The following is a 271,163-nucleotide window of genomic DNA, read 5'->3' on the forward strand; positions in this document are numbered from 1 at the left end:
TACTGTAGCTTGTTTAAAATCTGCAGTGACAGTACTATGTTGACAAATATAATGCTTTTTGCTTTCAGCTTTTCAAAGTTACTTTAAAAAAAGATAATCCTAAGTCTTCAATTTTGTTTACTCCTTGATGCCTTAGAATCTTCAAGTGTTCTAAAAAGAAAGGAAGGAGGAAAAAAAATGTTAACAGGAAAACTCTTAAAGGGTTCATTTTGAAAGCCTTGAGCTTGAAAATTGATCAATTACATCAAGTGTTCCAGGAAATAAACCTGCACCTTTACGGCTGTGCGCAGCTTTCCTTACGGAATGGCTGGGAATACTCTCCCTCCGCTTGTTCATTAATTTTCAGGCTCTCTGAGAAGGAAGTTCTCCTTGCTGCTTGTATGTGGAAATTAAAGCATAGAGAAGTTAATGAAACTTGACTGGGGTTTCTGGACAAGTCAGTGGTGTTTTCTAAAATTCAGGTTGGGGCCTCTGAGTGAAATCCTGGTCCCACTGGCAAAACAACTGAGACGGGCAGGCTTCTGCACTTCCTTAGTATTAGTAACACAAATAAATGAATTCCTTCCTTCTGCGGTTCTCAAAATGCCTTATAAAAGGCATTTAGGATCTTTATCCTCATTCTACAGACAGGGAAGCTCAGGCCACATGCAACAAAATGCCGTCGCTCAGGCCGTTTCGCAGGACGGCGGCATCCTCGGGAATAAATTGCACATCCTTTCTGTCCCAGCTGAGTGCCCGAGCCGCTGGGCGCCTCTGCCATCCCCTGCCGCACAAGGCTTGTGTAAGCAGCTCGTCATCGCTAGGCGGGAGTTGAGAGGAGTAATTGGCAGCGCGGGTAGCACGCTAGCGGGGCCAAGTGTCGTTCTCCTCGGCGCATCGCGTTGCACTGCCTGCGTGTAATCTGAGATAATGGAAGCAGAGGGAAGCAATGCGTGCAATATTATACAAGAGCCAGGGCGGTGAGGACAAGGCATTTCTATAAATACAAGCTGCAGATGCCTGACCCTAATGGGAACTAGAGCAAGCCCTATAGCCGAGCGGGGATTTGGGTGTTTCTGAAGGGCTGGGACAACTATCCTCCTTTGGCAAGCAGGAGCTATGGCTTACAGCGTAGATGTTCTTCTTCTGTCCATTTCTTGGAATACCATTTTCCCTTCCTTTCCTCACCAGTATTAATTCTGGGGCCTGATATCCCTGCTGTCTCTCTTCCTGATCGCTTCCTTCATCTCTTCTTCACTGCTGTGGTGGGACTCAGTGGGGGCCTCTGAGTCACCTCTAATAGCTCTAACTCTGCAGCCTTCAAAGTAATTTTAAATTACCTGTCTCTGATCCAGCAGGAACGGTGATAAGTCCTCTTGAGACCTCTCGACAATCCTCCCCTTAATACTGACCAAAAACCAGATGAATAAAATATGTTCAGCAAGTGCATGGTACAAGTCTTCAGACTTGTAGACAGGGTATATATAAACTAGTAAATTTTTAACATATGAATGTAACAGTGCATTTGAAAGAGATTCTCAATGCTACCTCAACAATTACAACAGATGAAATTTCTTTTTCCCCCCTCTTTTTCCCCCCTCTTTTTCCCCCCTCTTTTTCCCCCCTCTTTTTCCCCCCTCTTTTTCCCCCCTCTTTTTCCCCCCTCTTTTTCCCCCCTCTTTTTCCCCCCTCTTTTTCCCCCCTCTTTTTCCCCCCCTTTTTCCCCCCCCTTTTTCCCCCCCCTTTTTCCCCCCCCTTTTTCCCCCCCTTTTTCCCCCCCCTTTTTCCCCCCCCTTTTTTCCCCCCCCTTTTTCCCCCCCCCTTTTTCCCCCCCCTTTTTCCCCCCCTTTTTTCCCCCCTCTTTTTCCCCCCTCTTTTTCCCCCTCTTTTTCCCCCCTCTTTTTCCCCCCTCTTTTTCCCCCCTCTTTTTCCCCCCTCTTTTCTTTTTTTCTATTTTTCTTTTTGAAACACCTCTAAAGAAATACGTTTTGGGACTGAACTGGCTCTTTTCCAAGAGAATATTCTGCTTCCTCATGTTTTTAGTAGGGCTTTAGCAGGCGATACTGACACGCGGCGAAAGCTAATAGACTGGGATGGAGCTGGCCTGAGCAGTGATCTGCCTCCAGCCCATCGTGCCTGTGAGAGAGGTCAGAAGCCCTCTGGTAGGGTGCCCAGGGGCTTGGCGAGATGGGGTGGTGCAAACAGCTTCCTCCCTTCTTCCCTGTGCTGGTTTTGGCTGGGATGGAGTTAATTTTCTTCACCGTAGCTAGTATGGGGCTATGGTTTGGATTTGTGCTGGAAACAGTGTTGATAATACAGGGATGTTTTCCTTATTGCTGAGCAGCGCTTGCACAGCGTCAAGGCCTTTTCTGCTCCTCACCCCACCCCACCAGCGAGGAGGCTGGGGGTGCACAAGGAGCTGGGAGGGGACACAGCCAGGACAGCTGACCCCAGCTGACCCAAGGGATATCCCAGACCATAGGATGTCATACTCAGCGTATACAACTGGCAGAAGGAGGAAGGGGGGATGTTCGGAGTGATGGCGTTTGTCTTCCCAAGTAACCATTGCGTGTGATGGAGCCCTGCTTTCCTGGAGATGGCTGAGCACCTGCCTGCCCATGGGAAGCAGCAAATGAATTCCTTGTTTTGCTTTGCTTGCGTGCGCGGCTTTTGCTTTACTTATTAAACTGTCTGTATCTCAATCCACAAGTTTCCTCACTTTGACTCTTCCGATTCTCTTCCACTATCCCACCAGGAGGGAGCGAGCGAGCGGCTGCATGGGGCTGAGTTGCCGGCTGGGGTTAAACCACGGCGTTCCCAAAGAGGGCCTTGGAGAAAGGAGCGCAGAACTGGGCATGGAGCGTGGATTAGAAGCTAGCATTGCTTGGTCTTAGGGACTGGGCGGGCCTCTTGGGTGGGAACGACCCGCTCTCATCTCCAGTTTTTTGGCATCTCTGCAGGACGGGAGTGATGGACTGCTGGTCTTGAAAGGAGTAGAAAGAAGCAGTTCTCAAAGGCAGTAACCAAGAGAGAGGCTGAGGGCTGCTTTTCCTGGCATCTGCTGTTGCTGAACACAGGCAGCTGAGTCGGGGGAGCCTACTTGTGGATCTCTGAAAAGGAGTGCCTGGTACCGCTTCTCTTCTTGTCACCTGTAGGTGAGAAAGAGAAACTGGTAGCAGTGTCTTGAATTTACCTGAGGCAGAGCAGGTGAACTGCTGTGTAAGCAGTTCTACCTTGGCTTTCAAACCCATCTTTTCGTGATCAACTGCCTTCTCCAGAACGTATTCCTGCCGCAGCTTTACACCTATTTCCTGGCACTTGGTGCAGGTCCTGCCTCAGCAGGGGCAGGTTTTGTATGTCCTGTGCTGCGAAGCAGGCTCTCAAGAGAAGGGAATTGGCTTTCACTTAACCTTTGTATCTCCTTCTGCAATTTATCTTTAAAGGCACATCTCAAGCGTTCGATGCCACAGTGTGCTTCAGTATGCCCTGTTATTTGCCTGAAAACTGTGCTAGCTGTAGAAGCCAGAAATGTACATTTTAATACGCAGTTAAAAACAGCTTTGTTTGTTTTAAAGCACCCTCCCCTACCTGGTATTAATTTCCATGGAGTTGAAGAATTTTAAATTCTCTTGGTTTCTGTGATGGCTGCACGCTGAATTTGGAATATTATCCCTTCCAAAGAGAGTTTAATGACATCAACAGTAAGTTCCTCCCAATGTACCGAAATCCTTACAGACTGTTACGTCTTAAAGGAGAGATAACTGCTGAATACTCTGCTGTGTTCTTCTTCTATGTTTTTTCATTCTTTTTCTTTTTTCTTGTACGTTTCAGTTGAACACAACTGAATTCTTCATTAGGTGGTGTTGGACTGGTAGCAGTCTTGCTTTGGCTTTGTTCCTACGTACAAGTTAATGTAAGGGTGCCATTCCAGCTTCCCAAAGAAAAAGAAGAAGCAGAATAACCTGACAGGCGAGTTAGCAGGCTGCAGTTACGTGTTCAGGTGTATCAGACTTGTATGTTATCAGATAATTTGGCAGCACCGACTTCATTTGGACCAGGTATGAAAACACAGCCGTGTTTCTGTTTCGTAGACCAGAATACATTAGAGCCCATGGTAACGGAGCTGGCTGTGGCAGAATAGATGATATCGAGTCAGTCATAAGGGTTGTTCCATAAAATGCTGAAAATCGTGCATCGGTAGGGTGAGCTTGTGCAGTCTGGTGCTTTGTACTGTGTGGCTGTGGAGTTCTTGTTCTGCTACAACGCTTCCCAAAACCGGGCTGGCTGGTTTTTTGGCACTGCAACTTCTATTCCTCATTTCCTCTTATGTCGGTAAGTTTGACAGTTTACTTGGGGAGCTTCAAGCGGGAAGATGTAGCAATGGGGTTGGGAGAAACCTTCTCAAAGGAGGGGGATGCACGTTGAGAGCTGCATTAGCCTTGCGATACACGTAAGGACCCTGTTAAACTTCATCATCTAAGAAGGCTGTGGGAGATGAGAAATACTTCTGGGGGACTACAGCTACGCATGCAGGCTTGACGGGGAGCTGGAATGGCTCAGAGAACACATACGGCGACTGGCCTAACGAACTGCAGAAATGAGGCGATAGAAGGATTGCGACTGTCTTGCAAACAAGAGAACCAGCAAAAGTACCAGCGTAACAGAGAGAGAAAACGGTCGGAAGACGGTAGGCTTTGGAGATAGATCGGGTCGCCCTGTGAGGCTGAGAAGGAAAGCTCTGTGTCAGGTACTGTCTGAAAGACGCTTGAAGCTGCAAGCACAAAAGCTCTCTCCTTGTTTGATTCCGCCACTGCTTAGGGGAGCTACGGAGTAGGTAGCTTTGTAAATAAAAGGCCTTGTATCACAGCTTTCAGACCTGTTGAATTTTTCTCTTCCTGTAGAAACTATCCATTGGGTAACTTCTGGGGGCCAAAACCAGGGAAAATTTTCTGCACTGCACAGTTAACGTGCTGGTCCGAATGTTATTTCTATCATTTATTACCATTCTTTAAATCAAAAACATTTTAAAAAGTTTTAAAACTTGTTTCCCCTGTTTCCCAAAAGTCCTAGCAAAAAGGTAGCAAGAAAAAGTAAGTGTTGTGAAGAGTTAATTATGGAAGGAAAATCTCTTCTGAGGCTTAACTGGAGGCTAATAACAAGTTTCCGTTGCCTGGAGGTACGTTGGGATGAGAAGAAAATGGGTAAGGCGCTGGAGTGGGGCTAAAGCTGGTTTTGTTCCCTCCGTGCTGCAGATGAGTAAGTCCGTTCCCCTTTGTACCTCCATTTGTAAATCACAGACGATAGCACCTTGTCTGTGTGCCTGGTCCACTTCGATACTAAACTTTTTGGAGCAGCGGCTGTCTCCGAGTCTGTCTTTGTACAGCACAGCGGGGGCTCGGTCAAAGCCGGGTGCTGGCAAGTTCTGCGCAATAATATCCAAATGCTATAGTCAAGGCTGTCGTTACCACAGCTACGCTTGCTTCAACAAAGCTAAAAAAAAAAAAGAAAAAGGGAAAAAAAAAAAAGTACTTCAGCCATACGTGATCTGAGCTGATTCGTGCTGGAAAGGAAATACATTCCAGAAGACTTGCAGTGTCCAAGATGGAGGGGAGAAGGGATTTCCTTGGGAACAGCTTTCGAGTTTGGTATTTTATCTCATACACTTGCCTTGAAAAGGAAGGCAAATGTGCTCTGTTGGCTTGTCTACCAGGAGAAGTAACTGCTAAGTAAGGTATGTGATGGATTTAGGTAGAACTGGAAGTAAGGTGTACTCTGTGTTTGGAGAGCTGGCTGTGGGGCATTAATATCTTGGAAAATCTTATCCGTCTTAGTGTCTGTGGTACAATTTTTGTGGAGGCCCATCTGGCATTTTGAGCGAGTAGCCAAGCCCTTGCTTTTGGGTACAGAACCAGGACGAAGGCAAGGACAGATGCCATGAAGAGTAAGCGAAGCGATGTAAGGGAGGAGCGCTGTGGAGTTCATCGCTGGACCCGGAGGTTGCCAACGTCTTCGATGCTTATGTACGTCAAGAAAACAAGGCGGCTCTGTTCTCCGGCTTGCCCTTTGGTTGTGAAGACTCTTTCTGCTTTTCTCCTAGCACGGAAACACACATGCGAAGGTGTTAGACGTGAAGTTACCTCGTGCAGCAGCAGCAGACAAATCCGGCATGGCCCTGCCGTTCCATCTGCCTGCGCCGACACCCTGAGGAGGCAGCCTGGCTGCTGCACCCTGCCGCCGAGGGATGGCTCGGGTGGCGGGATGGCCCGGGTGGCGGGATGGCCGTTACTGACCTCCGAGGCGCTTCGTCCTCCTTCCGCGAAGGGACTAGCAAGCTCAACTCGCCTGGCTCCCCATCCCACCTCTGCTCGGCTCCCTTCTTTCTTTTCTGGTGGCGGGTGCGATGTGGTCTTCACCCGGAGCTGGGCGCAGCTCTCCCTTCTCACCATGGCAAAATTAATTCTCGCTTAGGCTTCTTGGCAGCCTGAAGCTGACTACGATTGTGTTCTGTGTCCTCATACGTGCGTGCCGCTGTACGGCGGCGGGGTCCCAGGGCAGGAGTTACGGGTAAGGGCTTAGATCGGAGTTACGTGTCAGGCGGCTTGTTGAGGGACCGTGTTTCCAAGAGAAACAGATGAGGGAAGGGATTAAAGGAGGTGAGTGGGGTGAAGGGCCAGGCGCTTGGAGAAAGCCTCCCAGAGGCAGGAGAGGAGGCCAGTCTAGCTCCGGTCAGCCCCAAGATGGGCAGTTTGGACCGCAGACAGATAGCTGACCCCGTATTAGTTACAATGTCACTAGGTGAAGGGCTCGGCTTACACCTAAAGGGTATGCACAGCAAATTGTAGCAGTGGGATATTCCGATGCGTTCTGGACCCCACGCCCTCTTTGCCGGCAGCGGAAAGGTTAGGTTTTCACCGTGTTGCCCCTATTTTTGCGCTCACCCCCCGTGGCGGCTGGCATTGCTGCTCTCGCTTGGCTTTCGGTGGCTTTAACGGAGACGTTCCCGCAGTCGGTTGGTCAAATGAAGCAAAATGTCACAGGGGGGAACTATTTTGATCCTTTTCACTGGGGGGGCAGAGGGGAGGGAAGAAGGGGGCCATAGTAAATGTCATAAACAGACCTGAAGTTGAAAAGTGTTCCTCCAAGCTTGGACAATGTTTGCTGGGCTCTGCCTCTCTCTTTGAGCTGGAGCGAATGTGGAAGGCGAGCTGCTGCGAACCGCTGTTTCTCCTCCTGCTCAAGGAACTCGATGGAACAACTGGCTCTGTGGACGGACTGGAGGTAAGGCCGGGCAGCCTTGTGTGGGACTGGGCGCCGAGAGGCAGAAGAATCCTTCGGGAGCGGGATGCAGCCACTTCCAGTCTGAAATCCTAACGCTTCCTTTCCCCTCTGCGCCAGACTTGGTATTTCAGAGTTTTTCCCGTTGATACAGGACATGACCGGTATAAGACTCTTTTCTGCTGCGAGGTCCTTTGCACCGGGTTCTGTTATCGTAACGCAGGAGAGCTTTCTAGAGAGTCTTAGGAGCTGGAGAGTCCTCTGAAAGCAAGGCGCTCGGGTTTTCTCAAGCAGGTGTGAAATCCCGTGCCTTGCAACACGTTTGAAAGAATACAAACGTCCAGTGGAAACCTGTCCATTTTGCCTTGTGTTATTTCATGCTTAATTGGTGCTAGGTGGATGATTACAGGGTGATTTCATGAAAATGCCTTTTTTTTTTTTTTTTTTATCCTGTGGATGATCTGTCTAGCCTGTGCTAGCATATTACAGTTACTTCTTGGATAACATCAGGCTTGTGGTTTGTTGTCAGTGGCAAATGCTCTTGCTGAGCCAACTTTTTGATCTGTTTAAATCGTTAAGATAAGTGACGTAACATCTCCCTGGAACGTTGTGATAGCAAGATAAACTGTGTTCGGTGTTAGGGAAAGAAAGGTTGTATGTCGGTCCGTATCTCTCGGAAACTGTTGAATGTTTTTAGGCCTTAATCTGCAGCCGTAACTACCCAACTCCAACCTGCAATTATTAACTGGGAGCAGAGCCAGCAAATGCTGCGGAGTTGGAACTGATATTCTGAGAACTGTGGAAAACAAAGCCGGAGAGCGGAGCAGCAAGGGGAATTGGTTTGTGATAACTGCGTGTACAAGAAACAATGAGAGACAGAGGAAGACAAGGGGAAATGTATAATGGGCTCTGTGTTTCTCAGAGAGACCTAGTTAGGAAGATGTGGAATAAATAAGTCTTTGAGTCATTCCCTTTTCCATATTTGAAAGCCTCCTAAACATGTTGTCACAAACCATCTGCATGCTGAAGATGTGCAATTTGATAAGGTATGATAGACTGTGTTATAAGTGTGACAATAATAAGGGCATGTCTAAACACACAGCAAATATTTTCCTGCTCCTGTGGAAGATGTTTACATGTGAAAGCAGAGTTTAGGTTTTGTCAGCCCAAGTAGGAGACCGTGACACCAAAAGCAGATGCCTCTAAAGCTGATTTCTTGTAAGAAGTAAATAGATAGTTGGTTTGTGCAAACTTAGGGGTGAGTGGAAAAATGCAGGGAGTCCGTTGATATCTCTGCAACAGTAATATAATTGGCTAGTACAAGAAGGTGAGTGACTTTGCAAAATGCAAGTCAGTGAGGAGCGAGGTCACGGAGGAAGCGGCTGACGGTTAGTTCTTGATTCAAGGCGGCCCACTAGCCGTTTGGGACCAGCGACCGCTTCTCAGTGGAGCGGGGGCACCGAAGTACTGGGCTATACTGCTCATGCCACAGGAAAGGAAAAGATGGGGATGGCAAGCTGGGCGAGAGCTCTGGAGACCTGAGCCGGCTGCTACAGCTTCCCCCACGAGACCGAGAGTCACAGGGCAGCGACTGCCGCTTGCTGAGAAAACCGAGCTTGTCCTCCGCAGGAACTGCTGCCCCGCTCTCCGGGTCACCAGCTGCACCTCGTGCCCGCTCCCGTCCTCCAGCACAGATGCGAGGGCAGGGGTGGCTGGGGTCCGGCCAGGAAACCCTGCGTTAGGACAAAGCATGCTCTTCCCTGACGCCTTTGCTGGGAAACAACATGCTGGGAAACAACGGCTTGCTGGGGGAGCGCTCGGGGCTGCTCGAGGCTGCGGCACAGGTGAGAACGCGAGAAGCATGACGCTGGCTTACGGCCAGTGGTATTTCTTCTTGCCATGCTTCCTCCTTTTCTTTTCTTTCCCCACCCCAAAGCATGGGAACGTAGTAATTGCATTTTGACCCAGTTTCCAAAAATCACTGTAGCGTAGACTTTGAAGGAGCGCTGGGGGGGAATCGCTGAAGAACGAAACCCGGGCATCAGCTAGTACCAGTGGGGCAGGAACATCAGCAGACTGTTAGAAGTATGCACTAACGGGCTTCTAGCACAACTGTTATCCTGCATGTTTTTATGAAAAAAAAAAAGTGATTGCGTTGACGTTTTTTGATATTTGATCCGTGATATGCAAACCTTGTAAGACCGAGCTCGGGCTGACTTCAGATGAAGTACTCTAAGCATAGGTCCTTGTGTAAAGTGCGTTTTCAAAACTTGGCTGGAGATTTCATGGCAGCCTTTCTTGTGGTTATTTCTGGCACCTCTGGCTGCCAGTTGGCTGCCAGTTGGAACGCGGGGCTATAGATACGTGTGGAAGTGGAAAGGAATGAGTGTGAGCGCTTGCGTGGTGTAGGAGCCTTTTAATAGAAACAGGCTTGGTTTAAGATGGGTTTTTGAAATGCGCAAAGAGTTGGGGAGCAGATGTAAGTATGAAATCCAAACCAATTTCCTCATTCCGGCTATTAATACAAGAGGGGGAAAAAAGGTCCTTTGAAGTGATTTCAAGCAACAATTAATATCCCTTGGAATCTCCCCATCAACTCAGTAAGAAGTCGTGATGTGAGATGGAATTTGGAATTTAACCTCACAAAACAAGATAGGCAGCGAAGTAGAAAGAAAAGACCAGAAGACGTTGTCCCGAGTGGTGGGAATACAGCTTCCCCCGACTCCTGCTGCATCGGTGTCCTCACTGCCTCCGATGCCGTCCTCGATCAGGAGGCTGCCCTGGCCCGGCCCAAGTGACAGTCCCCGTTCCTTTTGGGCAGGGTAATTGTAAAATACTCCTTGCAGGGCAACGGGAAGCAGCCGTGCACTGACAGGAGGGGTTAGTCAGAAATTTCTTGACGGCGTGCGTGTTTGGGGCCCCCTTGGCACACAAGCGCCGTTGCCCTGCCTTCCTCGTTGAACCCAGCGATCCGCTCACAAGCTGGTGGTGTCTTTGCTCTCGTTTCTGCGCGGGTTTTTTACCCCGGCTTTGGCTGCCGCCGGCCGCTCTGTGAGCTGGTTTGGCCCTTGGATTGTGTCAGGGAGGGCGTCCCAGAAGCGGATGCTCCGGGTGGAGGGTTTCTTTCTGCGCTTGTACCCTTGGAACCACATTGGGACCCTCACCCTCCTGGGATCTCACCGTAATATATGTTAATACATTTCAAGGGGGAAAAATGAGTTGAGCTAATGCTACTTCCAGGGCATAGGTGGCACTTGGGATAGTTGCACAACAGGCCTAGGAATACTACCGGTGCTTGGACATGTATTACGCTGTCTCTGCTGCAGGAGAGAAACAAAGGATGTTGGTGCCCTGGGCTGCATTTTCCCACCAAAAGCAAGGCTGAAAATGAAGACAAAATGATGCCCTGGAAGGCAACTCTTTGCTGCTCCACTGCAGATAATAGCTTTGTAAGAAAATGCTCCAGTCTTGGAGGAAGACCTGGTAGGTGCCTTGAGGATGTCCTCTCCCTTGGTGGGGAAGGATGGGAGCTTTGAGACGGGACCATGAGTGTGGGGGGGAAACGCAGGCGAAAAGTTCAAGGCTGTGAGAGATGGAGCTATTCCTCATATGTTTGTATTAATAAAATGATATGTGAGATTCTCCAAAGGAAATATTTTATTCTGGTGTTGTGTAAGCATAAAATGAAAGCTTGCCCTTTGACTGCACTACTGTTTTCTTAAAATGCTCCACCAGAACACGCTGTCCCTTTGTATCTGTAAATACTGTCATGCCCCGAGTCCCGTAAAGCGCACAGAGCAGAATGTTGTCTCAAGACAGTCATCTCCTGTTGCTACATAAATGTTGAGGTGAAGCCTGAGTTTATTAGTCTTCAAGGCAGAAGATATTGTTTCTGCACGTTTTTACTTCATACAGTGCCTCAATTTCTATTAGTCTTAAGCTGATACGCCTTGAGTTTATTTTCCTTACTGGAAGCCCGTAGAAGCTGAGGCCACTCGCATACTTCATCTCTCTCTTGTACGTGGCAGCCTGGTCCCCATGAGCTGTTTTTGCAGATGAGTGCTTCTGAGGTGCTTCACAACAAGGCTACGCTGCCTGCCCTTGCTGTTGCTTGCAGAACACCGCGCAGTCCTTGCCCTTGAGCTTCTGCTCGACAAATTGCCTCCTTCCCGTGGAGAGGAGATAGGGGTTTGCTCTGATGTGGGCTGTTTGCTGCAGCCTTTTTTAGGGACTGCTGCTGGAGGTAACCGCAAGAGGTATTCAAATAGGTGGTTTCAGCAACAGGTCTTGTGGGTAGATTTCTCCTTGGTGCAGTTCCTCTGAACTCGCTGGTGTTGCCTTATGTAAAGTGCAGAGCTCAGCTATTGCTGAACGTTGGGAGCAATGGGCAGAATATCTGAGAGGGTTGGCCCGGGAAGGTTTTCATACCTAAAGGTATCTCTCCAAAGGTCTTCAGATGGAGTGCGTTGCCTTTGGGTGATTTCAGCTCAGGCTGCTTCTCCCTTCCTTTGTGATGAATTCCTAAGATCTGGGGCTACACACTGGGGAGCTACTCCTCGTCTGCCCGAGCTTGCAGAAGTGGCTGTAGCAGAAGGCTGCTGGGCTGGGAAGAGCGTTGAAAGAGCAGCCGGCTCTCAGCGATGCTTTTTCCCTTCTAGCCTCACGGCTTTTGAGCAGTCATCTCAGAGGCAGCGTTGTGTTCTGCTTCGCCTTCCTCTGTCCCTGCGTTTCTTAAACCTGCACGATGATGGGAGAAGGGCTCCGACAGCAGCGCCGCTCCCCCAGGAAACGGGGCGATGAGAGAGGGCAGCTGTCGGTAGTGTTTTTTTTGTCCGGATCTTCCCGTTGCAACGGTAGTCCCCAAGCACCTGAAACTTTCTGTAGGAATGCTGTCTGCGACAGTAGCAAAGGTGTCACGGCTGCTGGGGTGCAGCCTTCGCTTGCCCACAGGGGACATGGCAAACCCTTTGCTAATAACGGTTGTGATTGTTTCGGTTGTGATTGTGCGTAACCTCTGAGTGAAAAAAGAGCAAAAGCATCTTATGCAGGGATTTTTCTGGGTTTGGTTTTTTTTTTTTGGCCTTGTTTTGGCTTGGACAACACATTTATCTAGTTTCACTTTCACTCTGCTATTTTTTTTTTTCGTGGGACGCTTTGCTCTTCAGACTATCCTCAAGCGGCAAAGACCTTTTGGAGTTACACATGCTCCTGGGGAATCGTTGTTTGCTATAAAATAGTCTGTTTCTGTTGGAATTACCAAACAAATAATTTAAAAATCATTATGTCCTCAAAGCTTTATTTATAGAGCGCAAATTTCTGGCTAAGTATGACCTGCCAATGTTTGTTTTTAAACGTTTTGTTTCGGATACATTTATATAAAAGAGTAGAGAAAGAGCAAGAGGTGTGGAAATCCAAAGTAGTGAATGATAATGCTGCTGTTTAATTATTTGAAAGGAAAAGCAAACTTTTCTGATGACCCAGAATAGACAATGGGGTAATAAACTGAAGTCCTTCCCCCCCGCCCAAAAAAAATCAAACCAACAAGCCAAACCAACCTTTGGTGTAGATAGCGTTATAAATTGTGTCCTGCATAAAAATGACCTGGAGTTTAGAAGTGAAATGACAGAAGGGAAAATATGATCGAGTTATTTTAACTTTATTGCAAGTACCAGTTGCTCCTGTGTAGCCTTTTTCTCCGTATCAAAAGAGGGCCCCTCCCCAGGGGGAAAAATAGGCAACACTTAAAAAGCTCATCAATGGAAACACTGCTGTTCACTGGGAATAAAGAGTCTGTGTTATTACAATAGGAAAATGGTTAAAGGCAAAGAGCTGAGATGAACTGAGAAGAAGAAGAAACTTTTAGATGAATATCTGTTGTTTAAATTGGCTAAGTAAGGGAAAAACAATGTTCCAAGAATAACCTAAACAGTACTGGAAGTCAATTAATGATTAATTGTCTGGAGCTAAGCAGTATAGATCTCCGTGGACTTTACTATGTAGTTTCCTGTTGTGATAGTTTTTATAGCTTTTCTCAAATATCGATCGCAAGACGTCACCTGAGAAGGACGCTCAGGTGTATACAGGGTTGGATTAGGTACAGAAGTTGGTAATTTATCAATATGGTACCTGCGTTACTGATGCTGCCTTTAGAATAAGGGGGAGCCACCCATATCTTGACTTCATGGTTGCTGAGATGACAAACATCTTTATCAAAGGCATTTCCTATAAATATTCGCCTTGTGGCTTATACCATCGAAAAAGTTTTGTTCTGTTTCATCAGATTCAGCCATAAGCAAAGCCTTTCGGATCCCGTGGCGTAGTTCTGGATGCGTTCGCCTTGTGCAGAGAGCATTCCTCGGCAGGAGGGGCTTCACAAAGAAGTTGCTTTTTCCTGTGGCGTGCTGTTATTTCGGATTTCCTGCTGCTGCCATTTGGCATCTCCAAAACCCCGCGGAGGTGTCCGCAGAACATTTCATCTTGCTGGAGGCTGTCAGATATAGGGCACCTTTTGAAGAAGACTGTAATATCTGGTCTTGGATGTTACCAGCTGGAAAGCTGTTAGATTTGAACCCCTTAGCTAAGTCTAGAGCTATCCTCTATCTCTTGTAAACAATTGCATTGGAAGGAAAGGTCTGTTTCAGAACCACCTTACCGTGATTTTGGGGTGGGGGCTTGGCTCCCCGGGCACAGTTATGTATCCAGCTGGGATTTTTTTTGCATCAGGAAAAGATGTAGTCTTGAATTAAGAGGATCACAGTGGCCTGCCAGTCAAGCTACTCTTTCCTGTAGGATATTCGGTGCTCGAGACCAGATGCTGTCAGCGTAGGAGAGGTGAGGATGCGATTTTAGAGAAGCAGGCAGAGTTTGTTTTCCTGATGTACATTGCTTCCTAACCCTAATGTCTGTCACCATCTGCTTGTTGGAAGGTATCTTCAACCAGAGGGCAAGAAGGCTCGTTGAGGGGGCTGCGGATTTTTGCCAGTAAGTTGCAAGTTTTGTCTACGCTAGCCATGTTGGCGGACTTGGCCTTACCCTGAGAGTGGGTGAGATTTCTCCGTGTCCTTCTGCTCAGCAATAAAATATTGGAAGCTATCCTGAGCTGCTGCACAGCGAGAAGGATTTTGATAAAGATGATGGTTAATACTTCGTCAGGATTTGGTGCTCAGAAGAATTGGTTTGGACCACAGTACAGGTGCTATACAAAAGGACTGGAGAGCATGTTGGCCCCTGCCTCTGAGCTTTCATTTTGTTGGCCCAGGATGCCAATACCTGAGGAATGAGGAAGAGAAACTCATCTAAACGACAGCTGGGGGAGAAACTGGGAAAAGAATAAATCCTCCTGACGTAAATACTGCTCCTCTCATTAGCAGCCCACCTGTATGTATCATATCGCAGAGAAGTTCTGTACCCCATTTTCATGTAGATACGATTAGCCTTGTGCTAAAGGGAGTTGACTTTAGCCCTGTGATTCCTCTCCTCTCCTGAGACGTAAAAAAAATCTCTGTCCCTTCTGACCTGCTTTCTGCATGGACTGGCTCTGAAGCAGAGAAGAGGCAATGTGTTTGAAAGCACCGAAGTGCTTCAAGCCGGCTGGGCGGCTCCGTTCTTCTTTAGCCCTCTCCTCCTTTACTCATTCTAGAGGGGGTGAGTATTTGTTGTTTCAGTATCCCAAGAGTTGTAGGTGGCGGAAGCGTGCGTTTCAGCATCCCATGCTCCGGTGGTTTTTGTGGGTGTGTAAACAAACACGCTTTCTTTATTTTAACAAAGCCCTGCGTTTTTGGCTCTTTGACCAAAGATTGGTTTGGCTTCACGCCCTCGAGCGCAGAGCAGGACGCGACTTCAGGCGGATGAAATCGGCTCGAACCGTCCCGCCGAAAGCCCAGCTTGCTTGCTGCGAAGGGGATGCCAGCCGCTCGCCCCTCTCGGAGAGGAGCTGGGCTTTGCTCTGGCCCCGTTCTCCCGGAGGGGGGAAGAGGGGTTGCTGATCTGGGGGTGCCTGTGGCCGGATTTTGGGGGGGGGGGGGGGGGGGGGGGGGGGAGGTTTCCAGCAGAGGGCCCCCGAGCAACGCCGCAGCCTCGGGCAGGCTCCCTGCCCTCCTGCTGCTGCTGCTGCTGGCCTGGCCCCGAGCAGCTCGGCGGCTCCTTGCAGCCCTGCTCTTACCGGATGCGATAGGCGCGGCAGCGGTTCGGTGCGCGGAGGAGTTGGCTCTCGCTGGAAAGATAAGGGATGTTTTTGCAAGGAAATATCAGCGTTTTTAGAAAATGCAGTCCTGGAGGTAGTAGTCGGTAAGAGACTGGCAGGTCTTGCTTACAGATCTGTGCAAAGCACAAACTGGTCTGGCTTCCCAGTCAAGTATAACACACCACTGATTTTCATATGTTCTGATCGCCAAGTGTTTAACCTTCCAACCTTAACTAGAGAGCTACCGAAAAAGCTTTTGAGGTGAATACGCTGTGCTATCAGAAGTTATCAGGAGTATTGGAAGGTACCAGAAGCAGTTGACGCAGACTATGAAATCCCCATAGCTCTCTCCTTCTTTTGATGTGAACGAAGAGACTGTTGTGGCCTATATGGCTATCAAAGGGATCCAGGATTGCTCATTGCTCTCAAGCAGATGTGATGTATTATTAATGATAAGCACATCAAGCACACATTGCGGGGAAAAAAACCTAAAAAAACAAAAAACCAGACCCTTAAGCCTCCAGCATTCGATTCTGTCTTACCTCAGCTGAATATTTTTCAGCCCCTCCTGTTTCTGCCTCCTTGGAAAGATGAAAGTGTGAGCCAGCGCAGGGGAAGTCAGCGGGAATTTGGCAGTTGGCTTCTTTGGGCTCTGCGGGTGGTTTCCCAGTGAGTGGGCAGACAGTCGGGGGGCTGGATTAGGACTCTTGGGGAGTCTGAAAAGTCAGCTCCCCACTGCATGTCGTTTCCACAGCTAACTGAGGCAGGACTGTTAGCAAACGCAGAACCTGCTAATCAAGTTGCAAAGGCCAATAGGTTTACTTACATTAGACCTTTAGTAACTAGCTATCAGGTAATGCTTGCGGAGACGTTGAGTTCTGTCTAGATTTCCTGGGAAGCGGATGCAAAGGACGGACAAGTCCTGATTCTTGGTGACTTGAACACAAGCAGGGAATACAAATATGAGAGCTACAGAATTGTTTTTCGTGGTTGCCCGTAGAAATCAGTGCTACTGGACTAATTCAGCTGTAATACTAAGGAATGTAATGCAGGAATTTGTTCCATTGAGTTCAACACCTAGAATGAGCTGCATACCTGTATCTTTTTAAAACCAAACAAAACCACCAAAAAGACCCCAAAACCTCAAGGTCCTTAGGAATAGCCACGACCAAGGATTGAGTCCTGAAAACATGCGTGGTTCATTTTGTTCGTGTAAAGGGGATTACTTGCGTGCACAAGCGTGTTCAGGGTTGAGCCTGCTTTTGTAAATGATGATTTGGCACCGACGATTGCTCAACGAAGGAAAAGATACAAAAGGCCTCTTGGACAAGCATAACCGTGGCCTCTCTGCACCTAGTTCTTTCTATTGAAATAGTTTTAGCCTCTGAAACTTCCTGGCTTAGATGGAATTACTCCTGACTTAATCCAATGCAAATATTTTATCGCTCGGTAGTCTGCACAAAACCCTGGAAATGCAGGAGCTGCCAGTTTCCATCTAGATCAGCATCGTCTCTGACTGACAACGCTGCGGTCAGCATGAGCGGCTTCTGAGGAATCTACCAGAAATGCTGCAAGATATATTTTTGGAATAACCTGCCCACGGGGAAAGTTTTGCCCTACCAATTCCACTGAGCATGTGCGTTTATGTATTCTCTAACCTTTACCGTCGTAACTTTGGCTGGTCTCGTTACCCGTATACGCGTCAAACGCTGTCATTGGCAACGATACCTTGTGCGACCTCGCAGGGTAGTTGTGCGCTGGATGAGAAGGCAGAAAAATCATTCCTGCGTTTCGGCGGATGTTTAGTTGAACGTGGCATCCTGTCCTGTGCCGTTGTTGAGGCAGGCTTTTATTGCCTCGGTCGCGAGTGGGAGGTTGGCTTTGGCCAAGGCAGTCGGCACACCTTTGCTTCACAAAGTCTTTGTGCGCAGGGCTGAAGGCGCGGACTTGAAAGGCAAGTTTAAACGGATAGCCAAAGACTTCCCAAACCAAACTGTTTCTTCGTGGCATGTGCTGTGAATGGAAAGTTAGCGGGCTTTAGTCCTGAGCGGCGAGCTCATCTCCGTCTATTAAATCAAACAGAAAAAATATTGGAAATGACTGGGTAATTTTTAAGAGGGAATATGCGGGCCAAACTGTATAAGGAATGCCAAAAGGTACATATATACGTCGGACAAGTCGGCTCTAGCTGATGGTTTTTTATTTTGTCAATCACAATGACAGACAGGATTATTAGGTCATTTTACTTGGGTGTTTCTCTGTACATAGAGCGTACTCATTTTCAGACTTGGCTGAGATAACTGCCTTGGCTCTTGATTTAAGGACTCCTGGAAATGGTTTTGGTAGGGTTTTAGATCATTAAATGTAGTGAGGTATATTTAAAGACTGACTTAAAATCATGCATCCTAATGTCAAAACATTTTTTAGCCAGAAAATTAAATGCATAGGCTTAAGATGACAGTATTTTAAGTTACAGTGAACTGTAAGGAAATGGAATTGGTATGGGAGTTATTTAGATTTGTTACTAAAATAGCGAGCTAAGAGGCAGCTGCTGAGGAGCATCCGAGAGGTGCTTTCACTGAGGGATCTAAACACTTGGGGGGGACCCGAAAGCCCCCATCAGTTGTCGAAGTGGCAAGAAGTGACAGCAATCTTCTGAAGTAGCTAATGTGTTTTTTCTTCAGGAGCTTCCCAGTTCATTTATAAATAGAAGTGAAGCTGAAGGTACGAACTAACTGCAATATCAGTAGGGAGGTAAAGCGTGAAGAGAGTAGTCCTTGGTTCTAAGCCGTTGCCTACGCCTTCGGAAGAGGGGAAGATGCATAGTTATTTGGGTTAGGACTTGAGTCTTCTCAATTGAGTTAGCGCTTTGCTTTTGTTCATACAGGGACCGTCATTACTTCAAATGAAATATAGCTCGAAGCGATGAAAGTCATCGCTATGCTGTCAGTGACCCAGTGGAAACCCCCTGATAGTTCAAGAACAGGTACTTAAGGAATTTGATTTATTAAAGGGAGCAGAGGAGCCCAAGTTCTGACCAATTCACGTGCAGGCTGTAGGTCTGAAATCTTTCAGGAAAACATTAAAAAGCGGGTGAGGGGACAGTAGCTGAAAGACAGTTACCTGTTTTCCGAGGCTGGGGAAAGCGCAGCGGCGACAGCAGCAGAAGGGAGAGGGGGAATTGAGCAGGGAGATGGCTTCTGCAGCGCTCTCGCTCCAGTCTGCGAGCGCTCTGGTGTCTGTCGCTGCTGCTTTTTTTGCCTGTCCAATGGATTGCGTATTAGCCCCTAATACAGAATCGGGACAAGTGACAAACGTCAAGCTCGGTAGCTGGGGAGTAGCTGAAGAGGCCGTTGCCGTGTGGTAATCCTAAACCTTGCTGAAGAAGTGAGGTTTTTCCTCTACAGGGCTACAATAGTCTCCTTTGTTCCCCTGAGCGTCCGTGTCCTTTCCGCTGAGGGATTGCTGTTCTGCCATGTTACTTGTGAGCCGTTTGCACAGCCCCGTTGTTTAAAAAATATTCTATGGATCTGGTCACCTTGGCCTGGACAGTAAAGCTGAGCACAAGAGCCGCAGCTTACTGAACAAGATTTGGGATGTTGGTATTAGTGCTCTCTTCCAACACCAGTCTGGAAAGAACTTTTTGAAGGGCAATTAGTGTAAACAGAACTAAGCTAAGATATTGTTTCCTTGCAAAATTATTATGAACTGACCCAATGATGTTTTCTACATTTTCCCTGTGTTTTTGGTTTTGTTTTGGTTTTTTTTTTTCCTCCATAGCATGCGCTTTGGGCCAAGATGCTCCCTCGGTTGTGTGTTTTCAGCGGGTCGGGTTCCCGCTGTGGGAGCGTGCCACGCCGCCCTGAAAGCCCACAGCCTGCAAGAACCCCTTGTGGGGAACCCGCCACTCTCTTCCCCGCCGTGCCATCCTTCCCCGTACCACAAGCATCCACCGCTCGTGTTGGCGGCTGGCAGCTTGGCATCTCCCGGGCGGAGGAAGCGGGTGGCCATGGAAAGGATCGTTCGCAGGCAGTGGTTGGAAGGGGAGCTGTAAAAAGCCAGTGAAGAACTGATGGAAAAAGTGACGTGAGGCGGCTTTCGGGGAGCGTGCGGCCGCGGAGCGGGGGTGGGAAGAGGTTCCCGTGGGGGACAGCTCACCCACTCGCCGTGGGTCCGCGGGGCAGGACCCCTTCTCCTCCCTCCCCGCCCTACTGCTGGGCCGGCCGGGCACCCGGCGCCTCTCTTCTCCCTTCTCGCCGCACCTGCCCCGCCGAGGATCGGCAACGACCGATGCCCGGGGCGCTCGGTGCCGAGCGGCGGGGCGGAGGAAAGCGGAGAACGGGGGAGCCCCGGCGCTTCAGCAGCCCCGGCGCCGTCAGACTCCTCCTCCGGCCTCCCCGCCCCGGGGCCCCGTGACGCCGAGCGGCGGCCGAACGGCCGGGGAGGGGGGAAGCGGGGGATGGGATGGGACCGGGGATGGGATGGGAGCGGGCGAGGGGAAGTCCGAGCTTGCGGGCGGCTTTAAATGCGGACCGGGGAAGCCGCCGCCAGAGCACGACCGCTCCGCTCCGCTCCGCCTCGCCTCCGCGATCTCCGGACAAGCCGGTACCCGAAGCCGCCAGCGGTTAAGTTAGCCAGGCAGGCAGGTATAGATACACGTGCACCTTATAGGCAGGTATAGATACACGTGCGGGTGCGCAGCTATGCCCCGCACCGCCTGCTGAAGCCGCCGCCGCTCAGCCCGCTGCTCCCCGCCCGGCCCGCGGCTGCCCCGCAGCCCCCGCCCGCCGCCAAGCTGGAGGAACGCCGCAAACCCGAGCCCCGGAGGTGAGCGGGGCTGCCGGAGGGGACGGGGAGTGGGGCTCGGGGGGTGTGGGGGGGGTCCCGGCGCCCCTGCCCCTTCGGTTCCTTCCCAGCCCTTTCGGTGGGCAGCCAGAGCCCCCGCTCCCGTAGCATCCGAACCGGGGGTGGGCTTGCATCGAGCAGCGTCCCCCGGCCCGCGGGGAGTGGAAATACCCCCAGCTTTCACAACAAGGCAGATTTCTCTCCCCCCCACCCCGGTTTCTTTCCTACGGAGTTTGTCTCTATAGGTGCCCTTGTCCGGCACTCATTAGTAACTTTAAAAATGCCTTCACGGTGTTGGAAAACTTTTGTACGGTTTCATTTTCTCTTCAGCAAGCTGTCAGCAGCAGCCGGTTCAAGGAAATCCTATTTTCCACAAGTTTTTAGCGTTCCACCTGGTAGGTGGCCATATGGGGATATTTTCTTAGCTGAGACGAGCTCCTCGCTGCTTGTTTTCCCTTTTGTGAGCTTCCTGCTAAGCACTGCAGTCCAGAGCGGCTCTGCTCGAGAGCAAGCATGGAAATGAGAATTTAATCATCCTTTTGTTTGCATACCTTTGGGTTTGTTTTTTTTATGACAACATTAATTATTAATGGATTTCCCCTTCGTTAAGAGCGCATCCTTTTAGTACGTGCGTTCAGGAGGAGCCGGTGTACTTGAATGTGCCGAGAGCTTCCTGGTATTGCTCGGTGTGGGAAAAGGTGCCAGGCTCTGCGCTCCGAGGCGAGCGTGGCTCTGTGCGTGCGGCAGAAGCTCTGTTCAGTCGTTTCGCAGAGCTGCGCCTGTAAGTCAAGCGAGGTGCAGGAATAGCAGCGAGACTGGGCCCTAGGGCAAATCCGAACAGTAACAGCTCCGTCGCAGAACTGCTCCGTGACCTGTTGGAGCGGGTCCAGAGGAGGGACCATGAAGATGGTCAGAGGGCTGGAGCACCTCTCCTGTGAAGACAGGCTGAGAGAGTTGGGGTTGTTCAGCCTGCAGAAGAGAAGGCTCCGGGGAGACCTTAGAGCAGCCTGCCAGTACCTAAAGGGGCCTACAAGAAAGCTGGAGAGCGACTTTTTACAAGGGCAGGTAGCGATAGCACAAGGGGTAATGGCTTTAAACTGACAGAAGGTAGATTTAGATGAGATGTAAGGAAGAAGTTCTTCACTGTGAGGGTGGTGAGGCACTGGAACAGGTTGCCCAGAGAGGTTGTGGATGCCCCCTCCCTGGAAGCGTTCAAGGCCAGGTTGGACGGGGCTTTGAGCAACCTGGTCTAGCGGAAGGTGTTCCTGCCCATGGCAGGGGGGTTGGAACTAGATGGTCTGAAAAGGTCCCTTCCTACCCAAACCATTCTGTGATTCTGTGATAAATACTTGCTCTCTGTCGTTTCAGGGAGGTGCAGTTTACTGTGCATCTAAACGTGACTTGGTGCTTAGGCTGCTAGCTACTTACTGGCTTTATTGTTCTGATTATGCCTGAAATGTACGTATTTTCTATAGGGAAAAAAAAAAGAGGAAGAAACTTGGCTAGCTGGATTTAACAAAATGTGCAGAGTTGCATATTGTGTTTGGGAACAGAATTTGCTACTTACTAATTGCTGATGTGATAGCCTGCAGCAATACGCCTGGTTCTTACTGTGGTCGATAATCAAAAGGAAATTGTTAGTGCATTAAGAGCAAAGTACAGAGACACCTCCCCGTCCTCCCCCCCAACCAAAACCCCCCCAATACTTAAGGCTCCCAAACCCCAGCAACTATTTCATGACAGACTTTATTTTGTCGTAATAGTTCCCAGTCGTATGCAGAATGATTAAATGGGGTTGCTTGCATCTGTGTGTGTGGGCTCGTTCGCAGGCTTGCGTGTACGTGAACTGATTTGTCACAGTCTGTGCCCTCCCTTCTCTTGCTTGCCGTTCAGTGCTGAAGCAAGTGCTGAAAGACCTTTCCTAGCGACTTCTGTCACATCGGAAGATCGTGGAGTTCAGTTTTGCAAGGCTTTATTTTAGCGGGTGATTTTAGTTCTCGGTAACTTCACCTGCCTGTGAGCGTCAGTATGATCTGAAGGGCGAACGTTAGCACAGCCTGCAGCGATGCTTCTTCTGTGACTTCCCCCCCTGCCATTAGATGCAAATGTGAAGTAAACTCAGACACTTCAGTTTCCAAAAAAATATCACGGGAAGGATTTGCTTGTAACTTATCCTTCACTCCTGCCGAGTGTGAACTTCACGTTTGTAAAAGCAGGGGCTGGACTTCAAGGAAGAGGATGCTCTAAGCTGCGCTTCCAAGATTTCAAGGGGCTGGCAACTGTAGAGGAACGACCGATAGCCTAGGAGGAACTGGCAGCGTGGTGTGTTGCTGCTGTCCAGAGTTGAAAGTGGGGTGAGAAGGAAACACGGATTGGCTTTTTTCTTTTTTTCTTCCTTTTTTTTTTCCCCCCGCCCCCCTTCAGTTGAGGGGAGGAGGGATGAAGTTTTCGTTTGTGTGCACAGGGCATTCCTAGCGAGTTAACACCCTGTACACATCCATTCAGCTCCCAGCAAGGTCCGGCAGGTTTTTCTGCAGCTCCTAACGGCAAAGATTTTTCCTTTAAACTTCCATGTTACGATTTTAAATCTTGAAACTGCTCTGCAGTCAGAAAACACCCTCATATACGGGTGTTGTATTGTGGTATTACTCACAGGAGGTTTTTAAAAGGAGTTCTGTAGAGGAGCTTTCAAAATGCGCTTTCACAGCCCGACTGTGGGTGTAGGGCAAATGCTTCGGTTACTGATGTCTTACGCTGATAAGAAAAGGTTGAATTTGTGCACAAAGTGCAGTTCAAAGCAAAACATCTCCGTGAGAAGGGAAAAATCTGTAACTCCTTTTGTTTTCTGATCTACCTACTTATCAGAGAGGGTGCCTTGCTCACGTACGCAAGTGTTCTCCCAGCAACGGTGGAGAAGCCGTTTGTGTTTCTGTCTGAAGGATTTTTAACTGCACTGCCACCTTGAAGACCCGTAATAAATAACAAGCTGGAAGGTGTTTCGGGCAAGGCTGTGAATGAAAATTGCTGTGCGAGCGAGTAAAGAGAAAACCTGGATTTATTTTTCTGCCGATAAGTCTGCAAACAGCTATTTTCAGGCAGCAGTTCTTAGAGTCGGAGATGCTGTCCTGCCAGAGAGAAGCAGTTGCAAAGGCAAGGTGTTGCCTTGATTGAGCAAAGATATACTGGACGAAATAGCTGCTTCAGGAAGGTGGATGCATGAGAAGGCTTATTCCTGTGGGTACAGAAAGCGATGCTCCTGTGTGCCTACGTGCCGGTCTGTTAGTGTGGATTTGCTAGTCTTCCGACTTCTTTTAATTTTTTTTTTTTTCATTTTATGTTATTACATTGTTATACAAGTCCCTATCAAAAATAGCCTAGCTTTTAGTGGTTTGCGCTCGAATCCCTTCTTAGGGATTGGGAGCGCCAGAGGACTTTAGACCGGGTTTAAAGACGCCTTGTTGAGAACAGCGTTCACAGCACTCTAGCTCCGGTGCCATGGCATCGGGTCGTTCCCTCCGTGGCGCTGGTAAAAATGCCTTCCTTGCCTTAGTGAGATAGCATCCTTGTCACGCTCCAGCGACCTGCCTTTCACGTATTTTCTTTGTGCATTAGATTTAGAATTTGAACTCTTGCTTTGAGCAAATGAAAAGGGTTCTGATAACGACTATCAGGTTTTCTTGTTCAAAGTCAATTAGCTGCTTCCGGCTTCAAATCCATTTAGAAGGCTCAAAAGGGAGCGCTCTGAAAATCCAGTAATAGCACTTTACAGTTAATATTGGTAAAGGAGCGTGTCTCTGTGTCATCGTGCTGCTTCTGGTGGAAGGAAAGCTTGTCTTCTGTGCTCCCTCGAAATAACAGAACTTGAATGGGGAGGCAGAAGTTTTTCTCTTAACTATGTTTCGCTGTGTGGCTCGAAATGAAAATACAGCAGCGAAATTACCAAGGCTGCAGCTGAAGTCCTACAACCATTCAAAGCGACGCTTCTGCGCCCCTGCCCTTGAACTTGGAGTTGCCGTAGCATCTCGCTTCTACTGAGTTTGCTCCGGATTGTATGCAGTTCGTGGCAGGAATGCTTTTTACTGCTGCTGGACAGCGTTGAAGACAATTCTGGCACCCATAATTGGGTGATAAAACAGCGTGTGGCACAAGTAAAAAGCTACAGAACTTTAAAAATACTTGGTTAAATCTGTACCGCAGCCTGCTGGAGTGCTTGCTCTCGGGGAAATCTCTACCATCATCTCTCTAGACTTTGATGACTCAATATCTAATAGTGGCTCCAAGGAGTGGCCAGAGCCTTTCAGGTAAAAGCTTGCACGGAGATTGAGCTCGAAGATACCACGACGTGGAGTTAACTGTTAAGCCTGGAAAATTAGCGCGTGATTTTAGTTACGGTGAAAATACCTCCTATGAAATAAAAGCGTTTAGTACAGGACGGTTGCGCCAACCTTTCGGGGTTTGGGAGGGGGCGAGCCGTGCGTCGCGTCAGATGTTTCTAAAGCGAGCGGCAGCGCGGTGACCTGCCGGGCCGGGAAGGCCCATGGCATCGCTTGTCCTCTTGGTTTTCGGCTGCCTAATTGCATTAACTGAAGAGAGAGAAACGTCTTTGAATCACTCTCCTGCAATTGTTGGTTTTCCACGTAAGGAACTTTCGAAGTTGCCACAAGGACTATCAGTGGGGAGAGTCTGCATGAGTTTTATGGGAGAATTAGCAGAAAATCAGAGAAACTTACTTCTCGGTTCCTGGCGTTCAGTTCCGTTTGTTTTGGAATTGTGGGTTTCTGTCCAAAGTTAGAGCCGTGTAAATAAAAGGAGAGCAGGACTCAGAGCATACAATGGTCAGCTGTGATGCATACTGGTAGATTATGACTGATCCTTCTGCGCACAGCAGAGGAGGTTGCAAATGGCCCCATTTTGAACAGATTTTCTCACGAGAAAAGTCAGAAGAGATGATTTGACATCGCCAAAATTGGAATCCTTTTCATTTGCGGCTCAAATGAACTTTTAACATCTGAATTCCAGAAACGTGTGCTGTTAGCAGAGCTAATTCTGCTGCAAAAGTAAAACAAAGACTGAAGGGGGATTTTTTTTTTTTTTTAAATGTGTGTGTATTATTTATATATATAAATGTGTGCTTAGAGAGAGAGAGAGCGAGAATATGGCTAATCCACGTATTTACTACTCATAAGGAAATCCTTTGAGGGGGGAATCTTCCAAGTCGCAGCATTTCACATCCTAGCTTTATTATATAACTACATTTATAGGGGAACAGGGTCATATTTCTATTTTTGCTGCTGTATAATATATGCTTGCTAAATACTCTGTCTTAAATCTGACTTGAAATAAGCCTTAATTGTCCTTCCATAAGTACTGATCCATACATCTTGCATCTCAAAGGGAGTCTTTTAAAATTGAACTTGGTGGTGGTGGGAATTGTTCGAATGACTTCTTTTAAAACTGAGGATTATGAAAATCACTTTATTCTGTTATTAATGATAATTATAAAAATTGCTTCACTCAATTCTAATGTTACCATAATAAATGAAAATATTTAAAAATATTCTGAAATATAAAACATTGGCTTGATGAATTATATAATTTTCCGTGCCTTGTAAACAAATTATTCCTGCAAGGTATGGTCCACAGTGAATGTTTTGTCTGGCTTTTAGAGGAGAAAAGCTTGGATCCAGCCAGAGACTGTGAAACAAATTGCATTTCTTTATAAATTGGAGCAGGTTTGTGTTGCTCCTTTTTAGACATATTTCAAGGACTGCTTTTTCAGCTTACTCAGTTGTTATTTTCACTTCCATTAGCTACAGATTTCTTTGCTGCAGGTTTTTTTGAGGGTGGTTTTCAACTTCTGGTTTTTTGATCTGTTTGAGGGTTCCTACAGCTAAATCAGGAACTTGGATATTTCCGTGATCTGCCCGGCTATGGACACAAATAATTGTGGGTGCTCAGAGCTCTGGGGGCCGTGGTGGGACTGGTACCTCTGTTTATTAACCTGCCAAAGGTGACTGCTGCTAATCTGTGGGATTCATGAAACAGGCTTAAAATTTTATGGGATTGTTCCCCAGCCGAGATTTAATTTTCCTTTCTTTTACAAGTTATCACAATGAGCTGGTGTGGTGGGGTGACCCTGGCTGGAGGCCGGGTGCCCACCAAAGCCGCTCCATCGCTCCCCCTCCTCAACTGGGCAGGGGAGAGAAAATATAACGAAGGGCTCGTGGGTCGAGGTAAGGACAGGGAGATCACTCAGCAGTTACCGTCGTGGGCAAAACGGACTCGACTTGGGGAAATTAGTTTAATTTATTGCTAGTCAAATCAGAGTAGCATAATGAGAAATAAAACCAAATCTTAAAAACATCTTCCCCCCACCCCTCCCTTCTTCCTGGGCTCAGCTTCACTCCCCATTTTCTCTGCCTCCTCCCCTCCAGTGGCACTGGGGGACGGGGACTGGGGAATGGGGGTTTGGGTCAGTTCATCACACGTTGTCTCTTCTGCTCCTTCCTCCTCAGGGGGAGGACTCCTCACACTCTTCCCCTGCTCCAGCGTGGGGTCCCTCCCACGGCAGACAGTCCTTCACAGCCTTCTCCAACGTGAGTCCTTCCCATGGGCTGCCGTTCTACACGAACCGCTCCAGCGTGGGTCCCTTCCACGGGGTCACAAGTCCTGCCAGGGCTTCCCACGGGGTCCCAGCCTCCTTCGGGCATCCCTCTGCTCCGGCGTGGGGTCCTCCACGGGCTGCAGGTGGAGATCTGCTCCACTGTGGACCTCCATGGGCTGCAGGGGACAGCCTGCCTCACCATGGTCTTCCCCAGGGGCTGCAGGGGAATCTCTGCTCCGGCGCCTGGAGCACCTCCTGCCCCTCCTTCTCCACTGACCTTGGGGTCTGCGGAGTTGTTCCTCTCACATCTTCTCACTCCTCTCTCCGGCTGCAATTGCTGTCAGGCAACAACTCTTCCCCCTTCTTAAATCTGTCATCCCAGAGGCGCTACCACCATCGCTGATGGGCTCGGCCTTGGCCAGCAGCGCGTCCGTCTTGGAGCCGGCTGGCATTGGCTCTGTCGGACATGGGGAAGCTTCTAGCAGCTTCTCACAGAAGCCACCCCTGTAGCCCCCCCCCCCCCCCCCCCCCCCCCCAGCTACCAAAACCTGGCCACACAAACCCGATACAGGTGGTATTATGCAAGAAATCCTAGCAGGTTTGCAGGTGCAACAAAGTTTTGGCTTTTTTCCACTTAGAATATGCCATAGGAGTCAATGTGATCTTTTTCTGCTACTGGTTTCTGAGCAAAGCATGCAGACTTTTTGATTTTGATGGCTGTGCGGATGCGTAATCTTAAGTCAAAGAGGAGGACTGGAGTCTTGCATGTCAAGTAATCATCTTTATTAAATTTGTCATGTTTTGTCTATTTTGTGTAGTAGGTGCAGAAACAGAACTTGCCTGTCTTGCTCAATGGTGTGTGCGACTTGAAGATTAGAGTATTTTCACCTGAAGTTTTTTTTAAGTTTCTACTTAATTTTAATCGTCTCTTGAAGGTGCGCTGATCTGAGTCTCTAATTTCAACTCTTAACCTTGAACAGAAGGTTGCAAAAGTTAACTGCTTTTATTGTACCTGTGATTATATTACAGTTCAGACGCATTGTCAACCCTTAGACGTAAGCGTGAAGATCTTTCATCGAGGTTGCTAAACACGAGAAGACTCTGTGTTTAGAATGAGGTTGGGAAGGAGTTGCTCAGTAGCTCAAGGAACAGTAGCGTTTGAGCCTATTAAACCTGCTTCGTTGCACTGGAATTGAATGAAACCGTATTTCTCGTATACGGGAACTGTGCATGCAAATTTTGCTTAGGTCTCATAGTTGGCAAATTTGGTGATCATGAAGTGGATTTTACCCGAATTCTTATTAAATTGGAACAGTCTGATATCACTTCCACGTCTGACAGTCCCTGCATTCAGCAGACAAACAGCCCAGCTACAGAACAGTAGCCCTGTTCAACAGACCAGCCTGTGTGTCTTTCTAGGCAGAAACAATAATCGCAGTGAAAAAATAGACGAGTACTTTGTTCTCTTCTGTCCCCAACGAAGCTTCGTTCCAAAGCCTTAATGGCACAACAATACAGCGTGTAGTGCCCTGGGAGTAGTTCCACATAAATTGTTTAACATCTCATGATCTCTTAGGCTTGGGTTTGTGAGTAATGACCAAGTTTGAGGAGCATTGTCCCGGGCGAAGAGTGAATGTGGCATTCTGCGGAAGCAGTGCCAGATGCCTTTGTAATGCTGCTGATAGGTAAGCTTGTGGAGTTTCAGTGCAGTAAGCATCTGTATCGGTGCGTAGAGAAAGCTTGGAAAGCCGGAGCCGTGCCGTCGGAGTGCGACAGCATGGTTTACGTGGCTGCTGACGGTACGGCGGGCTCTGATTCTGGTACCTTTCTTACAGTTCGTGGGACGTTCATTTCTGCGGGGCTGTTGCCTTAATCCCGCGAAGCACTTTAGCACGGGTGACTTCTGGCTCTGAAGCAATTCAATCGATTGACCTTCAAGGCCATGCTGAAGTGCTGTGCTGAGTCCTGTGTGAGTAGCTCCACTGGTATGAGCAGGAGGAACGCATGGTGAGATAGTACGGCGAGTGGAGAGAACTGATCGAACGGGGCCAGAGGGATGCAGGAACAAAGTCTAGATTGCAACCGTAAGCTGCTTGCGGGGTGGGGTTGGAAATCAATTGAAGACCAGTGCAAAGTCTTCAGTGCATCTTTGATAGGGACTTGAAGGGTGGTGGTAGAGAGAAGTTGTAGGGTAGAATATTTATTTAGAGTAGAATAGAATATTTCTTAAGAATAAAATAGAATGTTTCAGTTGGAAGGGACCTACAGCGATCATCTAGTCCAGCTGCCTCGGTTGGGTTTTCAGTCACAGTTCACCTGTAGCCCTGTCAGATGACATCACTGATGTTGAAAAAACATCTTGAATCGACAGATGTTGTTAGCAGAGTGTTAACTTTAAATGCTTTCCATTTCAGAGTGAGTTTATGTCTCCAGTGTATTACTGACACATACATCACCAAAATGTGCTTGGAAAGCAAAGATTTTTCTCGCTTAAGAGCAAGAAGTACTTCCACAGGAATGTGACCTATGCAAAGATTTTCCCGTAACTGTGTAAATGCTTCTCGCTCAGGATGAGATAGTATTTGACGTTTTCTACCTTTTTATGAATGGTAAGTGATCAGCTGGGTTTTGGAAGGAAAGGCAGTCTGTCTCCCACAATGTACGCCTTCCATGTCATACAAGCTTTGAGAATGCCTTCTGTGGCCTTCAGCGAACGGTATATGTTATCTTAACCGTGCCGAGGGAAATGGATTTTGACACCTTGTTGGGGTAAATCGGAGTCCTGAATATGCGCTCTCATGTCAGCCAAAAGAAGTGTTTCGGTTAGCTTTGTAGAGGAAAAGGTGAGTATGTGCCTTTTCTGTGTTTTGAATTTGAAAAGGCTTCCTTTGATTAATGCATTCATCTGCCTGGATGCTTCGCTCTGCTTAGTACAGATAGCTTGTGTAACTGTAAAAAGAACTAAAATAAAGTTTTGTGAAACAAACTGAAAAGAGGTCCATTCAAAAAGATAGAGCGCTCTTTTAAAAGGTGTGTTATATGGATGAAAATATAAGAACCGTTTGAAGAAAGTTTAGCTAAGCCTTGAATGCAAAACGAAGGCTGAGTACCCGACGAAGTTCGGTAGATGACTTGTGTCGCTCAGATGCACAACTGAGAGACAGTCCGAGTGGGCTGCAGGGGAAAGGAGGGATGTGTACTGCGCCGAGCTCGCTTTGTCCCTGGCGACGTCGCTATTGCTCTTGAAGGACGGGTCTGCGAGTAGGCTTCGGTGTGCGAAGCCCGAAGAGCTCTGCCGGGCTCTGAGCTTCCCGACGGCTCCGAGCTTCCCTGGCTCAAAGCCTCGTGGCTTGCACCGGGAGCATCCGTGCACTGTGCCTGCCAGGACTGCCTTGCGGTTCCTGCTGCTGCGCTAGAGAGTGCTAGCTTGTACGTGGGACCTTGCTGGTGTCCAGTGGCAAGAAGGAGAAGTTGGGTCTGCTGGGCTTTGTGGTAGGCCTTGAATTTTCCACCTTAGCAGTGCTCTGAAGCTAAGCCCGAGAGCCTGCTAGCGTGGAAAGAATGTGAGCAAGTCTGGGCTTGAGCGTAGGCTTGGGCCCGTGCTTCACTGACAATGTAGGCAAGCCCAGGCACCCTTCCTTGCCTATTGTGGGCACTGAACTACAACCATGATGCTCTGACTACTCAGTTGCATGGCTTATTCCTATTTGCAGTATAAATGAAAGGAGCGTGCACATAACTGTGATCATCGTACTGTAGTTTAACCCGGGACGGACACTCTGGACCTGTGAATAACACAGTGAAACAGCAGGAATTGCTGCAGAAGAAAAACCTCCACATTTCCGAAGTTTTGTTTGGATCGCCCACCTCTTCCCTTTGCCAAAAACAAGGTATAATTTTTGTTGAAAGGGAATACGCTGCAAAACAACTCTGTGGAAACCCCGACTGTATCTTACAGTGTCAGAATCCTCTCCAGACACTGAATAAAGGGAGATCATGTCTCCAGCTTTTAAAATAATTACTCGAATTAAAGATCAAGCTAGAAGAGCCCAGAGCCAATGCAGTTCACTGAACATTAGGTATACAACTTAATTTAATAAAAAGCATTGCAAAACCAACTTAAGCTCATCGTGCTCAAAATATATCTCCCGGCAAGTAACCTGAATGTCCTCTGAGCCTTCAGCGGTGGGGAAATGTGGGAGTGCATAGAGATTTCTGTGAATTCTAAAAGTTTCTGTAATTGCTTTTCTACAACTGAAGCCATCTTTCTTGAACCTGTTTCTGCCGTTTTTGATTCTGAACGATGAATAAGACACCTTTGCGTTAAGTATTGCTGGTACAGTAATGCCTTGGGTTACATAGAGCTCAGTAGTTTCCTGGGGAGGCTCGACTTGTAACTCAGTGAAGGTACCTAGTGTTTTTCACGAAGAGATCAGTGCACTTGTGGATGTGACCCTTAATTTGAAATTCTCAGTAATGTCTATGCAGTCTTGAACTATGGTATCAGCCCGACTTTTCTGGCCCTGTTCCCGGACCAATCATTCCACTTAGCAATAAAAAAAATGCAAGATAATGGGTGCAGATAACTGGGATTTAATATTACCGTGGACTATTTTCCTTTTACCTTTAAACAGCCATGTTGCAGTTAGGTGCTGGGCGTAAAGCTGTTCTTTGTTAACAGGGGTCTCCAAGAAATTTGTGATTACATAAAGATTTACGAGCTGGGTTCAGTGATAGGCGGTTATACCCTGTATTTAAGAAAGTGCCTGCAGCTGATGGTTAGGACGCATGCGACTCAGCCCGAGTCACCGAGCAGTGCCTTTTATCTCCCTTGCTTCCTGAGGCCCTTATCGCCAAAAGGACAAAAGGCAGCTTCGTATCCAAACTCGGTTGAAAATTAGCTGAAGTTGGCCACCGTTGTACCCTCTTCTGGAACGGAGATTTCTAGTTCAAGATGACCGGTGAAATTCGCAGGCGCCAACTTGTGTAAGTACAGCACCCAGGAATACTGGTCGGAAGGCTTTCCGTTGAGTTGGGGATGAATCGGAAGAGCTACGCAGAGGCGAGGTGATGGCCAGGTTGGGCAGGTTATGCTCCGTGGGTGCTGACCACGCATGTTGCCTTGCGTTGCCCTCTCCGTCCCCAGACATGCTGGCTTGCTTTCTGGCCACACCTGATACGCCAAACTGCAGAACTGCTTTTCATCTTTTATTTATTATTTTATTTTTTAAAATCAGGAGGTCGGCAAAACATTTCCTTGGCCCCGCCAGCCTAAAAAGGAGTGTAAAAGTTGCTTTATCCTGTTGTGCTTTTATGAATATGTATTACCAAAGCAAAACAACTGTTTCGGGCCTGTTATAGAAAGTCGTTTTTCTGCGGTTTCTTCCCAAAGAATGGCTGCCTCCGGTTTTTTTAGGCAGATGCATGTGAAAAAGAGGATGAAAGCAGACAGTGGGTGGTGAACACGAGCAAATAAGCCTGGTCCAATGTGCTTGGGTATCAGACCTCAGCACGCGATTCCTGGCCTGTTACCTTCGTAACTTGACTCTTATAGACACCACACACTAATTTTCATGCTCTGCATAAAATCAGCCTGCACGTTGTTTTGTTGTATCACGCGGAGTATGTTAACATTAACTGTGGCTCTTGAAGATACTTTCGAGTTCATAGTTCATAAAGCAGAAGTAAGAACTCTTACTTGACAGAGTTCAGGAAAAAGAGGAAAGAGAATGAGGGAGCTATAAAGTATTTTTTTATATATCTTGCTTGCGTTAAAATGCCACAGCTCAAACCCCTCATTGATAAAGGGCTGAGTTGCACAGGAACCTGGGAAACCTCTCCTTTCTGAAGAGAAAGAACACTTCAGGGATGTCTGGGAAGTTCATGTTTATGGACTAGCGCTCTGTTGTGTTATTGGAGTCAGAACGAGCCAGCTACCGATACAGGGAGAGGAACTTATTCTAGTGACAAACTTGCTTGAGTGGCTGTAAAAGTGCTACGGGAGTCTGAGTAACGTGAGTAGCCTTCCTTTGGTAAAGGATGATGCGAGCGGTCTTAATTTTTTAGGCTGTCTTTATCCAGAAGAACAATTTTTTTCAAAGCCCATTCCTAGAGCGGATGAGGTTTTTCAGACATTGTCCGAAAGGAATACCTACGCTCAAGTCCCATTTTCTCTTCTCTTCCAAAAATCTGCTTGCTCTTCTGGACAAGCTCGTTAGTCATTACGCTAGTTTTTAGGTTACTTTGGAGGACCCAGGACCTCCTCCAACAGTGCTGCTTGTCCACGTCATTGTGCTCCTACCAGTTTTTTCCCCCAAGTTGTTCTTCCGTGGCAATGCGTCACGAGAAGGGAGTTCATCAGAAGTAGCTACGACCGCTTCCTGGCAAGAAACTGCTTTTCAGCTCTTGGGTTATTGCTTTGTTCTTCAGCCTTGTTTTAGGCTGATGTGAGTAAGTCTGTTTCGGGCTGCCCTTAAATGGATGTCATCTAGAGGACAGTCTTGTTAAAACATGGGAGTTGCCTGCTCAGCAGTTCAGTTATGTGCTCTTGGCTGTGGTTGGAGGATACAGTAAATCCAGCTTTAGGGCACTTAGAACCAAATTAAGAACATGACTCTCCCATGAAGCAAAATGCCAATCCAGTAGCAAACTCATTTTGCTGGTAAAGTGAGTTTAACATTTCTAAGTGGATTGACTTTATGCAGGATCATGCATTGTCTGCTTAAACCACTCTGCTTTTATGCTGTGTCATGCTCCTCCTGTTTAAGTCGGTGTCCTGGTGGTGAAAGAACCCGTATCGCTTTGTTCGCTGACTAATGCAGCAAAAACGCAATCATGTGCCCCTGCCTGGTCTGGACCAAACTCTTTATTAATGGCTAATTGATAGGCTGCAGGTCCGAGTTGAAAGATCAGGGGCTTGGTCTGCTCCTCACTGGCACCGCTCTTCGAAGTCAGGGTGGTAGGGTCGGTCATGGCAATGCCTTACTCTCATCACTCCATCAGCTGAGCACGTGGGAGGGCAAGGGGAGCCTGAAGGTAGTGCTTTGCTCCGTACGCCGGTGACCGGCTCGCTATTGCCCGCTGCAGGGAATTTTATTGAGAAGTGTATAAAAGCTCCGTTTGCTTTCTTCACAGGTGCTGTCGCGGGAGGGAATGTGTGGTTGAGCTCTTTTGTGAGGCAAGTGGACATTGCAGTGAGGTTGCCCCGGACCCTCTTTTATCCCAATGGCCGTCGGTGCTCCATGACAGCTGTTTTCTTTGCCTGATAATATTGGCAAAACCGCGTACGAACCTGCCCCTCCGATATCCCGACGTGAAATTTTGAGTAGCGGAAAAGTTCCCCTGCACGTGGGCGTAAGTCTGGTTAGCGATAGCCGGGGATCAAACGTACGTGATGTTTGTCCCAACGGCCTGGATCGTAGCTCCCGGAAAGGCACAAGAGACCGCTCTCCTTGAACGGGATCGCGAGCCTGCTGTCACATTTCTGCTGAGTGATCCTCGGGGGTGTCATTCGTAAGGGACCTGCGTCCTTTGGGTTCCAGGGCTTGTGCTGGCATAGTCGGTATTTTGGTAAGCACTTTGCGCTCTTGAGAGACGGAATGGCTCCCTGGGTTTGTGGTGCTGTGGGCTGTGCCTTACTTTCTTCGGTTGTTCTCACTGGAGCTTTAATTGGTGAGCTTTAATAAGTGATGAAATTCTTCTTTATTTCAGTTTCTTCTCAGATGGCTTGAAAATAACTTGGTTTTGCATTTCTCTCCCCTCTCTCCTCTTCTCTCTGGAAATGTTGTTTCTTCGTCTTCAGTAAACTTGCACTGGTTTGTGCTAGTGTTTTGGGTTTTTGGGGGGGGTTGTTGGGGTTTTTTTGTCCCCTCCCAGTGCAGCTGGTGGAGGCAAAAAGGGCGGTAAGTTGAAAATTGGCTGTCTGCATTTCTAGCTAGCAGGTCTGCGTTAGTTTTGATTGACTATTATTAAATTAGCATTTTATGCATGCACTGGGACCGATGCCAGTGACCTTCTTCAGGAGAGATTCTATCTCATCTCCCCTGGGGAACAGTCGCTATAAAGTCTTCCGGACAAGCAGTTGTCACTCAAGTGAGGATGAGGTTAGCTTGGAGCACTTTAGTCTCTGAAAGCCCGCTGTTTTTCTTGCTTGTCTAATATTTTTGGGGAAGTTGTCTTTCCTCCGCCTGGATTATGTGTGTATGCTGACATTTGGATGGGGTGACTTTACCTCTCCTGTCTTAGTTTTACGGCTAATGTGCTCTGATCACGCTCCTTTTGATGTGATCTCAAATGGTATCACGTCCCTTCTTACTTTTGAGTAACTTGTCTGACTTGTAGAAATTACATAATCTTACAGGGACTTTCAGCTAGTAACCAGGTACAGTTTGCAGAGGTTCATTTTTTCTTTTTTTCTTTTTTTCTTCCCCTCCACCATCCCCCAAAGGCCTCTACTATTTAGAAATCAAATAAAACCCTTGACGTACTCATGGTTCTCGGTCATGCGCTTTCTCCAGGTCTCCAGTCTATAGCTGGACAGCACACACAGTAGTTGCATGAGCATTTTGGTGATAAGCACGCTTCAAGATGTTCCCGCTCGTGTAACGCCGTTCTGTGCTGCTCCCTTGTGCCACATGGACTGCGTATGAGGTTGAGTGTTGAAGCAGATTACTGAAATCATCCCTGTTAAAAATATCCTTTATGCTGGATTATGTTTTTGAAACCAGCGTATCGTGAAACCTCTTATCACTTCAGAATGCCAAGAATTGCATTAGAAATGCTGTGACTGCACTCTCTGAAGTGCTGAAAGTGCATTAGCTCCCTTGGCTGCTTCAGATATGTCCAAAACGTTTTATACAACCAGGCTTTCTGCCTCTGCCAGTCGAGCTTTGTGCTGGATCAGGTATTGTCTGTCCTCCTCCCAGCGAAAAGCATAAAGCCAGCATACGTTCTGTACCGCGTGCTTGGCTGGGGCCTGGCCTGGCTCGGGCCCGAGATTAATGTCGGTGGTCCAGAGTTTTGTGATGCTTTTAGAATAACTTCAGCATCTCAGAGATGCTTGGGAAGGTGATGGGGAGGAAAACGTGCAGCTCTAGGAGTTGCGGACTGGAAAGCACGAAGCCTGAAGGAAGGGAAAAGTTCCAAACTCTAATTGCAGAAGTGAAATGAAGATATAAGCTGGTCTCGCACATTTGGCGTTAATGGGAGTATTTTGTGTGCTGGGGGTTACTGCTACGGAGAAGAGACTTTCCTTCAAAATAGTGACATGGGAGGACGAGTGCAGGAGCTGGGAAGCCGCGATTGAGAGCGCTGGATTGTTTTCCCAGAGAAAACCCGATCTGGGTTAATGGTGCCACTGGGTGTGCTGCCCCACCCCGCATTGTACACACTGCCTGCTCTTTTGCTGAGTGGGAAATGGACTTAAACCGAGGAACTCCCATTCCAGATAGCCTTTTTCTTTTAAAAGGCAGTCTGGCAAGACTGAGACGCCCACTTCGACATCCTTGTCTATAGGTAGGAAACGCTGTGTCAGGTCCAAGCTATCCACACCTTGCTTTTTGAGTCTCTGTGTAGGCAATATTCAGCAGATGCTGGAAAGATTTCCCACAGTTGCTGTTTCTTTGTCTAGGTTTATATATCTGTGTATTTTTATATATACAGATGCCCTGTCTGTTATGTACTGTTAAAGTCTTGCACCCATGTCGAAGTTGTGTGCTGAGCTGATGTAAAATACATGCTTGTCCTATTGCAGGCAGTTCTTAGTCCGTGATACTTAGTCTTATGACACAAGAGACGTAGGCACAGATTTCTCGAAAAGAGCTCTTACACGAGGCTTGAACAACGAGCAACTACTTAATAAAACAGGATTGTTTTTAAATAGACACGGGTTTAGTTGAAGAGCACATGAAAACGCTCTCATAAATCAGCCCTCTGGAGCAGTTTCATCTAAGGTTTATTGAGCCTCGAGTCATGCCCCAAGTTATAAATCTGTTGTACACTGCCTAATTTTCTTTAAGCGGGGCAAACATATGCTGTATGTCTTGAAGTCAACCTTTCACGTTAGCCTTCTTCTTTAGTCCGCTCCTGAAATGCGCTCTCTCCTTCTACCACCTCCCTATTTCTGAATTACTAAGAATTTGCTAACCCTTTTTTTTCCCAAGCAGAGGTTTTGAAGCAGGTGGGGGATTTTAGGAACTTTTTCATGCCCCAATTGAACTCTGTTCTTTTTTCCCTTAGTATGCGAAACTGAAAAAAATTGTAGGGATAGCCAACTGGATGTGTAAAACATGGTCAAGAAGTTGCCTATAAGGCATAAAACTGTAACAAAAATATTGCAGGACATGACATTGTCACGGTAATAAATGGCAAAAAAAAAAAAAAATCAGATCCCGCAGGCTGTCTTGAAATAGTAATTTTTAGGAAAAATCCACTACTGCTTGTGGGTTTAAAACCTGATACCATTCTGCCTCTAGAGAAGACTTTTTTGTGATTTATATTTCATGCTTTGCAGAAAATTAAGCTGCAGAAATGTCTGGTTTATGTTAGCCTCAACCAGATACATTCATAATATTTGCAGGCGGAAATCACTTCTTCCCGTTGACTGGCTCATCTCATCAAGCTCCTACGTAAGCGCGATCTTGAATTCCTTTCAGGGTGTCTCCGTACCCTTTCCTGGCTCTAGCTACATTCAGTATAGCAGATGTGCATGGAAGATGTAGGTGCTGAGCTGCAGAGGTTCACCTTGTCCTGCTGGAGAGAGGGCTTTAACTGAGATGCTACAGTTGTCAAATTGAGCTTGAATGAAATGCGGACTTCTCCTTGCTGCTATGTCTCCACTTACAGCTCCATGGTTTCCGTTAAGAGAAGGAAATGAAACCAACAGGCAGCTGACTTAATCAGGTTTTTATAGAGTTGTGTCATTTTATGGTAAGCAATCTAAACATAATAAAACAATGGGTTCAAGTGCTACACCTACCCTAGGGTCCAGTGCCACTATCCCCCCGTGCATTTCCCTGTGTTTTGATAATGTTACTTTATTGTTGGTGCAGAAGAAAGCTTCGATTTCATTGCCTGCTAATTATTTTTCCTAGTAGTTATTTCATTTTTGGAACGTATCCAAGTCGAAGAGCTCTCCCGAAGCTGTCGGAGATTTAAGTTGAAATCCAAGCGATATAATTTGTTTTGTCAAAATAAATTCAAATAATTCTCGCCTTGGTTTCAGGAAGGTGCTCTCACAGGCTTCACCTGTGAGTTGAGATAAACTTTTAGAGTTCTTGACGTTCCAGGCAGTAAGAGTTTTTTGAAAACAAGATTTAGTCGGGAACTGAGACACGTATTTAAATCCTATAGTGGGACTTAATTTCAATCCCTGAGAACACCTCTGTGGAGTGAAACATTTCACGTAACAATGAGATGACTTAATGGGGAATTTATTAAAAACCAAACCCAATAAAAGTCCCTCCCCCTACACCCCCCCAGTTTTCAAAAACATCTCATTAACACTAAACGCGCTTTTAGTAACCTAAATAGCGTGGCACCGTGTTACTGAACGAATGGGCTACATTTTCCGGAGTGAAATCCATGTAACTGAGACATTTCAAGCAAATAACCTGGACCGAGGTTCGTATTCTACTTGATGCTGCCTGATTGATCAGAGGCCCCCGGCAGCTTCGCTTTGGGGTTTCCCCTCGGTCTTCGTAACCTGCTGACAAGACCACAGCCTCAGTTGACGGGGAAAATATTTGAATCAAGTGAACGGGCAGCAGCGTGAAGGCGAATGGCTGCCTACAGAAAACACCATCTGAAATGCCGATGGGGAGGCAACCTCTCGGATGTGAGGTTTATGAGGGATGGATGAGCACTGAGAGAACGTGTCTATTGAAATGACTTATTCTCAAGAACATACTGAGCGTGAGGGTGGTTTTAAAAAAAAAAAAAGGTGAAATAGCGTGAAATCTGAAAAGCAGTCTTGTAGCTGTACGCAAAGAGCGTGTTAGCGTACTGATGGGTGCAGGATGTGTCCTGCTTTCCAAAGCTATGCCAGTGACGCAGGAGCTGCGCTTGTCCGGCCTGGCTTTTGCATGCTGTGCCAAAGCGTGCCGGGTTGGGCCAGTGGCTTGTTTCCTGTGCGTGCCATCTTGTCGTGACTCTCTGACCGAGGGGGACCTCCGTGAAAGGACCTCGAGGGAGGGGAAGACGGGAAGCGTAACCTCAGTGATTTATGTGGGCTGTTGAGGGGCATACTTACCCTGTGTTTTGCTGGTCCTTTCTCCAAAGCCCATTTAACAAGCGTGCTTCAGTGTCACGTAATGAAAGGCTTACGTCACTGTCATGCTTGAGAGACATCAGCAAGCAACAGCGAACCTTTGAGTTTTCACACGCCCTTTGAAAAGACGAGTAATCCAGAACGTGCAGTTGCTTGTAAGTTGGTAGTGAGATGATAAACTTGCAAAGTTTTCTTACTTTTTGCCTCCTCCTTGTTTCACTACAGCACATGCAATTAGTCAGCAACCGTGTCGCACGCATCGTGGTCCGACACGTGCTGGCAGTTCATTGGAACTAGAAAACAGGGGTCGGTACTGCAAAAAGGGAAAGCACAGCCCAAATGAAGAGTCAACGCTTCTTCGAGGCTGTGGATGTTCCAGCCTTTTCCTACGTGTCCTGCATTGTCAGAAAAAAGGGTGCTTTAGCACCTTGCTTGTGTTTACAGGTTTTAGTCTTGTAGCGTTTGTAGTTGTCTCACGTTTCTGTACAGGAGATGATTGGCGCTGCTTTGGAGAGATGAAATGGCGTTCTCCATTCAGACGAGAAGTCTGCAGGAGCGGGAAGAGCTGAGATGAGTGTTTCTGCATCTGCTCTACTCGATTGCGTTGTGCAAAGCAGTCATCTCGCGTATTAGTTCCCTGTTGATTATCGAGAGTTATTTTAAAGGAAGCTGGGTTTATGTTTGGATTTAAATATATTATAGTGCAAGTTCCTTCTGCAGAAAGCAGAGGCTTCTGTCCTCCTCTGCTCCCGGTGAGTACAACCTTTTGCGGAGAAAGCATGTAAATAAATGCTGGTTTAGAGCTGACAGGGGAAAACGCATCCAAGATCAATTTGGCAACGTGTTCTAAAAGCGCATCAACCCGACCGTGCTGAGTATAGTCAGAAGCTCATTTTTCTGTGTGATAGAGCCCATATGCAAGTATGTGAGAAAAACAAAACGCATCTAGCCCCTAAAAAGGAATAGGTCATATTAGGTCTGTTTATTCGAGCATTTGCGTATGGGCTGTGAGAGCACCAGTTGGGACCAAGTCTCCTTCCTGGTTTCCTGTTTACTTGGCCGCTATCATCGCAGCATCTGAACGCTTCACAGGTTGCAGAGAAAAGAAAGAGTGCTATCTCTGTCTCTCCGGAGCCTGTTGACAGAAGCAGCCTGTTTAGCTTATTGACTCATGATCTTTGGGATACATGCACCTGTACACCCACACTTGGCGTCTAACTTGGGCAACTTGGTGAAGGCACCGGTTGTCACTGACAGGGAAGCCTTTGGTGACTCTTCTCTCTACTCAGGTCCAGGCCCTGTGCATCCCGTCTGTGTGAGCCTCCAGGTCTAGCTGAGGGTTGCGTTGTTCCATCTGTTGTTGAAAGGTCTAGCTGATGGTTGCGTTGTTCCATCTGTTGTTGAAGGTCGAATGATGTCGCTTGTCACAAGTAGTGTTGGAGGAGGTGGAGGACATGTCTCAGTCCTGCGGAGGACTCTGAATGCCAGCTCGGTTGTCCTGAACAGGCCTCTTCTACCTTGAGGGGAGCAGCGCGGAGTGGGGCTGTGGTTGTAGCTGTGGCTGTTCCTTGCAAGCCACGTCGCGTTTCTTGTTGCGAGCTCCGGTCGTGATTACCAGCAGCAAAACCGCAGCCGATGGCTATGTGCACATGGGTCACTTAGAGTTTGTTCCTGGCAGCACAGGGAGGAATTGCAGAGGTACAGGAGTCCTTTGTGTTAGCGGGCGTCGGAGTGTCCACGCAGATGAAGCTGTCGGAGGCAGTTGTCCCTTCTGCTGGGAGCTGTAGAGTCTCCTCAGCTGAGAACTATGTTTTGGCCTCTAAGAGGAAAAATGACGCGTGTGCTGGACAGTTTCGCCCTTTTGTGTTTGGGAGGTAAACGGTGAGGGGGAACGGTGTACGCGTAGATCCAGGTGTAATCCTTGCGGGATCGTGAGACCCGGCAAACAGCTCAGCCAGCGACGCCTGCCGCGCTGTTTACTTGGTTTTGTCTCTCTTCTCCCCCGGCATTCCCATCCGTTGTGCTCCCACTCCGCTTTATGGATAGCAGTTTTCTGAGGGGGGGGGGGGGAAAGCTCTAGACAGGTAAATGACGCCAGGCTCCGAGAAGCGGACGAGCGTGGTTGATTCTGCACCCCTGGGGAAGAGCTTATTTCGCTTGCCTTTCCCACGAACGTAGACAGCTCCCGCACACCTACCTGCAAGAGCTGGAAAGCAGGGGCTGTCGCGCTGCGTGGCCGGGCAGGCACGTCTCGGTTAGCAGGTTTGACCCCGACCCCTTTCGGAGCCCTGCCGTCGGGGCTGCCGTTTCGACCGGCGGGCGTTGCTGCTCTGTGACCCAATGTTCGCAATCCTCTCTCCCCCCTCAAGCCGTTGACACGCTCTGCGCCCTGGCTTATTGCAAAAGGGTTGCTCTTTAAATGTGACTTTCACGTGGGCTCTGCGTTATGCCATCCGTTACAGAGCTGGCGCCGGGTTTTTTTGGTTTGGTGGTTTGTTTTTTTTTTTTCCCCTTCGTTCAGTCCAGAGTTTGCTGGAGTTTCTTCCTGATTGCAAAAGACGTTCGAAATGGGCAGAACCGTAAAAGCTTATCAGCAAGTAATAACTCTCGTTTCGTGCTCCCCAGCGATGCGACGCGTTCATTCACTCGAGCGAGTTGCGTCTCCGTGCGACGGCTCGCGTCGCCCCGTCGGCCCTTCCGCTGTATTGACGCCGAAGACTAGCTTCCCTCTTCTCCTGCCATCAATTACACAGTTATAAAAAGCTCTGGTGTTGACGGCTGTCGGGGGGAAAGGCCGCGGCGATGTCTCCCGAGGCCCCCGGGGCTGCGGCCGGGCGGTGGCAGCACTCCCATCTCCCAGCGTTCGGGCTGGCAAGGAGGGAAGGAGGCCTTGCTGCGGGGCTCTGCCTCAGTGAGGAAGGGGGACGGACGGTAACGCTGAGGTTACTTGCCACTTTGGACTGCTTCGGAGATGCGTTGCAAGTGTTCGGGGCTATAACAAGGAGACCTGCAGGAAGAATTTATACTGTGACGAGCAAAACACAGACTGTCCGATAAGTGTAGGAAGGAGACAAGGAGTTCTAAGTAAATTTTTTTTTTTAGCCCATGAAATAATTTGGTTTTGAGCCACAGCGCTTTTCCTTTAGAACCCAAATGGGGTTTGCTATGCTGACGCTGAACGCTCAGAAATGCTCTTGCCTCGAAAGTTTCCCGGAGCAGAGAGACAAACGTACTTGCTCATTTCTCAGGGTGCACTCTGCTCGCTGGAGAATGGACTTCTCATCTTCTTTTCCGCTTTGTGCTGTTTGATTTCCTTCACTTTTGCCCATTTTATACTGACTTTTCTCTCCATTATGAAGTCGGAGATCCCTGTTAGTATTAATTTGGTCTTGTTCTTTCTGAGTCATCTGGCAGAATATTTCTGTGAGCTGTATCTGTGAGTGGTCTGCAAATTTAGGTTTGAGTTGCATGCTGTGTTGGGTAGGCTATGTGTGACTCTTGTTAAAATCCTGTTGACACATAATGTCATTTCTAAAAATGTTTGGTACCGATCTAATTATCTACCCAGAGAGGCCAATTACTCAAACAGCTCTTATGTTTTCACTTGAGTGTATTCTGTCAGAGTACATAGAATAGAATCATAGAATCATTTAGGTTGGAAAAGACCTTTAAGATCGAGTCCAACCGTTAACATAACGCTGCCACGTCCACCGCTAAACCACGTCCCTAAGCACCACATCTACACATCTTTTAAATACCTCCAGGGATGGTGACTCAACAACTTCCCTGGGCAGCCTGTTCCGATGCTTGACAACCCCTTCCGTAAAGAAATTTTTCCTAATATCCAATCTAAATCTCCCCTGGTGCAACTTGAGGCCGTTTCCTCTTGTCCTATCACTTGTTATTTGGGAAAAGAGACTGACCCCCACCTCACTACAACCTCCTTGCACGTAGTTGTAGAGAGCGATAAGGTCTCCCTTGAGCCTCCTTGTCTCCAGGCTAAACAACCTCAGTTCCCTCAGCCGCTCCTCACAGGACTTGTGCTCTAGACCCTTCACCAGCTTGGTTGCTCTTCTTTGGACATGCTCCAGCACCTCAATGTCTGTCTTGTCGTGAGGGCCCAAAACCGAACACGGTATTCGAGGTGCGGCCTCACCAGTGCTGAGTCCAGGGGGACGATCCCTGCCCTAGTCCTTGCTGGCCACACTATTGCTGATACAAGCCGGGATGCTGTTGGCCTTCTTGGCCACCTGGGCACACTGCTGGCTCATATTCAGCCGCCTGTTGACCAATACCCCCAGGTCCTTTTCCGCCGGGCAGCTTTCCAGCCGCTCTTCCCCAAGCCTGTAGCGTTGCATGGGGTTGTTGTGACCCAAGTGCAGGACCCGGCACTCAGCCTTGTTGAACCTCATACAACTGGCCTCGGCCCCTCGATCCAGCCTGTCCAGATCCCTCTGTAGAGCCTTCCGACCCTCAAGCGGAGCAACACTCCCGCCCAACTTGGGGTCATCTGCAAACGTACTGAGGGTGCACTCCATCCCCTCACCCAGATGCGACTTGCATGGCTTGCTCAGATCGAGACCCTGAAAACAGAAACCCAGCATTTTTTAATAAATTTTTTAATAATTTTTTTTAGGTTTGTCTCCAAAACCTTGCGGTAGCAGCCATGAGGATGCAGATCTAGAGAAAAAGTGTCTGAATGTCCCATGCTTTTTACCTTACTACAAGGAGCTGGTAAACCAGGCTTAAACTAATGCACGTTTCTGTTCAGAGGCCCCCCCCAAAAATTCCACCCTTTCTTCTATCCAGTGCGTGTGTCTCCTCCATGGCACGGTGAAAACACCTTTTCTTGCTGCAGTGCTTCACTGATAGGACTCTACCAGTTTTCCCCTGAACACCAAAGTGAAGATTTTCTTGTTGTTGCATGTGATTTCCCCCCCCCCCTCCATTTATGCAACTCCCATTTCACGTTATTTGAAAAATTCCAGGGGGCTGAAATATTTCCCCCGTGCAAATTCAGAAAGGATGTTTTCTTGCTGGATTTTGGCCTGAAGAAATCCTGCAGTAATCTGAGAAGAGCAGAAAAGACCAAGTCAAGGGAGGTGGCGCTTGGGAGTCTAATCGCTAAACTCCTGCGGATTAGAGACAGGGCGCCGTGCCAAGGCGACCCAAGCTCTATTCCTGGCCCTTTAAACCCCCCAGCTCCTTCGGATCCGCTCTGAGCGCGGGTCGGGGAAAGCAGCAGGCTTGCAATGTGTCGTAAGCAGTTTTCCAACCTTCTGCAGCTAGAAAGCGCTGCTCTTAAACGTGATAAACTGATCCAAGGGAGGAAAGGTGCCGCTGCCGGGAGGGTGGGGGGAAGCGCGGGGTCCGTCCCTGCTGCCCGCAGTGAGGTCCTGCCTTGGGTGCTCGGCAGCAAGCGGGGCACAGCAGCGGGCAGGGTGATGCTGGGAGGATGCACTGCTGTGGTGGGGAATTTGAGCAGGCGTTTTACTAGGTGGGTGGCAGCCGGTGAATTTTCAGCGGTGTATTCCTTGCAGGCAGTGGAAATTGCTCCCTTCCTTTCCCCTCTTTTCTCCCTCTCTTCACCCCCCCCCAGCCATGAGACTGTTGCTTCTCAGTTGCTGCGCTCCTGGAGTGATGCTGCCTCAGATGGTGTGGAGAAACTGGCCTTGGAAACCGGTGGTGGTTGAGCAGGGGCCGTGGGATGCGCCGGCGTGGTTGCACGCATGCCGAGGGGCCCGAATGCGTCGGTGCTCAGGGAACGGAGGCAAATGGCGGGGCACGTTGGGTGTGAAACTGTAAGAACAGACTTTACGGAGTAATAAAGCGCGTGCGGTTTGTGTTTGGGCTGGAAATCCAGTCCCATCTGTTCCAGATGTTTTCGGTTGTGTTTATAGCAAGTAGCTACTGTGCTGCTTTGAGGGTAAAAAAAAAAAATAAAAAAATTGAGGTGTGCCTTCACAACCATTGCAAACAGGCAAGAGCATCCATGAAATATGTTCCCTTTTGTTGCCTTAGAAAAGATGCATAAATAGTCGTGAATAATTTAACGAGCCGGAGCTTTCGGGGAAGGCTTCTGCGTGCGTGCCTGAGTGCTGGCTTTGTGCTGTTTTGTTGGCGAGAAGCACGTCCTACCCCTTCACGCAGGGCAGCAGCTGCTTGTGAAATAGTACCTTTCTGAAGTCAGAGAAATCTGTGCTTCAAATCCTCTGGCTTCTGGGTCTGCGGCAGACCGTGCGGGCAGAAGCAGCCCGTGTGACGGGGAGGTGGGCCTTGCTTCAAACGTCTGAATTGGACCTAAACTTAGGAGCTGACGCTCGTGTTCGTTTCTGGGTACGGTGTGGTATTATTCGCTGCCATCCAGTAATCCAAATGAAAAAAAGTGTATTTCCATATGCTTAGTTAGTGGGTTTGGATCTGACCTATTTTGCTTTGTTCCTTTTTTGCCTGTGACATATTTGGGACTCGTTCGTGGGAGCCGAGCTGCGGAGCAAGAGCCAAGGACGAGGCCAACGGCGTGTTAGTAAAGGTGCTTGAGGTGGGGGAAAACTTGGCAAAGATGGGAGAATGGCTGCTGGGCTACCGCTTTCAGAAAATGAGGGCTCTGGTACTTTCTTTTGTGGCCGAAGGGGGTTTTGTTGTCTTTTGTTTAGATAGGTGTTGACATGCAAGGCAGATATCCTAAGACATTCTGATTTCTTGGTATTCATCCGTTCAGTTTTTATACTCTCCTGAATTTGAACGTGCCCTTAAAAAACTCTATGAAGTGTTTGCTGCTACTGTGCTTGGAGGATCTTGCGGGATCGTAAGTGGAAGCAGAAGTGGACGTGAAGAAGTTCTGAAGGCTTTGTCTCTTTCTGTACTGAGTTTGTCCCTATTCCGTTTAGGAATATAAGGAAAAGGTATTGGTTTTTGATCGTTACCCACATATGCCTGCTTCTGGCCGTTGGTAAGAAAACAGGTTACCGGCTCGGTCTCCGGTTGTATTAAGATAGAAAGCTTCCACGGTGACTGTCCAGCAGTGAGCAGCAAATGTGCGCTTAGCCTCTAAGCAGTATGAAAGGAGCTTATTTAATATAGCTAGATTTTTTTCTTTGTTGTTTTATCATTTTTGTATTTGCTTGTCAAAAGTGTATTCGCAGATGAACCCTTGGAGAGCGTGCAGGGTCTTATTTTGTGGGTGAAATACAGCAGCACAAGTTCTGGGCAGCGCCACAGGAGGACTTGTATGGCGGAGGCGTAGAATTAGGAGTCTTTTCTGTACAGAGAAGCAGATAAGAGGTGGAGAGAAAAGGGGAGGGGAAAGAAGGCAACTACTAAAACCCGTCCCCAAACGGATGAATGAACGGGTGACACACATAAATGACTGCTGTGATGGTCTGACTTACTGTAGCTCGGTCTCTGGATAATCCTCGTATGTCAGATTTCTGTAAGGCCAACATGTGACACAAAGCTCGCCTCCCAGCAGACAAGTGTGCTTTGCTGGTATTAAGAGGCTGCCTGAAGGCTGCTCTCCCACTGTGCATTCGAACGCGTGTGTATGTCCGTGTGTAGTATGCGTGCTCGCTTGTGTAGGTGGTTCTGCAGCCGAGGTCTTTTAGAAGAACTTTAAAGGGAAACTGGAATTCCACAAACTCTTGGCTATTGCATAGACAGTCCCAAACTTGCCTGTGTGTCTGTACGTCCTTTTTCGAAAAAGGAAAAAGGAGGAGGGGAAAAAAAAAAAGAAACAGGAAAAAAACCCCAAAGACTTCTAGCCGGGATTACCTTTCTCACGCCTGTCACCACTGATGTCCTCCCAAGGTTAGAATTCGAGCTACGTGAGGCCAGCTTAAACCAAACGCCATTTGAAAGGAGCTCTATGAAGGAACAGCAGGCACTGGAAGGAGAACAGGAGTGCCCACAGGAACATGAACAACAGCTTGCAAGTTAACCTGCCCAGGACCTGGGCTGGTTCAAATAGCTCGCTCCAGGAGAAGTCTGAGCATTCCTTTTTTCTTTTCTATTACTATAGGATGGAGGACGAGGCAGTACTGGATAGAGGGGCTTCCTTCCTTAAACATGTATGTGATGAAGAAGAAGTGGAAGGTAAGAGAACTCGGACTGCTGGGGAGAAAGGGTGCCTTCGCAATTTGTGTTTGTATGTAAGGTGGGCACAGTCGGATAGCAGAGAAAAAGGGTGCCTTTGTTTTGCTGAGTAATTAATCCTAAAATTGACTGAAACACCGTTAAGCTTGATTGGGGTGAAACGGACTTTTTAAAGAAATCCTCTTCTCCAATTCAGTTGTTAAATGCTGCTGGCACACGTTCCCACTTCCCGCAAAACCGCGTTTGCCGTGTCTCGCATAGCGGCTGTGAAATATCGGAGCTATTTGTTTTTCTTTCCTCTACGAAGACAGTTTTGGCAACGCGTGCGGATCACCGCCGCACTTGGGAGTGCTGGAATACGGTGGCAGGTGGCGCAGATGGAGAAGTGAACCGGAAAAACCAGCAGAATTTGTACCGGGTGTCGGGGGCGGACGTAAGGCAGCAAGTTGACGTTTGCCTGGGTTATCCTTTTAGCTTAGGAGGCCTAAAGAGAAGGTTTTTCCCTTGAAGAGGAACTTTTTAACAGAGCAAACAGTTTCCTCCTTTTTTAGGAGAAGAGTAGACTCCTTTGAAAGTGTTTTTGTTTTCTCTCTAACAAAAAACGTTGTGAAATCCCAAAGGTAAACGGAATTTACAGGAGTTTAGTTGAAGGTTGTTTGTGGAAGATTATTAAGCTGATAGGAATGAATTATTTGCAGCAAATTCTCTTTTTCTTGTTTTATGAGGATGAGTTGACCATGTGCTTGATAAACTAGCGGAGGAGAAGGAGGGAAGGACAACAGGGTACGTACTCTACCTAGAAGGGAAAGGAGGCCAGCATCTCACCTCACGGTGCTACCCTTCCCCTCCTGACTTAGGTGTATAATTTCATTCTAATTTCTTTATTTGCCAACAAATGCCCGTGGCTTTTCGCTTAAAAATGTTTAGAAGGGCGTAGTGTTCCAGCCATGTCATTGTCACCGGTAACGGATGGTAAAGGATCAAGCAGTATGAAAGAAAATAATCTCCAAAAAGATGAATTAGAACGCTTCCAGCAAATCAAACCAGTCATTTCCATGAAAAAGCCTGTGTTTTCTTCCTCTCTTGTATGAAGTAATCTGTGCTCAGTAGGTATAAATCATCATGTTAGGTTTAATTAGGCCATTTGCTGTCTGCAGGGTCGGAATGACAGGGGTTTTGTATTAGCCTTTTGCTTGTAGAATAATTGACGCTTTGGCACAGCAGAAAGATTTGAGAGGGGAGAGAGGGAGAACATTTCATCTATTTTACTGTGTTAAATGTTGCCACATGCTGTTGCGGTGTGTATTGCCCACGTGTGACGCTCCAGGAATATAATACAAATCGTTTGTGAAGAGCAGTGCGGGAGTGTCCTTCTAACTGTCTGCAGGTGCTGCGAAAAAGGTTGTGGTTACAGCTTGAAGGAATATTTGTAGATGTGGCGTGTCCGTCTCCGTGTTTCAATGTAGATATTCTCATTTGATGTAGTTGGGCTAACAGACCAGTTGCGGTTCATCTTGCTGGGGTAAGGAGAAGCGGAGGTGAAACAAATATTTCTGATTGCACACGACAGGTCTCTGAGAGCTGTAGCTGCTTGTCCGAGCCTCCGGAGAGACTCGGAGCTGTGTCACCGGCTAATTCCCTTGTTCGTGCTAAAGGCAGCGCCTTGATTCTCACCGGGCTTCTGCGCATGACCTAGCTAAATCACAAAAGGAGCTGCCGTCTGTGGCGGGGCCAGTGCCGACGCTGTGGTGTCTGTCAGTGTCACCGTGCACGTGTGGCGCGCGTATGATGCGGTCGGTGAGTTGCTGCTCGGCCGCTCCGCTCTTCTGGAGCGGGACAGCCTTGAATTCCGAGCGTACCCGGCAAATTTGGGGCATTACCGCAGCGCAAGTAATCGTTAAAGGCTTTGGTACTTTGAAGAGATCTTATTTGCCTTAGAGGGAAAGATTTCCAACCTCAGTGATTCTATGATTCTGTGCATGTCCTCGGCTACATCTAACTCTCTACACAGATGTGCGCCCCGTATATAAGTACACTTAATGTATGTGTGTATCTAATAGGCACACATGCACCCCGTGTACAGTCATAGTCTGCACGTAGAGAATGAATTGTAGACTCACAGAATGGTTTGGGTTTGAAGGGACCTTTTAAGATCATCTAGTTCCAACCCTCCTGCCATGGGCAGGGACACCTTCCACTAGATCGAGTTGCCCAAAGCCCCGTCCAACCTGGCCTTGACCATTTTCAGGGAGGGGGCATCCCCAGCTTCTCTGGGCAACTGTTCCAGTGCCTCACCGCCCTCACAGTAAAGAATTTCTTCCTTACATCCAACCTAAATCTACCCTCTTTTAGTTTAAGATCCAACAGAAGGGCCAAAACATCAGGTTGAAGACCTTCGGCTGACACTTGCTGCAGATGCTTTTAAGTCTCTCTGCTAGATTTCTGCACTGCAAGTGGAGTGGTTTCAAGGAGGAGAGTGTTTTTCTAGAGACCTGAAAGTGTTAGCTCTGAAGCGCTCTCCGTTACTTCAGCCACTTTCATGGTATGGTTATAACTTGCTTTTCGAAAAGGCTTAGAGTAGTTGCATCCTCTGTAGAAGAAGGTAACAGCGAGTGGAATTGTTACCTCCAGGTGTATGTTATTTTTCTGATACTTTTGATTTTTAGCCTACTTTCAGGAGGAAGCAACATACATATCATCAAGTTGTTCACCTCTCTTGCCTCTTCTTTCCATTCCTCTCCCAATAACTTTTTGCACCTAGCAGTCAATATTGATCCAATTTCTCAGGAAGGCTTTTTAAAGCTACTCATAATTTCACTAAACTTGTAGGAAAAAAAAGGCTGAGCAGAGAGGAGAGACGGTTTTCTTTTCACTCTGCTAGGGAGAGGGGAATTGTAACCTTTATCAGAAGTGTAGTGTTAGGGCAGCGGGACTTGGGGATTCAATATTTGTATTGAACGTTGAGACGTTTTCGGCTTGGGGCAATTGTCAGTCATGCCCTTGCCGAGTAAATGTAATGTTAATAGAATCCACACGTACCTGACAAAAGTCTGGCCCTTTGGCCTGGCTCCAGAGATTGTTTAAGGCTTCTCTAAGATGGCACCTCAGTCTGGTCCTACGCTGGAATGTGTTGCTATTTTATGAGCGATATCAGCTGTTGACATTCGAAAATTATTCCATTCCTGCTCACCCCCTACTGACTTTATCAGTGAGAGGGCTCAACTGATTAATTCAGTACCTGTTAGTTACGAAGAAGCTGCTTTGCTGGCCATCGCTGCTACTGCACATAAGCGCCCAGAAATGGGACTTGGCGAGGCAAGGGATCCTGGGTCCGGCTCAGAGCGTGGAAGGGAGAGCAAGTGCGAAAATGTGTAGGCTTTCTTGGGGGAAATCAGGAAGAGGCACTGCCCTGAGCCGAACCTCCTGTGCGAGAAAACCATTCCCATTCATTTAGAGCACTGCACGTTCCTTTCCTTGAAGGTAATGACATATTGCTGTAATGCCACTGTTAGGAGCGCTGGTATGTGTGACATAAACAGATTACTTAATAACCAATTTTGCAAGAGGGGAAAAGTAAAGCTCCACCTTATCCTTTGAGATAAGGTATTCTTGGCTCTTTCAGCGTAACTTCCCCCCGGGCTTGCTGCCGCCCTGACTTCACGGCGGGGCGGAGGGTGCTTGATTTCAAGTCTGACGACTCTGTTGCTGGAAGGCCGGCGGAGCGCTCCGGCTGCGTGTGTTAGGGGCAGGTGTTTGGTCCTGCGTTCCAAATGATTTGCAAAGTAAAGGTCTGGAGAATATCTCTTAGATACGGCTGTTGTAGGAGCGCATTCAGGAAAAATTGCTGTTGCAGTGGAAACTTTTTCATGGATCCTGTTATCATTATGGGATTTACTATATAGAGAGCCTAAACAGGGACTTTGTAACAACTTTCAGCGACTCCTTTTTCCATTTTAGCCGACTGCTCCCCACACTTTCCTCCTCCCTGCTTTCTATTCTCGACCCTGTTGTGTCATTGCGCTTTGCTGGTAGAAAGCCTTCTGATGCCATAAGCCTAAGATTATTACCTGATGGTTGGATCAATGAGGAGAGGGGTTGAAAGGGTGAAGATAACTGTGAAAATCTTTACCTTTATTAACAGCAGGCAGAAGGTAGGAGAAATGAGCTGTATTTACCCATTCACTTTGTTTTCTTTTTCTTCTCTCACCCCCGCCCTCAGTTTTTGATCACTGACTGTAGGCAGACCTTCTCCATTTTCAGAAATAACCAGACCTGTTTCATATGAGTTAGTTTTTAATGGCTTCTGAAATAAATATGATTAAAAAATTAATCAGATAAAATCTCAGCACGGAATGTACTTCATTAATCTTCTTTGGTACCTTTAATTTCTATGCAGAGATAGAGTAGGCTGTGTTTTGCTTTGGTAAAACTGAGTCGGGCTTTGCTCGTGGAAAAGCAAAACGATGAGGCCTCGGGCACTGCCTTTTTGCTCTCTTTCTGTACAGCAGCTGGCACAACTCGGGAATGGCAGGCACGGATTGGGACCGAAACGCTGCCCCACACAGCTAGTAAAAACAAAATGGGTGGTTTGGATCTTCTCAGCTGTGAAGTATGGGGATGAAAGATTTCAAATGAGCTTCTCTCCGGCTTTAATTCTCCATGACCCTTTGCAGGATGCTGAAATGTGCTGTTAGCTGGTTTGTCACGAATGAAAAGGTCTAGTGTTAAGACTTCACTGCAGACTTTGGATAATATGGTAAATCCCCACGGAAAAGTTGCGAGCGGTTTTTGTGTGTGTGGATTAATTAAGTCAGTAGTACAAATGCTGTGAGGTCTGTGGAATATGAATCCCTCAGGAAGTGGTTTGTTCAGAAATTTTTGTCATTAAGATAATATCACTTTTCAGTCACTCGTTAGCTTGATACTAGTAAATCTATGAGTGTGCTTACTATTGGCAATTCCCGGCAGGTGTCTGTGTTCCCCGTCATTGCATGGGATAACATTCTGGTCGTTGCAGATGTCTTTCATCTGTTGTCAGGAATCAGCATTAGCTTTAAAGTTGCTGGGGTTGTGTGAGAAGGTGTTGATGCCCGCCTACTCTAGGCTCTGTGAGAAAAACTGCAGTCCAAGTTCAGATGATGATAAACTGACTTTACATAAGGTAGTGATAAGTTGTGCACGCAGGAGATTTCTCCTGTGCACGCAGGAGAAATCGAGAAATGTTGTAAGAACAGCTGAGTCAATATATGATGTGGTTTGCCCGTTGCGAAGGAAAGGCCGTGTTTTCTTTTCAGCGATAAGTTTTGCACTGACACATGCTAGGAGCGTAAGGTACGTGGCAGTAAAGGAAGGTGTTTCCATACCATTCTGACAGAGACTGGCTTTTTTCCGTCCCTGATGGGTTTAGAAACAATCATCAGCTCTCCGGCCTGGCGGTGAAACTCCTGAGGGCCCTGTGAATGGGAAAGGTGGCCCTCACATGGCACCTTACAGCCTTTGATGGGAGCAACTTCTTTGAGTGGCTGTTTCCAGTTACTGGGGCCATCCTGAAGCTGCTGGTCCCTACCGAGAGAGAGCAGGCGCTTGGACAGTGGACAGTAGTCCAGTCCAGCCTCCGTTCTCTCAGCGTGCTTGGGATAACAACTCTACAAACATCGCTTTTTAAGCCCTCTCTTCTTTTGTGCTTCAGTTTCTGTAGGTGCTGCCCAGCGTCAGTGTGCACGCAGGCTGGTGGTGTAGCTGTGCACCATCTGGTTACGTGATGGTTTGGTCCTCTCCTGGGTCACTTCAGTTGGGACTCAAGTCTAGGCTTCTTTGACTGTCTTCTCCCACCCGTTGTATATACCTTCCTCTGCCCAACAGCTCTTTTTTAAGGAATAATAATACTGGATATGACAGTTCAGGATGGAGACTGAAGAACCGATACAGCCTTTGCTCACTCTTCAGATGTGAGCCCCAGATGTGCTGATTACCCTTCCTGAATTTTTCTGGGACGTTTGAAATTAAAAGGTAACACAAAATGTATTGGGGAGGCCCAGTCGCAGTTGTACAATGTGTAATGCCAGTGTTTGCTCTGTTTGGCTGTATTTAGCAAACTCTGTCGTGGTTTTTGCCTGTTCACTGAATTGACGGATTTTTTGAGAGACGTACTCCATGCCGTAAATCAAGGCATAGAGAAGTAATGAAGGTAAACGACAGAACCCACTTGGCAAACAGGGTAAGATATTGAGGCAGAAAGTGGAAGATGCCTGACCCCATGTCAGGCTTGGGTTCCTTCAAGCTTGGCCACGTCAAACAGTTGCAGCCTTCGTGTAGCTAGGGAACACAGGAGTGTCCTTCCCTCTCTCATCTGTGCGCCCAGAACTAGTGGAGCTGGGCTTAATCTGGGAACCGATGCTAGGGCTGTTCCTATAACTTGCTAGGGGACGTGCAGTCTGTACGCTAGTTCAGCCATCGTCTCGGCCTTCGTGAAGGCCTGTCCCTTCCTTTCCTTTGGGTGATATTCCTAGTCTGGTTGCGCAACGCTGGGAGAACTTCCTTAGCAGTAAAAAGAGGCTGAGAAAAGGACGTAGCCAGCTCGGGCGCTTCCTTGAAGGAAGCGTTGTGCTGCTGGCGAGGCCTCAGGAGGCCTTCGTGTGAACGGGGCTCCCGCTGGTGAGCACCATGTTGTTTGCATTCCTTCACGGTGCCCTGCTGGCAGCAGCTCGGCCTTCCAGTAACCCCGGCTCCGGCCGCAGTCTGCCTTTCATAAAACACACCGCGGCCTCTGTATGTTTAATTATAACTGAGGCCTTGGAATCAAGGTTCGCTTGCAGCGGGGGCTGTTTTTTCTCTCTCTCGTGATGCGGTACGGCAGAGTCGGGCAGTTATGAGGACTTGCTACGAGCTGCCTGGCGCTTTGCAAACCCAAGGAAACAGGATGGTGGTTTAGGTAGATCTCTGCCTGGCACCTTGTGGTTGTCTGTCTTGTTTTTGTCGCTAACCTGTGCCCAGCCTTTGCCGTTTGTTCTTCAGGCTTCGGACGATGTGCTCCATGCAGTCATTGGCGGTGATTTAGGAGCTCAGGCTCTGAAAAGACCATGGCGTTTGCTTCACAGTTTGGAGTGCAGATATTCAGCGGCGTGCCTTCCTTGTCGCTTGTGCGCAAGTGGTAAAGCAGCGGCCAACCTCTGGTACCCAGAAAGCGGTTTGAGGTTCTTTCTCTGAAATGGAGGCAGCGCTTGGGTGCCTTAATCGGTATACCACAGCTCTTACTTAGATTGGAGGGTGGTCTAAAAACCTACCTGCATCTGTGAACTTGATAGTGCCAAGTACAGCTTGGTATTCATTTAGTCAGCCTTGGTAATTAATGAGATGGAAATATGGAAAGCGAGGCCGAGATTTTCAGCCAAGGTGGGCTATTTTGAGTAGGTGGTTTGGGCATTTCGCAAGGGGACATAATTTTAAAGGAACTGTGGTCAGTGCTTGAGGCAGATGCCAGAAAATCCAAAAGTACCATGCTTCTGAACAGCTTGGCCTAAAACTTAACCAGTCCAGCACGGCTCCCCTCCTCTGCCCTGTTCCCCAGAGCCATGCGTTTTTAAAGTCTTCCCTTTCTTTCTGTGGAATCCGAGCAGTACTGGCCAGATTAGATCAGATGACAGCAGGACAGGTTCGGTGGCTTCTGTAACCCCTCACGGCTCCAGAGAAGAAAGAAAGCAGCTTACGGGGTTGTGGGTAAGAGTCTCGCAATGGCTTATATAAAGCTCAGTGAGAATACCCCAAACACACGTTTATTGTTCTGTCTAAACAATGTCTACTCATTAATTCATTGCCAACTTCCTTATATTTTCCTGTCATGGAGCAGGACCTTATAGCTATCATCAACGTGTGTCTTCTGGGCTTCATATTCTGATCCTTTCCTAGCAACTTCGAAGCATAGTTTTTGGTGACTGACTTGGTCTGCTCCTTCTAAACAAACAGGGTTTGTAGGATCTTCAAGAAGATGAAGACCTCATTTCATTTTTTTTTTTTTTTTCCATTTTCTTTTCCTGTTTAGATACTCTTGACTTGACTTTATGTGAGCTCTCTCTTTTAGAGCCATCCTGTTCTTGAGGGCACAGTGCTAGCTCACCTTTTAAACATGCTTCGCTGGAGCGGTCTCTGAATCTTGTTAGGAATCTGGCAGTTCAAGTCTGGGTCACTGATGGGTAGCGAGCGAGCATACGTTTGAAATTGAGAAGCGCAAGCTTTAGACAGATGGCTAGGAAGACTTTCCTTCTGGCTAACTATAGTGTTGTTACGTGGGAACCTTTTAAAGACTGCAGAGGTCACTTTACGTAAAGATTAAACTGACCTTTTGAAGATATTGAAGTTCTAGAAGCCTGATGTTATAAAAGAAGAAAAAAAAAAATCTCCGCTTCACATGCTGTCTTCCCCTACACAGCTCAGTTCCCTGCCCCTTGTACTGATTTTAGTAAAGGACTGCATATTAAGATGTGAAGTGCAGTAACGCAAATACATAAAATGATCTTTGGACAAGTTCCCTGCTTGATTAAGTCAGTGCATCTTCATTGCTGATGCTGGGTCCTCTCTTGAATGCTTTCATCTTAGCCATGAATTTGCGGTTCTTCTGTCAGAGCTGGCAGAGTTGGAGAGCGCCCTGTTGTTTCTAGTCTTGTCCTTGCCCTTCCTATTTCATCTGTCAGTTGCGTAGCAGCTTGGATTTTGTCTCTCTTGGAGCCTCTGTTTTCTTTTTTGCCCTTTACTGCATCTCTCTCATTGCAGGCTGTTCTCCTGATGGCATTTATTAGGTTGTGAACCCCCTCCTCAACCTTACAGTTGTCCTTTTACAAGTATTTGGTCCCATCACCTGACGGATTCACACTGACCCTTTTCTTTGGCCAACTGCCACGTACCGTGGAAGAATTCGTTTATGGCATACTGTTATTGTTTTAAAGGCCCTTATGCCTGAGGGCCTTCCTGATCTCAGGTTTTTTTCAGCTACCTGGTTACAGTCTTTTCCATACAGACGTGATTTCTTCTGCTTCTCCCAGCCAGTCTCTTATCCAGCATCCTTTGTCCAACTCTAGGCATCCCCCGGCTATTGCTGGTCCTGTGGCAGTCTGCGCTCAGTCCCTTAAAAGACCTTGGGTTCCCTTCATGGGAGCCTCTTGCAGAGAGGTAATTTTGTGCCCAGGCATCACCGCTGTGAGACATACGTGCATGTTTCTGCACTATTAAAATCGTTACTGTGACACAAAGAGCCGAGCCTGTTCAAGTTGTGCAGGCTGCCCTCTCTTTGGAGGGAAACACATCTTATCTGTGGTTCTGCTGCTTGATGGGGCTTTTTTGCTGCGGGGAACAGGAGGGCTTTGCATCTGGTTTATCTCCAACTGGTACGTTAGCTTGTTTAGATTTCACCCAGATTTCAGCAAACAAAAGTGCTCAAGGAATCCTTCTGCTGTTCACCTGATGGATAAATTTTTACTCGCGTGGAAAATCAGTCGCTTGAATATCAGGATATTCTGAAAACCCTGTGGGGAACCAAGTGGTGAGCCTGGGACTACGCCTGGTCAGCCCGTCTAGAGGATGGGTTATGGGTTTGTTCTGTTTTCTTTTGAGTTTCAGCATCTGTGTTCATATGCATGGATGGGAAGAGTACTTAGCTCTTACACAGTGCTAGGGGAAATCATCGTGTTCCTTGTTTCTAATGCATGAACCAGCCATGTTCACTGACAGGTCTCATGAATTTCCATGTCTGTTCTCCTACCCAGAATTTACATCTTCCTCATGCATCGTTGAAAATATTCCCGTTTGCCCGTTGTTTTTGTGGCCTGTGCTTTCATCTGTGTGGGCAACTGATGCTCTTGCAGATCACTCCTGGGAAGTTTTTAGGTGAAGCGCGATGACTGTGCGGGAGGGACGAGAGTCATTGCTGTTCCGCTGGTGCGAGCAGTTCTCCGAAGCGGGGTGTCGCGCCGGCTGTGCGTCCCATCCCGCGTGCGCCCGGGGCGACAGCCGTCTCCTGGAAGGTGGAGTTGGTCGGGGTGGAGGGCCCGCGCCTGCTCCTCTGCTAGCACCGGTCCCGGGAGGCGTTCGGCACCTGTAACCCCTTTAAAACCAGGTAGAGTTAAGGGCGCTCGGCGCGTGACGGCGTGGCCTTTTGTTCTTATTTCTTGAGCTGATTTGAAACTAAGCAGGGCTTAGTTTGGGACTTGCTTAGGGCTACTTTTAATATCTCCCCTTTAAAATGGATCATCCCTGTGATTTATTTGTCCTTCTGGGCTATCAGCTTGTTTATGTCACTTATTTCCTTTGATTCTGACACAAAACGAGAAGTACCCTTCTGCCGCCACCCCCGGCTTTGAAAAGCAGCCGCTAAAAGCTGCGCGAGCCTGGCTGTAATCCCGGCGGCGTGGTGGCTGGTGCCACATCTCGCTGTGTGCTCGGCGGTAACGCCGACACCACCTTCTCGGCCGCAAAGGTGTGCCGTGCCGTGCCCTCTTCTGCTGACGAAGCGCGTGGCGGGCTGCATCCCCTGCGAGTCTCGTGTGACTTCGGAGCTGCGGTCGGTGCAGATTCCTAAATGTTAGCCAGCGCTACGGAGAGCAAGTTTTCATAAAGTTAGCAGCTCGTTAGTGGTAGGAGTGAAAGCAATACGCTCCCGGGATGTGTCAGAAGCCACATCAATAAGTAAAGCTTCCCCGCCCTGGGGTTATGCTGTGTTTTAATTCCATCCAGCTATGAGACTGATAGCTAGGCTATGGAAATGGGTAGAGAAAGGGCGCACCTTGACCTGCCTGTGTCTTATTATAGGTCAGCCATGCCCCAAAGTCAAATGGTTGGGGCATCCTGAGCAAAGCCCTTCGTTGGGGCGGCCTGAAATATCTGTCCCAGTCTTCTCTGAGAGCCTGGGTACACACGGCTGCCCCGTGCAGGAGGTGCGAGTGGCCGGAGCTTGTGGAGAAGAGGTTGGCTGTGTAGACATGTCAATAGTAACCACATGAGCCTGTCCAAGCCTGCTCGGGTTTAATGTGACTCTCCCGGTTCTTTGGAAAGGAGCCTTGGAAGTAAAAACAAGGGGCAGGTGAAAACTGCTAATACTCGTCTCATTTTCATTGCTGTATAAATTTTTAATGTTAGGTTTTGATCTTGTTTCCTTCTGAGGTGCCACTCTGAGATTCTTTATGGGCTAGTCTGACCAGGCTCTAAGTCCCAACAACCTCGGTCATGTGGAAGGGATTCCTTCTTAGATACTGTGCACCAGGCAGACTTTATCCTTTGATCCTGTAACTTTCGGCTCCTTTCTCCAAATGACCAGGTTTTGTTTCTGCTAAGCAAAAGCCATTCCACTGTCACCATTTCCTTAAAAGAGTTAGTGCTTAAAAATGGAGAGGATCATAAATAAAGCGATCTCTTTCTGCTTGTTCGTTTGGCTGTAGATACCTGGAATGAAAAAAGAATTTCAGTCTTGCGCTGTGTCAGGCTTAAAGTCTGCGCTTGGGTCATGCACTAGGACTGCAGAAAGCTGTAGACTTGGCTCGGTGTCCAGATGAATGCAGAGACCTCAGGCACAGAAGGTATCACCACGCTTAGCTCATCTAATCATGTCTGCTGATTTACCTTTTTTTTCTTTTTTTTGTTTTTAAATTCCTCATGCTAAGGCTATGATTTCAGTTTGGATTACTACCATGGCCACTGATCATCTATTACACGTGTGTGTTGAAATACGCAATACAGAAGGCTTTGTGGAAAGAGTGTTGTTGCAGGATGAAGCTCCCCAGCATCAGCTAAATTCATCACCTCATCTTCCTGAGAAACCTGAGCTCTACAGCTCTCCGTAGGTGCATCACACATCAGGTCTGTTCTGTGTGACGCTTCTGGGAGGAACTGGTTTCTTAGCAAGGACATGGGAGGAAGTGATAATGCTCTTTAAGGCAAATGTGATTCCAGAACTAGTTTGGGAAACAACACTTGAACTGTGGATTTCTCTCTATATAGATGTTTTTTGTCGTTTGCTGCCTGTATTGTAGCATGAATAGTTCCACATGTTTTGAACAATATGGATGGCTTGTGCTTCACAGGCCTTGGGACGTCCAGTTTGGGGCTGACATGGCTGCATAGAGAGCGAGTAATTCCCCTGCTCCCAGCATGCTGCTCATGCAGGCAGATCCCAAGGTCTCTTCATCACGTACGTTTAACCAGACGCTCAGCTGACGACGCCAGGCTTGTCCTGCTTCTTTCACAGCTCCCCTCGCTTAGCAGCGGACAGGGCAGCCGCTCGGGGCGTGCATTGCAGCACACCTTGCCCTCGGTCTCTAAACAACTGCCATCCTTTCTTCCTTGGACAGAAAAGGATCCTCGCTGACAGACGGTTCAGGTATAGCGCTATAGGAACCTGGCGTCTTGGATGCAGGTCTTGGCTTTTCCTACTGAGAAACCCTTGTGAAGCTTTCTGCCGACCTCAGCGGCTGATGGGGAGCGAGCACCTGAAAGGAGACGGGGATTGTGTAGGTGGTAGGTGATCAGGCTGTGCTAACACACAAATTCAGCTACGTAAACACACCCAAGGAACTAATGGGTAGCTGAGACTTTACCAGCTCAGACAACTTCAAGGCTGCAGATTTCTTACTGTTTTTAGTTTTTCAGTATGTTTTTTTCCCCCCCTACGTTTACGTTTCTGTAACTCCCCGCATTTCCTTCGATGGCGTAACTCAGAAAAGAAGCAGCACGGCGTCGCGCTGAGGCGGTGCGCTTGGGGGCCTGACTCGGTGAGGCAGGGCGTCTGGAGCTGCTGGCTTTTGCGCACGCTGGCGGAGCGCGGCTGGGGTCAGCGCGCCGGCTCGTGCGGCGTAAGATTCAGACGGTTTCGGTCCCAGGACGTCAGCCAGACCATGCTTGGCCAGGATGGAGACAAGAGATGGACAGATATTCTTGCAGGCAAGGAGGGAATGCTGCGTTTTTACAGAACTTAAATATGGTGATACGTGAGTGGGTTTTCACCAGTAAAACTGACTCAGGGACTCTCCTGTGCCCAAACTCTAAATCTGGACTCTGAATCTTGAGCTGCTGTTCTTTAATAGCTCTTAATAAAGCAAAAAGATGTGGTTTCAACCAAAATTTTTCCGGGGGAAAAATACCTCTCTGATGATGACTACTTCTTGCTCCGTTAATAATCAGATGAAACGATTTTGCTCTGAGTCTGGTGCACAGTAAAGTTTCTCCTCGGGCACGAGAAGCTAACTTCAAAAGTTTTAGCTGCAGCAGGTGTAAGTTCAAGGAAGCCACGACCCGCCACGGTCCTTTAGAACAGGAAAGGTGCCGCTTTGACCTGCAGGTCTTGCCGTGCATCTGTCCTGGTTGGTGCTTACTTGCTGGCTGGGGTTAAACCACGACAGCATCTTACCTACGGGATTTTAGTCTTGTGAAATAACGTGCCTCTGGTCAACCCGAACGGCTCTCAAAATTAATGAGGTGCACGCAGAGGCTCATCGTTTTTCGGGCGATGGGAGCAGCTCCCAGAAAAGGCTGTGAAACGCAGCAGGGGCCGCAAGAGGAGGAGACTGGCAATTGCCCCGGGACGGGTGTAGAAGAGAAGGTTAGGGCTGAGCGGGACCTGGAGTACCGGGAGAAGCTGAGCGCTCGGCTCTGTGCTTCCCATCCTCCACCGAGCCGTAGGGTAATAGCGCGGTGCATGTGTGTCACGTTAAATTTATCAGGCATTACCAGTTGTAGTCAATGGTTCTCATGGGAAAGGCTCTGTTACCCCGGTGAGTAGGAAATGTCTCAGAAGCCCAGGGCATTGAGAGTATGTGTCAATTGTTTCCTTCCAGGCGCTTTGGGAAGGGAGCCTAGAAGTTTATCTCAGCATTTGCGACAATATAAACAGATGCCAAGCACTTCAAGTACGCAGAAAAGGAAAAAGTCTTGCTTGGCCTGCCTGAACAGACTGGGAGGTGGGGGGCGGGCGGGGGAAGACAAAAAGCAACATTAAGTAAGTCTCTCCTTTGCAGAGTAGGGAAAAGCAGCTAAGTAATGCAGATGTTTGCCTGCCTATATGCAACTGAGTTTGATATTACCAAAATCTGTACTGTGCACACGTGGTCAAAAGATTAAAGAGATTGTCCAGTTCTGTTGGCAGCATATTAAAGTATTAAGACTACAGGCTTACTATGATGTGTTTCTATTATCAAGCTGACCACAGAATTAAAGTGATTCAAAGGAGGACGTTGTTTTCACACAGATACCGGAATCGCCCCATCCTTTTGCACCTGGCTTTTGGATGCGATCTTGGCTGTAAGAATCCCTTGGGAACGGCTACCGCTGCCCTCTCTGTCCTGGGGCCACCCCTACCCTACAGCTCCTGCTTGTGCTCGGATAGGATTTCCCCTTCTCTGTCCCTGTGCGGCGTTTATGCCATCTGCCAGGTTAAAGCTGATGTTTCTAGTCGCTGGAATAGCTTTCCTGGTTTCCTTTGACACGCTAGAGCTAAATCCTCTCTTCAGGTGTTGATCTGTAAGGTCTCGCTGCAGACGTCTCCAGCTTTGGCGTCGCGGCTCTGCCCATTCCCTCGGTGGTGCAAGCCCGGTTCTCAGAGACGGCGGTGCTGGTGCGCTGGGCTGGAGGCAGCAGATGCAGGTCCCTTGTCTTCTGTCGCTGTTGTGCTGCCTGATTTTGGACCTTGCTCGACCCCAGGTTTCTGTTTCTATTTTTTTTTTTTCCTCTCCTGCTCCCTGAGATGGCAAGTTATTGGTGTCTGGTACTGCACCCGACAGTCGTACAGCTCTTGGCGCCCAGCAGCAGCAGGAGATGCGCGTGTGGTGGTGAACTTCTAATATCGCAGCCTAGATAATACTGGCTAAAAAGTTAACTGTAACTTCACTCGGAGAGATTTTCACTAACCCTTTATATCTTGATATCACGGACACTATATATCTTTATATCTGTTTTATTTATTTAGTGTGGTCTTCTGCATAGTTACCACCAGTACAGAACCTTGAGCTTGCTGTAGCACTCTAGCCACCGTGGATGATGTGATCCGTATCAGGGCCATCCCGGGCGCTGTCGCACCGTCACGTCTGTGAGCGAGAAGGGAATTTCTTTATAAGCCTCTGCTTTCTATTACAATTTCCACATAACCAATTACTTTGGAGCCAAAATGTATCACACTTAGTGCCAGTCGGGGGATGAACATATTTTTTTCAAGTGATCATACTGACGAACAATTTTTTTTTTTCCTTTTCATTTTGTTGGTCTTTGAGAATTAAGAATGCAGTATTTAAGAAGCCTTTTTCAGATGCTTTTTTTTTTCATGCTTAAGTAACTCCACAACAGCATGCATTCTAATTTGTCCTCTGTGTGTGCTTTTCAAAGGAGCTGCTGCTGGAGATCTGTGTACCTCAGTAGTCTTGCCGGGCTATAGAGCACATATGTAGATGGGTATGAGACAGCGTAATATGCATAGGGCATGAGCTGTTGTCATAAGCTTCTGGCCCCATCCTTGCATATAGCTCATCATTCCGTTATTTGCAAAGTCCTTGGGCAACTCAGTTATTTTAAAGTTGCTATCAAGGAGGGCCACTCTGGTCAAGCAGCTTTTTAAAAGACCTCAGATGCTTTCAGTATGAAAATTCACATGCAAGAAAGGGGAAGGACTCTCCAGACTTCACAGCTGGCCTTAGGAGCGTGTGGAATTTGAAATGCCAAACGTGGGGTTGTTTTTCATTAAAAAGTCAGTTTGTTATGGAAATTGGGTATTTTGTGCCGAAATTTTCAGTCGTTCAGTCTCAAAGACTGGATTTATCATGACAAGGAATGAGAGATGCATGTTTAGCAGTGAAGTGGTGGCTGCAGACTCTGACTTTACTGTTGCGCTGGCATTTCCAGAGCAGCTTCCCATGTCTTGCAAATAGGGGATTCATCTGGAACCTTGTAACGCTGCCGAAAAGCAAACAGTAATAATAGGTGCAGCTTGCAGGTGAAAGGAAAGACCAATGCATGCTCAGTAATGAGGGAAAATCGGTGGAGATGGGTCGGTGGCAATTTTCCTCTCTAACTTTCTCGAGTGTGTGACCCTTTTATCAAGTGAAGCCTGCCTTCTGTTACTCACTTGACTTAACTCTTATTCCTGAGCAAAAGGGAGGGTGGCTGCTGCAAAAGAGAGGTGGACGCCGCTCTGAGCTGAACGGAGAGGTGTTGCAGAGCTCTGTGCCCGGTAACGCAGAAGCACGTCTCGTCTGGCTTCAGACCCTGTCGCCGTCGTCTTGTTGGGTGCCCACCCGTTTGACAGAAGTTCCTGTGGTTTCAGGAGTGATGTGATTGCACGTTGCGGAGCACGTTTCAAGAGAGTCTTTTGGCTGAGTATCTTCTGTGGCAGATACCTTGTCGGTGCTGGAGTCAGGACGGAAGGGGGTATCTTATCCGTGCTTTCTGCCCAAAGCCACAGCAGTCGCGGAGGCTGGGATCTGAAGGCTGCTGTTTGGGGGGGGGGGGGTGTGGGGGGGGTGTCTCCCCTCTCTCTGGGGAGGCACCCGCCAAAAGAGTTGGGGTGGGACAGTGCTGCAGGATGGAGGGCAGCTCTCCAAAAGCTGTAGCCTCTGCCTTCTCTTGACTGCGTCATCTGGTGTGCTCGCATGAGGTTTTAATAGCCGTGCATTCACGCAGGGTGTAAGCATACGCTAAGAATAGACGGATGTGAGGTGACCGAGGCGGTGACTCCAGAGAGGGACAGCTCTGCAGAAACGCTCCGCTCTGAGCAGAAGTAAAGGACTGTACCTACGGCTAAATACATTTGTTCTGACGTGCCTTTGCGGCTCATTCATTCAGATAAAGGTACTTCAGTCAGTAATAGGGCATGCGTGCTTATCTGAAACTCTCCGCTGGGCTACGCTGAGACCTGAGTGGGGAAGCCAAATTTGGTCAAAAGCATAGTATACAGCTGTCATTTATCAAGAGTTAAATCGGAAGGAGCTGTTTTTAAAGCTTACAGTAAGATGTCGGAATTATCTGGGCACAGAAAAAGACGTGTAAATGCTTTCTGTAACCACAAGGAAAGGTATTTATCCCAAGCTGGTAGAAGTGCAGAAGGCCCTGAAAATCAAACATTTTTATCAAAGTCATCAAAAAGACGTAACAACTGGCAGATGTAGTTTAAGTGTTTTAGTTTGAAATGAAAGTCTCTATGAAAGGGAAAAGGCATACTTTGTGTTTACAGTCAGCATATGAAATTTGGCACTTACTCTTTTATTACTTAATTTTTATTTTGGAAAGTGTCAAGTACGTAGAAGTTTACGGTAACTTATGTTAGTAGTCCTTCCCCATCTGCTGTGTTATAATGATGCCCTAGTGGTACTTTGACACTCGTTATACAATGGACTACCTAGTCAAGTGATGTAAATTTTGTTGCTCTAAGCTCTTCAATTAAGCTGGATTAGTTTGCACAAGGTGGGTGTTAAGTCCAGCCAACGTATTTGGTAAAACAAATGGAAAAATTCATGTAGACTGTTTTTGAAGAGCACCGTGTTCAATATTGCAAAATGAGTATGATGGCCTTCTGTGGTTTTTATTTTTATTTTTAAATGAGTCACAAGGACAGGATAATTATCAGAGAGTCTGCACTGGCATGCACTCTCAGAAATGATTATGCAAAAAATACTTTTCCGAATGGTAGCTAAAGAGCTCCTAGCTCCATGTTGGGAGACAAGAAACATAGTACTAATTAACGTTAGGCCAGCAAAGAAAGATACTTCGCTTGCCTATTTGAATGAAACGCAGCGTGAACTGTACTGGCCAGTGATGCACGAACTATACGCAGTCGAAGTTAATATTTGCTGTGCTTGTGTTCCCTAGGTCATCACACTATTTACATTGGGGTCCACGTGCCGAAGAGCTATAGGAGAAGGAGGCGTCATAGAAGAAGACCTGGGCACAAAGAAAAGAAAGAAAAGGAGAAAATCTCTGAGAACTACTCCGACAAATCAGACGTAGAAAACGCTGACGAGACAAGCAGCAGCATCCTTAAACCGCTCAGTAAGTACTGGTTTCAGTTGTCGCTCACTACAATGGTCTGTTGTCTAGTGATCTGCTCCTGATCTGATCACAGAGGAGGAAACCGAATCCACGAAAACAGTCATCTCGTGTTGCAGGGTCGGAGTAATCTTAATCAGTTGCTGTCGAATGGTTGCTGTGGCTCGGAAAAGGCACAGGCTGGAGCAGACATTTCGTCCCTCTGTATCACCTGAGTTTGCTCCTGAGCTAATGCCAGGCAGGAACAGGCCAAATTTTAAAAAGCAATTTGACACTGTGTGTAAAGAGATAGCAAGGAAACACAAAGACTGAGTAGATGCCTAGGCAGATCCATTGCAGCTTCTGCCCTGGCTCTCAGGATGCGCACCCTCTCTAGAATTGAAGCGCCTCATGGTTTCGGCTAGAAACAGCCTCGTAGGAGCAGGCTGATGAGAAGCACCAAGACCACTGCTATAGACTGTGAGAAACGTACCCGCTTGGGATTTGGCTTCGTTGTATCAATAACGTGTGGTGCTAGTAAGTCTTTTTCCCTTCAGTAATTGACCAGTTTTAAGTTTTGCAAACAAAGAGAAGAATAAAATGTAGCATTACTGTGTGGCTGAGTATCTGTAGGGGTTGAATATCTGAATTTTGATAGGCAGATGAGGTCCGTTTGGGATGCCCTATACGTCCGTTCGTACTGACATTGTTAACCAAAGGAGAGAGATCTTTATCTAGTGCCATCACTTTCCAGCTCTTCGGTAGCATCATAGGAGACTGTCATAAAGTCCCATTCCTCTTGCTGTCTTCTCTGTTGGCCACAAGCTTGTTCTGAAATCTGGGGGACGGCTGCTTGAATAGAAGTGGGAGAAAGATGGTGACAGCCTGCTAAAATGGGAACATGCTAACAAGGTTTGAGTACAGGAGAACAGCCCGGGATATGATACAGCTCAGATTATTGAGGCGAATTCCAGATGGTTGGAGTTTCATTAAAGAACTTGTCTGTAAGTGGGAAAATGCTTCCTGTGCGAGAGACAGAGAGAGAGGAGCAAGCAGGGGTCATACGACCTGATCTTTGATTGAAGAAATATGTGACTTTTTCATTTCGAAATTCTCTTGCTGGGTAGTTGCTGCATCTAAAGACACTAACATGGGATCAGATCAGCCATGTCTTCGGCGCAGGGCCTGTTACTCTCGGTGGTGCAGATACTTCAGAGAGCAGCGACTGGAAAGGGAGGCAAGTCACAAAGTCCGTTTGCTCTTCGTAGCTGTAGTTCCCTAGTTGTCCCAAGGAAGTTTTCTTGTCAACGCTCAGAAACCAGGAGTTGGTTTTACACTGAAAGACATAACTACCTGTCTTCAATAACACTAGATATTTTAAGTCTAATTTTTTTATTTACATCTCTGTTCTTCTTTGGCGTGCAGGTGGCCAGATCTGTAGAAATTCCTTTTTGACTTTGGATGTAGCGATATCCTAGGGGAATCGTTTCCACAGGCTAATTGTGCCCACAGTTGAAAACCTATTTCTTCCATCAGGTTTTGATTTTTCTGCCTTTCGTTTTGTTCATCATTGTGTCTGTTTTGTGTCATTTCAGAAAGGGTTAATGGTATTTTTTCCTCTATTGTTTGCACAGGTTAGTATGTTCTTGCTTACTCTTTATCTGCCTGTAAAAATGTGCAGTCTTTTCATCTCTCTCTGAGAACTTTCCCGTCGTCTTTTCCACCCTGACCTCTTTGCGCTATGTTTTTTTGGAGTGGGATCACTTAAATATCGCACAATATTCCAGGTGTCCCATGCAATAGCATTAATACTACCTCATCTGTAACGTCTTCTGTATTGTTCACCGTCTCACGTATCCAGATACTTTACGAGGTTCTTGCAGGGACTTGCTGTTTTGCGCTGGTGGCCAGATCTTTTTACGAGCTGGCACAGTTAAGTTAGAACACTGTTAAGGATAGGAGTAGTTCAGATTACTGACTTGAATTTCCAAACATTGAATTACACGTTGCCTCATACCCCCAGGTTTTTTTCCCTTCTGAAACTCTTGTCTTCATAGCTGACCTGAATTATTTGTTTCCTACACTTTTTTTGCTCGCCAACAAGCCTTTCTTCTCTAGTTCTGCATATGTAGTAACGCCAGGCTTCCTTCAGAAATTTCTGCTCCTCCGCTTTTGGCATTCTCCGTCATTTATAAACGGCTCTTTTATTTCCATTTCCTTTTCTGTCTCATAGTTGGTTGCTGATCTGAGACAGTTGTTGGATATTGAGACTGTTCCAGCTTGAGATGTCTCTTAACTGGAACTTTGATGAAGGCTTTTTGAGGGTCTGAATGGCTTACGTGTGCCATGTATCCGGCTGCTGTGTTCACTCTCCGTCATGGCAAGCGTGTCCAAGAGAAGACCAGTTCTCTTCAGATGAAGCTTACCAGCTTAGTCTGATATTCATTACTGGCAATCGTGGCAAGAAATCTCAGTTACAACACTGGTTTTTTTAATCTTCATCTGTTCATAGTCAATGAATGAGGGGTATGTGGCTCAAATTCAGTTTCAAACCATATTATAAGGCTATTAGAAACAAAGAACTGAGGAATTTTGAACAGCAATTTTAATGGAGTTGGGAGAAAACTGCAATGAAATATATTACATGTATTTGAGTCAGCTCTCAGTAGAGAGTATGAGGCATCAGAAACTGAAATATTTGTTAGGGCTGTGTGCTTTAGTAGAGTGGGACAGAAAGAAGCGTTTGCTATGGAGTAGGGATGCCCGTTGGCCGGTGGCTGCATTGTGCCCAGGAAGGAGAGAGTTTTGGATTTTGCTTTTCTTCTTTGAAGCGGGGGAAAAAATAACAGAAGCTGAGCAAGAAGTGAAATGCAGAGCGTGGAGACAACCAGAGAGTGAGCGTTAGTCTAACATGCTTGAGTTTGTTTCACAGGGGTGGTTGATTATAAAGGGACTGCATCTGTCAGAGCTAGGCCAGCTCTGCAGGGGTTGCTGGTTCACAGAACGGTTTGGGTTGGAAGGGACCTTAAAGACCATCTAGTTCCAACCCTCCTGCCATGGGCAGGGACGCCTTCCGCTAGACCAGGGTGCTCAAAGCCCCATCCAGCCTGGCCTTGAACGCTTCCACGGAGGGGGCATCCACAACCTCTCTGGGCAACTGTTCCGGCGCCTCACCACCCTCACAGTGAAAAACTTCCTGACATCTCATCTAAATTGACCCTCTGTCAGGTTAAAGCCATTACCCCTTGTCCTATCGCTACCTGCCCTTGTGAAAAGTCACTCTCCAGCTTTCTTGTAGGCCCCTTTAGGTACTGGCAGGCTGCTCTAAGGTCTCCCCGGAGCCTGCTCTTCTGCAGGCTGAACAACCCCAACTCTCTCAGCCTGTCTTCACAGGAGAGGTGCTCCAGCCCCCTGATCATCTTCATGGCCTCCTCTGGATTTACTCCAACAGGTCCATGTCCTCCTTATGTTGGGGGCCCCAGAGCTGGATGCAGTACTCTGGGCGGGGGGGCTTCATGGGAGCAGAGTAGAGGGGGAGAATCCCCTCCCTCGACCTGCTGGCCACGCTTCTTTTGATGCAGCCCAGGATAGGGTTGGCTTTCTGGGCTGCAGACGCACATTGCTGGGTCGTGCTGAGCTTCTCATCAACCAACGCCCCCAAGTCCTTCTCCTCAGGGCTGCTCTGAATCCATTCTCCGCCCAGCCTGTATTTGTGCTTGGGATTGCCCCGACCCATGTGCAGGACCTTGCACTTGGCCTTGTTGGACTTCATGAGGTTCGCACGGGCCCGCCTCTCAAGCCTGTCCAGGTCCCTCTGGATGGCATCCCTTCCCTCCAGCGTGTCGACCGCACCACGCAGCTCGGTATCGTCGGCAAACTTGCCGAGGGTGCCCTCAATCCCGCTGTCCGTGTCGCCAACAAAGATGTTAAACGGTGCCGGTCCCAACACCGACGCCTGAGGAAAGCCACTCGTCACTGCTCTCCACTTGGACATCGAGCCGTTGACTGCAACTCTTTGAGCGTGACCATCCAGCCAATTCCTTATCCACCGAGTGGTCCATCTGACATCCAATTTAGAGACAAGGATGTTGTGCAGGACAGTGTCAAATGCTTTGCACAACTCCAGGTAGATGTCGTCCGTTGCTCTTCCCTTATCCACCAACGCTGTAACCCTGTTGTAGAAGGCCACCACATTTGTCAGGCACGATTCGCCCTTAGTGAAGCCCTGTTGGCTGTCACCAATCACCTTATTTTCCATGTGCCTTAGCGTATTTTCCAGGAGGATCTGCTCCGTGGTTTTGCCGGGCACAGAGGTGAGACTGACTGGCCTGTAGTTCCCCAGGTCTTCCTTTTTTCCCTTTTTAAAAATGGAGGTTATGTATGTGGGGTACACAGTGTTGCCGTGTCGTCAGAAGAGGAGAAAAAAAAGAAGTGCTGGACACCAAGGAAAGAGGAAATCCTGAGCCCGCTGTGCCGTCTTACGCAGCTCAGCGCCTTTCTCGTGAAGGGACCCAAGAATAGAAGCGCGGGGGTGTTGCGGTTCCCAGGATTAAGGACTGCTGTGTTAATGACCTTTGCATAACACCGCTTTGCGTGATGGCTGGCTGTAACCGGGGACTCTGCTCTCCATTAAAAAACGGGATCGGATTCACGCATGCTTCAGGTACCCGTCAGAGACTGAGGCTCGATGAATACTGGGTTGTGAATATAATGCGTAGGACACTGCCTTCAGAAAGGCTGCGGCGGAGGTGATAGGTGCATGCAAGTTTAATGAGATAATAAAATGAAAGTGCTGTTGATGTAGTTATTGGTGAGATGAAGGGACTGAACTGGAGGATGCCGCAATCTTTTCCTTAGAATTGGAAGATGTTGCGTTCATATATTCTGTTTCGTTCATTATGTTTTAAAACAAACAAAATCCAATTTTACGTGAAGAAAACCCAAACATCTTGAGGAAAGGTACGGTGCATCTCCGTTTATAAAATTCAGAATTTATATAGCTCCTTCTCCTTGCAGTTATTGACTTGGCCAAGTATTAGACGCTGTCAGTTCAGCTTGTATATAATTGGTAGTTTATTTCATCTTCAACTACAAGGACAAGCATATAAAGTTGGATTTGCAAAATCTTTGATAACGTAGTTGTTAAAAGAGTTCCTAGAAGTTTAGGAAACTACTTGATTGTCTCCGTATACGGAGAGCTGTGTTTTTACTGAGTAGAAAGCTTAAGCCAGCTTTGATTTGATACATCACTTCTATTTCTTGACCTGTCCCTGAGGACCGTGAAGCCTTAAACCTAGATATCTTACCTGAAGATGATTTCTCAGCTTCTTTGGTGAAAACTGTGCAATCAGGTTTTGACCAAATCGGGATTTGACTCACCGGGTCAAGCTGCTTGTCCCACAATAAATGAACCTGCTGAAACATGTCTGTGGATACAGGCAAGAGAGTAAACAGATCCAGAAATGCAAACCTTCCCTATAAATGTTTTGTTCCAGTTCAAAACCGGTCTAGCTGTGCTTCTGTATTTGGGAATTGGTGCTGTCTGGAAATGTCAATCCTTTTTTTTTTTTTTTTTTTTAATCTGTGTCCAGTTGGGTTAAACGATCCAAACTCTGGTAGTTTATAAACAACCTTCAGCTCTCCCATCTGGAGAGAGTTAGGGGAATTGAACATGCACAGATACGTTTTATCCTAAGTAAATTATTGCTTGGGAAAGATGCCTCCTTCAAAAATCCAGACAGGGATATTCTCTGATACGCTGAGGAGGAGGCTTGAAGGCGATGTTCCCTCTGCAGAGCCCTTTCAGTATATTCCAGGCCTGGAGGGGCCGTCTCTGCGCTCGGCGAGAAAATCGGAGTTCACACCCTTGTTCTCAGGCAGGAGTGCTGACACGGGTGCTGGCTGAAATGTGGCTTCCTTGAACCGCAGACTATTACCCATCCGTGTTCCAGATGAAGCGTACCAGCACCTCATTTCTAAAAGCACCTCCTTTAACCAGCCTGGCCCTGGTTTCCACTGAATGACCAGTAAGAAGGAAACGCTTTTTTAGCAGTGGTTATTCTGCGCCATCCGGGAAGGTGGCATACAAGTATTTTTGAGGTTAAAAAAAAAAAAAAAAAAAGAAATTATTGCATTAGTAGTAAGTGGGCTTTCAATACCCTCTTCTTACCTGCCTAAAACACACATAAGAGTTGGAAAACAGATGAACATTTATGCTGTCAGAACACTGTGGAAGGGGAAGGATAGCGTATTGAGAGACGATGCGTAAAATGGGGTTTTCGGAGGGAAGGTTTAGTGATTTTTGTAGTGCTAATGGCCGGAGCATCGACCCACTAGTATTTTGGGCCTCTTCAATTGATCCGTGATTAACTGTGGTTAAGGCACTTAGTGGGGTGGAGGAAAGACTCAGCGGGACAGAGAAGAGATGGTGGAAAGCCACAGGAGGCTTGTCAGCTGGCGTGGGTAGAGGTGTCAAGCCCGGTTCTGCCTCCTCAGGTCGGCCGATAGCTGATCTCAGTATGAAGCAGATGGTATGGGTTGCTGTTACTTGCAAGGGACGAGACAAGGGAGGAACAGCAAAGGCAGATACAAGCTGCTGCTTCGGGACAGGCTGCGCTCTGAATCCATTTCCCTCTTCCTCATTCTTTCCTACAGATGTGCGGAGAGTTTCTCGTGAGGAAATGCAGCTCTGCTTGATCTGGGAAGGGGTTTCTTCTCATTGTCTGGTTGCCCTCCAAGTTAATTTGGCTCGCCTCCCTGGCTCAAACCCAATGAAATCATGTCTCTCGGTAAGCCCTGTCGTAGCAGGCAGCGTGTAGACGCCGTGTTTACATACACGGCAGTAAGAGGTGCTCCGCAGAGATGCCCGTGCTTGTGCAGAACTTGCTTGGGTTGTCCTTGGCCTGGCCCAGCTCCGTGCCCCTTAGACACACAGCATGTGCAGAAGGTACATGGTAACAAAGATACGAATCTCTCTATTTTGAAACTCTGATAGAGTTTAGAACAGGAGGGCTTGGAATAGGGGGTACAGACTTGGGCTGATGCGAGTGATTACCGTGTCAGAAGAAACAGAAGTAGAAAAACGTATGGTTCTTTGACAGACTGGAAATTCTCGGCTTTGTTCAGCTGATCTGTGCGTGACCTACGGTTTCTGGAAGGTAAGAAACTGTCTGTGTGTATTCGTGACTCTGAATTCAGCGGCTGGCATAAAAGTCCTTTTATAGGCAAAGGTGATTCCAAGCAAATGGAGAGCAGGAAGCCCAAAATATAAAATACCTGCCCCTTTCCAAAATATCTTGGGGCATTTCATGTGTAGTCAAGGACTAGTATTATAAGCTATAAAGTAATGACTTGCAATACCACACCTCAGTTCAAGCCCTAAGGCATTTTACACAAAGTAATCGCAAACCCGATGCTGGTAACATAGGTAACAAAAGATTGAAAAGTCTCTGTTCTTTGGAGTGATTTTAAAGCTAGCTGGCAATAAACATCCTCAAACCTTGTTCTCGGGAAGTTAACTAGAGGCATCGTTTGCTTCTTAATTTTTCTTGTTCTCAGTTTAAAAAGTAAGGGTGAGAAGGTGCGGGCATGGCACTCCCGTGCCCCGCGTTCACGCGAAGCGATGCTCGCTCCTCTGCTCTGCTCTGTGACGTTTTGCAGCGCTGTTAATGCAGCCTGCGGGCTTGAGGAGGCTGCGAGCCTTCCTTCGCAATTTTAGGGAAAGAAGGCAATAGGCAAGTGGCTTGCAGCAACTTACGTTCTTGAGGTCTTTCTCCTCTGAATCACAAAGTTTCGTTGGCTGCCTGACTTTAGCCTCTTTCCGCTTTCATTTTTAACGTTGTTACGTGGAAAAAGGATAAAGGTGGCGTTTGCTTTGATGGGAGGGTAAGCTGCCTGCTGACGTTTACTCTCCAGTTGTAAACGTGGGACGTCTTCATCCTCGTCCTTAGTACTTCACATGCATATGAACACATATTTGTCCATTCAAATTCCCTACCTTTAAAGACCAAGAGGGAGTCTTCGGGAGTTCCCTTTGCTGAAGGGCTGTAAGGTTAGATTTTTCCTTTAATGATCTGTTATTGGCCAAGGATAAAGGTTTTATCCCACAAGTTGTGGGGTATAGAGCCTTGCTGCAATACCGTATGGTTTACTGTTTCTGTTAAAACCACTTGCAGGTCTGAAAAATTGTTGTTGCCAAAGCGAAAGGTTTGTCTGAACTCAGCGTAACGCTTAAGAAAATGGAGCGGGAGGAAAGGAAATTCAGCGTTCGTAGTTTGCTGGAAATGGGCATTCAGGGCACTCTGCCCCATGCAGTGCTGGGCTTCAGAAATGACTGTGATACTTAGCTCTAGCAGTGGATTCAGCAACGTAGGGGGACCCAAAAGCAACGAGCAATAATGAGGGGCCCACGAAACTAATTGTCGTTGTTGTAATAGACTTTGGGGCGTGTTGTAATAGACTTTTCTTAGCGCTTGCATCCGTGAAGAGAGTAAAACCTGCTTGTTTGGCAGGAGTCAAAATGTTGACAGGTGGATAAATACAACTGCAGAATCTACGTTTTGGAAAACCTTAAAGGGAGGGATAAGTGGTTGTGAGCTGAGGCCGTCTTTCATTTTACGCTGTTGGTTGCAGCTCTCCTGCAGATGGTCGCATGTGGGCTAAGCTTACTGAAGGTTTTCTTTACCGGTTGAAGGGTGTAACTATGATCCTGCTTACAGGACACGAAACCAGAAACAGGGAAAAGAGGTTGAAAATCTGGATCTGTCTGTTGGAGTGGTTTCTAGAAGACCCGTATAGCAAGAGAGAGGGAAGGGATGATAGGTCATCCCATCAAAGGTTTGTAAAGGTTTGCAGTTTGCTCAGAGGAATTCTTCTTCCACCCACCAGCAGTAGTTCTTGAAGGTTTTAGTAAAAAAAACCTCTCTTGAGCCCTCAGATGTGGGTTAGGAGGAGCATTTTGCTGAAAGAGAAAACGTTTGCAGCAGAGTCGTTTCATTAAGGTGCTGTTTGAGGCTTGCGCTGTCATTCTGGATGGAGTGCATCTCTCCCAGCGAAGGTGAAGTTTGGTCCGGACGGATCAGATTTGCTATGTAGGCAACCGCTCTGCCCCTCGGAAATGAGCGCCAAGCGTCATCCCTCACTACCGGTTAACATGCACCTTCTAACAATTCTAATTTAAAATGCAGCCTTCTCTCAAAAGTAAGTTCTGTGTAATCTGGGGCTAGGAAAGCTGGAACTCTGGAGAATCCTCCTTGCTTGAAGCTTGCTGTCAGTTTTGGGTATGTGCGCTAAGACTTTGCTGCTGAATACCTGCATTTAAGGTAGCGCTCGGGAGGATGCCTGACATGGAGAGAGAACTGTAATTATCTCTAATAGATTGTCTGAACCTGACAGATCCTGCAACATCAGTTGGCACCATTGTTTTTGTTTTGTTTTGAAAACTCGTTAATCAATGCTTGGTTTATCGAGATGCCTAGCAATGTGGAAGAAGTTGTGGTGAGCAATCTTCTAGCATGAATTCACCGTGCTGATTTGTGTCAGTGCAGGCTTTTTCATTTCTAACCCAAGTACGACAGTTTGTCTGTTGCTTCTGGTTGCTGTGGGACACCTTGAAGTTGATGGCATTAGTATCCTTAGTTTCCTTTACGTTACGGTTTGCTGCTTGCATAACGAATATGTTTTTTGGCCCTTTCAGGTTCTGGAAGTCTTCTAGTGGTTCTAAGTGCCTAGGTCAGAGAGTGGTGCTCTGTGTGTGTGTATAAATAGTTTTCTAACATCTGTCTGTCGAGTGCAGTACCTCTGAACGGTGCTAGCCAGGTATCCCCAGAGGCCAAGCTACTCTGCTTTTTTGCTGTATTCTCTTACTCGCCAACACGATCTTTAGCAGAAGAAGCGGCCCACCTATGGGGCTGAAGTGCCCATTGATTCCTCTGTGCTCTTGATTCTCCAAGTGCTTCATCACGTCCATAATTCCTGCTGAAATCTCTAAGACCTGAGCATGCATGCGGGTGTTTCTGGATCGCTCGCTGCCCCACCAGTGGCGAAGTTACAATCTGTTCACCTCATGCTGCGCGTTTCTTGAGAACCGTCGTATTTTGACGTACGTCTGCCCCTTTGCTCAGTATCAGTGCTTGCGAACGGTTTGCTTACAGAAGGCTCTGTCCCTGGCACGGCCTCTGCGACAGAGACAAGGCTCTATTTGAAACCGCTCGTGGATAAAGCAATTTGAGCCCCACCGGTGTGGAAACCATCTCTTGTCTAGTTTTAAATGCATCCGCGATGCATTCGGCAGGGGTTTTCCAGGCTTTCTGCGGCAGGCCTCTCCTTACGAAGAGCAAGCTTTGCAGCTCCCCAGCACAAAACTGCCTCTTCTCGGGAGCGCTTCTACACAAAATGGGAAACAAGTTGCATGCAGGGTTACTGAAGCGGTACGGCATTTTGAGGAGAATACAGCGTGCCTGATCTGTAGGTACACCTGCCTGCAGCCCGAGCCGGAGACTGCTTGTCAAAATGCCTGTCAAAGTGCCTGGGACACTTAGAGAATTGCTCCTCTTTGTCTTAAGGTTGAGTGTGAGGTGGTTATTTAATTGTACGTCTCTTAAAAAAATGTGTTTGTGATCTCTTTGGCTGGTCTTAAACGGTCTTCCTACCTCTTGATGTGCAGTCTGGTTTACGATGAAGTAAATTTCTGGTATTGGTTCCCAACTGAGAGCGCCTGCCTTGCAGGAAAAGATCCTGCGTTATGGAGAACGTCCCAGTTGATTTCCAGTGAGGAGTGGAAGTTGCCAGTCCAACTGTGGAACAGTCCATCCATAATGAGATCGAATTAATTCAACAAGGATATTTAAACATCAGTTTAGGATGGTGTCTACTCAGGCTTGGTGTCTACCCTGAAAGTTCATTAAGCTAGCAGCTATAAATAGCAAGAGACAGCTACAGGATTGAAATAAATGTACCTACTTAGCAGAGCAGATGCAGCACAGTCAGGGCTGTGCCAAGAGTCTTCTTTCTGTTAGCGTTGTTGGATTTTTCAGCAATCCAATTTCTTTCCTGGCTCTTCAGGACATGGGGTGGGACTTTCCAAAAGCTTTTCGCTTCAGCTCACCGCAGTAAGAGCAACGGCAGAAGCAGTGTTGAGAGCCTTTGAAAAAACACCGGGCAGGATGGCCAAATAGCTTTATCTTTTTTGATTAACATTTTACGTGGGGAAGGCTTTCCCATAAATGTAAGGGGACCGTTGGGATTTTGGTCTTGAAGAACGGCACAGCCGGCTAGCGGCTTGGTCCAAGGTGGCGGAGTCAGTTGAAGCCTGCCTTTTTCTGCCCCTCCGATCTCTCACGTGGCAAGTCGCCGATTTCGGTCGCGCGCAGTGCGACTGCAGAGGTGAACGCAGAAATAATTATGGCTTGGATTGCAAACGTGCCCTCTGCCTAGCTGGGGGCCCGTCAGAGAGGCTGTTGGGGCCGCAGCTGGCTGAGTAAACGGGAAAGGGCCTGGGAAGGTGCTCGGGGGCAGGCAGGCTGTGGGAAGGGTGCGGGTGAGGAGCTCAGCCGTGCCTGGTGAGCGCAGAGCCCGGCAGTGCTGGGCACGGCACCGTCTGCTGACACAGCCCTCCCGTCTGCTCTCGCCCTGCAAAGGAGAGGTTGCATAACGCAGGGAGAGACCGCTAATTACCTGGGCTGGACATCTGACTATACCTAGGGTAAAGCTGACTGCGTCCCGGCCCCGAGTATTTGGTTAGGGACCTTCTTCTAGCGGGTCAGGCTCCTCTAAGGCAAGGACCCCTTTCGTCCCTGGCAGTCTGCCTCATTTTGTGGGGGTCAGGAAGCTCCCTTGCCTTTCGCTGCAGGGGAGACAAACCTGGAGTGGCTGGAGGTTTCAAGATGGATGATTTGGGGTTTATGGGTGGGTTCAGGGAAGAGGTTGTGACCTCAAAAAATGCAGAGGAAAGATGGGGAGAGGGGGGTGTAAGGAGAGGTTACCTGAAGATGCGGTTGACTGACAGTTAGGAGGACTTCTTGTAGGTGTGGGAGTGACAGAGAAGAGACACATGGAGGAGGGAGGTACTTCAAGCAGCAGCTAAACCCACCTTCCTTTCACCCGTTAATTACTCCAGCTCTCGGCGGTGGGAGATGGCCTGGATGGTATTTCGCTTGTTCCTGTGGCTCTGTTCTAACTGCAAAGGCTCACAGCTCCCCCTGAAGCACTTGGACAGGCTGAAGGCACATGGTGATACGAGGTTGGGTCTAGATGTGAACTGTCACCCTAGGCAAAGGCTTTCTTTTTCTTCTTGGCGAGAGTACAGGGTTTTTCTCAGACAGCTAATTAAAAAAATTGCTTTCTTCGCAACACCTCTTGATTGAAGTGTTGGGTTTTTTTCTTTTTTAACTTGACTTGTGCGTATGCCGATCACATAAGGGCTTCTTACGAACACTTAGGTTTCTTTAAAACGCTTTGCCCTTCCCTTACACGTAACATCCACCTTATTTAGGTAAATGCGTGGCTGAAATGGAGCTTGCAGCGCAGAACGGTGCTCACCTGCCTGGTGCTCTCGGTTTGCCTTTGCTGTGCAGCCGAAGGCTGGCAGTCCTGAGAGCTGATCCGTGCGAGCGAGTTGCTCTCGGGAGGCCGAGAGGAGCAGGCGGCTGCTTTTTGTTCCCTGTTTCCAGGTGAGCAAACGGTGCGGCTTTTTATCGCTGCCAAGTATGCTCCCCTGCTCTTGCCTGCACACACCCCCCCCCATTACGTTTTTGCCCTTTCCCCCTTTCAGTATGTTTTCTAAAATAATTACTGAAGTCTGGTTTTAATATCTCATTCTGACATAGAGCAAAACTCTTGTATTTTTGCCAAGCTTTCATTCCTTGCTTGTGACAGCTGGGAAAGGAGCTACGTTGTTTTTCTTTTTTTTTTTTTTTTTTTTTTTTTTAAATTCCTTTGCAAAGTCCAGATTTTAGGTCGGTGTGATAAAAGGTAGGGCTAAACTCTTCCCCCCTCAGTAGGTGTGTACTGACATGCACAATAACAGAAAGCGATCTTTCCTGGCGGTGCTGGTTGTTAAGGCAAATAGTGAGTGCCTCTGGTGCAGAGGATTAGTTCTTTTTCTGTCCAGAAAGGTATGGTAGATGTGATTTTTTTCCCTTTAGGGTCATTTCTGAAGTTGGTTTTGAGAGTAAAGGTTGGGGAAAAGAAGCAGTTGTCCCTGAATAAGTTAGGCCTGATGAAATTTCGGCATCAGTCGAGTACCCATAGGAAGTACGCGGGCGCATCCCTGTTTGGACGCGGCACGTGGGGTCTGAGCTTCGCCCTGCCGCCAGCTGCCCCGTGTGCCTTTGGCAAGTCCTGAAAGCCTGGTGTTGAAAGTCTTCAAAGGGACGGTTATGTCAGGGATCTCGTGCGAGCGAAAATAAATCTCATCCTGATGTAACAGCATTGCCCCCGTTACCCTCTCTGGTTGGCACTCTTCATAGCCACGGTTTTGCATCTCGCTCTGGCAAGTCCTTTGCTTTGCGAAAGCCCCCTGCTTAAGGGAAGCTCCAAACTCTGCTCCCTGAATTCCACCTTCTCTCTTCCTCTGCTGTGACATCTGAAGCTCTGCGTGCCGGGCTCAGTACCAGCGTCCGAGGACAAGGGGCTGAAAACCAAGGGGATGAAAGCTCCCATCTATTGGGCTTCCTCTTTGTCCTCAACGCTGGAAGCAGTCGGGGTGCTGAGGGCACTGCGCAGGCTGCTGGGAGCCCAAGTGTCTGCGCACCGAGTTCTTTCCCCGGCGGAACATCTCAGCTTGATTCCTTCTCCTTTCCCCAATATCAGTCACTCTCTTTCTTTCCAGCAACGTTCCTGTCAGGTTTTTTTTCCCATGCATTCCCCAGCCTCTAAAGTGCCACAAAAGTGTCCGTAGGAGACGAATGTCTGCTTAGCCACGCAAACAAAACCAGCCCTATCTTTGCGATCGTGCGTGGTTCCTCAAAAGAAATTAGCAGCGTAAACTGAAATTCCGTACTCAAGCTTTACTTACTTCTTGCTTGTGTATTGTGTTTCAGATAGCGGTAACGTCATTCGGTGTTTGTGTTAGTCGCCTCTAACTGCGTCGAGGCTGGTAGGTACTTCAGTGGAGTTTGCTGGCCGACGAAGGTTTATTGAATTGACTTAGGGGTGTGTCGTGTAGGATTTAGAAAGCATCTTGTATTTCTAGGATTTCAGTGTTCCTTTGGTTGTCATGCAGTCAGACTGGTGCTGAGAAGCGATTCCAGTTTGAAAAAGAGTTTAAAAAAAAATAAAAAATCGGCATTGTGACGTGCCCACGTGAAGCCATCGTAAATGCCTGGGCCTGGAATAACGTGAACGTACGGGAGACAATTTTCCACCCGCGCAGAGGCCGGGATAAAATCGTTCAGATCTGAATTCTGCTTTCAGAGATTTCTGGATGTGCCTGAAAGGCGCAGCCACTGCAGCGGAAGAAGCGGGGAATGAATGTGATCATTTTCTTCTCAAGAGAAACGATAATGTGCTTTTGATGAGGATTATTTCTAGGGGCGGTGCATTTAAAGGCACAGCGTCGTCTCTTCAGGTGTTTTTTTTTAAAACCTACCTCCGCTGTTTTCACCGTTAAAAAACAAAACAGAAAAATTGCCGTGGTGGTAACACCAATATGGATGTTAGAGCTGTCGAGCAGTTCCACTTATGTTATTGTCAACTTTAAGCGATCAAAATCCATGACCCTGAAATAACAAAATTAATTTGAATATGAAGTACAAATAACAAAAGTAGCGTTGTTTCAGCTGGCCTTCTGGCTTTGACACCCTAACGCTGTCACACTCCTGCCATACTTCTAAGTTTTCTCTACAATTTGAAGAACCGATACAAATATTTTTTGGTGAAGTGCACGTTAAGATTCTTCTATAGCTTTAACTTCCCCTTGAGAGGGGAGTTAAAATGATAAACCCCATCTGGTTCATATCGAAATAATTGTTGCAAAGTTTGAGATAAAATAATAAGAATTGAGCATTGTGCATTTGATAAATGGGGTCTGGGCAGAACAGAGAAAATCACCTGCAAAACGATGTGATGAATCAGTCTCAAAATACCTTCGTTTTGTGGTAGGTATGAGTGACACAAAGCATTTTCATTTACTGCTCGCTTCTGCCTTAATTAACTGCATGTTTGCTTGCAGCTTTACAAGTAAGCCATTCTTGATTAAGAATGGTCTTTGCTGCTTTTTTCTTTACCGGGCAGTTTTTATTAGAAATCTCCCTTGGCCAAAGGTGACACAATTAGTCGTGCTAGACGTAGAGGAAAAGAATTCAATACAAACTTGACATTGGGTTTAAAGCCACAGGGTGCATAGCTGTCTACTTTGTGGCTTTAAAGCGGTTCTTCAACTTGAAACTTCTTCACTTTTGAAGTACCAGAAAGAGTGCCTCTGGGAAGTGTTTATGGGGTATATATTGCCCCTTTGACATGGTGCACTGTTCATGTTTTAGAGGGACAAAGCAAAAAAGAGGCCAATTCCTTTCGCAGTGTGGGGGAAGACCTCCTTTAGCTGGAAGCTCGCTGTGCTAATCTTCTGTCTTGAACTGATAGCATGTGCCGCTATAATTACCTAAGCCACCTTAATTCTTTGCCTAATTCTGTTCTCTGCATTCACGTGAAACTGCTAAGGGCCAGAAAAGTCCAAGGAATTTACCGGGGGGGGGGGGGGGAGAATCTCATTTAGAAGCATTTTGATTTTAAGCCATAGATATTTCTATAGCTGAGAAGGGCTGAATTGTGTAGGTGATGGTTGGTACTGTAAAGCTGCCCTTTTTGGATTAAACTCTCTGCAAATCCGTTGGACGGTGTGGGAACAAGCCATCCCAAAGCTCCGGGTTTCTCTCTGTGTATACGGAAACAAGAGTTTGAAGCGCTTCAAAGCATACACGCTGGACCTCTCCACTGAGCAGGGTCGCTATTTCAACATTCCCCGTATGTTTCACGCCCGACGTTTCATACAGGGGGGTTTTCTGACTCCTGTTTTACCAGAAAGCATGCCTTTGTTCAAACGAGGCTCAGTCTTACTGATCAACAGGCAAACTGGTCAGCAGCGGCGTCACATCGCTTCTGTATATTTATTTTGTAGGTGTATGTAGCACGGATGCTGTTTGGAGTTGAATGGTGTTGGGTGGCAAGCACTGTACTAACGGAGGAAGAGTAGCTATCGTTGAGATCCTTACTAACTTGGTGGACATGTTAGATGTTCTCGGCTGTCACTGTTCAATCGTTATCGCCCCAGACAGAGAAGCGACTGGCTGGAGTACGAGGTGATCAGGCAAGTTACGAGTTCTCCACTTAGCTTGGTTTCCCGAGAGACTTACAGAAAGAAGAGGGTTCCGATGACTGTAGGTACCGACGTTGAGGTGGGGGGAGGCACGAGGCAGGCTCGGCGCCTGTCGCTACAGGGAACATTGGAAACAGAGCTGAGAGCTGGAAAGATCTTGTTCCCTGTGACAACTGAAAATCATTGCTTCCTTCTTAGGAAGTCTTGATGTAGGCTCTGTGCAAAATCCTCTAATGTGAATGCAACCAACATCTGGATTTTCTTTTCTAAGCCCTACTTTGCGTTTTCTGTTGGCTTTTGTGAATCTCCCTATTGGGACCATTTAAAATGTTGATCCTTAGTCTAGTTATTCTTGAAGCTGGTGTCCTTTTTTTTTTTTTTTTTTTTTAAATTTTTCTTTCCACACTCTGCAATCTGCTTATCCATCAGCAGAGCTATTGTAGACTTGCCTGTCACTCCTTGCGTCTGCCCTAGGAAGAAAGCAGGTTAGCCACTGTTGGAGGGACCGAAACGTAGGTTGCAGCTGAGATCAGCTGGCAGGGGAAGCGTTAGAGGGTAGGGATGGGTAGAAGAGAGGCTCTCCGAGTGCTTCCCGCGGCGTGGAGCCGAGTCTCCTCTCATCCCGGGAGGTGCAAGGATTATGCCCGTGACCTACTAACCTCCTCCAGTTGGGATTGCGGGTTTGGGAAATGAGTGCACAGATGGCTGCTCTCTGGATGGCAGCAGATGCTGCTGATCTAATGAGTAGGATCAATAGACGTTTTAGGAAAATCGTGGTGAGTGGTGTAGGGATGTCTGTAGAACCGCAATGCTGCTCCCTTCTCCCTAACACCGGTCATTTCTGGGCCCTTTCCTTTCTTCTTTTGCCCCCCCCCCCCCCCCCCCTTTTTCTCCTCCTCCAGATAGGGCCGGCACAAAAAGAATGCGGATAATTTTGATTGCACAAGGAAGCTGTTAGGGAATGAGATGATTAAGAAGTGTGTGGAGGGCGAACCAGAGATCTCGAGGCCAAAAACCTGTTTTACTCGGGTGCCAGTAAGTTGGTATGACAAAAAGGGAGTGTTAATAAAAAGTAAATCAATCATATAGAGAATACCCTGCTGATAGCAGAGGTCTTTCTGCCTCCCTACAGAATATCGCTCCAGTGTGTGCTTTGCTGGAGCTCGAGCTTGCATAAGCGTGAACCCTAAAATAAATACATTTCCTGAAAAACAAGCTTCATTTATACCCTCACAAATGCTTTTGAGGAAAGACTTCTGTTCAGGCTGAGTCTTCTGCAGCTGTGGGTCTTGTCCAAGGACCCACTCCCGGGTTTTTCTTTCTGCCAGGGTTATTTTAGGGATGGTGAACTTGCTTTGAAGTTTCTGCGGTGTTGGAGCAGATGCTGTGTTGTGAATGTGTTCATGCCTTGAAGAAACAACAACTTCCCGAGAGGCAAGAACTGCCTTTCTTTTATCTCTTCCGACTCTTTTATCTCTTTGACTTCCCGATAAGCCAGAATGAACTATTTCACCTGTGACCTGAAGGACTGGAAGCCAAAGAACCACCACCAAAGGAAATGGAAATGGAACGACGCTGAAATTTCAATGTCATAAACCTGAAGAATAAACAAGATAGGGTGGAGAAGGCCTCAGCCCTGGTACGTTAATCACTGCAAATGATTTCCTTACTACTTTGTTAGCGTCAGCCGTTTCCCAGAAAAATGGTATAAATCTGTACGATATCTGAAACGAAAGCTTTGAGAGCTGTGGGCTATTCTGCTCAGCTTTGAATCCTGATCCAACATCTGTTCAAGCAGGGGAGAGTCTTTGTTTGGATTTGTTTGCTGACTTCTTACCCACTGAGCGAACTTTAAAACAGTGATATTAAGTACATCAAAATTAGGTGTAGGGAAGAGCTTGGTCATCTGAAAGCTGAAGAGGAAAGCAGATGTTAACTGAAATGTAAGCGATTCTTTATAGATGTGTTTGTACTTGTACCGCCAGATTTATGTCTATAAAAAGGCAGATCCCTTTTGGTGCGTTTTGCCTTATGGTTTGTGTACTCAGTGGAAGAGTAGTGTAGACCTCAGCAGTTAAATGGAAATAAAAGTATGCATAAATCAGCAGAGCCTTTCCTTCTGTTTGTAAAGAAACATATGAATGGACTAGTCTCAACCTGAATGTGGTTTTGGGCTTGTGTTCAAGTCTCGCTTCCAACTGGAGACCTTGATATTTAAATATAGTAATGGGAACTGAGTTCATCCAACTGAGGAGGGGTGTTTGATTTAGCTCTGAGCTATGGGTATGTAATACCCTGTGAATTGCACGGCTGTGCATGAAAGGAGAGGTATTTCGAGCATCCTGATCTGTGGAGACCTCCAGCAGTTACTCTCTGTTGTGTTCATGCTCCAAGAGCGGTTTCATAACGACATGACTTACTAGGCTTGGGTTTCAGGCTCTGATTAGTAACTTGGCTCCTCTGTGTTGAAGCTACGTGGGAGTTTTTTTCGCTAGGTGAGGTGTGTGTCCTTATTTTGTACTTGCGCTTCTGCTTGGGGAACCCGGGATCGGCAGCAGAAGGCTGCGGCTGTTAAATCCGCACTTGCGCTTCCTTGGAACCAAACGATTTTCCTGATTTTTTTTAAAGCAGTGACAAGTGGAAGGATGCTGGAAGGTCGAAACGAAGCAGAAAGCATAGGTGTCAAAACCTGTTTGCTCACAAAAGGGAAGAGCCGGGCTCCACCGTGAGTCAGCTGTACGTTCAGCCTCAGAGAGCCACCCATCGTGATAGAAGTATGTCTCGGAGTGCCTGGCCCTGTGGGAGCCGGGCAAATATGGTCCGACAAGGGGATAAATGATAGAGATAATAGATCGACTTGATGTACACGATACAGGAAATAATTACAAAAGTTTACAGTGCTACGGTGACAATTTGGTCCTTGGCTGTAGAGCACTGATAGCATTGTGGGTTTGGGGGGATGCTTTTATTTTTGTTTTTAAAACGGATAAGTAGCTCTTACGACGTGAATCATCAGTCAGGAAAAAAAGAAGGACACGCACTAAATAACACCGCTCACAGGAAAGAGCGATCGGGAAGAGTGCGCTGTAGGCAGTGAAACTCTGTGTGCTTGGCTTTTTGTGCAGAGAGGTCAGAAAAGCTGTATTGAAAACAGACAACTTCGGTACCAAGACACTTAGCAAGTGTCCGGCCCCAAATCTGGGCAGAGATAGGTGTCACGCAGACTGGGAGAAGCTAGTTTAAGGTTTTGCCATGGCCTGCAGTCCGGATGAGCGAGTCTCTCTCCACGAACTGTACGGGAGCGATGGGTGATGAGCCTCTGTGAATTCCCTGTCTGAAATAAAAGATGGGCTTGAAAAGCTCCGGACGGGCAGCCCTGTAGCACGCGTCCTTGCAGTGACGTTGCACCTTAATTCACGCTAAAAGGGTTGAATGCGGTGTGTGCGAGGTGACTGGTAGCGTCTCTAGTAAGAGCGTGGTAACCCTGTCCGGTGGGAGCCGTTGTATTTCAGAGTCAAACACTTCATGGTTCCTGTGGTCTGTGGGCGATGGTGAGACTGGCTCGCCACCGCTGTGCGGAAAGAATAAACTTGGGAGATGGCGCATGATAGCTCCACAAAGTTTTGGGAGCCATTGGGGGCGCGGGGGGGGGACAGTTACGTGGGTGGGGTAGATCTGCTCCCGACGACGAGATGCGCTTATAGAAATTGCACAAAACCGCGTGGTTTCAAGTCCGTGAAGGCAATGGAAACTTGGAGGCTAGGAAAGAGTTTCAGGGACGTGGGAGGATTTCAATGCGTGACTTTGGCCGTTGGGTCCTTGGGCCTCTCAAAGCTTTCTGGGGCATCTTGCAAATCCGTCGGGCTCCGGACGCTGAAGAGAAGGGCAAGTCTGCTTCCCGTTCCTTGCTTGCAGGCGGAGTGCTGACTTGAATATTCGGCTGGGCACTGACTCTTCCTTGCGCTTTGGGTATTCCTAGAGAACATGTCTGACCCCGTTTCGTCGGACTTGCTCTTACTTGGGTTTCCCTTTATCTGTCTGGGACTCGTTCTGCCTACTTTGTATATCATGGTTTTCTTGTTCCAGCCTGTTTCTATGTAAATTGCCTAGGATGGGAAACTTCAGAAGGATGAGTCTATAGAAAAAAGAAATGTAGTCAAGTGACTTCATTCCAGCATGCATTTCATCGTGGGAATAAGAGCTCACTCTGCAGAAAGAAAATGCTCACCACCAAACAGTATAAACTTATTTAATGGCAGCAATTGTTCCTCTGGCAAAGTCGAACTAAAGCTTTCTAGGGGGATTAGTCTAGGCTTTGCATTAAAGCTGGGCTGAAACATACTCCGCATTCCTAGTGGCAGAGAAGTAGTGCCATCCAGAACAGTTGTTTCATGTCTGCTTCAAGAAACGGGGATTATTTGGGGATGAACGGTTTCAGATAAATGAGCGTTATGCCTTGTAGAATCACATTTGCTAATTGGAGGCAAAAGAAACAGCTACGTAACCACAGAATATGCTGATTTAAATTATTCACGTGGGGTTTTTTTAGAGTTAAATTTTGTCAGCTATGTAGTTGAGATACCAAGCCCACGCTCTAAACTCCTCATTTAGAGCAATCACTGAAACGTCCCCGTTTCAGCGGGACGTTTCAGTGACTTTTTTTTTTCCTTTGGCCTGGCCGCGAGGGTTTGGCAGCTTCTCGCGGCTCCCGCAAGCGATGCACGTCGTGCGTGGGTAGCCTTAGAGCCGGTGTATGAGAAGGAGGTAACAGGGTAACTGCTACAGATCTAGGGGATGAATGGCATGCCTTGGGAGCTGTAGAAATAAATGGTGCTGTAGTCTTTTTCCTAATCTGAATCTGGTTTTCATTCCAGCTGGGTCAGTGTGACTTCTCTTCAGTGGTGAAAAGGGAAGATTTCCCATTCTTTTACCTGGTCTACTTAAAATATATATGCATGTATATGTAAAGCAGGCAGTATTTTTTTAATTAATTGTTTGCCTTCGAAATGAGATTGATCTCTGTCTTGTGGGTTCCTTTAATCCTTTGGCAAGAAATGAGAAGCTTCCAACTGCAGACAAAACCACGTTTGGGGTTAAATGTGAGCGTTTTTGGATCGTTGGACCTTCCGTTACGGAAAGAGGGCTAACATCCCAGCATCGTCTTCTCCTAGGGTTTGGTCGTGCTTTGCTGTAACGATCGGAGGGACTTCAGCGGTACAGGGACAGGCTGCCAGTCCCTCTCCTGTCAGCGCCTGTAGGAACAGTGCAGGCAGAGAGCGAGCTGCGATTCAGGACAGCACCGAGGAACAAATTTAACCTAAAGCATATATTTAGCCTGGCTGTTTTCAAGAAGGTTTAAACCCATATTTAAAGCTGAGCATCTGTTGAAGCGCCGTGCAGATTGCCGATATAAATAGTTCGCCGAACTGGAGCTGCTCTGTCTACGTGGGGAAACCTAGGAGCGGGCTCGATTTCAGGGAGCGCTTTCAGCTGCTGTGCTGCGCTGGGATGATGCAAGCAGCGCGGCTTTGCCAGATGACTATTTCTGGTATAGATTCTCGCTGTCCTTGCGCCTTTTCTTTAGCTCACTTTTGAATGACCGCAGGGTTTTAGAACCAAAGAAGAAGATATCCTTTGTCACAAGTGGGAGAAATGGAGCACAAATGGGACCGGCGTTGGACTGTCAGTTCCCTGCCTCCTGCCCACCACCCTGGATGACCCTGGAGTTGTGCGGGTTTCCAGAAGCGTGGCTCTGCCGAGAGCTTTCCCTCCCCCCAGCCCTCGCCGGAGTTTACTGTAAACTGATCCTGGGAGGATGAGCAGGGCTCTCTCTTCACTGGAAAGTTGCCAGCGTGCTCTATATAGCTCGCCCCGGTCTCCCTTTGTAGGTAGAGTAATGTACAAGGGCTTTCTTCTCCCAGCATTACTTAGGAGGAGCATTCTCATTTTCCCTATTATTTTTTACTTGTCTTAATGCCAGGTAAGCTGTCACTAAATTGAGTGCCAAGCGTTTTCATAGTTTCTCTCTGTTGTTGTAAAAAAGGGAAGCGTAGTGGCCGGATCCCCGTGGGCTGGGATCTTTCTCCAGTCGGACGAAGTTAGGGCGACGAGCAGCTCCGAGTTCCCCTTGGGAGCGGTGATGCAGTTGCTGACCTTCTCCCGGAGTCACGAGCGACTGTTGTCGCTTGTTGTCACTCCCTGTTGCTGGGAGGTCGCGCGCTGACTCTTATCTTACGTGGGAAAACGTCCGGCAAGAGCCTGGTGGTGGTGGTGGTGGTGGTGGTGGTCAACCGCCACCCTGCTCATCCTTTTGGCTCGAGCTGCCTCGGACAGCTGTGTTCACGCTGCTCCGACGAACGTTTCCTTTGCATTTCGTTTTCATTTCCAATCTCAAAATACGCTCTTTTTTTTTTCCCCCCGTGTGAAAGTGGTAACACATGTGGATTTTTGTCGGAACCCTGTGCCCGCAGAATATAAAGCGTTTTACGCGCTTACGGAGTGAAAGGTGCTTCTTAATTATCGGAGGGTTAAATATTAAGAAGCTGATAAAGACACCAACTGGGTAAGGTTTGCCAATGAAGAAGGTTGTGTTATACCCGGCTTTTGCGTAATGTCAGTAGAGCAAAGCAGATTTTAGCAAACTGTATCCTCGTTAATTCCTTCGGGAGAAGCCAAGTCCTGCGGAGGACTTGAACGCTGTTAACAGCTTGCAGGTGGTACCGTCCGTGGCAAGTGTTGGCTTTCAGGACATCCCATATTTCACAACAGTTGGAGCTGGAGGCTCATAACTGAAACTTGGCAGTGTTTGGGAAGCTGTGGATGTGTTTTCTTTCCCTTCGTTTTCTGAAAGTGGCTATAATGCCTATTAACAAACTAAGGGGTTTTTCTTTGCCCTTCTGGAGAAGAGGATATCGATTGTTTGCAGTAAAAAATAGTCTGGTGGATCCATTTCTTAGCTTTTCCGAAACTGCCATTCTGCACCAGAAGCAGACCTTCCTTTAGGCGACTTAATTCTCTCTCCGTGGCTAATTCTGAACGCTTTGGAAGACCGTAGATATCCCTCAAGTGCAGTTGAACGTTATTTTGGGGTTGGGAGAATAATTAGTTTGACTTCTTTAGATCTACAGCTAATCTAAGGTTTGTGACTTGACTCTTTTCAATACTGTCCTGTGCCTAACCTCAGAGTTCTGTCATTTGTTAACATACTGGTGTACTTTTTAAAAAATGGAAAAATACTAGGGTATTTGCTTCATCATTCCGCAGCGGTTATTGCGTACTTTTAATGGCTAAAAACCTATCGATCAAAGTTCCTATGTTTATAGCCATTTTTGCCAAGGAATTTGGAACAGAAGTGAGCAGGGCAGCGAAATGGAAGGTGTAATGCTTTGGGGAAGAACCTGTTCATTCCTGTTGTCAAAAGGGAATGTGGCTGCTTTCATCAAATTGAAGGGCTTTGAAGATAGAAAGAACTATCAAAAGATGAAGTAATATTAATATGCACATGTAATGAGGTATAGACAAGATTGCTTTCTGGGAGAGAAGAGGGATTGTGTGTTTATAAATTGCAGGAATGCTGTGTAGTACTTCATCTAACAGATGTGTAAACGCTCCGTTGATACGTATTCATATTGGCCCTTTATTTTTGAACCCTTGGTAATGATTATTTTACAACAACTTTTGGATTGTGAGGCTGAGACTGACCAGAAAAGGCATTTGTATTTCTTTTCACCCGTTTTCTTTCAGCGGAGAAGTACAGCATTTACTCTTGGGTTACTTCGAAGTTTGGAGACTTAAGAAGTTGATTTCCTTGTTGGCTGAAGCCTGCTGGTCTTCGGCACGTTTTGGAAGTGTTTTGATTTGCTCTGAGGTTTCATCTGGAAGCGAGGTCTCAGGGGGGAGAGCTTTGGAAGCCCTGAGGGTTGGGGTTACCTCTGTTCTCCGTGAAGGCGGTGGTGAGAGTCGGAGCGACTGCAGAAATCAAGTCACCTGCTCAATGACTTCACTCGAGACTTGCGCTTATCGTCATCGCTTTCTTGCTTGAACCGCTGGGATGAAACTCAGTACGTTTTTGCCTTTCACCAGCGTTAACAGATGTTGCATTTTAATGACCTAAGTTTTCCTATTTGTGAAATATTTATTAGCAAATGCAGCTTTTTAGGAGTGTTTAAAGCTCCTTCTGGTTTTCACGGCAAGCAGGTTTTTTTTTTTTTAGGTCCTTTTTGGTGAGAATAACATTTATGAACTGTTTTGTGCATTTAAAAATGGCGATTGTGTGAGTCTGAGATCACAGCGTGTGTAGCCACAGGCCTCGCCTTTGATTATCTTCTGTAATTTTACATCTTTTTTGACTGTGGGTCTGTGTGGGTCAGGCTTACCGTATGAATTGCAAGCGGTTTCCCTCGCTGCCTGTACTTGTCTGGAGCGTTTGGAAGTGGTGGCGACGCCGTGCTTTTTTGCAAGCATTTTCACTCGGTGCTTTGTAAGAAATGGAAAGACAGAAGGTTTTGGCCTGGTCAGCTTTCATTTGGACGTGGCATCTGTAGGAGCCGCTGCTGTCAATGACTCGTTTCTGGCAGGGGTCAATCATTTGGACGCTGCTACCGCCGTAGCTTCAGGTTGTAAGAGGAGAGGCCCTAGGTACGAGTTTTAAGAGCGCTTGAGACCTTTGTATGGGTGTAGGACGGCGTTAGGTGGTATTCTGTGCGCTGTCAAATGCCCTTGCTGTAGAAGTGGTGGTATCCATGAAAGAACATCCTCCTGAGAGATTTGTGCAAGAAGGGGTGCCGGTAGCTCCTGCCTTTCATTCCATCATAAACGTGGATACTGGGGGTGATTCATCTGCTGCGGACGTCGGCGTGTGCCTTCGGAGAAAGAGCGGAGAAGTAGTGCACCTACTGAGGGTCTCAGGAGGGACTTCTGGTCTCTCTTGGGTTAGTCTGTGGGAGGAACAAAGAGGAGCCAGCCGTTCTGTGGGGGTGTCCAAAGCCCTGCCTTGTTGGCAAGGGAGATACGGTGTTTTAGCGGAGAGCGAGCGACGCTTTGTTTGACAAATGGTATCTTGGAGACAAAATCCGCCAGTATTTCTGAACTTGGGAAAGATCCCAGAAGTAAGCCAGCATGCATACTTGTTTATGTGCTTATCTAAGGGGGTTATCTGCCTGCTTCAGGTTTTCCACCGAGAAGGGTGTTATTTCTTAAAAAACCATTTAAACCCAGGATGTATCTATGCCATGAAAAGCAAGGAAATTGGAATGGCAAGTCTTCTTTCGTAACTTCTCTGAAGACCAGAGCACACTTACGATGACCTGGGGGGGGAGCGGTGCTCTGTTTCAGCTGGCACATGGAGTCAGAGTGGTCCCAGGTTTTCCAAGACCTGCACGTGGATTTAGCTGTAGGCACACAGAAATTAAACAGCTTTACGTATACACCTTCCAGGCAGTGCGCTTGCAATTCATTTTCAGGCTGCTACGATCTATGTATGGGTTTTTTCATTAATCTGTTTTCTGCTGTTAGGCAGTCATTTGCCGAGTGCAGTTCTGGGCTTTATTTTTTTTCTTCCTTTTTTCCTTTGTGGTGGTCGTGGTGTTTTGTTTTGTTTTTTTTTTAATCTCTCTGCAGTCCCTTCTGGTGGGGAAAAGTATTCATTGCAGGAAAAAAAGGGAAAGATGTTTCCTAGAGTGTACCAACTGTGTTCTTAGGCAGGGGCTGGAGGTGAGATCGGTTTTCTAGCTCATAGCAGAGCAGCTTCACGTGGGTCTCCTGTGTTGGGCCGTTGAAGCCTTTAGCTCTAGCTGAGTTCGTTTCGAGCCGAACATGGTGTTGCTGTAGGTACGTTGCTCTTGCAGTCAACGACAGCTTCATTCTTAAGCTGACTGGGATGAGCTAGGACTGTAGCAGGGGTATCTGGTGGCCTCCCCGAGGTCCTAGGGCCGTGGCTGACAACGGTGAGGGTCCCTTGCACATCTGGCTGGTGATTCTGAACTGTCCTCGTCCGACAAGGGGAGAGCGCAGTGGAGCTTGTCCAAGTCGAACTGCAGTGGTGCCTTTCTCTGTCCTGACACTGGAAAGGGAGCGCCTGTTAAAAGCCCACATAGCCAAGAGAGCACTTGGTGCAGAAGAGAAGATGCTCTGTTCTTGGAAGGCCACGGCTTCAGAAACATAAGGTCAGCGCTTAACTTGTTGTAAAAACATCCTCCTCCGATTAAATCCGGTGTGACATTTTTTTCGAGTAATGTAGGTTTGGTGTCCTTCATTTAGGGAGAACAGACAGATTTTACATAGCAAGAGGAAGAGTAAATGTTTTGCAAGAAATATTTTGCTGCCTATCAAGGTCACGTATTTTCTTGCAGTTATGCAAAGCATGTGCTTAAAATGGGAATCTCTAGTTGAGGACGGCTTTCAAATGCAGTAATCTTAGAAAAGAAATCCTTGAGGTTTATTGCTCACAATTTCCTGTCTCTTTGGGGGATAAAAAACAAACGTGTTTTGAAGAAAAGCTTTTTTTATCTAGGCCAGGTCCTCCTTTGCCTCTGAACCCGCAGTGAGTTGAACCATTCCCATCTTTGACGTGATGTTGTTGGCAGACACTTTAACTTCATCTCGAAATCAAGCAGAAGAACCTGGGTTGTGGTTGAGGGAACAGGTATGTGAGAGAGCTGTCCGCTTCTCTGTGGCTTCTCGACTGCCACAAAGTTGAGGAACACCTGGAAAACAGCTTCTGACTTATTTTTTTCTACATGTTCTTTTCTTTAATGCGTTTGATGGAAACACGTAGCAAATAGTCCCTGCCTGTCTCCTCTGAAGTTACTTTTCCATGTGATGGAGTTGCCCTTAGGATGTTCGGTAAGGCTGGGATATTGAGAAGTGCACAGCGTTCATATTGCAGCCCATGGGTGGAAGAGGTGCTGGTGTAGTCCGAGTACAGCGGTTAATGCACAGCAGATTGCTGGCAGGTTTATTTTATTATCTCTTTTTTTAATTTATTTTTTTATTTTATTTTATTTTCCTGAGTTTGCTGCTGCCTGAAATCCATGTACTAAAAAACTCAGGGGAAGAAAACAGATTGATGTTAATGTATGAGCACATGTGCTGTCCTCAGTTTGACTCCACATATGCTACTGCATCAGTCAAGGTTTCAAAATTCTTTGAACTCTTCTTTTAAAAACAGAAGGCAGCGAAGGCTGGGTAACGTTTCCTCTGTACAGAGGAGCGCGTCCCTTCGCAGGAGATGATTTTCAAGTTAACAGCCTAGGCTTCTTTTTCAGCAACTGCTGTAGCGAGGGTCTATCAGTTTGTTTGTGGCACCCAACTGCTGTTCTGTGCTCACTCTGAAATAAATGAAGCCCCCAAAGAGTTCATTTTCCTTCTTCGAAACTTCTTTGGCATAAGTGACGTAGCAAGGTACGATGGCTCCTGGGAAGGGGATTTCAGTGACACGTGTTCCCGTTGCTCTTAGCTCGATCCCTGGCAAGGTTTGCCCGGCGCTTTGTTGTAGAGGACTGGGGAAATGAGGCGATTCCTCTCTCTCTGCAGCGGCTTGCTTTTACATACAGCTTTAAGCAAATACTTTGAACTGAGGGGCAGGGGGAGGTGGGGAATTTCATTTCCCTGAAAATCAACTGCGTATTTCTTAACATAATTTTCCTGTCTCTTTTTAAAAGTTCAATAGGCTTTAAGCCAAACTTTACAAAAAAAAAAGAAAAGAAATTCCCTTCTCTGTGTGTGTATTTGCATACACAAATAAAACTGTTAAAATTCCGCAATCCGAAATGGCTGAGATGGATCCCCGTGTGTCTTGGCATGGGTGTTACACATTCTCGATGAGTTCCTTTTCACTCTGCAGCTTCACTGCTGCCGCTCGCTTGCGGACCGCTCCTTCCCTTGTTGGTTGGGGTAGAGTTTCTTTTATCCTGGAGCCATGAAAATGTGCATCTCGCTCTGCAGAACTGAAGTCAGTAGCTGAAGTAATGTATGAGACAGTTCATCAGGGAGCCTGGTTTGCCATAAAAAATGGGGGGGGGGGGGGGGGGGGAATTTTCTTGGTGTCATCAGTGATTTGATTCAGCGAGTAGGAAACTTTAATTTAAATAAAGGATTTTAATCTGGCTATATAATTTTCATGATTTCCTAAAGGGAAGCTGACTCTCAGTGATTGATTTGCTGTTAATATTTCTTTCACGCTGAATCTATCATTCCATTTTGGTAGCCAAGTCACACTTACAAATACTTGTTTTAATTCGATAATGTAATCTACAGGTATTCAGCATCTTTATTTTTGCGCGTTGGAAAGTAGTAACCAAGGCATTTTTTTTACTTACTGGAGGCGGAAGAACACAAACACCTAAATTTAGGCATCTCTGTGTGGGTGTCGGCATACAGTATCGGCATTTTTAAATTGCCGTTATGGTCACTGGAGATGCAGGTAACTTGCACAGTCAGGTCTGGGGAGTGATTCAGCAGACCCTGAAGCAGATACCTTCTGGCTGCTCAGACGAATTGCTCCCTCAACTCTGCTGCTTAACCTGGCTTTGGCTCTCCTAGGAGCTTGCGCACTCCGCTTGCGTGCAAACGCTACCGGTAGATGTCCAAGTGGAGGTGTTCGTGCTGGTATCCGGCTGGAGATTGAGAGGGCTACCTTTTTATATAATCTTTGTCAAATTCGGTGTGGATGGAAATCGAAATTTGGTTAAAAACATACAAGGGGAAGGCTGCCTTTATTTGTGTTGGTGCAACTGCTTGAGAGTTTTGGTGTTAGGTTTTTTTTCCCCCAGTTGAAATCGCTTTAGGAATCAAGGGAAGTATTAGCTGAGCTAATGAGCTAGTGGAGTTCCCCGTTCTCCTCAGATCGCATCTTCCTACCCCTTCTTTTTAGCTCGGAATTTAGAAGAAATAAACAACCTCTCCTGTTCTGTCACCTCCCATTTGATTTCTTTAATGAGTTGAATAATTTAATAAAGTAAACTGACAGTAATATTCTTTCCGCACTACAGAAGATACCGCTGTCAAAAACTGGTGGTTTTGACACCAGCAAAAGCACATTTGCATAGTCTCGTCCGAGACGATTAGTTAGTGATTCTCACCTGGATTAAGCAATTTGACTTGCCCTAGTCTTTGGAATCAAACACGTACTTTCTGCTCTTTATTCAGTACTGTGTTATTAGTTTTCATGTTCTTGGTAGCTTACGGTACGCTTCGGGCCTTACTTTCATTTGTTAGTTTTTAAATCAGTTTATAAGAAAGTATTTAAAAGCAAATGATTGGACAAAAACGCGAACAGATTTTGTATCGCTGTCTTGAAGAAGTAACGATTCGGTGCTCTAGCCCTGTGGTATCACAAGTGACTTTCCAAAATAACTGAAGGGTACGTAGCGGCTGGGAAGTCAGCGGAGAAACGCCTGGCCTCTGTAGGGAAAGCAGGAGCGCTTTGTGGCCGCAGAGGTCCCCCCCTTCCTTTGGGCTTGACAGCAGTCCCCAGAGTTGGGATCTGGTGGTCTGATCATGCAGCCCTTGTAATGGGCCTTGAAGGGAAGCTTCACTTTGTGATGCCTCTTTTGCGTCCACGCGAGAAGAAAATAATGCTCCAACTTGCTGGAGTTGAATTCTTGTCGTGTGAGGGTCCACTGCGTTTATCGCTTCCAAGGTGCAGTTCTTCTTGCCTACCCTGTCGCCGAATGGAATATGAAAAGGAAGAACCTGCCTTGCCTGTCTTCAGAAGAGGAGATCCCGTATGAAGACTGTTGTCATTCTCCAGGGGTTTCCTACAGTTCTTTGAAACGAAAGGGAAAGGTCAGAAGTCCAGCAAGCATTTCAATGCTGCGAAAACCACTTCTGTTTTTCATACCTGTCCCTGAAATCGCATGCTCCACTTAAAAAATATAATTAACTTCCAAGAAAAGGATACAAACAGATAAATAACGAGTTGCTTTCTTGCCAACGTTCTCTAGGACATTGACAAACAAGTGAAAAAAAGAGTTAAAAAATTGCAACTTCTTCTCCCTCCCCCCGTACGTTCTGCTTTTGCTCATCCTTAACTCAATAGGAGATGAATTCACTTTGTGCTAAACCGTATTCCAGGCAAGAGAGGAGGATCAGCGTACCATGGCTCTGGAACAGGCAATATAAACTAATGGGGAGGACACCGCAGTGGATTCGGGCAAGCCAAGTCGCATTTCTGGCTCCCTGTCACTAACGCTCTGGGTGATCTTGGCTGGTTTACCTCTCCCGTTGTCCGCTTCCTTCCAAAATTGTGTGTTAATCACAAATCTATGAAAGAACAGACTGGCCTTCTCCAGAGCTTTGCCAGCATCTCCCTTTTTTCCCAGCCCTCCGGTTGATTTGACTATATGCGTTAAGTGGCCATGATGTAAAGATACTTGAAAAAGTTAGTTGGTTTTTGCATATATATATTATTTTTTTTAAATGCAGGGCTTATAAGCGTATGCTGAGACTTGCACTGTAGAATTTGCACTGCTGCAGTTAGCAAATGCTACGTCAGCTCCAGGGAAATGAGAAAGAAACGGTGAACATCGTGAGTAGGGGCCTGAAGAAAATAGGAACCGTCTGGTTGTCATGCAGGTAGCTGATGGATGAGCAGCTACGGGCAAGAGCTAAGGGAAGATAACTATGCTAAAGTATAAGATGAATGGGTAAGATTGAGATCATTTGAAGCTTAAAAATTAGCCAGTATGCAAATTAGATATGTTTTAAAAGCGTGTTCTGTTTAGGCAAGTTAAGACCAACGTGTGGAGTTGTCACCCATACAAAACCACAACTGTGTTGAAGGCGGTGACTGGGGTTGGAAGGAACTGACAGCGTAATTGTGTTTGGTATGAGGGATAGTCACCCCTGCATTTGAAAACAGGAGCTGGTTTTGCTTCCTTTCATCTGCCCGTATATATCAACAGTGTAATTACTGCAGAAAAGAACCAAGTCTCTGTACTTTTCCCGCAAGAGATAGCTGATGACTTCAGTTATTCTCGCTTGAGAAGCAGTGGGTGCTGACAATGTTGTGCGGGCTCCTGGGATGCTGCAGTTGCTGGCTTGTGCTGGCCAGGCGGGAGCAGGAGTCCCCACGTCACGCTCCGGAGAGAGCAAACACGCACAGTGTTATGTGACCCGGCCACGGTCACTGTCTACAGGCAGAGCTTCTATTAATAGAGCTGAGAACCAGATGATTCCTGGTGTTACGTGAGTGCTGACTCCGGAGATTACGGGCGGGAGGTGTTTTGAGGTATCGGGAAATCAACTCTACGGGATGTGCGTGTCTGCAAGAGGGCTGGGATTTCGTCTTGAAACCGAAAGATGCATTAACGTGAAAACATACATGAATATGATGGAGAGAGTTCGGTTTTTGATGTACAAGCTAATTAAACTCATTTCTGGGCAGCGCGGAGCTTATGTGTGCACTTGGTGTGTAGTTGCTACTTCTCAGTGTTTTGTTACGCTCCTGGTTTGGGGGACATGCTGATGTTAGTCAGGCACATGAAACACAAACCCAGCACATCAGAACTTGTTTCCCGTGGAGGTCGGTAGTGCGTGCTGTCAGTACCGATGTGTTTGTAGCTGTGGTATGAGTTGTTGGCTCAGCGTCTCACCTAGTCTACGCTCTTAGGGATGCTGTAATGCCAAAAAAGTCCAATGGAAGGGTTGTCAGAGGTCTGTTTTTAAGCATCGACTTCTGATAAGGCTTTATTGCTGCTGTAGGATAGAAAAAGGGCGTGCTGGCAGTCTCATCTATGAGACTCTGACTTTTAAAGCCGTTACTGATGACTTTTCCAAAAACTCTGTCATAAGTTCACTGAGCGCTTCGCTTTTGGTAGTGCAAATTTCAGGGCAACATGAAAAGAATTTTTGAAGGGCACGGTTTGCTGTTTCCTTCCCCGCAAGTTACGTGATGTATGGTTTTAGAATTGTAAAGCAAGCTGAATGAAAGCAGCCAGTTTTAAGCTATTCGGGACTCAGGCAATTGAAGAAATTACCGCACAGAGAGCAGAACATAAATGCTATATGTAATTACAAGTAGGTGCATCCGTACTTGCTACTGCATTTTTTTCCTTGCTGCCCAAATCATATTCTGATAGATCCAGGAGATTCTCCAAATTCATGGCATCCAGTGAACTATGAATTGCTAGTGCAATACTCTTCTCTGTGAGCAGGGAAACCTTGCGCTCAGATACTTGTAGGGCCATTGAGGATAAACTCAACAGGACCATAAAGTCATAGCAAAGGCAATCTGAATATTGAAGCATTTGGGTGGTAGATTACTCGCATCTTAGCCACCTGTACATTAAACATAACACTAAAACCGTTTCTTAACTCTCTTCTTATAGTTGTGCGATACCACGTAGACAGTTAAAACGGAGAATCTAAGGTCCTTGCTTGTGTCTTTGCCAAAATGTCATCGTTAGGACTTGCATTTTTCATTTAGGTATCTACCTTGAGCTCATATTTCTTCTGGGGAAGAGGAGGAAGGCAAGCAGGGATAAATTTCTGCTTAAAATTCTAGAAAAGGTTTCAGAGAACCTAACAAAAAAAAAAAGTTTCTAGTGATCCTCATCTCTGGAAACTAGATCCCACTTGTCTTTTACATCAGATGCTTGAAATGAAAGCAGTTGGCTCTGTCTACCAGTCGCTGCCCAGGTGAAAATTTGTCCAAACTACCCAAAAGTCTAAGCTTTGTGAAAGCCTGCTTGCTCACGTGCAGTGGAAAGGCCTTTGAATTTCGTAGCTGAAGCCTCTCGAGCCCTTTGATCTTCCCCGGGAGCGATTCAGCCTGCATCCGAAGTCCTGATCCATGTTAGGGACTCGCCTCAACGTTTCCTGCCCCCGGCCTGGGCATGAGGAGCAGGGCTTGAATAGAACTTGCACTTGGACGTAGGACAACCACGTCATTGTGATCTTCCTGCACGCCACTGGGATATGAAGAAGGAAGTAATGAACCAAGCAATAAAGCGGAATTAAGTTTTGGCTGGGCAGGAAAGGGCAGTCCTGAAACTTAGCCTGAATTGGCTGTGTCGGTGGGGTTGTAGTGCTCTTAGGAGAGCTGCAAGTGAAGCCCGTTGTCTCTCTCCGATATACAGAGATCCTCAGAAGGTTGTACAGTGATGGGACCGGAGGGAACGAGCATGAGCTGCTCCAGGGGAAATTCCGTCTGGATATGAGAAATATATTCTTCACCGTGAGAGCAAACATTGGAGTGGGAAGTGGTGCGATTTCCTTCGCTGGAAATGTTCGAGATTTGGCTTGATGGGGCCCTGGGTACCTAATCGAAGGCCCTGCTTTCAGCACCAGGTTGGAGCAGATGGTTTCCAGAGGTTTCTTCCAATCTAGGCTCGTCTACAATTCTGTGGTCTGCAGGTGAAAATCTGGAAGAGAAGGATTTGACTAGTGATTTATGACAGAGATGCTGTTGTGATGAGCAATGAAAGCTGTTTCCTTGTTACAGTATCTGTGCTGGGTTTGAGGGTTTTTTTTTTCCTTCCCCCCCCCCAAGATCTTAGCCTTTTAATTTTGTCCTATAAGGAGGTTTCTCTGCAATGTATACTTTCCCTTCAGTCTCACATTGTATTCCTGTAGTAGGGTTCGGAGGTCTAGTTTCTGGGTGTCTGCTTTGTCACAAAGTGTAAGTATTTCCAGTTTAGAAACTCTATTCTGTGCAAAGGAAGGTGTGGATAGATAGGCTAGTTGTACTATTCCTCGATTGATTTAAAAGGTTGAGGTTTGGTATCTCTGACAGCATTTTTGTCCAGGGGAACGTTATCACTTCTAGCAAAAGGGGGGATTTTCACACACTTGGCTTTGACTCTTGGAAATTTGGAAAAGACGACAAGCTTTTGGGCGTGCAGGCAGTCCCATAGGTCTCTCGGATCATCACGCAACACGACAGCTTGCTAACCGAGGAGCTGTCGTTCTAGACAGCGGGCGGTCTGACAGACTCCTCTCCTCTGACGATGGCCGCTGCCAAGCGGTTTAGCTTTGTCCAGCCTGGGTAGTTTTGTTCCTTGAGCCAAACCAGTTCTTACTGCCAAAGAATTGCCCTTACTTATGGGAGGAGACTGTTTACGTGAATGTAACGTATCCTATATGTTAGGGGCATCAATGGAAACTCGTATAAAGCATTTTTTGGAGAGCTTTTCGCTTTCCAGCAGCACCATTTTTGTAAAAACCGATCGCCTCACTAGCCGAAATGGCTCGTCAGCGGCTCTGTACTTGAGAAACAGGCCTTGGGAACGGTATTGAAAGCAGTGATATGGTGCCTTGGTCTTGACGATGAGAATTCCTTCCTGACTGGGCTGTGACCTGAGGGTTTTATCTGGAACTCGGCCTTCTGGGGGACATCCCTCCCCTGCTCTTGCAGAAGTGTCTCCTTCACTTCGTGCTCTCCAGCAGTACTTGCTGGACTGACGTTCCTGAGCTGAGCCGGCAGTGCGGGGAGTGTCAGGAGCAGTGTTTGGTCCAGCGTTTTCATAAACCAGGGTAGAAAAGTCGCCTGGGTGCTTGCATTTCCATGTCCTCAAGAGGGTATAGGTAGCTGGATGTTGTCTTTTAATGATACCCTATCCATTCAAATCGTTTGCAGTCGTAGGTATTACGTGTCGGAGCAATGTGCTGTTTATCGCCGTTATTCCAGCACCTTCAACTTTTCCCTCTGCCACCATCTGATCTTGAACGTAAAGCTTCTACGCCTGCTATTCCTGGAGATTCCTTCTGGAAAGGCCAGCGTAGCCTATTAGGGAAAACTTCAAATTGTTTTAGGGTCACATTTCACTGGGAGTAACTTAGCAAGCACGACTTTGTCTCCCCTTATTGCCATCTAGCTGAAAAGTTTGTCCAGTGCCGCGTTAGCTTAGCTTTACAGCAGTCTTGTGCTTTGTTTGACTCCTGTGGGAAGGGAGATCGCGGGTCCGGGCATAGGTAAATGGCTGGTGGGATAGTTCAGCACGTCTTTGGCCATAATGTTGTTTTCTTCACCGTCGTCGCGGATATAATCTGTTGTTAATCCCCCAAGTCTAAACCTGTGACTCCCCAGAGGACCTGAAGCCTTTCGTTGATTTTGATTTGCAGCCTTATTATAGACAAATTAATGTACATGAGTGACAGCACGCCAACGAGAGACGAGAAGAAAATGAGTAATTAACATATATTGGGTATTACTGATTGCTTTTATGATTATCTGGATTTTAAGGTATTAGCTGGAAAAATAACTCCTAATCCCTTATTAAAGATAAAAGGCAAGTCATTAAAAGTAGAAGGTTGTTTTCAGTCCTGAGAAGCACTGGAAATATGTCTTGGCTCCGGCACCAAACTAACCTTGAAAGCCTGTAATTCCAAGTTACTCAGCTTAGTTGTTCTCCTCGGCAAGGGAATTTCTGAAGTTTCCCATGTGCGGGGAGGTGGAGGGGGACGTGAGACAAAGCGACCCTTGTCGTACGAACTGCGTGCTTGGCACCGGGACAGGGTCCTTTGAATATCGGTATTAACTGAGCCCTGCCCAGCTGCCGGGCTGTGAACTTTCGACAGCGGGGCCCAAGGTCGCTTAACTGCGGGGCGCGCTTCCCATGGGCATTTCGGAACTCGTAACGTCACGTTTCTCTTGGGGCACGTCTCCTGTACGGAGCTCCCGTCGCACCTCGACTCCTTTCTACCTTCCCGACAGCAGCGCCTGCCCTCGCCGTCGCGGCCATCTCGCCGGTTTCGTGGCCATCTCGCCGGTTTCGTGGCCATCTCGCCGGTTTCGTGGCCGTGCGCTAAGCTGAATCTGCGAAACGGACTGGTCCAAGCACAGACCGCTGATCCCAGCGGGGAAGGGGGAACGAGTGGCTGAAGCACTGGGAGCAAAGAAGCGTTTAAAAGCTCGGGAAGGGTGACGTTTCCGTGTTGCTGTTCTTAAACCCACCCGGAGTGTGTGCGTGTTCCTGGGGTCAGAAGGAAAGCACCAGCACCCCTTGCTGAGTTATAATAATTAATCATTTGCAGAACCTTGCCACACACTAAGACTTTCTTAATAATCGAGTATTTTTTTAAAAAAAACAAGTACATTCCTTATTTCTGGGTAATGAAATTTGAGCAACAGTAAAACCACAGAGTTCTTAAGTTTAAGTCTCGTATTTTAACAGTTCGGTGTTTCAACACACCATGTTTATATACTTTTACTATACTTTCAAAAAGCAATGTAAAATGCAGTGGGACCAATTAAAAAGAAATAAAGATAGCATTTAACGACTCGAAGGAGATCAGTACTTGTAAAGCAACTTATATTTGAGGAGATGCTGTTTTGATGGAATACATTTTGGAAAACACTGCTCATTTCTGGTTTGCCCTTTCCATCCCAAGTTGTTTAAAAGACTATTACTAGTACCTGGCTGATTTGTTCTCCTTTTTTTTTCTTTTTTTCCCCCTCTTTTTTTTTTTTTTTAAAGTCCTGGACACTGCTTAAGGCCGGCTGTGCTGCTGGGTGCTCAGTGCTTTTGCAGATGAGGCCACTTTATTGTGCTTGAGGAGGGATTTAGGAAGGACAGGGAGAGTTTGACTCCATGTTGAGTTGGTCAAGGTCGATTCCCTGAACGCAGAGGAAGCAGCGGTGTTTTGGGGTTGTTTTGCCATTTTCCTCTGGCTGGTCTTGAGGGATGGCACGTGGAGTCAGACCGGTTGCGCTGGGGCAGCCCTTGATGTTTCCAAAGAGTTAGTTAGCGTAGAGGGTCCTGGAAAAAAAAACCTTTTGTGGAGTTAAGTACGTCATAACTCCAGTCAAGATGTATCTGATAAAGGTCACTTCGATTCTGAAGGAGAATGTCCATGCAAGAAACTTAGGTGATTTCTCTAATGCGTTTGAAACCCAAGCCTCCAGTCAGTTTGGTTTAAAGGCTTCTGGTGTCTCCGTTGAGCCGACTTGAGCACATCTGTGCAGCACCCAGAGTGATTTGGGTGTGGGCTCCTGAATGAAACGTTTTGGGCTGCCACAGGACACGTGGTTGGTAATAGCTCCGTCTTGCTAAAAGCCAAAGGAGTTGGACTTGGGGCACTTGGTGAGAAGAAGCCATGGGAACGCTTCGCACGGAAAAGACAGCACAGAAATTTTTCAAGTTGGATACGGTTTTTTTTGCAAACGCTTCTAATATACAGAGTTGGCTTTTTGTTACTTCAGTTTCTGGTCTCAACTTCCAGACCATGATGCCAAGCAGATCATTAAAACCAGCACGGTTTTTTTTCCAGTCTCTCTTCATTACTAAAAGTTGTTCTGAAAACCTGGCAAAGCGCTCACGTTTGGGCAGCAGATGTGATAACTGGAGTGGAGATTAGCTGTATGTGGAGTTCACTAATGGAATAGACTAAATTAGGTTGGAAGGCACCTATGGAGGTCATCTGGTCCAAACCTCTGCTCAAAGCAGGGCCAACTTGGTAATTAAGTTATTAATGTTGGTTTCTAAGGTATGATACCATGTCCAAAGCACTCTTTCGTTAGATAGACGTGCAGGTGGAATAGAGCCCCAAGGAGGCACGCCGATTTTTCTTTTTTTTTCTCTCTCAAATTGTTCTGATGTCTTTGGATGCGTCTGGGCTGACAGCGCGCAGAGCAGAGAATACTTCGATGTCCTGGGGCTCCCTTTTAGCACAGGGGGTACAAAATTGTTCCCGCCACAATGTGGTACTGAGATGCGGCCTGGGTGTGCTCTAATCAAGAAACTGGGAAATGTGGGTGCTTGATTTTGGTCGTCTAGGGATGGCCCAGGGAAACATCCCTCTGGATCCTCCTTGCATTCCTTGTTCCACCCGTTTTGTCTGAAGCATGTTTAAAAATGTCAGTCTTCCCTGTTACGTTCTTCATGCCAAGCAGAAGGAATTGCGTCGTGTCTCTCTCTTCTCCTGTGGTTTCATCTTCACCTCACGTGCACGTGCTGTAAGCAACGAAGTCAGTAAATGAGTCCTGTTGTATCCTCCTTCTGATACAAAGACGACAAAGGGGAGTAGAACAAGGGAGACGACGTGATCCTGTAAAATATACCATTCACTCATGGCTTGCCTGCTTTGGGGCTAAACGTGGGGTTGACCATTAGGAAGGTCAATGCTTATGCAAAAATCACCCCCGTGCATTTTGCTAATTACAAGCAGCCATTCTGTTCAGTCCAAGCCATCCTCAAACTGGCCTCCTACTTGTTTTTTCCTCCCAACTGTCTAATAATTAACAAGCTACTTAATGCACGACAAAAGGCCAATTAACCCTAAAGCATTTAGTGAACTACATGTAAATGAGTTGTAAAATGTTGCTGTAAACATTAAATGTTTGGCAATTACATAAACCAATAATTGCTACAGTTGCATTTAGGGGCTTAAAAGAAAGAAAAAAAAATCTGCTTAAGTAGCGCTTTGGTTCCGAGAACTCTGCTAATGGTTTTGTTTTTAACTACAGCAACCCCGGTCTGTGTAAGTCCGAACAGGCTGTGGCAGCTCAGATTCGCTGTGTTTTTTAGTAGTGGAAGAAAAATAAAGGCATGCTAACCTTGTGCGCTTTTTGAAACCGCAACGTGGTTGAACAGCGGTAGCAAGCCTCCAAAGGGCAGTACCCGGAGTCTAGAAAGAAGTGGAAATCAGCTAAAATAACTTGTTTCTTTCTGCTGCGATAGGTGGTATCTCGTGGTAAAGTCTGTTAAATTAGTTGGGTACCAATTGGCGGTGATTTCATGGATTGATTATTGTTTGCTTCGGTTTCAGGCTGTACGAAACGTTCCAGACCTCGCTAAAACCTCGGGGCTGGACAGGGTCTTGTGAGGTGTGAGCGCAGGGGGTCTGGGCCACTTACTGCTGTCGAGTTCATCTCTGTCTTTTCTTCCTCCTTCTGCAGACACCTTCGTGTCCGAGCTGCCCTCACATGTTAGCCTTTGAAAAAGGTGAAGTGTCTTTCCACCCACCTCTGTGGTGAAGTTTCACACGAAAAAGCTGGGTTGCTTTTTCTGCAAAATCTTTAATCCTCTTAATTGGCTGTCTCACTCCGAGGTGGTCCAGTTCACCCACCGGTTCTCAAGCTCCTGCTGCTAATGTTCTTAAATAATTTATTTGCCTTGTACGCCTTGTGTACTTATTCTCCGGTTTTTGGTTGAATCTTCCTTACGTTTCATGTTTGTGAGTTTTGGTTTGACCTAGGCTTGTGTTGGACCAAGATGTTCCTAAATGGTACAGTGAAGTGGGGCTTTGCCTCCTTATTCTGTATATTTGTGCTTCCTTGCTGCTTTCCAGCCTCTTTGTTGTTTCAGTAACAGTATATCTCTGTGTGGCTCACTTGGCATTCCATAAGTAGTCCCCAAATGCGTCTCTAGATACCAAATTTCTCAGTTTTCAGTGAAAAAAAAGTTGGGTTTGTTTGAACTAGCTTTCTTCCTTCCTCAGTTTTGGCAGTATCCTTTTCCTGAGTATATTGATCTTAATTACAGTACAGTCACTTACTGAAAGCTAGCCTATGCTTAGTTTTACTGTATAAATACATTGGACAATGGGCTATTACTTTTCTGGCACACAATTTTACTAGTATAGATCCTGGTTGTATTCCTTTCCCAAAAGTGGAAATATTTTATACTTATATTTGGTTGATTGAATTACAGAAATTTGCTTAAAGCAGTAAAACTGCTTTCCAGTATAGGTGAGTCCTTAGCAAAGGCACTGAAGCCGTTGCCTTGCCCGACTCAATTTTCCTTCTTGTACTTTGGGATCTGATGAGAATAGCTCTTTCCTCTTCTGCACAGTAGACACCAAGGTCAACCACAAAATCTGGCCAGTTGACTTGCAGCCAAGGAAGGGTGTACATTGCGAGCCTGACATAGCTTTTCATGAACATTTCATTGGCCTTCTCTTGTTTTTGGGGGTTTTTTAAAATTTTTTTTTACGAGCTTCTTTTATCTCAACTTGTTTTCCTTTCTCCAACGTTTGTTTTTGCTGTTGACATTTGCTAAAATGCCTGCTGTGTGACACGCTGACAGTTTACCTCCCTTCCTCTCGCTAACGAGAGCTCATCGACCATTTGGGAGCTTATATAAAACGCCTCAAAATACGTACCGATGCGCACCTCTTGTCAGCAGTTGATCTAATGGTGCAACCTTCCAAGTTCACGGTGCGAGGGATAGCGAGCAACTGAGTTGTTCTTACACGGAGGGATGGGTTTGCAGGTCTTGGTCTGTCTGGGTTCTGCCTCAGAGTAGCGGGGCACGTCTGAAGGCGCAGACCTTGTCTGTGAACCAACGAGCCTGGTTTTTTTTTCCAGCATAATCATGTTCTGTGGAGGTTTAGCGCTCGTGTAGGAGGTGGGGGCTGAGTCTGTGACGCTAAGAGTAAAAAGGAGGCAGAAGCTTGAACTCTACTCGCTGTTGCAAGGGGAAACCGGTGAAGAGCAAGAGCTGCAGAAATGTCACCAGGCTTTTGAGAACAAGTTGAATCAGGAGTTTCTTTCTGGGAAGCCAGTTGGAAGGAGTGTGCTGCTGGCAGCCTGGAGCCACTCCGAACCTGAAGTTAATGGTGGTTAATTTTTAAAGGCAGGAACGAAACTGGTTATTGTGTCTGTATCTCAATAGGGTCTTTCTGCTACTGAAAGGCCATTGCAAGAGCCCTTTTCTGAGTTGCTTTGACTCGGAGAGGAAAAGAAAATGCCTTCAGAGAAGTGATTTATCCACCAAAAGCTTTGCTTTGCCACACTCCTAACAGACAGTGACAGTTTCATCAGGATGATCGTAACATGTCCAGGGATGCCAAGTGAGGGAAGTGCTGAGGACGGGCTTTTATCAGGAGTTAAAATACGGAATAAATGCGGTCACCCAAAGTGCAGGTCTGAAGAGATGGATCTACTTGATCAAACTTGCTGTCCTGCAGCAGGGAAGTACGAGGAAAACCAACATCCAAACATGAAACTAACTGGTTTTGTAACCGCTCTGTCAGGCCGAATCCTGCTGCTCTCCAAGTCAATGGAAGCATTGTCTGAATTCTCATGCTGGCTTTGCAGCTTTTTAGATAAGTGGCTGTTAACCTTTAAGAGCCAAAAGGGCGGTTTGTCACTGAATGAAGCTTTTCAGAAGGTGAGGGGGGGAAAAAAAGGAAAGCTGAGCTTTTTCAAAGCATCTCAAAGGAGGCTGGCGCCTTACTCCTGCTGATATGCAGGATGAGGTGGTCTCCGAAGCTCCAAATGGATTGAGGCTACCGAACTCACACATTAATGCTGCTAGCGTGGAGATGGGCGTTTGTCAGAACAGCCAAGGCATATCCCTCGTCTCCATCAAGTGGAGGAAGGGAGTGCCGTCCACATCCACCACCGACTCTGGGGAAGACCGGTTCTAGTTAGATCAGTGACAGACACCTCGTCGTGTTTCCTTGTGTCTTCATTTTCCCTCTGTCGACCGCTGCAGTGCCCCTTTGCTGTGCTTTATTCAACCCAAGCAGGAGAGCTGCGTTCAGTGCGGTTCAAAACGATGCCTGGTAACGAACGCTGCCTTGGGTAATTTTACACTCGGCAGTGAAAAGAAGAGGGCACGTTACGGATGCTGAAGAAGTATTTGTCAGCCTTGAAAATGAGGTTCAGCTTGAACCAGGGCCTTCTCTTGTCAGTTGTTCTGCCAGGTTTGCGGTACCCAGCTTCGGTCTCCGACCCTTGGCCCTTCATCCTGCCGCTTAGACCCGTGCCAAATGAAACCACTCGGGTGGGACCCAGCCATCGATACCCATTTCGTAAATAAGGGTCCTGCGTGCGAGGCAATGGGAAAATCAGACCTGATTTTATTTGGCTCTCCCCCAGCGGTAATTTGTGCTTTTGAGGCTCGTGGCTGATGGGAGCCTGTGGCATCTCTCTCCTACACGGTGTTTGAAGCGGGGCAGGTGATGATGAAGAACTGACAACCTACAGAACCCTCTCAGTGGGTGTATTTTGCTCTCGTACGCCGGTCGGTCTCCTGCAACGACGGTAAGGAATAATAACGCGCTTTGCTCTCCGTGCCTGAAGTGGACGAGGTATTTGGCAACGTTTAAAACGGAGGAGGCAGAATGAAAAGAGTTGAAAGCAAAAAGCGTTGGATGCCAGAGACATTCAGTACTCCTTGAAATACTGCCTGGCAACAGAGATGGGCTCCATTTCGGCCGGAGACACTGGCTGAAAAGCACACGGGACAAAGGGCTCGGCGCGCACTGAAGCTGCAGGAATAAACCAGGAAAATCCTCGCACGCTTGCACTTGGCTTCCTTCCTCTGCGGGTCGGTCCTCTTCTGTCGAGCCCTCGCTGAAGAAGGCTTCTCGAAGCGCTGAAACGGTCGGAGCTGGTGCGGAGATTGATTGAACGGGACAAATAGACGATGATGAAACCCTGCTTGTGAGAAGAGCTTAACAGGCATAAAATTGTCTATTGCAGCCGGAGGGCTGGTTTTAAAGCGCAGAGAGGGAAGGGAAGTTTCTTCTTGTCACTGCATAGAAGCTTAAATTGAGAAAAAGAGCCCAGTGTTGTTATAGCTGTGTCCTTAAAAATGCCACTGTACCCACTCCGTTACCTAAGAAAGGGGGCACAGGTAGATAGATGATCAGTGGTAAACTGAATTAATAGTTTGGCAGCAGGGCTTGCAGCTGATGCAAGGAAATGACAAGACTTATTCAGGGACTGCATCACATCAAAACAGCTTGAAAATTGAGGGAGCCGCGTTACGGTGTTGGAAAAGAAAACGGTATCTTTTTTCGCTCACCAGAGGAAGAGGAATTTTCTCTTGGGCTAGCTTATGTTGAACGGTGGCTTTGTGCCCGTGTTGTGCTGTTGATGCCGGTGGAAGTACGGGGGGAGTTGTGCACGATCACTAACGGGATTGAGATGTTTAAGATACTAGAATAGGACCCCAGCAGGATTCCAGAGAGGTAAACGGCACACGTCTCTGCAAGAGACTGGGAAAGCCATACTGCTTTAAAAAGGAAAATGGAGAAAAACCAAAGGGGGGAAAAAAACCCCCAACCCCACTGAGAATTAGGGAGCAATTTTTGAACTTCGTTATAGATGGCAGCCACTGTGCTGCTAAACGGTTTAACTGGCGACTTGACTGTTACTCAAGTCCCAGGGAGGTGTGATGCCAGAGAGCATCCCGTATCTGTGTGACAGTGGGGAATGTTGCAAAGCTCAGAAATAAGCCAGGCTCGCTCTAGATGCTGCGTTTTCTTTATTAAAGTCTTGTTGGCAGCTGCTCAGTAATAGCTCCTTAAAAATGTGCTGCTGTAGCAGTTTCACGCAACGTGAAGTAAGATGGCTGACCTCCAGGAGTAGTCAAAAAATATCGTTGTTATCCATATTTTGTAATGAATTGCTTGTTACGTAGTTTGTATCGTGCCAGGGCTTATGAACAGTGTGGTTTGTTACAGGGCACAGGCTACGGTACAGAAGCATGGGCTAGTTGTTTAGTAAAAATAAGTGTCAGAGGCATCGCTGCCTTTGATGTAACTAAAAATGGCACTCGGTGAATCTAGAAAATAAAAAAAAAAAAAGGGATAGAGAAGGAGAAATTTCCTGGTTTTCTAGCAGTTTGGAAGCTAGTCGCTGCTGATTAGCATCTAGCTATAGCATACCCGTGGAGAATTGCGTGCTCCACGTACACCCGGCTCCGCACCCTTGAAATCAGTGGAACCTTGCGGTGATTTGAGCAGGCAGAGACTCGCGCTGCTGATATATTAAATATTCAGTCTGGCTCAACTTGCTGATCGTGTATCTGTGGGAGGCTATCAATAATGCGTTTCATTTGGAATACGCAAGAACAATATAGATATTATTGTTCTTGCCTGCAGCTGAAAAAAAGAGACAATTTTTGAAGACCGTTATTGACAGTCTCTCTTGAGTGGAACAATGTTGGGAGAAGTTCGTAATTAGACTTGAGGTATAACATGCAATGATCTCTCTATCGTAACTGTGTGGTTGGAATTAGCAGTCTTTCTTCTTCTATAGGCAGTGCCTTTTATGTTAAGGCTGACCGACTTTTTTTCATTAGATGATGCTGGTTTTGTTTACAAGGTCGCCAGACCGATTGTCCGCATTGCACACCTCGTCCACGTGAGCCGTCTGCTATAGATGAGTTGATTTGAGACGTTTTTGGAAGAAGGGTCTTTTTTTCTGTCCCTGTATCTCCGAGGAATGTTTCAATAAGATATCTGTAGACGAAACTTTTGTACGTGATCTCGACAGCACTGAAGACAAAGAGAGCTGAGAATGCTCAGCAACTCGTTACGTAAAAGCTGCTGTTCTTCTGGCACTTGAGAGGATATGTCATGAGTAAGCATTTGTCTAATACTGAAGATTTTTTGCAGATCAAAGACTTAATATATGCCACATGCTGCAGAGGAGCTTACAGTAGAACGTGTACAATCATGCAGTACAAGAGTCCAGCAAAAAATGGATTATTCAAGAGGCCGTCAATGCTGTTCATTATGTGCTGGAAAGGGTCACGATCAAGGGATGGGGGATGTTTGCTTCAAGATGGATCAAGCAGCTTGAATAGCGTTCTCCGCTTCTGCACCCAGTAGTCGTGAAAGAAATGGCCCAGGGTGGGGATCTGGGTAGCGTGGTGAGTGTTCCCTGCAGGCTGCCAAGTTCTGCCTGTGGACGAGTCTAATCTGCCTTGCGACCAGCCAGCGCCGAGTGCAGGGTCGAAAAGTAATCGGTTTTCTCTCTAAGAAAAGAAACAAAATAAGAAGAAAAAGAAAAAAGAAATTCTCACGCTTGCTTAGAGCGATTAGCTGGAGAGTTGATCAGCCAGAGGTGGGTTCTGCGAGACCCTGGGGAAGGCCCGATGTGCGGTCACTGAGCAACGTTTTCAGGTGCCGGCATTCCTGTGAAGCAGGCGTCACGCATAAATCTCCGTGCCGTTGACTTCTTCAGTGGCGCTGAAGGATGCTTTCGCTTGACAGAGCACTGGGGGAATCAGGAAATCCGTTCTCCCCCGGGTTGTTCTGCAGAAAGTGGTATTAACCTAATTTGACCGTTGTCTCTTCCGTAATGGGAATAACGGTTCTTACCTGTAAAGGCACAAGAATAGCACGGAGCGTCTCTGCGCCGTGCTCTAACGGGAGCAGCGCTCCAGAAATGCTGAACGGTGTTGCTAGTAAGCTGAGAGAGTGTCCTTCGCCTTACCCTGTGGCCTTGGCTCAGCGTGTCGGATGCCGTACACGAACCGGGGAAGATGTCCACGATGATGATTTTTAGTGACTCCTGGTTTTAGGTGTGACTCTGCTTGGGTTAGTCTTTCAAGGAAGCTGGTAAAGCTGTGAGCCATAAAAGCCTTCCCTGCTTGCTTTTAGATGGTGCTCTTAAGTCTCATGTCCCGTTCTCACTGTCAAATCTTACCCTGGTCTTGAATCAGAAGCTTTCCTCCGCAATTTTTGCCAAACTGAGTAACTGAACTAGCTCTTGCCTATATTAATCAAGCCAGGTAGATGCAGAGCAAGAATCTCCCTGCGAAATCAAGGTAGCGTGAATTCTGGCCTTATCAGCGGTGTGTAATCAGCGCTGGTCCAGGTTACTGCTGCTTCTGATGACATCCCTGTTGTGAAAGGGGATCAAGGGGAGATAGTAAGCGTCCGTAGTCTGCCCTGCAGCTGGCAGTTGTACGAAGGGAGAATGAAAATTGAAGTAAGATACAATTCCCTGGGCCCCCCCCCTCAAGTCTCTGTAGTCCGCAGAGCTCTGTGCTTGTGTTTCACTCTTTGCTATCACCAAGGCCCGAAGCCTAGATAGAGAAGGGGTTGCTGCTATCAGGAGGATTGGAATAGTAAAACTGCCTGGCTTGCTGCTCTCGGTAATGCTGACTGGAGCATGGGGTTTTGTCATCGGTTAGCCTTAGCAGAAACTTACCCCGAGATAGTGCCTTGAATTGCGTCTAAAAACGCTCAAACTCCGGGGCTTGCCTATGCAAGAACGGTCAGGAACATGAATGGCAGTTGATCAAAGGTATAAATCATAAGGGAAATGATTAAACTGCGTAAGGTCTTGTATCGACATTAAGACACAATTAAAATTGTTTTGGGCGATGGATTAATTTTGGAAGTGAAGTCAGCTAAACTAGAAAGAAAACGACTTGAAATCTGATAAAAGTGTCTGCACAGGTATTTCACTTAACTAGCTCACTCTGACTTCAGATGGATTTGAACTGAGTTTTGGCTGAGTGAGGGCAACTCCAGAAATTAATGGGAGTATAATCATGTCCTATTTTAATAAGCGTATTTGGAAAGCACGTTTGACAGATAGCCTTCCTCGATAATGTTACCGCAGGCTTTCAGGAAGGATTTACACCGGGTCTCTTGGAGATTTTTGTAGCTGCCGACGTACTTCAAAGGAACGGAGAACTTCATGTTAGATGGTCTCTTTGGCCTTGAATGGAGGAAGCAGTTGGCTGAGGTGCAGGTCCCAAGGGTATTTAGAAGCATCACTGCTAACAGCAAGCTGAAAAAAACAGGAGAAGTGTTGGTTGACTGGAGAAGAGGCTGTTTTACTCGTACATCAACACAAATGCGTTCCCCCCTCCGTCTCCCCATCCCAAGGCAGCATCGTACACCTGGAGAGCCAGGCTGTAAGCATCTTCCACCCACGACAAGCGAGGCACTCGTGACTTGGCACTGAAGCGGGAGGTGACTTCAGGATACTGGCCGATACCACGAAGCCCCCCGGCATTTCGGTGCGCGGCACCGCGCCTCGCTCTTCCATCGCGCCGGGCAGCGAGGGAGGGCTCCCCACCAGAGCCAGCGATTGCAGGGGTGGGACGGACGTCGGGCTGGGAAGTTCAGCTCCGGCTGATGTGAGGTTGTCGCGCTAGAATGTGTCTCTCTCTATTTCTGAGCTCCCTGAGATTTCTCTCCGTTGATGGAAATTGATTTTTGCCTTTGGGAACCCGAGGGTATAAATTGTACTCGTAATTGGCCTGAACTGAACTAGGAGAAACTGCTGATGTGTTCATTCTCTTCTGCAAGTGATGTATTTTCTAAGCTGCCTCATGGACCGCTTGTGACTGAAGGCAAGAGCAGGAAAGGGAAAAGGGAGAGGTAAGAAGTGTCACTTACGGATGGCAATACTTCTGTTTAAATGTTGCAATGGAGCGTTTTACCATCTGCAATTAATACCTTAATTCCTCTCCCATTCAGGAGAAAATATAATCCTAGCCATCTAAATCCATGGATTAGCGTTTTATCTGCTACATATGTCTGTCGATCATCAGGTTGTTTCTTGAATGAGACAGCAAGGAAAATAACATTAAAAAGACTTAGCAGCAGCGGCAGCCGATCCCGCCGTTAACGGTGCTGGTTCCAGCAGCTCCTAAACTGGACGGATTAGGTAGAAGCGAAGGTGATGGTCAAGGCTGGGGCGGGCTGGCGGGGTTGGCGCTCAAAGGTCGGGCAGGGGGAGGTCTGCAGGGTTCACCCCCCAGGTTAATTGCTCTCCGGTTCTTAAGCCTGCGACTCAGCTGTCCGCCCCGCGCTGAGCACACAGTGTTCGCTCCGGAGATTAAGATGAAAATATGTTCTCCTTGCTAAAGAGAGCACATAAACAACCCATAAACGGCCCATTAACCTACAAAATCGCAATAAAGAACATGTGGTAAAGCACGCCATAGGAGACCTGTGACCCAGCAAATTCCTTAATTGGATTTTGACCCTTATCGTCTGGGCTAAATGCAGCTAATAGGAAATTAGCAAAAGCAAAAGAAAGAAGAAAAGAAAGAAGGGGTGACGTACGATGCGTGCCCAGGTTTGGTGGGAGCGTTTCTGTAATTCCTCTCATGATGCAGTTCAGTGAGGAAAATGTTGTGGGTGATTGTGGAATTATCGTGTTATGGGATTGAGTATCGGGGTAACACTTCCATGTAATAAAACCACTTCAAAATGACTGAAAAGAGATAATTTTCCCGTCGACTGCAACCGATGCCTTCAGCAGCTCTAGAAGCTCTCCAGTCTCTTGCAGGCTGTTCCACGCACCAGCCGCTTGCTGTGCTCCACGTTGCTTTTGGAAGCGATAGGATGTAAATGTATTTTATTGCTTTTCTAGCTGTGACGTTTAAATTCTGTTCAGAACATCAAAGTATATTGAGAGTCATTAGTGGAGACTGAGAGGGGAGATGATGGAACGTGCACGTTACGGGTACTCTGCCAGCAGGTCTTGCTCTTCATCTGGAGGATGACAGCGGAGTTCGGACACCATCAACCACGAGCTGTAGTCGCCCAGCTTAAGTTCCGCGGGCCCTTTCCGCCGCCGTGAAACCACCGAACGGCTGGAGAGCGGCAACCACTTGATGGTGGTGTTCTTCGGCTAAATTCAAACCAATTAAGAGAAAGATGAGAGAGTAGATCACGGAAGTCTGTGGGCTCATGCAACGAGCTGTTTTGTGTTCTTTTGGCCAGGCATCATCTTTTAATTCTCTGTATTTACAGGCCTTAGCTGAATCTTTGGCCTGTATTTGAACAGGTATTTCTTCCTATGTACACCTAGTGAGAGATCTCTGCCCTGAAGCGTGTGCGAGAAATCGAACCCTGCCTACTGATGCTCGGCTGCATTGGTTTCAGCACAAGCTTCTGGCACCAGCGGTTGATTTGGGGCTGGCTGTATAAAGATGAGCTCAAGTGTTATGCCTAATTGCATTTTTAGAATAAGATAATCTCAATTATTTATACTAATGTTTGTTTTAAACGTGTTTTAGGTGCAGATTTGTAGTCCAAATTGCTTTTATAACTGCAAGGACAATTTTCATGCGTAAGGTTATGCGTTTGCAGATAGATTTTGGAACTGTTGCGCGAAGTGCGTCGGTTACGTCCAAGTCAAATAATCAAGTACTCGTTATACACCTCACAGATTCTGAGAAATACACCTGAGAAAAAGGATAAATTCTGTAGGGACTAGTAGTTATTTAAGAGTGCTAATTACCAAGAGGTTTAAGGTGTATTTTTCTATAACTAAATGTCTGTAAATTTAGCTTAGCCATATTTTTCTCTCCTGCTAAGGAGCCTGTCAAAGGAAAGCTTTTGTTTTTGTGGGAAGTGATGGATTTTCTCAAAGGAAGGACTGATGGGAAATGCAAAAGCCTTTGTGTAGCCAGCCTGGGAAAAGACTGGTTAGGTGCTAGGGAGCCCAACAACCTACGCTCTCCATACCATCGTGGCCCGAGTGCTGCAGGGGTTTCCAGACGCGTGGCTCTGTGCGTTGTTATCCCTCGTACCTGAGGTGCAGAGCCAACGCGGGGCAAGGTACTTGGATGCCCAGGGAATTGCAAGGGCATTTATGACCGCAAATATACTTTCAATGGAAAAGAAATGTGTTATGAAAGCGTCGTCACCCTAACTGATAAAGAAGTGAATTTGCATCAACCTTTGCTGAGTAATTGAAGAAGAAAGCTATGAAAGTTTCTTTTTAAAAGAAAAAAAAAATGAGGAGGAAAGGGCATGTTTCTTGCTGGTTTCTTTTTTCACATTACAAATTGAGACTTTGTTTACCCTGGAAAAATCAATGGTGATTGGACACTTGGTGTAATTAATTATTTTGCAACAGCCAGCCAGCTGATCTTTTGAAAAGAAAGGAGTTTTTAGCAGAACCGTTCAAAGTTCATAGTCTGCTGTTTAACTCTAATGCTAATAAACATTCAGCAGAAAGGATGTCTGTCTTAAAATTTCACATGATCGCACCTTCGTTTTAAGGTGATACGATCGGGGAAAAAACCGTAGACCCCACGAAGTCCTCCAGCGAGGCGCCTCTTGTGGCATGAGCTCCAGTTGCCTTTGGGAGATGCCCTTAGGCCTTGGGATGTGGACAGCGACGTTCTCGGGTTTTAATTCTGAATGGCGCACGTTTCTTAACCAGGAGGGGGTTTCTGCTGATTTTTCTTGAGCTAATAATGCAAATGAACTTTGCTTGAGCTATCAAAAGAGCGTGTGTTGAACATAGTTTCTTTTACCTAAATGGGCAGTCTTTTCCCAATGGGAACGGTGGGTTTTTTTTTCGGTGCATTGGTGCCTGACTAAATGCGTTGGGTCGCATTCTTCATGTATAGATGAGACAACCTTTCTGTTAAATATTCCCGTGTTTTCCAGCAGTAGGTCTGGGGAGGTTACAGCCTGCCTTGCGGGCCAATGGGAGCCCGAGCCTTGTTGGCAGGCGGGGGGGGGGAAAAAGCCGGCTACGGGATGCTGTCACAGCAAGCCCCAAAATAGTTTGGCTGAAACTGGTTTTACCTTATATAAAAAAGGGGGTGAAGGATCTCAGCTGATCAGAGTACGAAAGGTCCTTGGGCACGCACCATAGAGCATATTGGTTTTGAGCTCGATTAGCGCTTTTTTTTTTTACAAGGGCTGCAAATTGCTGTAACATAGTTAAGGACTGTAGGAAGAGGCAAGTTTTCCTGAACTTTACTCCCAGCTTGAACTTTTCAGAAGTTAAGTGAGAGGCAAGGAAGGGGAGAGAGGGAGATAGACGTCCTCACGCCCCTCCGTCCGCAGCGACTAGGATGTCAAATGGAAAAGACAGCCTGGAGAAACAGCTGAATGGCTTTGGGGAGAAGGGGAAGGAGAGGAGCCGCACGTCCCTGGTCATCTCTCAGGCTGTTAACCGCAGTATTTTCACCTCTGCAGTCTCCCCCGCTGCCGAACGCATCCGCTTCATCCTCGGAGAGGAAGATGACAGCCCCGCGCCCCCGCAGCTCTTCACGGAGCTGGATGAACTCCTGGCCGTCGACGGACAAGAGATGGAATGGAAGGAGACTGCGAGGTGGGTTGCTTTTCCTTTACCCTGAAAGGGCAGGGCAGCTGCACAGGACCCCCGTGGGAAATTCCTTGTTTAACGTTCAATTGGGGTAGTACCTGTGCTACAGGGTCGCTTGGGGAATCCACAGAAAGAAGCCTGGATAGTTCAAATTGCCTTTCTTTGAGAAATGAGAGAATTCGAGGCTTTGTTTAAATATTCCTTTCAAACAAAAACTAGGAAAAAATAGAGTGCCGGATTTATTTCAATAGTTTGCCTGTGGAGAGCCAACAGAGGTATGGGCTTATCAGTGCTTTGCAAAGAATGACAGTGGCTTGGCCAGAGTTGTCAGAAATCGGTGCCTGAGTAAAGTTTCTGCAAGTCTGTCAAAACTACTTCGATTCTGTTGCCCAAAAGTAGATTTGAGCCTGACCCCGCCGCACACCGCAAGTTGGGAAAGTTTGACTGTGTCCCTCTCCTAGCCAGTCACTGATGAAATTCATTTTAAACAGGCAAAAAACCCCCCAAACCCTAAAGGTTTTTTCTTTTGAGGAAATTATTCAAGGTATGTGTTAAATGCTGTATTGGGTTGCCTGCTTTGAGTTTCTTCGTTAGGTTCTCTGCCTGTTTCTTTGATGCTGCTGTTGGTTTGGTCAAAAAACCATGCCAAAACCATGGTCAAAAAACCATGCCAAAACCATGGTCAAAAACCCATGCTAAAACCATGGTCAAAAAAAGGTGCCAAAAAACTGGCATGTTTTTTTGATCTGGTTGACACAAGTTACATAGAGGTTATTTCTGAACACCACCGAAAGAGCCATTGGATTGGATTCGTGATCTAAAGGCTGCTGTTTTGCCTCTAGCCTTAGAAAGTTTTGATTTTTTTTTTTTTTTTTTTTTTTAATACCGTAAAAATATTTTTCTTGGGTTTGCCTTAAAAGATAAACCCCTAATTGCAGTCTGGTTGCTGTGAAGGCCTGAAACGTCCCACTAGAAAGAGCTGTTCACCCAGCTGGAGAGCGGTCCGGGGCTTTACCTTCCCTGTTCCCAATCCCCCTCGCTTAACTTGGGGCTTTTCATTTTCCTTTATTGTGGCTGGGCTAAGCTCTTTCCCCACCTTCCAGTCTTAAGGGCACCTACTGTGTTCGTAGTTAGCCCATGTTGTTTGGTTACCTTAATCTTCTTTACCTGCGATTTAATGAACCGCTCCACCACCTATCCCTTTGTCCCCTTATCTTTCTTTATTTTTACTTCTCGGTCACTTGGAGAACCTATTTAAAGACTTTTCACCTTTTACTCTTTAACTTCTTACTTGTTGGTCATCCTTTTCTCCCTTTATTGCTTTTCTTCCATCTTATCATTAGTTCACTACTTGCATTTTGTCATCTGTACCGCCCACCTCTGCTTTTTACGGCAAATTATGCTTTCCTCTGTCCGTGCGTCGGTCTTTGGGAAGGGGTTTTAATGACAACTTGTTAAAGCTTTTTCACGATTCAGACTTCACTGTGGTATTTCTTATCGAGCCGTCTCTTCGGTCTCGCCTTTATAGTATGAATAGCGGGAAGCTCTGTTTTCCTTGAGTCCACGAATGTCAGCCGTCAGAAGAAAGATGCCCTGTGTCCTGCACGAGAGATCACAAAGCACTGGTGTTTCTGGAGGGACGTTTGTCGGGAGCCCTCCGCTCTTCCCTTCAAAGGACCTTACAGCGGATATGCCCGCACTCTTCGTGCTGTCAGGTGGCTGTAGAGGAAGAGGGAGGTTTTCTTCGTCTCTGGCAAACGATTCCTGGTTTTAGGCGTTTTCACACGTCTTTGGTAGAAGTGCTAGATGGAGCTGTATATATGATTCTCTCTCTTTAAAGATACATGTATACATCACATGCTTTAAGCACCCCGTTGAGGCGCTGTGTAATTCCTGAACTTGGCCCAACCTCCTGACTTGCGTGCTGTTTTGTCGATAGTGATCTTGCATAGTGTTTGATTGTTCAGGATTTTTCAGTATCGTCCTGAAATGACTTAATCTTGCACAACAAAACCCGCTGTGAGCTACGGAGCGGCCCCCACTGCAGGACGTACCAGCTAGAGCTGGCTAGCTCTGCGCTTCAGCGGGCAGAGGAGCTGCCAGCTACGCAGCTCGCTGCAGCTCTTTGGTCGAAGACTTGAAAGAGCGTGGAAGCTGTCAGGAAAGGGTTTAGCAAATGATACCGTCCCTTCCAGAACTGTTCTGGTCAATAGAAAAATAACTGGTACACGTCACAGGAAAATTTCTAGCCAGAACCTTAAAACGACTGATTAAAAAGATGTTTCCGGAAGGGGACCTTTAGTTGCCCGTCCTGGTTCTTGATCCATGTGAGTTCAGCTGTCTGTGTTGCAACCCCACGATAAAGGGGCTGTGCTTGTCCCCCTGCCCATGGTGACGTTTCTGACAGTAGGTAAGATCAGCCCGTGACCGGGGCTTGAGGATGTCATGTTCTTTTGCGCGGTCCTCTTGCCTGTTAGCACGTCATGGCGTTGGGCCACGGTTCGCAATAAAGGGCCATTTTGGAAAAGACGTCCTTAGCGTAAACCGGGTTTCACAACAAAGCCCTGTTAAGTGCATTAGAAATAGAGCAGTAAAAGGGAAGGTTTATTGCTGCTAAAAGGTAACCTGAAGATTTGGGTCGCTGGGTGCTCCTTGTTCGTTTTGTTGGCGCTCGTGATCGATTTACGTGGCGCGGAGGGACAAGTTCTCGCGCTAACACGTGAATGTTTTTGCATTTCAGCGGTAGTTGCAGGATGCAGAGCGAGCTAGGAAAAGGCAAAGGCCTGAAGCAGCTGGAGGCCACCAGTCTATTTTGAGGCTCAGTACAGTGCCTTTGGGGACCATGATGTGTCCACCGTAGCGTGGGGATTGCCATTCTACACGGCAGGGAGATGGTAGAAAGATCATGAGATGACTGAGAAAAAGAATGAAAGGACTGTGGGATGGCGGATAGGTTGTTTTTTTTAATCTTCTGTTAGGGTCTTTTTTAATGGTGAAAGCTCTGTCAGGCAGTGTATTTATATCCTTCACCCTTTTACACATGATAACATTAACACACCTTTTACGCAATCCTTTTTGAAGCTCTAAAAATAAATAAAAAGAAGATGGCTCCTGCGTCTTGGTTAGCAGCGACACGAGCTATTTTCACACTGCGCGTACACTGACTACGCCATCGGCTCCCAGACACGCGTTTGAGGTGCAGGGTGTTATTCTGGAGGCAACCAAGTGCGCTGGTGGCAGATTTTTCTGACGAGTCTCAGCCCTTCGGAGCCAACGATGCTGATAGGTACCTGAATTCCGAAGTCCCCGGTGCCAGGAGAGCCTTGCCGGAGCCGTCGGCGTAGTTTCCAGGGCCAGAGGCATAACAGTACACGGGTGTTTTATGTCATGCCTTGCTGCTTCTCTGATGTGGTCAGGGGAATGTTTACTAGCTATTGCAAGTGAAGTACAGCTGGCAGGCAGGAAGAATATGTAGATGTCAGGAACAGAGCGGGATAGAGATGAGGAAGGTAATTTGATTGTTTGTTTTCTCGGATAACAGTGAAGATAATCTTTTGCCCTGAAAGAGTATGTTGCTGCGAGGCTGCAGACAGCGTTGCTTTCAACGCTCGGGCAACACTCCTGAGAGCTGTACGATTCTATATTCACGCAGTAGGAAGCATTAACCCTGCGGCTGTCTCTTGTGCCCCCTCCGCTCTCCTGCACCCGGAGAGTCCGACACTTTTTTCCCTGTGCTCAGCGGCCGCCCATGCAACTTTCTAGTTGGGAGCGAGCTGTTCTGCAGAAGCAGACTTCTTTAAAAAAAAAACCCAACAAACCCAAACCAAAAAAAAACCCATAAAGAACAAGGCGTTTGTTAAATGTATGGAAAGCCACGCGGATAGCTTTGCTTAACTAAGTAGTGGCGTTGGTTTGCGTAGGAGATGGTGTGCGCCGGGAGGGGACTTAAGAACCAAGCGTCTAAAGCTGCCGCAGGGTGTTCGGAAGGCACCTCGCTGTCAACGAATTCCCGTTGAAATGGACGGGCGTGAACGCTCCCTGGGAAAAGAGTTCTTCTAGGGAGCGCGCTGAATAGAGCGGGCGATAGTTCCAACAGGTTTGCAAGTTAGTGTTTGTATCGTGGATTATAGTGAGGAAAGTAAATGGAAAGCAAGTATCGGTAGTCGTGAATAATACGCTTTCACTGAAAAGACAACCACTTTGTAATTTGCAGCCTTTATGCTGTTGCAGGGTAAACTGCGTCTCGGTCACCCATGATATATGCCTTTGAAATCTGCAGATTTGCAGCTGCCCAAGTCCCTTCGCTGTCCTCGGAAGTACCTAGATTTTGTGAACTAAATGGAACCTTATGAATTTGAGATCAAATTCAGTCTTTTGGCTTGAGTTTTAAAAAAAAAAAAGTCTCAAAAAGAGATTATTGCAATTGAAGAGCATAATTGATTAATCCTCAAGTAATACGTTTTTCAGGATTAAATATTATTTCACTTGGTGTTAAGAATTTTCTTTTGAACCAATTTATGAGCTTCCTTACCTTTACGTGTGTGTTTTTTGTCTTCATAATCCCCTTATATTAGTCAGTGGAATTTTCGTTTTCCACAGATATTAAAAAAGTCTCTCAAGGCAGGCCTAAAAAGCACTACTGCTTTGCAACTAGATGATATTCCAACGCCTTCCTTTTCCTGCCCTCCCAGCTCATAGCGAAGCCATCGCTGGGTGCCGTAATGAAGGCAAAGCCGGCGTTCCTGTTCCTTTTCCCTTTTCCTGGCGCAGGAAAGGTACGAGCCAGGTGAAATCTCCTCCCCGAGCCCCGCAGCAGGAGCTCTGTGCTCCCACCCTGCAGAGCCCTGGCTGGCTGCAGCGGAGCCAAGGTCAGGGTCAAGCCTGGAGGTGGAGGTGGGCTGCAGCCCGGCGCTCGGGGAGGTGAAACCTCCTGCCTGCCTGCTCTTAGGACGTGGTTTTAGGGGTGTTAAAGAGTATTTTGCACAGAACGGGATTTAACCTTTGCTCTAATCTTCCACTAGAGATGAGCTTTCTGGGTGGTTTGGTTTTTTTTTTTTTGTCCAGACCTGCTTTGTTAAATCATTAAACAACGGCTAGAGAGCGGAGGGAAAGACCGAGCCCCTTAATTTGTGTCTTTTCCTTTGGTGGCTCGCTTGCTCTGCTAAGAACGTCTTCAGATTTGGTTGGGATGTGCTCCTCTCCTCCACCCTTTGCCTCGTGCCAGCTTGTGGGTATGGGGCAGTATTATTCGGTCCTGCGGAGTTTTGGCAGTGGCTGAAGTTTTCAGATTTTATTGTCTGGATTTCAATACTCAAATACAAGTCACTTTATTTCCAGAAATGCTGATTATTTTTCTCCCCCCCCCCTCCTCCCCATCCTTTTTGTGGAGCTGTGGTGCTCAGCCCTTCTCACGTGAGATTATTTAAGTGTGAATGTACTTACCTGAGTTTCTCTCCGTTGGGTCTGGCGAAGCGGCCGTCGAGTTGTTGCGGTTGGTTTTGAGGCAGCGTCGGGTTAGGGACTGGGTGTGCAAACTGGGGAGGGAATGACCGGGTCTCAGCTGAGTTGCTGAAGCTGCCGGTGTACTCTCGGCCTGGAGCAAACATCAGCTAAAGGGTGTTAGTTTAAGTCTCGGTGAAAGCTATTGAAGATAACATGTTTTACCTCGCATTTGCAATAGTTTACAAGCAGGCAGAGCATTATCGCCGCTCAGCTGACACGTAGCGATTCATTAAGCTTTTGCAACTTGATCGTGGATTTGCGGCCTCGGAGATGCGTGGGAAGACGCGTGTGCTGGAACTCGTCGGTATGCCGTGATGGTTCAGCCGTCTCGCTGCTTTCAGAGACGCGTGCCTGCAAGGAGCCAGCAGCTTTAACACAGTCTCGTTGCTCTGCCCTCTCGTAGGTGGATCAAGTTTGAGGAGAAGGTAGAACAAGGTGGGGAGCGATGGAGCAAACCTCACGTGGCCACCTTGTCCCTGCACAGCTTGTTTGAGTTAAGGACGTGTATAGAGAAAGGCTCGATAATCCTGGATATGGAGGCCTCTTCTCTCCCGCAGGTGGTGGGTAAGTAAAGCTGCCTTGGCTCTTTCCCTCAACTCTTCCCTACAAATTTTTATCAACCCTGATGATGGTTTCACTGATGGTTTTAATGAAAAAGCACTGCTTTTTCAATAAAAGAGGAAAATAAAGAAATAATCCTCCAAGGAATAACAGGGAAAACGAGATAGTACGTGGAGAAGGATAACGGATAAATGAAAGGGGTTATTCTCAATTCGGGAAGAAGAGTAAAAGAATCGACTACGGTGATAATTAGTGCTTACCTTGCACTGTTTTTTGGTGACCATTTGGATCCTGAAGTACATATCCTAAGTTATATCCTAAAGATACCGCTACGTGTGTGTGTGAAAGAAATAGCATACACTGACTTAATTTATGTTCCCCACCAGAAACGTAACACGTAAAAGGCCAGCTCTCTCAAGACGGAGATAGCTGGCAAGTGCTGCTTTGTGCAGAACGTTGGCCCGCACGGTCACGCCGTAGACCGCTTTCGGATGAGGTCCCGGGGTGGGCCGCTGAAGGCGGGTGAGGCTCTGTTGAGGATGGGGTGCTCCCCCCCCAGGAAAAAGGGAGCGAAGAGCAGCCCCGGTACCAACTGGTGCTTCGCTCTGCTGAATGGGACGGCAATTTTTTGGCAGTCAAAATAGCCGTGGCCTGTGGGATGACACTTAGTGACGTTGCTGAGAGCTATACCATGTTCCCGATGATGTGCGAGAAGACATACGAAAATAAATTTTGAAAGCGAGCCAGCCAGTGGAGGTACATTTAACCAAATCACCGAGTTTAGAAGCCGTTGTGTGAAGTGGTGTAGAAGACCAAAATGAAGTCAAACCCCCACAAACCTCAGTGCTTTGATTATCATCTCAGGCAGCAGGCTCAAAACTCTCCTGGCATGAAAGGTCAGGTGTTGCACTAGTTTGTAAGACATGGAATTACAAAAGCTGCCTCTGATGCTGTCTACAGAGTTTTGAGCTTAGTTTTATGCCACGTGCTTATGGTGGCACTTATCTTCCTTGATTTTTGATTCTGTGTATCCAAATGCACAGCTTTGCAAAGTTTAAAAAAAAAAAAACCCAAACCAACCAAAAACCTCTGCAGTTTTATGCTGAAGCTGAACGTGCTTCAGAAGATAGCAGCTGATGTCAGCGGTCCAAAACTTCAACCCTCAACCTGAAATTTCTTTTTGAAGTCACGTCGAGTTGTCACCTTCAATATCCTTCTTCAACACCCAAATTAAATCTAATTCCTGGGAGATTAAATTACAAATCAGTGGCTGCTGTTGCTGTAACACTGTCCTGAGTGGGGTGTTGTTGCTGGTCCAGATCCTTAATCAGATAGATAGGGATGTCCGAGAAGCCTGCAGACTTGGTTTCCAGAATTATTTAATCATGATCACTTGGTTGGTGTCTAGTAGTGACACGCAGGAAAGAAAAACTCAGAGAGCTCTCTCTGTTGATTTGTGTTATATCAGAAACACGGAAGGGCAGAAATACTTGCCAGATGGAGAGCGATAAACTTGATGAAGACAGACGTGTTCTGAAGGAAGTATTCCAAACATCGCTAACAAAAAATACAAACAACAAAAGCTTACTTTACAGAAATAAACCTTTTGACAAACATTTTGTGTAACCGTACCTACATGTATATAATCATCCCTTTCTGCGTTTGGGTGGAAGAACGAGGCTTTTTTCCCTAGTGATTTGAAGAGGCATTAATTCTTGGGCAGCCTATAGAGGGTGACTTTCTGACTGACTGAGTTAGCAAATGTGATGCATGTTCTGCCTCCCCTTTTATATATAACTTTTATTATTAGCACAAATAAAAGTTACCGGTAGACAAATAAGAGCTGCCACTTTCCCTTGGGGGACAGCACGTTAACTGAAGTGATCAAGGGAACAACGTAATGTGAGATTTAATGCGCAGCAGAGATTCTTAATAAATCTGGCTGCCTTATTTTTTTTTTTCCTTTCTCCTCTGGGATAGGGGAGCGGAAAGGAGAGAATTGATGGGAAGTGAGCAGTCTTTGCAGTGGGCTGGGAACCTTTTTTTTTTTTCCTGGTGATTCAGTTAAAGGCAAAGACAAATAATACGTCCTGTGACAACTGGAGCAAGTTCTGCCTTTTGTAGTTGCCGTCATTTCACTTCAGTTCTGAGAGGGAGTGATTTAATTAGCTACTCATCTCCAGGACTTTTTCCTGTCGTTAGATTAGGTTTTATTGGGGGCCTGCGAGGTGAACTCAGGCCTTGTAGAATCTGATAGAAGTTTTACCGTGTTACTTCTGGGAGCGCGCTGGAACTTGCAATGTAGTTGTAGCTTCTTCACAGAAATACAGGGTCAGAGCAGATTCCCTTTCTGAACAAAGAACCATCTTGTCCTGGGTACAGTTGATTTGAAGTAAGCTGAGTGGCATGTATGAAAATAACAGCAGGGAGTCTGGGTGCAATAGGTACGTGTCGGTGACGGACGGGTTTTGCTGGATGGAAACGCTTATGTTCCGTTTCAAAAGAAATGTCTAAAAGAGACTCCCATTAAAAAGAAAAGGGCGAAATTTGGTGGTGGTTTTGAGATGGGAAGGAAAGCCTTCAAAAAGGTAGGGTGAAAATGATCCGTCTCTCTCCCCCTGCTCTCCCTTGATGCAGCTGAGTTTTGTGATTAATTGTCCTCTCCTCTCCCTCACCCCTTTCTCTGCGTGCGACAGAAATGATCGTTGACAATCAGATCGAGACGGGGCTGTTGAAATCAGAACTGAAGGACAAAGTCACCTACACGCTGCTCAGGAAGCACCGGCACCAGACCAAGAAATCCAACCTGCGCTCTCTGGCTGACATTGGAAAGACCGTCTCCAGTGCAAGTAGGATGTTTACCAACCCCGATAATGGTAATGCAGAGGCTAACTGGCTATAGCCTTCCCTTTTAAAGCAACCCACCAAACTTGCCCGCCGAAAACTAACTGCGTTGCCTTGACAATGCTTTTCTAACCCACGATGAGCGTAGCGAGACCCGTACTGATAACACGTCAGTGGTGGGCTCTGAAGGCTGCTTTGGCTGTGGCACGTCGCTCTAACCCTATCTTCACTGGACGGAGCGGGAGAGGAGGGGAGGTGGCAGGCGGGCGGGCAGGCAGGTGGGTGCAGGAGGCACAGGGAAAGGCAGAGAGATGCTCTTGTTGGAGCTGGCGTGTAGGAGATGACGTAGGAACGACGATAGGAAAGAGAGATTGGCAAAAAAACTCCAACCGTGCCTGAACCAAAAAGGCCGATCCTCTGAAACGTTTGGGCCGAGACGAAGCTTTCACGCGCGTTCGATTTCTGTAACAGATGGTGTCGATGGCGCTTTTAATCAAAAATTACGTGATAGTAACATCTAGCTTGCATTTTATTGCCATACAATCATTGTCCAGTGTGGGTAAAGCTGATTTCCATCTTGCTTTATTCAGCCTAAAATTGTTTTGTGGTGTATGTTGTGAATATGTCTCTCCTTCTCTCTAAAAATGGCCTAATAGATAGTGCCGTGTTTATAGCGATGTCTGTAAATGTGTGCGTGCGCGTGGATGCAGACAGCTATAGAGGCCTTGGCAGTGACTCTCTACTTACCCATACATCGAGATTTGCAGTCTTCTTACTGGTGGTAATCAAAAAAGAGGAGTTTTAAGCCTATCGTTGTGTCTTCTGTCACCTGCCTCCTGTTGCAGTCTGGAAATTGGTCTAAAAGTTGCCATTTTAAAATACCCACAAATGAAAGCAAGCGAAGAAATGATTTTCTTCTTGCTACATTTAAGGCCTCTTAGCTTTCTGCATTCTGCTTCTAAAACTCACCCTAACATTTCTCCCTAACCTATTATCGTACTTTATTAATATTTCCTACTTCTTATCATCCTTTGCTTTTGCAACAGGTGTGTATGTGCATGTGAAGAATATTTATTGCTCTTTGATGATGCGTCTCGTCGTGTACGAGTGCCTCGATAATGCAGTGATTAAGTGAATAACACAAAGGCGCGATAACGTGAATCGAGGGAATGTCCTGGGCCTGCAGCTTTTCGGTGAATATCCCTGCAGGAGTCCAATGGAGCAAAGAGAGGGACTGTGCTTTGGAGAGCACTGTAAAGAAATTCCCGTTCTGGGGAAGGAGCTCAGCGTGGGCAGATGAGGTGGTTGGCGCATGCTAAAGATACGGGAGCCTCTTGCAGAGCGCACTGCAGCGAGGGGAAAGGTTCTTCTGGGCATCACCAAGCTTTGCTTTTGGCCTGCAAACTCCTGCAAGCCTTGAGCAGACGCCTTGCTAATCGGGTAACGTACACGGGTAGGAGTGCCTGTGGAGGGCCAGATCCGAGAGAGGTGTTGTTCGGGAGCTCTAGCTAAGCTGTGGCTCCTCAAGCCTCCCCCCGCTCATTCCCCGTTACCCTCAGGCATAAAATTTGTAGGTGCCTCAGGTTTTTTGCCCTTAAATTCAGCCAGGCGCTTCAGATCCCTCCGTCATGTCAGGACTGGGCACCCAGCGAGTAACTCGTGTTGGTTTTCAGCTGGGATTAAGAAATGACGTGCTTTCCAGCACGTGCTCCAGGGCTTTCCATTGTGTCCTCCCCACTGTTCGTATGGGAGGCATCTGCTTTCTCTTAAAAGAAGGAAACGGCTGTTGCGGGTAAAACGCACAAGCGTTATTTGCGGTGGTGTCTATAGATATCAGTTACCACCTCCGTGACTACTACTCTTTCTGGACCTTTGGAAAGACGAACAGGTTTGCTTTGAGGAGAAGGATCCTGGACTGTAGCCATGCTGTACGGGAGGCCAAACGTAAGACGGACGGGTCTTCAGCACGCATCGCTCGGGTGCTTCGGTCGCCTTGTGCGTGGTGTAGGGGATGCCCTCAATTCTCGGCTCCAGCCCCAAACCCCTTTCCTCCAGGTAGGCACTGCGACACCGAGGGTTATGGTAACACGGAGAGATGTTTCCAGGCGGTACGCTTGTGATTCCGCAGCCAGACCTAACGCTCTCATATTGCGTGGGAGACGAGCAGGTAGACTCCTGACTGTTGGGAGTGCCTCTGTGTTTGGGCAATGATACGCTTTTTTCCTGTGTGACAGTTGAACAGGTAATCAAGTTTAGTGTTTTATTCCGAGTTCCTGTCTCAGTGAGTTCCTAAGGCATAAAAATGTAAAGAAACCTTTAGGATCGACTGTATGGCATTGCTATGATTAGTGCCTCCTTCGGACACAGCAGGAGTCTTGACTGAAGGGGTTACAGTGGGCTCTGTTCACAGCGTACATCCACCTTCCACCTCTGTATGGCATCTATTTTTACTGCACCGTATGCTTGTAACAGCCGCCTCCTTTTTCGGCGGCTGGTGAATGTCAAATTCTTCCTTTCTGCAGTTAAAGTCATTCCTTGAGGAGCCATCAAAACCTCAGGGTGTTAAAGGCAAATTAAAACTTACTTAAGGGGTCCGAGGGTAAATCATGCTCAGTGTATTGTATTGAACTATGCCTTGGAACGGTAAGCCTGGTCTCTTTGCTGTTCGGAGCTAGACTTTCAGGGCTGGTTAAAGAGAAAATAATAGCATGCTTATCCTGGGAAGGATGATGCTGACAAAGGGCGTTCGGCCAACTTCTCGCTCCAGCCCCTGCTTATTTTTCATGGCTAAGGCCATCCTTTAGTCGGATCTTAGGTGACTTCGTTTTTCATTCATTTCTTTTTCTTGTTCGAAGGGGCTGTGCAGGCCCTGTCTCAGTTGGACTGATTCTCCAGACATTCTTTCCTGGCTCTGCTTAGCCCGCTGTCTGACCTTCAGCCACTCCTTTCGTGTTGTTTTGCCTCTTTTTCCCCACCTGGGATGTTTACGTGGTACAAGAGTATATAATGCATTATGTTCCCTGACAGTTCAAGTGCTTTGAGACTTAGGGAGGGAGAGACTTGCATACAAAGGGAAATACTTCGTGAATAGTTGTTACTGTTATTTATTATTTAGACTTTAATGAAAAAGTAGCTCCAGAATGTATTTGATCGAGTTCTACCACGCTCCCTGGAATTCAATGAGTGCCTCTCATGTGCTTCTAAAGGCAGAATTTGTCCTTTAGACAGATAAAAATTTAATGAGGCCAACAGGAGTGCAGCTGTCTCTCAACGCGGCTAATCTCGATAATGAAAGTGCCGTCAGCCCCAAGCGCTCATAAATTTCCCAAGAGTTTCTTTCCGGGTAGGTATTTCCTTTCAGCGTCTACCTTTCATTTCGGCGTCAGTGAAGCCGTCATCCAATATTCATGCTGCCGCCAGGTTCGCGAGAGCGGCATCCCCTCCGCGCATCGCTTGCTTCTCACCTCGGCACAATAGGTTTACGGGCTGGTGTATTTGGGAAGCAGCTTGGCTTTCCGCTCGACTGACGTTTACCGCCGTTGTTAAAAGGGGGAACGTCTCATCTCTCGTTTACCCGTAAAACGCGTTGATGTAAATGACAAAGCACCCTGCTCATTTAATGGACGCCGTTACTGTGTGTTCATTAAGGGTTGTTCATGAGACGATCTCTGCTGAAGGTGAACCAGACCCTGCTGTAGGTTATGTGTAAAAATGTTATGCAACTTCCTGGCTCTTACCGGGCAATCACAGTTGATTTGGGACCTATGATTTTGATAGGTACCTAATTGTATGAAATTACTTTCAAAAACATTTATTGAGGAAACACTTTAGCATAAAGTCATTAGCGTGCATTCTCCCCATGATTTTCCTTCTTTTTTTTTTTTTTTTCTTTTTTCCCCCCAGGGCAGTCAGGCTTAAAACCCAAATTAAATCATGACAAATTTCTTCAAGGGCATTTGTTAGGTCTGAAACCTGGAAATATCCCCTGGGCCGTGGTTCTCAAAGATATTGAGGTGCCTGTATCTCACTTATTTCAGAGCGCTTAAATAACTAAGTCTTAGAGGCTCTAAAATTTCTATGCCTTCATGATAAGCTTGTATAAACTCCTGTTCTGGTATTATGTTCAATCATAATTAAGACTTCTGAATGTCTCCTAAGATGTTCTTTATGCATAAAGCAGGAGAAAAGGTAAATAAGCAGAAGCTGCTAAGACTTTGCCTGTGAAAATGAGCGTATTTTCACTCCGTTGTGTATTGTTGGGGATTTCTCTATAAAGCACCCCAGTCTGTGGCTACTGCCACATCCTTATTTCCATCTTCTGAGATGACTGAGCCCCATGCACTCACATGAAATCCACATAGAAATTCCGCAATCTAAGAAACGGTGATTTACCTCCTGCCCCCCCGCGCTGCCGTGACTGATCCCTGAGCATCTCCAGCTACTCCCTCTGCCTTCGCAAACCTCGCCGGGGATGACTGTGGCTCCGCGGTCCCCGATAGCGGAGTCATCCTCCGCCTTCTTCTTTCATTTCCCTCCTCTTTTTGAAGATAAGGCTCGGTAGCAATCAGATTGGCAGAACCACGGAACGTTTGAGCGGCAAAGGTGCGCACTGAAGAACGCCTTTTATTCATAGCCGTGTCATAAAGATGGATATTTGGATCACGCTTGTGGGAGGATGTCTTCTTAGAAATCCTTTTGCTCTTGGGAAAGCAATTGGGCAAAAGATGGTAATTTCTTGCGTGACATCGGATGGAGGAGGATAAATCAAAGCACTCCTTTGCTGTCCGTTCAGCAGGAAAAAGATGATTATCAAAAAGCCGAGCAGGCAAAGCTGTACCAAGTAATTACTCAAAGTTACCTTACAACGACACCGCCCTTTTCGTTTCTTTTGTTGGTAGAAGGTTGAGCTGTATGAAGTGTTCAACAAAGACGTTTCGACTTTACATTTCAGTTGAACTCCTGCAGGGTTTTTTGACAGGGTTTTTTTTTTGTGTGTGTGTGTGTGTGTCTCGTTTTGTTGACTGGCTTTCTAAGAGTTCTTTGTGTCCTTTCCTGGCACAGGGTACAGCACTTGACGTGAAGCCCTGCAATAAATAACGTATACGCTCGCGGCTCTCCAGCAGCCCTTGCCCAGCTGGCACGCCTTGGGGTTGTAACGCAGGTCTGCCGTGGGTTTGCCACTCTATAAAATGAGAACCGTGGTCACCGCTCCTTATGCAGGTGCCTGAGGACTGTCGAATCCCTGCTTACCGGTGCTGCGGTGGTGACATTCGCTATGCGTTTCTGACAATTTTTGTCTAAAAGCTTCCTGCCTGCCAGCATTTTGTATAATTTAACACCTGCCCGAGCCTTTGGCAAAAGCGTTGGAGAGAAGCGGTCGAACCGTACTAAAACCGAGCCGGCAGAGGCTGTAGAAAACTGTGATGTGTTTAAGTGCGAGTCTTTAACCACCGTAAATAACGGCATGCTACCCATCACCACATGGATGGTGTCTGTGCGGCCCAAACACCTCATTGAACGTTATTTATTTTCGCCGCGCTGACAGCGTAGTTCGGAAACAGTCGAGTTAAAATAACACTTAGGCTGTCTGCAACGCGTCGGCTGATGCGCTGAGAGAAGGATAGCTAGCAGCAGATGAAAACTTTTCTCCTCTAAAGTTTCCATTCTACGTTAGAGTTCAGCTTTACTCACTTAAGTGGTTTTCATACAAACTGCATCCTCAGTCCCTTGAGAGGGTTGAATGATGGCATCAGCTGAATAATACCAGCACAGGAGGAGAGAAGTTTAAGTCAGAAGTGAGATATTTTTCAAGGAATGCTTGGAAAAAAACCCACCGATGTATTTAGCTGTTTGCGTTGTTTGAACCATTGCAGGCTAAGGTAGGCATTTCCAAGCCCAAATTGGTGTGCCTGGGTACGTACATGGCCAGGATGCTCAAAGTTGGCTCCTACAGGGACGTGACCTGATTTTGGTTTGGTTTTTTTACCCAAAAGTGCTGTGTCTGCCATTCTTACTGACCGCACCGCAGCTTGGGACCGCTCAGCGCAACTAGCACTGCAGCTGCCTCGCTCAGTTGCTTGAAAATCCGCTTCTAAGATGCCTGAGTTTTAGACACCAGAGATGGGAAACTGGCCCCAGACCTGCCAACTGAACACTCAAAGGTGGACCTACGGAGGAGATGTCATGCTCCAAATGAGTGGGCTTTGCACTTTGGTCACCGAACTATGCAGAAAGGTGCACTCGTGTGTAACCGCGACTGTTCAAACACTCCGTCTCCTACCTGGCTTGCTTGTGCAATTGCTTGAGCGTTTCTTTCTTGCATTTTACGTTGTTTTTTTATTTTTTTCCTTTGACTTTTCAACTTTGCTCTCTTCCTCCTCTCTGCTCCTGCTGCTACTGTCTCCTGCTTTGCACCGTACAAGCACGCAGCCCACTCGAGAGCTCCGTGCCCTGCCTAGCAACCCGCACGTTGGACGATGAAATGGGAGTGCAGCGCAGCCCCAGCGTGGGATGGCTCAGTAAGTCACGGGCGGGTTGGGGGAGACGAGGTAAGGGCGGGCGGGTTGGGGGAGATGAGAGGAAGAGGAAGGGGTAACTCGCACCAGCCCGTCTCCCGACGCTTGCCGATAACAGTGGGAAGGCTGCAGACGCGTTCCTTGCGGAACGGCTGCTGCCCTGGCTGTCCGTGTTACCCCCGCTATCCCCTCCCGCTGCTCGGTTTCACTCTGTTTGCCCGTTTTTTTTTCCTCATCTGGGATGAAAACAGGTAGGTCAGCCTGTGCTCCCCTTCAGGCGGCGGTCTCCCTCCGAAGCCATCTAGTGACATTTCTCTCATCTGTTGAAGTATCCTTTGCCTGTTAAAAGGGCTTCATGAATTTTGCCGCCAATGCCGGCTTATAAATGCAACGAGCTTAAATTTTTCAATTTCCATATAAACTAAATAGAAAAATAGGCTCCTTTCGTCACACAGCTCACAGGCCCCGCCAGCTTTCTCTCTCAGTGATGAGCTGGACTCTTCTGAGGCCCCTCTTCCCTCTGATAATCCTTTGTCAAACCTGACTCATCAGGAGCCTTGCTGAGCACGGAGGAGCGTGCTGTTCCCCCAGGAAGGCACAGCTTATTGCACTGATGGCAGAGAGACGTGCTTTATAGGCCATAGCAATCTACAGAAGTCTGAATTTCAGGGTATTCCCCGTGAAAGGTTACTATCGAGCCTATTAGTAGAATGAGATGATAACATGGAGGGGTTTGGACTGCCTGCCTTACTTCTTGCACCGGTACTTGACTGAGCACAGCTGAGGAGAGGCTCACATCGCCTTTGCCGGAGAGACAGGAACGTAAATTAGGCCTGAATCAGGAAATTATCCTTAGTATAGCAAACCACATAAGGGTGAACATCAAGTGCCGAAGTCTTTGGCAGAGGTCTCAGCAGCAGAAACCTTTTCCTCCGCCATTTTGTTCAGGGCTTTGAGAGTCTGTAGGCTGCGAGGCTTGTTGCTTCCTTCTGCTCCCGTATTTCCTCTCGATTCAGAGAAGCTGCTCACCCGAGGACTCCCAAGTTTTTAAGGTTGGGTTTTTTTCCTCTCTCTCAGGTCCTTCTCAGAAGCGGTACGGCTAGGCTTACCCCAGAGACTGAGATTACCTTGTGTCACGGTAGCCTCCAAATGGTTGAGGCTGCCGCAGAGGGTTGCTCTTCTGAGCAGGCTTGTTATACAAACATAAAAAAAAAGAAAAAAAAGAGTATTGGACATGTCCTTCCTGGCTTTGGGTCTTCAAAGGTGCACAACCATTAGGAACCTGAGTCAGAAGGGATTTAGGCTGTACAGATTTGGGCCACAGCGTCCGCAAAGCCAAATGGCTTTTGGGCCACCGTTGCACATGTTGCATCTTGCATTTCTAGCGGCGTTTTTCTGCTGGGGACTTTTGCTTGGCAGTCAAGATAAAGTCAGGGATTTGGGAGAAACTTCTAAATGCAGGCTGGGATACTGTCAAGCTCCTTAGGTCAGCAAAGCTGGTAAAAGGTGAAGCTTGTGGTTTCCAGTCTGTGTTCTAGAGATCGTCAAAGTCAGTACTGAGTAGGACTAGTCTGAACTTGAGGACCTTGTAAGGCATCTTCAAAAGACGATATGCGCAGACACCAGACTTGAGGGGAGAACAGTCATATTACATGCTCAAGAGGTTTTAGCTGTCAGCATTAAGTGTAAAATTTCTTGCAAGGAGATGGAGATGCGAATCATCTTAGCCTGTGAGAGCCCTATTTATAATTGGGATTATGAGACGCTTTCTACCTCCAAAGAACAAAGAGTACGTTGTAAAGTTTTGGTGCTCAGATCTCTTAATGCAAGGCCAGTCTGATGACGGAAAAAGGGAGTGAGTAAGGTCTGCGTGTTGTGCCAAGAAGTTGGAGCTACGGCCAACGTGCTCACAGCTCTTTGTGGGGATAACTCGCAGAAACGAGTGCAGGTGCAGGCTTGCTTTCTTCTCGGGCTCAGGTCCTCCTTCCTGGCAGGAGCTCTGTCACCGACTGAAATAGGAGTGCTATCACACAAGCAGTTTCTTTAGAGAAAATATCACAGCGGTGCTGAATTGCCAGCGAGGGATTTACGGGCAGGAGGGGGACGTTCCTCATCCGAAGCTCTCTAAGTGTGACAGAAGGAGTTTCCTGAGAGCCCTCTGCCCGGAGGTTCGTGCTTCTTGTTGTACGGGGTTTTGTCCGATGTCCCTCACTTCTAGGCTCCATGCGCTTGTCCTTGTTCAGCCTTGTAGTGGTAGTGCTGCTGTAGCTGTGATGGTTTTAGAGGATAGCCGAGGTCGTGTTTGTAGGGAAGCGTGGTGTTTATTAAATCAAGGGGTAAAACTGGAAAAGGCAGATGAGTGTTTTGGCACATGGGTCTGTCCAGGTCTGGTGTAAGTATGGGAAGCCTTGAGAAGAGCTGCCGTGAGTTTGAGGCGGTTATGTTGATCACGGTGGGAGAAAAAGGCTGCTAGCAAGAGAAGATAAAGTCATGAGCCGCTTCCTCTAGAAAGAAGGGTAATTATCTCCCTAGAAAGAAGGGTAATTATCTCCTAAGAAACATTCAGCCTTGGACATCTAATAAACAAAGCAAACAAATGTTGTAATCTGGAAAAATATCGGCTGTGAAAGCTGTGGGCCCTGACTGTAGTCTCTTTACTCCAGAACTGGACCTAGAAATTTGGAAAACCACCAAAGCAGTCAGCAGAAAATGAAGGGATACCTTCAGCAGATGCCTTTCTCCACAGCTACGTAGGGCAGCTCTTCCGAATAAAATGCATGGAAACAGCATTAAACAACTGTATCAAATAAAATCATTAGTATTTCCTACCCTTGCTCAAAGCTTTTTGGAAGCCATACTTAGTTCCTTCTCAGTTGGAGTCGTTAGCCATGCCAGGACTTGAAGGTCTCATGGTAAGGCTTGAACAAGAGGAAATGCAATCTCTGCGATGCTGTCTCACGGTCCGCAGCAGAACAGCAGCTCTCCCAAACCCGTGAGCTGGCCTTGGGCAGGAGGGCGGTGTGGGATACCCAGCTCTGAGAGCAGCCCACCAGTATTCCCATCTCTGCAGGTCTTCGAACTTCCCCAGATCCGTTTAACTCTGCCGAAGACTTGCTTGTTTAGTTTCTCTCACTGGGTAGCACTCGGATGATAGAAACTTTGCTTTGACTCACCGAGCTGCGTGACACCGATTATCAGCGCGAACAAGCGTCACATTTTGCAAGAAAGTGCTTCTCTGGTTCTTTATTTGATATTGTGGGCTCAGATTTGCAAAGCAGCCCTGTGTATCTCTGCATCGAGCTTCAATCTTTCTTTTTAATTTATGGCTACGTTACGTACTTGTCAAAGATTTCCCAGAATTGGCAGTGCCTGCGCTACCTTTAAAAAATAATTGCACCATACAAGAAGAAGGAGCCCTGGGTTTCATTAATGGCCTTCAGGATTACAATAACCTGGGTTTATTTGGGGTTTTTTTTTTGTCCAGCTTTGCTTTTTACCAAATAGAAATATTTATTAAGTGTTCATATCACAGAAGATGTTACTAACAAAGTAATGTCTACGCCATGTAACAGACACAGCATACGTGAGCAAGTTGGATCACTTTTTTCCCTGTTCTGTTTATGTGTTTATCTCCTACCTACAGATTCATATCAAACATTCAATCAAAATTTGTAGACATTTCTAACTCTGGCTTGCTAATAATTAATTAAGAGGATGGTTACTAATATATGTAGCTTAAACCAGTCTTCCAGGTGGCATTTCTCACTCTGTGAGTAAACATACTTGTAAAGGCTTTGTAGAGGTAGGTGGGGTCTTAAATCTGGCTCGCAATAGCAGCAGGAGGAGGAAGAGCTGGGGATCCCCCTTTTATAATACCTAATTTTATTTATCTAAATTGTGCTTGACTTTTGCTGTGGTGACATTCCTGGAAGTGACAGTAACACACAGCAGGTATATTGTGATTCCGAGCGGCTCATAAGAAAGAACGCTTTAAGTCTGTCTCCACACGCGTTGAATACGTTGTAAAGAAAACCCGACGCTGGGAGTGCAGATCTTTTTCTTCCTGCTCCTGTTTGGTTTTTTTTTTGCTCGGCATGCTGATTTATTAGAGAGCTTGTTTGCACTGGGAGCTGATGGACACTGAAAACTTGGACTTTCATTTTGGTATGAATATCAAAGCATAAGTTTAATCAATATTGACTCGAAACATAGCCCAAGTTGGGAAATGCCTCAGTGCCATTTCTTTTCGCATATTTTCTGTCTTGCCAGTCAGGTTCATGGTCAGAAACTGTGATAACAGTGGCTGTTGCTGTGCTTCTGGTTCCTGCGAGTGTGGGTGAGAAAGGATGGGAAAATTTCAGAATAATTAAAAAAATGCATACTGACTGCTGTGGTTTATGATACTGTGTCCATCCCAGAAGTCTTTTTTTTTTTTTTTTTTAATTAAATTATTTTTCTTCTTGTACAATTATGGCTATTTCTGGGTTTCTTCAGTTTTAACTACAAATGCTTTTAGTGGGATTGTAGAACTGAATTCTGAAATCATGGGGCTTTTTTCCAACTTCTTTAGAACTATTTCCATATGTTCCGCTAGTCTCTGAGAACACGAGGATAAGTAGGATAAGTAGTCCATGAGGGAGCAAGCAGCTCCTTCCTAGCTGTTTTGCAGTGCTCGAATGCCAGCGTGTCAGGTTGACAGACGAGCGGTTGGTCTTTGAAGAAGAAATGGAGGTGAACTGCTTCAGCTCTTCGTCTCTGGGGGCTTTCCTCATCGCTCTGGGGTATCTGGTGTCAGGAATTGGTGACTTTTGGCCTATCAATGTGGTGCACACGTTGTTTTAAGCAGTAAAACACTTAACGTTCATGAGCTTAGTTAATGAGCTTACTTGAAGAAAGGTAGATGTTTATTATTGGCTGTTTCGAAGGACCACGAGCTGCCAACCTCCCTCGCCGCGTGAGCTGCGTGCCAAAGGCTGGGACGCTGAGGAGCGTAGGGCAGATGCCACCGACGTGGGAGAGCTAAGGCGAGGGGTTTGCGGGTTGGAGAGACCACGAGGGTCCCAGCCCCGTTGAGGGATGGGTTTGTGACTGGGTCCTGGGTGACCCAGCAGCATCAGTGTCAGCAGCTTGTCGCCGCTTCGGTTTTTCTCCCGCAGGCAGGGATTATGGAAAGTCCTTAGGCTCTTCTGCTGTCCTAAGAGTCATGGGTCAGAGATGACGACGCGTTAGCGTCTTAATATCCCATGTGCCACCTAAAGTCACAGAAAGCAGCCTGTCAGGGTCTTAAATTCCCCACGTCAAACCTCCCTTGTGCAAGGAAAGGTGTTGCTGTAGCCTGAGCCTCTGTGTTCTTCTGACTGGCTTGCTTGAAGCAGATGCTTTAACTGGTGTCGACATTGTTCTTGCAGGCAGCCCAGCCATGGCTCACAGAAACCTGACTTCCACCAGTCTGAACGACATCTCTGACAAGCCTGAGAAAGACCAGGTAAGCTTCAGATTCGGACGTCGCTTGGTGATGCGTATGGTTAGGAGCTGGATGGCGGGGGAGAGGCTCTGTACCATCCAACTGAAGCAGAAGAAAAGGGTGAGCAAGGTGAGTAGAGCATTTCCGAGTCCTGTGACTGGATCCTCCGCTTTTTAAGCACCAGCCCTTGATAACAGCAGGTGACACCACGTACGGCCCTACTACAGCGGCTGGTGGAATCGCAGATCCTACCTCACCCTGTGCAACTGTGCGTGCCTTCGGAAAGGCAACCGTGCTGACAGGTAACCGTGGAGGAACAGCTCCAAAACGGAGATGAGCAATTGGCCTTTAGTGGCAAGTCTCCGCGGGTTTGACCGATTTCTTAGACTAGGGCGGTGTTTGCGGTGTATCGTATGGGCTGTCTTTGTGCGTGTTCTCCTCCTTTCTGAGAGTTGAGGGGTAAGAGTGAGTGGATTTCAACTCTTAGAAAACTGGTGTCTGAATAAGGTCTCTGTGCAAATTTCAAAAAAGCTTTGTCTTGGTTCAAAAAGCGGGTTATTCTCAAAGCGGGACTGTTTTTTTCAGAGAATCTTTTTTTTTTTTTCTTTCCCCTCCCCGATGTCTTTCAGCGTTCTCTAGTGCCGTGGTTATTCTGAATGCAAATGAGAGTTACTTTGGAAAATTATTTGGGTACCGCAGTAATGCTGGCCAGCTCAGAATGACTGTAGTCCTTCAAATGGTGGCTGGTTGCAATCTTCTGTGAGCGCAGCTCGGCCTTAAAGGGACACAGCAACATAATCAATGTAGAAAAGTGAGTTCAGAGTAATTCAGTATTGAAAAAATAAATAGATAGATAGTTACATAAATAAATACAGTTTCACAGAAAGAGAAGGGGGGCAACGTGTTTCACATTGACCTGAGTGTCATTCAAAGTTGGAGCATACATCTACAGTGGTTGGTTGGTTTTGCAAAATATCTGTTTCCTTTAACATATGCAGCCACACCTGGGGAAAGAGTAGGATTGTAAAATAGGGTTTTTTTCCATTGGAAACACTGCTATGTTTTATATTTTTAATCCCATTATAAATGGGGTCTTATAGGCAGACTGGCAGAAAACTAGGTCTGAATGTCGCGGCAGGCTTCGCAGATCTCAGCAGTGCAAACAGTCTCAATTGCCCCTCCTGCTGAAATGTCTCTGGACGCATACAGATAATAGACTTTTTGTGTAGAATCGGGTATAAAAATAGATGTTTCGGTAGTGGTAATAGCGAAATCTGTTAATAAATCCAGTTTGGAATTGCACTCCAAAGTTTTTAACTTTCAGTGTAGATAATGCCTGACTGTTTGTAGTGACAACCGTTACTTGAAAACTAACTAGTTCCAAAAAGCCGCTCAGTTAATTGGCCCGTGTCCTGCTGATGAACTTTGCACAATGGAACCCTTGTACTGTACGCCTTTCGAAGCTGGCCTGAGAAATCACCTTAGATCTCAGTTTTCGTTACTGATTGACTGCAACTCCCGTCTTGATAAAGTTCGTGAAATTGTGGTGATGCCTGGCAACTTTCTGGAGCAGAACTTAGCATGCCATACAGGAGGCAAGGGAATTAATCCATCACGTTACGACAACGGGAGCTGGAAAGGGAACAGATTTTCTTGCCTTGACAGCAGAGTGATGGGCTTCCATTATCTCGGTATCCCATCTGGGAGCTTGACAGTTAATGAGGCCGTATAGTGAGGTATGAGTCTGCTGGAGAAAGAGGCTATTCCAGTTTTTATTTATTTGTGTGTGTAAGAGCTGCGACGGGCTGAAGTCAGTTTATAACAGTTGCTTGGAGCAGGACTGGGACCTAGGCTCTTTCATCGATCACTGTTTTTGCAAAGATAAAGGCGAGGATTGTGTGCCCGTGTTTTAAAGGAAGAAAGGCTTTGAACAAACTTCTGTGTACCTTCGATAACTTTCCTGCCTGCCTACATCCTTAATTTTCAGTTCTTACGTCCTATGGTCTGGGATATCCCTTTGGGCAGTTGGGGTCAGCTGTCCCGGCTGTGTCCCCTCCCAGCTCCTTGTGCACCCCCAGCCTCCTCGCTGGTGGGCTGGGGTGAGGAGCAGGAAAGGCCTTGACGCTGTGCGAGCGCTGCTCAGCAATAATGACAACATCCCTGTATTATCAACACTGTTTTCAGCAGAAATCCAAAACATAGCCCCATACTAGCTGCTGTGAACAAAATTAACTCTACCCCAGCCAAAACCAGCACACCTCCAAGCACAGGCACTTCTTTGAGGTGCCTGTTATCGAGCCCGGTCTCCTGAGCTTCTTTTTCAGTCCCTGCGGAGAGCTGGAATTGCAGAGTCAGTTCACGTTCCAGGTGGGCTTGTTGCCTCCGGGACAATTGCCTCGCTAGCTGCAGAAGCAGCCCTGCTGACGTAAACAACTCTGTGAAGAGGCTTAAGCTAGGGCAGATGCGTTTATGCTTTCATACATCTGTGCCGTGGCAGCACCTGGGTGAGGTGGGTGCTTCTGTCACAGCAGGGCGGAGAGGTGTTAAAATTGCTTGGGATCTAGCCGAGGGCATGGTGGTGGAGCGTACTGGAGAGCAGTTGGACATGGTTAGGTTTTGCCTGAAGATCTGTCAGAGAATCCTCCCGGAGGATGCTCTCCCTGAAGTTTGCAAGGGCCTGTTTGGTCCTGCCCTGCAGAGAAACCGGGAAAGACGCCGGCGTTCAAAGGTGAGCCAACGATGGAGGTGGTGGCAATTGGATTAGCCTCCTCCAGGGACAGAGGAACAGTAAGCGATCAAGAGGAGCGAGAGAAGACAAGAACCTTCAGCTTTCCCGTGACTGTGAAATCTCTGTATAACGAGGAGCCGGGCTTTGCTTCGCTACACAGATGCTGAACCTGGTTAGATGTCCCGTTCAGCTCAGTGGCTTTCTCGCAGGTTGCAAAGATGAGTTAGAAGACAGACAGCACTGAGGATAAGGGACAGTATTTGCAGTGGTCCCAAGACGCACTGACACAAGTACAGCCAGTAGTAATAACAAGAGATATGGTTTTATTTAAATCTTTGCTAGCGCTCAGATTTACCTGTATTAAGCGTTGTGAGGTCAGTTCCTCTACCCTTAGGGAAGAGATGGTTTTATGCTTACTTTGGATTTACATTGATCTTGCTTTTTTTTTTGTTTTTCTCATACTCTTTGCCTTCTTAATACGCTTTTTAGTCTTCTTACTAGGTAACCATTAAGCTCTTTCACAAAGAAAATGAACTTAGGATCCCTCTTGGAAAAGGCTGGAGTCAGGAAAGGACAGAGGACGCTCGGGCTCTTTCCAAAGGACCAGCCGAAAAAGTGCCGCCCGTTCCCCTCGCTGCCAGGGCAACGAGCCATCAGCTAGCGGCGAAGGGGAAGAGGCTTGCCGCCGGAAAGGCAAGGAAGGAGCCGAGACACGCAGGCGATGCTCACGGGTGGGGGTTTTCCACAAGGTTCTCCGTTGGCCTTGCTCTCTGCATATGACCGGCCCTGGCACTAGTAATTTTATGACAGCATTTGTATCTATGTATCTATATATTTAATATATGACTTTCGTCTGGATCTGCTCCCTGCCCTCCCTGACAGGACGGCTGCACGAGGGCTGGGGCAAGCGCTGCTTGGAGCTGGGGCCGGAGGTGCAAACCCAGTGCTCTGCAGCCAACCTGCGGCAGTATTTAAGAGCTATGTGGTTGGCTTGTTCTTTGATATTTTTAAGATCATTGCACTCACTTTTACCGTTGTCCTCTGAAAACAATTTCAGCGTACTGCTATTCACTAAAAAAACCCAAACAAACCTTGCCAGAGCTTAAATGTCTGTTTCTTTATTCTCTCTTTCCCCTCTGACATGAAGTGTTTACGGGCGTGTGATAAGCGGTTAGATTAGCAGCTTTAGCAAAGGAGAGATTGCTTCATGGAAAATGGTGGAGTTGGAGCGTCTTTCTTGGCTGTGTGTAATTCTTTTCTTTATATTTGAGACTGGATGAAATCATTTTGCCATCAGAATAAGACTGCGTGAAATCATAAAACGATGCGGAAACCAGAAAGTAATGAAGTCTTGGGTTACTTGTAAGGTTGGGATGTCTGCTAAATTAAAAATGTCGTGTTACTCTTTTTTCCCCCCTTTAATTTACGGAAAGCAAATGATTGTAAAGCCGAAACAACGAGAGGAAGGGCCAATTACCGAAATGTGGAGTTCGCAGAAAATCTTTAACTGCGTATTACTCATCACAAAATTTGCATCAATAATATTGATTCGGGTCTCCTGTGCCTGCGGTAGACAAAACACAGTGTGTCCCCCCCACCTCGGCTGCATATAGCGGCCGCTCTTGGGAGGCTGGTTGTCACGCCCGGTGGTCTGTGGCAAGGGAAATTAATGAGACGGTGGTTTATTGTTGATTTTGATAGTGCGGAGTCGGTTACAGTCAGTGGCAACACAGCGTGTGGACGCCAAAGCTTTGCCCAAGTGGCAAAGTGTTGGCCTGCGTAGAACAGATTGCGGAGAGCATCCGCAGGCAGCAGCCAGCCAGAATTTCTGGTTGAGCAAAAGTACGTGTGTTTTCTCCGAGAGACGCTCAGCTCTGATTTACTCTTACGTTGTTATTTCGGGGCATTGGGATCTGCTGACGATCGCCGAAGTGTTGCAAAGCTTTTTGGCTGTCCGGTTCCCAGCTGAGCTCGCGGGATAAAAAGCCAATAACAGGGTATTTAATGATGTCTACAAGAGGCGAAGGTTTGTGGGGGAAGAAGTGAAGGGGGGCAGAGGGGGGAGAAAGCTTTTATTCCTGCTTTCACTGCCACGCTCGATAAACGTGCTGTCTTGCAGGAGGTGTAACAACTGAAAAACGAAAAGGGGCTCTCCGAAGGAAGTCTTCCCTTTCCACCTCCAGCCTGTGTGGGAAGCTTGCCCCGTAGCTAAACGAAAGCCTTTTGATTTGTTCCTCCTGCCACTCTCGTATCTGTCAGCAGTGCTGAGCACCCAAACAGCTATGCGTGGTTAAGAGCGTGTTATTGATGAATATTGGAGTCGGGTAGTTTGCACGAACCGGCTCCGCTCTGCCATGGGAGTGGCGGCTTGCTTCGTTGTCCTGTGTTACGCTGAGATTGCCGAAGAGGCTGGTTCAGCATCCTGAGTGTCTTGCAGAAGGCGCCAAGGCCCTGACTCAAACCGCTCTGATGATAAATAGCTTCAATAAAGGCCACCGAATTTTGATTTTGCTGTTTTATCATGTTTTTGCTTTGGGCTTGTTTGACGTTTTGGCAGTTGATAAGGATAATCGGGGAAGAGGAGGTGTGTTCCCTTTCATTGTATTTGCGTTGGCAGAACGCTGCTTCTGAGGTAGCAGTGCGGAGAAGTGATTTGCCTTCATTTGTCTTATTTTATGAGGTGTTGGCTGCAGTTAATGTCCTGGTCATTTGCAGCTAGATAGAGAAGCAGAGGCAGCGACGCTTTTGGACAATTTATTTTTCTTTTCTTTTTTCCAATTAATAAATCGGCGTCTAGGCTTCCTGCACTCTCCTGGGCTCTGAGCTCTCTATTGCCAGCTACATCAGTGGTACCGGAGCAGTGTCTGAAAGACCAGGACTTCTCACGGGAGGAGAATTCCTCCAGCTCTTGAAGGTTGAGCTGTTTGCTCAAGTTTTTCTCTAACACCATGTTGAATAACACCAAACTGAAAGACCTAATGAAGGTTTCTTGAGCTGTCAAAAAAGGCAACCTTGTGGTTTACCCTAATCTGGTCCACAGCAGCGATGGGTCTAGAAAAAGCAGATGCTTCTGGTGGGCTATCCGGCAAACCTGGGGCAGGTGAGGGGGACGTACACGTGCATGTATACGTAGATACACGTTCAACCAGATACGGTTCGAAAAGATCTAACGCTTCTGCTGGTTTAGGTGCATCTTCGCCAAGTTATACATCTTCTATATATTTAACGCAAATAAGCTTTTCTGGTATATTTATGTCTCTCGGCCACTTCCTAATTTGGATCGCTCTTGTCTGAAGTCCTCCCGGCTTGCAAGTAGCCTTTTGTCAAAGAGGGTGCCCAGAACAGGGGGATGGATGGTCAACCTACCTGGGTGACCTGCGCTGACGAGAAGCGATCCTTTTGCTGGTATGAGCTGTGTACGCCAAGAGATCGGGGGGGTTTTCCACACAGCCGACTGATGTGGCGACGCTGGCGAGACTTCTACGTGTGCGTTATGCCTACATCTAGAAGGTTGGCTTTGTGCTCCTGGTCGCCCGGCTCTTCACCAGATAGCAACGGCTGCTTGCCCGGCGCTGCCTGGGCGTTTCGCTAGTGTTGTTTTTCCATTCTCTCTTTATTTTCGGTGCACATCAAGACAGGATTTTCCGCGCGGTTTCCAGCTTTCTAGCCAGTTTCAAGCTACGCTGCCGCGCACCGGCCTGTAGTCGCAGTGTCCGAGTCACAAGTGCTTCAGGAGAATGTTTATAAAAGCGTCCCCGCAATGATTAATCTGTGGAAATATTAGTGGCCTTGCTTAGACTTAGCATTGCTTAAGCCGTGTTTGGGCTGAGCTCTCCTTTGGCAACGCACCTTGGAGTTTCACTCTGCCTGTGCCGTGCCAGACGTCTCAAACCGCACCGTGCCTGCAGCCGCATCCCTTCTCCCTTTGAGCACCTCTCGGGGAGGACAAGGTTTTAATCCTCTTCGCAATGCCCAGGGGACAGCTGGTCATTTATGGTGTTAGAGCCGGGAGTGTAAGGTAGCTCCTGATTCATGTAGTCTTAATAATTTGAAAATATTTCAAATTATTTTTTCAGCTTTATCTGTGAACGAAAGCGATTGAGAAGAGTCCAGTACAGCGTTTATCAGCCCCTTTGTTGGCCGTAGTGCAAGCGGACCGTAGGAAGCTGGGGAAGTTCCCACTTCTGTCCCTCCTCCCGTGAGAAATCCTTTGGTCATGCTCTGTTAAAATGTCCTTGGCAGCTCCGAATGGCTGAATCACTAGGACTTCTTTACTGCTCAAGATGTAAAACAAAGGGGACATTTAAAGAAAGCCCGTTTTATCAGGGACCTGTTATTACTGAGCTGATGCAATAGCGTGTAGAAAATGAATATATGTTGATACAAGGGGAGTTTACTGACCCGGCGTTATCTCCACTTTCGAAAGGCTTCTATATGGGACAAAAACCGGCTCTGAATGAATATGGTCAGTCAGAGAGAGGCACAAAACCCTTCTTATTTGTTGTGGTGTGTGCACTGTTTATTCAAACCAGTGTTTCCATATCAACAGGGAATCCGTGCCAAAGCCAGCTCTCAAGTTAAAAAAGAAGTTGGCCTCTTTGAGAGAAACCCTCCTGCCTTTCCTGGGGGACTGATGGACGGGAAGGGTGCTGATGGGATCCCACTGTTTGGAATGAAGTCCCGTGATTAATGGTGGGAGCGATTCGCTGCTTTCCCTGTTTGAACGTCTCCTCATCTCCGCAGTCACCAGCAGACATTCCTAATTTTGGGGTCTGTCAGCCTGGATGACCTACTTTCACTCCAGGGAGCTCAAATGACGATGACTGTCTTCCAGCGCAGATCACTGCCACCTTTCTGAAGGAAAGGAAAAGTTTCCAGGAAGTTTAGTTAACTGGAATTTCATTTCCTTTGGCCTTTTTTCTTGATGCAGAGACAGTTTTGCTTGCATCGTTTCTCCCCGCAGTGTCTCAGCAGCGCACCTCTAAAGCATTCCTGGGTAATGGAGTTCTGTGCATAGGCAAAACACAGAGCGTTGAAGGTATCCCTTGAGGTGAGCATTCCTGGGATGATTTAGGGGAAGGTAGTCTTAAACGTATACGTGAACAGATACAGAAAAACAGAGAGACAGAGGCAGATTCAAATTCCTGGGGGAGTTAAACTTCCTGAAGTACAAAAGCTCTGTGTGCCTGCGCTCGAGTGCGGGAACCCCATGGCGAAATACGACGCTGCGAGGTGGTGAGCGCACGTAGCCCTGCGCAGAGTAAACAGAAGGTAGAGTGAATTTTTAAATGGCCTCTGTTAGATAATGCAGCCCTCACCTTTTCTTCCCTCCCCGTACCTGCGGAGGGGTTTCTTCCCCCCGAGGCAGGCTGGAAGATCCCCCCCCGTGTTGCGCTTGGCTTTGCTGTAACAGGAATTTGGGGAACTGGATCCCTTTTCCCCGTGATCAGAGACTGTTAAGCCTTCCTTTAGTTACACAAAGCACCACGTATGCGGTTAGGCTTGCGATGGTAATCTGTACGATCAGCGTTTATCTCGAGTGCTCAGGTTTTGCCGTGCTTTGAGGGGGTGGGAAGAGCTGCATTTAGCGGGTTTGAGTTTTGCGGCACCGCGAGCTAAGCGGGAGCTGGGGCCTGCAGCCAAATCGTACCCTAACCTTCACGTGGATTCCTCCCCTCCTTGTCGTCCCCACATCAAGCACCGGCTATTTTTAATAGTGCAGTGCTGGAGGTTGTTGAATGTGGCGAACTTAGAAATGGTATGTGGTAGAGCGAAAAAGAGCAGGTTGGAATGGACTCTCTGCTGGAGACGCTAAATCTACATCTTCAGCCTGCAAAAGTGTGGCTCGGGGAAGAGGAGGGAGATTTGTAAAATGATGAAGGGCATAAAGAAGAAGAAAAGGGCTGGAATATTTTCCCCAAAGCATGGGATAGCCCCAGCAGCTTTGCTTTCCCAGAGCGGGACTGCCAAAAGCTGCCTTCCTGGGCTTTTAAGCAAAAGCCTGGGAACTGTATTTTTTATATTTGCCAGATAGATAACCACCTCAATTTCTGATGCCGGTAGCGTTTGCTTTGGTTGCTCAGTTCCACTGAGGATAGCAACTAAATGCTGCGAACGGGAAGGGGAATTCAAGCTTGCACTTCAGATCCTGCATGGCTGGAGGAAGGCGGGTTGTGAAGTTAGTATCTGTTGATAGCTTCCTTGGTGAAGTCAGCGGATGGCCCTTTCATTCTGATTTTGTTTTATTGTTATTGTAAGGATGGGGCAGGGATTCTTAGTTATCTACTGTCTCTATGTCATGGCATTAGACCTGAATAGCATTTTTCTTTTATTTTCCCTTTTGCTGTAAGCATGTGGGGGCTTCCCGGCTGCAAACTCGGCAGGCGCTATCGGGTGAGGACAGCGGCGATAGCCCCTCAAGGCAGCCGCTCTGCCTGTGGCAGAAAAGCTCAAACGAGTCATGGCCTCACACTTTGCTAACAGGTTTTCTTTTGTCCCAGCCCTCCTTTCACTTAGGGCTGATTTTTCAAACGCGACCGTGACACATGAGGGCACAGATTCTTCCAAAGATCAGTGCCTACGTGTTCCTTGCAGGCTGTTCTGCAAAGACCGTTACAGTAATGTGACTAGCTAAAGGGCTTCCCTAGTTATAATTCTAGTGCTGTATCATGGGGTTTTCGGTTCGCTTTGTGCTTCTGATGCTTCAGCTAATGACTCATGTAACGGAGTTTCCACTTGCCTTGGGTATTCTCTTGCCTTGGACGAGCCTGCAAACGCCTTTGCAGAGCGTGCCGGGGGTCACAGGCAGGAGCCGTGCGTTTGCTCAGCCAAGCGCTCCTTTTCATCTTCTCTTGCCCTGGGTTGTTGGGCGGCTATGCTCTTGCTTGTGCGAGGTGCTCCCAAAAGAAAGGAAGAAGCTTTCCATCCTTTACAAAATATTTGATGTTGAACGATTTAGGAAAATCAGTCTGACTTGGTCCCTTAAATTGTTTTTTTTTTTTTTTAATACCTTACCAGGAGGTCTAGGGGAGCATCACTAACCTGGGCGCTCTCTTGGCCCTGGTGACTGCAGTTGCTCCTTCCCGCTTCCCGGGCCTGCGAGCTGGCCTCTTGCCTTTCCTTTACACCTGCATTTCAGGCTGGAAACTGGGAGCTGCTCCGGTTGGGAGCTGCCTCACCGGCTGTGCCGCAGCCTCCTCTGCAGGGGAGGCAGCAGCCGTGCGAGGGCAAGGCAGGCAGGCCTGCAAGCCCAGCAGCGTGCCTGAGGGCAAAGGAACAGATGCAATAAAAGCCGTGTGTACTCAGGAATGGCTTTCATTCCCCGTAAATCTTAAGTGGTGCTGATGATAACGGCGTGTTAAAATACATTTTAGGGGAAACGGTGATTTGCAGGTTGCCGTGCCTTTTTGCAAGGGCAGCGTTGGAGATCTGTGCCTTTAACGTAACATTAGTGGTTGGGTTGGAGCGATGCTCGATTTAGCAGGGTGCAGGGCAAGTGAATATAGTGCTTCCAGCCGCGTGGCCTCCCTCTCTCCCTCCCTCCTCCCCTGCTCTCGGGTGCTGCTGAAGACTCGAACCTTTCCGAAGCTTTTTCGGGGAATGGTTCCAAATGGATTGTAAGTGCTGACTGCACCCTTCCCATCGCCTATCCGATAAATGATTTAAGAAAGCGGCGAGTGGTGCTGCAAAACTTGTTTGGAGAAAAAAAAAAAACCAAACCAAAAAACCACAAACACTCTAATGATAGCTCTTCAAAATTAGTCATGCTGTTTTGACTTGAGAGCCTGCTTGTCGGTTCTGGTTCAGAAAGGCACCTGGGTTTGGGCCAACACCGTGCTCGTTCAGCAACACGCGCCAGCGCACGACCAACCTGTTCGGCAAAGCTGAACGTTTATTGTGGATTTGCCACCTTCCCGTTATTTTTTTTTATCTCCGGTTTCCTCCAAAACACCGTTCATGGAAGAACTGGTAGCACTTCTCCAGGCTTCCCCCACAGAGCTCCTTGATGCTCATTTAATATTTCCTCTGGTGGTAATCCTGACTGAAGGATGCAGGAGCAGGATTGTTCCAGCAGTTTTCTTCCTGCCAAATCAATAAGTCGTGCCTTTTCATGAGACTTTTTCCATTTTTCTACTTCCTTGAGTCGCCTGGCAAAGCTTTTTACGGATTTGTAGCCCGATTGAGCGTTACCCGCCGCCCCGGCTGGTGTTTCTGGCAGTACATCCTCCCTCGCCATTCAGCCAGGTGAACCCAGAGCATCTCCAAAGATCACCCGGGGCCGGGCTGGGCTGGGGAACCAACTAAGGGCAGGATTTTTCAAAAGCCTTCAACTTCGAATTTCATTCTGCCGCTGCCGAGGTTAAAAACAAAGCCGCCTCGGATCTGAGGACACTCGGAAATCTCTCCCTGGGCTCCAAGGACGCAGCCCGAGTGCGAAGCCAGACAGAGGGGTGCATATAAGATGGGGGGTAGCTGTGCCCCCCCCCTACCCAGCGTGGCCAAAGCTGCAGGAGCTTTGCTGGTGCTACGGGGAAGGCTGGGGGGGTAAGAGCAGCGCTGCTCCGATCGCCCTGCCCTGCAGCAGGCCTGCTTGAGCTAATTCACTAACCTAGCAGAAAGGCAATCCTGTGCCAGGCTAAAGAGATTTCAAGTGCCGGGAAGATACCAGAAAAGAGCCGGGAGAGGCTGATTTTTAAAACTCAGCTGCCGCTGCTGCAGTGTTTTCCCATTATCAAATCAGCAGCAATTGATGACATTTCTCCATAGTTGGACTTCGTTAATGTTTTGTCAGCTAGAGGATGCAGGTTGCAGAGCCCTGCGAGCCTGCTCACGTCCGCTGCAGTACAATTACGGTACGTAGGTGCAGAGATGAGAAGAATAACCTTCAGGCTGCAAGGAGCTCATTTTAGCGTGAAGTTATAGCTGCACTTTGGGAGAAGAATTATAAATGAGAGTAACCCTGGCAGCTGGCTGATGAGGATGATGCTGGTCAGTAGATTTCTTCTGGCACTCTGTGATGAGCACAGAATTGGACCTCGGATACCGTTTGGATGCCTCAGGAAGGATTGCTGGAAGTGAATAAATACAGCTTTATAGGTCGTCTTCTAAGCTCGCTGTCCCGCAGTTTTGAGCCCCACTGCTCAGTAACATGACAGATGCTTTGCTTCATTTCTAGAAGCGCCGCTTATATCGTGACCAAAGTCCCAATGCTGCTTTCCTCGCTGGTGGATTCACCTTATGTCGGCTCCTGCGGTGCCGCTCCCAGACTTGAGGCTTTCCCGTCGCTTGTGCAGCGAGCAGGCAGCCCTCAGAAAGACCCAAGGTGTAGGGAGCAGAATGTCTTGCTCCGTGTGGGCTCCCTTTTCAAGTCAGAGAACGGCTCCATGCGTATCCCGCTGCAGGTAGCTGTCTCTAGATCAAAGGCACAGAGCTAATTTCTACTCCGCAGCGACAGGCTGCCTTAGGTGACGCTATGTTGACTGCAACGCTTTGCAGTCCAGGTGTAATGGTGTTGGAGGAGGCAGCAGAGGCCATGCACACACCAAGTTTAGAGCCACAGTTAACAGTGGGCTTGCCATGAAGGAAGAGTTCCACTCCGGTTATGATGAAAAATAGGTGTATTCCCATGTGCTGTTCTTATCAGGCAGCAAAAATTGATGGGAAATTCTACTAAATACTTAATTTTTTTAATATGATACAATATAGTTGTCCTGGTTTCAGCTGGGGTAGAGTTAATTTTCTTCTTAGTAGCTGCTACAGGGCTGTGTTTTGGATTTAGTGTGAGAATGATGTTGATAACACGCTGATGGTTTAGTTGTTGCTAAGTAGCGCTTATCTTAAGCCAAGGACTTTTCAGTTTCCCATGCTCTGCCAGCAAGGAGGTGTGCAAGAAGCTGGGAGGGAGCATGGCCGGGGCAGCTGACCCCAACTAGCCAGAGGGATATTCCATGCCATGGAACATCATGCCCAGTATATAAACTGGGGGGGAGTTGGCCGGGAGGGGCGGATCGCTGCTCAGGCATCAGTCAGCGAGTGGTGAGCAATTGCATTGTGCATCACTTGTCTTTTCTTGGGTGTTATTTCTTTTTTTTTTTTTTGTTACATTCCTTTTCATTACAATTATTATATTATTTCATTGTCATTATTGCTGGTATTATATTTTACTTTAGTTATTAAACCGTTCTTATCTCAACCCACAAATTTTACCTTTTTTTCCCCGATTCTCCTCCCCATCCCACTGGGAGCCGGGGGGGAGTGAGGGAGCGGCTGCATGGATGCTGAGCTGCTGGCTGGGGTTAAACCACGACAATAGTCAATAACGACATTGTTTTGCTTTGAGATACAACTTTTTTTAAATTTTTTTAATAAAAAATCAAGTTGTGTTGGTTTTCAAATAGGCTAAAATCTAGACCTTCAGTATGAGAAGGCTCGAAGACGAGCGGTGCAATTGCCCTGGTGTAGGCTTACGGTGGCTTCACCAGCTCCTTTTGTCGTGTTTCTGGCCCAGCTGTGGTCACCGTTAATGAAGAAAAAGGCAAAGAAGTGAGAAGAGAGTGAAAGAACGCTAGAAAAAGCACACACACCCCCCCCAAAAGCTCAGATAACAGCTCAGGCTCACGTTACTGGGGAGAAAGGAGCGGTCAAAGATCGTAAGAGTACAAAGAAAGAATAAGGCTAGAAGGGCATCACGGGAAGGACATGTTGAAATAACCTGGGTGAGTAAGAAAATCAGATGACTAGAGTGATCAGAAAGAACTTTTGGTGTCTTAGTTGACTTTCTTTTGCTACAAAATACTTGCTGAAATGCGCGAGTTCTTCGTATACTGTCGTCTCTATTTACCTGGGTGCGCTTCAGAAGGATCTGTCCTTTTCCAACAATGATTTTGATCTTAGGTTCTCCTTCACCATCCTTGAAAAAGGGTAACCTGAGCCTTCGGGGTTCAGAGCAAGCCTGCCAGCTGGTTTGGCTCCTGTTCCCAGGAGGTCTCTCTACCTCTTCAACGGAAGAGTTAAGACATCTTTATGCTTTTATCCTTGCGCCACACGCAGCTCGGCAGCACGCGGACAGGACACCGCGTTGTATCTTAGCCCAAAAGTTAAGGAGGGAAAAAAAACCCCAAAACCTTGTTTCAAAGCATTAGCAAGTTTCTAAGTGTTTGCTCTTTCTTTACTTCTGAACGCGACTCTTTCAGGAGAATCAGAGGACAGACTGGTCATGAGAGAAAAGCTTCCCGTGAGTGTGGCGAAGGTTGTTTTGGCGAATCTTGCTTCGGTGGCCTGGCAGAGGGGGTGATTTCGTGTCGCTTAGAGGTGCTTGGGGGAAAAACCCCAATGTGCTGCCTAGAAAAGGGGGGCTGAGGAGCATCCTCCTCCTCTGCCGCTGGGCATCTCGCCTTTCTTCGCCTCCTGACAGCAGCTTTGCCCCGACTCGGGTGCATGTCCGAAGCAGTGGGTCCTGTACCCATTTAAGGAGGATGCTTAAGTGGTTTCTTAACAAATCTGCGACAATCTGCGGCTCAGCAAAGTCTTGTTACAGAGAAGCTCTCCATTAACGAGCGCCAGATTTCCTTGACAGGTTTTGCTGAGTGTGTCCCTAAAACTCGTGCATCCGAGCGTTTTGTCATTTGCTCGTTCTCCCAAGGGCTACGTTACCGAGTGGCGAACAACTGGCAGCAGCAGTTTGAAGTTACAGAGATTCGGTTGGGGATTTACCAGGCACCTTATTTTTTCTTGTGCATTCAAGGTGTTCTAGTTCATAAATATAAAAACCATCAGTCAGTGTGTGCCTGGGGGCTTCTGAGAGCTTCTGGAGCCAGACTGTGGTGTGAGCTGCTCTGGATTTTAGGTGGCTCTGCTGAAGTGGATTTCTTTGCCACTGGCCCACGCTGATTTTTCAACAGATCGGGCAGAGTGGTATATGTGTATGTACTCCAGATGTTAGCAGTTCATTTACTTCAACTTCCGTGTGAGGTTCTTAAAAATTTGTTTCTGACAGAAAGGTATTGCGGGATAGAGGACAGAGCTGGGGTCAAGTTAGGGGTTGCTGTGGCACGGTAAAACATCGGCTGCAGTAACTTGATTATAAAGCAATGGATGTTTAATTGATGGTGGAAACATGAGAGGTCCTTTAGCTACGCGGTGACTAGCAACCTCGTTAGCTGCCTTTCCGTGGTGGGGTTTAACGTGTATTTCAGTTATGTGGCTGGGAGGGAGGAGGGAGTTTCTGTGTGCTATCGGAGTAAAGGATGGCGAGAGGCAATTACTGCTACCTGCCTGCTTATTGATCCTTATTTAAAAAGCGCCCTTACCCTCAGCTTCCGCACGCATAGTTGTGTTGCTGTGGTACGAATTACGGAAATTCATTAAGGGTGGATACGATTGTACGTCAAAGAAATAGTTGGGTTTGAGATATTGAGAGAGAGATAACATAGGTATATCTGTGCACACACCCCTCTTGCTTGCCTGGGCTAGCAGCGTGCTCGGAGCCGCGTCAGGAGGGGAACAGTTAACACAGAGCCCCCGCTGTGAGCGTCTGGAGGGGGTTCCCTGTGCCCCCAACCTTGTCTGGCTCAGGACCCACGCAGAGGCCCGGTGTGCCGCTCACAACCACCCTCTTCCTCATCTCCCCCCGATCCCACCTTGGCTTCTCCGTCCAGATCTTTGGGAGGTGAGGGATGTCGTAGCCATCCAGCCTCATTCTGTAGAAGGATCGCCCAAGGGGGTTTCTCCTGGACAGAAGGTCTCTAACGATGGGACGTGTTCCTCTGTCCCCCTCCGGCCGTGCCCTGCTCTGTGCTGGGCGGGAGGGCTGAGGGCTCGGGCAGTGATGGTGGGAAGCAGTAACGAGCCAGTCTCTCACCCAGACTGTTCTTGAAACCATTAGCGTGGTTTCAAAACCAGCACACTTGCAGCTTTTGCCCAGTGACTCCTCAGGTTCCTATTGCCTGTGCAGGCCAGCACAACGGCTTCGGACAACCTCAAGCAAGTTTTAGATGAAGGGAGAAGCCACAGGCTAGGAAACGTGCTCCTAAAAGCCTGCGCTAAGCTTAGCCTTTCCCTTGGCGCTTGAAAAGACACGTACGCAGCGAAATGCAGGTGCCCAGCTCCTGGCGTCCATCGTTCAGGGTTAGTTTTCCTCAGGCCAGTTGTTTCTGTAGCAGCGACCGTGGAATGTGGAGTTGCACTTTCCCTCGTCAAAAGTGCCTGCCCTTCCCCGTCGTGCAGATGGCCAGGCAGCGAGGTGGTGCAGTGCTTCCTCCTGAAACCCTGCCCAGATCTACTCATCTTCCTCAGTGCTGCACACCTTTTTCTCCCCCAAATAATACCATCCCAGGTCTGTAAACAGAAACAGCAGCTCCAAGAGACATAATCTGCTCGGCATCGTCTTGGCTCCGAGCACCGATACCAGCGTTGTTCTTCTGGGGCTGATCTTCTCAGCAGTTGTATCTCCGTAGACTCTGTGGGGATGTTACGTATTGGCCAAAGATATATTCTGACCAAGGAGGAAATGTGGGTGACAACTGGGTAAACTTTATTGCACGTTCCTGTCTGCATGCCTAACGAGATTTAATTTCCTTTTCCTTCCTCTTTCACTGACGCAGCTGAAGAATAAATTCATGAAGAAACTGCCCCGTGATGCCGAGGCCTCCAACGTGCTGGTTGGGGAGGTAGACTTCCTGGAGAGTCCGTTCATCGCCTTCGTCCGGCTGCAGCAGGCAGTCATGTTGGGTGCTCTGACTGAAGTCCCCGTACCTACCCGGTAAGAGAATTCAGCCCCCAGGCAGGGGACGAGAATTGGAAACTGCATTTCCACCTTTTAAAATAAAAACACCAGGCCAGAAGAAGACATTCTCCGTTGCTTTCCATCATGTGACGTGCATAACGGGCGGGATTGTTGGTTTAAAGCAACAAAGCTCACTGTAGCTGCTTAATAGTTTTCAGGTCCTGAATTTGGTTATAAGATATAAGCTGTAAAAGACGCAAACACACTAACTTAACAACTTAGCAGTGAAGGGCATTACCAATGTGAAATTTAACTACTGAGGCTTTTCTCCTGCCCCTTATGGTTCCCCCCCAGCGCACACTGTGCACAGCTCAGATTCCCTCTGCACGTTTTTCCGGTACATATTTTTCCTCTTAAAAACTCACATTAGATGAAGGGTGGAATTCTGGCCCTGCTGGGGCGGGAAAAAAAAAAAGTCAGGTAAGGTGGGGCATACAATTCTATCGGGGTGGTCACAGCGTACGTTGCTTTGTAATGCATAATGGTTCGGAGAAAAATGTCATATAAGTGTTTTATTTGTTGTGACTCATGTTGCAAATTAATCTGAGCGTCACAAATATGAATCTATCTTACGTTCTTCAATATTTGAATTCACTGCTTGAATGTGCATAACTGTCAGTGCCGTGAGCGTATGTATCTACCAGAATAGCAAAGCTAAAGTCCTGTTTGAATTCTTAGCAATATTACCCTTAGTTATACAATTGCATATTGTTTATCGTGTAACATAGTAGAGACGAATTATCAGTATAGATGTCCAGAACATCTGCTGTATGCGAGCGTTACATGGTAGTATATCTTTGCTTCATATATACACAAACACCCCACCGAGGTAAGAACTCTAAAAATGATTAGTAGTAAAAGGTAACGAAGTGCTGTAAGAGCGGAGCACAGCAGAGCTTCGGTGAGAAGGACAAGAGAGGCTGCGGCTGGGCAGCCTGCAGCTGGTTTGCAAAATCCCCTTCCAGCTCCGCGCCGGGCTCTGCCGTGCTTTTGGTATCGGCTTACAAAGGGTTTACTTAGCATTTTGCTTGCGGTGGTGGAGTTCACGTTGCACTTTTCACATCGCTAGTGCAAATACAGATTTTTTACGTGAACGGTTGCAAGGGCTTTCGATACAGAGTGAAAGTTGTGATTTGAATAATGCCTAGAGGGTTTGAGGCTCCATCAAGTAGTATTTTGTGAGAAGAGACGTAGTACCATGACAAAAGCACCTGGCTAGTGCATTACTGATACTGGAATGAATCACAGCCATTGTATGGAAGGAAAGTTATACGGTTGTTATAATCTGTACCTTATTTCCAGGTACAAAACAAAGGAAAAAGATGACTGAGTTTTGCTATTTGTGTAATTGCCTTCTAGTAATGCAGCAGTGTTTGTATTTCTGGGAGTTTCATTAAGTGGCTCCTTACAACAACCACGTCAACAACTGTTTGCACACACTGGGTAGTCTGGTAGGAGTATAGGGAGGTATAAGTGGCTTAGTTTTATAAAAGGTTATTCTTCATTCCTCGGCATTACTGAGCTCTGTATACTTCACTATTTCAGCTTCCAAGTCAAATCCCATTTACTCTTTTTTTTTAAACACATCTCCGACTGCTTTTCAGCAGATGTAAAATTAGGTATTGTTTGTTTTGATAGTGGGAGCCAGGAAGTTAGATCTAGGATTGCTGAACGACCTCATTACTCAATAGCATTAATCAAGACAATACGTCCTTCCATGCCAACAATTTTTCCAGGAAATAGTATTATCCATTTGCTGTCCTCCAAACCAAATGCTAGCCCTAATCAAAGCTGGGAGGCTCATTACATGGCTTCCGTGAGTAATGAAGAGCCATTTGCAGTGGCTGCATCCTGTGAAATTCAATCAAGGAAATCCCATCAGGGCCCAGACGAGCTATCACGGGGCGTCTCCTCGGTCAGCGCCGGCGTGCCCCCCCCCTCCCTCACCCCGCCTCGGGGCTTCTCCTTTTATTTTGTTATATTATCGAGTTCCTGGTAAAATTGTCAAAACCACGCCATCGAAGCTAGGCAGTGCAAAACCACCCGGGGTTTCCAAATAAACGCAAGCGACCGTTTCGGCGCCGTGGGTAGCTGCAGGAGTATGGTGACCCAGGTCTATCGAGTAACCGCAGGGTGACGTGCATCTGTCTGTCTCTTTAGAAAGCAGCGGGTTGTTTTCCTGTGGGGCAGGCAGGGCTTAAACAGCCAGGTTTCGGCACCGGGATGCGGCCGTGCTGGTCTGTAACGCAGAGGGAAGGTGACCTTCGCCTGGCCGTCTATTCCCGCGGTGACATGCGCTTTCCTTTACTTAAAAGAAAATTTTTACTTAAAAAACGAGCAAGATCTGATGAACTCTCCACGAAAAGTTTCTCAGCAGGGTGTTGTCGTACAGCCGTAGTAATAAAAATCGGGGATCTGGAATTGGCATAGAGAGATCCCAGCCTTTCACTGTGTTGTGTTTTCTTTTTACCGATCAGATTGAAAGAACCTTTAAGGACTTTGGTTTTCTCTTGTTGAATTTAATTCCACAGTGCTGTGAACTCCTCATGTTGGCAAGCGCTTAGCTACTGTGCTGGCACCATGGCTTGGGTATGGCTGCTTCTCCTCTGGACAATGCAATAGACGTAGCTTTTTATTTTCATAAAAGAAATGTGCAATCATGTGTCTAGGTCTGCTGCGTTAATGTAATGTTGATGGGGAGAAAAGATGAAGAATGAGCCAGGGAAAGATTTTTTTTGGAGATAAGCTGTACAGACTTGCACAGTCTCATATGTGGTGCTGGGAAATTGCCTGTGCCTACAAGTCTCAAATGAAATGAAGTAACTTGCCCAAAGGTCACTTGGGAAGCATGTGGCAGAACCAGGAGTCAGGTTCTCCTCCCTTGCCTCCTGCCTTAGGCTTTTAACAGCAAAGGCATCTTTTCTTCTTCATAAGTGAGGATGAAACGTGTGTCTTGTTCATTAATTGCAGCATTGAAATGGTTTTCAGGGCTGTGTCCTTTAGCAGCCTTTCCAGCAGAAGGACTCGCTCTGGGAAATCGGAGCTCTGGCAGCAAAGGACTACCTTTGTCTGCGTTCATGTGTTGGACACCACGTGAGGACCCACGTGGTGGGTTCGTTGCCCACGGTACGTTGTGGTACGTTGCCCAAAACTTGAAGGACCACCCGTGTGAAATAGAAGACGGACCAAACGCTTCACCATCTCCTTTCGCTACTGCAGTCTCGAGTTGCACTCCTTTCATCAGCGGTCCAAGCCACAGATTCTGCTGGAAAAGTACATCAAGAGGTCGTTCTTTCGGCCCTCGAGTCCGTCAATATGTATCTCTATTGGGAATGCTGGACGCCTTGCAGGCATCTCACATGGTGTCCAACAATAGAAGGACTGCGTCCCCCCACCCCTCTCAAAAACAGAAACATTTTCTCCAGGACCTTACTGAGTTTCCTTTGCGTAGGTGCCTTTAACCCTTACGGAGCTGCTGCTCTTGCTTGCTCCAGATTTGAGAGAGGGGCGTGGATGAGCAGGCTGAACTTGAATCTTGTTTTAGTTGCTCTTCCTCTTTTTCTTTTTTTTTTTTATTTTGGGGGGCGGGATGGGGGACGGGACACAGCACGACCCTGTCTCCTGCACTGATGGTCAGCTTGCAAAGAGACCATGGTGGAACTGGGTCCTGGGACAGTTTTCACCACGACCCTTACCCCGTATGGGATCTTGATAGTCACAGACATTAGGGATTTCTTGCAGGATGTCCCAAATGGATGGCAAAATATTGGTGCTGCACTGACTTTGGAGCCTGTCTGTGTTGTACTCGCTCCTCACCTCCTAAGTGTGCGCTTCGTGGGATTGCATGGAGATCTCTAGCCAAATTTCTCAGAAGCGCAGCACGTAAAGCCTTGTTGCCTCTTTGGGCAAACTTGATTGAAATTCTGCCCCGCAGTCTTTGGTGTCACCTCCCGCCAAGGTCCAGGAGGGTTGCGTTCGCTCGTAGCAGGTTGTTAGGTTACTGGGCTTGGACGCAGTATTGCTGTGGTGCTACGTTTAGATCTTCTAGGTGCATTGGTTGGGTTTACGATGCGTTGGCCAGGGCACGTTTGTCCATTTCGAATTGGAATTACTCATCTGTGAGAATGAACTGATTCTTGTTGGGTTTGGTGGCATAGTGCATATGATTAAAAGGTGAATCATATGTAGTCGGTGGTCGTCATCTGCTTAAGAAGGGTAAAGCGTGCAAAAACGACAGGAGGAATAGTGCTTTGGGTAAAACAGAATAATAAATTACTGAGTTTCTGGCTCATTATCAGCTTGGAAGCAAAGGATTTTGAGTGCTTTGACTGTGTTGTCTGTCATACAAAGTTCAAGACCGGGTATCCTGGGTATGAGGGCTGTCAGCCTTGTCTGTAAGCTGTTGCCCGGAGCATTCGGGAGAAACAATGAATTTTGTTACTACTTCGGAGAGACTCTGAGCTAAGTGATCCGAGGTGACGCCTGCATTCTCTGCGCTGAAGCATCCTTAGCAACGTTAAGACCAGAAACGGACACTGGCTAAGTCAGCGTGTGTTGTGGGCAGCAGAGAGGAGTTCTGTGCTGGCTTTCATCTTGGCAGATGAAGAGGAGGAGTATGTCACAACTAGAAGTGAGGGCTCTCTTAGGTGGAAGTATTCATAGCTACATGATACTAAATGCATGCAAACATAATCAGGTCCAAACCGCTCAAATGCGTTAATGTTTTTGTGTTTGTAACACTTGGCCCTTTAAAAGGTCTTGTTCTACGTGCTGAAGGCAATTCTGAGCTGAATCGGTCAGGACAAAGAATTCAGGAAGTGTCACAAACTGCTTGTTTTCAAGAGCATTTTAGTAAATGCAAGAGCATTCAGGTGCTTCTGTTATGCATTGGAAGAGGGTCAGCTGATGTAATTATTTCAGAAGGTTGTTATGAAAACATCTCATTCCCCTGGAAAATCGGGAGAATGCCGAGCAGCAACTTCTGAAGTTATGAACCTTTTTTTAAAATGAAGCTATCTGGATAATTTGCCTCCTAGAGTTTTAAAAGAGTTGGCTGAGGAACAGTTTGTCTTTAGCGTTGTTTTGTAATAACTCGTGAACACAAGGAAAGTTCCAGGAGGTAGGAGAAGAGCGGAGGACGTGACCTAGACGTGTATGGCATAGCCACCTCCGCGTGAACCTCACGTAAAACACTTGAAAGCCTCGTGAAGAACTCGATTAGGGAGTGTTACTGTTAGTAATGCCAATTAATATGTATTTATGGATCCTGTCCTGCTAACTTGATGCCTTTTTTTTTATAGGACTAATTTTTTTTAAATAGAAAGTGCTTGTTTGGATATAATGTACTTTATAAGACATTTGACTTAGTACCTCATGGTATTTCAATTTAGGAAGCTAAAATGATACTTAATACAATGCTGGTAAGAGGAGAAGTACTTCTGGTGAGGTGCCACACCTCTCAACCCCGTTGTTTTTCACATTTTATCAGCAGCTTTTGAGAAAATGTATAGTTAACATGGTAAAGGCTGACAAATAACGAAGAGGGTGTCCCCATGGCGCAGAGCAATCTGGTCATCTGTGCTTTAACTTGGCCCCATGACGGCTTTTCCCTGTAAGGCCAGGGAGCGCAGGTGGGAGAGCTGCGCTCCGAGTACCCGTTGTCTCTGGGTGATGCTGTAGGTAAAGGGCTGGGGCCATCCCTGCGTATAGCTGATGATTCCATCAGTGCTGGAACCGCTGAAACCTGGTTTCCTAGTAGCATGTGCCGTGTCCTTTCCCTCGGCAATAATCGCAGCTCTCCCCGTCATCCTGCCGTGTTTCCTAAGGCTTCCCGTGCTTGTCCATACCTGAAGTCCTGTCCCGACTTCATTTTCTCGGGAAAGCGGGCTCACTTAAAGTTCCTGAGTAGCCATAGGTTATTTCATCTATACATTTGGACTGACTAAACTGCCAGCTCTTGGATGATTTCCCTGAGGAAGACACTGATACATCAGAGAAGGCTCGCAGAAGAGCCGTCGAAGTGACTAAGAGAGGAGAAAAGCTTAGCCTAACTGACAGACGGCGTACGGGCGACTGGATCGATAGGGGAGGATATTTAAAGGAATGTAATTATCAAGGGTTCTTCAATCTAGCTGTGAGAGACAATCAAAATTTATGACTGGAAGTTGAAGCTAACCCAAATTCGCACTGAAAGTAATGCAAAAGGTTTTAGATGAGACAACTTACCAAAGGTTATAGTGTGTTTATTTTCCATTACTGATTGAAAGGTACGGCTGTAATTGGAAAAAGGCTTAATTCAGGAAGCTTTAAAGTTGTTTTGAGCGGCTATTAGTGTTTCTATTTGAAACACATGCTGATAGGGAGTTTGCTGAAAATTGCCCCAATAATTCCCGGTCTTTGCTAAATTAGGTGAAATGGAGAAGTTGGTCTCCTGCCATGTGACTTCTTTTGTTGCTAATTGCAAGGATGAGTTGATGTGCAAGAGAGAGACACACTTCTATCTCAAGGTCAGTAGTTAGAGTCCGGCTCAGGCTGAACGCTTGAAACGACACCGTCTGACCGGCACGATGGTCTCCGTTGAAATCCCACAGGCCACCGAATGTTGGCCATTGTGCGAGACGGCCAACAGAAGTAACAGGGCTTTCTTAACAAGCCAGTTGGCAAGGCAAAGAGGTGAGCGTGAAGACAGATGTGTTTTCATGCCATAGCCATGAACCAAATCTTTTTTTCTGGGACAAATCTGCACAGGGGATTTATAGGAAGCTTGTGTTTCTGCAGCCAAGGCCGTAGATGCTGTGTGAGTAAGTAGCTGCCAGCTTGGCACCTGTCTACAGCATGAAATCAACTTTAAAGTAAGAGTATTTCTACAGGAGGTAATGGCTTTTACCATTTCCACATTGATACCTTGGCCTTGCGTATGAAACTTAGTTTAGGAACGGGGAATGTCTAAGATAAGGCTTAGGTCTTCCCTGAATTAAGTATTATTTGAATGGTGGTATCTTTTTTTTTATTTTTAATTTTTCGTTCCAGGCCAACCTTGAGGCCGTACTTAAAACTTTTTCTAATGAGTGTCAATTAAGAAGTTGGAAAACCAGCCACCTTTCACCAGCGTTCCCGTTATTCTGGCACAACTGCTAGACCATTTTATTGGCAGAAGCGTCCATTTTCCACGTATAGCCTTTTCCATTAAGGAATCTCCTTAGAACACGTTGTCACGTAGGCAAGTCCTGATTCGTAGCATGTTAGTGCTGACAAAAGCAAGGGCAGGAAAGATAAAGAGCCGTAATTTCCTATCTCCGAAGGTTTCATATCATGGTGTTTTTTGAACTCATTAGCAGTGACTTGGATATAGTTGCTGTCCAAAGAGATCATGCAAGAAATTAACTACTAATACCTTGTAGATGTAGTCACCCTCGCTGATGGTGCCTACCACAGGAATAGGTTTACACCTTCAGCTGCCTGCTTAAGAATTAAGCTGTGACTATGAAGCCATCAGATGGGCTTACAGGTCTCTGGTATGTATTGTGTAGTCGGAGCGGAAATTCAGGGCATACAAGTTGGGCTTAATTATTTATAGCTAAAGCCCTGTTTGAGATGAATGGTTTCCCTTCACGTGTGGGTAGCTACTCTGGGTGCTGAAGCGTAACAGCGATCTCAGCCCCAGCAGAGCATTAATAAGCACGCGGAGTGCTATCCGATAGCTCGGGGGAGCGATGTCGTTTACAGCGAGCCACGTGGATAGTTAATAGCATCTTCCCGCTTACCTCCGTGCCCGCGGCTGTGCTGGCCCCGCTTGGTCCATCCTGCGCGCAGGGGGTGCTCAGGTCTGTCGCTGCCCGTGCGGAGTGAGCCGTCCTTACATCTTCTGTCCCCTCCTGGCTGTTTAGGAGCAGTTACATCGCCGCTATTGTCACGTAAATAGCACTAGGGAAACGTTTAACACAGATATCTTACGCAAGGGTTGAACAGCTACAAGGAGCCAGTAACATATAATCAAATACATAACCATGGAGGTGGATGGGCTTTCTGTGGTGCACGGGGCATGGGTTCTCAACCGCTCTGTGCTGAAGCTGCATCCATCGTGCATAGTTCACTTCCAGGTACTGGGCATTGGAAGAATGTCCTTCCTTCACCTCATCCTGAAGTCTAGGTTGCTGGATGGTAGCGACTTCTGCGTAGGGCTGTGATAGCATTTGGCCATAGTGGTCTCAAGGCTACTTTTAAGGCTTTTGGGGAGAAGAACTCTGGGTAGTGTCTTGCTTGCCCGAGTAAGCCTGATGGGCTGCAGGGTGTAACCTCTCCTCCTGAGTTAGCTGGAGGCCACTGGCAGCCTCTGGATCTCAAACAAGGGCCACAACTTTTTAAAGTTGAATTTCTGTCTAGATATTGTATGAGCAATAGGCGATCCATTTTGCTATCCTAAATGGGAACAATCTCTTTGTTCTGTCAGATTTCTCTTCATTCTACTGGGACCGAAGGGCAAAGCAAAGTCCTATCATGAGATCGGCCGAGCCATCGCCACTCTGATGTCGGATGAGGTAGGTGTCTTGACATCTCCCGTGTGAAATGGCTTCTCCCAGGTTTCACTTTGTTAGCTAATAATGATGTCCTTCCCTCCAGCGTGGTCGACGGGAATGGGCATACACACAAAGCTGAAATATCCAAATGTCACCTCCTAATTCCGTCTGGTTACATAATTATCTCATCTGGCTTCATGTTTTTATAAAAGCATGACTCTAGGAAGTTTTTGTCCATCATGTGTATTTTCCTGCTGGCAATCGCTCTTTCAAATAGACTATGAATTAATCTTTGAACTAATCTTGTCGCGGTGTGCGCCTTGCGTCACATTCCACGATCGCAGTAACCCGCAGCTACGCTCCAGGTAATTACCGCAGAAACGGTTACACCCAGGATACACTGTTGTGTGTTGCGCTGTATCCCAGAGCACTTCTTCACGCAGGCAGCGCTTATATATTATCCACGAGTAGCTAGCAATTACTCGCTAATCATACACCTCAATGAGATGACTGGGCTTTCTATATTCATTTGCGGCTTCTTTCTTCCGGCGTCCCTTGGGCTCTCCGCGCCTGGGGCTGATTTACATGATGTTTGGTTCTTGCTTTCTCCATATGTTGTTTTGCTCTCATATGGTTCCCTTAATTACCGCTCGCCTGGTCTCAGCTCTTCTGTTTTCTGTCATTCCACTGCTTGGAGCAATGGTCTAGTTTCCGTAGCCCCAAAGTCCTCCTTCCTGCCACCGACTGTTCTTATTAAGTCTATCACGTGTGCTGATCCGCCTTCCCTCCAAGTAGTCCAAAAGATTTCGGTAAAATTCAGCATTAATGCTCTTTTTCCTCTCTGCTCTCATTCGCTCTTCATCAGTAATACTAGGCCTTTCAGTAAAACTAGTTTGTGCTTCTTGTTATTATTCTTGAGTAAATATTGTCATCGTTTCTACGTCACAGGATTAAAAACTAACCTATTTTTTGATAGACTGAAGTAGGTAGGAAAAGAGGATCTGCACTTTGTGTGTGGCTTTGTAAAAGTGTCTTCTCAAAGGATAATTGAAACTCCTTATTTATAGGAAAACTCTTTTTTTGGATGAAAGAAATGGATAATTGCGTTAGTAACATTTTTTTACAAAGGTTAGAAATGTATATTTTGCTGAAAATTAGAAATAGGCCTGCAAGAAAAGAACCTCTATCGTTAAACGACCAGCCAAAGGAAAGGGCTTTCCTGAGGTTCACACACCCTTGTGCCAAGTGTCCTGATACTTTCTGAGAGGTTTTTGAGAATGAATCAGTTGTTTTTGGCGAAGAAGACTCAGTAGCTGCCTCTGGAGTCTGGGCTACGGAAAATGCAAACCTTTTCTACGTGGGGCCTCTCTTTTCCTTGCAGGTATTCCATGACATTGCCTATAAAGCCAAGGACCGGCAGGACCTGATCGCTGGCATCGATGAGTTTCTGGATGAAGTCATTGTGCTCCCCCCTGGGGAATGGGATCCAGCCATTAGGATAGAGCCCCCCAAGTCTCTTCCTTCTTCAGATAAAAGGTAAGAGCAGGAAACAGGCAGGTTTGGCTCTGTGATGAAGGACAGCGTGCATCGATTCTGAAAAGGCGATGGGAAGAGCCGGTGCTTTGGGTACACCAGGTTTATTGAGCAACTGCGGAGTGACCTGCATCTGTCAGTCTGTATTTAGAAAGTACTAGAGATGTTTTCAGGTCTTTCTTAATAGCTGGAGGGAGGATGTTCTTGCAGTTCTGTACCCTTTAAGGTGACGTTGTAGTCATAGAATAGCATACCTAGTGGTCATCCAGACTCTTTGGGGTTCTGCTTGGTCTTTCTAACGCGCTACGTTCCACTCTGGCTGCCGGCGGGTCAGCCTTCTAGTCTCCTTTGTACAACATGGCTTCAGGAAAGGCTGTGTAACACTTGTTTGGAGGAACTGTGCGTGCATTATGCTTTGCGGAGCCGTCAGGCAACGCAGTGAGCCTCAGTTTGGCTTGCCTCCTTGCCTAGGAAAAACATGTACTCCGGTGGAGAAAATCTGCAGATGAATGGCGACACGCCTCACGATGGAGGACACGGCGGCGGGGGCCACGGGGACTGTGAAGAACTGCAACGAACTGGCAGGTCAGTAACGCACCGCTCAGCGTGATGCCCCCGGCTGTGATCCCAGCAAGGTGGCAACGTTTCCCTTGCAGAACCGTTTCACCCCTTCTGCTTTCCATCCCGACATACTGTTTGTATAGGTTGAGCTGTGACCCCAAAATTTCCATCCCGACATACTGTTTGTATAGGTTGAGCTGTGACCCCAAAATTTCCATCCCGACATACTGTTTGTATAGGTTGAGCCGTGACCCCAAAACGTGTCCTGGGGTTTTTAGTGCCCGGCTTGAGACTGTCTGAAGGGTTCTGAACATCCCGCCTCGGCAAATTACAAAGCGTCTTAAATGAGGCGCTCAAAAATGAACAAAGGCCGAGGTAGGTGTTGGATGTTGAAAACTGGTGAAGTTAGACGAACTGTAAGGGATGTAAATGCGGCAGGTATAGCTACGGTTTCCGTTCAGATTGCTGGAAGTGCTTTAGCCAAAAGCAGAGACGTTCCCTTTGCCAGGCATTGCTGTTGTAGTTGAATTGCGCAGATGAAGGTTTTTATGGGATGGAAATGCAGAAGGTAACGGCGCCCGAGGCCTTACTCTCTGCTTTATTACTCTGCTTGTATGCCATGTAAAATTCCACTAGAGTGGGAATGCAGTTCAGGTGGCTGTAAAACAGCGTGCTCAGCATTTCAGGGTCAATACACAGGTTTTCGCAGTGGCATTGTGCCCTCCCTCCCACTCTATATTTTTTCAAGTTCTAGTAGAATATCTGCTTTCTAGGAGGAAAGTCTTGAAATTACACACTGGTGCGTACAAGGCAGTCGATACGTCCTGATTCTGGGTCGGAAAGTAACGTGTGCCTATCTGCCGTGTACCCCTCTGCGTCCAGAGCGCCTGAACAGTCCTGGCATCGGTGGGGAGCTGTGCACAAGGGAACAAGAGGCAAAACAGAAACATTTTTCATGCCGGCAGTGTCAGAGCCCCGTGGAGCTTGTAAGAGTTAAACACTGTCTTGTCTGTGATTGTACAGAAAGAATATGTCTGCAAGTGGAGCGCTCTTGTTCTCCAAGATGATTTCACTTACTTGCGTTTTTACTTCTAGTTCTTTTTCTGGTGAACAGTTTGAAGCATTTTTCCATTTAGCAGATGGTTTGGCTCACCCAACCATTGTGTCTGCCATGTGGAGAAATTTAGGCAGGGATTTAGACTGGAGTTAATGTATTTTATTACATCAACTGAGATAGTTGGGAAAAAAACCCCAGCAGACAAACTTCCTGAACTGCAAACTTCAGTGGTCTGTTTCAGCAGAAGTAGGGCATGTGTTCCTGAAATTTGTCTCTTTCCAGCTGCGTCACATGTTCAAGATGCTATCTTTCTTTACAACATGATCTCAGTGATATCGCTGGACCATCACAGCTGCGATAAGACTATACGTAGCGTGATGATCTCACTCCTTTCAGCTAATACTTCATTTCTGACGATGTTTCTGATTACGTATCTGGGTGACTTTGACTGTAAAACATTTTGCACGCGTCTTCTCTTGCTTGTCTTTTCAGATTCTGTGGTGGCTTAATCAAAGACATAAAAAGGAAAGCACCGTTCTTCGCCAGCGACTTCTACGATGCTTTAAATATTCAAGCCCTTTCAGCCATTCTTTTCATCTACCTGGCCACCGTGACCAACGCTATCACTTTTGGAGGATTGCTTGGTGACGCTACGGAAAACATGCAGGTTAGCGAGAGCTTTCAGAAGCAACAAACACGTCATTTTGGCCTTTGGCTGTCTACAGTCAGAGGGGTGTTTGGCCACCGGCAAAGCTTCAATTCTGGGTACAATTAATAGAGGTATCCTGTGTTTCCACTGAAAGTTGGCTTTCTTCCTCTGCTGTTGGACGGCTGTCCTTTGAAAAACTGTACAAGCAGTTACCTTAAATGGTGTTTGAAAGATGGCCAGGTCCTTGCTCCTTCTATATAGAGAAGTTCTTCTGATCTGCTCTCTGTGTTTGTGTCTCGGTTGTACCGTTTCAGTCCAATTAAGTTGACTAAGTCTGATTCAGACTTTCCATGCCATCAGAGCGTAGGACTGTATCCCCTGCGTGACTCTTACAATCCCCGGACTTCTGCCTCTCTGGTGAAAAGAAAATCCTAAGATTCATAGGAAAGCGAGTAAATCGGGAGATGCGACACAGGAGTAAAATGCGAGTTCTTTAGAAAGGTGAATTTTGTGACAGTGCAAGATCGGATCCGGAGAACCGTATTGCGTATCCAAAGACAGGCTGGGTCAGCGGTGAAGGCAAAAGCAGGGGCTTCAAAGGATGGCTCAGTTTTAGGTGAAGTCTAAAGGAAAGGGATTCTGTATTAACACTGCTGTAGGTCCTTCGTGTTTGGCTGGGGCAGAATTATGCTCTAGCAGTGCGCTTCAGTACTCCTTTGGCTTTTTGAAGAGGAAGAAAACATAGGAGGTTGTATTTAGATAGATTCAGTGCAGCCACATTGAATCTCCTAACAGTAATTAAACTCGTAGTGACAATGAATCATTAATTTATGCGGGTTTAATTAAACCAAACAGAGAAAAGAGGGGGCACCTATCCGGAGCTCTACACTTCCCTATGATAAATTACAGGCTACAGTAAGATTCAGTAGCTGGTGGAGTGCCAAACTGCCCCCTCCCCTGTACAAATACAGTTTACCTCTTCCAAAACTCAGCTCCGCAGCAGTCATGCAAACAAATGCACGATGCACGATGTTAAAAAGAAATTATAGCAAATGGAAGTAGAGAATGGAAAGGCCTCCAGGATCCACCAGTGAGCATCACTCTTCTGTCACTGAGTGGCAGAACAAAGTCTCTCTGCTCTGCATCTGTACGAGGTACAGTCTTTAATGTAGGGGGAGGAAGGCGAAATGGTACCTGATTCCAAATTTAGTGCACATAGTCATAGAATCATAGAATGGTTTGGGTTGGAAGGGACCTTAAAGACCATCTAGTTCCAACCCCCCTGCCACGGGCAGGAACACCTTCCACTAGACCAGGTTGCTCAAAGCCCCGTCCAACCTGGCCTTGAACGCTTCCAGGGATGGGGCATCCACAGCCTCTCTGGGCAACCTGTTCCAGCACCTCACCACCCTCACAGTGAAGAACTTCTTCCTTACATCTCATCTAAATCTACCCTCTGTCAGTTTAAAGCCATTACCCCTTGTGCTATCGCTACCTGCCCTTGTAAAAACTCCCTCTCCAGCTTTCTTGTAGGCCCCTTTAGGTACTGGCAGGCTGCTCTAAGGTCTCCCCGGAGCCTTCTCTTCTCCAGGCTGAACAACCCCAGCTCTCTCAGCCTGTCTTCACAGGAGAGGTGCTCCAGCCCTCTGATCATCTTCGTGGTCCCTCCTCTGGACCGCTCCAACAGATCCATGCCCTTCTTATGTTGGGGGCCCCAGAGCTGGATGCAGTACTCTGGCGGGGGGCTTCACGGGAGCAGAGTAGAGGGGGAGAATCCCCTCCCTCGACCTGCTGGCCACACTTCTTCTGATGCAGCCCAGGACACGGTTGGCTTTCTGGGCTGCAGACACACATTGCTGGGTCGTGTTGAGCTTCTCGTCAACCAACGCCCCCAAGTCCTTCTCCTCAGGGCTGCTCTCAATCCATTCTCCGCCCAGCCTGTATTTGTGCTTGGGATTGCCCCGACCCATGTGCAGGACCTTGCACTTGGCCTTGTTGGACTTCATGAGGTTCGCACGGGCCCGCCTCTCAAGCCTGTCCAGGTCCTCTGGATGGCATCCCTTCCCTCCAGCGTGTCGACCGCACCACGCAGCTCGTGTCGTCGCAAACTTGCCGAGGGTGCCCTCAATCCCGCTGTCCGTGTCGCCAACAAAGATGTTAAACTGTGCTGGTCCCAACACCGACCCCTGAGGAACGCCACTCGTCACTGCTCTCCACTTGGACATCGCTTTATTGTGTCCAAAAGTCTTTTCTGTTACCTTTGTATCCCATGAACATTTATTATCAAGCAGCCAAATATTTTTTTGCCACTGAAACCGACAGTATAGTTTCTTAACGCTCAGCAAAAAAAGGAGAGGGGTGATGAAAGAAGGTAGGCCTCCAGGAGAAGAGCCGATAATCCCTGTGCTGCTGGGGGACCCCTCTGCTGTCTTCCACCTGCCGGGGATTGATGCATAAACGTCTTGCGTTTAATACTTCTCATGCTGGGGTGAGGTTATTCTTCCCAGAACCTCACGAACCTTCTCGATGGGATTATATCCAAGTGTGCGGCCTTCCTCTGATTTAAAATGGTATTCAGTTGTTGAACGTGACAGTCTCATTTCACCCAAGCATGTCTGACACTGAGCTGTGTAGGAGGGGAGACGCAATGGGGAGCGGGCGAAGATAGAAGGAAGAGAAAACACAGGTTGCCTTTTGTCCGTAGTTTTTTTCTGCAGTAGATGAAACCCAGTCTGAGTTTTCCTATTGCTCGGGGGAAAAAAAAAGTCCCTAGAAAGACAAAAGCTGCAGGAACAGTCTGTTTTGAGCTCAGTGATTTATTCTCCATGTTGAAAAGGGAAACCATTGATGCTCTGCAGATAAGAATACCGCTCTGGGAACGGGGAAGCTCTGCAGCAAATATAAACACAGCGTAGCCGTTAATGACAAAACGTCCAGGAGCAGCAGCAGGAGCCAACGCACGAGTCGGGCCGAACGCTTTGTCCCTCGCTTCTCAGGGGTTTGTGCTCAGCGAGGGGGGAGTTGGGGTGTAGCCAGAGAAGAGCCCTGACAGCAAGGCGGTGGTGGTGGGGGGTGTCTGTGGATGTGCCCCCCGGCCGCCCGCTCCCCAGAGCCATTTTGCCATTCAGCTTCAGTTGACAGGAGCGGAGCAAAGCGCAGGAAAATCATCACCGAGTTGCTAGAAAAACCAAATCCCTCCAGTCAGGTCATAACTTAGCCAAGGCCCGACGCAGGAAAACGGCGTCTATTATTTTCCAATTTGTGCACTTCGACATTTACTTGCTTCTCACGTACAACAACCAGTTGAATTTACTGGGTTTTATTTATGTACTGATTTAAAATTGAAGTACCAGCAGTTTTTTTGAACAGTTCTCTGGTGGATCAGAGGTTTAGGGAGTATGGGCACAACTGGTTTTTCTTTTGCCGTCTCCCTTCAACAAACATTTATTCACCGTCCTTGTTTGAAAAGGCATTAGGTCTCTTGGCTGCTGCGGGAGCCTGGCAAGGGTTTTGACTGCAGGTTTTCAACGGAAGAGCCAAATTGTGCGTTCTTCGTGCTCAAACGCCCCTGTATCGTCAGAGCCGGAGCGAAGCGTCCCAAAGTTCCAGGGACCTGCTCCGTGGGATCGGAGTCCAGGTTCACGTCAAGTGTTGCTCAAACCATTGCGCATTCCTGCAGTGGGAAAGAGTTTGGAAGCGTGGTTTTCTGTGAGACAGCTCAGAGCGTGAGCTGCACTGAATCTTGATACTCAGAAATGCGAGGGAAGGTTACGCCAGCTTCTCCAGCTGAGGAGCAGCACCTAGAAGTTTTCCCCCGGACCTTTTGTCCTCATAGAAAACAGTATTTTGGGGGCTACCACATCACAGTTCATGCTGCTTATTTCTTGTAAACAATTATGTGACTGCCGCTGGGTCAGGCACTAAAAATCATCCGTCCCGTGCTGCCTGCCCCAGAGAGCCTGACGTGGCCAACGTTTCTTTAAAAGCTCCCTTCGGAGTTTTATGTTTCTGAGAAAAGACACTATTCTTAGCTACAGACACGTGGAAGAATGCAGGGAAAAGAGATTCCAGATGCGCTGGCCGCAAGGGCCCTCTCCATGAGTAATGCGGGAGGAGCGAAGGGGATCAGCTGGGCGAATGCCATTCCTTGCCCCGAGAGCAATTGTCTCATCCTCCCAAGTCCCCCAAAGGCAGCAAGCAAAGGCTGGTAGGCCGCCGTCCGCGTCCCCGGTAAAAACCTGCGCAATCCTCCTATGAAGGCTGCAGGGCGTCCCGGCAAGCAGATCTCCCTTGCGCTGAACCCTGCAAGGGCCGGGGGCTCTTAGTGATGGGCATCACCCATAGCACTTCGAAACGGAAAAGACCAAGGATGTCACCTCCTGCCAAGGCGAGGTTGTGCCTGTCCACTCCGCAGGAGCTTGTCCAGATTGGCGAGCGACTGAACGTGGGTCAGGAACAGGCGGCTTTGCAACCTGCCTTGCCTTTTGCTTCTCTGCACGGCTGTCGTGCTGCTGCTTTAGTTAGCCAGCAATAACACTGCTTGACCGCCGGTATTTTGAGATCGTGTTTGTGGCCAGAGAAACGGTTTATGACTGCTGTAGAGAAAGTTCTGCTAGTAATTTAGCAGATTAAAAAAAAAGTCTCCCGCTCTACATAGTAACATAGTAGTATGAACAGTATGAATATACTTTCCTCAGCGTAAACAGTAACTTGGGTCTTACCAAGAAAGCGAGCCACAAAACTTCATTTAAATTCTTCGCGTTACCACTGCTAAGTCAGAAAAACTGCAGCCCCAGCCCTGCGGTTTGTCACGGATGGGAAGAAGGATCTGCATGTGCCGTTAATTGCTGGTTGCTCAGCACGTGCGGTATTAATGAGGCTGCTGATTCGGACGCAGCTACAACGAAGCACATAAGCCTGTGCTTAAATCTGCCCCTGGTTGTTGGGTAAGTATTCCTGGAGAGGGTGGTGCTGACGGCTGCCTGTCTTATTCAGTAGATGTTGTTCCTTTAAAACGCAGTCAAGTGTAAACAGATGAGTTTCCATAAGAGCAAACGAGGTAAGGTCCAGCAAATTCTGCCATTTTTGTAGAAGGATGCACGCTCAGTCAATAAGCACATTGTACTGCCATTTAGATTTCATCCGCATTTTGCATTTTAAAAGCAGATATTGTCCAGCTATAGCTGGACGTGAAAATCCAAGAATGCATCAAGCAGGCTCTTCTATCCTTCTCCAGCAAAGCTGTTCTGCCAAAGGTAATTGTAGAGCCCGTTAAATATGGAATTTATTACTTGTTGATGACATCTGATGAACTTGGGTCTTGACACATGACTGCGGGATGAAGTAGCCTTGTTTGGTTTGTGTCTCCCTGACTAAAAGAGTTACTTGAAGGAGAGGCATCTTGTTTATCTAGAAAGAGTGTCTGCTCAATTGGAGAAAGAAAAAAAACCCACCCACCCTGCGTTGTCGTGGAGGATGTCGGCGCTGTCCTCCAGCCGTGCTCTGCCGTGTCTGTTGGAAGAGCCCTGCCAACGTGTATCTTGACTGTCAAAGATGGGGGAGACGTTCAAAGGGTTCGCAAATCCTTTCAGTGGTCTTTGAAAACGCTCTCCTCCCCTTGGCGAATATAAAATACAATATAGCGTTATTAAACTCTGGGCCTCAGAAATAACAAGGGAGGTTGGTGGTTATCCTGAGTAACCGTGAATTGTGTGGGACGAACGCATCTTTGCGCGCGGCTGCAGGAGAGGGCAGAAGACGGTCTTCCCTTCGTCTTGGACGTATCGGCATAGAGCACACGACCGGTCACTGATGTAACTACTCCTTTTCTTGCAACAGTGCTCATAGAAAGGGTTATTCAGTAGAACTAACTTCTCTCCTATGTCTACCGTAGGGCGTGTTGGAGAGCTTTCTGGGCACAGCAGTCACCGGCGCGATATTTTGCCTTTTTGCTGGTCAGCCACTCACAATTTTGAGCAGCACAGGACCTGTCCTTGTCTTTGAACGGCTTCTCTTTAATTTCAGCAAGTAAGTACCGGAGGGGAGGAGGGGAGGAATGTCTCACACTAATGAAATACTAGCTAGGGAATGAGATGGCTAGCGGTGGGGAAGGAGGGGATTTAGTGCATGAAAGGAAACATCTCTTTGTTCCGTGTTGAGATGGCAGTGCAATCCCATCGGGGATTCTCACAGGCACGCACGTCCCGGGGCGCTGCCCAGTGTGTGGGTGCCTATCTCCTTGGGGCCTCTTGGAAATTCTTGGCCAAGTCTGTCCTCGGTGAGAGGTTTGCACTAGTTACAGTCAGCGTGCCGTTCCTCCCCAGCCGCTGCCTGTGTTTCCCGTAGGAGCAAAGAAAGGAATCCAGCTCTCGGTGATTTCACTAACAAACTCCCGCAGGTCTCAAGGTTACCAAAGATTTGTCCTTAAGTCAGTACTCATTTGAAATAATCGCTGTTACTTATAAAAGCAAAAGTACCTATGACAGCAACAGCTATCGATCTCTGTTTGTCCCCAGAATTCCTCAGTGGAGCTTTGCTGCATTAAATGCTCTTGGTTTTTGGGTGGTTTTTTTTTTTCCTTTTAACTGGTATAAAGAGGTTCTGCTCCCCCCCCCCCACGTTAATGTTGACGCAGCGATGACAGCTCCCACCCAGAGCTAAAGGGAGCCCATTTTGTTAGGTGTTCTCAGTTGCTATTCCCACGTCTGCAAGGCTGGCAAAATGTAATGAGAATCCCTAAAGGAATCAGCATATTCACTGGTGATTTTACGTGTATACTCATTGGTGATTTTCCACGTAGTACTGATACTTTGGACGGTGTTTTGCGAGGAGATCGTTTTAGGTTGTACAGAAAACGCCCCAAATCACTTGTAGCCCTCCCTTCCCCCATCAGGGAGTGTTCCCAGCACTGCAAGTTGTGAAAGACTTGTGTTTCAGCACACAAAAGCAAGAGCTTTTGGAGTTAAGGCATTACTAGGCTTCCTTTCAAAAGCAGTCGCCTGTGATGTGGAACAGCTCTTTGGCCGTTGGTGGTTATTTTTAGAAAAGGTCTATTGAATTATTAAGCTGAACGTGGCCGCAGATTGCAATAAGGCAGGAGACATGGTATATGTTCGGTTGTTTAATTGTATCTCCTTCCTCGTTGTATTTAATCTCTGTGGGTAGTTACTCAGGAATAATTGAGAGCACGTAATCATGTCTCTCCTGTGAATACCCTACATGTGGGAGAAGACTTTTGAGGTGCAGAGCTTCTGCTAAGGCAGGCAGTATATTTACATGTGGTCCCACATACGCAGTGCTACGCTGGACTCTTTTGGAGTGAGGTGATTTAATTTCGTTACTTAACTCACTTGATAATACTTGTGGCAGCGTGAGCCGTGTCTGTGAAAACAGCGCAGGGCAGGATGAAACGGGCAGGCTCTGATTCTCCTGCTGCTTTGTCCAAGTTGGTGTTATTTTATGATCAGTACTGTTGGGTTTGAAGCCTGAACGGCCTCGCAGCGCGCTCTGACTGCTGGTAGAGAGAGCCGTATTCCTACCAAGCCGGGGAGAAGTTCATCTTGGAGTCGAGGATGCCGTGGAGAGACGACCTGCGCCTTCAAAATGCAACGCGGTTCCCCTCCTGCCTGGCCCTGGGACTGCCGCTCTCCTCGGCACGGTCTCCTCAGTCCTGCCAAAGAGGGGCAGAGGAGACGGGCTTTGAGCCTGTCTCTTCCCCAACCGCCCCCGGAGCACAGGCAGGGAGGGATGGAGGCAAGAAAAAATGGAGAGAAAATTAGACTAGCCCGGGGAGGGAAACTGGAAGCTGCCGGCCGGTGAGAGCTCCGCAGCAGAGCAAGAGGGGGGCACTTGTCTTTTCTTTCTTTGACTGGAATAAATGAATAAAATCAGGAATAGACTTGCGATAGCTGTTTGCATGTGGCGGGCGGGTCAAAGCCCAGGTGCAGCACGCGGAAGGAAAAAAGCGAGATGGAAAAACACTTTGTACGGTTTTGGGAGGGGGAAGGTGGTTATTTTTAACCCGAGGAGGAGGTGGTGGTTATAAAAGCTATTGTCCTAACAACCTGCTGGAGCAGAATGGCAGGATTTTTCGAGGGAGTCTTTCTCACAAGGAAATTGGAATCAAGTACTGTGATTTTTCAATAATGCATTTGTGGTTGTTCATATTCACAACACCCTGTTCCCTGCTGGGAGCAAAATTAGAAAGACTCCCCGTCTACCGATTCATTTAAAGTTCGACTCCGCGTGTGTGTGTGTATGGAGAGAGATCTAAAAAAGCCTCCCGTACCCAGCCCTGCACCCTTTGGGTGCCTGCAAGAGCGGCGTTCGCCGTGTTGCCGGCAGAGTGGGTCGATGCTACAGGCCACCCCGGGTCAACTTGCATCGCAGCTAGTGAGCTCTGCTCCTGTGCAGAGCTTCTCCGATGCCCATTGTGAAATGAGTCTGGGTTTCCGAGCTGGAAGAGGCGGGAAGCGAGCGCTGGGCATCCCAGGAAAGCAGGACCCCAGCCCTTCTGCCTGCCAGCCGCAAAAGCAGGCTGTTGGGAAAGTTTCCCCTCCGGAGACCTCGGAAAGAAAATTAATCACGGCAAAAGGACTTAGCCTGTTGTATTGTGTATGTGAAATGTCCTGTGCTTTTTCGTTTGCTCTGCGAGCTTCAGAAGTGCTGCAGGACTTTGAGGGGTAAAAAAAAAAAAAAATAGTTTAAAACCTTTTGAAGTTCTTCAATGGTCTGCAGTCAGGATGCCATCTGGGCTTCTGCCAGCCGTCTTCTCCCCACTCGGTCAGATGGATGGCAGCTCCTGCTCTCTGAGGCACTGACTCCGGATATTTCAGAGAGTTGTCACTGGGGTCTTTTATTTTTGGTTTGGGTTTTTTTTTTTCCCCTTCTCTTTTTCTAAATCGGCACTTTGTTTCTTCCTTGCTCCTTACCCCTCTTCCAGGTCAGACTCTCAGTGTGAGAAGGCTGCAGCCCTCCCTGAGATGTTTATCTACGATAAGGAGAAAGCCTTGCAGAGGCTTGGTTTGTGTGCAGATACCTGACCCTGTCTTGAGCCTACCTGACGTCCGACCCAGGATCCTTCCAGAACTGCGTGACGCTGCCCAGCAGCAAGCCTTTAACTGGCACCCTGCCTGGTCTGCAGCCTTTTCTCCCATTTTACAGCCACGAGGTTGTAGTCCCCCCACGTTGAGGTGCTCTTCTCTTCTCCGCTCTGCAGTTTTATACCGTGCACTAGAAAATTGCCCTCGAGCCCTCTGTCGCCAGGATTGCTGCTGGCGGTGGGACTAGGTGCTCGGGGCGCGCCGTGCAGAGCTGCTGCGAGGTTTGCCGCCTGCGGGTGAATGCAGGAGACGTGAGGCCACTATTACTGCGCGAGGTTTGAGGGAGCCCATCTGCAGTGGGGGCTTGGGCAAATGGTGGCACCGGCTCTGAAGGCATCCGGGTTTGCCAGGTTGCAAGCACCCTACCGAGCGTTTTGCCGCTGAGCTAAAACCCAGGCCGGGTGCTCGGAGCAGAGCCCTCCCTGAGGCACGCACGGCGCTCTGGAGGAGCCGATGCTGACCCACGCCTGTCCTCTCGCCGCAAACAGGCCTGGAGGGATTGTGCCGCAGGGCAATCCAGCGACCTCCTTCTCCCTCGTGCCTTGGAGAAGGACTTGAAGATGCTCTTCTGGTCTTACGTTGTAGAGCTGCGGGTGGTTATCTGGTGTAGCCTGCATCCCTAAGGTGTCTTGAAGACAGCTTTTGCTGCTTTTTATTTAAAGGCAGGCTCACAGGGAGAGACGTTCAGCTTTTCTTGCAACGCTTGATGTAGCTGGGGGAAGGAAGGGATCAAGTCCTGGGCCCCATCCCCTCCCCAGAGCTTTCCGACGCTGTTAGAGACTTTGCTCTGAGACTTTCCACAGAAACTGCCCTTCCTCCTCTGCCCTTCAACACTGCAAGGCTTCCAGGGAAGACCGGCTGGCTGGGGCTGCCGGCCCCGCCGCCTCCCGCTCCCTTCCCCAGAGCAGGCAGTAACCTCCCTGGCAGGGCCTTATCTGCTCCCGTGTTCCCTTTTCACATTTATTCGGTCCTAAAAGCCTGCCTTTGGACTCCGCGCCGTCAGGGCATGGCAGCCTCGAGCAGCAAACAAGGGGACAAATAAAATTCCCGGGAAGGAGCGACGCCGTTCCCTCCATCATTCCCCACAGCCTGCCACGTCCTCAGCACCACGGTTTGTTGTCTTCTGCTTTGTACTTCTTGATCTTCTCCTGCTGATGTTTCGATTTCTGCAGATAGCGCAAGGGCCAGAGAGATGGAAATGCAGGCTCCTGAGTGTGAGGCTTGGCAGGAGATGGCTTTTCTGAAGGAGATTTGTGAGCCTGTGGTTAAGTAAGTCTTCTGCTGGTGGAAAGCTGTCGGCATTGAGCTGCCCTTGGTCTGGACAGCTGGATGTTTGGGCCTTTACAACTCTGTGCGTGTTTGCCAAGGGAGGATTTTTACGGGGAAGCCTAGAAAGAGCTTGAATTCGCTGGTAACATTTATTAGTGGAGGCGTAAGCAAGAGCCATCACTTCTCCATGCTTTTCTACCACTGCTATTAAATTGCACCGCATACATTTATGGAGTTGGCTGGCTTGAAAATGGAGAGCTTAGCTCTGGGGAACTCTCCATTGAGTCTAAACGAGCACAGGTCCCAGAGGCTGTGCCTTCACCGCTTCTCACTGGGAAGTCGCGATCCTGCGTGCATTTATCTAACCCCGATGTTTTCCCTTCCTGCCACCCCTGTGTTGTTGCAGAGACAATGGTTTTGACTACCTGGAGTTTCGTCTCTGGATCGGCCTTTGGTCAGCCTTCCAGTGTCTCATTCTCGTCGCTACCGATGCCAGCTTCCTCGTCAAGTACTTCACCCGCTTCACCGAAGAAGGCTTCTCCTCCCTTATTAGCTTCATCTTCATTTACGATGCTTTCAAGAAGATGATCAAGCTGGCAGATCATTACCCGATCAACTCGGAGTTCAAGGTGGACTATATCACGCATTACTCTTGTGCCTGTGAACCTTTAGATCCAGGTAAGAGAATGTTTAATTAGCTCTCCAATTTGCAGATAGGAGATTGCATTTGCTTTCTTTTTCTATTGTGCTGCAGTCCAGATAAGAAACAGGTCGATTAATCTTTCTTTATCAGGTGTCTTTAGCTAGCCTATCTTAGCCTTATTTTGAAGCTGAAGGGTGAACTTCAACCTACGTGCCAACGGGAATGTCTTTATAGCCGACCTTCCCGGGACTCCTCATGTGAGCATCGTTGCCAGTGAAGAAGCTGTCTCTGTACCCTTGTCTCCGTGCATCCCTGTGGCCGTTAATTCTGAACGGCATTCCTCTGAGAAGCCTGCGAAGGGGCAGCAGCGGTGGCCAGGTCACTGCCGTGGTGCTCGGGTCACTCCTGGTATCCGCTGTGCCATTTTGTCAAGGGCAGGAGCTGGATTTATTCAGGGCGTTACCCAGACACGGGTGGTTTTCCACCTCCTGGCTGCGTGTATGAGCGGAAAAAGCACAAACAGTGCCTCGCTAGAGCACAAGGGAAGTATATCCAAGAGTTCAGCCTATCCCTAGAGCGTGGGCTGCAAGGCAGTTATAGCCAGCATACGTATAGATCTGGCAACGCGACAGGGAACAAAAGGTTACCAAACCCAAATGCAAACAGAAGTATGCTGGCTCGTACCATTAAGGAAGCTGTGACCGCTCCTAGGATCCTTCAAACAATGCGGAGTGAGTAAGAAACTTGGTTTGAGCTCAAAGTAAACTTCAGGTTATCTCGACGTACCTGTCAAACAGGAAAAGCTTCTGGTTGCTGCTAGCTGCCTCTGTGCAAAAGGTGTCGGGAGCTGGATCCCTCGGAGCTGTGCGCTGACGTTCGTTATTAAATGTAAGATCTCTGCAAGCACTTGGACGTTGGTCTAGTTCTGCTTCCATTTGAATGGCAGGGCGTTTTCTTTTCCGGAGTTAGGACGACGGGGAACGGTCAATGCCGAATGGAAAGTCTCCGCTTCCCATCTAAACGCCTACGCACGGACCCAGTGCCCAGGGCAACCGTGGTGGTACAGCTGGCATGTGTAGAGGAAACGGACCACGTGGCAGAAGCCCACACGTTATTTCGTGAGAGATTTGTGCCCAGCAAGACAATGCTGGTCTTTACCTTTGTACGCAAGCGAGGGGAGGATCAGCGTGTGTGGTTTGATCAAGTTCACAAACCCTCGCTGCCGCCGTTCTCTTTTCATCCGATTTCCCTCTTCGCCAAGTCTGTGTTTCAGAGGGTAAAGATGACCTTATCGTCGTCATCTCCAAATGCTTCTCCCTTAGTTTTTCAAGTAGCATTGAATAAAACTTGAAGAGGAGGAGCGAGCAGATAGTACTGGAGGTGCTGACGGCAATCTGTCCGGGTAACCCTCTGGGACTCGGCTCCAGCCACACCAAGCTGTCCGACACAGATCCGCGTGAGTCTGTGGCACCTCGGGCACGAAGGCCAGTGCTTCAGAAGCTGCCGAAGTTGAGGGAGAAGGCTGGAAAGAGCAAACTGCCTGGGAACGGAGCAGCTAACAGGGCGATCCCGTATTTAAACTCAGTCCAGGACAAGCTGAAAAAATAATTTGAGGCTTCTGTGGGTAAAGCAGCAAGCGCTGGGGTTACAGTATCAGCAGAGCAAGCGGCACTAGCTGGGTCCTTTGGCTGTTCTCATCCCTTGCTTGGTGGCCTGTCCTTCCACGGTGCATTTGATGCAGAGAAGCAAGGGATTGTCCAGAGGAACAAGTGGCCTGTTAAATAGCTGCTAGCATGTCAGTCGTGACGCTGACAGTTCGGCCTTTCACACGTCTGAAACACACCGATACGCGTGTCCGTATAACTGTGCCTCTGCATAAACCCAGCCAGCATCCCTGAGAAAAAGGCGGCACAGATTTCATTCCTGCTCCTTCGCTAAACAGGTTTCTACATCAGCTGCTCATCACAGCTCCAGAGGAGATTTTCTCTCTTACCACGCAACAGTAAATCGGCAGCAAAGCAGCGAGCAACAGCCGGGAAAGAGCCTAAGCCAAACACTTTCACGAAGGGGCTCTGCAGCCTCTCTGAGTTTGCTCCTTTTTAAAGAGAGCGCCTTGCTCTGTGTACATGCTGATAGCCATGCAACGGGAGTCAGTCCGTAACATTTTGCTCGCTAAACGTAAGTGGCCTTATTCTCCACGTCCTGCATTTTTTTTTTTTTTTAAAGCCCTATATAAGATGGCAAAGTAGAGGCAGAGTATCATCCTTGCGTTTCTGGGATGTTTGCTAGCTGCTCAGGATGGCGTCAGTGACCAGGGGGAGCTCGGAGAAAGGGGGAATTGTGCCCCGGCAGCTGGGTGGGCTCTTGGTCCTTTGGCTCTGGATGAATACGCTGAGGAAAATGGCCCAGCAGAAGATAAGCGAGGAGATCTGAGCTTAACCCGAAGCAAGGTGCGATCCCAGCAGTGTAGTGAACGTCCTTGAAACAAAGCTCAAGGCTGCAAGGCCTTGCAGCAGTTATCCTCTGTGCTAACATTTCCTCCCCTGAAAGTTTGCAAGCTTTCTCTCGCGCATCAGGAAATGGAATAAAAATGAATAAAAAGATTAGCAGAGCAAGTGCAGGTAAAGCTTTATTGATTTTTGTCACGCCACAGGTGACGCTGACTCTTCTTCCCTCGTACTCTGATTCAGGCTTTTTACTGTGGGTTTTAATCTCTGTGTCATTAAGATTCGGCTCCAGAGTTTTTGCATCGGCCCTTAGCTTGCGTCGCTTGGTTCCTGCAGTGGGCTCTGCCCGCGCTCCCACTCGCAGGGGCCTCAGAAAGCCGGGGAGCAGCGTCTCGCCAGCCCCACCACGCTTTCCGCTGGACCTGAAAATAATGCCTTGGAAATCGGCGACAGGATTTCTGCGTGCTCCGGTGATAATTACTTCATGTGTCCCGCGGGGACTTCCCTTTGATCCTTGCACCTCCAGTCTGTGTCTCGGAGCAAACACGCACCGTTTTATAACGTGAGTCAAGAAGTTAAAAGGCAAAGCCGGCAGCCAAACCCACGCTCCATCCGCTTGCAGGAGCAAGAGCATCCACGTAGCAACTGCTTAGCCAAAAGCACAGCGTCAGGGCAGCGTGCTTGAATGCCGAGGGGGCTCGACAGCCGCAGCGGAGGGGACTGGGGGCCTAGAAGATTGCAACTTGCTGCTCTCTGCTCCGTGCAGTTTTGGGGCGCTGACGTGACAGTGCGAAGACCCTTGCGGAACTGGCCGCCTTGCGTGTTTCTGCTCGGAGGCGACAAGCTGCTCCGTGCAAAAGCCCTTTTACCTCATCTGTCAAGCCTACCGAGAGGGTTTGGACGTGATTGGAGATGCTGAGAAAAGAACGTAAAGCGCTCTAAGAGAGACGTTGATTATCTCTTCTCAACCTTGACCTCTCAAGAAAAGGACTGCATCGTTTTGCAGGCTCGGCTCCGTCCTCGCAGCGTGGCTTGCAGCTCGGCAGAGTTTCCGCGCTCGGGCGTTGCCCCCGGGGTTAAGGAGCAGGCCTTTCCAAAGAGATCCCTGCCGTCGCGAGGAAGGTGCCGGTGGCAAAATCTGCAATAATGCTTCGAGGCGCGGCAAAATCCATGAGATCTTACTTGTCAAGGGCCCCGGAAAGATCGCCTACATATAAAGATGTCCTACTGCTTATTTAGACCCTAGTATGATTTCAGTATTATAAAAGACAAATGCACTTACTCTCCCGCTAAACAAATGTGAGCTATGCAATACTTTAATACAACTTATTCTTGTCAGACATAAAAGTACACGCAAAACCTAAATAAAACATGAGGACATAGCTGACAAGCCTGCTTTCAAGAAGGATTGCATTTCTAAACAACATTTCAAATAAAGGATTTCTAATCCCATGAAAACAAAAGGAAACCATGTATCATTGTCACAGTGAGCGCTGCCCCTCTTTCAAAGAAATCACATCCATCCTGTTGATTTCAATTACTCTTTATCTTTTTTTTTAAACTCAAAAAATGTGTTTGTGCTGGGTTCTGAAATGCATTTTTCTTTTCTGGGTATCTGTGGGGTTGTGCATTAATTTTAAATTAATAATTAGGAGTGTTATATGGATATTTATTTTAGTCCAGAAATTGTTAGAAAAATATTGCAAAACCATCACATATTATGTGGTCTGTCTGTTTGTCTATATTTTTTTTTTTTTTACAATGAACTCCAAAAAAAACCCCAGTTAGGTTTGAACTATGTTCCTCTTAGCCTTTTCTTTCCGTTTTTTGAGTGATTGATGATTGATGCTTTTGAGTCACTCTGAAACAATACTTTTGACTCGCTTCCCTCGAGCAGAGAGATCGCAAGCAGTTTGATGGAGTTAACAAATGATTTAATAGTTGAAATTTGCTTTCCTTCCTAGCTGTTTCGGCACCGCGCTCACGGTATGCCTTTTTCTGTCCTCTCTTGCAGTTAATCGCTCGTTATTTAACAGGACACCGGTGCCGTCAGCCGATGAGCTGTTGTATTCCTCTACCGAGACGGTAAGTGCCCTTGGCGAGGGCAGGGATTGTATGGTCTGTGAAGTCCCTAAGTGCCGTGCATTTCTGCCGGGCCGTGCCGATAGATCGGGAATTGATCGCATGAAGAAAACCCTGCCGCTGACGCTCCCCCGTTGCCCGTCGCACTGTGAAAACGTGACCCTGCTCCTTTTGGCATGCTCGCTTGATTCCCCCGAGGATTTCTCGTAGTGCTGCGTACGGAACACTGTGTGCGCCGTTTGGTAATATTAATTCCTTGCTAATAGCGGCCACTTTCTTGCAGTCTCATCTGTGCGTCTTGGCAGGATGCAAATGGTTCTCCCGGGGGATTAGTCAGATCCAGGGCGGTAATGGTAGGAGTGTTGTGGCCAGCCCTTCTTTTGCAAGGTCCTGTTTCCATCCCGTTCTTTGATTGTTCTGTAGCTAACCCTGGCTTTTCCACATTTCGTCTCCGGTGGCGAGCTTTGGACGATGAGGAGAAAGAAATGGAGCTCGATGGGGTCAGACGCATTTGTGTTTGATGTAGGGGAAGTAAGTTGAGGCACAGAATAACAACTTTCTGCTGAAGAATACAGATCCTACCCGTCTCTGTTTCTTTTCATGTGGTGGCCACTCTTGCGTGGCATCAAGTGGCCCAGCAGAAAGGGAACGGTTTCTGAACTGGGCACCCTGTCTCCAGGCACTAGGAGTGTGAGACACGAACCTGAAGGCAAGAGCATTGCCCAAGGTCCCCGAGGGGGTCGGTCGCAGGGTGAAGAAATAGAAGCGAGGACTCCTGATAGCCAGGCTGCACCTTGCGTGCCCTTTACGGCTCCTTGCCTTCTTCACTGCCCTACCTCCGTCGGCTGGCTGCGGTCCCTGAGCATCTGAGCTGGCTGCCTCTGGAAGGTAGCTGGAAATGAGGGCCTCCTTGTTCGGCTGCTCGCCACAGAAAATAATCCTTGGGGAAGTGATGAGCAGCCCCCAGCTCCGATACAACGCCAGCCATCAGGACGCCTACATCCACCCCTCAGGAGAAGAGTGCCCCGTTGCCGCTTCTGTTCCGTTAACAAGAACGGCTCTTCTCGGGTTTTGTGGGTTTAGCGTTCGCTTGTCAGCCTCGGGAGAGGGGAGGCATGCCTAGGAGGAAGGCAGAGAACTGAAGCGAGGCTGGGAGACGGGAGAGCAACCCAACGAGTCGCGTTTCCAGCCTGTCCTTTCTTGGGACTGTCCTCTCGGCATCTCAGCCCTCCTCCCCCAAAACCCTGCTTTGCAACACCCTTCCTGCAACGCGGTGGGGGCTGGAGGGGACTCCCGTCAGTCCTGGCTCTGTCTCTCCGCCTGATTTTGAAAAGAGCCGAGGGGCCGTGCGCTCCCCGTAGGATGCTCTGCCTTAGCCCTGGTCCCCGCCGGGGAAGCCAGCCCGGGGCGCAGAGCTCAGCTCTGTTTCCAGGCCCCTTTTTTGGATGCCTTAGAGTTTCAAAGCAAAACAAGTGGCTGGGGACACGTGGCGAGGGTGTTGGGAACGGGAAGAGCAGCCCCATACGCATATCCTGCCGGGCAGTTGGCAGGGGGACGAAGCAAGATCACACTGAGGGGTCTCCCAAAGAAGAGAGATGCCGTCTTCTTTCTGCTCTCTGATACCCCAAGCGGTACTCTTACCTCTTGAACACTCCCCGGTGCTTATTTCTGTAGACGTAAAATCACGAAACATAAAATACGCCCCCAAATATTTGTGGGTTTGTTTTTTTTGTTTTAGTTTATCTCCCTGCTTTGAAAGCCACGTTCACTCTCCCCTCTGTTGCCATCCTGAAGTTAGCAGTCGGGGCGGCTCTGCAGAAATCCTGTTGAAGAGGGACAAAGTGCCGCTGCTTGATGCCGCGGAGAGAGACAGTGCTGAGGGAGCAAATGCGGCAGCACCTTGTCAAACAACACCACGGAGCTGGGGGGTTTGTTGTTGGGTTTGTTTTTTTTTTCCCCTGCCACAACCATCAGGAAAATCACATGTCAGTTCAGCTCTTGGGATTCACAACATTTGCCGAGGAAGCAGCAGTTTATTACGTGCAGCTTCCCACCACCACTTGGTCAGCATCCAGTTTGGAGGCGTATGTGATGTATTTTTCGACGTACACACGTGAACAAGATACTAACAGACGCAACGTGAGGGCGTGAACCTTTTGCCTTCAGCGAGTACCTTACATATTGTCAAGTTTTCTAATATACGTTAGCGTTTTTTTTTTCCCCTACTTGAAAATGTCGCTTATAAACAAAAGGTTATCTTGCACTTTTGCCTAAAGAATGTCCTTTTTCTGGTAAATTGCCTGAATTAATCTGTGCCCACATTTGCGCTAAGTTCTCTATAACTGAACTATTTGGAGTAAAATACTCTTTCCTCTCTATGGATTTATTAATTTTGAGTTATTTTAAAATATTCTTTCTCTCTGATGCCATGGTTCCCGGGACTATGGTTTCCTTCATTGGGGTTTTCGTGCAGAAAAGGAGGAGCAGAGACAAAGTGATTCTAAAACTCCCTAGACTGACAGAATTCTGTAGGTACTTGAAAATACTTTAAATTTTCCTTGGTGTTAGCGTATACTCTCTGCATTCCCACTCTCCCCTCAGACAAGCGCTCTCTGTGCACACGCAGAACAGCCTCGCTATATATATGCACGTTTACATTCTTGGCCTCTCCTGCATTTGGGTTTGTTCTGTCCTCGTCCCTGCGCTGACGTGCTTATGAATTGTGCGGGGAGGGGACAAGCCCCTTCCTCAGGCTCTGCTTCACCACAAGCGTTAGCAAACAGATGATCATCTAACATGTCCTGTGCGGCTCTGGGTTCCGCCACGAGAGCTGAAATCCAAATAGTGCCTCCCCGTCTGGCCATCCCAGTCCGTCATCGTTAGTAACGGGGTATTCAAATGAGAACGGAAGCAATGAAAGGCAATTCAAGCGCAGGTTCTTCTTTGGCAAGACCGTGCGGAAGAGACCCTCAGCTCTTGCTGAAATCGAGGGAAAGCGTTGTATTCGGGGGCGTTGGGTTCAGTCCCAGCGGGGTGAGCTGGTGCTCTGGGACGGTTCTGCAGCTACGGGCAGGTTTTAGCGGCTGGGCAGAGTCCTGCTCTGCCCCGGCGCCGCGTCAGTGCCGCGGGGAAGGCAGGCTGGGGCTGGGGCTGGAGGGCTCCGCAGGGCTATAGCAGAGAGGGAAGCTGAACCTCAGCATCCTTCCGACTGCTTTAAAACGGAGGGGATTTTGGTAACTCCAGCGGTGTGGAAGAGCAGTGCTTCCTGAGATTTATACAACCCATTTGCAACCTACCACTACAAGCTAAATTCCAGCAGACAGGCAAAACCTCTGCGAAGTCCGGTTGCTTTCCCTGCACTCAGGGGAGAGTGGTGCTCTGCAGCTACAGCTCCACCGTCTCTGAACAGCTCTCCACGCACGCAGTCGTAACCTTAAAGAACACCTTAAATATATTGCAGACCCCCTTTTAGTCAGACAGCAGCGGGAAAATGGTCTCACAGTCCTGAGGTTTGCTTGGACTTAACGTTGAATATTTACAGCGTGCGCCGGATTTTTCTTTGCACGTCTGGCGTGCATAAACTGATGGCTTTTACAAGACACACAGGAGGATCCCAGAGCTGAACTCTGCGTGCACCGCAAGACCAGATCAGCTCGTTCAGCAGCAGGGCCGTGTCCTGTGCACGGTTCCTCAGCCTTCACCGGCGTAGCACCCCGTCCTTTAGCCCAGGGCGAGCGGCACTGCATGGTGGAGGTGCTCGGAGCACGTCAGAAGGACACCCAGTAACTGCGGTGCGGCGCTGTGCGTGCAGAAGCTGCCAGCGGGTGTTAGGCGAGCTCAAGCCTTGTTTCTAGAAAGGGCGAGGAGGGAGACTTTTCTGCTGTGGAAACAGCGCTGGTCTTGATCCGAGAGAAGCGGGTTTGGGTTTGGTGTTGCTTGCAGTGAACGAGGAGCGGGGAGCGGGCGTAGAGGTGGTCTCAGGCCACTCCAGCTTCTGCGTGAGGTTTCCAACATTGCCTTTCCACTGGAGAAAACGCAGAGCACGTCTGGCAGACCACAGAAGAGGTCAAAAGATCTCTGTCTTCTTTCCGAGGGCCAGACTGTCCTCAGTTCACAGGTAATATCATCCTCTGTCCAGGTTAAAATCCGTTCTGTCTGTGCACAAGCACAGGGATTTTTAGCCTCTGCGCCGTGCCTCCCTTCTCCTCCTAGTATTTTTCCTGATGCTCTGTCCCCGTTCCTGTCCTAGCGTGAGCAGCTTATGCACAGCTTTATGGAAATGTTCTCTTTTTTTTTTTCCTGCAGTACAACACCACCATTGACTGGTCGTCTCTGACAACGAAGGAGTGCTTGAGATACGGAGGGCAACTTGTGGGCAACAACTGTGAATATGTCCCTGACATCACCCTCATGTCTTTCATCCTCTTTTTCGGCACTTACACCTGCTCCATGGCCCTGAAGAAATTCAAGACCAGTCGCTATTTTCCAACCACTGTAAGTATCTCCTTTCCCCCCCTAGCAGTCTGGTTCTTTACTCGTTCAGAGTGCAAAGATCAGCCTGCCTTTTGGTATAGCTGTCACACACGCGCACAGGGAGAAACGCTTTGCAGGGAAGCCAGGCTGCTTTGGTTGAGATAGAAACATGGCGCTGGTTAACGAAGGGATGGCTGGGGTGGCTTAGCTGTCACTCTCTCACCGTTTCTGGAGGGCACGGGTAAGGCAGCAGCAGGGCCAAAATAAGCCGTAAGCTGTCGTGGGGATGCGGCAGTGATTTTAAAGGTGCTGAAGACAATACTTCCAAGCTGAGATATGCAATGGTGTAGTTTATCAGCCTTAAGAAATCAGAAGAGTCCGTCAGGCGTATATAGTTTCAGCTGGCCATTTCAGCGTCAGATACACAGCTTAGTGTGAGGTACTGACTCTGGGGTAGGATGCGTGGCCGTTCGATGGAAATCAAACGACCAAAAGGGGCTCGTAACCGTTGTGTCAGAAGTCTCCCTGCTTATAGCCGCAGGGAGTATTTGGGGAGGCCAAAAGAAGCCCTTTGCTTTGTCACCGAGTAAAAGCGGGTAAGCGAGCTGTCCGTACAGCGAGCTGTCCGTACAGAACAGGAGAACAGAGACACATCTTTGACGTTATCACGTAGCGTTTGAAATAATCAGAAATCCATGCAAAAACGTTGAACTCGACTACAGTCCGTGCCTGGTCTACCTGTTACGGTAGGGACCTAAAGCAGAAATTCCCTTTCTTCTCTGAGGATCAGATGCAAAATAAGGACGACCCGAACGACCTCAGCATGGATTTAAACAAGATTTTGCTCAGACTGGCAGCCAGCTTACATGCACCTCGGCTTGTTTTGTCTCCCCGACTAAAGTTACCACAAGACACGTGCGAGCCGGCGGTTTCCGTGTGTGCCGAAGCCGTGTTCCTCTATGAGACCTGGCCCCCCCCCCCCGCCCCCGACCTTGTTTTTGGCATTCTGACACACGGGGATTTATCCTGCGTGGATGTTTACTGTTCTGCTGCGTTACAATTGAACTTCTATTATTTTTAATAAAAAGGAAACAAATTCCATCCGGGCTGGAATGCAGCTCAATTTATCGGTAACCACGTGAACCCAGGGAACCTGGAAGGAACAACAGCTCTGAAAAGATCACACAGTTACAGACAAGCACAGTGGGTCCTGCCCAGTTAAATTTCGGGGTCTGACCAGTGGCAGCTTTAAGTTGTCATATTCCAGTGACTTCAGGAGAGTTGCGCTCTTAGGGCATGCTGAGGATTTCGCTGAGAAGCCTAGTTTGTTCTCCTGTCTGTTCAGGTTGATTTATGACTTGAACAGAAAACGATGTAATCTCTGCCAGTCGTACAGAACATCTCATCTGTCGTGGAAGTTTGGGTCTTCCCGGCTTTTAAAGGGAAGTTTGTGCCTGTTTCCATGGTCTGGTGTAAAATACCGTTTCTTCCCTTTCCCATCTTTTTTTAATCTGCGTTGCAAAATCAGTTATGTTAAAAGAATGGACTGTGGGGATAACACAGTATTTTCTGTTAAAGCCACATACCTTAGGAATCCTGTGGTAACACGAGTAGCTCGACTCATGTCAAAAAAGCAGTCTCTAGCCCTGCATAGAAAAACACGCGTGTGTGGACCCTAAAGAATCAGAGATCAGAAGGCAAACAGAAGGAGACAATGTTCTATATGTCTAAAAAAAGTCACTATTTTTTTAGGTTTACTTGTAAGTGTTCAGTATCTGTTAATATTGGAAGCTGATCCTGAACAGTGTCTTCAGACACCGCTGCAGAGGAACTAGGTCTCCATACCAGTGGTTGTTGGCTGCTGTCGAACGTGACATCAGTGAGACTGCCTTGAAGGATTCACGTGGGAGTTTCTTACAACAGCAGTTTTCTTTTTCCTTAGGCTTGTTTTCATACTTCCACTTAGACTTAATTGTTTGGCTTTCAGACAAGGCAGTGAAGTACCAAGGCACATTTAGGCAAACGGCACCAGAGGTGACAATGCGCGCCTTTGTTTCTACAAAAGAAGAAACGATGAGCTTGCATTGCCACCGAACGCAAGCCTGGAGCATCACATAGAAACTAAAGCATGGATAAAACGGTGTTTCATAGTGCTCGCTACCGTTATGATATCAACTTCTGTTTCAGGCCCGGAAGCTCATCAGCGACTTCGCCATTATCTTGTCCATTTTAATTTTCTGTGGAATAGATGCCCTGGTAGGTGTGGACACACCAAAACTAATCGTGCCAAGTGAATTCAAGGTATGTCATTGTCAGCTTGTTTGGGGCCCTTTGGAAGAGGTTCCCTCCTCCACCCACCTGCCCTGTATAGAATGACTTGCCCTCAAAACGGGAAAGTAGTCGGCTATCTGGAAAGGACCGTTTTACTCGGCTGATATCCTTTTTATTAGCATCATTTTGGTTGGCTGATTTATCTCCGAAATCCTGCCTCCATACTTTGGACCTTTTGTTGCTGTTAATGGGAAGGATGACATTGTCGCAAACCTCACGTGCCTCCCTGTAGCCCCATTGCTGGCAGTACAAGCGTATTTAGGATGTCGTCACTCCTATATTGCGGCTCTAACGCAAGCTTTCTTTTCCTTGCCCTTAAAAGCCGACCAGTCCTGAGAGGGGTTGGTTTATCCCACCTTTTGGAGGCAACCCGTGGTGGGTGTACCTGGCAGCAGCCATCCCTGCACTGCTGGTGACTATCCTCATCTTCATGGACCAGCAAATCACAGCCGTCATCGTCAACAGGAAGGAGCACAAGCTCAAGGTGGGTGCGTGCTTTGTGCCTTGCACGCGTGCCGAGAGCTGCCCGGTGCTCTTTCTGTGCTAGAGACGGAGGAGGGCCTGTGGCAGTGTTGAACGTACGTGCCGCCTCAGCAACGTCATTGCTGGCCTTTAACAACGGTATTTATTTTGTTAACTAGCGTAGAGTTTTTGCCAGGAGAACCGCTGATGCGATTGAAAATCCTGAGCGTTGCGCAAGCAGCATTTGCCTTCCTCCTAAGGCTGGACCCCTGCGCAGGGCCAGCTCGCGATGTCTCGTTCCATAAGCGCTTACTAATTTCAATTGGCTTCACCGTCGTGGGGCCCGAAGCATTCCCACATGAGAAGCTTTGGGATGGCTCGTCCCTTTTCCCTTCACAAACAGGTCCCGCGCCAGGAATAGTCGGATTGCACGAAACCAGCCAGCTACCCCTTCCCTTCTAGGGGAAGGAAAGGACTTAGACCCATCGCATCCTACCCACTGCTCGTCTGGCAAAGACGTGGCTAGAGCCGGCAGAAATTAGAGCAGCCCTCCTTTGAGAGGCAGAACTTTTGTTTAAAGCCCCTTTTCATGTCAACAGAAAACCAGAATTTTCTTAAAACCTTTACAGTATTTTGATCTTTCCTTGCAAGAGCTTCACTCTCCAACTGTAAGCGTTTGAGAATGGCAGAGAAAGCTTGTCAGTATAGGCTAGTCAAAGCTTGTCTTGTAAAGAATACTGATGTAAACAGTGTCTAGCTGCCGCCTTAACCTTGCTGCCCCTGCAGCTCTACTCGTGGTAGTAGTACTGGTGTGCCTTAGTGAAGGGCTGGATGAGGTTCATTTCAGAATCTACCAGCCTTGACCCGAGAAGTGTCGGTTGCCTTGGTTATTCTGCGAGACTCTGCCATTTGAAGAATTAGAAAAGGAAAGAGGGTGCGCGTCTATCCACAAACATAAAGTTATTCCCTTGTCCACTTTGCTTGTCCATCTGGCGTGCTCTGCTTTTGCAGTAGGAGATGAGAAATCATTAAATGAAACGCAGTCAGAAACTGGGGAGGAAAGTTGATGTCTGTCATTCTGCATGTTTGCTTGTGTAGGGTAAATGCATGCTGTCCACTACGTCCAGCAAATACGGTTATCCATACTACCAAAACTGTTCGTTCCTTTAAAACAAGTTCCCAGGTCTGATGTTAAGGAACACCTAGGAAGGATAGGATGCTTTCCCGTGAGGGTGCTTGGCAGACGTTCTTTCTGGCGTTTTTTTTTCAACAAGGCATTTGGGAAGATGATTTGGGCCGGCAGAAGGCTCCGGTCGCTCCCTGCCTTACAGCTGGTGGGCCAAACTGCTGGGTTTTGGTAGTGCTGGTGCTTCCAAACGGCCGTTCGCTTCACAGACTCTAGTTCTCTAGAGAAGCTACTCCCAGACTCAAGTCCAGCTAACTCAAGCTTCTCCTCTAGCATCGAACGACTCTTAACATCTAATTTTCCTCCTGCCACCTTTCTCCCTCAAAGACACGGGCCTGTTCCCTGTCATCTGCTGCTGTTTTTAAGCAGAGAAAGTTGCTTTGTGATTGTGCTCAGCTTTCTTCCTGCACTTCTGTCGTAAACTATAAGGGGGTACTTTATGAATCCGATGCATCGGCGTGGAAAGGAAAACGAGGGTGGCCGGAGCGGGTCTCCCAGGTCATGCACGGATCTGCAGAGCTCAGGCCTGCGGTGGGGAGAGGCTGTGAGCTCGGAAGGGCCTCCTCGCTCAAGAGCTCTGCTTTAACCTGAGCCAGGACCTAATTTTAATTTGCAGAGCACTGCGTTACTGCATCCAAGCCAAAATCTCTCTCCCCTTACCGCAACGGGCAAAGTTTCTCTGGATCTGACAAGCCCCTGTCACTGTGTTTATCACGTAAGATGATCACTGGCGGATGTTCCCAGCCATCGGCAGAACGAGGTCTCGTTGTGGCACGGCCATCCCCGAGCGGGCACGGCACCGTCGGTGCGGCTGTCAGCCGCTCCGAAGAAGGTTTTGGGGCGCCGGGGTGACCGTGGAACCCAACCTGTGGTGGGGATGGCCCAAGATGGCCCGAATATGTCAGCTGTCTTGGCTTTACGGTGCTGTAAAATACAAGCAATAAGCTGAAGAGCTTTGGGACATAGCAAGGGCATAGCCACAGTTGGATGTTATTTCAAGAAGAGCTTTATATCCGCTGACATATAACAGCCTAGGATGTAGTAATGTTTTTTAAATAAACTTTCCAGACTGGCGCTATGCAGTTTTTCATGCCTGTAGGGTTTTTTCTTTCCCTGCACGGTCAGTTCTATTGAAAAATATTAAATTCCTGTAAAAGAAGACTCTCCCTTCCTGCGAACGGGACACGTTTCACGTGGTCTAACCCGTGAGAGTAAAGACTCCCTCAAAACATGGGGAATGCTGGGTCAGTATTTAGATATCTGCTTCATCAGTTATATTGAGCGCTGCTGGAAATGTGAATGGAGCTTTTACTTGAAAAAGAGGAGGAGGTTTCAATTCATATGGTCACTGTGGACATTAGGCAACCGACGTGTGATTTAAGACCGTCCTGAACCTGACCTGGAGGAGAAAGTCAGAGTAACAGGGAATGGGAAAGGTTTGTTGGGCGCAGCGATGGGTGCTGGCTGATGGTCTTAGGGGTGCTTTAAAAAAAAAAAAACCCTCACAACATCGCTTTTTGCCATCTGGATGTGAGCATCTATATTCAACGCTGTGCCCACATCTTCCTCGGGGGCAGGCTAATCGTTGACGTGGTCTCAGTTTTAGGTCTGTCTCCTGCACCTAACTAAGCAGACGTATCATTTTCTTCATCCCTGGAAGAAGATACTCACTGTTCTTCCCCCAGGAAGAAGAGGCCCCTCATCTCTTCAGCGTATAGGCACTGAACGCGGTTATGCTATCAGCACCGGGTGTACTTTTTTTAGTAACAAAGTATAAACACTCCAGCGAAGTAGTGTTTAATATAAAAAATTTATTTCCTCCTTCCTTTGTTATGGTTGTGAGCACATGCTTTTGTTTGATTGGGGGTTCTTGAGTCTGATCCTGCTACTCTGCACCAAAAAACACCTCCGTGCACAAAATCTACTGTAGGCCAAAAGAAGGACGGGGTTTTTTTGGCTAGTGCCTTGCTAAAGCATTGGCAGGGTGTCACTGAGCGCCCGTCCCAGTGCTGCCGGCCAGCCAAGGTAAGCGGCGCGCGTATGAGGAAAACAATGAGGACTGTTCAAGGCGAGCTGGGTTGCTTTCCCTCCTGGGTCACCAAGCAGGTCCGGATCATTTGTTCTTTCCAATAAAATCAAATTGAACAGGATTAAAAAAAGGTTAATCTGCTTTAAAATAGCAAACCTCGGCGATTTGTCTAGTGTTTTTCTGAAGATCCCTTTCTTTGGTGGCTCTTCTGTTTTTTCACTTCTTCTCTTGGCACTTGTGACTGCTGGATTTCTGTGTTAGTTCATTAAAGGATTTAAAAAACAGAAGATCAGCGGTCTTTAAAAAGGAGTAAAGAACGAGGGCAGCTTTCTCCTTTCGATAGGGTATGAGCCCATCAGCCGTTCTTGTTGCTTTCCCCAAGAGAGCCTAGGGTTGGGTGTTGAGGAGGATGGCTCCAGCACCAGGCACGATCAGCCAGGCTCAGACCAGTTGTGAAGTCCCCGCTGTGAGATCCCGCAGTTGTTTCCTATCCTAAATATAGGAGTTCAGATCTCCCTCTGAGACAGCAAATGGCACGCGTTACCTTTAGGCAGGCACCGTATTTCTGTAAGATTGCTTTCAGGTAGACTTCATTGACTCATATACACTGAGAGTTACTTTACGACAGCTGCTTAAAACTAAAGTTAGGCTTTGGGCTGGTTTTAAGGGGTGGTTTGGGTGTTTAAAGCTCTGTGCGCATCCAAGCTGTCGCTTACACAGACGCGAGATGACTTGGCGCACGAAGGTGCCGATCTGGGCCTCCCACCACGTCAAAAGAAGTCCTGCGCGCTCGTAGCAGAGCAGTAGGACAAACGGCTCACCATTGCAAGCCGCTCTCCTGCTTTGCGGGCGACCTTCCGTCCGCTCGCCCTCTCCAAACTCTCTCGCTGCCGTCACTAACTGTCTCGTGTTGTGAAAATGGGCCGTCGTGGTTTTTTGCACGCGCTGCGGGGAGGCAGCAGGAGGTTGGGATGGTGCTGGGCGTTCGACTTCTTGTCACTGTGTTACCTCGTTAAAAAAAATGGGGACATGTCATTGTAAAAATAGCACTTTACAATGGGGTTTCATTTTTGGTTTTTAAGAGGCAATGCTGAGTGCCTTCAGAACACTGTAAACCCATTATAACCAAGATATATATATATGTGTGTGTGTGTATATTAAAAAAATATTGAGAGATATATATTGAGAGCTTGCTTATACTGTTTACAAGATACAATGTGTATCTCGCCAAGTATTTTTTGGTGAAGATGGCGCGCTCTGATTGTCTTTAACTCATGGTCTGCTGTGTCCAGTAACTCTGTAAAGAGCTATTTGACTGGTCGCAGGGCTTGGCTTCTACCAACTCAACCTCCAAGCGCTATATAGCGTACACAAGGCGCTTGGTCCTTTGCCAGGCTGCTTGCAAGTCTGCTGCTCTCCTGTGCTTACTGTATTGTTTTCAGAGCTTGTCAGAACGGTAACGCTTACCTGTTTTCCCGCGGAGGCAGGTGATCCATCCTTTAAGGAGCAATGTGTCCTACTCTGCTATTTCTTATGACAGTTTCTGTTGGCCAAAAGATGCTGTAGAAGGAAACGCTGCTTGTTTGGTGTGCCTCTGCCCCCGGGCCAGAGAACTGGCCATTCCATAGGTATTTAGAATAATTAAGCTGAAGGTTGTCTGTCTCCCTTCGCAGAAAGGTGCTGGATATCATCTGGATTTGTTCTGGGTGGCCATTCTGATGATCGTATGCTCCTTTATGGGTCTGCCCTGGTACGTTGCTGCTACCGTGATCTCCATCGCTCATATTGACAGCTTGAAGATGGAGACGGAAACTTCAGCCCCTGGAGAACAGCCCAAGTTTTTGGGAGTGAGGTATGTCAAACGAGAAAGGCTTTAATTGCCTTGTTTGCCTGCAGAGATCAGTTGTACTATAAACGGTCTTGCTTCGAGCAGGAGATGTGCAGAGGTTCAGGGGGAATAGCTCTTAGATTTGCTGTAAATCTTCATTTACACAAAAGCTGTGCTTCCTTACAGCTTTTTTTGTCCGCAGAGGATATATCCAGTTAGAAGTTTATCTGGCGTAGCCCTTTTGCAAATACTCTTCTTGAAAAGGAAGAAAACTGTTGCACAACGTGCGTGCCTGTAGTCGGGGGAGAGCCTGTGCAAACGTGTGGGAGCAAAGGGAGGAAAGGAAGGAAACTTCGCGCCGGAGCTTAGACCGTTTCTCCGTCTGCTTCGGGCACGCACGTTGAAGTCACCCCAAAAGACCCAAAGCTTTACAGAGCGAGCTCTGGTGTCCATGGGACGCTGCAAAGTTGTCACGAAGAATTTCGTGCTGCTTTCTTCATATTTCCAAACCCGGCTGTGAGCTGTAGCAGCGCAGGTCTCTGGCAATTCCTTGGACAAATCCCCGTGTAACTCCTCGAAAGTTTGTTCGGCCAGATCAGACGCGGTTTTCCGGTGTTTGAGAAAGGAGATAAATTTACTGCAGATTTCATTATCCATGGAAACTAGACAGGCATTCATTAGCAAACATAATGGTAAAAAATGTAAACCTGTCATGCCTAGAGCAATCAGCTCTACTTAATCAAGGAATTTTTTCTGTATTTGGTTGCCTTAATTAAGTGGTCTGAAGTGCTTTCAATAGGAGCGCTTCTGGAAATCAGGCCGCTTGTTTAGGCGACTAAATGGAAATTTAATGGCCTGACTTTCAGTACTCTGAAATATTACTGGCCAAAGTGGTTTTGGATGTCGGGAGCGGCTGTGGGTGCCGACGAAGGCCCGTGTTCAGCACCCCACGAAGGCCTGGACTATTTGTCTCCAACTGCTGGAGTACTATGACCGGGACTCAAAATATGCTACTAATCTAAAAGTGGAGAGCTAATGATTTATTACCTATTGCATGCTATAAATACTGCCGTGCAGAGAATTTGGATTGCTAGTTAACGGTTTCTGATGTTTAACATGTAAACACGCTCCTCCTTACTCAGTAGCAGTACCCTGTTGATCCACAAACAGCAGAGCTAAGGCAGCATACAAAAACTCATGTGGTGTTGGAAAAAAAGAGGTGTATGAGGTTTGGTTAGGATCGAGGTACCTGCCTGATGCTGTTGGCTTGTCATCGCCGGTCTGCTTTGCAAATGTGGCTGCAAAAACGAGTTGTCAGGCTTTACGTTGGTTTTGAGTCCTCTGAGAGGGAATAAAACCAGAGTGAAAGCCGAAGCCATCCTGCTCACCCCGTGGTTTTGTTTCAGGGAGCAGAGGGTCACTGGAGTCATCGTTTTCATTCTGACCGGTGTGTCTGTCTTTATGGCTCCCATCCTGAAGGTAAGGACGTCGCCTTTTCTGCTTCCTTCTGCTCACACAGCCCGAGTAGGGCCACAGCAACTGTCGGGCTGTTCCTGTGCTAGTAAAAAAGCTCATCGTGGAAGTGTGGAAAAAGAGATGAGCGAGAATTACTGATGCGGTTTTACAATTTTCTGGGAGCTTAAATACAAACCTTTTGGAAGGAAAAAATAACGTCGTCGTAGCGTGCTAGATCGTAATAGTGACAAAAGTTCAGGGCTGGTGGTCTTGGGGGCGGTGATTTTTTTTCATTTTAAGAGTTTTCTTCCGTGTCTGCGTAAAGTTAAGTTTCCTTTTATTTTGCACTCTTATACTTCTGCTGTGCCTATGTTTTATGGACAATATCTTGCGGATAAAGCTTGAGAGCCTACTGGTGGCATGATGGAAGGATGGTTGGCAATGCAGTAGAGTGGCTGTGTGGAAGACACAAGTCAACAGATGGATACGTAGTTTTAAAAGTACATTTGCATTTATCTGAGCGTGCGCACGAATAGGTAGGTAGCTATTTTCCAAGACCTGAAATTTGTTGGCCCGTCGCCACCGAGAAACGCACCCTTAGCGGGTCATCAGATCGTAGAACGAAACCGGAAAACCTGCTTATCCGTGTCTTGTGGAGGATACTGCCTTCTCCGGGGAAGGTGATTTAAGTGGCGCCAAGTGCAGGCATGCTGTACGACAGGAGACGTCAGCTGCAGAAGTCCCTCTCCGTGGATCCGGAGACCGATGGCACGAGCAGAAGATGTCAAAACAGTAATGTACGTACTGCAACAGTGGCACCGTGCGTCCGAACTCCGTGACGGAGCAGACGGGTGTCTGGAGCAGCGTTTCTGGAGGAGGCAAATGAGTTTTTTGGTCCTGAGGAGTTTGGAAGCCGCGGGGGCTGTGAGGCACGGTTTAGGTGTGAGCTTGAAGGGGAGGAGGCAGGCAGAGAGCAACGATGCTGCCTGTGTATAAAGAGGAGAAAGTGGCTTTACAAAGTCAGTGTGTTCCTATTCTTGATTCCTAAGGTTGTTTTTACAACTAGCAACTTCTTGTGTCTTGGTAACAGTTTCCTCCTCTGCACAAACAGGCATTTCCGTGCCCTTAATTTAATGCCTGATTGTAATAATTCTGTTTGTTAGTTCATGTGACCTTTCCCTGCAAGATCTCTCTTCCTCTATTCCCCTGGGGTCTATTATTTCCCCTGTTATTGCTTCATTCATTAATTATCTGTCTTTGCTTCCCCTAAGAACGCGTATGGGGAAGGTCCTCGCGGGAGGACGCCTGAGGATAAATCGGCACGCTCCTCGCCCACGTGCCAGCGAGAAGTACCTGGCAGCGTTTCAGGACCTTTAACAAACTCCAGTGGCAGGGTCTCCTGCTCGAGAGAACTGCTTTGCTAAATGCACTGCAGAACATTTAAGTCGTCTCATGCCAGCGGCCAACTGAACGCTAACGATCCCAAATTCAATAAAACAGGCACTCCACAGGATAATCTTATCTTTGGGTTTTGTGCGTTCTGCGGTGTTTGTGCTGGTTTTGGACGTCACTGATGTTTCTGCTCAGTTATGGCAGATCTCCACAGAAACATCCTCGGCCCTGCTAGGAGAATGACAGGCACTTTCCTATAAATACATTTTTAATTCTGTTGGCTAGCAACAGGTTTGCTCGGAGTGCCTAAGCCAGCAACCCCGTAGTTAGTGAATACTTTGCCAAAAGAAAGTCTTCCAAAATGAAAGCGCCACTTGCTACTCTGCAGGGTAGCGTACTGACGTTTCACCTAGGGATGATTTACAGGATTAATTATCGTGGGATGGTGAAATAATATTTGGACATTTTTCTTTCTTTCTTTTTTTTTTTTTTTTGAAAAACAGAAAGAAATAGAAGGGGAGGGAAAGAGAGCAGTGTAAATGAACTAGAAAGCTAAACTCTGAAAGCCTTCTACCCAGCTTGCCGGAGGAGATACTATCTTGTCTCGTCAAATCCCTCAGATCCAGCGAGGGCTTTGAATCCCTTGGGCACCCACAGCTACGTGAACCACACGCTGGCTCCCCATCCCTCCCTGCGACAGCGCACAGTGATGGCAGACTGCTGAACCCAGGCTGCAGAAAAAAACATTTGGCTTTTAATGTGAAATACCAACGCAGCTCACTCAAGGAAACAAATAAATCCAACAGAAGGACGAATTAGCAATCGGGGTGCTCGCAAGAGGTGATAGGGAATGAGACTCAGGGGAGAGAAGGGAAAAATGCGGGCAGGGAAGCTTTGGTCTCGGATGGCACGTGGCCTGGTGACTTTGGTGCTCATGTGCCCCAAGTGAAATGCATGCATTGGGGATCGAGGCCTCCAGGGATATGTGCGTGGCACTATGTTTCTGACCCAGAAAACGATGAATAATGTGGTGGGGAATACGATAAAACACTGAATAACTGCCGTGTTATTTGCCTCTGTGATGAGTTGCACGCACAGGTTGGAAGACAAACGTTCCTGCAGCAGCACTGCCGGCCGTGGGTTGCGTGGGAGCCTTGGCCGTACTGCGGCTGCCGGTCAGTGGCAGCCACCCCTCGCTGCACGAAGGCTTTCCTTCGGTGACGGCGGCCGAGCTCTTCCCGTCCTTCTTGGGTTCAAATAAATCACACAAAGGCCGTTTTTCAGCTCCTGCCTGTGGTTTGGGCCCAAGTACTCCCGTTCACGTCACGCCACGCTGGCTGCGTGCAGTTTTGTTGTGGGGCCGAGGAGCCCTTTCCCCTTCTTGGCAGCCGCGCGGTGGCTTTTGCCGTAGAGGAAAGCTTTGTGCTTCAGGTCGGAGGGACAGATATTCGTTCTGGGGAGCGTGTGTGTTGTTAGCATGCGCCTTCCTCGCTTCCGAAGGAAGATGTCCCCGATGGCAGGACCAGTGATGGAGGAATGGGCAGCGCTTAGCACTTGAGGGAGCAGAAATTGATGTTTGAAAGGCCGGTTCGTGGCAGTGAAGGAAGTAAGTCACGGTCCTGTATTTGTGAATCGTTATGGATTAATGTGAGTGAAAGATGGAGCGGTCAGAGATTTGGTTGGCATGACTGTCATCGCTGAGGTGGGACTCAAGAGAAGAGCCTTTCTGGATGGATTTCCACGGCTTACTGAGCCGGACATACCAGAGGATCATGCTGCCTTTTCTTCTTCTCTACCTTCTGCTTCTAGTCTCACCAGAAACCAAGAGGTGAAAAGCAGTTTGAAGCTTACTGGAACACGTTTACCTCGCCTCTTCTTTAATTTGCTGACTGACTGGCACTGGCTGGCCTCATTCCCTTTGGTTCTTGGAGACATGTCCAAGTCCCAGTGAAATGGGAGAGCCCAGGGCTCGTTCGGCTCCTCAGCCCTCCAGGGACTGCACAAGTGTTCTTGCGGCTCTCAAAACACAGCGGAAGGATTGCTTGCTTTATTACTCTGCATCATCCGCTCGCAGGTGCACTCTGAGTTGATCACAGGCTAGGAATTATGTCCCCCCCCGCGTGTTAACGGTGCGTTGTGTACGGGAAGGTTGCTCACTCGGTTTCTCCTGCTCTTCCCCCGCAGTTCATTCCCATGCCTGTGCTCTACGGCGTCTTCCTCTACATGGGTGTCGCTTCCCTCAATGGCGTGCAGGTGAGTCCTTCCAGCGGCCGGGAGCAGACTCCAGAAGATAGCAATCAATTAACCGGCACGGGGTTTCTTTCACAACCCTCCGACCTTTCCCTTCTCCTTCACCGCCTCCTTTTCCTTCCCAAGAAACCCCGGGGCCAGGGTAGCAACTGTTTACAAACATTGCCGCAAGCTGCCTGCCCTGAGATTGAGACCAAAGGGGAGAGCGATCCGCTCAGCGGGAGAGCAGCCAAGGCTGGGCCCTGTAAGCGACAGTGGGTGCTTTGTGAAGACCCCGGCGTCCATTTTCCCCCCCCTCCCCGGCCCAGCTCAGCGACGCCGAGGGCAGCGTACGCTTGCAGAGGCCCCAGGCTCGCTCCCGGGATGCTTCGGGTCCTCTGCCGGGGCGTCCGTCGCAGACGGACGGAAAACAAGGGGAGGTGATTGATGGCGGCGGGGTTGTTCCGCAACGTTAACGAGCGGGAACATTGCTGTTTGCCGGGGAAGGGAAGCCAAGCCCCTTTCTTTGTCGTTGAGGAAATATTACGTAAGGAGCCTTTCTCACAGCGCAGCGTCTGTAATTGGCCCTAGGAAGCTGGAAGTGGTTTTGTTGCTTTCTGGCACCCTGTTAATTGCGGCCTTTCTTTTTAGCCCTTGGTTGTGCTCTAACGGGAAAAGACTGCCTGTTCTGTGAGCGCCATGGGAATTTCCTTGGGTATTCTTTAAAACGGCCCCGGCTTTCATTCACTGGTGTGAGATCAATCTGGTCTCAGCAGCGGGCAGCAAGCCCGCGTTCGGGCAGGGGACAACGAGGGGATTGTAATGTTCGCCTTGGGTTTGGTCCTCCTGGAGAGGATTTCCCCTGCTTCCCGGCCCAGGTGGTCAGGGGACTGGGCAGCTTGTTTTCCCCCCATCAAGGATGTTTTTCACTCGATGAGAAGTCCCCATTTTGGTTTAACTCCAAGTCCATCCGGTCCAGCACGGGGCAAGGGGCGCTGCCGGAAAAGCTGCCTGTCTTCCTCACTCTTCAGTTAGGTGCCTTTCTGTTCTCTGGTAATGTGACGTCTGCCCTCACCTCTGTTGACCTCTGCTCCCAATTTATTTTGGGGGGGGGAAAAAAAAAAGCATTGTTTTTAAATGCTGAATGTCTTTCCTTGGCAGGAGCGGGGCAGGGGAGGGCGGCAGAAGCCACCCAGAGTTTGATGCTGACCGCAGTTTGGGCATTCATTTTTGTTTTCTCTGTTTTGTGGGTAATGAAGTGTTCCCTTCAAGAGAAAATTCCCTGTGTCCACAGCCGCAGCAGATCAGGCCCATTCTTTTGAAGCTGGCGGAGCGATGTCCACCGACGCCTTCCTTCCTGGGTTTACGCGCTGATCACCAGAGCACATGGAGTCCTGCTCCTTAAAATAAAGGCACCTCAAGGCCTTGCTTTGAGAGGTGCTTCGCTCCTGGGTCTCTGCTTAGCTGCCGAAGGTAGTGCAGACCTAGGACCTTCACTTGAGACAACCGAGTTAGCGTGTTTAGCCCACCCTGCGTTAAGCACAAGTCAGTCAGGATAGAGGAGCTGTGCTGGGTTTTCTACTGGGTTTCTTTTATGGCAGGAAAGCAAGCTGACGCGAGGTCACACTTCATCGCAGAATAATGCTTTTGTATCTCTTTCCTGCGTGTCCTGGGTTTCATTTAAATGTCCGTTTCTTTTCCTTTCCAGTTCATGGATCGTCTGAAGCTGCTCTTGATGCCTCTAAAACACCAGCCTGACTTTATCTACCTGCGCCACGTCCCGCTGCGCAGGGTCCATCTCTTCACCTTCCTGCAGGTGGTGTGCCTGGCCCTCCTCTGGATCCTCAAGTCGACCGTGGCTGCTATCATATTCCCTGTCATGGTAGGCGACGTCCTCCTTCGCATCCCTCCCTTTCGCAGCCTTGCGCCTTCCACGCACGGTCATACCCTCCCATAAACAGGCAAATGCAACCTCTCCCTGTCAAATCCCTAGCTCGGGGCTCTGCCTCCATTCGTGGCACTGATGTAAGACTGCACGGGGTCAGTGTTGCCGTGGCTGCCTTTACATAAATTCTCTGGAGGAAAATGAGCCTGGAAAGTTAATTTTTTTCCAGAAAGGTGTAGTTAGTTTTGACCGTTCCTGGCTGCCAAGGTTAGATTTGCCATGTTTTCTCCTTGAGCTGCGTGAACGAATGAGAGGTGCATAGTTTTCCTTTTTTAGTCCACGCTAATTACCGTACAGAAAACGCCTCCCTTGCTTTTGAAGAGCACAAATTGACAGAAGCGACAAGGAGGCTCCCTGCTAGCAGGTGTGCCAAAAGGAGGGAAAGGATTAGCTAAATCAAGAGCAAAAAAAAGAATGTCGTTTTCCTTGAACTTGAGGAAAAGGACAATAATGTCGATCCATGTGTTTCTCATCGGAGGATGATACGTAAGTTTGTAGGATGCATGTCCTCTTTCTAATAATGCATATCAGAATCATGTTAAAATTTGTTTTGGATGTTGAGAGATAAAATGCTCATCACACAGAAGAACTGTTTCTTAAATATACACTGTGCAGTCAGTCAGATATAGTATGTCTACAACAAGGAAGGGGAGTAGTGAAACATCTTTCTGTGCATTTAGATTATTACTAGAGCTATAGACTCAATGAGGCACTTATACCAAATAAAAACCAAACAAGTGTTAAGGGGAGTTTATATGTACCCTTCGCCTCAGGCATCGAAACCTGTGACCGTGGATCCTAAATGAGGGAGCCCGGAATAGATCCTTCTCCCACCTCCGTGGTAGCTCAGCTGGAACAGTTGGGAGGAAGGTGGCCGTAGGGCCAAATGGATCGAGTGTGGATCCAATGGGACCGTAGCTCCACGCACAGAGATTCTGCCAAGTCTGGTCTCTGGCTCGGAGATGGATCGGGCTGCTGCAAAGTCAAAGCTTTATGAAACTCCTTTAAGAAATCTGGGCCCAACGTCACCTCGTTTCAGCTTTACGGACAAGTACAATTTCAGTTGCGGGTGCAGTTACGGACTGCGGTGTTTATTTAAGGGAGAGAAGGAGGGGAGGCAGAAAACAGAACAAGGACAAGCGTTTGTTCTCTGACGCTGGTGAAATGAGGAGAGAAAAGATGATGCAAGTAAAAAAAAAACCCTCCAAATGTTCTTGCTGGGACACATGCTCATATGTAAAGGTGTTAAAAATCAGCCGTTCCCGCTGACACGCCGTTCCATTGCATTTTCGTGGCTGTGTTGTACTGCTGTTGAAAGCTGGATCTAAGATCTGGACAGTCTTTCTCTTTGCCCATCATAGAGAGAATCCGAGTGAACCCTAAGTCTGCTGCAGTTTGTTATAATGGTGCAAACTCGGTGAAGGTGCAGTCACAGCTTGGATGTAGCTGGATCCGATGACAAAACCTCAATTATTTGCACTCATGAACAAAAAGACTGTAGGCTTCCAATTTGTAAAGATCCGGCCAATAGCCAAACCTCTGTTTATTTGAAGGAAAAGCACTTTTAATACAGAAGTAATTCATAATGGGATAATCATGGGTGTCTACACGGCATCTTTCCACCCCCTGAGTAATTTCTCACTTCTGTAATTGTGTCTCAAGTTACGCAAGTCAAAGCTCGAGATCCTTTCCTAGGAATTGTTTGTGCCGTTGATCGTCATTGCTCGGAACAAACTCTTTGTCTTAAAGGCAGTCTCTTCAGTTGTTGGGAACGGGTTGTATCTTTTAGTAGCCAAAGTCGAGCTTTCGGTCTGTCGGTGTACCCTTTGGTAAAGCGTACATGCGATCTTGGTAGGCATCTGGTGGTGGTGTTAAACCCAGCGTCGATGTAAACGCCTATTTCAAACACGTCCCTTCTTTTTCTCCCAGTGCCTTTGATTGCAGTCTTGCCCAGAAAAAGCTTTTCCTCCGGTTTCATGCAGCCGCAATCCTAGTACACTTTATTCTGCGAACTCTGAGGGCGCAGTTTGGCCCTTGTCTAATTTCTAAAGAGTTCTTACATCTGGGCAAGTGGGGAGGAAAAAGTAAAGACAATTACTCAGGCTGCCCCCGTGAACCTGCATATGTAGGCTGAATCCCAAAATAAATGAAAATACTTATTTTTTTGTCTCTTTATTATTTTGCCTGATGCCTGTCAGTTGGATGTTAAAGATGACCTTTGTCTCTACGGGAGTATTAAGTGATTACATACTTTTTTTCCGTACGTTGCTCCTGTTTATTCTGACGTGAAGCCGTCGCAGTTCGGACTTGCAAGTTGACAGAGATATCCCAGGTGTTCACCTTGTTCTCTGTATGTTCATTCACAACCAGAATTAAAGCGTGTGGGATTAAGAAGCCGCATCAAGAGGAATGCGCAGAGAGTTCCCAATTAAAGGTAAACCGTGACTGAGAAGTCCCTCTCTGCCTTTTCAGATCCTGGCACTCGTAGCAGTCAGAAAAGCCATGGACTACCTCTTCTCCCAGCACGACTTAAGCTTTCTTGACGACGTCATTCCAGAAAAGGACAAGAAAAAGAAAGAGGACGAGAAGAAGAAGAAAAAGAAGAAGGGCAGTGTGGACAGTGACAATGATGATGTAAGGAGCTTTTCTGCTCTTGTCAAATTACTCGTTTCTAGCTAGCTAATCCCGGGGGACGGTCCGTGCTAATCCCGGGGGACGGTCCGTGCCCCTCCCCAGCTCTGGGGCTGGGGATTTCCCAGCCTTTTTTGAAGCCGTCCAGCTCAGTCTTTTGCTGCTGCAGCAAATCAGCCCCAACCAAAACTTCTTTTCTGCATTGCCTTCCCTTTTCCAGACGTCACCAGCCTGTGGTAGGTGGTACTTGCGTGGCCAAGAATGAAGTCACACTTTCCACCAGAGCACTAGATACCTGCTGAGATGTCATGCCCTTTACTAGAATGCTTTTCCTCACCCTGCCTCGTTCATCTTTCCCTCCTCCGCCTTTCTCCCCCGTCACTGTCTTTTACATTTTAGCAGGAGAATGGTTTTCGCCAGCAGCTCTGTTACTTCTGAATGTATTCTGGTTTTCTTTTTTGATATTTTTTTTTTTAATCGCTCTTTTTAAAAGCACAAAAAGATGTGACTTATCATATTGCAGGAAAGACTGCTCTCTGTTGATCATACTCATGACCTAAATATTTTCAAGGCGTACATGCCCTTCTGCACTATATTCTGTGGTCCTACCTCAGGTTGCAGCGTGCCCGAAAATAGCGAAACATAGCTGCTTATGTCGTTAGTGAGTGCGGTGACCCGACTAGACCAGATCCACGTGCCTTAGAGTGTTCTATTTTTTACTGTATGTATAATAAGAAGAAATGTAGTCCTCGTGCCTTTAAACATTCTCCTAGCCAGGTCTAGCACGAACTCAAATCCTATAAATTTACATAGAAGTGCTAAACACACTGGTTATTTAGTACTTTGTACAGCAAGCGTGAACTGCCTTTGCAGAGCTGGCTGCCTCGATGAGCGTTACCTTTTGCAATGTGAAAAGGGAGCTAGGCTTTAATAATTTTAGGCTACGTGGAGAGTATTAAGCACAGTGTCACTTGTTCTGCTCGTGTAACCGTCCAGGGTTCGTGAAGAAGGGCTTTTCCTATGATGTAGGCAGAAGAGGGAAGATCACCTGAAGCTGGAAGGAAATCCCGTTTTAACACGGCAGGAGAAACAAATGAGAAGGGAATCGCACTCTGGGAGGAGGAAAAGTCAACGGGCCCTTTCTCGAGCGAGCGCTTCTGCCCAGGTCACTGACCTGCAGCCTCCAAGTTTTGAACTGGAGCCTGGTGCGGGGCCGGCAGAGCGGCAGCGGCACCGGTCGTGGGTCCGCTCGCTCCCCCGGCCTCCTCAGTTGATAGGAATGAAGTGGGTAGCGGCGACCTCCCCGAGAAGCAGCTGCCGGGTCAGGGTGTCTGCCGGCAGAGCTTCTTGCGGGAAAGCCTGCAAGTGGCACCGCTGCCACCAAACCCGGAGGGTCACGGGTGCTGTCGGGGTGGTTGTGCCTCACTGTGTGTGTTTGGAGGGTTGCTGCTGGGTGTCGTCTGCGTCCTTTCTGCACTGAGCAGATCTACCAAATCAGCCCTCCTTGTGGGTTAGATAATCCATCTGGTGTCTTCAAGAGGAAAAGGGCAGCTCCAGGAGTTTCCCCAGACCATCCTGACGCCTGATCTTGCTCAAGGTTGGGAGGACAGAAAAGGCAACCTCGGTCCTGGTGGAGGACGAGCTAGAACCCGAGTCCTTTATGTGAGAGCTATAGAACACTTCTGCAGATCGGCGTTAGAGGCAACAAAGTCAGGCTGTTCCGATGAGAAAATATGCAAACACCTTTCTATAAAGAATATATGCTGTCTAAAGTAGAGCATGTGCGCCGCAAGAGACAAAACTGGGGATTTCCTAGGTGAGGGTGCAGCGTTGGAGGAGGTAGCCTGGATCCACGCCTTGTTACATCGAGCTGAATCCCAGCTGGGAAGAGCGGCCCTTATTTCAGACGGCAAGCTCCCCTTTCCCATCGTTCCGCCAATTCCTGGGAGCCCGAGGGCGAGGGTTGCCTGCAGCAGAACACTTTGTGCAAACCGAAATGAGAGAAATGTATGTAGGCAATAGTCAGCAAAGGTTTGACTCCGTCCCCTCCTCTTGACTGATTTGAATCCAGCAGCGTCGTATCCTGAGCCCTGGCTCCCGTATCTCCGGCATGTTTTAAGCTATCTCCTCTCTTCTCAGGCTTTTCATGAATTTCAGGTACAGTAATTGATCTAATGGGTAAGAGAATTTATGCAAGATGTTGGTTCTTAACTCTTCTTGGGTTTTTTTCAGCACTCGCTTTTACCAGCTTCCTGAACGTAAAGCACTTGGTGTTAGTGGTTTGATTATTTTCACCTTTTCCCTTCCAGAAATACGCCCCCACAAAGTTAGTCCTGTGGGATTTGGCGGGCAGTACGCCGACCGGAGTTCAGCAAAGAGAATTGCTGGGCGTTGCTAGGGCAAGGGGTGTTGGATGGATGAGTACGGCAAAACCCGGCATTAGTGGAGACCGCTCTCGGCACTAGTTAGGACTCACCTAAAGTTCTCACTGGGGCTTTGCTAGCAATCAAGGGCAGCGAAAAAGGAGCTGCAAAGAAAGATTTTCGGTAACCCCGCCATTTTTCCCTCCAGCCTGTCTTTACAAAGTATGAATCAGTGCAACTAATTGCTGCATTTGCCTCATGAAAACTCAAGCGCCTTGGTTTTCGCTCCGATTTTATGTCAAAAAATGTATGATCCCAGAAAGGCCAGACAGTTGGGTTTTTTTTAAAAATCTTGGGCCCGTATATTTAGTTTCAGAGTCAGAAGTGCTGTGTAATGGTCTCTTCGCCCCTTCGGGCCATTTTTGCCGACTGCAGGTACTGTCTCTGTCTCTCTGTTCGTTTTAGATGGTCAAGTTTAAAGTAGACCCTGAGCGTCAGCATTGCCGTTCCACAGACCTCTTGTATTTATTTATCAGCACTGAAATGGTGATATGTTGGAGAGGTTACTCAGCTCGTACGCTCTGCTTGCAGCGTGGCCCCAAACGGATGGGGATTTTGGGACGGCTTTATTGCCTCAGTGCTTGTCTGCAGGATCATCTTTATTTGAGCTATGCTTATCCCTCAGCCTCGTAAAAACGCTCCAGAGGAAACGTTTTGCTATTGGAGTATGAAATACTGCACTGGATGTCGGTTATGTTAAAAAATAATATAAAAAAAAATATAATCATAATCCAGGAAGAGCGATTCTCTGGCCTCTGTAATGTTTTCCTGCCCTCACTTGAAGGTCTCCTTCCCTCCCTCCCTCCCTCCCAGCGCTATGCTTGGTGCTGCGTCTAGTTCTCTCCAGGAACAAAGATGTGTTAACGTTTCTGGCAAATGTCACCTTACTTCCTTTGCCAAGTTATGCAATATCAGCCTTGCCTTGGTTATGAGAACTTACTTTCCTTTCAAAAAAGCAAAATAATGCCAAGTACCTTCTACTAAGCATAAGCAGGTGGATTAGTGAAGCCGGTGGGCTATAAATCGTGCTGGTACCCAAACTCCGGGGGACCCCCTGTACAGCTTTTCTCTGCCCTTGTGCCTCTTCTTGACCGGTTTGCTGTTTCTCCTGGCTGGGAGTACCGAATTCTTACCAGGGCCCTGGATTTGATGAACTATTTTACTGTAAATAGAGGTGTAATTGAGACTGGGTTTGACTCGACGTAAATTAAAGGGGGAGCGGAGACAGTCCAGCTTAAGGAACCTCTGCCATGTCGTGTCTGGCCCTCGTCCTCGTCGAGCAATTGGGAAGAAAAAAGGGGTTTTACAGAAATCGCAGCAGGATAAAAGGTTTCGATGAGCTTTCACAGAAGCAAGGCCCTGCGATTTGTGCCTACGAATGCATTTTTCGTCTGTATTTCCCGCAGCCAACTCCAAGCTGAAGTGGACGGTGTCTTATTCAGCTGGTGGCAAAGGAGCTGGTGAGGTGGGGAAGGGGGACGATAACGATTACACACGATTATTCTTTCAGTCTGTTTTACTCTCGTAGTGTGAAGGAAGAGGGAAAGTGGGGTGCAGTGGGGAACCAGTGGAAACCAGCAGGCAACTAAGCTGGGCGATGCTTTTTTATTTTTCCTTCTTTTCTTTTCCTCATTCCTACAGAAACTGTATGAAGGATAATTTTAATTTGTGGGAGACGATAAGAGAGCGAGCAGTGAAAATATTCTAAGACCTTTTACACGTTTCTTTCACAGTCTGACTGCCCCTACTCAGAAAAAGTCCCAAGTATTAAAATACCAATGGACATCATGGAGCAGGAACCTTTCCTAAGTGATAGCAAACCTGCCGACAGTGAGTAGAACTAACCTCTTGCATGCCTGCTTGACTCTGAGTTGCAATACAAAAATATATATATATATATTTAGAGTGATATTTAAAAGAAAAAAAACAACAAAACCACCCTTTCCTGTAACTTGAGAAGTGCTTTTTCTTGTTTGGTTGGGTTTTTTTTCTCTTTTTTAATTTCCAGGCCTCTGATTTATGGCAGATTTTGGTTTTATGAGCTTTTTTTCTTTGCTCGTTACAAAATCGATGTTGTTCCTTCTGGTGCCTCCAGCTTAAGCGCTTTTATCCAGCTACTAACAGGTCTCTTGGCCACTCACTCTCTCCTCCTCTCTTTTTCTGACCTTTCCCGTGTTGTGTTAACTCTGCTGATGGTTTGATTTATATTTTTTTTTTTCCCTCTGAGCCTCGTGTTCTGGATTTGCAGCATGTCTAAACTGCATCGCTGTCCCATTACTGTTTGTTTCCTTAGGTGCCAAGCAGTTGCAAAAATCAGCGCTTAAAAGAGTAATTAAGCGTGTCATTGATCCGCATTGCGCATTAAACTGACAAGGCAGTGATCAGTTGACCATTAACGTATTTCCCTTCTTAGGTGATTTGCTTTTGTGCTATTCTGTTTCTTTTTACTTGCTTACGTTAATATCTGTAATCGATTATTACCATCTTCATTTTCAGTCATTTGCACTTCTCATGTTGTAGTCTTTTAAGGGAGGAATCGGGAGTAACAGCCGACCTTAGCTTTTTTGCCTTTGCGCTGACTTTTTAAAATACTGTGAGCGATGGGTGCCATCTGGAGATAAATATGCTGTTTTGTCGTGAGACGGGAGGGGAGAGATACGAATGATGGTAGTAAATTAGTACTGCTGCCAGGCTGGTGATTTCTAGGAGTAGGACCTAAACCCACAGATCTTTAGATCCTTAAACTGTCGTTTAAGAGCCGGTACCCAAGTCCCTTGCCTTTTGGTGGCATTTAGATACCTTAGGCAATCCTAAGCATTGCTCTCTGGTTTTTAGATGCAGGAACACTTAGAGGTCGGCATTGTAAAACAAAGCCAAAGAGAAAGAGGCGTTTCCCTGACTATTTAGATATTCTCAGTGTTTTGCTGATAAGGAGCGAAAACAGCCTCGGACGAGCGAACAGATCCTCCTCATTTTTCTGTGAAAACGCCCTGATGTGCTACAAACAAATTGCATCCTAAATGTTGTTACGCAGGATTTTGTGATCTGTTTGTGACCCGCGCTGTTTTCAACATCTTTAAGGCTTGAAATAGTTAAGGAAAAGTTAATTCTGCCGCAGACCTGTTTGTTGGAATGCCCTTTGAGACAACGCGGGGTAAATCCCCCATGAGCCGAGCAGGAGCTCGGTTGCGTATTTGGACATTTTTATAATCCAGTAACTGATTTGCTGTTTTTTAATTAGAAACAAAAGAAAAATTTAAAAAAATCCGGCCCTTGGACTAGAAAAAGCAGCTGGAATCCAGCAGCGCTGTGGTGTTGTCCTTGAATATAACTGTGCTCTGCGATTCAAAGTATATTATTAATAATACTACTAACATTAGCTTTCCTTCAGCCCTAGCAAGAGTAGGATTGTTATTAACAGAGAGTACGCTTCCCTACGCTGGGTCAGGAAAGGAAAGCCGTCACAGGCAACAAGCCACCCATTTTCTGGCCAGGAGTTTGGGTGCGACAGTGAGGAGCACAGGGTAACTAAAGAGGTGTAGATGAAAGGTAAGTGTCGAGACCTAAAGGCGGTGAAAGTCTGGGGAAACGAGTCTTTTGGTCCTGTTGGCAGTTCAAGGGGTTTTTATCTCGGAGGAGAGAGAGAGAAATGAGGTATTTTTATTTACAAGCTGTGAAATTCATCTGGCAGGCAGGCAGCAGTAAATAAGCATTGCCCGATAGATGAGGGTATACTGGAGAAACTGAGGCTGGGCTTGAGAAGCCATCAGGGCTGCAGGCAATGACAAACAAGATTTTCTTCCCTCCTCGACAGGAGAAAAACCACCAACATTCCTTGAACGCCATACGTCGTGCTGATACAATTCCTTTCCTTCAGTCACACACCATGCCAAGGTAAGCACCCAAAAAAACCGTATGTTATGATGATTCCTCAAAAGCGTCTCGGCAACCCCTCAGTAGACCGAAAGTCAACGAGGCCAAGTTTCTGTCCTCCTGTAGGAAACTCTCCCAAAACACTTTGAGAAAATTCCCTGCCTAGGCTTGCAGCATCCCAAGTGGATTCCCAACACGGCCTTACGGTGCTTGGGATGGGGAGCGGAGAGCCCGCGGGAGGCCTGAGGCTTCCAGCGGCCTCGGTTAGACCCCAGCTGCGGTACCCGTGGCTGGTTTGGGGTCTAAACCAGAAGAAAGATGCGGAGCAACTGGGAGGAGTCCAGAAAACACGTCTACGGGGGAAAAACTAAATTAATGGGGATTGTTTAGCCTCTTAAAAAAAAGAAAAAAAAGAGAGACAGTGAGAGAAAATTGCTGTTGCGCTTTCCTTCGGTCATGTAACAGGATGTTGCAAAGAGGAAGTAATCCATTTTCCCTTGTCTGTGGTGGAAAATAAGAGTAAATAACAACCTTAAATTGCAGCAAGGAAGAGTTAAGTAACAATTTCTCAGAGCTCAGCCCCGGCTCAGCCCCTTGGGACCACCGTGGACCTCCCCGCGCCACGAGTCGGATTTCGACCAAGGCAGCAATAGTACTCTGAAATGTCACAGAAGTATCTACGCTTCCAGGTGTCAGAGAGGGTGCGAAATGAATCTCAATGGCTACAACCAGCTTATTTCAAAGGCGGTTGACGAGCGTTGCCGCAGCTTGGCGTGAAGCACGAGGGCCGGATACTTGGAGCTCCTCAGTCAATGAAATCGGCAGTTTTACCTCCTGACACGAGCAGTGTTTAGACCAAGTCATTAAAATTACCTTATGTGATGTACGGGCCTTATCTTAAGACCAGCCGTATATTACCACTGCCTGCCAAGGTTATTTACTTGGTATCTGTATGCTCCCAGTTTCAGAAAGCTGTATTGTATGAGCTAATGCAAGGAACTGATACTGGGAGTCGAGCATTTGTTCCGTTTCTAGATGTGTCACTGTTGGGTGTCCCAGTAAGTCCCAGGATCGACAGTTTTCCCAGTGTATGCCGGTCGCCCCTCTGTTTTGTTTGTAAAATGCTGGTTTTCTCTCGCAAGTTGTAGATGATTTTTTTTTTTCCCCCCCCAGGATTCAGTCACTGGGAAGCTGTGCTAGCAGAAGTCCTGAGCACGGCAGACCACGTTAAGAACGGCCGAGAAGCCTGGAGGTAGTCCCCACGCTTACCTTGTCTTTCTTTTTCTTCGCAGCCCTCCACGAACTCCAGTGAAAGTTGTGCCTCAAATTAGAATAGAACTTGAGCCTGAAGACAATGGTTATTTCTGGAGGAGCAAGGGAACAGAAACTACTTTGTAATTTGTCTGTCTGTTAAATCTTCTGTGGAATTTATTTTGTCACTAGCCAAATATCAAAATGCTCTCTGCTCCCCGCCTGCATAGGTGAATGAGCCGTCCCGCGCTGCCCTTCCACCCTTGCCCCCGCAGACCCCCTCCGATCCCTCCTCACCCCGCTTTCCCTCGCTGACCAAGACTCCTTTGGCCTTCTCTCTCGCTTCGCCGCGCGCGCATCTCTCTCGGTTGCAAGCAGAGGGCAGAAGTATTAAGGATATCGTATCGTACCCGTGGGACACGTCAGGGGAGCTGGCATTACTTTAGTTGTGAATCAGTGTGTGTGCGTTTGTCTGTTTGTCGTCTGGCAGAACAAAACTGACCTCCAGGCTAATTCGATGTCTTGCTTACACTGCTCGAAGATGCTGGAAAGTGCTGCTAATACTAACTTGCTCTTAAAGCCTGTACTCGTAGTTAACACAGGAAGGAAAAGGAAAAGGTACTTCACTCCCAGCACAGAGAAACCATTGCCATCGTTGTAGCATGTGTTCTGAAATGTCCCTTTCCTATGCAATTTTTTTTAAAGAAACACTTTAATGGACTTAATCCGTCAGGTACATTGAAGAGTGTTATTTTCCTAGATTATTTTGTTTAAATTATGGGGGCCTAACCTACGACTTTTTTTTGTCAATTTTTTTAACCTTTTTTTAATTACTGTAAAGAAAAATGAATTTTTCCTGCAGCAGGAAACTTATAGTTATGAGTAGTTCTACCTCTTATTTCTAGATGCCAGGCTTTCTGTAAAAAATGTATTGTACCATACATAATGTGATTTTTACAAAAAAAAAACCAACCAACCCCGCAAATCCACGACACCACATCACAATCTCCAGGACATGGCATAGGGCTGGATCAGTTTGATTAACACCTTCTACTCTGAAGCATCTGTTTTACTTAGGGTTATGGTGTTTCGTTTTTGTTCTTTTGGTTTTTTTACAAGTAATCTCACTGTGCTATGAAGGAGACGGGATGTAACTTAAATCTCTTGTGATCTAGGAAGAGTCTTAAATGTAACGTCGGTAAGCGAAATGCTGACCGGCTCCCGATGTCAGGGGACAGATGCTGATTGTATTCATGTTGTTGATTTCCGACGCGGTTCTCTTCGAATTGCTTCTTTGGAAACACGGGTGTGCGCGCGCGTGTGCGTATGCGTAGACGTGAGAAGGCCCCGGGTGCGCTTCGGGCGCGACGACGGAGGGGAAAGACAGCTGAAGATGGCGTGCAGGGAGGTTCGTCCCGGCGCTCGTGTCCGCCAGGCTCGCAAACATCTGCCTCCTCTGGCACCCCACGTCTGGTTAACCATCATCGACAGAATTCACCCTAAATCTTGACTGCTCGGTCCTAGACCCGTCCATCCGTACACGGTGATGCGTCAATACCGAGCGGGCTCGGCGTCGGCACGCCCGGGCTTTTGGTTTTAAACCGAGCGAGCAAATGCCACCGTGGGAGAGATGATTTTCTCTCTGTAGCCTGTATGCCTAGGTACTTGTGTGTGCATGTAAACGTGCATTTGGGAAATTGGGCTTCACCAAGACATTTCTGTGATGAAACGTGAGGTGTACGTGTAACACACGAAAAGCTTCATCAAAAAAAGAAAAAAAAAAAGGGGGGGAAGAAAAAAAAGCCCGGCTGTAAGGCCTAATTCCCCAATGGAGAAGAATCCCGCCGCAGCGGACAGGCACGTTGCTGCCGCTTCTGTCCTTGCGAAACCAAAGTCCGTGTTGGTTAAGTAAACAGAATTTCATGATGGTGCTCGAGACCTTATACGCCAAATTTTAGCATCTGCTCGCTCGTAGGAGCTCTGTCGGCAACGGGAGGCGCAGAACAGGGCTGTTCTTTTCGTTCCCAGATGTGCTGTAGAAGCAGCTGGCCGCCTTCCTTTCCCTACAGCCCTTTGGTTGAAGGATGAGTTGATAAGGGACCGTGACAGTTGGAGCTTGATCTGCTGCAAACGGTCGTTGCCGCAGAAAGACGGTGGAGCTGCAGAGGCGCCTACGCAGCACACACACACACACACACACACACACGTGCGCACACCCTCCGGACATTCCCCGGCTCGTTTTCGAGGGGTTTTGGCTTCCACGAAATGTGTGTTGACTCTCGGATCGGCATCCCGGGAACCCAGCCCAAACCCGCTTCGGAAAGGCCGAGGAGACGTCGGAAACGGCCGGGAAAGGAGTGGGCTCTGCGATCCCTTCCGCTGCCGGGCCCCGCTGGCTGGAGGACGGATAATCTGGTGCAATGCCGGCTTCAACCAACGCTATCCATCCCTTGGCGAACGCAAGTCCTTGGCACCCAAAGGGGAAACGGACTCGAGCGTCGCCTACAGAGCGCGCGGGAGCTTGTTGTGTTTCGCCCAGACCTTTGATTTGTAGGAATCCCGGTCACTGAGGGAGGAAAGATCAAACCAGATGACTAGAGAGGGAAGGGGGTTTTCCCGCTCCCGGTAGGCTCCGCGGGCAGGGCACTGCACCCCACGCGCAGCTTCCCGTCTGCCGGCACCTGGTGATGCGTCTCCGCAAACGTGAGGTCTTCCACTTTCGAACCGCGTCAAATGTACTTGAAATGTATTGACTGCTGATCTAGATCTTTCTCTCTCTCTCTCTCTTTTTTTTTTTTTTAAATTTTTATTTTTCATTTTAACCCGAGGGAGCCTCTTGTACAGAGGGTAGCGTTGCTGAAGGGACGGGACAAAGGTTTTTGTAGCTTTCCATGAAAAACGGGCCACTGTGGTGACAGGAGCTGGAAATGTTTCCTTTCCCGGTGCCTGACGCTAGCGCTTCGTCGGTGGTTGTGTCTCTTCTGTTGGTTTTTCCTTCCGAAAAAACCGAAACAAAACCCAAATCAGAGAGAGCAACCGGGAGCTCTGCTGGCACCAGGAGCCGGCAGCGGGCAGGGAAGAGAGCCTGCAGGCGTCGCGAGGGACGCTTCGCTGCACTTAGACCTTTGCAAAAGAACTAAAACTCCTTTTCAGTCGGAATTGGGTATTTTGTTGGGAGAAGCCTGGGTGAGGGCTTCGGGGAATAGGTGTGGAGCCTGAGCCAAAGCCCTCGGAAATCGGAGGCGGCCGGCGAGAAACGGAACTTGCCCAGAGCAAAAGCAAGGCAGGTCCCACCTCGTGGTGGGACCCCGGGACAGCCACCCCGGCGTAGCCAGCTTTGTCCCGGCCCCGGGGAACGCGGTGGCCGTCTGCCTCTGTAGCCCACGCTTATTTGTCATCGTGGCCGATACGTCTTTGTATTTTTTTTTTTTTTTTTTTTTTTTTTTGGAATCGACACGCACTTTCAGATGCTTTTATTATTGTTTTTAATTCTCCTAAGTCTGTATTTGCTTTGGAGGAAAGAAAGAAAACTTAGTATACAGTCAAGTGGATCAAGATGGTGGAACAAAAAGGAAAAAAAGCAGAAAACATTTCAATATATTAAAATGATTTTTTTTTTCCAGTAATATAAAACATGAAATTCCTTATAACATTATAGTATTTTACAGTTTTATGAAGCTTTCTATTGTGACTTTTATGGAATCAAAAGATGAAGATGATGAGATATTTTAGCATTTATATTTTTCAAAATTAAATGTATACTGAAAATAAAGTAACTTTATGCATTTATTGGAGACTTTGTGTGTTTGTTTTGCCTCGTTATACACCCAGTCGTGTTTGATTGAATCGAGATCCCCGTATCACTGTTGTAATCGCCGTTTCCGAGGGAAGATGCTCGGCGGCTCTCCGGAGGGAGAGGATGCTTAGGAAAGGTCCCACAAATACATGTAAATAAATGTAGGGAAAGTCTCTTAACAAACCATAAAGGAGTTTAGGATGTATGGCTCTCAAGGTGAGTTTTAATGATAGAAATACTCTCTCTTGAGAGAATACATTGAAGCTTTTGGGGGAGTGACATATAACTAGTTCACAGATAAAGGTGGAGAGACCCGAGTCCCGTCTCCGTAAGTCAATGGACGCTAGGGAGTAACAGGAGGCGGCAGCCAGGTACACAAATCCCAGCCCGGCACCAGCTTTTCTTTTTGGCGGGTCCTTTCCCAGCCCGTTCCTTGCTGGGCGAGCAGAGCGTGATCGGAAAGATGCTGGTGGAGGTAGGGGCTCCCCGCGACCGCCAAGCAAATCCTTCCCCCCGCCAGCAAGCCAGCCGAAAAGCATCGCTCGGGACTTCGACGGAAAACCGCGGGGAGGGATGCTCACCGGCTGCCGTCCGTGCCCAAAGATAACTGCTGGTGACGGCTCGAGGCGGCCAACGCTCTCAAAACAAAGAGTGGGGTTGGAAAAGGATGAAAGCCACTCGAGAAACCCTCGGCTAATTTTTTCGGCGGGCCGCGGTGGGGAAGGGGCGAGCCCCCGTCAGCGCCGGCAGCCGGGGGCTGCGCTCGGGGCCCCAAGAGCCTCGCGGCCACGGGGCCGTGCAGGGAGCAGGGCTGCGTCCGCCGGAGGGGTTGCCCCGAGGGCTGTCTGAATCCCTTCATCCTTTCACGCGGGGGTTTTTCTCATTTATCTGGCGGGCAATTCCCTCGCACGACGCGGCGACGCTGAAGCTTGCGAGCCGCCGGCTGCGTGCTCGGCCCTACAGCGTCTCTGAGGCGTTGGGGTGCTTCTCCCACGGGTCTCCCCATTCAATAAGCACCAGCCTCTGCGTCTTTTTGCACCAGAAGCGTTTAGGATAACGGTCAATAATTTGGCTGGAGCCGTCGTGGTGGTGTGCAACCGCCATGGATGGCCCGGGGAGATGGGTTTGTGTGGCACCCTCCTCCTCCTCCTCGGGCCGCTTTGTTGCTCCGGCAAAACACTCGCCCACAGAAAGAGGTTCCCCAGGGCAAGGGGGAGGCGTGTTACGGGGGTGTCTTGGGTGTGCAACTGATGGGGAGCAGGCACGGGGAGCCCCAGAGGTCCAGCTCCGGGGTCGTGTGGGTGTCCCTGCTCCTGCTCTCCCCAGCGGGGGCAGCCCCAGGCACCGGGAGGAATCATGCCGCAGCCGGCCCTTTGCTGGGGAGAAGCCGGCGGGGTTTGGCAGCCCCGGGATGCCGAGGGTTTGCTCCCCGGCTGGGCTGAACTGGGGCTGGATTTGCCCTTCCCAGTTCTCCTGGGGGTGGGCGCTTTGCCATTCTCCCTTACGCAGGGTGAGACCAAGCCAGAGGAGACGTTTGCCGAGGGCCAGCGCGGCGAAGCCGTCCGGGGTGGCTCAGGCGTGCGAGCCCCTGGCTTTGAGGCCTCCATCACGGTGTGACCTCGCTCCGTCGTTTGGTGGGCAAGCGGGACCCTGGGCTTTGGGTGATGCCCCTCACCCTGGGCGAGCAGCCCGTGGGGTGGGATCCGGAGGGTGGCCAGGAGGCCCCGGAGCGACACAGCATCTCCCTGCCCAGCTCTGCCACCTGCGGACAGGTAAGGGTGAGCCCAGCGCGGCCGGGGCTTCTCCAAGAAACCTCCGGTTTCTGGGCTGAAACTCGTCACGACCAAACTTTGCTTTTTGCGCTCGTCGTTCCTTGGCCGGGAATAACCATCGGTGAGGACGTGGGGCTGGGGGAATGTCCTGGTTTCAGCTAGGACAGAGTTCATTTTCTTCCTAGTAGCTGGTGCAGTGCTGTGTTTTGGATTTAGCATGAGAATAATGTTGATAACACACTGATGTTTTCAGTTGTAGCTAAGTAGTGTTTATACTAAGGCAAAGATCTTTCAGCTTCTCACGCCCAGCCAGCAAGAAGGCTGGGGGTGCCCAAGAAGCTGGGAGGGGACACAGCCGGGACAGCTGACCCCAACTGGCCAAAGGGATATCCCATACCATATGACATCATGCCCAGTATATAAACTGGGGGAGCTGGCTGGGAGGGGCGGATCGCAGCTTGGGAACTAACTGGGCATCGGTCAACGAGTGGTGAGCAATTGCATTGTGCACCACTTGCTTTGTATAGTTTAATTCTTTTAGTATTACTATTGTCATATTATTATTATCATTATCATTGTTTTTCATTCCTTTCTGTCCTATTAAACTGTCTTTATCTCAACTCACGAGGTTTTTTTTTCCTGATTCTCTCCCCCATCCCAGGGGTCGGGGGGCAGTGAGCGAGCGAGTGGCTGCGTGGTGCTTAGCTGCCGGCTGGGGTTAAACCACGACAGGGAACAGCAACCATCAACACCTCTCCGGCTCCACCAGCGTTACGAGCGGCCATCCCAGCGACAGAGAATTGTGATGGGGCACCAACGCCGCCAACAACCTCGTCCCTTCCTGCCACGGGAGGAGATGGCGTCGTTAAAACACTTATATGGGTATGTTGAGCTGACTTTTTAGGAAGGAATATGGGTTGTGTCTTGTTGATGCAGCGGCAGTGCTGGACCAAGCTGCGGGTCCCCAAAGCCTTCTCCCCTTGGCCGCCGCTCTCCCGTGCATTCGCCTCGTGCAGCGCCGGCACGTCCCGGGAGCCCTCGCCGGGTGCTGCGCGGGCTGCTGCCAGCAAAGGTTTTGTTCTCCCCAGGCCGGGTAGGGGCTTGGGGGATTTCCTGATTTGATTTTTTTCTCTGCTGGCGTGGTGCAACACGTAGCTCCTCCTGTCCGAAAAGGTGGAAGAAGCTCCCCGGCTGACTGTGGGCGGCTTCTGGTGCAAAGCAAATGGGACACGTCCTTCGTGCCGGGCTGGGATGGACATTTAGCTTTGCTGTCCCTGCGGGGCGTTTCAGGGCGTCCCCCTGATACCCGACAGCACGGTGGGGTTCAGCAGCCCCATGCCCGCTGTCGGGCAGATGGAAATCCCCTGGTTGGGGCTGCGGGGCTTGGACGGGTGCTTTTGCAGGCGAGGGAAGAGCAAGCAGCTAAACATCCTTACGCCCTTTGGCTTCAGCTGCTGGTTGCCAGCAGGGCTTCAGGTTTTTTAAGCCCCTGACAGCCAAGAGGACGGGACACCACAGCAGCAACTGATGGCTACTCCTGAAAATACGTAGAGCAAAACCTCTTGCTAGAAGTTTTGTGCTCCGGGTGTCAAGGGGTGAGTGATGCAGGCTGCTCCGGAGAGAGCCTGGCCTTGGCTTTCGGCTCTCTCCGGCGTGCCTGGGCTTTCGGCATTAGGAAACGCCCTTGGGGTATCGCAGTGCGCGCTTCTCGCCCGCAAAGCTGCAATGATAATAAGCACTGCTGGTGTCGTTTCTTTTTTTTTTTTTTATATCTATCAGCACATTTCCTAGAAGGCAGCGCACAGCGAAGGAGATGTTCTCGGCTTACTGAATTGTATTTCTCCAATTTTTCCGGGAAACGCCAAAGGTTGCTGTAATTGTTAGCCTTTATCACGTGCATCCCGAATTTGACGGATGCAACCGTGACGCTGGAAGGGAGCGAAAGCTCAGGCCGGTCGCTAACACCTTGGGCCTGACGGAGACCAAACCGCTTTTACGGGAGCGGTGGGATAGAGCCCTCCATCCGGCCAGGACCCGGACGTGTGGTGGTGACCGTGGTTGGTGCCCGGAGCTGCTGCCTTGGGTACCGCCCGGGGCGAGAAGCTGAAATGGAAACACGTCTACGTACACGTTGATGTACCGGGGGAGAGGTGAGAGAATTTGCCGGCAGTGCCAAGCGTATGAACGAGCTGTGGGTCTCTCACCCCAACAGAAGAGGGTAAAAACCAACTGCTAATTGTTTTGGGAAATAAATGCCAAAAGCACGACGTAACAGGGTGGCGGGTGAGCGGAACTGGCGTCTCAGTGTCTCTGTTTTTGCTGCTACAGTGCGAGAGGGTCCAGTCCCAGGTCAGCGATCACTGCCGTCTGCTACCACGCTTTGAGAGCCTGTTCCACGTCCGGATGCTGATGCCGAGAAAGGGTGTTTATCTTGCCCAGTAACGCGTGCCTTGCACAACAAAAAAAAGGCAAGTTATCTTTTCTTTCTAGTTCTGTCCGTCCCCCCCACCCCAAAATAATACTGTCTTGCCACCCCACACAGCCTCTGTGGGGGGAGGCTCCTTCCCCTTCACACCCCGACACCGTCGAGGTGATGCTGCTGCTGCTGCTGCTGCTGCTGCTGCTGCTGCTGCTGCTCCCCGGGGTTTGGGAGCTGGGCAGGGCCAGGCTCAGCGTTCGCTGCCTGTCCCCCCCCGCCGCAGGCAGCAGGCGCAGGCAGCAAGTGCAGCAGCAGCACTGCCCGTCCTTAGCGCAAGGTGCCAACCCTGCCCCGGTCAAAATGCAGTCAGCAGCCGAGCGCGGCCCGGCTCTGTTGCTGGCAGGGTTTCGGGGTCTCAGCCACCCCTGAGCACGAGGGTTGCATGGTCCTCGGGTGACGGCGCTCAAAAGTGGGGGGCCCAGATGCGGTATTTGCTAGGAAACGGTTTGCCGAGCAACGATGGCAGCTCTGGGGCACCGTCAGCGCCCGCCGCAGGTCTCCCGGGCGGGGAGGGATGAGGATGGTCTTTGCTGATTCCGTCCCCCCCCGCCTCCCCGGCATCTTTCTGGAGATGAGGTTGTCAGCGTTGCGGCTGCCGGAGGGACTCCGGCAGGGACCGACCTGCCTGCGGCCCAGGACGCAATCCCCGCTCCATCCCGCACCATGCCAGCCAAATCCATCTCATTTCTCACATCGTGGGGAAACCGAGCAGAGACCTGGGGGCTACTGGTGCTCTCCAGTACGGAGGGGAACCAACGCGAACCGGGGTTTCTTCTTGGTTTTGCTTAAGGTCGGGTCTGGTGAGCGTGGCAACTCTTGACTGCTAACGCTGCCTGCAAAGTAATTACTCTGGGGCCTCAATTAGCTTTAAATTGATTTCCCCTGATTCTGCCCATTAATCCTCTGCTCCTTGCAGAGTTTTCCGTTTCCGGATGGAGTCCCTCTGCCCCGCTGGTAAGGCCATTGCTCCTTTTGTATCCCTTTATTTCATTTATTGCTTTCCTTTGACCATCGCTTCAGCTCGTCCCTGTTTGATTGCTACAGTGCGGGCTGTTTTAATTTGCTGGTTTATCTTTGCATGGCACAGCTCCGCGTGCCGAGGTATCATTCTCTGCTTTCCTTGGCATATTTAGATCTTGTTCTCCTGCAAAAAACTGCCAAAATTTGGGCTCAGGGGATTTTCCCGACGTTTTCCCGGCTGGGTTTGCCATCCTCCTGCCTCCCAACGTGGGGCTGCTTCGTCCGCAGCACCCCCAGAACTCAGCCGGTGCTCGGCAGGGCTCGGCAGGCAGGCGGGGAGGCTGCGGGGGTCTCGTACGGGCAGGGGAGCGGGGTTTGGGGTACGGAGCCAGTAAGTTGGGGCTGCGGGGGTGCCTAGAGACCCCATTTCGGGTGACAGGCTCATGCCTCCAGCTAGCTGAATATCCAAATACCCCCCGAGAGCCATCTTTGGGGGCACTTGACGAGCGTTTTTGGTGTTGTTGCTTCATTTTTTAGACCGTTAGCACCCAGGACTAGAGCTGGGACCTCCTCCTCCTCCTCCTGCCTGCAGAGCTGGGGCCGTTGCCCCTTCGCAGCCCTCCTCACCGCCCCGGGGGTGCAGAAAGCTTTTCCAGCAGCAGCCAGGGTGCTTTTTTTTTTTTAAGTCTTTATTGCAGCCGCAGGAATACATCAGTGGTGCTGCCGGCGGGCGGCAGGGAGCCGCGGGCTCGCCGGCACCTTCCTCTCCCGGTGCAAGGAAAAACAGCCGTCTGCCGGGCGTCCTCCAGCCCAGTTCCCTCGTGCTCCCCTTCCGACGTCCCGCTTCCCTGCGTGCCCCGCAGAGCTCAGCCCCGAGGCCCGTGACCGCGGTGATCCCTTTTCCCCAGCCCCGTAACTCATCCCCCCCCCCACCTCCCACTCCATCCGTGCATGACCGGAGATGCTGATCCCCGATGCCGGCGTACCGGACCCCCACCCCAGCCGCTCACCTCCGGGCACTTATCCCAGCAAGCAGGAGCCCCCATCGCACGCTTCTCCCAGCTCCAAGCTCACCTGCAAAAGAAGGGAAAGAGCTGAAGGGGCAACCCCGGGTGCGGAGGTTGGCCACCGACACGGTGGAAAGGAGCTGAGGGGGGGGCCATGGCTTTACCTTGGAGGCGCAGTAGAGAGGGGGCGAGTTGGGGGGGCAGCAAGTGGAGGCGAAGTCGGCTCGCTGCTCCACCAGCCGCCCCAGCAGCTCCAGGCTGGCCTGCGGCATCGTCCGCATCAAGCTCTCCCGCAGCCTGCGGTGCGGGGACCGGCGGGTTTTAGCGGGGACCCGGGGGTGTTAAATACCCGTGTGGCATTTTCGGGGGGGGGGGGGGAAGCATGCGCGGATAGCAGCGGGAGGAGGGCGGGATGCCCCGCACGGGATGCGTTATGCGCTTCCCCCTATTTTGCTGCTGTTTAGGCTCAAACCCACCGGCTCCGCTCGCGCACCCTCAAAATTTTGGCCACATTTTGATTGCATCCGCTGATCCAGTTTTGGGGCGGGGAGGCAAAGGCTTACCTTTTCTTGAAGTCGAGGAAATTTAACTCGGTGTACTGCCCGCAGAGCTGGTTGGCCTTTTCCAGGAAGGAGGGCAGCTCTTGTCCCATCTGCTGGCGCTGGGTGGCAGAGGATGGCTGTAACCAGGCTGGGAAAAGCCTCTGCGAGGGTTTTGGGGGACGCAGAGCTGGGGGGTGGCGGGGGGGGAGGAGAGCAGGGTGAGCCAACGGAGCCGTCCCCGCCGCTCACCTTGCCGTCCAGGCAGGCGGAGGCATCCTTGGCAGAGCAGCACTCCTCCCTGACTTTTTTCGAGGCGTCGTATAGCCTGCCGAGGAAGGCGTCGGGGACGCTGGTGTGCCTCCGCGCCAGCTCAAACAGGTACCTGGAGCGGGGAAAACGAGCCGCCGTGTGAGTTTTTATTACCGGTGCTGCTCAGGGTGGGATGGGGGCTGCTTTTTGCATCTTGGCCCCTGGGACGGGGGGGGCAATACCCCTGAGGGAGGAGAAGATGCTCCCCCGGTTAGCCTAATACTAATCAAACCATATAACGAAGACAAGGGGAGAAGGAAGGGTCAGCAGCCGCGGGTACCGCTCACTTCTTGGCGTGGCGAGCCCCGTCCTCGCCGCATATCTGCTCGTTCGTTGGCTTCTGCGCCTCCTCCGGCAGTTTGGGGGCGGGCGCCGGTGGCAAGGCCAAGATGCAGAAATAGTTTTGCATCAGGTTCTTCCCCACGCAGCAGTCGGCAAACCTTTCGTCTCGGGCCGAGAGCGCGCCGCAGGCTTTGGCCGTGTGCTCCGATAACTGCAAAGAGGGGAGCAGAGGGTGCGCGGGGCTCGGCGTCCCGGTGGGGCCGGTGAGGCTGCGGAACCCCCTCACCGTGATGGGGTTCACCCCCTAAGCGCCCGCTCTGACTCGGGAGGTGGTTTTGGGGTGGGCTGCTGGCTCCCTTACCTTCTGCTGCATGCAGTCCTCGGCCACCGAGTCGCAGCACTGGGAGAACACCTCGGCAGCGTCTTCTGCCAGGGGGAAAAGGTCCTCGAAGGAAGCGCCGGGCATCTTCTGAGCAAGCGTGGTGAGGTAGCTGGGCAGGCACAAGGCGTACGAGGGGCTTAGGGAGCTCAGCTCCCCCTTCCCCTATGAACAGCTCCGAGCAGGGGTTTCGCCGCGTAGAGGTGCGGGAGGGAGATGACGGGGAGCCACGGGGCTCGCTCGTGCTACGGCTCGCTTGTTTCTACGCCTTAATGAAAACCTGCCTTCGCGAACCCTGCCTGCGAACAGGGCCCGCGGCTGGAAATCAATAGGAAGGCGCTCCCAGCCGGACCCGCGTTCAAGGAGAGAAAAGGCCGTTTGCCCCTTTTACCTGAAGGTGACTTTGTCCTTCCCGTACGCCGTGAAGCGGGAGCAAGCCCGGTTTGACAGCAGGGTGAGGAGGGAGAGGGTTTTCCTTTCCAGTTTCTGCCACGAAAAGAAGGGGGAGGTGTCCTCCGAGGTGAAATGCAAGCCTTTCCCAGCCACCTCTCCTCGGGCCACGGGCACGGTGCTCGCCCGGCTCCCCGGGGAGCGAGGATGGGGACGAGCAGTCCGAAGGGCCTCACCTCCTTCAGGAAGCAGGCGGTGGGCGCGGGGGAGATGCAGCACGTGGAGACCATGGAGAGGAAGGTCCTGGTGGAGCCCAGGAGCACGGGCAGGGGCGCCTGGCCGTAGCTGCTGGCGTACTCGTGCAGAAACCTGCGGCAGAGGCGGGCTGAGGAGACCCGGCACCCTGGGATCGGGTGCTCGGGTGCAGGAGATGTGGGGGGTTTTTTTTGGGGGGGGGGGGTGGGCGTTAGGGCTGCCCGGGGATGGGAGCCCTCTCCGGGTACCACACCGTGCTGCCGGCTTATTGCACCAAGCCATCGAGCAGGCGGGTGGCCCCTCTCCAGCCACTCGCACAGGCGACGGCACCCCTCATCCCTTCGGTAAAATCCTTTTCCTGGGGTCTGCGCACACGCAGGGCACCCCGACCTTTTGCGCCGGTAGCCCCACGGCCACCAAGAGCCGCAGCAGCGACGGCAGAGGGGCGAGACCGGGAGAGAGGTTTGCTCGGTGAGCACCCGGACGTCGGCCGGCGCCGGCACGCACCTGGGCTTAAACCGGGCGTTATCGGCGAGACCGGAATGCCGTCCCCAGCCCGGCTTACCTGTCTGCAAAGTCCTTGGGGTCCTTCTTGAAGGCCTGGCAGAGCTCTTCGTTGGAGGGCTGGATGTAGCGGGGCAGTTCCTGGGGCGGGTGCCGCAGGGCGGCCAGGCACAGCTTCTGCTCCAGCCCTTCCTGGGCGCAGCAGCCGGCCGTGCCGGGGTGGGCCGGGAAGGGCGAGCCCTCGCCGCAGGATTTGGCCGACAGAGCCGAGGACTGCGGGAAGGAGAGGAGGTTACGTGCCGGGGGCCATCCCATCCCTTCCTCCCCCCCCCGCCACCGGTTTTGGGGTCCATCGCCCGGTTTCGGTCGGCCTCACCCCGGCATCGTAGCAGGAGGGGTCGGCGCCTTCGGCGCAGCAGGTTTCAGCCAGGGAGACGATTTCATGGACGAGGTGGCCGATCTCCTCGAAGGTGGCGTTGGAGAATTTCCTGCTGTTGGCGATGATGGTCCTGGGAGCAGGGAGCAAGGAGAGGATGAGTGGGCGGCACCTTTCTCTCTCTTTTAAAAAAAAAAAAACCAACAAACCACCCGCCTTGCAGCATCACTCTGCCCAAACGGGGTTTAACACCGTCAGCCGGAGAGGAGCAGCCGCGGCCCTGCACGAAATAGCAGCGTATTCCTTGGAAAAGCACCAGGAAAGACCCGGAGCGGGGCTCAGGCTGGGGGCTGCCCTTTCCAGGGGGATCCTGCGCCAGCCCTGTCACAATTCCTAATTATTTAGGCACCTAATTGGTTTCGAGGAGTTCAACCACGAAGCAAACTTTTCTCCTGTTAAGAGCCATCGGACTCCTCATTTGCAGGGAGTGAATGAATCTTCCCCTTTCTGAGATTGTTTTTACTTAATTGTTTGTGGTCTTGGCTGAGGGGCTGTGTGTCCCGGGAGGGCAAATACGGCGGGAGGTACCTACAGGGTTCGGAAGTCCTCCCTCCCCAGGGTCTGGAACTCCTGGCAGACTTTGTCCCGGACATAAGCTTTACCTGTAAGCGCAGAAAAAGGAGGATTTGTGAGCAGGATTTGTGCCTTGGCTCGCTCGGGTGCAGCCTGGGTGGTGGCCGGGGAGCCGGCACCCGGCGAGCCCGCATCTGCTGGGGCTGGGGTTTGGGAAAACGCCGGCTTTGCTTTCCCCTGCAGTGCCGCCTCCTTGGGCGCCCTTCTCTTTGGGTGGCAATAAAGCTCGTTTCCAGCAACCTTTCTCCTTGCAGGGAAAAAAAAAAACAAACAAACCCACAAACCCCAAAGCGGCATGGCTCTGCTTAATCGAGCCTCCTACAGAAAATAACCCGGGTCTTTTTGCTTTTTGCCGGGGAAAAATGATCATTTGGGGAACGGCCTCTTCCCACTCGACCCCCTGTTTCGCTCTTGCTGTCCGCTTCTCTCCCCAGCAGCGGCGGCGGCGTGGGAATGAGGGATGCTACGCCGCCACGAAACGGGGACCAAAGGCCGGGGAGGGGGGGGGGGGGGCTCTTGCTTTATTCACTTGAGGATTGTCATGGTTTGGTTTTTTTTTTTTAACATAGTCGCTTCTTTTCTCAAGTCAGACTTGCTGGTAGTCCCTGGGGAGATGCTGGCACGGTGCCGCAGCCCGGCAAAGGCTGCCGCTGTGCTGCCGGTCTCGGAGAAGCATCTCCGGTACCCAGGCTGCTGCTTCAGCTCTGCAGTCAGAGAAAGGGGCAGGGGGCAAACCCTTCCCTGTAGCTGGGAGAGCTACCGCTGCGTTCGCCCCTCGTCCAAATGGACGTTCCGGGGCATTTGAAATGCGTGGTGGTGGGTTTTTCTGGCAGGGTTTGGAGACCCTAAGGGCCGGGAGCTCTGGAGACAGGACCACGGAGGTCAGGAGCACCCAGCAGCGAAGGCGTCCCCGGCGACTCTCTCATCCCTGGAAAAATGCTATTGATTTTTGCTACAAACCGCATTGGTTAGACTTTGGTACCGGCAGGGTAAATACTGGTATCAGTATTTACTGGTATTACAGCGCGGAGCGGGGTCATCTCCCCAAAACCGAGGGGTTATGTGCCGTTACACCGAAGGTCACATTGCTTCGGCGGGAAAGAAAGGGTGAGGGTTTTTTTTTTTCGCAAGGGAAAAACAGGGAAGCCGTGGTAAAAGGCATTTCTCGTTCCTCGCAGGAACAGCGGCCGTCGGTCCTGCTGTACGTGCCAACTCGTTGCATTTCTTTTCATTTTCACGAAGCGGCGTGGGAGAAGTAAGTTGCGAGGGGGTTTTCTGGCAGGCGGGTGATCCCCTGCGGAGCTGCGAAGGCAGCAAGGGGTGGCACAGAGCATCGCTTCCACCCGAGGGGTGGGTTTTACCGTGAAATGCTGCTCGTGAAGGGGCTCAGAAAATCTCGTTTTCCCTTGCAAAGGGAAGAAGCCGGGCCCTGCGACATTGTCCTCTCTTCCTCCCTCCGCCCCCGACCCCAGCCCAGCCTCTTCCCCTCCCAGCTCCTCCGGCATCACCCCGAAGGGGCATCCCGGGTACCGAAACATCATCCCACGCCTTCCTTTTCCTCTCTCTGATTCCCGCCCAGCGATTTGGCAGCGGGCTGGGGAGAAGGGAAGCCACCGAAAACCGCCGGAGCTGACGGACCCCAAGCCTCGTACCCGGGGGGAGAGCAAAGCCCCGGGTGCGTGATAAATGCCCTTACCTCGGTGCTCGGCACACGCGGCGGCTAAAAGCAGCAGCAGGGCGAGAGCTGCCCTCATGTCGGGGGCCTGGTTTCCCTCCTCCTGCTGAAAAGTGGCACCGGGAAACCCATCCCGGCTTTTATATGGAGGTGGTGCCAGTCGCTGGGTGAATGATTAAATCCGGCGGCGGGGCAGAGGGCGAGCATCTCTTGGCCGGCCTGCCGTAGCCCGGGTGCCAGCGCCTCCGATAATTGGACCGATTTTAATCATTAACTCGGCAGAAGGGGGATGCGTCGCCGCAGGACCTCAGGCAAGGGTCTTCCTGCCCGCGGCGGATGACGGGCACGAGGAGACGTGCCGGGGAAAGCATCCCGTGCATCCCATCCCGCGCATCCCATCCCGCGAACGCGGAGCCACGTGCGGTCGGGCCAACGGAGGGTCCTCCCAGCCCCGTGCGAGGAAGAAGCCGAGCACACCGAACTCTTCCCCCCCCAGGGGGGTGGCGATTCGGTGGGGACGACCGCTCCGGGAGGCGACAGCGGCCCCGGTGCAGTGCCCTGCTCCGCCGTGACCGTGTCGCACCGGGGTCGGGGTGACTCCCGCCCGTAAATGACTGACGGCTGGGTGGCATGCACACGCGTGCCCGATGGTTTGCCGCTCTCTGAGAGCGTGCGTTGCTTTTTCCCCTCCTTGGGCTGACAGCGGAGCCCCCGGGGCCACCCCGGGAGTTGCAGCAGAAGGGGTGGCGGGTGCCGTACGTGGCACTGGCAGGGTGCCGGGGCTGGCGTTCGGGCTCGGGGAAAGAGGGACCGCGGAGCCACCGGGGTCAGGAGCGGCTTATTTGTTCAGCCTTAGGAAGGCAGACGGCGGGCATCACGGCCCGAGGCTGCTGCAAAACAAATATCCAGCAAACACCGCCCCGGGTTAGCGGTGTTTGCCGAAGCAACCGGCTCCTTTCGGGTGGCTTCCCGCGGGCGGACGGACCGGTGCCGCCTCGGGGTTTTTGAAGAGCTCGGTCGCGACTTGAGCAACCAAATCTGAAATATCCCTTTTTCCTAAAGAGAGCTTGCGGCGGTTTGGGGCAAGTGGCGTTTGAGCTGGTTGCCGCTAGTCTTGGGCCACCCTCCAAATCTTGCGGTGGTGGGCTTCGTTCTTGGGAGAGTCCTGCAATAGTTGTGGTCTAGAGGCGGCTCTGGGTTAAAACAGAGGTGACCGGGACTGCGTGCACATCCAGATGTGCGGGGAAGTGGGTTTTCTTGCTTTTACTGGGACTAAAGGTGCTTTTCCCCTGCGAGCAGAGCCACCCAGGTCTGAATGTGCCAGCTGAGATGCTCTTCAGTGCAGGGACAATGTTTTTAGACATTGTCTAAATAATAGAATATTATAATATTCTATCATAATAGAATAAGAAAACCAGAAACGGTGGCACAGCGTGGATGCTTGGGAGGATTCAGGGCCATTAGAGATCAGAGAAGGGTTTGATGACGCTGTGCTTGCGGAAGAAACCTGGGTAATGGGCTATTTGGGTATAAACACCGATATTCGGTCTCTTTTGTGACTACCTTGTCTGAGTCAAGGGGGAATTTCCCAGCAGCTTGCTGTTGAATCCCCACCTATCCATCCAGCCCGTTTTGACCAGAAACCCGGGCGTGGGTTAAACCAGAAAGAAGAGAATTGCTTGCAAAATCACTGCAAACCGGGGCGGGGGGGGGATGCTCATCGGCCGGTGGAGCGGGATGTGAAAAATTATGAAAACCGGTGGTGTGCTAGGCTGAAACCAGCCAGCCCTCTTCCACCCCCCCGGCATGGCGGCGGCCTCCTGCCTGTGCTTCCCCCTCCTCAACACCCCCAAAATTCAGCTCCTCTGGGATGGGCAGCTGCCTTCACCATCCCGCCGCGCCTGAATCCCCCGGGATCTGGGTTCTGCAAGGAGCCTCTCTGTAACACAGTGGAGGGGGGGGAGCGTGCGCTCACCCACGCTCAGATGCTTCTATAAGGTGTGTCTATAGGATGCCCAGTTACAGGAGACGTGCATACGTAAGGTATGTATATAAGACGCCCCGTATACAAGATTTCCCCTCTCTCCAGTCTCATCTTTTCGGCAGGCGAAGTTAACGAAGGATGAGAGAGGGGGAAATCCAAGCGAGGTTGGGAAACACATCAGAAAATACGCAGGCGTCGACATCGACACCCACTTAATGTAAGGAAACGCTGTCTTATTTGCCAGGAAGGTGGTCCTGCCTCCCGTCCCCGCTCAGCAGTGGCTCAGGTCCTGCCCGCCCGCTCACGCCACGCCACGCCGCGCCGAGGGCAGGATTTTGGAGGCAGGTTTGGGCTGCCCCCCCCGCCCCCCGTCCCTTCGAACCGCTTGCACAACAGCCCTCGTCAGGCGTAATAATTAACGAGACGCCGGGCTGGGTCCCCCGGCGCACGCCCCGCGCTTCGGCTGCCCGATGGCCGGTGCCGGTCCCTTGCCTCCGGCTCTCCATCCCGTGAGGGCGGGCAGCATCGACGAACCCCCCCACGCCGGGGTGTTTAAACACCGGGGGATCAGCAGCGTCCAACACTGCTGGGGAAAATGTCGGCTGTCACGCCGGGAATTTCGACTCCGGAGGGTGCCTCGGCAAGTTGTACGGCGTCGGGTTAAATTCCTGCCCCTGCAGCTGCTGGGTTTGGGTCTCTGGGTTTGCGGCGGTGCGTACGAGCACGTTGGCCGAGCCCGAGAGTGCTCGGGGGGTCTCCCAGCTGCCCCACGCTGCCGGGGGGGGGTCCTTGGCAGCCAGGCTTCAGCCGTCGAACCCTGCCCGCGTACGTCTGTCCCAACCCTGTCCCAAATTTCCATTGGGAGCGTTGTAGAGCCCCGCGGGGTCTCCTTAGAGCTAAGCTTTCCATTTACCCCCGAAAAATGAAAATTCAACAAGTTATCCTCTCCTGGTGTCCAAAGTCAAACCTGGAAACAGGAAAAAAAAAATCCAGCCGAAATGATCCTCGCCGGTCCTGCCCGGGGAGTGCGTTGCTGAGAGGGATGCAGCTCCGGAGGGATGGAGGGATGGAAATCCAACCGCTGCGCTCTGCCCCGGACCCCAAATGTGCCCAGCCTCCAAATGTGCCGCAGGCTGGGTCTCCTGGCCCCGCTGCCGCCATTCCCCTCGCGACCAGATCTTCCCCCTCGCGACCAGATCTTCCCCCTCGAGACCAGATCTTCCCCCTCGAGACCAGATCCTCTGGGGTGAAGGCAGAGAGGGTTAAAGGGACAAGCAAATGGGAGCGAGATGCCCAAGTCCCCCCTGCCTCGCCGCGGCAGCCGGGCGTCTCACCGCCCTTTGTTCACCCCCAAAACCAGTTGGTGATTTAGACTGGGCAAAGCCACAGCGAGCCAGGCTCAGGGCTCTGCCAAGCCGCCCGTTGGTGGGCTCTCTCGGGGTGTTTGGGACAGAGGAGGCTGCAATTCCAGGTGGGAAGCCGAAGGCAAAGGGCTGCGAGAGAGAACCTTGCAGCGTTCCGGGGGGTTTCGAAGGAACCGGAGGGCTGGGCTCTTTCTACGGATGCGATTCGGCAGCTGCTGCGACCCGGCTCTGCGGGAGGGTTGTGCACGACACGAGGGGGTTTTTTTCAGGCGTGCTCTGCTTCCCGGCTGCTCTGCGGCCTTGGGAGAGCTCCCTTTTTTCCCCAATGCGGAGTTTTAATTGACGGCGGTGAAAATCGGGTCTGGATGCAGGCAAGCGGCTGCAGAGGGAAGGAGAGCTGGGACAAAAGACTGTGAAAACAGCTACTTCTTCAGCAGAGAGCTGGCACGGAGGCGTCCACGTGTGTGCAACCGGGAGGATTGCGAGCCATTTAGTGGCTCCCAGTGCCCTGCACCTAGGGGGAACTGCAGCTTGGGACCGAATCCTGCAAGCGCCGACCCCACGGCAGCCACCCTGGGTCTTGACACACGGCTGCCGGCCACCCAGGAGAGGGTTTTGGGGCGTTTCTGGGGCTGCAGGGCCGGCTCGTCTCAGTCCCCCCAGACATCGGGGCATCCGCAGCCGGGGAGCCGTGCGGCTGTGCCGGGAGCCGGCCTTGCCCACCACGGCGAGCAGGACCCCAGCGGGGCCGAGGCGTTCATTGTTCGCTCGGCAAATCCGCGTGGGCCGGGGCTGGGGGAGCCCAACGCCATTTGGCCGCGTTGGGACCTGTGGTGGGAGCCCTTGGCACCGCTCCCTTCGGGTCCTGCAGGCTCGGCGGAGGGCCGGGGAGATCCCCGTGCGGGGCAGCGCCGGCGTTGGCGCGGTTTAATTGCACCGCACGTCACCGGCACGAAAGCAGGCGCCGCAACGTTCGCTGAAGCACGAAGGTTTCACCCTCACGTGGAACCCGACGGGCCTTTCAGCACGGCGTGCCCCGGGGCTTGGAGGGGGGACGAGGCTGCCGCAGGAGGTGGCTTTTGAAGGACCCCTTTACGCAACCCTTCGGCCCAGAGGATGGGAGAGGGAGAAAGGGCACCCCGGCCCCACAAATGCACGGACTGGGGCTTTTGTTTCCCTTTCCCGGGGGATGAGCAGGACGGGCTGGGAAGGGCTGCCTGCCCAGGAGCGGGGGTGCTGAGCGGGACACGCTCGCCCCTCGGGCACCGTAGCGAACTCCACGTCCCCAGCCGCCCCGCTGTCCCCGCGCGCTCCTCCCGGCTCGAGCAGGGGCTCGGGCGCCGGAGCCGGCGGAGATCCCAGGATCTGCCCCGGCCCCGCGGCCACAGCCGGACCCGCCGCGTCCCGGCTTCTTCCCCCGGGATGGGGACGGAGGGACGGGGGGCGGCTGGGGGGTGCAGGGAGCGGGCAGGCAGGGGTACCCCCCGTGTTTCACCCCACATTCGCATCACCTGCCCTGCTGCTGCTGAATTTCCTGCGGGTTGGGGGTTCTGATTCGGGTTCTGATTCGGTTTGGTGGTTTTGCTTTGATGTAAACGGGAAGAACTTCGCGTCGAAGAGGGATTCAGCGGCGCCCTGCCCGGATCAGGCCGCTCGCTTGCGCTGCCCCAGATGAAGGGACCAGCCTGAAGAAACCAAGGCCGCTGCTGCTGAAGCCGGAGCCGCCAGCAGAGCCGGCGACGGGGCGCTCGAAGGCCGAGACCCCCCCGGGACACGGGGGAACGGGCGCCTCGGGAAGGTGCTGCGGCGCTCAGGGCCTCGCCTCCAGAAAAGGGATCGGAGAGGGCTGGCTGGCGGCAGGGAAAGGGACCGTTATTCCCTTTTTTCCAAATCTAACTCAGTTTCGCTGTATTTTTTCGCCCGGTCCCGCCTGTTTTCCGCGACGAGCCCTCGGCAGGGCACCCGCGCGTCTGCGCCACGTGCTGCCGCCGGGAGAAACGAGGGGCTCCGGCCGCCGGCTCCCGCGGCCGCCCTCCCCGGGGCGAAGCCCAGCCCAGCCCGGAGCCCCGGCCCCGCCGAGCACCCACGGCTGCAAAGGAAGCCCGGCGCAGCCGCCCCGTGCCCCCGGCCGCAGGGATGGGGCTTGCCGGAGGGGGTCTGGAAGGGAAAGACGGGATGCGAGCCCCGTCCCGCCCAGCCGTGGGGGCTCCTCGGGCGACCGCCTGTCCCGGGGCCCAGCCCTCGTCCTCGCCCAGCCCGGCCGCTGCTGCGGCCACGCTCGGTTGGCAGAGGCCCCGTGTGTTTGGGGGAACGCCGGCCCTGCGGCGGGGTCACGCCGGGCAGCGCGCCTGCGCGCAGTATAGCGTGCCCACCCTATAACACATATAGGACACCGAGAGAGAGAGAGAGAGAGGCCTGAAGCCCAGCGGGCTGCCTTTCCGCAGGGACGCTGTCGGTGCCCGTTCTTACCGGCGCCGGTTCCGCGCCCGGTGTTCCCCGTTCTCTTGGCCGGCCCAAGCCGAGCCCCTTGGCCGCCCGGCCGCACGCAGCTCTCGCCGGACGCGTTTGCTGCCGGCGCTCGGCACCCCTCGTTTCGTTCCCACCGTGACCGGGCCCCGTCCCTGGGAACGTGCCTCCCCTCTTGGCACCCCCACCCCGCGGGAGAGAGGGCTGGCAGCGAAGCCCCCCATCGCAGCGAAGCCCCCCCATCGCAGCGAAGCCCTCCCATTGCAGCAATGCCCCCTTATCACAGTGATGCCCCCATCATGGTGATGCCCACCCATGGCAGCAATGCCCCCCCCATGGCAGCAATGCCCCCCTTATCACAGCAATGCCCCTCCATCGCAGCAATGCCCCCCTTATCACAGCGATGCCCCCCTTATCACATCGATGCCCCATCACAGCGATTCCCCCCCGACCTTTGCCTTCTTGTTTACACGTTAAAAACCCCCAAATCAGAGGCCGCGGGCGGCCCCCCCAAACCTGCCCCGCTCTCGGGCCCTAAGAGCAGCCTGGGGCTGGCCCCGAGCGACCCCCCCGGCTCCGGGGCGCTGCAGGGGGACCCCGACCGGGGCTGCCCTGCCTGGCTTTGGGGGGCCCGGGGGCCGATGTCTGCGGTGCTCTGTCCTTCTGCTGGCTTTCAGCCGCTCGGTGTATTTCTCTGCTGGTCGTCTTTTTTGCCTGGCGTGGGGGGCTGGGGGGGTTGGGTTTTTATTTATTTTTCCCCAGGCAGGGGCTTTGCGGGGTTGGTTTTGGGGCTTCACCAGCTTGTCCCCCCCCAGCACGGGGTGGGGCGGGTGGGTGTGCCCCTCATTTCGCTGCTTTTGCACCTCTGCTTTGTATCTGTGTGCTTTTTATTTTATTCCTTGTCTTTTTTCTCTTTTCCTTTTTTCTGTTTTTTCCTTTTTTATCTTTTCTTTTTTTCTCTTTTTTCTTTTTATCTGGTTTTTTCTGTTTTTTTCCTTTTTTTCTTTTTCCCCTTTTTTCCCCTTTTTTTCTCCTTTTTCTCTTTTTTTTCCTTTTTTATCTGTTCTTTTCCTGGGTTTTCTTTCCTTTTTTCTTTCTTTTTCTTTTTTCCCCTGTTTTTTTCCCTTTTTTCTCTTTTTTAGTCTGGTTTTTTCTGCCTTTTTTCCTTTTCCCTGTTTTTCCCTTTTTTCCCTGGCTTTTTTTTTCCTTTTTCCCTTTTTTTCCTTTTTCCCCTGGCTTTTTTTCCTTTTTCCCTTTTTGCTTTTTCTTTTTTTCCTTCCCCCCTCCCCGCCCCTTCTTTTCTCCTGCTTCGCTCCCAGGCTCCGGCAGCAGGAGCTGGGCCAGCCCCACAGCTGTGGGTGCTCCCCGGCCGGCGAGCAAGGACCCGCAGCTGGGGTGGGCTCGGCCGGGGGCGGGGAAGGGGATGTGATGGCGGGTGTGGGTGCTTTTGGACAGGCAGGGTGCGGGGAGGAGGGCAGGGTGCTGCTGAGCCCCTCCCAGGGTGCTGGGAAGCTGGGGCTGGGGCTTGCTGCTGCCCTCCCTCGCCCTGGGGTGCCTGCAGCCCCGGCAGCTCCAGCTCAGAGGGGTGGCCGGAGCCTGCGGCCGCCCCCGGGACGGCGGGTCCCCAGTGACGGCTTTTGGGGTCCCCGTGCTGGCCGTGGGGAGCCCCCCTCGCCCCGCCATGGGGCTGGGGCTGCTGGCCTGGCCGTGCCGCTGGCGTGCGGCCCCGGAGAGGGGCTGTGAGGAGCCTGGCCATGGCGAGGAGACCGGGCCTGGGCCGGGGGTTTGCATGCCCGGGGGTCTCCGTGAGCGGCCCGGGGCTGGCTGGGCTCGTGCCTCGCTGCGGGGGCTTGCCCCGGGGCACCGCAGAGACCCAGGGCTGCGGGACCGGCCTCGGGGTGAGCCCAGCGCCTCGCTGTCGGCGTTTGCCACGGCGAGCATCACGTCGCATCCCCCGCAACGATGGGAGGGAAGCAATTTCTCCGGCGGGGAGCGACTGTGGGCAGGGCGCTCGCTCCTTGAGACGGAGCACCCTGCCAGAACCCTTGGCAGCCCCAGCGCCTTGCCCCGGGGGCGCCGGTTCGGCACGTGGCGCTGCCGGTGCGGCCACGCCGGATTTTCCTCCGGGACCCCCCGGCATCGTGCCGAGGAGCCAGGGACGTGCGGGAACCGGCCGGGCTGCCGCCGCTCGCCCCGTCAGCATCCCACCCGGCGAAGGGTCCCGGGGGGCTGCGGCTGCCGGGGCCGTGCAGAGCCGGGGGTCCCCGCCGCCTCCGCAGAGACCTCCGGGGACGTCTGCAGCGGAGCAGGGTTTGTCAGGATTCCCCGCCGTGCTCGGCTGGCCCGGGGGAGCCGGAGCGTCCCCGGCCCAGAGAGGGGGCTCCGGCTGGGCTTCGGGGGGCTGCTGGGGCGTCCTGTGTCCGGGCGGGGAAGCGCACGCCTCCGGCCAGCGCCAAACGAGGCGCTGGGTCCGCGGTCGCCGAAATTCTTCGCGAATTACCCCAGCGGCCTCGTACGGCTGACCGCGAGCTCTCCCCACACGAGGGCGGCTCTCCTGAGCCGGCTCGGGGCTCGGCCCCGGGGCCGCTGGGCTTTGGGAAGGGGCCCTCCCGGCCCCCCCGGCCCCCCAGCACTGCCGCAGGCACCCGGGAGGGAGAGGGCTCCGTCGCTGCCCATCGCCCGCCCGGCCCGGAGCACGGTAAGGAGGCGGCGCGAGCCGAGGGGGGGCTGCCTTGTGCCCCTGCGGCAGAAAGCGCGGCGTGAGGATGGCGTGGCTGCCGCGTTTCTGTCCCGTGTGGGGCCGCAGGGCCTCGGTGACCTGCTTTCCGATGGTGTGGCTAATGAAAAAGAAAACCAAAAAACCCAGACCTAGCTCGGGCAGTAGTGTGTGGGAACCGCAGAAGTCAAGTCCAGGCAAGCAGCCAGAAAGGAGCCGGGGCGGCACAAAGGTTGCCGCAGCTCATATGCGTACGTATGGAGGTGTAGGATGGTGCGATGGGGAAGCAAGCTGGGGAGCGTGCTTCAGCCTGCTCAGGGAAGACGGAGCGCGTCTGTGCCCCTTCCCGAGAGGAGGGGAGGGCGTTTTCAGGCTCGGAACGCACCAACGGGGCCATTCCTCAGCTCCGTCAGCGCAGGCCGTACAAAACGCCGCCGGGAGAACGCGCGGCCCCTCTCGGCTCGCTGCCGGGCGTCCAAGCCGGGAGGGATCCGGGGCCGGGGGCTGCGGGCGGGAGGCAGGCGCGGGGCATCGGCCTCTGCCTCCCGAACCTCGACCGGCGCCGTCTGCGTCGAGCCGGGGCTGCGGGCGGGACAGGGCCGGGGACGGGGCCGCTGGGCTGCGGGCCGTTTGGTGCCGGCGCCGGCGACCCGACCGGCCGTGCGGGGCGAGCCGGTACCCGGTGTTGCTGCTCGGGGCTCTCTGCCGTAACGTCTTGTTGGAGGGAGGCTGCGTGGCGTTCCTGGGCTTGGGGACAGTGTGGTATGAAAGGGGTCGAGCCCAGCTTCTCCCGGGAAGCAGCGGGATGGGGTTCCCTGCCGGCGAGGCTGCCCGGGGCAGCGGCACCCGGCCGCCCAGGAGGGCTTCGGCAACGGCGTCAAGTCGCGGTGAGTGAGCAGCATCATTGCCGGAACAGTTCGGATGAGCGCGTCCCAAGGTGAGCCAGAACCGGTGCCGCCCCGTCCGCCCGCAGGCGGCCGCACGTGGGTTTCCTCGGAAAGCCGAGGCGCGCGTGGGGCTCCCTGCGGGAGAACGGGCTGGATGCGGGGGGCTCATGGCGCGAGGGGCTGAAGGGGGGCAGAAGCCCCCCGTGACCTCCCTGCCCAGCCTGGGCGGCGAGGAGAACCCGGGATCGGGGTTTTCTTCGCCTGCGATCTCCGACCTTCACCACAGCCCCGCCGGAGCAGCGCCAGCCCCCGAGTGCCCCCCGGCCCGGTTCCTCGTCCCGCTCGGGGGGTTTGCCCAAGGTCCGACCCTTTCCCTCCCCAGGCTCAAGCTCCCCTTTGCCCCTTGTCAGCGCCAGCGCCGGTGGGATGTACCGCGCCAGCGCCGGTGGGATTTACCGCGCCAGCCTCAGGCTGAGGGGAGGGAGGTGGTTTTTCCCAGGAAGCTGGTTCAGGCTGTGCCTCGGGAAAATCCCGGGGCCGCGCAGCGCAGAGAGGAGCCTCTCCTAAACCGCTCCCAAATGCTACAGCTGAGTTTAAGCGAGAACAGTGGCGTAGTCCCGATGCTAAAAAGTAGGTTTGCTTTTTGGTTTTGGACTCAGCATTTCCCACCGCCCCACCCTGGCTTCGTGTGTTTTGCCTTAAGAGCAGGGGAAAGGAGAGAGCAGTGGAAATGAGGAGGAGGAGGAGGACAGTGGCTCAAGCGGCTGGTGTGGCCTCTTCCCGTGTTGGCCTCCCGGGGCGGTGGGAAGGACGGGCTGGGGCGCAGGGCTGATGTCTGACGCCGAAAGGGCAGGGTTCCCGCGTGTTCACAGGGAACAAGGCTTCTGTCCTGGCCACCCTGGAATGATCCGAGTCTTGCGAGGCGCTGGGGAACCGCCTGTTGTTTTCGGGGTGGCGTTGTGGTTAGTGGGTAAGGGAAGGAGTTCTGTTCCACACGTGAGCTGTCAGTGTCACCAATGACGCCAGAAATGTGACTGAGAGTCTCGGTACCGCCCCGTGCACGCGGTCGGGCGTGGGGACAACGGGTCGCGAGAGCAGCCGCCCCGCAGCCCCGGCCCCGCGCACGCCGTGCCGTCACCGGCGAGCTGCTGCTGCTGCCGGCGGCGGGGTCCCTTCCCGCGGCCGGCTCCCGCCTCGGGTGCTGCTGAGCCTGCGAGGCCGCTTCTCCCCGGGGCACAGCCGCCCCGCCCGGGCTCCCCGCCGCCACGTCCCCGAGGGTGGCGTCACGGCCGGCAGCCAACCGGGGGCCGTTGGTGGATGGCGCTGCCGGGACGCCGGTGACGCCACGGGCCGGGGGAGGAGCGGGCAGCGCGGACCCGGGGAGCGGGCGGGCGGGCGGGCGGCGGGACCCGGGGCTGCCCCGGCGGGAGGGCAGTGTCTATAAAAGGAGCGGGCGAGGCGCGGGGAGGGGCCAGGCGGGGGGGCGGTGGCGACGGCGGCTACGGAGCGGGGAGCGCGGGCGGAGCGGGGGTACCGGCCCGGCCCGGCCCGGGGCCGCCTCTGCCGGGGCGGTCGCGGTGGCGGGGCGCCGGGGAATAAAGCCCGGAGGGCCGGAGCCCGGCGCCCCCGTCGCAGCCGCCCCGCCGGTCCCCCGCGGCCCGTTCCCTGGCGCCGCCCGGCCCCGCCGGGGCTTCCGGCCCCGGCCCCACCCGCTCGGCTCGGGAAGCGGGTCTGGGGTTCCAGGCCGGGCTCGGGGCGCCGGTTGCGGGGCGCGGAGCAGAGAGCGAGTCCCGGGCTGCCGGGGCCGGTTTGGGGCCCAGGGACGGAGCGCCGGTCCCGCGGGTCGGGTCCCGGGGCCCGGTTTGGGGCTCCAGCGGGGGTCGGAGTCCGGGGCTCGGGGCGCCCAGCCCGGCCCGCGGGGGGCTGAGGCTCCGCGGAGCCGGGCCTGAGGACGGGGACCCGGCCCCGGCGGGGGGCTGCGGAGCCGAGAGCCAGCCCCGCGTTCCCGGGCCCCGACAGCGGCTGCTGGGGGGCTCAGGCCCAGCTCCGAAACCGAGCCCAAGTCCTGCACGGAGGGGCTTGAAACCGGGCTCACTGGCCCGGCTTTGGGCTCCAAAACCGAGCCCAAGTCCTGCACGGAGGGGCTTGAAACCGGCCTCGCTGGGCCGGCTTTGGGGCTGAGGAACCGAGCCCAAGCCCTGCGTTTCGCAGACTCGGAGCCGGGCGCAGAGCCCGGTTTGGGGCTCGTGAACAGCGAGCGAGTCCCGTGGGGTTTGGGGCTCAGGCACACGGCGTCGGGGCAGTGCCACATGTTCCAGTCTGGGAAATGGAGACTGAGCCCTGCGTGCTTGGGCTCAGAAACAGAGACCAACTCCTGCGTGTTCCAGTGGGGGAAACGGAGACCAAGTCCTGCGTGTTTGAGCTCAGAAACGGAGACCAAGTCCGGCGTGTTCCAGTCTTGGAAACAGAGAGTAATTCCTGCATGTTTGAGCTCGGAAAACTGTGACCGTCCTGCGTGTTTGGGGCTGGAAACCAGGCTCACGTGGCCGGGTTCAGAGCTCAGAAATGGAGACTAAGTCCTGTGTTTTGGGGGCCCAAAACCAGGCTCATTTGGCCAGGTTCAGAGCTTGGTCTCTGTTTCCAAGTCCTGCATTTTGGGGGCTGGAAACCAGGGTCACTAAGCCAGTTTCTGGGCTCACAAAGAGAGACTCAAAGTGCTGTGTTTGGGGGGCTTGAAACAGAGACCAAGTCCTGCGTGTTCCAGTCTTGGAAACAGAGACCAAGTCCTGCATGTTTGAGCTCAGAAATGGAGACCAAGTCCTGCATTTTGGGGGCTGGAAACCAGGCTCATGTGGCCGGGTTCAGAGCTTAGGAACAGAGACTAAGTCCTGTGTACTGGAGTCTTGAAACCAGGCTCACTGGGCCAATTTGGGGGCTCAGAAACAGAGACCAAGTCCTGTGTGGTCCAGTCTTGGAAACCAGGCTCATGTGGCCAGGTTCTGAGCTCAGAAACAGAGACTAAAAGTCCTGTGGTTTGGGGGCTGGAAACCAGGGTCACTAAGCCAGTTTTTGGGCTCACAAAGAGAGACTGAAAGTGCTGCGTTTGGGGGGGCTTGAAACAGAGACCAAGCCCTGTGTGTTTCAGTCTTGGAAACCAGGCTCAGAGACTAAGTCCTCTGTATTGGAGTCTTGAAACCAGGCTCATTGGGCCAATTTGGGGGCTCAGAAACAGAGACTAAAAGAAGTCCTGTGTTTCACAGCTCAAAGCCAGAAACTATAAGTCCTGCATTTTGGGAGCTGGAAACAAGGCTCATGTGGCCAGGTTCCGAGGTTAGAAACAGAGACTAAGTCCTGCGTGTTTGGGGCTGGAAACCAGGCTCATGTGGCCAGATTTAGGGCTCAGAAGTGGAGATCCAGTCCTGTGTGTTTGGGCTCAGAAACAGAGACTAAGAAGTCGTGTGTTTTGGGGGCTGGAAACCAGGCTCATGTGGCCAGGTTCCGAGCTTAGAAACAGAGACTAAGTCCTGTGTTTTGGGGGCTGGAAACCAGGGTCATTAAGCTAGTTTTTGGGCTCACAGAGAGAGACTAAGTGCTGCATTTGGGGGGCCTGAAGCAGAGCCCAAGCCCTGTGTTTTGAGGGGACTCCAGACCAGGCTCATGTGGCCAGTTTTAGGGCTCAGAAACAGAGACCAAAAGTCCTGCATTTTGGGGGCTGGAAACCAGGCTCATGTGGCCAGTGTTAGAGCTGAGAGGGAGAGCCCAAGCCCTGTGTTTGGGGGCTTAAAACCAGGCCCAGCAGCCCAGGTTGAGGGCTCAGGACCAGAGCCTAAGTTGTGTGTGCTTCGGACAGAACCAGAGCCCAAGTCCTGCATTTGGGGCCCCGGAGCAGAGCCCCAGCCCTGCGTGCCCGGGCTCAGCACGGGAGCCCAGGGGCTGTTCCCGGGCTCACCCCCGGGGCCGGGGGCAGCACCGGCAGCCCCTCTCTGGGCCCCGGGGGGCGGGAGGCCGGGCTGCCTCGGCCGGGCGGGAGAGGGGCCGGACCCGGGGCAGACGGTGCCTGTGGCAGCCCCCGCACCCGGGGCTGGGCCCGGCCCTAGGGAGCCCCGCGCCGCCGGCCCCTTCCCGCCTTCAGTCAGCGTCTGCACCAAGCCGCCGCCGCCTTTATTCCGTGACACCGGCACCGGCAGGGCACCGGCAGAGCCCCGGCTGCCCTCCGCCCACCGCGGCCGAAGCGGGACCGTGCCCGGAGCACCGGCAGGGCAGCCCGGCCCCGCGCAGGCAGGAGCGGGCAGCGCGGGACTTCGGCCCCAGCGCCCGCCCGCCGCTCGGTCCCGGAGCGCAGCTCCTCCCGCCCGCGGCGCCGGGACGGAGACGGCGAGGCCGAGCTCGGGGCGCCCGAGTGAGGCCGGGCACAGCCCCGGCGCTGCCGCGGTCCTCCGACCCCGGGACCCGCACCCCGCCCGCCCGCCCGGGAAGAGGCGGACAGCGGCCGGGACTTCCCCGCCGGCACCGGCAAGGCCCCAGCCCCGCGCACCCGCGAGGCCCGGCCCCAGCCCCGGCCCCGGCCCCAGCCCCAGCCCCAGCCCCAATCCCAGCGTCCCGGCCCCGGCCTCACCGCCCCCGGGCTCCGCGCCGCCCCAGGAGAAGCCCCCAGGCCGGCAGAAGCTGCAGCCCCGCGCCCCGATCGACGGGGCCCGCCCAGCACCCCCGCCCCGCTACCGGCGTCCGCCGCGGTCGCTGCCGGCGCCGCTCTGGCGGCGGAAAAGGGGGCGCCTGCGCGGGGCGGGGCGCGGAGGGGCGGGGCCCGAGGGCGCCGGCGCGGGGCGGGCCGAGTGGGCGGGGCCCTCAGGGCGCCTGCGCGGGGCGGGGCCGGCCCAGGTGCGCGGGGCGGGGCCGAGTGGGCGGGGCTTCAGAGCGCCTGCGCGGGGCGGAGTCGGCACAGGTGCGCGGAGCGGGGCCGAGCGGGCGTGGCCGCAGGGCGCCTGCGCGGGGCGGGGCCGGGCCAGGTGCGCGGGGCGGAGGCGACCGGGCGTGGCCGCAGAGCGCCTGCGCGGGGCGGGGCCGAGCAGATTTGAGCCCCGGCGGCCGCCGTCTCCCCCTTTCCTCGTTCCCTGTTCTCGGTGGCGCGGCCCCGGGGCGGCAGCGGCCGGGCCGGGCTCCCCCGGCGGGCCCAGGTGAGGCGTGGGGGGCTCGGCCCGGGGCCGGGAAGCGGGGCAGGGGCCGCGGCCGAGCGGGGCCGCGGCCGAGCGGGGGGGTGTCGGGGCGGAGGCGGGCGGGACAGCGGCGGTGCCCGGGCGGCCGCGCTGCCGGTGTCTCCTCCCGCGTCGGAGCCGGCGGGGCTCGGGGCGCCGGGGAATAAAGCCCGGAGGGCCGGAGCCCGGCGCCCCCCGTCGTCGCCCGAACCGCCCGCGGCCACAGGGGGCCGGGCCGGTCCCGCCCCGCGGGCCCCCCCGTCCAGTTCGCAAGCACCGCCCGACACCGCCGGGGCTGCCGGGCCCGTCCCGACCTCACACGCGGGGCTGGGGGGATGCGGGGCTCGGCCGGGTGCTCGGGGCCTCGAGAGCCGGTGCCGGGGCTCGGCGGCACAGAGCGAGCCGGGCGTTTCGGCGGCCTGAGAGCGGAGCCCCGGCGCTGCGGCTGCGGGGCTGGAGCAGAGCCCGAGCCCTGCGGGTTTGGGCTGGGGAGCGGAGCCCGCCGGCTCTCGCTGGGGTCAGACCCCGGGGCCGGGGTGGCGGGGGCTGCGGGGTGGCAGGGGCTGCGGGGCGGTGGGAGGCTGGAGGGCGGTGGGAGGGTGTTGGGGGGCGGGAGGGCCTTGGGGGGGTGGGAGGGCGTTGGGGGGCCGGTGGCGGGAGGGGGGTGGGCAGGGTGCGTGGACCCCCGCCGGAGGTGGGGGTCCGGTCGCGTTGGTCCCCGCAGCCGGGGAGGCTGGCATGCACCAGGCCGAATTCAACGTCTGAGATAGTCTCTGGGGGGAAAGGCGCTTTTCGCCCACTCTTCCTTCGAGGCGTGTACAACCGGCGGGACGGGGATGGAGCAATAAACACTAACGAGTCAGCGTGTGTGCGGTTATGACATTTAATATTCATATGCAAGTTATGACAGTGATTGATTTACGACCTTGCCAAAAGCCAAGATCGCTTTAACAAGCACGAGCTGTAATCGGCTGGAGGAAGAGCTGGAGCAGCAACAAACGAGCTGGAGCCACAGAGAAGCTGGAGCGGAAAATCAGCCGGAGGTGAAGATGAGCTGAAGCAGCAAACCCAGCTGGAGCCGTCCAGGAGCTGGGGCAGAAACAGTGAGCTGGAGCTGCAAACGAGCTGGAGCCATCCAGGAGCTGGACCTGAAACAAAATGGGGGCAGAAACAACTGAGCTGCAGCCACAAGGAACAGGAGCTGCAGCTGAGCTGGAGCTGTCCCTCAGCTGGACCTGAAACCAGGGCAGAAACCAACGGGAGCTGCAAATGGAGCTGGTTTTGGCTGGAGCCAAAACCAAACCAGAGCCGGACCTGCAACAAATGGGAGCCCCGAGCAAACGAAAACAAACCGGGCCCAAACAACCGGCCTGGAGCTGCACAGGCCCGCAGCATCGCTGGGCGGGCAGAGCTGGGCAGCCGGCAGTGTCAGCCTCGGCGCAGGCAGCCCGGCTTCTTCCTGGGGGCTCCACGCCGCTCCCAGCGTGGCTGGGGCTCCTCCGTCCGTCTGTCCGTCCGTGCACAGGGAGAGACGTAGGACAGTCAGCTCCTGGCAGTGCAGCACGGCCCAAAGAGCCCCCGGAGCTGCTGCCCTGCAAACCCTGCTGCCCCCCGGGCACGGGCAGCTCTGCCTGGCCCCCTCGGCAGCAGCAACCCCCCAGGGCCCCGCCTGCGCCCACAAACAGGCTCTGGCCACGGGGGGACCCTCCCCGGGCAGGTGCGAGCCCCCAGGGACACACGCTGGCACCCACACCAGCACTGCCCTGCTGACGCCCGGACCCCTCCTTCCCCCCACGGGGAGCCCTGCCGGGGTACGGCACCCACTCTGCCCGCCCCTCAGCCGCCTCGCCGGCGGGACCAGGGCAAAGCCAAAGCGCCCCGAGCACAAAACCGCTCCCCGGAGCTCCCGACTGCACGGCAGCCCCCGGCACCCACCCGCCAGCCGGGACCCCTGCCTGCCCCTCCGACCCTGGGGACCCTGCCCGGTGCCTCCTGCGGCATCCGGAGATCCCCGCCGGCACAGCCGGAGCCGAGAGCCCCGGTCCCCCGCCCAGCTCCGCTCGGCCGCCGCCTTGGGGCACTCACCTCCCCGCCGATGTCCCCGGCACTTGCCGCCTCGGGGCCGTGCTCCTCGCCCGGGCGCCGGGATCAGCCTTCCCCACGTGTTGGCACAGCCACGCAGCATCGCCTGGACCACCGACACCTCCCGAGCACCGGGACAGCCGTTGGTCCCCGTGTCCGGCCAGGCCGGCTTGACCATCTCGCCGATGGGGCTGCAGGAGCCAGCGCAGGTCCCTGAAGCGGCCTCCGCTCCCACCGCAGCACGTTCTGAGCTGAAAAATAAGTTTTTAAGTGAAACAACGGCTTCACCCAGAGCCACCCCCAAACGCCCTACTGCGGGGTGCCCGGGGAGCTCCCCATGCCCGGGGACCCCCGGTGCAAACGCGTCTCCCCGCGTGACCGCGCCGTCGGAGGAGCCCAGCCGTCCCCGACCTCGTCCGTGCGACCGCGGTGCCTCCTCCCGTGCCGGCTCCCCGGAGGCAGCAAAACCCGTCACCGCAGGCGAACCCCGCTTCTACGGGCAGCGCTCGTACTCACCCCGGGCTGCGGGTGGGCGAGGGCTGCCGGCGGGTGTGTGGAGGCCCCTCTGCGGTGGGTTCGGAGGCAGGACAGGAGCCCCTTTCGCCGGGGACGGGACCGGGCAGGAGACGTGGCGTGTGGAGCCCGTACGGCCGTCGCCAGGTCGTGGTTTGAGCAGGGGCTGACCCCGCGGCTGAAATCGGGAGCTGCCGGGGACTCCTGGCCCCACAGGCCGAGCTGCAGCCACAGCCCCGAGAAGGTCGGTGCCGAAACCCACCGGGAAAGTCGCCGGGCCCCAGCCGGGCACCCACGGGGGTCCCGCACCGGCGGGGAGAGGGAAACGGACCGCTCGCCCGTGGCTGCCCCGCGTGCCCGCCCCAGAGCGGAGCGGTGGAGCGGGAACCGAGCGCCAAGGATGGGGTACCCGGCTGGGTAGGGGGGCCCGGCACCGGGCAATAAACTCACGGCCGGCCCGTGCCGACCGAGGAGAGAAGCTGGGACGCAAAGCGTGGAATCGCGAGAGGAAATGCTTGTTCCTGCGCGTGAGGCGGCCCAGCCAAACCGGGGCACCCCAAACGTGGGTTCACCCGGCTTCTCGCACCCCTCAAACCATCTGACTCATCGCTGGCACCCACGCTACCGATCCCTGATCGCAGAAGAACCGGGCAAAGCAACTCTGTTTGTGCCGCGTTCCGGCTGCTTGTCCGTTGATCCGGACGCCCCCGGAGCCCGTCGTGCCAGCGTCACTTCTCTGTGACGCCAGCCGACGCCGGGAGGGTTTCAAAGCCGTGTCAGAGGGGCCGGGATGCCGGCGTTACCTCGGATGGCCCGGGGTGGCCTTTATCCTTCAGGGACAGCTCTCAGCTTCCACACAGCAAAGTCCTCACGTCCAGGGCCAGGCCGTCCTTTAGTTTTACTCAAGGATGAACAATCCCAAAGAAGAGAAGAGAACAGAACAGAAGAATGCAGCTGGAAGGGACCTACAACGATCCCCTAGTCCAAGTGCCCGACCACTTCAGGGCTGACCAAAAGCTGAGGCACGTTGTCAAGGGCATTGTCCAAACGCCTCTTGAACGCTGCCAGGCTGGGGGCATCGACCACCCCTCCAGGCAGCCCGTTCCAGGGTTCGGCCACCCTCTCGGTACAGAAACGCTTCCTCACGTCCAGTCTGAACCTGCCCCGGCACAGCTTTGAACCATTCCCAGGCGTCCTGTCCCCGGATCCCCGGGAGAAGAGCTCAGCACCTCCCTCTGCACGTCCCCTCCTCGGGAAGCTGCAGAGAGCCACGAGGTCGCCCCTCAGCCCCCGCTGCTCCAAGCTAGACAAGCCCGGAGCCCTCAGCCGCTCCTCACAGGACGTGCCTTCCAGCCCCGTCACCAGCCTGCTTGCCCTCCTCTGGACGCATTCAAGGACCTGAACGCCCCTCCAGCCACTCCTCTCCCAGTTTATGCCTGTGCCCGGCGTTACCCGGTCCCAGGCGCGGGATCCGGCATTTGTTCCTGTTCAATTCCATGCTGCGGACGATTGCCCAACGCCCCGATCGATCCAGATCCCTCCGCAAGGCCTCTCGTCCCTCAGGAGGGTCAACAGCACCTCCCAGTTTGGTACCGCCCGCAGATGTGCTGGTGGCGCATCCAGCTCCCGCCTCCAGATCGCAGATAAACACACTGAACAGCACCGGCCCCAGAGCTGAGCCTGAGGCACCCCGCCGGCGGCCGGTCCCCCGCCCGATGCGGCCCCGTTCCCCGCAGCCCTCTGAGCCCTGCCGTCCCGCCGGTTCTTCACCCAGCGACGCGGGGGTCCAACGCGTCTGACTCATCGCTGTCACCCACGCTCCCGATCCCTGATCGCAGAAGAACTGGGCAAAGCAACTCTGTTTGTGCCGCGTTCCGGCTGCTTGTCCGTTGATCCGGACGCCCCAGAGTCCGTCGTGCCAGCGTCACTTCTCTGTGACGCCAGCCGACGCCGGGAGGGTTTCAAAGCCGTGTCAGAGGGGCCGGGATGCCGGCGTTACCTCGGATGGCCCGGGGTGGCCTTTATCCTTCAGGGACAGCTCTCAGCTTCCACACAGCAAAGTCCTCACGTCCAGGGCCGGGCCGTCCTTTAGTCTGTCTTACTTCGGCATGAACGCTACCCACGTCTCCAGTAAGACTCCGCCGCGTCACGTTGCGGCGTAGAACGGGAACTAGGACAGATGAGCAAAGTTAATACGCTTTCATACGATAAAGACGGACTGATGTTGGGGAAGGGCATCTTCTTAAGGCGCCCCGGGCAGGGGGGCACGCACGGCACACCCCACGGCGAGTCCTGCAGGGAGGCGTCGGCCCCCGGGACTTTGGCCGAGGGATCTGCGGCGGCCCCAGGCCCCCAGGAGCTCCGCTCCTCGCTCCCGCGCCCCGAGCCCAGTCACCGCAGCCGCCGCCAACGTCCCTGCTCACCAGTGGCGGGAGCGGCCGCGGCGTCAGCCGGTTCCCCCGAGCCACGGCTGCCCCGACGCCGGCGGTCAAGCAGCCCTCGTGCCCGGCACGCGGCAGAGCCCCGCGGAGCTGCCAGAGCGCGGGCAGCGCCGCCACGGCAGCGCCCGCAGCCGGGAAACATCCCGGCAAGCAGCCGGCGCCGCGTCTGCCCACGGTCGCTCGTGGGCTCCTGGCAAAAACCCAGCGGCTGAGGGACTGCGGGGTCAGGCACGTGGATGGGAAGGGCTCGGAGAGGGACGGGGGACAATAAAACGCTCTGTTTTCTGGAGGGGGAAAGAAAAGCGTGGTAAAAATCAATGCACGAACAGAACAACTGCTGTGCGAAGTCAAAACTTCAACCTTTAATCTTAAGTTTACACCTTCACCGTAACCTGTGGCTAGCAAGCACACAGAGGGGACTGGTAAACAGCTGCTTAAACGCATCAACTAATCAACGGCGTTAACCAAAAGGGAACAAAAATGCATTCAATTGTACCCTTGGTCCTGTCAGAAACTCCCACAGAAAGGCAGGTCTTGTTCGGGCGACCTGAAGAACCACTGCAGCGGTTCCAGTCCCAGCCGTGCCGCCCCCAGCGGCGCAGGGGACGTGATCCCCCCCCAGCCCCGGCCCTGCTGGGAACCAGCTGCAGCTCCGGGGTTTTTGAAGGACGGAACACAAACCATTCTTCCAAGTCCCTGCCGACACCTGAAGCTGAGAACCAGGAGAAACCGAGGAGGAACCCAGTTCAGGTGGAGCCAACCCAGGTGCCTCCAGCTCTCAGGGGCTCTCCTCGTGCCTCCTGTTACTCACCATGATTAGGGCAGTAACGAGTGTCTCCTCTCTGCTTCCCCTCTTTGCAGAACCCCAGGAAGTGCTGACAGTCAGTCAGTCCGTCAGTCAGTCAGTCGGTCCTCCAGTCTGGGGGTCTGGAAGCCAAGAGCACGCACTGGTGTCCAGGGAACGTCCCGCCTGTGCAGCCCACGCCGTCCTGGCCTGTCCGGGGCTGGAAACGGGGGCAGCCCAGAGCCATTGAGATAAAACGTCTCGTTGTGGGATCCCGGCGAATCCAGCCGTACCTGCGTTATGCGGGGACCGTAAAAGCCGCGCCAAAAACGCGTTAACTCCACCAAAGCAGGCCTCAGCCGCAACTCCCAGCATCGCTGCAGAGCCTGCGCCCACCCTCATCCGCCAGCCCCCAAGAGCCCTCACGGCACGGCAGCGCCCGCAGCCGCGGCCCCCGCCCCAAAGCCCCCCGTCCCCGCACGGGGGGACGCCCGCGTCCAGGCCGCTTCGGCCCCCGGCGGGGACGTGCAACGGCAGCGGCTCTGGGGACAACGAAAGCGGCGGCGGTGCCGACAGGAATCGAACGTGGCGGTGAAGCAGTGCCCGCACGGCCCCGCGTCGGCGGTGCCCGAAACCCTGCCCCGAGAGCCGGGCGTGCGGGTGGCCGTGCCGTAACAAACCCGGGAGGCAGCCTGAAAAGCAGAGGTGCAGCAAATGGGTTTGTCCTGCCGACAGGCAGCGTGAAGGGCCCCGTGCCCCAAAGCGCGGCGGGACCTGCCGCCCGCCCCACGTCCGAGTCCCTACCGACCCCCCGAATGTGCCGTACAGCACGGGGAGAGGCGTTGCGTCCCCGTGTGCAGCTCGGGGACCCCAGCAGAACACAGAGCCCTGCGCCAAGAGGCAGGTGTAGCGTCTCTTGTGCCGATGCAGCAAGGGTGAAGCGCCTCAGCTCCCGGGATGAGAAGTGGGGCACAAGCCCCCCCGTGCACCCCCACGGAGGTGTCCACAGGGGACCATCACCCACAGCCACCCCACAGGCGCTGCACCCAGGGTCGCTCCCTGCACCCCCTCCCTGCGAGGCGGCATCTGTGCACGGGGGCCCCGCACCCCCCGTCTGAGCCCCACGGGGCTGCTCCGGGACAGAGCTGCCCCCCACACCCCCCGTCTGAGCCCCGCGGGGCTGCTCCGGGACAGAGCTGCCCCCCGCACCCCCCTGACTGAGCCCCACGGGGCTGCTCCGGGACAGAGCTGCCCCCCGCACCCCCCCGGCTGAGCCCCGCGGGGCTGCTCCGGGACAGAGCTGCCCCCCGCACCCCCCGGCTGAGCCCCACGGGGCTGCTCCGGGACAGAGCTGCCCCCGCACCCCCCGGCTGAGCCCCACGGGGCTGCTCCGGGACAGAGCTGCCCCCCGCACCCCCCGGCTGAGCCCCACGGGGCTGCTCTGGGACAGAGCTGCTCCCTGCACCCCCCGGCTGAGCCCCACGGGGCTGCTCCGGGACAGAGCTGCCCCCGCACCCCCCGGCTGAGCCCCACGGGGCTGCTCCGGGACAGAGCTGCCCCCCGCACCCCCCGGCTGAGCCCCACGGGGCTGCTCTGGGACAGAGCTGCCCCCCGCACCCCCCTAACTGAGCCCCACGGGGCTGCTCCGGGACAGAGCTGCCCCCCGCACCCCCCGGCTGAGCCCCACGGGGCTGCTCCGGGACAGAGCTGCCCCCCGCACCCCCCGGCTGAGCCCCACGGGGCTGCTCTGGGACAGAGCTGCTCCCTGCACCCCCCCGGCTGAGCCCCACGGGGCTGCTCCGGGACAGAGCTGCCCCCCGCACCCCCCGGCTGAGCCCCACGGGGCTGCTCCGGGACAGAGCTGCTCCCTGCACCCCCCCGGCTGAGCCCCACGGGGCTGCTCCGGGACAGAGCTGCCCCCCGCACCCCCCGGCTGAGCCCCACGGGGCTGCTCTGGGACAGAGCTGCCCCCCGCACCCCCCTAACTGAACCCCACGGGGCTGCTCCGGGACAGAGCTGCCCCCCCACTCCCGCCCCAACCCGGGGGGACCCAACGCCCCCCAGTCCCTGGCCCCACCGCCCCCACATCCCAGCCAGGCCCCGACACCCCCCACCCCGGGCACCCCCCTCAGACCCCGCCCGGGCCCGGACACCCCCCAGAAGCCGCCGCCGGGCCCAACCACCCCCCTGGCCCCGCCTGGGCCCAGGCCCCCCTCACCGCGGCCGGGCCCGGGCTCCACCAGGAGCACGGCGCGGCCCTCAGGTCGCCCGGAGACGGGCCCCGAGGGCCCTGGGCGCGGCAGGGGCCACCCTCCTCCAGTCAGGGACCCCCCTTCCTGTCAGGGGACCCCCCTTCCAGTCAGGGGACCCCCCCCAGCCCGGCCGGTACCTGCTCCCGCCGCGGCGTCCCGCGCGCTCCTCCCGCGGCGGAGGCGCCCCCTGGCGGCGGCCAGCGGTACTGCACCCCGGGGCTTGTTGAAGCCTCGGGAGTCGGCACGCACCTGCGGGAGGGGGGCGGTGCGCCCCGACCCGCCTCGACCAATCAGCGGTGCCGGCGCCTCCGGGGAACAGCCAATGGCGAGTCGGGGCGGGAGCAGTCCCCTCCGGTGGCGCCGCCTAGCGGAGGGAAAGCACCACCAACCGGCGCCGGCTCCGGGTGGCGCCGGGGCGGGCGCGGTGCCGCCGCGGCCGTGTCCGTGTCCGCAGCGTTACGGTGATGAGCGGTTCCGTGTCCCGGGCGTGAGGAGCGCCTGCACTGACTCTGCTCGCCCGCACGCACCCCGTCAAAGGCCGTCACCCACGAGCGGCGAGCACGCGCTCCCCGCAGTCGCCCGCAGCGTGGCCGCGGGCTTCTGCCGAGCTGGGCGGCAGCGTCGCCGTCCCCCGGGTGATTCCTCCGGGTGATTCCTCCTGCCCGACGGCTGCAGGCACAAAGCAGGCCCCCTCCTCCCGAAAGCCCTCTCATTCTCTGAATTCGTAATACGAAGGCAGGTCGGAAGTCAGAGCAAGGGCTCGTCAGCCCACCGGCGAGCCCCTCTGTCCCGTGAAAGACCCGGAGGGCGCCCAACAACCCCAAAAACCGCGTTGCCTGTTAGCCCCCCCCAGAACTCACCCGGCACCTGCAAATCCCTTCTGTAACGGAGCCTAACTCCTTGCCAACGAGCGCAAAAACCAGAATAAGGATCGGCGTTTCAAACCCGACGCGCCTTCAGTTAACGGCTGCTGCTGGAGGGACCCGCCGGGGTTGCTGCGAAGAGACCTCGCAGGCAGCGCGCGCCCGGGTGCCCGCCGCCGACGCGCGTTACTCGCGGCGGGAATAACGTGCAGCAGCAAGCTGGAGGCAGAAGGCAAAACGCGACGCCTTGAAACGCTCGGGAGGGGAGAGCGGAGGAGACCCCAGCTCCCGCTGCTCTCCAACCGGAGCCAGCCGTCAAGACAAAGCAGCCTTTACCGGGGAGCAGGACTGAGGACAGGCTAGCGCAGCCCCACAGGGCGTCCGTAACACCCCAGGGCGGTCAGCTCTGCTATGTGGCCCACCTAAGCGTCTGAACTCAGTTTCTAGGAGTAATGCTGCCCTCATTTCTTTCCCCCCCCCGCTAAAAAAGTCCGTAGTCCCCAGACCCCCTCAAAGTCGTCCCAGGCCCATTTTCCTCCCAACCCTCAGCAACCCATCTGACTGGAAATATCTCCAGCTGCAGCTATTGTCGCTGGCTACAAAAAATTACTGTAGCCAAAACCGGTTTCCTCTTAAATTCTCATCTAATAAAAGATGGAGAGAAAGGGCAGTTAGGCCACACCGGGAGGAAGGAGAGCATGAAGCGTAAAAGCTGGCCATTTCAGTTTTTGAAATGCCGTTCAAGGAACCTTTTCCAGTGTTGGCTCTTTTCTTGCCTGCACAGGTCAGAGCGTATTTGCTCACACCCAGCAAACACCACCACGTCAGGATGGCTGCCCAGGAATCTCACTGCCTCCGCCGAGAGTTCAGAATTCACAAGGGAGCATTTCTTTCAAGCTGATGAAGTCCCATATTAAAAATATTTGGGGGTACTTTTTGCTTACGTTTTTCCTATGAACAAGCTAATTTCGTACCTAAATTTGCTCATTGCGAGCTTATACCCAATAGGTACCCTTTCCGTACTTTCTTGTAGCTAAACTTGTTGTTTCCTGGTATTTACTTCTGAGGTTCAAGAACAGCGAAAAATGAGATCCTGCCTCAGCACGTGCTGTACGGGCTGCACCACGGGGAGCTCTGTGCAGTTTCTCTCCTACAAAGGGCGTCCTCTTCCAGTCCCGCAGCAGCATCTCCGTGAATTTGTTTTAAATGACCCTTTCCTGAACGTGTGGGCTTTGACTAATAGAGACTATTCCAGGTGAAGGCTTTCTAATACTCCGGGGAACTTTCAAAACCACCACCTCCATCAGAAATACTTCACGTCGTGCTGTCCTAAGATCCCACTGAGTTACTAACTCGCTCTTACTTTCCTTGGGTTAATAAACCCAGAGCTTCCTTCTTCCCCGGTATTTCTTACTGATGAGCTCCCAGACTTAACAGCCAGAAATCATTGCCGCGACATAAATCATGGCCTTACGCTCAGTATGAAGTTCGATACCGGTTTTATTATCTTACCTGCCAAGGCCATCCTACCCTCTGAGCCAGTCCTCACACTGTACGTGACGATGGTACGCATGGCTGTGACGCTGTGCTTAAGAGGACAGGTCACCTCCTCTAATAGGTGCAGTGGCAGACAGAAAGCAGGCAAGCTGCAACACACAGAAGCACACAGATATTATTTGAAGATAAAAACAAAAGCACTCACCCTGAGCTGGATATATTTTGGGAACGATTGCTCCGGTATACAGTGGAGAGGGGATCATTATCCTCTGAGCTATCACAAGCGTCTACAATGACATGCCACGCAACAGCAATGTCACAGTCTGCTTCGGGACCTACAAGAACAAAACCAAGTCTATAACCGTAAGCCCAAGCATAGTTCATCTCCTGCACAGCAACTTCCCCTTTAAACAACTATAAGACTTTCAAATTAGGAGAAGAAATTAGACCACAAGATAGCCCCACGATGCATCGACACTTTGTGAGCCATTCCGAGGAAAAGAAAGCAAATATTCACACCAGCGCATCCATGAGCAACTCACCCGGGACACAAATCTGAATCCTGCTCTGCTGGTTGCAGACTCCCGTACCCGAGGCAGGAGCACATCTCAGTGTACGCACACACACACAAAACCAGCACTTACAGCCGAACAGGGACGCTTCCATTTTTTCCTGGCAGAAAAGGCTTCTTTTGAGTCAGGCGTTTCAAATTTCAGATGATTTTTTTTTCTTCCTCAGGCCAGATGGGACTGTTACAAGCCTCACGATGTGTTCTGAGGCGTATAATAAAATATACATACCTAATCTAAGTGTGAGATTGATGCTCCCACCCCTATACAGAATCCATCCATACATCCTCCTCGCTTCTGCTACAGGCATCCGTGCTGCTGGCCGCAAATCGTGACAGCCTGGTACTTGCACTTCACGTGCTTGGGATGGGTCTGGGATCTGGAAAAGCTGACAATGTTTGTCCCTTGTCTGTCTGTCCCCACATTTATTATTTTAAACGGGTCTTTCTTATTTCAACTGTTGCTGATTGATTTGAAGGACAGTAGGCAAATCAAGTAATAAACATTCAGTTCACAGTCTGTGCCCATCAATTGTTTTCCTCCTTTCATGAGGAAAAAAAGGACCGAACTCGCCACATAGTGAGATCTAATGGTATGGATCACAAAGACCGCTGCGTGTAGGGTAACTCTGTTAACAGCACATATACCACACACACGCTTCTCGCTGCTTGCCCTCACCGTGCATCACTGCAGAGAAAACACTTGGACACATCCTAAATTGAGGTGATGTTTCTGCCTCACCCTTCACTCCGAAGGACGCTGACGGCCTTGCTGGGAAGCCAGCACTGGAGATGTCAGCAGAGATGTCAGAGCTGCTTGGTTTCAGCTGCTGATAGAGGCATTCAGCATGTCCCATCAGGTCCCCATCACCCTGACGGCCTCACCTGCAGCCTCTACCACCCACACACCCTTCCCCATTGGCCCCAGCTCTGCATTTAAGCTCAGGCCAGGGGGCTTAGTTCTCACTTCAGTGGTGGCTCTGTTGTAAATTCTCTTTTTTTTTTTCTTCCAGTCTTGGTCTTTTATTGTTGCTTTTATTTTCTGCTTTTATTTGGGTAGTGTTACTGGATTGTCTTGGATTCTGGCTTAGGTACTGAGAGGCTATGCATATGGAGGGGGAGGCCCTGGTTTCCTGCTGTCATTAGGTTTAAGTAAGTTTGTCTTCCAGTTTTATGGTAATATGTTTGCATTATCTAAATTAGTAACAGTATATGACCTAATCTTAGGGGTTTTTTTAACTTTTAGTAGCTGATAAAATAAGGCTGGGTCATGTTCTTCTTAAAGCATGCCTGTTAACTTTTGCCTTATTGCTTACACCTAGAAATGCTCAGTCTGGTTACAGTATTATGGCATAACTTCTTGTTCTCCTGATCTCTGGCAAGGTTTCTATTATCTGTTTAAGCCTAGTTCAGACCAAAGGGTTGTTTAGCCATATGAGGAGGGAGAAAGCTCCTAGTGATCACGTTAGGATGAATATTACCAACTTTGGCTATGGGACTGGGTGGGAGTTGTATTTTGAGAAGGCAGAAACTGTAATTTCAGATACAAGGGCCAATTAGTTTAACCTGGGCCATATAGACTATTTTTTTTTCCCTGGGTTCCTGCTGCTGATTTAAAAGCTACCTTTGCCTTCTCTCCAGAGAGGCTTGATCTAAATGCTGTAGCTCAGCATGCAGGAGAACAGCCTGAGTGTTTCATGCTGTGCTGGGGAGCACTCGGTGCATTGGGGGTGACTGTGGACTGCTGCTTCCCCCCCCCCAGCTGCAATGGCTGGGGGCGTGCGTCGGAGGGCTGGCATCTGCAGAGGTAACTGTTAGTCCCTGACCCTGGTAACAAGCTTCCTAAGGCAGAGAGATGCCTCAAAAAGAGCGGAAGGGGGAGGCTCTGCAATGAAACATATGCAAGAAACCCAGCCCTGATGTGCAAACCGGGCATCCTCCTCCACCCCAGGATAGGGGTGGCTGCAGGTGACAGCCCTCTAGCCCCAGGGCTTGGTGGCTTGGCTTTGGGCTGTTCCCTCCAGTCCCTCCTTCCTCCTCTCCCTCCTCCCTGCATCAGGCAGGAGCTGCAGGGTCTCTTCCCTCTCTGCTGCGCCTGGGGCTGCAGCCTTCCTCCTCGCCGCGCTGAAGGAGCGGCTGCTGCGGACCTCTGGCACCTGTAAGTGGGGGTAACCTGTGGGAGTGGGGTGCGGGGGGCTGCTTTTAACTTGGGTTGGGCTCTTCCTCCCTCTCTGCTGTGGCTGGGAGCTGAGATAAAACTGCAGGTGCTTTCTTAGCAACAGGTTTGTGTGTGAGGTGGGATGCTGATCCTGCTGCTCTGGGAGGGGGGGGAAGGTGTGCCCCATTTTATCTAGGGACATAACACTGCCTGCATGGGGCTCCTGGTGATGCCAGGCATCTGCCTTTTGGTAAGCAAGCCCCCCCGCCCTGCATGCTGCTGAAGTTGGTCCCAGGGAGCGCAAGGCTGCAATACAGACCAGTTGATGCACTGGGGGTGGCAGTAGATGCCTCTGACCCAAAGGGCTTTGTGGTTCAAAAGGTGGGGGACACCCTTGACAACACTTCCCCTTGCCAGCAGGGACTGCTGTATGTGATGGGGGAAAGGATCTGTGTTGCTGCTGCTGAAAATGCCAGTCTAAATGGGCTGGCTGCTTAATCCCTGGGCAGAGCTCCAGGTTTTCGTAATCATAGAATCGTAGAGTGGTTTGGGTTGGAAGGGACCTTAAAGATCATCTTGTTCCAACCCCCCCTGCTGTGGGCAGGGACATGAAGAGAACCCCATTGCTACCAAGAGCCTTGCTGTGGAAGAGGGGTGAGTAGAGCCATTTGTGTAACTTGCTTTGCTTTTTTTGTGATTGACTCTACAAGTAGCTGTCAATTGAAAAGGGCCAAAATAATGTTTTAAGGTTCAGTTGTCAAGTGCTGCTAGTTAACACAGTTGCCCTGCTGAGTCTGGGAAACTTATATGCCAGTTATGTTAATTTTGTTGTGAATGAAGGTGCAGAAAGCCTAGTACAGTGTTTTAGAGCAAGTTTTGTGTAGGCTCTACCTCTAATACTCCACACGGTATTTCTGTTAGTGCTAGCAGCGTAACTGTGTTCAGATCAAAAGCCAAACGTGCACAGAGGGTTTCATTCAAATGCTGCTAGTCATCAGGTGACCCTAGTCAATATGGTTAGAGGGTGCTTGTTTTGCTGTTGCCTTCCAGGGGATAACCCTAGGTTGTTAGAGCAGCTTGCTGGTAGCAGTGTTATGATAGGGCTGGTACAGGTTATGTCATTTAAGGTACATAATAAAACTAACATATGAAGACAGCTTAATGGCCCATCAAATATACTACACTTTTCAGCATAAGCTGCTTTGAATGCAGAAGCAAGTGCTATTGGGAACAATTGTGGCACACTTGAGTTTCAGCTCTTGCTTGTTGAACAGAATTGGTTTTAGGGGAGTGGAGAGAGCTTGGCTCAACATGAGAACTTGGGTTCATTGTGGTGGAGACCTCAGTGCAGGTGCAAAATAGAATAAACCTTTTAAGAGCTGAAATACATGTGCACGGTTAACTTGCAATAGGTGCACGCAATGGTGGTTTCCAGTAGGTATTTTCATTGAGGTCTTGGAGTGGTGGTAGCCCGGTGAAATAATGCTTAAGGCTAATCGGTGACAAAAAGGATCCTCGGGAAAGAGGAGATGGCAAAGCAGGACAGCTTACCGTGCCGCTGAAACTGCTGGGCTCGTTCATGTCGCTAGTGCTGCACGCTGCTCTCCCCTTCATCCCTGACAGGACGCCGTGTACCTGGAAACACACAGGCAAGGGGACATGGGTGACTAGGTGGGGAACAGCTTATGTTTGGACAGAAAACCACCTTGAACTCAACAGGTTGAACCCCACAGGTTACTGAGCGGTAACCTCTCAGTATGATAAGAGTATATAAAATTTCTGACCTCTGTTAGAGGTACCCATCAATGTTATCCAGGTGAGGCTTCAAATTGGAGTGGTGTTAATTGCTCAGTGCACAATGAAAATCAAGTCACTGAGGCAGTAAATGGGAATTCCAGGCTACTAAATAGATAAAAATGATTAGAGCAACTCATGGAAAGAATCGGTGGATTAATCTATAAGTGAGTATTTAAAGTTACTGTGTAGATATAGATGCTGGTGTGCCAAGGCAGTAAAAGTGAACAGTTACCAAGTAGGAAGGTCCAGGAAGAGTTCACTCCACTTCCCTATTGTACAGTCTTTCTACAAACTATTAGGTCTTTCTAGAGAGATGACACTATCCAGGTTAAACCCTGGACAGTTTTTTTGTGTTTAGTCTATGCAGTTATTAAATATTAAAGGTGTTGCTTCTAGACAACTCTGACCTTTGGTTGTGGCTAAGTGGAGGACTCAAGGCTGACTTGCTGCACAGGTAGTCCACCTATTCTGCCCTTTGTCAAGGCAGACAGTTCTGCTTAATTTCTAGTGAAGCATAATCGGGTATTCCACTACCTGGGAACTTGGGTGAGGAGGTAAAATGCTATTTAATTGTAGTAAGCTCTAAGTAGCGATCCCTGAAGTAAAATGCAAGCCATGTAAACCCTAGGATTAGTTTCATGTTAAGCGTGCACCTGGCTGGCTTTGAACTACTATATACGAAGTGGTATAGAGGGGGTAAAAGGATGTATTTTTGAGCTATATTCCCCAAAACAATGCCAGTATTATTAGACCTAAGGTATTAATTGCATGCGACAGTAAGTCACCCCAAAAGCAGCATTAGCTCAAGCCCCAGCTGAGAAAAAGCAGGGCTTGTAGCTGTTGTTGTAAGACTTCCTTCTACTTGGAGTAGGCTAGATTTTTTTTTTTTTTGGTCTGGGGGAAACATCATGTTCTTTTCCCATGGTAGTTCACACACACCTTTACTTGTGTGTAATTACAGCAAGTATCTGGCAGGAGGGTGTTGGTCTCATAACTCTGGACCTGTGACTGATTTTTGTCAAAAATGGATGCTAATGGGGTAGCTTCATCTGGTTTTGATATTTATACTCCCCTTGCCCCTTGATTTGTAAATAAAATATTTGTGTTCTCTTGTATGTAGACCAAACAGAGATTCTCAACCTGAGTATTGCATTGAGGTCTGCCTTCCAGCTAAGGAGAAGAAACGAATATACTTCAGATCATGGGCTCTGTTGCTTTCATGCCTGTCTCACATTGGGCAATAACGCTTCCATGCTAAAATAGATTTAAATCAAATAATTATGTGGCTCTTGGTCATTTTTCACAATAAGCATAGATATAATCTAGTGCAAAGAACCTTTGTGATGTGCTATTTGCATTGGTATTGTTTTGGTTCAGGCGGCTGGCAGCTCTTCTTAGGTAGGAGAAAGGAGGCTGGGAAGGACAAAAGAAATTCTTCATTCCGCTTCAATAATTCTAGATAGAAACCAATTTTCTGGGTAAAATAGAACAATAAATAAAATACAAAATCCATATATCTTCCCAAGTTTTGTTTTTATAATGTTTAAAAAGCCATGCAGGAGGTTATGTCATAAATACTGCCAAATTCTATTGTCTAAGCCCTCAGTTTGAGGGGGAAAAAATGCTATCCTGTTTGGCTTGAAATGTTAGTGTTTTGATGACTGGGCTGAGGATAGCACTTCAGGAAGCTATCACAAGCACACTATTTCTTGAGTTTAGTTCTCTTAATTTATGCTTGTATAGAGGGGGGGGGTGTTGACTTAATGCTGGTTTTGTACTCAGTTTGACCATCAAAAACTTACTTTTGCTATGGCAATTGGATCTCCTGAGTTTTCAATGCCAAACTCCACCTGGAGGGATGGCTGCAATAATCTCTACCTGCATTTGCTTTTCCAGTTACTATACCACTGGTGTGAATCTTGTCATCTTTTGCTGCCCACACAGCAGTACCTGTGTGACATAGCTTCTGTAGATACCACAAAACACGATTTTAACTTGGACACAAAACAACATGTATTAAGGCTTAAAATCAGACAGACTTATTTAGTGTTATTGTCAATAAATGTCATGGTTTCAGTTGTGTTTGATCCCAGGAGCACTGTGACAGTGTGAGCCAACTGTTCTGCTCTGGGACCCGAACTGCTTGCACTGCTCCCAGCTCTGTCTGGGGGTTTGCTTGTAAGGCAATGCTGGCTCTTCAGTTACCTGGAGCAGCTGACAGCAGGGAAAGGATGGGTGGGAAAGTGGGCTCACCTGCTTCAAAATTTACTTAGGACCCTATCTTCCCAACAGCATCATCTCATGTCACAGAATGGGAGTTCCTGTAGGGACACTTCGGTGCTTCATGAGGAAGCACTTAACTGCTTCCTTAGGCTTACTGCAGATGACACAATGCAGAGCAGATCTGCAGCCTGCTTCTCTGGACCTAGTGAATTAGCTTGCAACCTGCCCAATGTGCTCCTAAATTGCTTATTTTGTTTGCCGATTTTATTTTCCACAGGGACTATCTCATGGTTGTGCCGCCTTTCAGCTTCTACCTCAACTATGATTACACTTGCTTCTTCCTTCTGCCTACTTGCACTCTACTCAGCTGAGTGCCTTATGGTGATTTTCCCCTGTGCTGCTGCCATCAGCGGTAGTACCATCCTTGTTGCTGGCCGAGGGGACTAAGGCGAAAAAGACTCCAGTTGCAAAAAGGCCACTGATAGATGCGAAACTGTGAGGCTTGGGTTGTGAGCGGTCTGAGGGGAATTCTTGTGAAGATGACAAAAAGCCATTTCCAAGAATAAGGGAGCGAAAATCTTATGATGTGCTAGGCTTCTTAATAAAGTGGCTGGATAAGTATGCCTGTGTGTGGAAATCTCACTTTAACCTTATTTCAGGGAACAGTTGGCTGAGATTTTACTTAAAATTTAAAACAGCCTGTGACACATCAAATAGAAAAACTTTAAATTCGGAAGCTTAAAGGTTGACTAAGCATTAAACAAAAAAATAGGAGTATAATGACAAGCAATAGGTAAGCAGCCTAAGCTCTAATTCTCCAAGAGTTCATGTGTGTTATGTTACAGCTATCATCACATAACATGCATGCAGAAAACATTTTCTCTGTGTTTCTTTGCTACCAAAGTGTGAGGTAACTTTCATTTTACTGTGTAACAAAGGACTTGCTCAGCCCATGTTAAAAACACCATCGCTGCATCTGTTCATGCTATCAATCCCTGTTCTCCTTGTGCAGTATGTTGTACAGCTTCATGATGGATGAGAAGGCAAAACAAGTAACTGACAAACTTCCACCCCATACTCAACTATTAGCCAAATGGGATACTTCAGACTTGGAATGTTTCGGGGCAAATTGGTAGGAATCATGTATGTGCTCAAAAGGATAAAACTTGTACATTGGCATCTTAAGGTCAGCTAATAGCAAATGGCAGAAAATGCTTAGCTACGGCAAGGTTTTGCTATGGCAAATTTTCAGCTCTGCTCTTCCTCATTTAGTGTGGTAATAAAATCTGTTTGACATAAAAACTGTGTAATATTATTTGAATGTCTAGAAGAATGAAGCGGGGTGGAAAAAATGATATAATCTAGAGAAACGTAACAAACTTGCTGCGAATGCCTCACCTGCCATTAGCTTCGTCTGATTTACATTTGAGATTTGGCTTTTTGGCGAAATGTTTTCTATTCCTAGCTCAAGGGGATGAGTAATCTGCAACTAAGTCTTGTTTTGTTTACTACAGCAATCCTACCGATAGCATTGTTCTTCATAATTAGACAGGATGGGAAAGGTTTAAGGTCTTTTAAAAAAAATAAAATACTTTGACAAAGTATTTTCTTTGGTCCCAGCTCAGACTACTCGGATAAATGACGGTTAGGGGAGGATAAACAGTTTAAGTCCATTTGTAAGAGCTCAGCATGGAACATGAAGATTGGTACGTGTCCCTGGGATTGCCCATTTAAAAATGAGAAATTTGCTTCTCATTGCATACTTGTTGTTATTCATGGAAGTAAATGTCAGTAAGAAAAAAAATTTTTATTGCAAAGTGCTATTTTTAGTGGGGCTTTTCTTTCACAGCTCCTTTTTCCTAGCTGAAAGCCTATAGTTTCCATGTGATATTCAGTGCTTATTTTGAGATAAGACACTGAGTATTTCATATCAAATATCACGGAAATTCTGATGTATGAAAAAGTAAATACAACACTGCAACAGTAAGTTCTACTACACCTTAATTCATAAATATCCTCAGAGTTTGTACGGTGCAGTTCAAGTCTTGTATTATACAGGCCCAACACTTCTGCTTATAGGGGAAACTGACATTAAGTGTGAAATGAAGTTAAAACATACCTTAAAACAATTTCCAAGTTGATGATACTCTGCTTGAAGCTCAATTTGGGAAAAAGGCTGTCTTGCCTGTGGCATTTATCTTGGCGAAGCCCGGTGCTCTGGTTTGTTAGTGATGGTTTCTGCACTTCTGCCTCTCACAGGCTTGAGCTTCAGGCTGGAGCTTGGCCTTTGGCTGTTGCTGAAGCCGCGCTCTTTGTCTGGAAGAGAAAGCAAAGATGAACCCTGCTTGCAGTGAACTGCAGACATTCACCCTTCGTGTCTAACCTACTGAAATGGATGATGCTATGATGAAGCATTTCTGAAATTTATACCAAAACGGGAGAATGTTATTGCCACATTTTACCTTTTTAAATTAAATGACCCCTTATCTGACAGTATTTCGCTGTAGGTCATATGTTTGAGCCCTCTGATCTTTCCTGTGACTTCCTATAGACTTCCTGCGCTTGATCCACATCTGTGTTGAATTAAATCAACCAGCAGTAAATGCACCAAATGGAATGAGCCCAGAGTACTGAACAGCACGGAAGTATTTCATGTGTTCTGTAAGCTACTGTCCTGCTTACGTGCTATGAGGGTGCCTGCCATTTTTGTACGTCATGCTGCTGTTGCCTCCCGTTCGGCTGATAACTCGGTACAAACCTCCGATCCTTGTCCATAGTGCTACCACACAGTCAGTGGCTCCCCTGATTTTTTTTCCTGCCTCGCTGCATATTGCTGTGCAGGGCATCCCTGTCGAATAGCATTTTGGGTTGAAGCTGGTTTCCATAGGAAATGGTCTTTTGCAACCAAAGCGCCTGGCTGGCGATCGGACCGCTTTCCCTGCTATTGCGTCCTCCAAAAACATTACTTTTCATTAAGGCAGAGGTCACTTGTGACTGCTTCCCGTTCTCATACTACTTTACATGCCCTACTTAATTCTTAAAAATAGCTGCTAATAGCACTTCACTGAGTAGGGAATGTTCACAGCGGATCTTTTTACTTTTTTTTTTTTTTAGGCAAGAACAATTTGTTTGTCTTGGTCAATCACTTTTTCTGATCCACTGAGTCATAGGATAATCCGTGCATTTTTCTCTTCCTTATTTCTAAGACACTTACAGAATGACGTACTGCTATTTTTGCCATCCCTCAGTGGCTGCATTTTGCAAGCAGGATTTTCTAACTTCTCAGCAGACCGGAGATGCTATCATTTTGCAAGGTCTCCAGGAAATTTCTGTAGCTGACCCATTACTGGGTATAGAGCTCAGGACAAGGGAAGAACAAATTTTTTAGCACTTACCATGTTAAATTTTCTTTTTCCATGACGACGTGCTTCTGTTCTTCACGTCTCTGAAGGTTCCTTATCTTTGTTTCAGCTTCTAAAGCCTCAGAGGATTCTGTGATGAGATTTCACACACACAAAACTCGAGATAACAAAAACAGATGGTTGTGCGCAAAGGTGAAGCAGTGTTGGCTGGCTCCAGTGGTTACTAGACTTCCTCCATGTGGCCAATACGAAAATAATTGCATTCACTTCATAATTACCTTGCACTGTTGTCGTAAAAATGGAAAATTGATTTTCCATGTCCAATGGCATGAGCTTGTCCTGGTTACGCTATGAGACCATATACTGCGTATTTGTATATGGGTGCTGTTACTGGGATTTCAACAGCGTCTGAGCGTCGTGTGTTTAAAAACCCAGTGTGTGGGACTGGGCAGCTTTTCACTGGTGGAGGCTCTTGCTTTACTTCTTCGCAGATTTTCCTCTGGTATATTAAACGAAGTAGGGAGGCCATGCCCTTATCAAATTACCATGTGGAAGCAAATTACTTTTATTTATCATTTTGTAATATTTATGCATTGCATTATTTTTTCCCTTTTCTTAGATGACTTATGTTTCTGTCTTCTGCGCCCCTCTCAGTTATTTATCACTGTTTCAGCTGGCAAGGACCTTGTGAAAACACAAGGCACTGCCTTCATTTCTCCTTCCAGTCAATTCTTTTCCACCTCAGCTTCAAGATAATAAAAATCAGTGTACCTTTTCCATTTCCTGTGAGCTACGGTATTTGTACGGCACATTCACTGTGTTTGCTACTGCCACAACGATACAAAATTTCATTAGTGCAACTGTGATCAGACTAGGTAAGAAAGACAGACACAGCTCCAGTTTTGCCTTGAGGCTGTTTGCAACTTCTTGTTCATTAGTTACGAACAAAAACTATTCCAGAGTTCATTACTGAGCAGACTGAAAGCTGTTGCTTTACAATATGTTGTCAGAAAAAGAGAGAAAACCCAAGATACGTATCCAAAAAATAATTACAAAATTATTCCTCCTGCTTTTAGCGTGATAAAGTATCGTTTCAGTTGTCTTAACGAATAGAATTATAAGTAGTTAATTCCCTAGAATACTGCCATCGCACAGGAATGACCCACAAGGGTTTGTCCTCCCGGGTCCAAAGCCTCGTAGTAGTACTACCTGCGTAACAATTTGTACTTGTAAAAAGCCTAGCGAAAGCCTGCGTAGCCCGTGAACGTTTGTGTATATAAGGTGCAAAGCAGCAATAAAATCTGAACCGTAGCTATTCCTTCTCTGTTCTTGCACAGAGGAACAATGCTCCTCTATCGTGGAATGACAATGAACTTCTCCCTCGTACCATCAGAGACCCCTCAAAAAGCCAAGCTACCAAAGGCAAGGAAGGAAAGCCACCTCTATCTTATCTGCAGGGCTGCTCCGTGACAGCACGGGTCCTCTTGGTCATGGGAACACAGCCTGAGGCAAAAGCCATCTTCCCCAAGCTGGAGTGTCTTTCTTAAAGCACCGCCTCTGGGAAGCAAAGGATTACAGAAGAAAATTAGTGTTAATTTACGATGATAATAATAATAAAAAAGAACACATTTGTGGCTGTCCTATTTGCAGAGAAACATTGGAGAACATGTACTTAGGTGGAACCTCAGAGAAGCCAAAACAAAGGAGCCAAATACATGTTTATTTTTGTTAGAGGATGAGAAGGGGCAGAGGGCCGGGCTTTTTCCAAACTCTTGGGATTGGGTGTATTGCTACTCTTTGCCAAAATTTCCAAAACCGGGTGGGAGACCTACCAGGAGCACAAGTCTTGCGCTTACTCTGCACAGAGCAGAACTCCCATTTTCTGGTAGAGCTGCATTTACTGTCTGAAACGCCGCAATTAGTCTAGGGTAGCTCCATCCCTTGCTTTGTTTGCTCCAAACATGTAACGAGCGTCAGATTACTGGCACCGTCTGCTCCATTTCTTCCTATTTCACTTTCCCTGTGTTAAATCAAGCTCCTCGCTTACTCTCATCACTAGCCGTCAGGAAAAGAAGGCTTGAACACCAAGAGCCCTCGCATTTCTAACTTGATTAATACCATGGGTTGGCAGCCTCAGAAGTGACTTAGAGCTTCCAAGCCGGCACGTTAGATTCCTTGTTACAGATTTGGGCCAGCGTAGCCACGCCAAGCTAGGCACCCCGCCGCCTTTCCCAGTGAAGGAAGCTCCTGGGGTAAGCTCTGCTTCTCATCTAGACGGTCATCTCCCTGGGCAGGGAGAGCTTGGGCTCCTGCTCCTTACTACCTTGAGAAACTGGCTGGGGGAAGACGAGGAAAGCGAGCAACAATAAGTCTTATTTCTTCTCACGGGCCAAAAGGGAGCGCGAGAGACGCCGAGCTTTAAATGGGGATTTAGTGACGCAGCATCTCCTGGGATTTATAAAGCGCAGCTCCAGATCTGTGATTAAAGGAACAGCGTAAACTGCTATTGTCAAATCTCTGTATTTGAATTCTGCTGGCGCTTCGTCTCAGGCATGTTTGTATGCAAATGCATCAGTGCCTGCTATCTTGAGTGAATAGTAAAATTGGCATTAAAACATTTTCCACAGCAGTTGACTCTGATCTCTGGCTAGTTAAAGCATTAGGCACGTAATACATTGGAATATAAATGTTTTCAATCATTTTGAAAATATGTTGAATAAAAACAATAAAGTTAAATAAACAGTCTTTCTCCATAAGGACAGCCAAACAGAATATACAGCTATTACAGCTAGCTTGTATATACTGCTTTGTTAAAACATACGAGCAGCCATTTTTTTACGAAAGATTTCAGATTCTTGTCTACCTACCTCAACGTGCGGACATTTTAATGAACACGTAAAAATACAGACCCATTACAAACCTTGTACTGCTGTTAATTTCTAAAAAGACAGAAGACACCAGAACATGTTGCTTTTTTTCACTACTCTGCTTCTTCCAAACCTGAGGCATATCAGAATAAATATTCTTTTACTGCACTTGCTACCGGGAAGTAAAACACTTGCAGAGGCTTGGATGTTATTGAATTTCATTGACAAGCAAAACATAGAAAAGCTGCGATGCTTGCCTGAGAATGAGGTGTGAGTAAATATATCAGGGAACGACAGGCAGAGACGGAAGGTAAATTAGAAACTCTTTTAAGTAAAAGCCGGCAAGAAGAATGAAGAAAAACCACCTGCCCTTTTAGCGTTGGTACCTAACGCTCATTTTCTTTTCCTGGGGAGAGGGCTGCCCGACACGGAGTGACAACAGAACGTCACCTTCCATCGTTACTCCACAGATAGGGGAAAACCAGCACGTGCCTCACACCAGGTATCTGGGGAGGCAGCTGAAACCTGAGCTGCACAAAAAAGGGCCCGCTCCGAGCCTCCTTGCCTAAGCAAAGAGGTGTAGCCAGCACTTTCCTTCCCTCACGCACAAGCTCATCAGGATTTGGATACTAGCGCCTTAATTTAACTTCCATTTATACTAAGGAATTTGTAAGTGTCCTAAAGGCACCTGCACCCATACATTAATTTTATGCCTTCTGCCACCAATTAATTTTGCTGTTTTTTTACGTTAGGAACACCTCCATTCCCCTGCCTCTTTAGGCGTCACCATCTGGTAGATGAAATAAATGCAGAAGAAAATTTTGAATGCTGCTTCCAAGTCAAGTTATCTGGTGTCAGCTGTAAACGTCAAGACGCCAGTGTTGGCCTGTTACGTAGGCTGATACCATTTCTGTGTCAGGTATATAATATACACGTTAGAAGTTTGTCACGGTTAAGATTTGATTTAGAATTTCGGTGCAGCGTCTCCTATAGCTATAGGCTCTACAGGGCAAGAAAACGGATTGTGGCCTACAAAGTTAACCTCAATCAGATAAATTTGGAAGTAAGAGAGTTGGGGGCATACAAATTCTGTACCTGCCTTAAATTGATCCTTTCAGCTCCATCGAGGGGTCGAATAAAAAGCCTTGCGTCCCTTATGCTCAAGCCATCACACCGGCAAAAGCATTGCTACTACAACACAGCAGGCATAGGTACTTGTAGCTTGAAACCGAGGTGATACAGTATCAAGAAAGTTCTGACTTGAAAAAAGTCTCTCTTAGAAAAAGCTTGTAGTTTTTGCCAACAGTAGTCTAATAAAATATAAAATGGGAGAATTTACTTTACAGCGTGAATAAACCACGTAGGAAAAGTATTACTCGCATTTCATCGCAGGAAAACCGCAACATGGAGAGACTACGAATTCCCCAAGATCATACGGGAATTCAGCAGCAGAGCTAGGAAATGAATCCAGCTATCTTGTACTTCAGCACGTTTTAAACACAGGGTAGTCCTTCACGTTTGCAGACTCATCTCCTGCTCCACGTAGCTTGTAAGCAGGGAAGTAAAATCAACTGTGGTCTAATACCAACTGTACACAAAAATATTTCATTTTCAATGAAATGGGACTGGATTTGGATACGTTCAGGCAGAAGGTTTGTGCCACTTCAGAAAGCTTTAATTTAATCACTGGTTTTCACGGCTCAGCAATCTCACTGTTGCCTAAGTGCCAGATTACTCAAGCTGTTGAGGAAACGGATTTCTCAAGAATTCTGATTTTTTTTTTTTTTCCCTCTAAATAAACTCTTCAGGTTGTTAGCTTGTTTACTTGACAGAACACAATAGGCCAGTTGGCATCCTGTCTGGCTTTCCTCTCATTTGGGAAAGGGAGGACTTAATTTATAGAGCCTGCAGGAGGAAGAAAACCTTCAGCAGTCTTACTGGTCGCTTTTGTACGCCTGTGTTGTCAAATCAAACTAATAGTATTTGTTGCGTTTCCTATCTGGGGAGGCTCAGAACACAGACTGTTAAAATAAGCCACGGAGCGATGAGTATACATAAGCTTTGCGTGTATTTCAGCACACAGTATATCCAAACTAGTCACGTTTCTTCAGATCAATTGCAAGCCTGCTAAAATGACCTTTTTAAAAATATCTTTTAAGGCACATTACAACACGAGTAAGGAAATGGACTCAAACTCTTCATTCGATTGGCCTCACGTGCTGAATTATAACGGGACATACAAGTACCTCTACTTAGAAGGCAACGTCTCCTATGTGGACTTCTACCTTCATCAGCCTTCAGTGGCAGCTGTCTTCATCGTCTCTTACCTCCTCATCTTCCTCCTCTGTATGGTTGGCAACGGAGTGGTTTGCTTTATTGTCCTGAGAAGCAAACACATGCGTACGGTCACAAACCTTTTCATCTTAAACCTGGCTGTCAGCGATTTACTGGTGGGAATCTTCTGCATGCCCACCACCCTCCTGGACAACATCATCGCAGGTAGGCTGGTTCGCACCACGTGGCAGAAAGAGCTCGAGGGGGACTCGCCTGCCTTTCTGAGTGCTGGCCTCCCTGGGGGCCCTGAGAGCCGGGTGCGTATTTCTGAGTGGGCTCTATAGGCATTTCAAGTCACTGGAAGTCAGAGGAGAGGAAGACAAGCCTCTACCCCACCTTCTGACTGGGGCTGTCATTCCTGACTTCCACATCCCTCGTCCTCAGGAAGGGATTCTCCCGCTACCAGGTTATGTGTTTGGGAATGCTTGGCAGATGCTACGAGCCAGACGCAGAGAACAATCAACTGTAGCGGTGGATTCCCTTTCTCGTCTCGAGATCTCGTTTTAACGGGATGTTAAACCACAAATGTTTGCTTTGCTGGTTTTGGGAACACCAGAAAGTCACCCAAGGCACTTGGCAAAGCATTTGTTTACGTAACCTCCGCCTCCCTAACCCCTGCTACGGCCTGACAGAGCAAAAGAAACGTATTAGTTCTGGGGTGGAAATCTCCTCTTACGCGTATAAGCATAGTGGTGCAGCGAGATGGCGGCAATTTCAATTGCCTGTTTCCTTCCAGGATGGCCGTTCGGGAGCCTGGTTTGCAAGATGAGCGGGATGGTTCAAGGAATCTCTGTTTCTGCCTCTGTCTTCACTCTAGTTGCTATCGCCGTAGACAGGTAAGACGATGCACGGACTGTAAACCCTCGCTTTCATCTCCCGCTGGCCACCTGACCGCGCTGAGGCCGATTCATTAATCCGTACAACGCTGCAATAAATTAGATGTCTTTTGCCCCTCAGGCTATTGAGCAAAACAAAACGCGGCCGGGTCTAAAGAGCAGCCATAGCAATTTGCTCCTCCACTGGTATCTCTTAAAGATGGTACAGCGGGGCTACGCCTGGCTGCCTAGAATTGGTTTGTTCCTTAGCTATTAAGCTAGATAGCAGAGGCACTAGTACCTGCTTTAGTTAAATGAAGTAGCAGAAGCAGCAGGCTGATACAGAGACAGATCAAAATGAGGAAATTTTAATAGCAAATGTGACTTTTTTTAAAGACTGTTTTTACCAACACAGCTCTTAAGCGGAGCAACTAAACGTACCTCCGCTGGTTTATGCAGGAGGAGGAGATGATTCCATCTCTACTTTTTAAAAAACACACAATTTAAAATGTGTGCGTATGCTTGCCTGTTTGATTAAGCATTCCTGAAATGGCTTCTCCACATACATCCCCGGGTGTCTCTACCACAGGTTTCGATGCATCGTTTACCCGTTTAAGCAGAAGCTGACCGTTTCAACTGCAGTCGCCATTATAGCGGTCATCTGGATTCTGGCCGTCGCAATCATGTGTCCTTCCGCAGTCATGCTGCAGGTACAAGAAGAGAAGCATTTCAGGGTGATCCTCGGCTCCGGCAATGAAACCCGCCCTGTGTACTGGTGCCGGGAGGACTGGCCTAACCCGGGAATGAGAAAGATCTATACGACGGTTCTGTTTGCCAACATCTATCTGGCTCCCTTGTCGCTCATTATTCTTATGTATGCTAGGATAAGCATTGCTCTCTTCAACACAGCAATGCCCGTGGTGGGAAAACACAGCCAGGAGCAGCGGCACGGCGTGTCTAAGAAGAAACAAAAAGTCATCAAAATGCTCATTATCGTGGCTTTGCTTTTCACCCTGTCCTGGCTTCCCTTGTGGACTCTGATGATGCTCTCGGACTACGCCAACCTTTCAGATATCCAGTTGCAGATCATCAACATTTACGTCTATCCCTTTGCTCACTGGCTGGCCTTTTTCAACAGCAGCGTCAACCCCATCATCTACGGTTTCTTTAACGAAAACTTTCGCCGAGGCTTTCAGGCAGCCTTTAAACTTCAGCTCTGCTCCAGGGAGGTGGTTCACAGGGAGGTCTATTCTCAGCAAGGCCAAAGCAATGCCATTTTGCCAGCTGCCAACTACCAGGCGCCCCAGGATCGAGCTTGTCAAAATGCTAAGGAGGAGAAGACAGTTAAGAAAGGAAATTGGGTGAATAACCAGCAGGATTTGATAATGGAGGATCTAGAAGAGCCCCGCAACGATGGGATTAAGTGAAACGTGCTATGAACTACCTAAATGATTTATGCCTAGCAGAGTTTATTTATTGTGTTGTGAAACTCATGCTCTGTAAGCCCTTTCTGACAAAAATGCCAAGATGTTTCTGTTTTGAAGGAGATACGCCACTTGCATAATATCTGAACGTCTGATGTAAGCGGGAAACCAAACTCAGCCCTTTGTGTTACCAGCTTAAACCAGTGGCAACTCCCCTGCAGTCAGCGATGACTCACTGCTCTTCAACTGCGCTGGAGCAAAGACGGGATTACAACGGGATTACCTTCCATTTATTGTGACAGAAGAGAAAAAGAGAACTATGATTATTGACTCGGATACAATTACTCCAGATACTCACTGACAAAGAGGAGAATATCCATTCATTATCTTCTGTGAATCTGTCAGAGCAGTTGAAACAGGGTCGCATGAACAATACTCACGGTAATGTTTCTGCCTGTAAGACTAGTAGTTGTTAATACCTACAGTTGTCTTCTGATATCAGACAATGAAGACATCGCTGCCGTTTGTAGCATCCAGCTAGACTGCGGAGCTGGAAAAAGGAGGGAATCACGAGACTTGCCAGGGCCCTGAGCGTATGCCCCCTCCTGGGGGTTCGACTGTTGGGGCTCAGGGCAGCTCCGAGCCAGCGCGGCTGAGGGTGTCCCCCTTGTTGCGTTAAGAAATCATTTTATCTGTAGACCAAAATATCTGCTAATGAGAGTTATAAAAAAGTCCTCCGCTAAAAGCAGGACTAATCCGATAAACTCACTTCTTGATTTAACATAAACATCTCTTTGTTCAGCAATGGGTCCTTGGGACTACTCTCTTAGCTTCTTCTGCGAAGCATAAGCCTGTTCCTGGAACTTGTCAATCTGTTACTCTATAACTCTCGTTAACTAAAATCAATTGGAGATACAGTCTGAATATTTGAACTGAACTCACCGGTTCCTGGGTCTTCTTGCGGTTGTACTCATACTGCTTCTGCCTGGACATTTCGAATGCCAACCGGTTCCTACCCAAATGACAAAAAGTAAGCATTTTCAGTCACATTCCATCTATTCCCCATCCTGGTTGCCCCTCTTGCTAATTCTGTGATATTAACTATTGTTGCAGCTAGAGAAATAAATAGGAGTGAAAATTTGAGAAATAAAGGATAAAAAATGGCTTTTGTAGTACATTTTGGGGGGGAACTCAATTCTATTCGGGGGGGGATATAAGTCACCTAAAAAGACTGCAATTTCAATACTAGCAGGCGATAAAACACCTTGAAGGCCCACTCAATCTGACAGAACTCAGCATGTACAGAGAGCAACCTCAGCAGCATCTCACAGAGGCTCCCGAAATCAGCGAAGAACGCAGGTTAGTGCGAAGACCAGCCTGCACAGATCTGCTACAGGATTAGAGCATCACCGTGTCTTATCCTGTGAGGGTCTATAGGGGCCAAATACCAGGTAGGGTCACTCCCCAGCGCAGTCCTTCTTCTGGTAAATTAGAGTACCTTTCAGATGATGACAGATTTGCGCAATTCAGGAAAAGTGACAACTTTTCAGGCTGTGTCATCCCAAACTACGTTCCTTTCTGAATACCAGAAAATAAGGAAAACATTTGGGGAGTAATGGGAAGAAAAGCTGCCGGAACAGCTCTGATATCATAGATGGTTTTAATAACGCATTTTATCTAGGCTGGGATATTCAGAGGATCTAATAAAATATGGATGCCCGATCCCGTTGTGCTCTGTTGAAAAGCCCACCACAAAGGTTTTCGGAGCTCCAGGCATTCCACGCTTCCTGCGCCCCTTCCATCCAGTCCTTTGTCCTTCACTTGTAGTTCGAGAGAACGAGACCTGTTTTGCCTGTCAAAGTTTGCCTTGCCCGGATTCCCAAAGCTTATTGCTCTGTCCGTACTGGGACCGATACCATTTAAGATCTTCAGAGGTGACACGGACAGCGGGATCGAGCGCACCCTCAGCAAGCTCACGGGAGACCCCAAGGCGAGCGGCGCAGTCGGTATTCTAGAGGGAAGGGATGGCACCCAGGGGGACTGGGACAGGCGGGAGGAGCGGGCCCGTGCGAACCTCGCCAAGTGCAGCAAGGCCAAGCGCAAGGTCCCGCACCTGTGTTGGGGCAATCCCCAGTATCAAATACAGACTGGGGGGGATAAATAGAGTGAGAGCAGCCCGGCGGAGGAGTCGGGG

General features: G+C 49.7%; 3 protein-coding genes and 1 long non-coding RNA gene across 4 annotated transcripts; 3 read left to right on the top strand and 1 right to left on the bottom strand.

The window, feature by feature from the left end:
• The first annotated feature begins 20,204 nt into the window (after nt 1-20,204).
• On the top strand, nt 20,205-211,113 carry SLC4A4 (solute carrier family 4 member 4). The gene is made up of 27 exons (XM_050896615.1): nt 20,205-20,263; nt 47,168-47,241; nt 65,071-65,250; nt 116,129-116,264; nt 122,164-122,324; nt 125,018-125,197; nt 137,089-137,165; nt 153,474-153,631; nt 162,105-162,192; nt 163,553-163,707; nt 164,176-164,289; nt 165,815-165,989; nt 171,865-171,998; nt 176,748-177,019; nt 181,446-181,494; nt 185,624-185,651; nt 185,819-186,007; nt 188,174-188,287; nt 188,640-188,801; nt 193,668-193,846; nt 195,229-195,301; nt 198,854-198,922; nt 200,607-200,780; nt 203,316-203,477; nt 207,631-207,727; nt 209,712-209,791; nt 211,063-211,113. Exons 2-26 carry the CDS (start codon nt 47,169-47,171, stop codon nt 209,753-209,755), a joined length of 3,243 nt encoding a protein of 1,080 aa, XP_050752572.1. The 5' UTR covers nt 20,205-20,263; nt 47,168; the 3' UTR covers nt 209,756-209,791; nt 211,063-211,113.
• Nucleotides 211,114-220,770: 9,657 nt separating this feature from the next.
• GC (GC vitamin D binding protein) lies at nt 220,771-226,459 on the bottom strand. The gene is made up of 13 exons (XM_050896455.1): nt 226,402-226,459; nt 224,665-224,734; nt 224,073-224,205; nt 223,758-223,969; nt 223,174-223,306; nt 222,939-223,033; nt 222,530-222,659; nt 222,174-222,379; nt 221,827-221,959; nt 221,599-221,696; nt 221,200-221,332; nt 221,039-221,102; nt 220,771-220,876 (listed from the first exon to the last, which is right to left on the bottom strand). The coding sequence occupies exons 1-12, from the start codon at nt 226,457-226,459 to the stop codon at nt 221,049-221,051; spliced, it is 1,455 nt and encodes a 484-aa protein (XP_050752412.1). The 3' UTR covers nt 220,771-220,876; nt 221,039-221,048.
• Nucleotides 226,460-253,010: 26,551 nt separating this feature from the next.
• Nucleotides 253,011-258,788, top strand: LOC127016203 (uncharacterized). The gene is made up of 3 exons (XR_007766452.1): nt 253,011-253,141; nt 254,049-254,147; nt 258,445-258,788. It is a non-coding gene; the product is annotated as an uncharacterized LOC127016203 (long non-coding RNA).
• Nucleotides 258,789-266,528: 7,740 nt separating this feature from the next.
• Nucleotides 266,529-268,972, top strand: NPFFR2 (neuropeptide FF receptor 2). The gene is made up of 3 exons (XM_050896306.1): nt 266,529-266,895; nt 267,467-267,566; nt 268,135-268,972. Exons 1-3 carry the CDS (start codon nt 266,529-266,531, stop codon nt 268,970-268,972), a joined length of 1,305 nt encoding a protein of 434 aa, XP_050752263.1.
• Nucleotides 268,973-271,163: the final 2,191 nt, after the last annotated feature.

The sequence above is a fragment of the Gymnogyps californianus genome, chromosome 4, assembly GCF_018139145.2.
Source record: "Gymnogyps californianus isolate 813 chromosome 4, ASM1813914v2, whole genome shotgun sequence".
NCBI lineage: Eukaryota > Metazoa > Chordata > Aves > Accipitriformes > Cathartidae > Gymnogyps > Gymnogyps californianus.

Bases quoted from the DNA above. Each gene is read 5' to 3' on its own strand.
- SLC4A4 (XM_050896615.1), top strand. From the start codon at position 47,169: ATGGAGGACGAGGCAGTACTGGATAGAGGGGCTTCCTTCCTTAAACAT. The intron at 47,242-65,070 runs GTAAGAGAACTC...TGTGTTCCCTAG, and splicing joins TGATGAAGAAGAAGTGGAAG to GTCATCACACTATTTACATT. The intron at 164,290-165,814 runs GTCAGTAACGCA...TTGTCTTTTCAG, and splicing joins GAACTGCAACGAACTGGCAG to ATTCTGTGGTGGCTTAATCA.
- GC (XM_050896455.1), bottom strand. From the start codon at position 226,459: ATGAGGGCAGCTCTCGCCCTGCTGCTGCTTTTAGCCGCCGCGTGTGCC. The intron at 224,735-226,401 runs GTAAGGGCATTT...CTGCGCTTACAG, and splicing joins CGCGTGTGCCGAGCACCGAG to GTAAAGCTTATGTCCGGGAC. The intron at 223,034-223,173 runs GTGAGGCCCTTC...TTTTCGTGGCAG, and splicing joins CCGCCTGCTTCCTGAAGGAG to AAACTGGAAAGGAAAACCCT.
- NPFFR2 (XM_050896306.1), top strand. From the start codon at position 266,529: ATGACCTTTTTAAAAATATCTTTTAAGGCACATTACAACACGAGTAAG. The intron at 266,896-267,466 runs GTAGGCTGGTTC...GTTTCCTTCCAG, and splicing joins CCTGGACAACATCATCGCAG to GATGGCCGTTCGGGAGCCTG. The intron at 267,567-268,134 runs GTAAGACGATGC...TCTCTACCACAG, and splicing joins GTTGCTATCGCCGTAGACAG to GTTTCGATGCATCGTTTACC.